This window comes from Xyrauchen texanus, chromosome 38 (assembly GCF_025860055.1).
Source record: "Xyrauchen texanus isolate HMW12.3.18 chromosome 38, RBS_HiC_50CHRs, whole genome shotgun sequence".
Classification (NCBI taxonomy): domain Eukaryota; kingdom Metazoa; phylum Chordata; class Actinopteri; order Cypriniformes; family Catostomidae; genus Xyrauchen; species Xyrauchen texanus.
The window spans coordinates 21,098,954-21,309,747 of NC_068313.1; the positions used below are offsets into that span (position 1 = coordinate 21,098,954).

General features: G+C 39.2%; 8 protein-coding genes and 2 pseudogenes across 12 annotated transcripts; 3 read left to right on the forward strand and 7 right to left on the reverse strand.

Moving 5' to 3' along the window:
- Positions 1–2,036: 2,036 nt before the first annotated feature.
- On the forward strand, positions 2,037–11,760 carry LOC127631739 (kinesin light chain 1-like; annotated as a pseudogene).
- A 730-nt stretch (positions 11,761–12,490) lies between these two features.
- LOC127631674 (general transcription and DNA repair factor IIH helicase subunit XPD-like) lies at positions 12,491–17,716 on the reverse strand (annotated as a pseudogene).
- A 1,106-nt stretch (positions 17,717–18,822) lies between these two features.
- On the reverse strand, positions 18,823–20,644 carry LOC127631791 (cdc42 effector protein 2-like). Its single transcript, XM_052110133.1, has one exon. The coding sequence runs from the start codon at positions 20,412–20,414 to the stop codon at positions 19,542–19,544; it is 873 nt and encodes a 290-aa protein (XP_051966093.1). The 5' UTR covers positions 20,415–20,644; the 3' UTR covers positions 18,823–19,541.
- A 10,920-nt stretch (positions 20,645–31,564) lies between these two features.
- Positions 31,565–46,644, reverse strand: LOC127632082 (zinc finger CCCH domain-containing protein 4-like). 2 transcript variants are annotated; one of them, XM_052110559.1, is made up of 14 exons: positions 46,378–46,644; positions 42,885–43,116; positions 42,662–42,769; positions 42,009–42,240; positions 41,604–41,752; positions 41,373–41,469; positions 41,134–41,270; positions 40,935–41,036; positions 40,659–40,770; positions 40,415–40,524; positions 39,890–40,320; positions 39,198–39,532; positions 38,650–38,766; positions 31,565–35,311 (listed from the first exon to the last, which is right to left on the reverse strand). In XM_052110559.1, exons 1-14 carry the CDS (start codon positions 46,455–46,457, stop codon positions 33,693–33,695), a joined length of 3,861 nt encoding a protein of 1,286 aa, XP_051966519.1. In that variant the 5' UTR covers positions 46,458–46,644; the 3' UTR covers positions 31,565–33,692. The 2 variants fall into 2 exon arrangements, with proteins under 2 accessions (XP_051966519.1, XP_051966518.1); XM_052110558.1 differs by having other exon boundaries at positions 38,650–38,892.
- Positions 46,645–49,563: 2,919 nt separating this feature from the next.
- On the forward strand, positions 49,564–63,487 carry LOC127631874 (SUMO-activating enzyme subunit 1-like). The gene is made up of 9 exons (XM_052110261.1): positions 49,564–49,794; positions 50,116–50,227; positions 50,330–50,503; positions 54,862–55,007; positions 55,089–55,188; positions 57,209–57,314; positions 60,355–60,499; positions 61,870–61,939; positions 62,879–63,487. Exons 1-9 carry the CDS (start codon positions 49,694–49,696, stop codon positions 62,969–62,971), a joined length of 1,047 nt encoding a protein of 348 aa, XP_051966221.1. The 5' UTR covers positions 49,564–49,693; the 3' UTR covers positions 62,972–63,487.
- Positions 63,488–67,808: 4,321 nt separating this feature from the next.
- LOC127631817 (uncharacterized) lies at positions 67,809–80,862 on the reverse strand. The gene is made up of 4 exons (XM_052110176.1): positions 80,039–80,862; positions 78,590–78,848; positions 74,205–74,395; positions 67,809–70,158 (listed from the first exon to the last, which is right to left on the reverse strand). Exons 1-4 carry the CDS (start codon positions 80,240–80,242, stop codon positions 70,057–70,059), a joined length of 756 nt encoding a protein of 251 aa, XP_051966136.1. The 5' UTR covers positions 80,243–80,862; the 3' UTR covers positions 67,809–70,056.
- Positions 80,863–90,043: 9,181 nt separating this feature from the next.
- Positions 90,044–94,954, reverse strand: rad1 (RAD1 homolog (S. pombe)). Its single transcript, XM_052110427.1, has 6 exons — positions 94,830–94,954; positions 93,353–93,566; positions 93,154–93,262; positions 92,767–93,025; positions 92,318–92,416; positions 90,044–90,448 (listed from the first exon to the last, which is right to left on the reverse strand). Exons 2-6 carry the CDS (start codon positions 93,545–93,547, stop codon positions 90,271–90,273), a joined length of 840 nt encoding a protein of 279 aa, XP_051966387.1. The 5' UTR covers positions 93,548–93,566; positions 94,830–94,954; the 3' UTR covers positions 90,044–90,270.
- A 264-nt stretch (positions 94,955–95,218) lies between these two features.
- LOC127631806 (intraflagellar transport protein 20 homolog) lies at positions 95,219–97,927 on the forward strand. Of its 3 annotated transcripts, none has more exons than XM_052110157.1 (5): positions 95,219–95,308; positions 97,104–97,251; positions 97,411–97,496; positions 97,575–97,678; positions 97,780–97,927. In XM_052110157.1, the coding sequence occupies exons 2-5, from the start codon at positions 97,125–97,127 to the stop codon at positions 97,859–97,861; spliced, it is 399 nt and encodes a 132-aa protein (XP_051966117.1). In that variant the 5' UTR covers positions 95,219–95,308; positions 97,104–97,124; the 3' UTR covers positions 97,862–97,927. The 3 variants fall into 3 exon arrangements, with proteins under 3 accessions (XP_051966117.1, XP_051966118.1, XP_051966119.1); XM_052110158.1 differs by having other exon boundaries at positions 95,220–95,308; positions 97,085–97,251; XM_052110159.1 differs by lacking the exon at positions 95,219–95,308 and having other exon boundaries at positions 95,336–97,251.
- Positions 97,928–97,951: 24 nt separating this feature from the next.
- LOC127631805 (sigma intracellular receptor 2-like) lies at positions 97,952–99,590 on the reverse strand. Its single transcript, XM_052110156.1, has 3 exons — positions 99,394–99,590; positions 99,167–99,311; positions 97,952–99,017 (listed from the first exon to the last, which is right to left on the reverse strand). Exons 1-3 carry the CDS (start codon positions 99,505–99,507, stop codon positions 98,743–98,745), a joined length of 534 nt encoding a protein of 177 aa, XP_051966116.1. The 5' UTR covers positions 99,508–99,590; the 3' UTR covers positions 97,952–98,742.
- Positions 99,591–109,266: 9,676 nt separating this feature from the next.
- On the reverse strand, positions 109,267–202,746 carry LOC127631925 (ubiquitin carboxyl-terminal hydrolase 32-like). 2 transcript variants are annotated; one of them, XM_052110332.1, is made up of 34 exons: positions 202,570–202,746; positions 166,978–167,105; positions 158,864–158,969; positions 157,134–157,252; positions 153,994–154,153; positions 145,157–145,288; positions 144,806–144,913; positions 143,472–143,587; positions 143,011–143,073; positions 142,828–142,911; positions 142,267–142,328; positions 140,813–140,915; positions 137,926–138,115; positions 136,989–137,167; positions 135,893–136,033; positions 133,107–133,224; positions 128,774–128,928; positions 128,019–128,100; positions 127,805–127,879; positions 127,233–127,371; positions 126,960–127,065; positions 126,488–126,661; positions 126,097–126,271; positions 125,862–126,013; positions 124,100–124,211; positions 123,805–124,001; positions 123,540–123,724; positions 122,931–123,017; positions 122,712–122,832; positions 116,808–116,999; positions 116,298–116,547; positions 115,576–116,012; positions 112,418–112,510; positions 109,267–111,853 (listed from the first exon to the last, which is right to left on the reverse strand). In XM_052110332.1, exons 1-34 carry the CDS (start codon positions 202,625–202,627, stop codon positions 111,680–111,682), a joined length of 4,773 nt encoding a protein of 1,590 aa, XP_051966292.1. In that variant the 5' UTR covers positions 202,628–202,746; the 3' UTR covers positions 109,267–111,679. The 2 variants fall into 2 exon arrangements, with proteins under 2 accessions (XP_051966292.1, XP_051966291.1); XM_052110331.1 differs by having other exon boundaries at positions 133,065–133,224.
- Between the last annotated feature and the right edge of the window lie 8,048 nt (positions 202,747–210,794).

The window sequence follows — 210,794 nt, forward strand, 5'->3', positions numbered from 1 at the left end:
TGAGTTACCATTGCCTTTCTGTCAGCTCGAACCAGTCTGGCCATTCTCCGTTGACTTCTCTCATCAACAAGACATTTCTGTCCGCAGAACTGCCGCTCACTGGATGTTTTTAGTTTTTGGCACCTGTAGACTGTTGTACATGAAAATCCCAAGAGCTCAGCAGTTCCATGCCTCATTTGAAATCACTGAGATAAAAAAAAAAATCCCATTCTGATGGTTGATGTGAACATTATTAACTAAAGCTCCTGACCCGTATCTGCATGACTTTATGCATTGCACTGCTGCCACACAATTGGCTGATTAGATAATCACATTAATATGTAGGTGTACAGGTGCTCCTAAAAGTCCTCAGTGAGGGTATATTTAATATATGTTATTTTGCATATATTGCCATAAATCACATTAAGAATTCTAGATTATTGAATTACAGCCCAGTGGTAATTACATCCAATTATGTGTTAGGCCTTTATATCATATTATAAACATACAATATATTTACAATATATTACATATGTTAATGTGTTGATGGTTTCATGGTAACAATCACTAAATTGCTATATTTAAATACACTGTCTAGAAAGTTGCATACAAGTTGGACTGCCTTTAACTTTGATTACGGCACGCATTTGTCATGGCATTGTTTCGACAACCTTATGCATCGTCACAGCATTTATTTCCATCCAGAGTTGCATTCATTTTTGGCCGAGATCTTGTATTGATGATGGGAGATATGAACCACTCTGTAAAGTGTTCTCCAGCATATCCCAAAGACTTTCAATGGGGTTAAGGTCAGGACTCTGTGGTGGCCAATTCATGTGTGAAAATTATTCCTCATGCTTCCTGAACCACTCTTCACAATTTGAGCCTGGTGAGTCTTGGCATTGTCATCCTGGAATATGCCCGTGCTGTCAGGGAAGAAGAAATCCATTGATGGGATAACCTGGTCATTCAGTACATTCAGGTAGTCAGTTGACTTCATTTTCTTGCATCTAACATTGCTGATCCTTGACTAATTGAAGAAACCCCAGATTATAACACTGCCTAAAGATGCTTATAAAGTGGGCACTATGCATGATGGGTGCATCGCTACATGTGCTTCCCTTCTTGCCCTGACGTTCCCATCGCTTTGGAATTGGGTAAATCAGGACTCATCAGATCACATGACCGTTTTCCATTGCTCCACAGTCAAATCTTTATGCTCCCTAGCAAACTGAAGTAATTTTCTCAGAATAGTCTCACTAACAAGTGGCTTTTTTGTGGCCACACAGCTGTTTAGTCTCAGTCCTGTAAGTTCTCATTGCTTGTGTGTGGAAATGCTCTTACTTTCACTACTAATCATAGCCGTGAGTTTTACTGTCAATTTTGTTACAATGTGACTTAAAAGTGTTTTAGTGATCTCCGATCACGATCATTCAAGATTTCTTTCTGACCACATTTCTTCAACAAAGCTGACTGTTCACCACTATCCTTTTAGGTTTTCATAATGCATTGGACAGTTCTTAACCCAATTCCAGTGATCTCTTTAGTTGTTTTCTTTGCTTGATGCAGGCCAATAATTTATCCCTTCTGAAACACAGTAACATCTTTTCCACGACGACGGGATATGTCTTCCGACATGATTGTTTAAGAAATGAGAGGCTACCCATAGCATCATTTAGGGTTAAAAGAATTGTTGCCAACTGAAACATATTAATCAATGCAATAATGATCCAAACATATGCTCTTTAAGTGTCTGCTTTTTTAATCCAATCAGCGACTTATTTTTTTTGTCCAGGCAGTGTAATACTATTGTTTGTTCGGAAGCTTGACTGTTGATACAACACATTGTTGTGTTTGGGAATAGACTGCCAGTGGTAGACCCTCAGGTACAGCATTCAAGTTTCTCAAGTGTTATTGCTTTAATTTAAATTTGCTCTTCCCACTACCACCCCTGGAGTCGCGTGTTACTCCAGCCTGGTCTCCAAATTGGCCGGTTGCTAGGAAGTGTAGAGTCACATGGGATATCCTCCTCGTGGTCGCTATAATGTGTGGTTCTCGCTCTCTGTGGGGTGTGTGGTGAGTTGGGCACGTCAGGGTAAGATTTTGCCTAAATATAATTCATATAAAAAAATAAAGCTCTTTAAGACATTGCATACAGATCTGGGACTGATATCAGGACATACTGTAGTTGTTTGTTTTAGAGTCTTTCAGAGCTGGCACTTAATTACAGTACCGTTCCTTTAAGGTTTGCACTTGTCTTTTTTATATGGCAGTCAGTGATATGATAAACAATTGCCATCAGGGTATGCAATGCAATTTCAAACAGATCGGGACTGAAGTGAGCTCTTCTAACAGTAACAGACATAATACTGAAATGTAATTTGAAAGTCTAAGTTCTTAACTTCAAACAACTAAAATGGTACCCAGGAGTATTTGATGACCTCATCAGTCTGGTGTAAACATTAGCACACTCGTTTACCTCCCCTGAGGGAGCTTTGTTCCTACCTGTAAACTGATTCTTTCCTAGCAACTGTCTGCATGTTTTGTCTCATGTTTTGTATGTTGGGGTGGTTGAGAAGCTTAACTTCACTTTTCTCTCTTTAATAAAAATATAAGTGGTCTCTGTGCTTACTCCATTAAAACTGTCATAATTGTTGTTATGATATCAGATGGCATTTCCATAGTATTTTGATGCTAGTTTGATATTATCATGGTATTTAAATTGTACTCCAAATAATTATGTGGAACTACCATGGTACATGCTCAAAAAACCATGGCAGTAACATGGTACTTTTTTGTACTGTTTTGTTATTAAAGTTACTTTTATGATTTGACATGATGTTTTTATAATTAAGTTTTTTAATGAAAATACTTTACCATCTCTTTTTCTGCAGCCAAAGGAAAATCTTGTTTTTGCTGAGAAGTAAGGTCAGTTCCTCTTATTCTGCATCATTACATAATGACACTTTTCATTCAACATTTCCAAGCCATTTTCCCCTCTGAGTTCAGTATTAATTGTATCAACCCAAATTCATAATTGTTTTTTATAAACCTTGCTTAATTTAAACATTGACTGCACATTAATACCAAATGCTTTGCTTCTCAGGAACTGGGTAGCAGGCATGTTGTCAGGGGAGGAGATAATATGCAGCACACAGCAGGTGATCGCAGGGCTGGAGGCTTTGCGCGGGGAGAACCGCACACTGCTGGACAGTCTGCAGGAAAAACAGCAGAGCCAGACGTCCAGCAAGAGCGGAAGCCTGGAGCAAGAGAAGACCAGTATCATTTTAGAGTCTCTGGAGAGGATTGAGTTGGGCTTAGGAGAGGCACAGGTGAGCAGCACAGGTTCAGACGAGGCTTTTGTTTGCAGTTTACTATTTTAAATATTAAAGCTAACGCTATAGGTGAAGTGTGTAATTTTCAAACGGAATTGCATAAATAAAAGTTTTCTGAACACTTCACCAGCCTGCTACTGGTCATATAATACTGACCCGAATTCATGCCATTGGTTGAGACAATGTTGCTGTGTTGGGCCAGTTTTTTTTTTTAAGCAATCCAGAGAAATAAAAGCTCATAAATGGTTGAATATAAAACAGGTTCGAATGGTTTCCACAGTAATAGATAGAATTTTGTATGTGAAACTTGTAATGAAAATGTGAATTTAACTTCATATATAAAGTACTCATTGCCAGCATATCATACCATTATATGTGCAATCATAAACCCCTGCATATTGAGTCCTAACATTAGAAAATGTCTAGATAAGTGTTTTTCCATTTAGATCAGGAAATCACAGACGTGATAAAAATCGACATTTTTGGGAGACCACACACTCTGTAAGAACTCTGTGAATTGAAATGCACATTCTGAAATAATAATGGCCACAGAATATAGAAGTGCCAACCACTCATGTAATGTTGAGTTTTTATTCATTTATATATATATGGTGATTAGGGTAAAAACGGTATTACAGACATGACATCTCTTTGTTTTGTTTTTTAATCCCCTTTTCTCTCCAATTTGGAATGTCCAATTCCCACTACTTAGTAGGTCCTCGTGGTGTGGTTATTCACCTCAATCTGGGTGGCGGAGGACAAGTCTCAGTTGCCTCCGTTTCTGAGACAGGCAATCTGCTCATCTTATCACGTGGCTCATCCCAGCATGTGTAGGCTCATACTACACTCCATAATCCACCAACAACTTACCACGCACCCCATTGAGAGCGAGAACCCCTAATCACGACCTCGAGGAGGTTACCCCATGTGACTTCAATTTGGTTGCTTTGGAGACCTGGCTGGAGCCACTCAGCACGCCCTGGATTCTAACTCGTGACTCCAGGGGTGGTAGTCAGCATCAATACTCGCTGAGATACCCAGGCCCCCCTTGTTCCACTGCTTCTAAAAACATGTTATCATGTTGACCTCCACTTACTTTAGCACCCTGTTTCTTATTTCTACAGGTGATGATGGCACTGTCAGCACACCTAGGCTCCTTGGAGTCTGAAAAGCAGAAGTTGCGTGCTCAGGTGCGGAGGTTGGGCCAGGAGAATCAGTGGCTGAGGGACGAGCTGGCACGAGGTCAGCAGCAGCTACAGGCGAGAGAACAGGATGTGGTTACATTAGAGGAGCAGAACAGACACCTGAAGTTCATGAGCAGCATTCGCAAGTACGACCTTGAAGAGCCGCCTTTGGTGAGGGACCACCTGAAAACATTCAAATGGTTCACCTGAGCATCCCTTTTTTGTTCTTTGGGTTTGCGTAGTACCCATCTTATTTTTGTTGTGGGCCATTACTACAGTTAACTTAAATGTGCACTTAACCCTTAACGTAATTAATTTTTTTTATGTTTTACTGGCTGATATTACAGTAATTTTGGTCTTATAATGACACCTATTATTGTGGAATAGTAAATAAAGTGCGTATTATTAATCAGCTGGTCATGTGATCTCACTATGTAAACCAACATGTAGCGACCCACTCAATGTACTAAAAACCCAGCTTAGTCTAGGCTACTGATGTGACTGGTGTCTTCATCTCATATGAGTGTACATCACTGAATACATATTTTTAACAAGTACTATTCATTTCTTTATGTGTAAAACCTTTTGAGTAGAAAAAATACTAAGTGCACTTTATTAAGAGTAACTGACTAATATAGAGAAGCATTATTCTATTGTTGCTAATTTATGTTACATGAGATTAAAATAAACATCCCTGTTTAATTATTTGAACTTGTTTTTATGTGAAAATTATTTAGTTTATACAAAATATTGAATGGTACTTTTAAGACAATTTCATAATTTTTTCCTTACAGGAGGATAAAGATAGTACTTCAGGCAAGGAGTCCCTTGACGATCTTTTTCTTGATGAAGAGGAGAAATCTCACAGTATGGCACACCTCACTAGCTGTACAAACCTAAGCTGTTCCTTGAGCTTTCTAGTGCATATTTGTTTAGAAACATGTGCAAATAGGCCTACAATGTTGGCTGTTTGATTTATGGTTAAGGCTATGTTTAGGGTTGTTTTTGGTGTTAAATTTCATAGGCACCACCAACACATAACCATGGATTTGGGTTTGGTCAGAATTAAATGTGACAGTAGGGTGATTATTACTATAGGTTTGGATTATGGTTAGAATTTGGGACTTTAACTTTCTAAGCCACAATCAGGATAGTATTAGCCATTTTCAGTTATTGCCATATATTAATTTCTCATAGCAAGAAGGAAGGTCAGTGCAGCTCTTGTATTTGCAGTGTCTCAGCCACACAGTAGTGCTGCTGCCGCCAGGGATCTCAGGTTATGAGATCCCTGCTCGACTCAGAACTCTACACAACCTCGTAATCCAGTATGCATCTCAGGGCCGCTATGAGGTGGCTGTGCCTCTCTGCAAGCAAGCTCTGGAGGATCTGGAAAAATCCTCAGGCCACAGCCACCCAGATGTTGCGACCATGCTCAACATCCTTGCTTTAGTCTACAGGTAAATATTGTAGAACATCAAGCCACATTCATTTAACAATTAACATTTCAACATTTTAGATGAATCTAATGTTTTGTCCATCAACAGGGATCAGAACAAATACAAGGAAGCTGCCAAACTCCTGAAAGATGCATTGGCCATCCGTGAAAAAACACTAGGCATGGACCACCCAGCAGTATGTACTGTTTGATGACGCAATGTGCTACTGCTAGTGTTCTTGTCTCCAAAGTCAACATGACATCCAAATATTCCCTATTTACTTTCATACACATTCCTGGTCTTATTGTGTTTAGAATGATTCATCAGTACACTTTATTCCACAGAGAAAATGTTTGCGTAAATAATCCTTGCTAATCCTTTCTTTCAAAATGCAAAAACTTGCTTTGACTTGACTTTCCTTTTTGGCTGACGTTATCAAGGGTGCGTACCTTTCAACCAACTTGCACAGTGTTTCAGAAGGGATGCAGTCCTCCCCATTTGACTGCAAACTGTGGCATGGAAGGGCACTTTTCATGATTCAATCAATTCCCAATGGATAAAATTAAGACCTGCATTAAAAAAAAAAAATCCTCATGGGATATCCTGTTTTATTCTCAAATAACGTCACATTACAGTAGTAAAATGGGTTGGAATTATGTTTAATTATTACTTTAAATATTTAGTTGATTTTTGTCTATATTTCTTTGCAAATAATACCATATTACAAGTCGTGTGTCTGTGGTTGTATTTAGGTGGCAGCTACACTGAATAATCTGGCTGTCTTGTATGGAAAAAGGGGGAAGTACAAAGAGGCAGAGCCAATTTGTAAAAGAGCTCTGGAGATCAGGGAAAAGGTACTGAGAAAGAAGAAGCATGGTATTCCCACCTGAACCTTACCGTAATCAGATTTGATCAACTTACATTATCTATTTAGTACCTAATACGTTTTAAACCTATTTTAAGGGCTAAATCAGTAGATGATGATAAATTAATTACAGGTGTAATTGTTAAAAGCTGAGATTTAATAATGCAAAAAATATGATATCTCTTAGTATCTTAACAACTACTGTATGTTGCCCAGCTAAATATCAGGTTGCTCTTTGTCTGTTGACAGCTGCTGGGTACAGAGCACCCCGATGTGGCCAAGCAGTTGAATAACTTGGCACTCCTCTGCCAGAACCAGGGCAAATACCAGGAGGTGGAGCTGTACTATGAGCGTGCCCTGCACATTTATCAGAGTCGATTGGGTCCTGATGATGCCAACGTGGCTAAGACAAAGAACAATCTGGTGAGGAAATTAAATTGCACAAGCATTGCTTGTATGTTGTTTGAGCTATTACATTGTAGTTCAGTATTTGTCAAATGTAAGTGTTTAAATAATGATAGTGTACACTGAAAAAAGTGACATAAAAAAACTTACCACGTGCCCCATTGATAGCGAGAACCCCCTAATCACGACCACGAGGAGTTTACCCCATGTGACTTTTCCCTCCCAACCAACCGGGCCAATTTTGTTGATTAGGAGACCTGGCTGGAGTCACTCATGATGCCCTGGATTCGAACTCGTGACTCTAGGGATGGTAGTCAGCATCAATACTCGCTAAGCTACCCAGGCCCTAATGGACCATGTTTTCAACTAAAGGCTATACACAATTTTTTGTGATTTAATTAGAAATTCTCAAGCAGGTTTTACTTTGCAATACTCCATTTCAAGTACATTTTACTCACTCTTTGTTTGTACAATTTACTCAAGTAATTTAGCCCTGAATTAAGCCATGCTTTTAAAAGTGCACAACATTTAATGTACCACGAAACCTTTACCTTGCTTTAATGGTGTTAGAAACAAGATCCAGAGCTGCGCATACAGTCCTACACACTTTATGCGCAAAACATCAATCAACAGAGAATTGTTTACCCGATCATGAACAGGTCATTTTGAGGAGCAAATGAACTTCAGACTTCACAAAACAAGAAGTTACCAAACGTAACAACAAAATCAACAATAAAAATGGTGTAAACCAACTTGCAAATAGTGAAACCATGCAAGCTCATTAATTATTCAAGCCTGGTGCATGCTGGGAACACCAGCTCCAAATAATGTACTTATTTTATTTAAATTGGCAAATAAATATGAGGTTTTCTACTTTAGGATTGATATATGATGTTGCATTGTAATGATAACAAACAATCATAAATACTATCTTCTTACAAGCTGGAGCATAACATTTTTAAATGTTTGAATGGAGTACAAATGTAGAATTTACTCAAGTTCACGCTTTAACATATTTAATGTAAAATGTACGTAATATTTTCTGCTTTTTTTACTTCTCCATAAAATCGATTTTTTCAGTGTAGTGTACTGTTGTGTTTGTGGGGTGCAGTGGTACACATAATATTATGTGTATGTACTACACTTATGCTTTTTATGTTCTCCACAGGCTTCTTGTTACCTCAAGCAGGGAAAATACAGACAAGCGGAGGCTCTTTATAAAGAGATTTTAACTCGTGCTCATGAGAAGGAGTTTGGCTCAGTGGAGGGTATGTCTCTTCAGAGAATGAGCTACACTTCATAGCTGTTCACTTAGACACTACTAAACATAGTAGTGTTCTCCAATGGTAATTTTGTATTTTCATGTCCATACAGGGGATGGAAGGCCGGTTTGGATACAGACAGAGGAGGGGAGCTCTAGACAGGTATATTCGGTTCCATATGTAGTAAACTTTAAGGGATAATTTACAAAAAAGGACAATTCTGTCATCATTTACACTTGTACACTATAATTTTTTTCCAAACTCGTTCTTCCATGGAACACAAAAGGAGATGTCAGGCAGAATATTTCATTGTTTCGCCCTTCACGTTCATTGTATGGAACAAAGAGCAGTGACCACGTCTACATGCATTAAAAAAGAGTGGTAAACGCATAAGCAGCGTTCTAACAATGCGCATGTGCGTGAACAGGCCACATAACAAATGTCATAGGATGGAGCCCAACAACACTTCAACACATGGAAAGAATTCCACATTTCTGGGAGCACAGTGGGAAAAGAACATACACTATATATATAAACTATACCCATTTATACACACCAATGTAAAATATATACTGTCACTCATGTTCGCATATATATGCTCAAGTACACTGGGAGAGTGCCGGAGTTTTACGAAAGAGGGAAACCCCGCTATTACAGCATAATTCCACAGCAGGTCGTGAAAGTGAAGGAAACAAACACAGCAACAACTGTGATAGATCTGGAAATAAAGCAAAGAAACAGATAATAAATTTGCATCATACTTGAATCCCACGTTTATTATTTACACAAGTGTCAGTAAAATTATGGTGCTGTGGATAAAGTTGCTTACTGATCGAACCGCATGAATATGGGTGTCAAGAGAAAGGGGCTAGCACAGCTCATGTAAACACTTATTCCAATTTCGAGCCTTAAGCAGATTTCTCGCAATAAACGGCTTTCTGGTGTCCATGTAAACATAGTCTGTGTCAACCTGTAACATTCTTCAAAATGCTTCCTTTTGTGTTCCACGGAAGAAAGAAAGTCATATGGGTTTGGAATGACATGAGGGTGACTAAATAATACAGTTGTTAGTTTTGGGTGAACTATCCCTTTAAGAAGAAATACACCTATTTAATCGATATCTTCTCTGTGTGTTTAGGATGGTCTGGGAAGTCTAAAGCGCAGCGGATCATTTACCAAGCTCCGCGAGTCCATAAGGAGAAGCAGCGAAAAACTTGTCCTAAAGCTGAAAGGAGTTGGAACACATGAATCAGCCCCTCGAGCGGTTGGGTAATGATACCCTGCTTTTTGTTCACAATTTCACCACTGTACATGTTCACTAGAATAAAGCAGTATGTTTATCTGTACGCCTCTTTTTTTTAACAGGATGAAGAGAGCAAATTCCCTCAATGTGCTTAATGTGGGTGCACGAGAGAGCCAAGTAGCTGCCACGGTAGGAACTTTCTGAAAATTCTGTTACTGTTTGCTCATGTCCCGTATTACTTCGGTGGAACCAAGTTTTTTTTAAACATTTTTAAGAATCTTTTTCAAGACTTTTTACAAAGTGCTATGTAAAAAAACAATGACAAAAAAAGTGGTCCATATGACTTTTGTGCTATGTGTGCCGACTGAAATTTAAGTCATTATTCACAAATAACCTTCACCTCCATTGAGCTGGTAACTCGAGAACCACCGTAACATGATCATTGAATCAGTGAGTTGAACTTGAGAAATGAATCAAGTCCGATTTGAAATTGGTCTGTTCTGCACACAAAGCTATCGATGGCTTCTGAAGACTTGGAATATAGTGCACAAGTCATATGGACTAGTTTTATAGTGTTTTGTTTTGGTTTTTTGTGATATTTGGAACTCTACAGTCATCACTGTTAATTGTCTTGAAAGTTGTTTGGAAAAGACAACTGTGAAAATTCTCAGGTTTGGTACAACACTGACAATGAGTAAATAATGACAGAATTGTAATTTTGGCTGAATTATTCTTTTAATGGATATTGTCCTAATATCACAAACGTACCGCTGTTTTGGACCAGGGTTTGAGCATAAACTAATACTATACAGTAGATCAATTCACAGAATCCAGAAATTGGTTAGAGACTGTTTATCTGACCAAAATAAGTAATAAATATATTTAAGATAATTCATTTAAAATCTTTGTTTTATTTTGTCCTTTCAGAGGTCGAGCAGGCTCACAGAAACACGAGGCCTGAGTTCCAGTACCCAGAGTTTAGCCCGCCGTGGGTCTCTGAGTGGACAGCTAAGTTCCACTAACAGCGGCTCCATATGACATCAGGACTCTCAGGCAGTGCAGATAAGCCCAGAAGAGCTGTCAGTATTACATCTGACTGGTCTGTAATGAGTGCATAGATCAAATGGAGAGTTATTTGAGATTATATGAGGCAGATACTTCTGAACAGTCTGTCAAAGTGGTCCTAGGATAAGGGAAGCACATTTGATATGGCTTTACAAAAAAAGAGGCCAGCTCTTTTTAAACTGGTACTATGCAGAAGGTTCTGATACTTGGTTGATATCAGTTTTATCTCCCTTTTCTATAAAGGCAGTTGCACTATAAAATGTTACAGAAAATCTTAACCCATTGCATTCCAAATGGCTAAGATTGAAGAGCAGAGTGATTGATTCATTTAGCTAATCATCCTGTCCAATATTAATATATGTTAATCGCTATACTATGAATACAACAGTAATCTTACAGCATCATTACACTTTTAATCCATGAACTGCAGGACGCTGTTTGCTCACCAATACTGTTTACTTTTGTAGCATATTGCAGCATAACACAAAACATATTCGATGTCCTCACTCCACCGTAGAATAGAATTATAGTGTTAGAATTGAGCCCTTTCAACATTTGCACTAAATCAAGAATTCCCAATTTAAAAGGTACATGAATTAATGGGATTTTACATATAATTTGTACAAATGAGGTATTGTCAAATTATTGTAGTACCTGTGCCTATAAATATTTTACTTTTTATTTTTCAATTTTAAGCACAGATTTTTAAGTAGTCTATTGTGTACTGACTGTTTTCATTTCGTCGATACTATACCACAGTATATGTAGGTAGGCTTTTTTATGAGCAGAACTTACATGTACATGGGTAAAATTGTTTAGCGAATGATAAATATTTGAGGTAGATTACATTTTTTTAGTAGAAATCAATAAGCTGTTACATAATGCTGTTTCAAAGTTTTAAATTCTATGGCTGAAGGTAGCATATTTAATGAGCTTAAGATATTTATGTACTGTTTGTTGCTGAAGAACCAAATAAAATTGTTCTACCTCTGTTAAAATGCTAAATGTTTTAAAAACAAAAGTGCTGTCACTTAAATAAGGGTTTGAGCCTGTGATCTGCAGGGATTTTACACTGGGTACCTCCTGGTATTTTCCCCCAATAATTAAGCAGCCAGTGGGAAATAGCATGGAATCTAATGTAGAAATCTACAGTTCTACATTGTGCTTTGTGTGGTTATTCTCTGGGACACATTTAGACTTTGTGTATTAGGGTGTTTGTGTGCCCTCTACAGATCATTTTGAGATGGCATCCTTTCCCATCAGACATGGCACTGAATACAAAAAGAGCATATATATACAGAGTTGAATCTACCACAAAATTTGTTTCACGGCCCTGTAAGAGATGTCTGATTTGCGGAGCGATCTGGGCAATGATCCTCCTGCCATACAAAGATTACAACAAAGTATGTGAGAATCCCCATAGAAAACAGCCTCAATTCAGCACTAATGAATGAATCATAATAGATTAAAATATACATGATCAAGTTCGAAATGCACTGAAAATTAAGTATTTAAAATATTTTTCATACATTAGATAAACTTCATGGCCAAAAGTATGTGGACACCTAATGGGTTTGGCTGAACAGGTGAATGAGATGATAGAGAAAAGGCTTCATTCAGAACAGTAAATACCAAGGTGTTTAAAGGCACATCGCAGCTTAAGGTCATTGATTAAGTCTGAGGATGATAAGTACAGGCTGAGAAAGGTTAATGAGGTCATTCATGCATTGACCTTTCCCGTCTGAATGGCAGTGCTATCTGTCGTAGAAAGTGTTTGGCAAACTGCACAGTCTCATCGATGGTCAGATTTAGGCTTCCATCTGTAAGGTGTTCTTGGATCCAGCGGGGCAGTTAACCTCATTTATCTGCTCGAGCATAACGCTGAGGGAAAAATAAATCAAGAAACACTATGGAATTTTCACAGCATCAGTTTATGTACCTTGTCAGCAAAGATCATAAGGCCATAGTCTGTTTTGCCTCGGATGGCCCTACCCACACACTGAGCAGCATGACGCATTGCGTCAAAGGTCAGAAAGTAATTTTCCCGTATCTGAAACTGGACTCTGAGGTATTCCAAACGTGCCTGATTACAACAATCAAAATTGGGATTTCTAGATCAATTAAACTGTTTATGAGCATTATTAGTTTGAATTCAAGCTCAATGGGTAGCTGTACAAACCTTGAGAATACCACACTGTGTGTAAACATACAGCACTCAAAACATGATAAATGCACATCCAAAGTGATGAACTTGGAGTTAAAAAAAAGTAGAATAGGTGTAAGAGTAACTGATTGAGAGGAACTGAACTAACTGATAAACAAAACGCAACTGTTCTTTGTAATTTGCTGCTTTTGAAATCTGTTGATCATAATTTGATTGTTCATTATTGCACATTGATTGATCAAGAGAATAGTTCCCACCTAAATTAATCCCCTCAGACACCTTCCCTCTTGCCACTGAAAGAAGAATGGCTCCTCTGCCATTCTCACAGACCTGAATCAAACAGGAGGTGGGGTTAGATTAGAAAGATAACAGGAGTGATTACTTTAATTTCAAATATTTAAAATAAAGACAACATTACATAACACGATTAATGAGCATTAAAAAATGAACGTTTAATAATCTCCTGATAATTCTCCAGGGCCATGCTGGTCTCTGCTGCATCTTGGGTCTCTGTGAAAATGAGCTTGTTCTTCTGGATCTTCTCAAGAATCCCCTACAAATCCAGCAGGACAAGTATGATTTTATGAGTAACACCAATAATTAACAGCACTGAAAAGTAAACAAATTGTCTTTTCATACCTGTTCATACCATAAGACCAACTTGTGAAGAACGCTATGGGATAGTACGGGATCAGGGACAATAGCGGACATTTTCAGCAGCAGGTTTCCATTGTTCCGGATCACAGCTATGTTATGTAAAACTGTTATCTTTCAAAAGCACTCATTACAAATAAAGACAAAACCACATTACAACTTACCAAAATCTTCCCTGGTCTCAGATTTGGAAGTCATGGCCACCTGATCATTCCCTCGTTCAACAATCTGAAAACAAAGTTAGAAACATATAGTCTTGAAAGGCACCTAATATTGTTTAAAAGACCTAAAAGTAAGCGACTGCACAGATCTTAAATGTACCAATGTTTGTACATTTGTTTTCGTTTATTCCACCACATTTAAACAGTTTATCAGCAATGACATCCTGCATTGCTATAGTTACAACTCACGAGAGGGCAAAGGCAGGTTCGTGCCAGTGTCATGGTAAAGGATGCCATTGTGACAGGCCGGAAGTCAAGAATGTGTGGGTAGATGTCCAGTGGGAGAGCGTCTAAATAGTGATAGGATTAAAGACAATCTTAATCCAATTTGCCACAATAGCATGAGAGCTCTAAAGACAAGTATAAATACAGGAAATGTAGTAAATATAACAGGCATTTTTATAATGGATCAATCAGAAGTGTAAGCTATCACTGTTGGATAAAAGGTACGATTTTAGATTGGTATACATTAGAAAGGTAAAGCAACCATGTTTTAAATGTATGGCCTGCAGACGAAAGTGAAGTGTGCATTCAACAAATGGCAAGAGTGGCCGCGCTTAATCTAATATTCAAGGGACGATACAAGAATAGAGACTTTGTAAGGTAGCACTATTTCTATTGTTTTCTGTGGAAGTATTTGAAAAATAAGATGCTGAATTCCACAAATTGAAAATGAAATGCATTGCAATAACAGTGCTTGCATTTTTTGAGGATGCAATTTCATATGGTTGCATATTTAAGTGTTGAATATTTCAACTGACAACATTTCTTTCAAAATGTCATAAAAAATGATATAATAATTATTCATAATAAAGTTCTAAAATAAATATTCACCCTCAAAAGTTCAGTTCTGAAATATTCTGTTATATATTTTGCGATAGGTAACATTCGGTCCATTCGATTTCACTGATCAATTTCGCCTCTAAAATTACCACCTTGCTGTAAAGACTAGTAGCAGTAATTGAAGATTTTTCACTCTACTGCTTTTCCTGCAATGCCAGGATGTGCAAGGCTGAGTTACAACTGAATTTCAACCACTGAAATTTTAGAGATGAATTTGCAAAGTAAAATGTTTTTACCTATCGAAAAGTAAAGATGAAAAGAAAACAAAAACCTGAACTGAACTTTGGAAGGTCAATATTTTTTAGTAAATTTTTTATGATGAAATTTTGTTCAAAATGTTTTCAATTGAAATATTCTCTGCTTAAATATACAGCCATATGAAATTGTATCCCTAAAAATGCAAGCACTGTTGATTGCAATATTTTTGAGTTTTTGTTTCAGACATTTGTCATTAATAAACTTCCATATTTTTCTCCCTTGAAATAATCACTTGTATTATTCTCATTTATAATATTCTGGATAAAAGTGTCTGCTAAATGAATATATGTCAAATGTAAATCTTGACTGGGGAGCACATCTTACCCCTGATGTAATAATGATTGACAGAGTGCCCAAACACAGGCGTGATGGCAATAGAGGTATCCATACAACTGGACAGAAATGATCCAGCAAAGTTAATGATAGTGCTCTAAAAGAAGACATTTAACACATGACAGGTTGTATTAGAGTAGTATTAAGGCACCTGAAGTGAAGAATAGGATTTGCTATTGTTGGCGTCCTATCCTCGAAGTGCTCAATGATAATGGTGAAGCCTAAAAGAGCATAAAAACTCTTAAATCTCCAACGTCTTCAGAAGAGAATACAGCCGCTCTGCACAAAATCTGAAAATAGGATAAATCGATTTTTAGGCTAGGGTGAAAATGTGGCTTTATTTCTTAATAATAACCATCAGTATTTCCAGTACAGAATAACACAACAGTCTGACCGTGTCTACTTACCTCAGAGGCTTGCGGTCAATGCAGACCTTCTCATAGATGTCTATGAGGAACCGAGGAGAGCTCTCCTGAACCACATGCTGCCAGGAACAGCCTCTGCGGTGGGAGACAAATTTGATAGTATATTGTGATTTTTTACTTTCAAAGACACCTTTCAGCAGAAACTAAGCAAAAACTAAAAGGAACCTTCTCAAATATAGATAACTAAAACTGACCCTTGAGGATTTCATCTGGCAGGACTGGATTGGACAGATAGATGTCAGTTTCTCTGGCAACTTTTGCTTTTTTAAGGCCCCCAACTAATCATGCATTACATTTACATTCAGCAGATGCTTTAATCCAAAGCAACTTAAAACTGAGGAACGTAACATGCAATTTGTCATACAAAAGGCAACAATATCTGCCAGTATTCATTTAGATCATTAACAATGTTGCAATTTAAAAAGAAAAATCAGTATCTGTTAAATAAATAGTTCACCCAAAAATTCTCCTCCCTGCCCATCAGGGGGTGATATGCAAGAAGGATGTGAATGACCAAAAACAGAAGAAGAATGAGAAAGTGAAAGTAGAGTGGATATTGTCTGGGCAGGGAGGAAAATTTATAGTAAAACAAAGGTTAAATATTGATCCGTTTCTCACCCACACCTATCAAATTGCTTCAGAAGATATGGATTTAACTACCAGAGTTGTCTGGAATACTTTTATGTTGCCCTTATTGGTATTTTGGGGCTTCAAAATGTTGCCACAAATTCACTTACATTGTATGAACCAACAGAGCTGCAATATTCTTCTAAAAATCTTCATTTGTGTTCAGCAGATGAAAGAAAGTCATACACATATGGGATGGCATAACGGTGAGTAAATGATGAGAATTTTCATTTTAGTGTGAACTATTCCTTTAAAAAAAAAGAAAATGTTGTCACACCTCCGTATGGTGTTTTGTAAGGTTTCTACATTAGACTGGCTGTGATCCAGTGTCCTCCTCATAATGTTGTAGCTCATGGAATCAATGCACACATTATCTATAGGGAACTAAATCAGCTTTAATAACCACAATCTGTCCACATGACATAGATGACAGTAACAAACATTGTGATTTGCTCCTTGCCTATGTTGTGAGCCTCGTCGCACACAACTACTGATTTTTTCGCAAGCTCTTTTGAAACCAGGTCTGTAATGTTTGGATCTATGTAATGGTAGCTGTACACTACTATAATTGCATGGAGAATCTGGATGAAAAAAACATGAAAGAAATGATTATCAATTGCATGCATAGCAAGTTCACAACATCCATCCTATTATATCATTTCTTACAAAGACAAGTTATATATACCAGAGGGAAGGAGCACCTGTTTTCATACTGTATGCAAAGAATCAAGCATAAAACAAGCTGGGGGACTCAAGACTAAAAGACATACTGAAGAGATACTGAAATCACTCACCTTCTGGTAAGTAATGATGAATGAAAGGAGGGAGATTTGTTTTGTTTCCTGTGTGCATTTCGAGAACTCCAAGATGCTGAGTTGCAGAATTCTTATTATTTTAATTCCATGTAGTCTCTTAATTATATCTTAATTGTCTTAAAGCTTCATCCAAATATGCCATGCCACTATGCTGGCACTGCTTGAAATGCCATGTTTAAATATAAAATATATAAATATGTTATGTAATTATATGATACGTATAATACGTGTGTGTGTGTGTGTGTGTGTGTGTGTGTTAAAGTGGTTTACGAGGTTATAAACAGTTTTAAGGTTATAAACTGATAATTACAAGGGTATTATGCTATAAATGTGGTTTATGAGGGCATTATGAGGACAAGTGTTCCCATAATTCAAATCGCTTAAAAAGCATACTAATGTTTTATTGAAAGGGTGGTAGGGTTAGGAGATTAAATCTATAGTTTGTACAGTATAAAAATCATTATGTCTATGGAGAGTCCTCATAATGATAGCGACAATATCGTGTGTGTGTGTGTGTGTGTGTGTGTGTGTGTGTGTGTGTGTGTGTGTGTGTGTGTGTGTGTGTGTACCTTTGTATTCAGTGTCCTCTTGAGTTCAAGCATGTATGAGTATTGTTCGGGATAAATGTATTCATACGGGAAGTAGACTAATAACTCTTCATTATTCAGCCTTAAGATAGTCAATGTTAAAATAGAAAATGTAGCTGCCGGTTTAATAAAACAATGGTTTGATTAATTACCAGTCTGCAGATTTGCATTAATACCATTAGTCGAAATGATAAAATATATATATATTATTTTTTTTTTAAACGTTTTACTCACTTTATGTTAACTAGCGGAAAGACACATTCACTTCTGTCATACATGTAAAGAGTGGAACATTCAGTCGCATCTACTATGTGTAAACTATGTTGTTTCTATGATTGGTTGCTCGTTTAAAACCCCTCCCCGCGCTTACATCCAATTGGATAACACGCATGTCAAATACATGGGAAGTACGTTTTGTATGGTCGGGGTCGGACCGAAATAATCGATGGAAAGAGAGTGGATCGTAGGTTAGGACTTGGAGTGAAATTGACCTATTAAATCAGTTTATCAACCAATTAACCCTTTGGAAAGCGTTTTGAACTTCTCCGTAAAAGTCATTTGTTTAATTGACATAATTGACTAGAAAAAAGATTGAGTTTGGGGTGCTTTCAGAGTGGGCTCTGAATTTTAATTTAATAACTCATTTTAAATCAAATAAGAAAAGAGTTTCAAGGCAAAACTTTAAAGCTAATGTAAACAGAAACTGGAAAACATTTTCCATATTATCAGATAATACATGTATATGTAAGGTTTTTAACCAGGTTAGAAATTAATGTTAGTAGTCCCACATTTAGGGGTGTGCTTGATCGCATTATACTGTAAATATGTGATCAACTATACACATAAATTGAAAATATTTTCTATAATTTCAGAAAATAAATGTATCTATTTCATGTTTTTGTTTTGGTACAAAGTCATGTAAGAAGTCACATTCAAGGGTATGCTTAATTGCATTATACTGTAAATATGTAATAAAATGATGTAAAATTCTATATAGCTAATCTATTTCTGTTATGGTTAGAAATACATGTCCCATAGGGGTATGCTTCATCAAATTATTATAAGTATGGTATGTCAAATAAATAAAAGATCTTTATTAAAACACAAGAGACATACGTTTATATAATATTTTATATGGTTGTGTTTTTAATATATTACAATAGAATAAAATATATTGTAATATAACATTCCAACAAAGATAAACCTTTACAAAGAGATTTCTTTTGTATTCATAGGCAGGATTTTAAAGGTAAAGAATTACCTTTCGAAAGTCACAGGCCAGACAGCATCATATTTTACATATCTGCACAATACTGTATGTTTATGCATGAAAGTAAATCTAGATGAAAACAGCACCATGTCCTGGTAATAGTCTCCTAAATGTACTTTAGTTTATACTTTTTAACTTTTGAGCAGAATCTTTGACACTAAATTTCACTTTTAGAAACCATTTAACCAAAATCTCAATTACTTTCCCTGCATAAAATTGCATCATAAATATCAGAGAGCAAATATACTGTACAAAAATGGTTAGTGTTTGAATATTTAACATCTCCAGTTTGGTCAGTATGCATAGTAACAAAACATATTAATACTGTTATGTTATGCAGTAACAGTTGTGTCATTTCTTGAGCAATTGTGTTTTATAATTAAAGACAATAATAATTTGTGATAGTTATGTTCGGTTACATATGTGCCATTAATCTGCATTATCATTGGCACACCCAGTTATTGCCTTTACTTCCCAATGCTCCCCATTGTCCTCTGAAACAGGCATAATAAGATGCCTTGAGTGTTCTGACACCTATATTATACTATCTGAGGTCGTCTCCTGGTCCGTTCATATCTCGTGTCTCTCTTCAACAGTCTTATAGCGGTCCATGATCCTAAGAACATCCTCCAAAATGGATGGTCCCAGGTCCAGATCCAAACCCATGAGGGACTCAGAGCGTGACATGGTAGGTGAGACAGCCGGAGACTCGCAGTGTTCACTCCGCAGGTCCTCATTACTAAGCCCTGCATCAGAGTCCAGACTCAAGCCTCGTTTGGGGTCCAGTGGCCCACAGCCGTATGACATGGAATCATCTGAGGAAGCTTCAGACAAGGAGCATGTGGAAGGCACCAGGTGTGGAAGAACTGGGACTGAGGCAGAGAGAAGAAGCTCATGGTAGGGATCAACGTGATGCCCGACTCCTTCTTCGCACACAGACATTGAACGCTGTTGCTGAATGTGTTGATCTTGAACCTGTGGATGTGGACTATGATGATTATTCAGCCGCTGCTGGTTTAGATCAACAGGCGATGTGTGCTCATCTAAATGCAGACGAGGTGGTTTAGGAGGCGGTTGCTCTGGAGCAATAAACACTGGCATGGAGATGGTGCTTTTGAGGAGTGAATTGTGGTGCGAATTATGACTGTAATGGTAAGTGTGGCTCTTGCTGTTCACATCAATGATCTCATCTAGACTCCTGTCCATGCTGTGGGAATGAGAGCCGGGCGCTTGATTGAGGGTGGGAAGCATGTCAAGCTTGCCTTGTAAGAATCCCACATCGCCAAACATGTCACCCTCTCCTTCTGGACCGACATGGGCACTGTGACGCACATCACCCAGGGGTGGGCTGATCATGTCACCTGATAGAACATCCCGTATTTTAAATTTCTTGCCTCGCTTTGGTGTGGAAGTCTTTAAGTACATGGGTGTCTTGGCTGGCATTCTGTTTCCCAGTATTTAGTGTCAAACCCCAAGTCTTCACGTATGTGATATTAAGAGGAGCCAAGTCCTCAGTCTGATATTAGCTCTTTCATAAGTTTAAATTTGTTTGTCTCCTTTCTTTTACTTTTAAATCTCTCGATGGACGTGATGTCTTTTGACTCCTAAAGCAGAACTCTTCAGAAGAAGGAGCTTCTTCAGTAGAATGTTTCATCACAACACATCACTTCCACAGATCTAAGAAACAAAGAGAACAAGAAAGACTTATAACCTGAGAGAGACTGGTTTGTAGCATATAACGCACACACACACACACACACACACACACAGAGAGAGAGAGAGCGAAGACAAAGTAAACAACTCTGTTTTTCTTCTTCCCTGAGAGGTGATTTAAATTTTTCTCTCAGATCTTTCTAGTGGCTTTCCTATAAATTACACCCTCCTCAAAATTCCACACAGTCTAAAATGTGTTTCAAAAGGTGTAATAACAAAGAAGTTAGTTGTGTGTATATTTTTATGTACTATATGCTTAATGAAATAGCCCCAGATATTTAGAAGTTGAGAAAGAGATTACTTTCTTTATAGTCCCACATACTGTTGTTCTAAGATTTCGTTTGAACTAAATTCAATTAGATCCACACTGGCAAATGCTATTATAGTCAACATTTTAATGTAGTGGGAAGATTGCACAGCATTTGGAAAACTGTACTGAACATAATGCAATAACAGCACTGTTTTATTTATTAACTTGACATATAGACATGTCTGTGGCTTTTTAACAATGAGACCAAGTTGCTCAACAACTTCATTACACAAACAGAGCCCTGCCCCAGAAGACTGTGAAACCTAATATCTGACTCCAGGTTTATCTATGGTCTTAAATACCTAACATGTTTTCTTGTCTAATTACATTTTTAAAATATTTAATACAAACTGTTAAAGGACTATTGCGGGTTCAATAGTCAACAGCATTTGTGGCATAATGTTGATTACAACAAAAATGTATTTCTATACTCGTCCCTCCTTTTCTTTAAAAAGAAGAAGCAAAACTCTAGGTTACAGTGAGGCACTTATAATGGCATTTTTGGAGGGTTTAAAGGCATAAATGTGAAGATTATAAATGTATAAAAGAACTTCTGTTAAATCTCATGTATTATTTGAGCTGTAAAGTTGTTTAAACTGTCATTTTTACAGTCATTTTAGGGTTTATATTACATCGTATTGGAAACAAAGTACTACAATTTGTTTAACTTTACACAGAAAAGGTTAGTAAGTGGTTTTATCACAATACAATCAGGTTTACACACATATTGTTTATGTCTTGTGGCTCTACTTACGAAACGAGTGAGTATTTTAACATTTACAGATTGGTCCCCATTCACTTCCATTGTAAATGCCTCACTGGATTTTTGCCTTTTTTTTAAAGAAAAGAAGGGACGAGTAGAAATTTTTGTGGTAATCATTATTATGCCACAAATGCTGTCGATTGAGCTTAACTTGTATTGAACCCTGAATATAATCATCTTTGTTATTTCTTCGTCTTTGAAATGTGCAATCTAATTCACATTTAATTTCTTCAAAAGGGTTAAATCTCGTTTTCAAATCAAGTTTTTATTAAAAAAAAACAGGGCAAAGTAGAACCTCTGCTAGCCAGAGAGGTACAATGACATGAAGCTCAAACATATTGGTATGTTAAATTCAGGGACTAAAAACGGTTCAAGGAACGAAAACCAGAACAAAGTGATTTTCAATTGTTCCGGATTTAAATGCTGATATCCAGTTATAACTGGTTAATTTTAATACTTTTTACTGTATCAAATCGATACTTTTTTAAGAGTTTATCACAGTAAATGTTTGGAAATACACCACTTCATGTTGTCCCCAAAAAATGAAACATGTGCTTTGATCCTGAAGAAAACTGCTGCATCACACAGTTGTGGATGTCGCATTCTCTGAATGAAGAAATTTTGAACAACTATGTATCATTTCTACATATACATGCACTGCGAATCCAGATACAAAGAAAACATTACTAAAGGAGTAACAGATTACTTGTATCAGCGTTTGATAATCAGGGTACAAAAATAGGTAACTGTAATCTTCAGGTTCTCCCTCATGACTCACTTGAATCAGGAGTGCCTCCTACTGTCGCATGCACAAATAACACCTGTCTTACATCAGCACTGTGCTCTTGAGGCAAACAGCTGCATCATCGCGATGGCCATGGAAAAACATACATTATTTTCTTGGAAATTTCGACATTATTCGCTCTTTAAAAGAGAATAGCGAAACAACATTAATGTTCAGTGGGCCTGGGTAGCTCAGCAAGTAAAGACGCTGACTACCACTCCTGGAGTCGTGAGTTCATATCCAGGTTGTGCTGAGTGACTCCAGCCAGGTCTCCTAAGCAACCAAATTGGCTCGGTTGCTATGGAGGGTAGAGTCACATGGGGTAACCTCCTCATGGTCTCTATAATGTGGTTCTCGCTCTCAGTGTGGCGCGTGATGAGTTGTGTATGGATGCCGCGGGGAATAGCGTGAAGCCTCCACACGCACTATGTCTCCACAGAAATGCGCTCAACAAACCATGTGATAATATGTGCAGATTGACATCTCAGATGCGGAGGCAACTGAAATTCATCCTCCGCCACCCGGATTGAGGCGAGTCACTACTACACCACCACGAGGACTTAGTGCACATTGGGAATTAGGCATTCCAAAGTGGGGAGAAAAAAATACGGAGTTTTCAACATTAACAGCTCATTTTCTGTTTTCTTGGTAGGGTGCCGTGTCCATGTTTATTTTCCTTAGATATAATAACAACTACAACAGTACTCATAATATTACTCAAACATGTTCTGTTATCATTCAAGGCATAATTTAACATTTTAGAGATCATACAGATTTTATCTTGACTTGATTTACCTATGTGGCCTTGTGGTAATCCAAAAGCAACGAAAAGAAAAATGATTACTTTCACATTTATGTAATTGGATTATGTTATTGATTACATTAAATTTTAAGTCATCTGGGAAATGTAACGGATTACATAAAAAGTAACCCTTCAAACCTTGCATTTCTGTTGTTGTTTCTGTCGGAGGGCCATATGGTTTTATCATCAGAGCCAGTTGCTGAGATTTACTGGCACGTGACGCAACTGGGAAAAGTTGGCAACAAACAAAAAAAACAGGATGGGGAGGCGATACAATTATATTTCTATATTTAGTTTTGCAAGCCGTTTTTCTCACAAGAAATTCATAAAGAGCAACTTTCGTACATAACTTATGAATCCATACTCGTGAATTTGAGAAAATCTCTTGGACCAGTTTTCCGTTCCAGCAACACACATCTATTATGTAATCGCTAAACACTGTTAGTCCTTGAGATCAGCCAATTCCCGGATTTCCCTAGTAAACCACATGGTGTCATTGCTTTTTCATAGATGCAACTGTAGTCTTCCCACTGTGCCATTTAGAAAGTTTTGGACTAGGAAATCTGTATCAGTTTATTTCTACGTTATTACACATAAAACAGCATACATTTACTTTATTTTTACAGTAAAGCTAAATAAGACAACAATATGTATGTGTGGCATCTTGATTGATGTATAGCCACTAGATTCTACAAAAGCATGACCCTGAAGAATAACTTAGGTCTACATCAGTAATTATTTTCCCAATAGAGTGAATAAAGCGCGAGACAAATCTTTCTCACGATGGACAATTAGCATATCTAATTTTAGGTAATGAAAAAAGTTTGTTAACGACACAAATTTCAAACTGAAAGTCTGCCTCAAGCATGACAATGTCAATCATTTAAAAAAATATCTAGGCTACATGACTATGATTCAATACAGTAAACCTCAACATTTGACTTTAAATTTAAGAAGTTGAAATGGTTAAATTACAATACACAAAACTAAAGAACACATCATTTTTGTACTTGCCTTGCATTTCCATTGACACTTGAGAAAACAAAATATCTCGCTTGTCCAGGTAGGTTATTCCAGGGTGTTAGTGGATAAGCTGTGCTCTGCGCGCGCTCTCGGTGGGGCAGGTATAAACCTCTTAAGTGCGCTGAAGCGGAGGGTGACGAACTGCTCAAGAACGGCAGGGAGGGACGAGGCGTGCGTGCAGGATGCTCGTGAATGAGGAAATCTTTGACAAGAGTAGGGTGGGAAAAGTCTGAGTCGAGATTGCACAAACTATACTGTCTGTGCCTACTACTCTTTATTGTTCTGAACTAAGCACTGAAATAGAAACGATATGGATTTTGGGAACTTTACTTACTCCCTGAGGATACGGACAGCGTTCACCCAAAAATGAAAACCACCTCATCCAATATTTGTATGACTTTCTTCTGCTGAACACAAACAAAGATTTTTAGAACAATAGGCTATACCAGCTCTGTATGTCCATACAATTCAAGTGAATGGTGATCAAAACTTTGAAGCTCCAAAAAAGCACATAATGTCAGCATAAAAGCAATCCATAACACTCCAGTGGATTAATCCATGTCTTCAGAAGCAATCCAATCGGTCTTGGATGAGAACAGACCAAAATAAAACTTTTCTACTGTACATCTTGCCATCACAGTCTCTAAACATGATCATGATTTTGATTCATTTGATGTATTAATTCAGTTTAACCTCTTGTCATTCATTTCAGACCACTTTCACACCAATATGTCCTGTGACATGAAATCAGCCAACTGATTTGTTAATCATTAGTGTTTGTTAAAGGAATAGCATTAAGTCTGATAATAAGCAATCAAATTCTCTCATAATTGACTCACCCTCTCCCAAATATTTATGAATTTCATTTGTCTGCTGAACACAAGCAAAGATTTTTAGAAGAATATTTCAGCTCTGTAGGTCCATTCAATGCAAGTCGTGCAATGGTGGCCACCGTGGCCAGAACTTTAAAGATCCAAAAAGCACATAAAGGCAGTATAAAAGTAATCAATATGACTCCAGTTGTTAAATCTTTATCTTCAGAAGTGATATGATAGGTGTGGGTGAGAAACAGATCAAAATTGAAGTCAATTTTATCTGTTTAGTGTATTTAAAATCTTTTTTAATGTTCAGAAGATTACTTTTTATCCACTGCAATAAAATTTCTTTAAATTAAAAACATTTGTTCACAGTCCATGCAGTTTCACTAAGACTATGTTCCAAGTTGACCTTAGACTACAAATATGCATAAAAAGCCTTCTGAGACCAGGCACTAAAACAGTTTTATGACTCTGTGGGTTTAGGCTCTAGTTAATGTTAATATAAATGCCTCTGGACTTATTATCAGACTTCCAACAGTATTAGAATTGACATTTACAACTTTAACACATTCGAAACACTCAGTCTTACCCATTTTATTTACAATCGCTCAATCATAGATGCAGAGTTTTGTGTATTGGAGAAAGTCCATTTCTGAGTGTTTCCTGTAAATTTCAGCATTATTTCACTGAGTGTGATTCATACTATGATGAGCCACTAGTCCATAATGCCTCATTATTTGTGTGATGAAAAAAAAATCCTAGAAAGTTATGATTCACTGACCTAGAAATTCCCAACTCTCCTCCCACAGAAAAATTATAATAGCATTAAATATTTGATGACATTTTGTGCAGTTGGGGAAACTTTTTTCAGTGTGGCAGGGTCACATACTGTATACCCATTACAAACACCCAGTTCACAGAATATCGCACAAATCTGAGGATTAAAACTGTCCTCCTACTGTCTCATTTCTGGGAAGGACTATGAATGTCTTTAATGTCTGTTCTTTTGGTTGAATTAATCATTGTGGCTCTAATCCTAACATCAGCACTTCTGGTTCAGTTGCTGGTCAGCTGTGATGCAGAAGGCCAAAATGTGCACCCCGAGATCAACCAGCACCCCTTCTGTAGAGCCCCAGCAAGTCGTCAATCCATCAAAGATGTTACTGTTCATATTGTATGAACAGGCACTTTGTGTGGAATGCAAATTGAGAGACAGATTTTGTAGGACAATTGACTAGCTAAGTGACCTAACTAGTAGGATTTCTTGGAATTTAGAGACGCAACATGTGGTTTGCATTAGTGCTCTGAGTGTTTTCACAGTGTCCAGCATAAAGGCCTGTCAGAACACATGCTGGGAGGATGACACACAAAGCTGAAATAAAAAAAAGCCTATAATTCCACTTGAAAACCACATTGGTCTCAGATATCTGTTACTCTGTTAAAGGAATAATTCGCCCAGAAATGATAATTCTGTCATCATTTACTCACCCTCGTGTTATTCCAACCCCAAATTATTTTCTTTCTTAAGTGAAACACAAAAGAAGATACCAGACCATTTGTTAGCCTCATTCACCATTCCTTTTCTTGGTTGGAAAATTGTGCAATGATAGCTGAGACTGTCATTCTGATTAACATCTCTGTTTATGTTTCAGAGAGGAAAGTCAGTCATATGGGTTTTGAGCAACATGAGGGTGAGTAAATGATAGCAGAATTTTCATTTTTGGGTGAACTATCCCTTTAAGGTGCTTTACTGTACTACTAATGTTGGGACTCCACAGATATGCCTATAAGTTGCTGTAAAATAAATAGGACATAGACATCATGTGACTCTTCAGTTTATAATGGTCTTTATTGTGTTCTGTAGGCTAGATTAACATTTAATATTGTTATATTGTGTACACGACAGTTATTGATAAAGTTATTGATAAAGACGTTAATCATCGTACAGTGACAGATGATGAAGTGTTACTTGGAATAGAAACATTTTTAATAGAAAGATGGAAGATGTTGTAAAAGTGTCAGCCTGCCACAAACATTCACGACACAAATGAATGGACAATAAACACTTTTAACTAGATTGTTTCTATGTGGTCAGATATTTCCAAAGCAAGAGTACATTCATATTGCATGTTTTCATTTTCTATTGTCTATTTTGTCATTGCTGGCAATGTGAGCAGTGAATAACAAGACAAGAACACAATACCAATTAAAGCACTGAAATAGTACAAAGAGAGGAATGGGGGGGAAATATAGTTTTTGGGTGATACTGGCAAAACCTGTCAAAAAAAGTCCTGGTCCTGTTTTACTCATAAAAAAAGAAAAAAGAAAAAAGAAAAAGTGGTATTTTGTTTCTAGGAAAAAGTCTATTTTTACAGTGTTATTAAGAATTTTTACATTGTGACATTATTACACATTTTACCCACCAATTCTCATTACTGCAAGGAGAAATCAAGATGGTCATTATAATATTCGTATTACCGTGTAATGTGGAAAAAGATTAAATTGTATTATATTTATTTGTAAAGTATTTATTCATCATTGTAGTACTCCCTTTGTACTGCCTTTTAGTCTCACTTAATGGGAATCATAAAAATGAATTATGCATTACTGGGAATTGGGGGGTAAAATGTGCTTAAGTGTACTGAAAATCAAGTCACAATGCAATCTTAATGGTTAAATGTAGGCTTCATTTTCTTAATGCTAAATTTTATTTCAGATTTTTGTATTAATTTGAGGATAAATATGACCAGAATATTATATTTACCATTTTTGTGAGAATCACACATTTGTCTTAAAGGGACAGTTCCTTCAAACATGAAAACGTTGATATACATTCTTTACAGTGAAAGTGAATGGTGAATAAGGCTAATATACTGTCTGATATCTCCTTTTGTGTTCCACAGAAGAAAGAAAGTTAAATGGGGTTTGAGCAACATGAGGGTGAGTAAATAATGACAGAATTTTCATTTTTGGGTGAACTATCCATTTAAACACAGTTCACTGAACAGAGCTCAACGCTTCAGTTTCATTGACAGGTCACAAAATCGGTGTGATGTAGTACTACAATTTAATGAGAGTAGACTTGGGAAAAGGCACAGCTCAGCACGAAAAGAAATAAACAGACCGTATGACCCATTTAGTGCAGATAGCTCCCAGAGGACCGAGAGGCTGCTGTGGGAACTCAATACATTTGAAATGGGGCAGTAATTATCATTAAAGAGCTCTTTACACACAGACACACAGTTAAAAATTAAAGTTGCTTACTGTAGTTATACATGACCAAATAAATAACATTGTGTAGATTAGCATGTCCATCATTTCAATCTGACAACTGTGGGAAGAATGAATGTACATTTACATGACCTGATTAAAAAAGTTGCTTAATCACAAAACAGAGCGTGGTATATTATTAAAGCAAAACAGTTGTATTATTCCAGACAGTTTTTATCCCATCATGACCAAAGCATATCTTTAAATAACAATCTATTTTAATATATTATTTCCTCTTCATCCACGTCAGTGTGTATTTGAATTCGGAAGAAAGTGTTTTGAGCAAAAAGGAAGACTCCTCTCAGTGAGTGACTGAATGTCCCATTCTAAAGGAAGTACATTTTGTTTTTGAGGTCTCTTGAATAGACATCTCGTTCCTACTGCAGTGCCTGGCTCAGATCAGTCTTCCCAGGAAAAAGCACTGGGTGGAATTCCTCAAAGAGGGCAGGAAATAGGGTGGAGGGACCAAAGAGAAGGTTGTAGTTATGACCACACGGGAATCGCAAACATGACACGTAGTATGACTAAATCTCCTAAAAAAGTCCTTGGGGTGGGGGTTACATTTAAAGTTAAACTATGAAATAGGCTCACTGTAAAACATTTTCATTGTTGGTTTTCCCTGATGTTTTGTTTTCCACATCAATTTAACTGTGAGTCAGTATTAGTTGTGAACCGGATTGTAGAAACCTTCACTTTTAATGTATGTAACTTAAAGTCCTATACATTTAATTATATTAAAAAATACTTTCATATAAAAATGTACAACAATATTAAACTACATTTCAATTAATTTAAATAAAAATGCAATTACTTATTTAGGAATGTTCCAGGTTCAATGCAAGTTAATTTGTGGCATAAAGTTGATTATCACAAAGATTATTTTGATCTTTCGCCTGTCCCAAACAAATCACTATTACAGTAAGTCACTTACACGGAAGTGAAAGAATACACATTATTTAAGAATACCTACAAGACGTAAATATAATATGTGTAAAAGGAATATTTCAGGTTCAATACAAGTTAAGCTCAATCTTCAGCATTTACATTTACATTTATGCATTTGGCAGACACTTTTATCCAAAGCCACTTACAGTGAACTTATTACAGGGACAATCCCCACGGAGCAACCTGGAGTTAAGTGTCTTGCTTGAGGACACAATGGTGGTGGCTGTGGGGATCGAACCAGCGACCTTCTGATTACCAGTTATGTGCTTTAGTCCACTTCGCCGCCACCACCACTATTTGAGGCATAATATATCTTAACACAAAAATGTATTATGACGACCTTTAAAAAAAAAGCAAAAATCTTGGTTACAGTGAGGCACTTACAATGGAAGTGAATGAAGGCCATTTTTTAAGTTAAAATACAATACTCACATTTTCAAAAGTTTAGCCACAAGACAAAAACAATATGCATGTTAACATTTTAGTGTTGTAAAATCACTTACTAACCTTTTCTGTATAAAGTTATAGCCAATTTTACAACTTCATTGCCATGACGATGTAATGTCATCAAACCCTAAACCACTGTAAAAAGTACAATTAAAACAAATTTACAGCTCAAATAATACATGATTAACAGAAGAATAAATGCAAGTGCTTTTTTAAATTATAAGCTTCAAATTTCTGCCTTAAATTGGCCCAATTCACTTCCATAGTAAGTAGCTCACTGTGCTTTTTGCTTTTTTTTAAAGCAGAGGGATGATTTGAAACTATTTTCTGTGCCACTCAACATTAAGCCAGAAATGCTTTCAATTGAGCTTAACTTGTTTTAAACCCAGATTATTCCTTTAAATGATTGTATTGTTATAAAATCACTTAATAACCTTATCTAACTTCATTGTCATGACAACGTAAGGCTGGTTAAACCCTGTAATCTGGTAAACACAGTAACACCGTTAAATCCTTGATTTTATTACACTAAAAATCATGTTAATATGTATATTTACATCTTGTAGCTATAACATTGAAACTGTGTATTTTAATGTTATGAACTGACCCATTCACTTCAATTGTAAATGCCATAACCTTGATTTTTGCTCTTTAATCATTTTTATATTTTTTTATGTGCCAATCAATATTTACGCCACAGATATTGTCAATTGAGCTTACCTTGTATTGAACCTGGAACAATCCTTAAATATCATAAGATGTCTAAAGCAATAATTGATTAAAAAAAAAAGGTTGTTAAGGTAAAAAGCATCTGTGGACAAGAGTTTCTTTGAATATTTGGTGCCCTATTTTAGATCTCATACGGAGTTAAAACCACATTGTTGCTTACACTGTTAAAGAAATCAAGGCATCATTGCATGACCTATATCAGCTGCAATAACATCAGGGATACTAATATATATATATATATATATATATATATATATATATATATATATACAGCCTTCTCTCAATTTAATTCTTGCATTTAAGAGAATTAGAAGTAATAATATTTAACAATGAAGCATTGTTGTAAAGTTTCCATAAGTGTTAATGGGACAAGCCTGTGACATGCAGCTGTAGAGTATAGCTTTGAACGCAGTTTAAAACAAACGCATTGGGCAAACTTTTTAGCAAATTTAGCCTTCATTTAATCAAAGCCAGTTTCCCCTGCCAAAGAGCAACACAGTTGCCACTCCAGTCATAAAAAAAACAGCAGGGTGTGGTAGTACGCTGTATAGAAACATACCACAGACTAAATGTAAAACAGTCAAATAAGATCTTTTTCTGTGGTTTCACATTTAAGGGTAGTTCAACATAATGGCAAATGACAACACAGTTTTGTTATGACAAACAAAAGTACGCTATTTCAACACTACTGAATTTCTTAGGTGGCAGTAGGGATAAACTTCAGTGTTGGAAAAAAAATGAAGATATGTTTATGTAACCTACATTGCACCTATCAACATTTATTTAAATACATCCAAAATAAAAATATTAAAAGTTTCTCTGTGATTTTAATGAATATGTGAAACTTTTGTTCTTTTATTAATGGAGTTAAGTTAGGAGTGTCCAAGACCTAGAATCTAAAGGAAATGACTCACATCATGTTCAAAACAGACAGACAGGAGACAAATATCATAATACAACAGTCACTGATTCACCCTTTGAGTCCCCGCTCGTTTTCAATCTGGTATTGCCTTTATTAAATACTTCACAACTCCACCTACAATAAATGGTTACAAAATGTTACCTTTTGTCAAATATGGACACTTTTCAATATACAAAGCCGTAATTTTGCAGAGGCAACCCAAAGAAACAAAAAAACAATATTTCTGAGCAGTCCGTGTGACATACCACCTGTTTCAGGGAAAGAGTGAATGAGCTAGATTCTTCCTGTGAGAGAACTAAAGAATGACATGATATATTTTCCATCAGCACAAGCCAAGTTCATTTACAAACTAGATGGGAATTATATGCACTATACACTAATGTATGTATATATAGATATATATATATTTATATTTACATTCATAAAATGGCTCAATTTGAGAGCCACATGTCAAAGAAAAAGAACAGACCGCTTAAGTATAAAAAAAATAAATTAAAATGATCTCATATGTAACACAAACACTAACAATGAGGGGTCTCAGATGAAAATTTTGTTAAAGGGATAGTTCACCCAAAAATGAAAATTCTCTCATGTTTTACTCACCCTCATGCAATCCCAGATGTGTGAGGTTTTTTTTTTTGCAGAATCAAAAGAAGATTTTTAGGACAATATTTCAGCTCTGTAGCTCCTCACAATGCAAGTCAATGGGTGCCAACATTTTGAAGTACATAAAGTAATGCACATGACTCCAGTGGTTAAGTCCATGTGTTTAGACATGATATGATAGATGTGGATGAGAAAGAGATCAATATTAAAGTAATTTTTATGATAAATTCTCCTCCATGCCCAGTAAGAGGTGATATGCATGAAGAATGTGAATTGTCAAAAACTGGAGGAGAATATGAAAGAGATGAGATTGACTAGGCAGGGAGGAGAAATTATAGTAAAACAGTGTATAAATATGGATCTGTTTTTCACCCACCCCATTACATCGCTTCTGAAGATATGGATTTAACCACCAGAGTCATCTGGATTACTTTTATGTTGCTCTTAAGTGGATTTTGAAGCTTCAAAAATGTGGCACCCATTCACAAGCATTGCATGGTCCTACAGAGCTGAGAAATTCTTCTAAAAAAATGTGTGTTCAGCAGATGCAAGTCATACACATCTGGTATGGCATGAGAGTGAGTAAATTATGAAAGAATGTTTTGGGTGAACTATCCCTTTAAGTGGAGCGGTATACAAACTAAACATATTTGAAACATTAGAAATACAAGGACATCCAAACAGACATGAAAGAGTTAACTAGACTAAACAGATAGAGGTAACTGGAGATCAAATTTCTTAAAAGGATCTTAATCACTTGTGAGGAACAAATGAAAAGTGATGGTGAGCAACTACGTGACTTAAGGCCAAAGTATACTTCGGTTGATTGAGTGTCACTATGTGTGGCGCAAAGGGCACATGATGTAAATGTCATATTTCACACAGTCCTTCTGGATTGTTTGTGTCTGCACACGTGCCTGTGTTCAACTTCACTGAAGAGTACCACGATGCAGTCACAGAGTCTATTTGTCGAAGCATCCTTATGGGCTCATGGTCAAAGAAGTATAATTCGAAAGGATAGAATTCGCAACCATACACAAGATTTAGCACATGGAAAAACAAAGTATACCCTAGCATTTAGTTCAGTTCCACTGCAGGACGCAGAGGGAGAGGCAGTGAAAGAATATTCCCCGCTGCCATGCTGATCAGATGGAGTAAGGTTAAAGTCACCTGTCAATCACACTGGCCACTTATGGTTAAATTCAAGATGGATAATGGGGTGGGATTAATGGGTCATAATCCAAAAAAAACTGTTTGGTATAGACTGATGAAAATGTGTCTTTCACAACGCCAAAACGTACGTATGCAAGTGTGTCTTGATGTATGTATTCATAGAGGTCCTAAAAATGAACATTTATTTAAAAATCTCTCATCTGGTTTTAAAATAGACATTTAGTTTTCATCTCCCCTTATCATTAGTACAGACATAAACTCTTCCAATCCCAACTGTCCAAATAGAAATCTATATGGAAATACTGTGGTGTGGTATGTGACCTGGCAGGGATGAGTCTCTTTGAATGTCAAGTATATGTGAGACCGCACACTACAGTCCTAAAGCAGTTCACAACGACACAGCAACAGAGCAGAGTTCACTGGCAAAATGGTGAGGCCGTGGGGTCAAAGCCTTTGAAAACGTCTTTTAGAGATGCATTGTCCTGTTCAGCTGCGTCAGGCTGGGCGGGGCTATTGCCACCAAACGGGCTCCCAGTGCCGCTGGGTTTGCTGGCCTGCTTTACCACAGTGAACAATGTGGACACGGGCAGGTTGTGGACCCCAGCTGGCTGTTCTGAAGTGCCAGCAGGGCCTTGACCAGCTGTGGATGGACCACCTGAAGCAGGTGCCCCAGCTACAGACCCTGAATTGGGTGAGGGCGAAGGTTTGGGTCGAGGGCGGTTGTAGCTGTTGTAGCGGTCGGTAGTCTGCTCCGTTGTGTTCTTCTCGGGTTCGGGCTGGTCCAGTGCTGACTTCCGTATAAATAGTGGCTCTTTAGACTTGGGTTTAGCTGAAGCTGCTGTACTTTCACTTGACTTGGGCTCAGGGGGAGGACTAGTGTTTCTAGTGGTCCCCAAGCTCTCTGCCTTGTCTGAGCCCTGATTTCGTGGGTCATACAGACTAATGCCACTCAATACACTGCTGCCGCTGCCACTACCTACATTCCCACTTCCAACAACTCGAACCGACCCTCCTGCTGACAGCAGCCTAGGGTCATATGGTGCGATAGTGGGGGTGGAGGATGGAGATGAGGCGGCAACAGGGGGCGAGACTTGAGGGGCAGGTGGCTCTGAGGTGGACTTAAGGGCAGATTTCTGGGGCTGGAGCCTGGGGTCAGCAGGGGCTTTTCGGGCCATACGGGGGTCAACAGGCTTCTCAGCAGAGATGGACGGAGGTGAGGAGATTCCCGTAGAAGCACTTTGTGCAGGGCTGGATGAAGTGGCGTTGACAGTTTTGAGGATGCGGGAGAGCAGCTCGAAGTCTGGGAGGGAAGAGGAGGCCTGATTAGACTGCTCAGGAGGAAGAGAAGGTGGAGGCAGCATAGAGGGCAGGGTTGAGTGGTGCTGGGGCGGTGTGCGAGACAGCCGGTTGTTTATGGCTGTTACTGGAGGGATACCAGGAGGCAGTGGGAGCAAGTCCTGTTTGGGAATGGGGATAGGGATGAGGTCTTCAGGACTCCACAGTACAGCCTTGGAGAAAGAAGGCTTGTTTAGGACTACATCCTTTTTGATGTGGCTGAACTGCTGTAGTTGGGAGCGGGGATCACGCAAAGCCATGCCCATTAAAGGGTCCAGAGGGATGGGCACGGGCTTGTCCCTCAGCATCCTCTCACCCTCCTCTTCCTCATTGCTGGCCGGGGCAGTCAGCGGCGGGGGTTTGTACACAAGCGGGGGCTCAGGTTTAGGGGGATGTGTGGCTGCATGCCGCCCAAAACGAGGATCTGAAGGAGTGGAAGGAGATAGGGATGAAGAACTGGCCTCAGATGCCTGAGAAGAGTCTGTGTTTCGGGAGAGACGAGGGTCTCGTGCAAGCCTGGGGTCTGCTGGTCGGCTGGGTGCCTGTGCAGTCTGAGACTTTTGCAGACGAGGGTCACTAGAAGCTGCGTCTGGCTTGGGGGGGCCTTGAGTTTTGGTTTGCTGTCGTAAAGTTTTGAGAATGGAAGTGACACTGCCACCACCATCCTCATCTTCACTGGAATACCAGTTTGCTGAATCTCCTATAAATGAAAATAAATGTAAGAGACAATGAACAATGAACACATTCATAACTATATCTAAAATTTCCCTTTTCTGGTAGTAAAATTATTTTTTTCAAAACAACAGCCTTAGTTACACTCAGTGCTAAGAAAGCACCATCTAGTGGAAAGAAAAGATATTTGTGAGGTAAGATTGCACAATCCCATGCCAGAGGATGTTTACAGTATTATGAGGTCTTGAGCAGTGTCAAGCTCTGAGAAGAGTCCTTTCCTTCCCAGAAATAGCCTTGGAAACATATACATTTTTAAGTCAGCCCTTTAAATATCTCAGCTATTAGTATTTAAAACTTTTATATAAATCAAACTAAGCTTTCCTTGTATATACAGTATCTCAGCTATTAGTATTTAAAACTTTTATATAAATCAAACTAAGCTTTCCTTGTAGAGAACTTCAATAAAAAGGGCACATTCCTCTATAAAGGTTATGCATATTGTTGCCACAAAAATTCTATAGGTTATGACAGGGGTTCCCAATTTCTTTTCTTTTTTTTTTACTCCTGATGGTTTAAGTATTGTTAACCTTTGTATATATATGAGTTTTACAACATCATTGCATGTTAATCTTAATGTTGTTTCCATCATTAACTGTCAATGAATGTAATTTTTTTAACCATTATATATATATATATATATCTATATATATATATATATACACAGTATCTCACAAAAGTGAGTACACCCCTCACATTTTTGTAAATATTTGATTCTATCTTTTCATGTGACAACACTGAAGAAATGACACTTTGCTACAATGTAAAGTAGTGGGTGTACAGCTTGTATAACAGTGTACATTTCAAAATAACTCAACACAGAGCCATTAATGTCTAAACCGCTGACAACAAAAGTGAGTACAAGTGAAAATGTCCAAATTGGGCCCAATTAGCCATTTTCCCTCCCCGATGTCATGTGAATCGTTAGTGTTACAAGGTCTCAGGTGTGAATTGGGAGCAGGTGTGTTCAATTTGGTGTCGTCTCTCTCACACTCATTCATACTGGTCACTGGAAGTTCAACATGGCACCTCATGGCAAAGAACTATCTGAGGTCCAAAAAAAAAGAATTGTTTCTCTACATAAAGATGGCCAAGACCTTGACACTGAGCTGCAGCACGGTGGCCAAGACCATACAGCGGTTTAACAGGACAGGTTCCACTCAGAACAGGCCTCGCCATGGTCGATCAAAGAAGTTGAGTGCACGTGCTCAGCGTCATATCCAGAGGATGTCTTTGGGAAATAGACGTATGAGTGCTGCCAGCATTGCAGCAGAAGTTGAAGGGGTGGTGGGTCAGCCTGTCAGTGCTCAGACCATATGCCGCATACTGCATCAAATTGGTCTGAATGACTGTCATCCCACAAGGAAGCCTCTTCTAAAGATGATGCACAAGAAAGCCTGCAAACAGTTTGATGAAGACAAGCAGACTAAGGACATGGATTACTGGAACCATGTCAGGTGGTCTGATGAGACCAAGATAAACTTATTTGGTTCAGATGGTGTCAAGTTTGTGTGGCGGAAACCAGGTGAGGAGTACAAAGACAAGAGTGTCTTGCCTACAGTCAAGCATGGTGGTGGGAGTGTCATGGTCTGGGGCTGCATGAGTGCTGCCGGCACTGGGGAGCTACAGTTCATTGAGGGAACCATGAATGCCAACATGTACTGTGACATACTGAAGCAGAGCATGATCCTCTCCTTTTGGAGACTGGGCCACAGGGCAGAATTCCAGCATGATAACGACCCCAAACACACCTCCAAGACTACCACTGCCTTGCTAAAGATGCTGAGGTTGAAGGTGATGGACTGGCCAAGCATGTCTCCAGACCTAAACCCTATTGAGCATCTGTGGGGCATCCTCAAATGGAAGGTGGAGGAGCACAAGGTCTCTAACATCCACCAGCTCTGTGATGTCGTCATGGAGGAGTGGAAGAGGACTCCAGTGGCAACCTGTGAAGCTCTGGTGAACTCCATGCCCAAGAGGGTTAAAGCAGTGCTGGAAAATAATGGTGGCCACACAAAATCTTTACACTTTGGACATTTTCACTTAGGGGTGTACCCACTTTTGTTGCCAGCGGTTTAGACATTAATGGCTGTGTCTTGAGTTATTTTGAGGGGACAGCAAATTTACACTGTTATACAAGCTGTACACTCACTATTTTACATTGTAGCAAAGTGTAATTTCTTCAGTGTTGTCACATGAAAAGATGTAATCAAATATTTACAAACATGTGAGGGGTGTCCTCACTTTTGTGAGATACTGTGTGTATATATGTATATGTATATGTATATGTATATGTATATATGTATATGTATATGTATATATGTATATATGTATATGTATATATATATTATATTATATTTTAATCGAATTAATTACATGGTGTCCCGATTAATTAATCGCATTTAATTGCATATACAAATATTTGTTGAGAAAGCCCTCATATAACAATAATTCAATATAGGATGAAATAATTATACATAGTTATCTTTAAATATATTATATATATATATATATATATATATATATATATATATATATATATATATATATATACATACATACACACACACACACACACACACACACACACACACACACATACATTTAATAAAAAATATTCAGATAATTAAAATGCATTACATTCTTGTGGCAGAAGAGTTAATCATTGATAAGACAATACAAAAAGCAGCTTTTGAATAAAATGCATACAGTTCACAGCAAGTGAATTTTTCAATCAGTTCGAGATTTATTATGAGGGCTTGTTTAAGAGCCCGTCAATCTACACCTGCGTCAGACATGCTTGTGTAGCATCTCGGGTGTGTTACGTCATAAACATACATTTTTAGGTCACTGTATCAAGATAAATATAGTTTAATACAGAACACATCTTGAGATCTCTTAGTTCGGATTTGCGCTCCATCAAGTTTTTTGAACACAAGAACGTAACGCATGTTTGTGTTGTGTCTGCTGAAGGGTTGTTTTGTTCACTGTATAAACTGCATGTTGCCCATAAAGCTGAAGTTTCACTTACTGCCCTCTGGAGTAAACAGGTGGTACTACAAGCTTGCATTTCTCAGGAATCTTCCTTATTACGGTCCGGGGGGAGTGCGATTAATTGCGTTATTTTTTTAGAAAATGAATCGCACTGAATTAACGTGTTAAATCAACATCCCTAATATATATATATAAATATATTTTCTTAATTCAGCATTGCAATTTCTAATCATAAACAGAACCATTTGGGAAACCCTGCATTATAATATTGTAGTAAATGCTCCCAGTGCAGGTAACAAAGCAGTTCAATAGTACCTTCATTCTCCCTCTCAGTTCCTCCTCCTTCAGCCTGTCTCCTGGCTCTCTCCTCATCATCCTGCTGTTTCTGCTGGAGTCTCATAAACAGAACACGCTGTGCTGGGGGCAGGAAATCTGGCACAACAATCCCAGACTGATTAGACTGGCCTACATTAGCTGGCCCCTCTACACTACCAGAGTTCTGGTTCCCAGATGACTGATTAATGAAGTTCCCACAAACAACTCCTTGAAAGTTGTCACCTGAACCAGGAGGAAAGAAATGGGCTGAATACTAATCACAGGTTTCAGAAATAGAACAGACTATGGGGACAAAACACAGCAGAGTGATGTTGAAGTAGCTCAAATTGATATGCTTTGGGTTTGATGCATGTAATGATATGTAATAAAATGTATGCCTACATCGTAAACCTACTCTCTCTTTAAATAACCGTGTCAACCAAATTTATAAATGTATATGTAAATGCAGAGTGAAGCACAGTTACAAAACTGAAGTTACAATACAACATGAAGTATGTAACAGAATCTAGCTAAAAATTTGAACTCACCATCTCTTCCACCTCCATCTATTGCCATGACTTGTTGTTGCTGGTAGAAGTTTTCATAAAAGTTGGTACCAGAAGATCCACCCCCTGGAGACATCATTCCCTGGTTTGGTGGTCCTTCTCCCTGTCCATAGTTCATTGGCGGTCCTGCCATTGGTGGAGGGCCCTGATTCATGGTGGATGGACCCATAGGAGGCATATCATGATGACCGCCTGGACCCATGTGTCCTGGTGGTGGTGGTGCACCAGGGAAGCGGGGTGGAGGCATACCTGGTGGACCTGTAGGCGGGCCCTGAGGCCCTGCAGCACCTGCAACAGCAGTACCAGGACCTGGTCCTCTGTAAAGAGTACATATTTATTAGTGTTGTCTGTATGTGCTAGTTTTTGAGAGTTAGTTCCACCAAATTTAAAATCCTGTACTCACACTAATATGGTTTCAAACCCATGTTTTTTTTCTTCTGTGGAACTCAAAAGGATATGTTATCAAGCCTCAGTCCCCCATCACTTTCATTGCACTTTTTATTCCATACAATGAAAGTGACTGGGGCTAACATACATCACCCTTTGTGTTCCATATAAGAAAGAATGCCATACACATTTGGAACAGCAAAAGTGAATTATGACAGAATTTTAAATGTTTTGTTTACTATCCCATTAAAGCAATATGACTTGCCAGAAAGAATAATAAAGCTAACCTGACACCCAGCTTTTGTGCCAGCTGTCCAGTGGGCTTCACTACAATCTCAAACAAAGAGGGGATCTTCTTCCCAGCATTTCCTCCACAAGAAGGTGGTGGACCCATTGGTGGTGGAGGACCGTTGAGGTTTGGTGGCCCTTGGAAGGCATTTCCATCTAGGCAGGGGGGAGGAGGACCTGGGCAGTGCCCAACTCCAGGACCAAGAACAGAGCCCAACTCCGGTGGTCCACTGGACGGCATATTACCATGTGTGGGTCCAGGCATCCCAAAGTCCATGGGTGTGGAGGGATCGCCTTGGTTAGCTCTGGGAGGAGTTGGGAGAAGACCAACACCAGGAGGTGGTTTTGGTAGAGGGTTGATGCCTTGTTTTTTCAGTTCCTCCACCTCTTTCTCATCCTCTGCACCAGCTTCTGCATCCTCCGCCAACATCTTCATTAAAAAAAGAAAAAGAAGTGGTGTTACTCAGAGTGGAAACCAACAATGACATGAAGCTGCAACTACATTTAAAAAGCTGTGATGTCACCTTATCCAGGAGCTCTTGAGTATCTTCTGTTAGGGAGTCATGGGAGAACATGCACTCCTCACCATTCACACAGTTCCCTGTGGTGTGAAATAGCTTGCAAGGGAAATCACGTGCAGTTGAGTCAAGGAATTATTTAGACACATGAATACTCTTACTCCTTTAAGACTTCCACCTGTTCCATTGAAGAGCACTTGAATTAGACAAGGCATGACAATATCAGCAAGCAAGATGACCGAAAGGATATCATGCATGTAAGGACAATTTTCCGCTCGTGCACAGAAGCCAGTGATGTAGAACTTGCAGAGTTCTTTCTTCTTAGGCAGCTCAATGTCATGACTGAAGTTACAGTGGTCACCCTAATAATCAATTGAGAGCAATTAGTACAGAGAATGCTCCTTTTGATATCAAATAAGGCAAAGAAAATGATGTAAAATCACATAAGACAGACAATTTAAAATAAGCCTGCTGTTCTAATTAAACACATAAATTGTGAATTCCAAAGCTGAATGACTGTGCTTACCCATGTACAGCGGCCCTCAATATAGTATTTACAGATGGCTTTGCCCTTTTTGTCTGGCACATGTTTCTCTGGCTCGTTCCTCCTCTGGCCTCCAGTTCCATCCTAAAACAGTCAGAGAACCAAAAATTTCCAATTAAATATAATGTTCAGCTGATTGATTAATTCTGTGCTGGGTGGATGATCTGGTAAACTGTTTTACCCCCATGTCCATTTCTCCACTGTTGTCTTCATCAGGACACTGGTCTCCTCCACGGCCCCTCCCTCTATTTCTCCCTCTACCACGGTTCATACCTCGACCTCCTTTGCCCCTCCCACGTCCTCTTCCACCTTTTCCACCTGAATAACATTAAAAAAAAGTTAACTTAGATTACAAACATTCAAATATTTGTCAAACATGGCACTCAAGATTCAGGAATCCTATGGTTAAGTAGAACTCACCACGCCCTCTGTCCTTTGATTTCCTGTACTGGTTCAGTTCTTTTGAGTAGTCATCATAGTCTTCATCTCCCATGTTTTCATAGTCATCATCTCCATACTGTAAAAAAACGTGCATGTTTAAGTGTAAGTCAAGGACAAATCAATTATGAGTAGTTTGTGTGAAAAGTGACCGTAATAATGACAGGAAAAGGGTATGCTTACTAAGTTCATTGGTATTTGTAAATTACCCACCTCCATGTCTTCTCCAAACATGCCATCCCCATCATCATTGTCTCCTCCCAGTTTACCCCGTCCCCGTCCTCTACTTCCTCCTCTCCCACCACGTCCCCTCATTCCTCCTCTGCCACGGCCTCGCTGGTTCTTCATGCGGTTTTTACCACCTGAGTAATAGAAACGAGAGTCAGCAGAGATATCTGTAATGACACTGACTCTGACACTCCGGTGTTAACAATTCTTAAAGGCAGAGAGTGAAGGAAGCAGACAGTGAACATTTCAGATGACTTGGGACACTTTAAGTATTTGCAAATATATAGCACTGCTTGTGATGTGCATCATATAAATCAGCCAAGATCATTCAAGCTGTCATCAAAACTACTCTGCTCATATTATTAAATTTGCATTGAAATAAACAGCTACCTCTACCACGTGGACCACCTCCACCCTCTTTGGCCTTGCGGTACTGGTTCAGTTCCTTGGCGAAGTCAACATAGTCCTCATCACCCATCTCCTCATCTACTTCACCTTCATAGTTATCCTCATCATAGTCATCATAGCCGCCATAGCCTTGTTTGTCCATCTTCATATAGCTGCCTTTCTTTGGCATGGGGCCTCCATGACCAGAGGGAGCAGGAGGGTAACCTCCTTGAGACTACAAAATATAGGCTGCAATTAAAATCTGATCTGATTGGCTGGCTGGCAAGTTTAGGCATTTGTTGTAGTGTTACTTTAAAGCGGAAGTGTGCCATTTCTGCAGCACCAAACAGAATTGCAAAAATAAAAATTATTTTGAAAACATCTTTCTGAATACGCCTCCAGTCTGCAGTGAACCCAGCCACCAATTCACGCCATTGGTCGAGTCAATGTTGGTGTGTTTCATGAGATGTGTCACTCAAAACAAACAGAAGAATTTTCATAGTGCCACAGAAAATTAACCTATAAATGGCTGACGTATTGTTCTCTCTGCATATTAAGCTGGGAAACGAGAAAGCATTTCAGCACTGAAAAAGTAACAAGCTTCATCTTAAAATAAAAGCTGCACTTTGATCGAAACTTCAAAATGTTTTACTTACAGTGGGAGGATATTGAGGACTGTATTCCCTGTACTTCCTCTTTTCACTGGGACTGTAATCTGACTCGCCACTGTAGTCTGAGTGGTCATCGCTGGAGGACGCATGTCGCTGCATTACACAAAATACATTTGAGAAAGTGATATTAAAAGTAAAAGTATATACGTCTTTGTATCTATGCTATGTAATGTTTTTACATAATGAATACATATGCATAAACAATGACCTTGTGCTTTGATTTGTGCTTTTTCTTGGCCCTCCTTTTCTCTTTTTCTCGCTCTCTCTCCCTCTTTCTCTTCCTCTTGCGCCGATGCGACTTTTCATCATCTGATTCACTTGCATGGCGCTCCTTGCTTCGGCGAGGCTTATCCTGGTGCTCATGTCCCTCACCTCTGGGCACCTCTGCCTCTCCACCATCATCCTCCAGCTCACCTTCCTCCAGTTCCCCATCTTCTTGCCTGTTTGACAATTACCATTCAAACACTCTTATTAACTCTTGGTTTATTAAAATAGATTACTTGCACAGAGGTCATTTCTAGATAAGTTGGAAGTTGCAACTGTGCTAAAACAAAGTAATAATGGGTAATTAATACAAAGTGAGACCAGCCCAACCACACCATGTAGTCAAATAATGTGCAGAACACTCTATAAGTTGTTACAGAAGTGGGCCTACATTCTTAATTCAGAAATGGCTGACAGCACTATTAATCCAGTATACAAATGTCATGGCGTCATAGACAACCAATCATATTTACTTGGCTTAACAGTATCTTCTCTTCTAACATTCAGCCTATAGTATAGACAAACTGTTAGGGTAGAACTGAGCAGAAAGAGAGATCTACAGACTCAATGATGAAATACTGTAATTTTATCACTTTAAGCACCAAACTAGGGGTGTGAAATGTTCACTACTCACTTGGGCTTTGATGAAAACAATTAAACAATGTGATTATACAGCCACCCTGTTGTAAGCAGATCTAATTATACAATGTTGATGAGGACATAATACACTGGACATAATTATTTAGGTGACTTCAAACATTTTGAAACTCACCTCTAGAAATAAGAAGTTGCCATTTAACACAGTGTAAGAGAATCACTGCTGCACTTTCACAAGGTGACAATACATTATTGCCCAATCCCTCAACTTTGACCTATAAAAACACAACACTGCAACTTCTGACATGTGCATGGGTGCAATCAAATGAACTAAACTGAGAGTGAGACACATTTCAAGCACTATAAGTAAACTAAAAATAATTAAATGTGCTTCTGACTCCGTAACTAGCACAAGGAAGGCTTCACTGGCACCAGTCAAACGCTATTCAACAGTCAATAGTGAAATTGTGCTGGGGAGCATGATTTGTATCAATAAAGATTAATCCAATGATGTAATCCATCCATTCCAAGGTGGTAAAACTAATTCTACTGAACTATAAATGTTACATTATAAGGGGGCATTTCTCAGGACTCTTTCAAAGTTTTGAGCCTTTTACCATTCAAAATATAAAGGTAAAAACTTTGTTTGAAATAGACTGTGTGAGCCAGATATTGCATTCTCTTGCTGCCTTATCAGAAATGAAAAAGCTAAGCTTGCTTGACATCTGCCCCCTCTAAACAGTTAATTATGCCTTTGAAGTATTAAAGAAAGAATAAAATCTTGAATTATCACTACGTGAGTTACAAACTCCCATTAAAAAAGGACTCTTCCTCTTCGCTGTTCTCTCTATAACCATTTATAACACACTGTGATAAAGAAATGCTTAATTTTCAGTATTACCTAACTGTGGGGGTCTCTCTTTTCTGTATCCAAAGGCTAGACATACAACTGACTTAAAGGTTTTCAACAGCAAATACTTTCAATTTGATGTCTTAGAGTTGTAGTCTTTCACACCTTTGAGTTACAGAACATACTGAAAACCCAAAACAAGGTAGTCCGACAAGGAACTGAAAAAATAATGGTTCTTTTGAGGGACACAAACTTTTATATGCAGAATTTTTTATAACACTTGTATTACTTATCTATGTGAGGATAAATGACAGCTAAGAAAAGCAACCTAGGCATTTTAACGCAATATCACTTAACAATTGCTAAGTCATGCAGTGTTGAATCATTCGACTACCACCTCTATCCTTAAACAAATCGTTACTAACAAAGTTTGTTCACTAGGAGTATCCTGAGCATTAAGTGACAAACTCATGCAATGATAACTCTTCACTCTCAATAGCTGTCAGGCCCAAATTCAAGCACATTAAAAGTATTAAGTATGGCCTTTAAAAAAATGTTTGCAATGTAAACAGTACATACTTAGGCCTACTGTGTAATACTATTTTCAACATTATGACTGTCTAATTGATTTTGAAGGGAGGTGAGAGGTATTTCATTTTGGGCCAAAAAGACACTAAACTTGCAGACAATGGTGGTATGTTTAAGCACCTTTGTGATTTGCTTCATGTTTTGGTAAGACCTTGAATGCTTCTGAGACATTGGATAAAGCACAGGTTCATGAGGGATGTATGTGAGAACAAAACTTGAACTGTCACTGAAGACAATCAGCAAAACTGCTAGTAAGCTCAAAACAAACGCTGCTGTGTGCTAAGAAACGGACTATTAATAACGTTATCTGGTTGAGCCATAACTTAATTACCCTAATTTCCACCCTACGTATTTTTTCCTGTCAACAACTGAACCTTACTAATAATGACACTACTTTCTACCTTGTAAAATCGGGTTTTACATTCGTTTTAAAATAGACTTCTGATAATTAAACACACTGTGTAATTTAACTATTAATAGTAACAAATCCCAGGATTTACTATACAGAAGTATGATTATATAATGTCTACAAAATGCTTTTGATTTTTACACAAAACTCGATAAGGCAAAAACACCAAAATAAATAAAAAGGCATGGCTGATAATTCAGTGACGTCTCCAATAAATACGAATGCGTAGCTAGCGGGTTCCTTCAGCACAAAGGCTAAGTGCTAAACAAATGACAAATTAAGATTCCTTACAATAAATAACACGCGATATGATTAATACCACGTCGTCGTACTGAACAATTTTAGTCAACGACAACTAAATACATTAATTGCGGGTTAATAAGCGGGCAAGTTGTAAACACGACTAGCTCGCAGCTAATCATTAGCTTCTGCATGGCGTGTTTGTGTTATATTTCAATGGCAGTCCACAGGCTAATGTTAGCACTGCTCGCTCTAGGCCTCGCAGGGAAAAGCTTTATATTCCTAACTGTGTCACCGAGGGAGGAATTTGACCTGTTCCGCTATTTTTTTTCAACATGTTACAGTACATACAGTTTGCGTCTGGAACGAAATCGTATATTTTTTTTAAATAATAACAAATAATGCTATTTACTCCTATTTTACTTTTGTCAGTTTTTTTCCTTTATCTGTGATGAAACGTATTACTGGACCAAAGTTTACGCGTAGTGGTGGTCACTTGGTCTTCGATCACTTGAAAAGATTCGAAAAGTGAACGAAAATGCAAATTTGTGTGTTTGTCCTGATTTCGGGTATGAGCTTCCAGATTGCGCTGTGTAACGTTTCAAGATGGCGTTTCGTTACCTCTGTACGTTTCCCAGAAAAGGCGACTTTAATCCCTTTGAGAAAAAAAAGCAAAATGCCCATGCTTTTTGTGTTTGTAAAAAGCAAAGGACAAATCAATAGTTGGATAGAAATATGATGATATTACTCGACCTTTCGTCAGTGAGAAGGCTGTTGTGTTCGTGGTTGGCTGTTGGGGAGTTTGGATGGACAGTCATGCTTTCCACAGCCATTTCCTCTAACGTAATACATTCAGTGCAAAAAATCAACTGTCTTATGCGTTACTTGACTTTGATCTACTTGTTGATTGGCTTTAGGAAGAGATTCAGTTCATAGTAGTCAATTCCCCACTAACAGTTTAAAAGAGAAACAGGTTGAAAACGTTCCTGAGGTTCTCCGTCCTACAGTTGCGATGTGAAATGAAACTCATTCTCTTAAAATGGCGACGCTTCTTCTCCGAGGAGAAAAGGCGGGGCTGTGCGAGATGACGTCAGTCATGGAAATGACTGATCGGGTCCCGAAAACAGAAACAACAACGCATCAAAAATGATGCTTTAGCACTGATGTGCAGTATTAGTAGTATTACTCGAGCTACTGCTTCTCAATTATGGTGTTTAAAGGCCAGGGATATAAACATGTGTGTCTCTATGACAGAAAGGAAAACATGTATGATTAAAAACGAAATTTGAGATGAATGAAGACATTCATATGAATATAAGAATATAACTCTATAGATCTAAAAAAAAATCAAAAATAAATGAATTAAAAAAGGTTAACATTTGTCCATGTTCATCTGTGAATGTGATATTTCAACAACAAAAATATATTTTTTACTATGTCAGAAATTTGGGGATTCAAATTGCTCTTGAAAAAAATAAATATTGTATTGTATTGACAGTGGGAGAAATATCATCAAATGTGAGTGACAGCAAGGTAAGCATATCCTCACACAATTTAGAAGTAAAATCCCATTGGAGAAAAAGTGTCAATAAAGGAAGAGCAGAAGCCACATATCCATCTCAAACTGAAAAGTTTTCTAGAAAAATCACCTGATAAATCCTAAATTGGATTGTGTTTTTAACCTGTGGAGCAACAGGGTATGTCAAATGAAAGATGTATCCCTTACTGAAACGTCAGCATCTCTAAAAGCATACCACTGAAAATCACTAACAATTAATAAAAAAAAGGTATCCCCTTTTCTCCCAATTTGGAATGCCCAATTCCCACTACTTAGTAGGTCCTCATGGTGGCACAGTTACTCACCTCAATATGGGTGGTGGAGGACAAGTCTCAGTTGCCTCCGCTTCTGATACCAACAATCCTCGCATTTTATCATGTGGCTCATTTGCACACCATGGAGACTCACAGCATGTGGAGGCTCATGCTACTCTCCGTGATCCACGCACAACTTACCATGTGCCCCATTGAGAGCAAAAACAACTAATCGTGACCACAAGGAGGTTACCCCATGTGACTCTACCCTCCCTAGCAACTTGGCCAATTTTGTTGCATTGGAGACCTGGCTGAATTCAATCAGCATGCCCTGAATTCGAACTAAAGATTCCAGGGGTGGTACTCAGCGTCAATACTCACTGAGCAACCCAGGCCCCCATCATCAACAATTATTAAAAAATAAAATAAAAAAAAGAACATGAACAGTTTGTGTCCTATTTTATCTCATTGGAAGGTTTAGAAATGGTTAGTTCACATCATATTTTCTTTTCACAGTAAAACTCAAATTATTATGATCTTATGTTCTTTGAGTTTAATCGCTAATGCACCATTGACTCCCATAAAAATTAGAATCAAACAGACCTCTGTAATCAATTAAATAAAGCAGACACTCTGTTCTTTGAAATGCAGTTTATTGAGCTCAATTTCATGTTATAAAAGCAATATGCTTTTGTAAATTGTATATGGATGTACATTAAAGCAGAATGCGAAGAGGACAACATTTCATATAGGAGCAGTTAAAACTACACCAATTGCAGTATTACAGGTGGAAATATCAGAAATGCCACTGTATTTAAGAAGAGAGAAACTAGCTATGGCATACTGGATTAATCTTCAGGGACAAAACAATGATCATCCAGTAAGGGAAGTACTTGCTGAAAGTTGGGAAACAATAAATACACAAGGTAAAGGAAAATAAAGAAATGAGCTAATGAAAATGGTCTAGATACAAAGTCATTCGCTCCAATATTTGCAATACCTCCGATACCGCTTTGGTTATTCACACAACCTGAAATTGATTTAAAGCTACATAAAAGAATTAAGGAAAAAAGGGATGGAGTTAATACAAAAATATATGTTAAAGAATATATAAAAAGTATTCATTTTTCACATTCACAGATTGCTCAAAGAAACGAGCAGGAGCGGGCAGGTTTTATGTCCCAGAGTTTGAAGTAGGGAAGTTTGGAAGAATAACAGATGGTACATCTGTATACACTGCAGAGATGACAGTGATCTTAATGGCACTAGGGTGGATTTGTGAAGTAAGAGCAGATAAAGTAATAATATGTTCTGACTCAATGGCGGAGCTTATGAATTTACCTCATAAACAAATAGAAGTGACATTTTAATAGAAATCATGACTACATTCTACAGTCTAAAACAGATAGAAATAATAATTCATTTCATGTGCCTGCACATGTGTGAATTCAAGGCAATGAAGAAGCAGACACAATGGCAAAAGAATCATTAAGGATGGATGAACCAAGTATAAATATTTCACTTAGCAGATCAGAAGGGAAACATTTGGGACTGTAATAGGAAATGGCAGACATATTGGGATTCATGTCAAACAGGAAGACATTATCATAAGGTACAAAGGAACATTAAAAAAGTACAATCATTCATAATATAAGTAGATTGGAACAAGTTATATTCACACATCTAAGAACAGGACATTCAAATCTTAACAATACATTACACATCATAGGGAAACATAATACAGGTTTATGTGAGGTTTGTGCAAAGAGGAGACATTAGAGCATGTGTCCTGCTTATGAAAGAGAAAGGAGGAGTCTTAAGGAAGAATTACACACCTTGGGAAGTCAAGAATTCATAATAAGCAATATCTTAAATTATGTTCCAAATGTGGGGAAACAAATGAAAGTAATAATGAGATTTAGTAGGAACAGTGGATTAAAATATAGAATATAGGGAATAGGGAGAAATGTAGATTTCATTATATTCACACTCCATCACAGAAGGTAGCCGTATGCACATATAAAGTTGGTTCGCAACCCGCCATAAAACCTAAAGAAGAAGAACAACAATAACAACATTTCCAAAAATTTGCGCGTTCTCACAACACTTACGTCATCACTCTGCGCCTTTACGAGGATGCGCGGTACTTCTGTCCCATTGAATGGGCAGTAGGAAATTATAGTGTTGTCCAGAATAGTCAAACTAATCTCTCAGGAATTTCCTTAAAGTTTGCTATAAAAACCAGAAATATTTTGAAATGATTGATACCATCGAAAAAGAAGACAATATTATCAGCGAGGAGGAGGCTGCTCAATATGACCGTCAGATTCGCCTCTGGGGTCTGGATGCTCAAAAGAGGTTTTTGGATAGCTGTATTACACAAAATAAATCTGATTATATTAAATACAAACTCTAATGGTAACGTGTGCGTGAAAAGCAGCGTTTTAGGCTTTGAGTAATAACAGTAATGTTAAAGAAACATGCATATTTAATAAACTGTTAAAATCATCACTGTTTTTACATAGATTATTTGAGTATCATTCATATTCTTGCATCCTGTCTGAAGCAAATAATCTATTTTTGATCATTAAACGCATTGATTAATGGGCTCTATGTATATAGTGCACAATGTAATCTAACAATTATACTGTATATAATATATAAACTTAAAATTTTCAGACTTCGAGGATCTCGTGTACTTCTTGTTGGACTCCGAGGTCTTGGTGCAGAAGTGGCAAAGAACCTTATTTTGGCTGGGGTCAAAGGGCTGACTTTCCTGGACCATGAACAGGTATCAAATAGAAATTTACCAAATAGAGGTTAAAATTTACAGCATCACCTTCTAAAGTACATATCCAGGCATGTGTTTTTCTTTATGACCTCCACCAATCAGGTGACAGAGGAGTCCAGACGCACTCAGTTCTTGATCCCTGTGGATGCAGATGGTCAGAACCAAGCCCAGGCCTCTCTGGAGAGAGCACAGTCCCTTAACCCAATGGTAGAGGTGAAGGCAGACACAGAACCAGTGGAGAGCATGCCAGATGACTTTTTCTTCCAGTTTGATGCGGTAATTGTTGGAACAAGCAGGTGTATTGGAGACTAGACACGACTAAAGATCGCTTTATTTGTATTTTAGAATTGGTCATCAAGTATAACTTTTATAAACTTTTTATTAAAAAGACACAGCAGAAGTATTTTAAGTAGAGGAGAATAAATAATAAATAATACATAATACTAAAGGGCACAATGGTGCTATTCATAGAACACCCCTTGCTGGAGTTGAACCTTTCAAGAACCAGCCCAGATGTTTAACCCCTAAACTCCAGCAGGCACTGATTGTTGTTATAATTTTATACACTATATTATCTGTTCTTTCGAGAAGTCAGATAATAACTGTTCAGGGTAAGTATTGAACAGCCTCACTATAAAACGCGGGGTTTTCGTAAGGTTTATGAATTACATCTGTTTAAACGTGATATCAGCTTTTTGCAGACAATATATGACATTAGTTTTAGTAATATTTGCCTTTTTTATCATTAGACATGGCAGTTAAATGTAACAGGGAACAGTTGAAGAGAGAGAGAGAGAGAGGGGGAGGATTAAATAAGAGAGCACTTTAACATTATGAGCTCAGACGCGCCTGTCACAGCTCTGATATGCGAACTGAAAAATGAGACTGTGTCGCACATCGGTCTATTATTGTAGTAATACTATGACACATATCAAAGCGAACTGTGATTAGTCGTTTACCTGCCTCAGATGTTTCCTTCACGTGCAAGCGGTGATTTTCAGAGTCCTTGTGGCCTTAAGAAAAAATTGGCCAAATGGGAACATTTATCAGCCAATGCCGGTAATTATAACATTTCAAATATCGGCCGATATATCGGTCGACCACTAGGGCTCAATTCCTTTTATGAATCTTTTTTTTTTTTTATCTGCCCAATTAATTAATTATTAACTAATGCACAATTCCCACTACTTATTAGGTCCTTTTGGTAGTGTGGTTACTCATCTCATTTGGGGAGGTGGAGGACAAGACTCAGTTGTCTCTACTTTTGAAAGTCAGTCTGTGCATCTTATCACGTGCCTCGCTGTGCATGATACTGCGGAGACTCACAGCATTTGGAGGCTCATGCTACTCTCTGTGATCCACGCACAACTTACTACGTGCCCCATTGAGAGCGAGAACCCCTAATCGTGACCACGAGGAGGTTACTCCATGTGACTCTTCCCTCCCTAGCAACCGGGCCAATTTTGTTGCTTAGGAGACCTGGCAGGAGTCACTAAGCACACCCTGGATTCGAACTTGGGACTCCAGGGGTGGTAGTCAACGTCAATACTCGCTGAGCTACCCAGGCCCACTTTTATGAATCATATTTAAATATTTTGAATTTTGCAGATTCAACAGAAACATTAAGATATAAAGTTTGATAGACAGAACTATTTGTTTAACTCTGTAACATTTTGATATGTCGAGTGAATGGATTGACACAGTACATTGCTGTATATCATTTCCAAGATTATTTTTTTGTGCCTTTCTTGTCCACTAGATGTCTCTATGCTCTTTTGATTAGTATGATTTATGGTGGTTATACCATCTTATTTTGCTTTGCTCTGTTTCCTTCAACCTCAGTGTGAACCCATCTATGAACATTCAGTGTCAGATCCAGACACAGAGGGAAAGTTGTTAAAGTTTGTCTTTACCAAGTGTATGCTCTTTTTTCAAGCAAATCAGGGCTGTTTTTGGCTATGGAAAATGCAGTCAACACATACATTGTTCAAAGTGCAGACAGGCTGCCTTTCATCTTGTGTCTGTCTGGGAGATGGATGAAATCTCCCTCTGGGAGTGCTAGCGAGAGTTTAGGAGGAGGGGCAGAGAAGGTTGGAGACAGAAAGGAGGGAGGTGTTTTAACATCATCTATTCTCTTTGATCTGCCTCTCTTGATATTTCTTTAGAGAGAGCAGAGGAAACATTGTGTGTGTCTGTATCTCTTTGTCAACTCTTGTGTATGTGTTTAATTCTTTGAGACAGTTTCTTTTTCTCAAAACAATGTGCGTTTACATTTAGTCAAGAGCAAGGCAACAATACACTGAACATCTTAGCATGTCACTTTAATTTATTGCCAGTATGAACTCTATAAATGTATGAACTACTTTAATCAAAAAGCACAATAATTATTTTTGCAACAAGTACAGGGCATTTGTAGTGCATGTATTGAGGCAGATATTTATTTATTAATTTGAGAATCACAAAATAAGTGCCTCATGTGGTGTCAGTGTGGGATGAGTAGGTTACTCCTGATGAGGCATGTTCTGGGGCTTCATTTGAATAATGGAGATTCAGCTGTTCTGGTAGATAATAGGAGTTTATTTCACTTATGAAAAACAATTTCCTGCTTTAACAAGCAACAAGACACTATAGTTTGCTTGGCTTTTGTTTCTGTTCACACTGGCTAGCCCCACCCACAGTGTAATCCCATTTATCAAAAATTCTGTTCCACATCCACTGTGTAATAAACATCAAATATGTTCTGATTGATTCTGATGGTGTCAAACAACATTTTCGCTTTCAGTGTGGACAGAATAGTTAGGGTTCCCACGATTTTGGGAAATCCAGAGAAATAAGGGGATTTTTAAAAATCCTCTAAATTTCCAGGCCTGAAAAAGTAATGTAAATGAGTCAAATCTGACAACTTTTTGGTAAACAGAGATATATCACAATATACTTATTTTAATGCAGTGATTCAAAACTTCTGAAAAACAGTAGATGTATTTTTTTTTATTTAAAGGTGCGCTCAGTATTTGTTTGCTCATTAAAAAAGTTTCACTTCTAAAAAAAATGTATAGTAATTTCGAAACATGTATAAAATCTTGAGCATTCAAATGTGATGAAGACACCAGTCATAACAGTAACCTTATAAAGCCATTTTATTCTACATGATTGTCCCCTCATTGGGGCAGCCATGTTAAACTCACATGACCAGCCAAATACCTCTTGCTTAATCTTAATAAATGTTCTGTTATTGGACACTTTCTATCATGGATTTGATTAACAATGGGTAACTGTGAATAGTGAATTTCTACAATGACATTGGTAACTGAAAAGTATTGCCATTGAATGATGCTGCATCCAAGCCCCTAGGTGTCAAGTCCAAGTATATGTATTAATAAATTACTAAGTGCACCTTTAAAATTATGTCCGAAGTATGTCCATGGCGATGAAACTACTGTATCAATAAATATCTAGTTTCTCTGCATGTCATAGTTTTTCATCACAAGAAGAAAACGAGGTCTCTCTCTTTTTAGTTGAACATAAACATTTGCTTTGTAGTCACGCCACATGCACAGCTATTTATACAGTATACTGCATTATGCACAGCATAGCAACAAAACCATCGCCACAATATATATCGCCGTACTGTCCAGTCCTATTCGGGACATTTGCACAATAATAAGTATAATCAATAAAAACTATTCAAATTATTAGTGCCTGATCAACATACAAAATGGAATTGTGTCCAGCAATCACTGTCAAATGATTTCTTATCCAATAATCATGAATGACAGGAAAAGTCAAAAAGTGTGCTTGTTGCTGGAAACTTGTTTAGGACATTGTGTAATTTGAGTATATTTCCAGAGATTAAAATCAAGTAAATCTGCAACATTGTAGAAGAGAAAAATGATAGATGCTGTTTTCTCTTTACATCCTCTAGAGGTCAGTGCTTGATAAATATGTGCTCTTTGAAGTTGTCTGGCTGCCTAGAGGCTTAGAATGTTTTCAGGAAGAATGTGTCAAATGTGTATTGACGCTTGTTTAATTTTTTTTCTCCATGCGCCCTGGTCCCAAATGACTTGTAATATTAGTGAAGGTGTTACTCTTCAGAGCATTACTTCATCGCAACAGCATTTCTGAGAAGTGTTGTTGATGTTCAGTTGTTGATTACATAACCTCGCAACATCTTTTGAACAGGCCTGTCTAGATAAGTTGTTCACTTAGGGTGTTCTTTTTGCAAAGTTTTGAGTTTACAGATAATGTTCTGACAAGCAATGTAAACAACCAAAACCAATGGTAGAGAAACTCAAGGCAGCAGATAAAAAGATGATGCATCTGTCCTTGAAGATCCACCCAGTTAACGCATCATGACTCTTGTGTGCCAGTATGAACTGCCAAAATATCTAACGCAAGCAAAGAAGGGAATTCAAATGTCACCCCATTCTTATCTTAAACCCTAAATGGAGGTTGTGAGAGGTTTGGGACCTTGGATAAGATGTACCAATGTTCTGGTCAGTTTTCAAACGTGGCTTTGCCAATTTATTTGTTGTACTCATAAAATGTGTTTTGTTTTGAAAGATACATCAAGGCCCCTGGGCAGTGGAATGATTTAAAAAATAGCCACTTATTAATTCATTATTTATTTTATTCAGATTTGCATGACTCGGTGCCCCAAGGACCTGATGGTGCGAGTGGACCAGTTGTGTGCCTCCAGGAACATTAAGATCTTCTGTGGAGATGTATTTGGCTACCATGGATACATGTTCTCCAACCTCGGCCTGGAGTATCACTATGTAGAGTAAGTCAGAACACTTGGATGAAAAGGTGTTTGTGTTTGATTCTTATGTGAGAAACTGATGGTCCCATTCAATACCCCCAGAGAGAAGCCCAAAATAGTGAAAGCGTCTGATGAGGCCAATGATGGTCCTGAGGCAAAGAAACCAAAGATTGACCCCAATGAGACCACCATGGTGAAAAAGGTGGGTGTGTTGATAGAATTAGGGTCTGTTCTAATACTTGAGCTTCACTGCTTCATAGGCAGCTGTCTTCTATGGCAGCATCCTAAATGAAATGGAGCCTCGTAAGGGAACAATTTGGAAAGGTCTAAATCAGTAGCAACTCCTTGCGCAGCGCATTGGAAACTTGACTCGCAACTGATTTAAATACAGGTGATGCGAGTGGTTTGATGCAATAATCTAATGAGCATAAATAATTTTTTATTGATACTTTTCAATATTTGTTTTGAACGGATTATAAGTATATTTATAATTAATTTCTCTTCGTCTGCCATCTTGAATTTATTGTTCCACAAAGCTCATCACTGCATTCTGGGATTGTCAACCCAGGGAAGGATACAAAAGATGATACCTTAGAATTTGTCCAAAACGAGAAATCATAATTACGAGTGGCAGCATAATTAAGTTACCTACATTGTCTTTTGGAATAGATGCCGTAAAGTGCAAAAGATGCCCAAAACTCAGTAGGTTCTGAAACAGACTTTCTGATAAAGCTGCTGTTTGTATGTTTTTATATGTCAAAATATAATGTTTTAGTATGATATTTGGAGGTTGATTTCCCTGAAAAGTATTGACACTGTGGCATTTTGGCACTTTTATTTTCCAATTCTTTATTTTGGTGTAGCAGCATATACATTAGCACATGTTACAAAACAAGAGTAGTTGTATTTTCCTTCTGCCATCCAGTTTTTCATTTAGAACAAAACAAAGAAAACAACAACAAACAAAAAAAAAAAACACTTGGGGGCGGCAAAGTGTGTGTTTTGGCACTTTTAATATTGATATAGCAACAGTAGCTCAACCAGTGGCATGAGTTCAGGGTGGTACTGCCTATTTGTCCTAACAATTAATGATTAGGCTTGACAATTAATGATAAGTGTTTGGTACACCTGTTTGTTTGCAATTCCATTTGGTACCACTAGTGGTGCAAAAATTACACCTTGCAGCTTTAGGTTTTTTTTCTTATTAACAATTTTCTATTGATTCACATATTGAACACCGAAAAACATAACATATATATATATATATATATATATATATATATATATATATATATATATATATATACACATAATCAACAATTAACCCCCACCCTGCCCCCCAACAACATCCCAGTGGTCATACATGATTATAGACACATACACATAAATAATAATCACACATTCAGAAAAGCCAAATATCGGCACCATTTCCCCACAAACAAGTTAATTTTCACCAGTCTTCAAAATAACCCTAATTCAAAGGCCGCCTGAGGGCTCTCCAGCCGACCTCCAACTCCTTAAAACTATCTGTCAAGGAGATCATGGCACTGGTTAGGACCCAACACTTTGTGTCTATTCTCTACATCGATGACCACTCCATCGCCCAAAATACAGAGTCTGGGGCAAAATAAAACCTGAGTGCCCAATAGATAGGTTCCCGATCCGCACATCTAATTATGTGGCATGCTGTGCATGACACCGCGGAGACTGGCAGCACATAGACGCTCATAATACTCTCCGTGATCCACGCACAACTTACCACGTGCCCCATTTAGAGCGAGAACCCCTAATTGCGACCATGAGGAGGTTACCCCATGTGACTCTACCCTCCCTAGCAACCAGGCCAATTTTGTTGCTTGGGAGACCTGACTGGAGTCACTCATAATGCACTAGATTCGAACTCGCGACTCCAGGGTCGATGGTCAGCATCATTACTCACTGAGCTCCCCAGGCCCCCTTTTCTTTTGGTTTCTTTGCAAAACGTTGGGCAGTAGCAGTTAATTTACATCCATTTTCATGACTGTGAACATAACTGCATTGCACGCTTAGAATAAGCAGAGCGTAATTGTCCGTTGGTGTGGATGCTAATATTGTTATCATTATAGTTATCTTTCTAGCTGTGAATGGGCATTTAGTCCTTTTTAATTTTCATTCACACCTATGATCTTTAAATGTTAGTTTCTAATTTTTTTTCTTCTCTGTCTCTCTTTTTTTTTTTATAGACTGTCAGTTTCTGCTCTCTTAAAGAGGCTCTGGAGGTTGACTGGACAAATGAAAAATCCAAAAGCAGTCTGAAGCGTGTTCCTACCGACTACTTCCTTCTGCAAGGTACACCTTCAATAACTATCATTTCAATATATGTTAAATCAATTAATCTATCAAAAAATGAAAGTGCAGAACAAGAGTTAAATTTTTTTACTGAAATTAAAAAGAATGAAATTATATATTTGGTAGCAACACCATGTAAACCTTTTCTTAACTTATGATAGCAGTAATAGAACAGTAACACTGATGTGTTAGAAAGTGATCCAGGTAATAACACAATTAGATTTATGCCAATCCCTCAATTAAAGGAATATTTCCCTCAAAAATTATAATTATCTCATCATTTACTTACCCATATACCATCTCAAACTCATATGACTTTCTTCTGCGGAACACAAATGAGGATATTTTCATTGATGTGTGTTGTGTTAATGTCTGTACAATGGAAGTCAGTGGGGTTCAAAACTAAAATGGACATGAAGACAGCATAAAATTAATTCATATGACTCAAATTGTTTAATCCATATCTTCTGAAGCTATATGATCAGTTTTGGGTGAGAAGCAGACCAAAATGTAATACTTTTTTTTAAATAAATCTTGACATCAGCAGTCTCCTTGGTGCATTTGTGAGACAAGGTCTATTACACTTCCCCTTGCTTGACGCAAGAGAGAAACTCAGTCATACAAGTTTGAAATGGCATAAGGGTGAGTAAATAATTGGAGAATTCTCTTTTTTGGGTGAACTATTCCTTTAAATATCGGTCTCAATTGGTCACACAAGACGGATTGTTAATAATACCAGGTGTAAACTACCTGTTTCGGCTAACAACTCTTGATCAGATCATGTGAGATGAATGTTAATACCAGTAGTAAACATTAATGGAATTTAGGATTAAAATGAACCGCCAAGCTTCCAGTCATAGAATGGACTATACTCTCTTAGAATACATAGATGATAAATTAATACCAACTGAAGCCTTAATCCGCCAAATAAATGGATACTGCGTCTACAGCAGGGATGCACTGATCGGCCAATACCGATCCGATACCAGTGTTGTTTTTTTGCATAATCTGTTTAGAATATCTTTACATTATTGTGTGGAACTAATTGGGAGTACTCTTTAATGTAAAGAAAAACAAACCTCTAACTACACATTATTTCAATATAAAAGTATAGCTTATTTAGAAACACTGTATTATTAACTAATATACTGGATAATGTAACAGCAAAATTAACAGTAATTAAAGTCTTCAGTAGAAAATAAACCAGTGTTTTATTTTTGCCTCTTTTTTTTTAAATGTTTCAACTTGCATCTGGACTTTAAAGCATTCAGCATCCACTTTTCATTCACACAGTAATTGTTTTGGAACACATTCAACTAATACTAATGGTGACGATAATAATAAATTCTTATTGATATTATTATTATTATTGACTTTTTTAGTTTTCATTTTAAATACAACAGTAATATATTTCAATCATGCACTTTTTAAACCCTCACGCTTTTATTTTGACGTTCTGAACTCTCCAGGAAGTCCTGTATGTGTCTGTTTGTAAGCAAGTTCACAGTGGTTTAATTCACTTATTCAAATTCTGGTAAAATGCACCTCCAGTTCTAAATGCGTATTATAAGTTAACCGAACTATTGAGCATCTACATCTGAGATGTAGCTTGTGAGTAGCGCGCAAATGTTGCGCAATGCATAAAGGCTAAAAATAGCCGCGAGTGTGTGTTTAAACAAAGCAGTGCCATTCAATAACTCTCTGGCACTGAACATGCATTTTATATATTTACTTATTAAACACAGCCTTTTGAGAATTACAGAGCTATCACACGTCTTCAAGTGGCTTTGAATGTAATGCACGAGTCATATAATTTGCTTTAATGGTGTTTTTATGGTTCTTCTATGTCTAATATTGGTGTTGTATTCATGCTGTTCAGCCCCCCCATCCCCCATTTTTGTGTTCCTTGCCACAGTTGCCATTGGCTTGCTCACTGGGGGCCTAGATTTTTAGGCATTATTTGTAATAATATTATTCATTATAATTGCACAATGTGGACTTTAATAGCAAGGTTTTATTACAGCATAATGTTCTGTAAAGCGATGTGTGTTGTGAAAAGCGCTAACAAATAAATATATGACTTGTCTTAAATTGGTTAAGGGCACTCAGAGTACTGTGGAGTAATTAGGAGTTTTACAGAAACAGAATTTCTGACCAGTGTCTGCCTGGAGTCTGTAGTGCACAGTAATCAGGGGGTAAGGCCAGTTGTTCTTATGTGTAATTATAGACAACATTTTTCTTTTAATATTAGTCCTCACCTGGTGTCTTTACTGATTGCAGTTTATTTTCCATCACAGGCTGTCCATGGCCAGTCATGTGCAATAGCTCTCAAAAACAAAACATGCCACCTCTGCACCTCTCTATCATTACAACTGACTGTTACCTCTGCCCCTCCCTCAACATCTAGTGTTACATTTATGGAAAAAATAACACTTCCTATTTGTGCGCTGAAGCATAGGAAGAATTTAAATATATTGCAGTGCTCAAAAATACCACACATCAGTTCAGACAGCTTTTAAGGAAGAGCTGTTTCCTCCCTCTTAACTCACTGATTTATTTGAGGTTTTATCGCTTCAGTGGTGTGACTAGAACGATATTACATCAGTGTTTTTCTTTTTTTTTTCAAACCCTCAGATGTTATTTTGTTGTCGCTTTCACAATCTGGCATCTGGAGAAAATTATATAAAATATACAGCTCTGAAACTTGAAATTTCATCTCTGTGCCAGATATAATGAGATAGCATGAATAAGTGGGTGTCTTTTTGTGTGTGTGTGTGTGTGTGTGTGTGTGTGTGTGTGTATAGTACTGTGCTGCCAGGTGGAAATACAGTGGGCTGGAGTTCATTGTGTTTTAGTTGGTGGGCAGTCAAAAAAGGGGAAGTGATACTTTGTGATGGTGCTTGGAAAATAGCCTAGAGGAGCAAATAACCTTTACACGTACCACACAAATCTTCAAATACATCTCCCCTCCACTTACGTCCTGTTTGAATGTGGAAGACCCACTGTTACCCCACTCTCTGTCTGTATCTTTCTTCAACAGTACTTCTGAAGTTTCGTACAGACAAAGGTCGTGATCCTCAGCCAGTCAGCTTCGCTGAAGACTCGCGCTTACTCTTACAGATCCGTGATGATGTTCTTGAGAGATTGGGCGTGAGCTCTGACCTGCTCCCCAACACCTTTGTGAGGTACTCCTCAACATAGAAACTCACCATTCATATTCATTGCGTCTCATTCACTAACAGTGTGTAAAAGCACTGCGTGAACATTTTCATGCATAAATCATGATTTATAAATAAGACTGCGCTGTTCTAAATTTAGAATGAATTTTTTCATTAACTCGAACCACACATATGCAAAAATCACATTCTCGGTGGCCGTCGAAACCTGAAATGTTTTTATGTTGGCTTAAAGAAACCAACATACTGTTATTCTGCAAACTGTGTTGAGGGTTTTTTCAGAATTCCTAAACTGAGGCGAAAATATCCGACACTTGCTCCTAGAGCTTTCAAGCTACATCCACCAGTCTCAGCACAGACCTTCAGACTGTTAGTATAATAATGGAATAGTGTGCCATGTCTTTTTTATTGACCAGATTTTAAGGTTTTCGCACAGCAGACGATCAAAAATCAGAACAGTTCCATAGACTTATTTTGACTGAAAGTTCCAATGGGCAAATGGAATGCTCGTAAATTCAAACTACATCTGTCAAAACTTTTGTTTTAATATAAATAATTTAATTTAATCCTCCGGAAGTCTATCTATCTGTCTATATGTCTGTCTGTCTGGTTTAAACGAGTTTAAACCTTCATACAAGGCTTTGTCAAGCTAAAATTTAAGTTTGTCCTAAAAACTTTACCTGTCTAGTTTTAAACGTTATTATCAGAAATTGAGAGGTAAAAATCAGCTTATTCCAAAAATCAGACATTGCAAGAAACCATGTTTACATGAGATTTCAAAATCATTTGGTTATTCTCTGCTTTTGATATTAAAATGCATACAGTCATACGCACAACATTTGTGCACATTGGATAAGCTGGTAAGAACACCAGTAAAGGTGTTTACATGCAACATAAAGTGTTTACTAAGGTGTACACTTAAATCATTTATGGCCTGATATGAAGTGATAAAAGAAAACCATTTAAGGCATTTACATTTCCACATACGTTGTCAACTTATGCATAATCGTGTAAAAACATGCATGTAAACGGGCTCATTGATAACTAAGTGATCCTGCAATAACTCTTGCTTATTTCAGAGTAAGAAAACATATGTGCATTTTAGAACGAACCGGGATATGTTGTTTAAAATTGCACCTGATCACGTGTAGTTCCCGCATTTAGAATAAGCCGGATTCATCAACACTAGAACATTGATAAAAACTTGTGAAGTTGTTTAAAGATTTGTTGTCAATATTTTTGCTCCAACTTTTCTGCTCAAATAAGTATGAAAACTTGTGCGCTATTATTAGTGAATGAGACCCATTCTCTCCAAGATCCTCTCACTTTCTCTTCAACTTTACTCATGACTTTTTGACGTGTTTGCTTTGTCTTCACAGTTACTGTTTCTCTGAGATGTCCCCAGTGTGTGCTGTAGTTGGAGGAGTTCTTGGGCAAGAATTAGTCAAGGTGAGATTTTACAGAATTTTCATTGTTGGGTGAGCTATCCCTTTAACATCATCCTTTCCCCCTTCATATAAACTTTCATTTGACTTCTCTTTAAAGACATATAGCCTAATCCTCTATAACATAGCACTTTCACTAGCTGCAAAAGTGTCTTTTCTGATGGGGCACTGTGAGAACCGTATGGCAGCTGCCCTCTCCATCAGAATCTGGGCTAAATCCAAAACTTTTATCTGTTGACTATGTAAATTGCCAGAAATGACGAGGTAATACTCCGGTCACTGATGAAATCCAGTGGCGACTGCCTGAAATCTTTGCATATAATTCCATAAACTCAATTAGATTAAATAACCCAAAGCATAGTGATGTAATCAGTGAGTTTAGAGTGGGTAATTACACTGTGTCCATAGATTATAGACGGGAAGAGGAGATACGGTAGTGTTTACCATGTGAAAACAGAAGCATTTTTAAAATAGTTCTAAATTATGCATAACAGTTTCACTGTAAATGGTAAACGAGAGTATATCTTTCTTGAAGGGTGATGTCATTGCCCAGACTGAGATGTGATGGGGTCTATGTGAGGGTGTGGATCAGGGCTGTGTGGGGTAATGGAGTGAACGCCATGATCTCGGGAGCGGTGGTTGGGCAGGCCTTGAACCCACATGGCAGTGGAGTGAAGCCAGGCTGTCTCGCCATCTCCCTGCATGATGAAACAGGCTGCAATTCGCATATGGCTCTCTGTTCCTCACTGCCCATTGCCCATCAATCTCTGTCACCACAACAGAGAATGTGCCCGATGTGTTTAATCAAACCAGTTAATTACTCAACGGCAAAACTGTTATTAAAATTCTAGTTCTGTGGCGCCTAGATCTGCACACAACTCAAATGTTTGTGACGTGCCTGAAGGATAGCACATCTTCTCATTTGTTTGCGTGTGTTTGACAGGCGCTGTCACAGAGAGATGCTCCTCACAGGAACTTCTTCTTCTTCGACGGCCTAAAGGGCAGCGGGTTGGTGGACTACTTTGGATCCAAATAAGTGACCCCTGGAGAACACAGAGGGATGAGTGCACAAGATGTGTTGGGTTGTATGTGTGCTCTCAAAACACCATGGAGTTTGTTTTCTGCCAGTGGCCGCAGGCATCGAAATCTGTCTTTGGACTGTACCTTTGTATAGCAGTATGCTGCACATTGATAGATGCCAGGAGCAACAAGGACATGTTGCCCAGCTTTTTGTGTTCACACACTAATATAGATGCACACACATTTTCAGCAGAGTAAAAGTTGTGATTTCTACATTTAGTATAAAAATAAAAGTAAATGGAAATGCATTTGTTTTGGATTATATGTGCTTCTGCTGTTATTGATCTCAATAACACGTAATAAGATGGTGTGCTAATATGTCCCTGAAGGTCTCTGCTGTCCAATTGACACTGAATTAGAAAAAACAAATTACAAGTTTTGTTTTTGTAAACTAGTTTAAACAATTAAAAATGAATTGGGTATGTTTTGTGTGCTCTTGATCTATTTATTTCAGAAAGTCAAACCACGCATATATAATTGTGCTCCTTAATCTCTACACACCCCTTGCAAGATGTTTAGCATTTTTCAAAATATTTGAGAGATCATAAATATTCTTTTTTTTGTTCTTTTTATTTTGTACTGGTCTGAAGAAGCAGCATAACAGATATGATATATAACTGGATAAAATAACTAATATTACAAAAAATGTCCTGTACAAATGTTTACACACCCTTTGTTATTAAAGGAATATTCCAGGTTCAATACAAGTTAAGCTTAATTGACTGCATTTTTTTGCAATAATACTGATTACCACAAAAAAAAAAAAAAAAAATTGTACTCGTCCCTCATTTATTTAAATATCTTTGTTACAGTGGCACTGAAAATGGAAGTGAATGGGGGCCAATCCATAAACATTCAAATACACACTGTTTCAAAAGTATAGCTGCCAGACATAAATATTATGTATGTTAACATGATTTTAGTATGAGGACAACTCTGTTCTGCTTGATTTTATTGTAATAATATCACTCAGGGTTTACTGGCATTGTGTCGTCATGGCAACAAAGTTGTATTCTTAGATATGACTGTAAAAGTTTTTTTTTGTGGGTAATCATTATTATGCCACAAATGCTGTCGTTTGAGTTTAACGTGTATTGAACCCGGGATACTCCTGGAATAATCTATGTTGCCTCCTTGACGGTTTGTGATGGTTGTTGTAGAAGTGTATGATTTACTAAATTGTTCTGAGTGGCAAATCTGCAACTCAACATCATTGAATTCAAGGACACCAAAAACTTTCAATACCTGGAAACTTTGTCCAGAACAAACCAGGGACTCTAGTACAACTTTCACTAAAAGCTTCAAACAGTCATTTGTGCATTGAGGAGGTAAAAAATAAAGTGACATTTAATTTAATTATTAGTTTTAAAAAAAAAGATAAACATCTTGCAGATTTTCCAAGGAATATCGACACTTAGAGCAGCATACATTCTTCCATCCCCAGATTCCCTACTTGGAACTCAATGCTCAGTGTATTTCTCTGACGCATGTTATCATTTTGACTTTGTAGGAAAAGCCTGAGCCTGCATCTTGTAAAATCTTTTTTTTTATTATTATTATATAGGGAAGTTCTTTTATTAGCTTTGCCCAGGTATATAATTTGCTGGATTGGTACTGCAGGGTTTATGACTCTTAAGGCAAATAAGAACTCCTATGTTTTGATTCCTCCATTTTTGCAGGAAGAGAATTGTCCTGCCTGTCCAGTTAGTTGCAGTGGAATGCTAAACAATGTAATACTTGATATGTGAATCTTCTAACCAGAAGTTGGGGAAATGAACAAAACCCACAGCCTTACATAATGGAGCAAACATTGTCACAGCTGTACAAAACAATTGTTCCAAACTTGTCACATTTTCGCTGGGCTTACAGGGGAGGTAGACTTTGGTGTTCATCTTGTGTCTTGCAGACATGCAAAATCAGGGCTTTGGGCCTTTGGGCCACAGCATCAGTGAGTCAGATGGGAAGACTGGTCAGACTGGTTGAGCAGGTGCTGAGTGGGAGTGGCAAGTTATACAACCGTTTCTTTGTACTTCTTTTTTAGGTTTAGGCAGTGGAAACATTTTACCAGGGTATCACTAATAGCCTAAATTATTTATAGATTCTTATCATTGAAGGTTTCAGTCAAAAGCATCAGTTTATGTGTATTTTCTCAATGAGGACATCCACTGATGCACAAATTTTGTAAAGCAGCATGTTTAATCCTAATATTTTCAATGTCCACACTATGTAAGGCTCTACCACGTACCAGGAAAACATGTATCCTTAAATTGGCTACCTCAAATGGTTAATCTTTAAATTCTGTGTTTGATTTTACAGATATTTAAAATGTAAGTATTGTTTATAGACTGATATTTGACCATGAACACACTCAAATGCAGTTTGTCCATCGTGAGTAAAAGGTTTGATTTGCTTGATTGGTTTGTAATAAGACAGAGAAAGATGACATTTTTAAGTAATGAAAATATGAACTTTGATGAACTAATTGAAATGTAAAAATTGTGTTTTATTTTTTTTCATTGGAAATGTGATTCAGTAAGTGTATAAGTTTCAATTTGGTTTCAACAGTATTCGAGTATAAAGCAAATTTCCTAAAATAGTAAAATGAAATACAATTACATAAAAAGGGGAGACCGGGGGCTTCAATCGTAATGGACAGACTACTATGAATCTTACTGTCATCTTTTGGTATAAGAGGCATTTATTTACTGCATGTGCCAACAGTCATAGTACCATTTAAGTAGTTAAAGAGATCATAATTTAGTAATAAATAAAACGTTTCAATTGCAGAAAAAAATTATAAATTAGGCATGATTTAAAAATATATATATTTTGTAATTGTTTTCAAGATTTTTGTTACAAATTTCTCACAATGAGAAACAATCCCACTAATTTGTCTGCACTTAGCATGTGTTGAAATAGTATCATTACCATAGCTTGTTTTTAAAGAAATGTATTGTGTTGTATTGCGCCCCGTTTAGGGGGGGAAAAAGTGCAATAAGAGGTTTTTGGTGCATCCCGCCCCAGCTGTCAGACCAAAGCAAGATAACACAGGATTATAGAGAGGTATTGTTTTATTGCCCCTGGTCCCCTCTACTCATGCCTGCCAATGACAATCTACAAAACATTTTCTCATTCTTAAAGAGTGTAAAATAAAACCACAGCCCCAACTTCAAAACGAGAGCATGATTAATTAAGACTCACTGCTCTTTCTCTAGCTTACGAGAGAGCAGGATTAATTACGGACAGTGCGTTAAGCTCCTCATTTTAATTAAGCAACCTTCCTCTTATCTTGAAGGAATCCCCGAGGCAAGATGTTCTTTCTCCTAAACAGATGTGTTGCTCTCAGCTATGAAATGCATAAACGTGATGGGATATAGAACAACTCTCAAATGATCAACAACCGTTAAAGAGCCCATATTATGCTCATTTACAGGTTCATAATTTAATTTTGGGGGTCTAATAGAATAGGTTTACATGCTTTAATGTTCAAAAAACACATTCTTTTTCTCATACTGTACATTGCTACAGCACCTCTTGTCACGCTCTGTTTTAGCTCCTGTCTCTTAAAAGCCCCACTTTTCCGAAAAGCCCAAACTGATTGGTCAAGTGGCCCAGTCTGTTGTGATTGGTCAACTGCTTAGAGCTTGTGTCAGAAATGTAATGCACCTTACCAGTAGTGATGGGAAGATTGGATCATTTTACTGACTTGGATTTTTGAGTCTCGTTCAGTAAAATTAACAAATCTTTCTTTCATTTGAGCACAATTAAATTAAAATGCTACAATTTCAATAGCCAAATCCCCCCAACACATCTACTTACGCAAACTTTGATTATAATGCAGCCAAGGACAAATTTTGAGCAACAGTGATTAGTTCATCTCTGGAATCTTCTTGTCAGAGTCATTTGTGCTTTTGTCACGTAACGGCCGTATGTGCTATGCACATACGGCTGTCAGGTGACAAAAGAACAACTGACTCGGACAGAAGACTCGAGAGGTGAACTAATCAATTCTGTTTCCTGTGTGAGCAACGCATAGCGTATATGGCTGTCACGTGACAAAAGAACAAATGACTCGGATCAAAAGAGTTGAAAGGTGAAATAATCATTTCTGTTTCCTGTACAGCACCTATGCGGTTATAACTTAACAAATGAACAGAGGTTACGCAACGCACATCTGCGGCCAACACAAAACTAATGTATCACTCTCTGAGACTACTCGTTCTTCTAAGTCACATAAAAGATTCGTTCTAAATGAACAAATCTTTCATGAACATTTTACACAATGACATGCCTAAATCACGGAAGTAATGGTTGGATTGCAAACCAGGCATGTCAGGCAGTTCAGGAGCAGTGTAGTCTGTGGGAGAGAATAAGACCCTTTGGCGTGGACTTTGTGCTTTGTACATTTGCAGCCCTTTTACATACACAAAGAGCCATGTTACATATTAAAGGAAAGCATATTGGGTGACTTTAAGAACACTCTGAATGGGCCTGCAAAGGAACTGTTCAGGGAACACGAAGATCACAATCTATCACATCTTGTTCGTTATGCTTCATGGTGTTCACAAAATGATTACACAACCCCAACATTGTGTAAATATGTGTTTATATCAGATGGAATATGCAAAAGAAAAGGTCCTTTCTGTTCATCTAATCTGCCGGTGATGGGATCACAAAGACTTTACTGATGAGACCTTTTGACCTTTAAAATTGCATTTTTAATATATTAATTTAAATCCTTTGGCAGACGACTGTACAATCAACAAACATCAACCACAGAGATGTAATTCTCATATTTATTGAAAATGGCAAGGAAAAAACTATACAAAATTCATTTAGAAACTTTTACATACAAAAATCAATATGGCAAAAGTACAAAGCTAGAAAATGAGTCTGACATGAGCTTGAGAGTAGTGTGGATTTCACAGTACACGTAAGGCCTTTCCCCGATGAGGGGCTTTAGCAGAAACACAGGTATCAATGAGTGGTCACAGGAAGCAGACCACACAATTGTTTGACACAGGAAGTGATGAGTTAGGCAAACACAGGATGGACATCTCTGGTCCACATAATGCCATAAAAACAAAACCGAGTGGTTAGATTAGTTGATTGCCCACAGTTTTATCTAATTAGTTTTTTGTGGAAGTACTTGAAAGCCATAGCAGTGTTATGACTGTGTAAAGGTGATCCAGTTAAAGGCATCTGAGAAAACTGTATCTGAAAACAACGGACCACCCTCACATTGATTCATTTAGAACATATCTGTTCAAGTATGATTCTAGTTTGGCTCAGTTGTTGTTGTTTTTTCTTTGTTTTTTTACATTAGTCTGATCCTATTTTAGACAAATGATAACAGAAGAGAATTGAGTGTGCTGTTATTCACAAACTTGTTTAGGGGAATGTTCACAAAAAGTTAGAGATATTTGGTCCATAGAACATGACAGTTATGTATATCTCCATGCTTATTTAATCCACTTGATCATTGTAAAAGATTAAGGAGTATTTCATCGAAATAACCAAACGTACAAATGGACAAACAAAATAAATTAGACTGTGCTTTTCTGAGACTTCTATACGCATGTGGTAACTGGGATTTTTTAGAACTTTACAGGACTTCAGATATTCAACTGTCAATAAATTTGCAAATAGGAAGAAATCGACTGGATTTTTAGAACAATAATTGTGACCCAGTGTTGGTCCAAATAAATGAAGAACAACAAACTGTTCTTACTCTTTTGAAAAAGGAAATTAAAGTACTTTTAGGTCATTGCATTTCATCAAAATATACACACCACATAAGAAAGAGAACTCCTATTTCCTTCTATCTTTTGTCCTTTTCTCACAAATATATGTACACGTGTAATCCAAACAAATATTAACACTGCGAACCAGCCATTTCATAAACTAGTGGTCTGGATTTCCAACAAGTACCTCCATTGGAGGTGACCAATCTTTGAATTAAAGGAATAGTTAATCTAGAAATGAATCTTCTGTGATCATTTACTACTCATCCTCATGTTGTTCCAAGCCCGTTTGACTTCCTTTTTTTTTGTTGAAAGGAGATATTAGGCCGAATGTTAGCTTTGGCCACCAATCACGTTCAATGTATGGAAAAAAGATGCATTGAAAGTGAATGCTGACTGAAGCTATAATTCTGCTTAATGTTTCCATTAGTGTTCAATGGAAGAAGGAAAATGAAATGTGTTTGGAACAACATGAGAGTGAGTAAATTATGACAGAAGTTTTATTTATTTTTATTTTTTTCATTTTTGGATGAACTATTCCTTTCCGTGCCAAATTTGTGTCCCAAAGTGTAAAATCAGGTAGGAGGCCACAGGGCACTGACACTTTACCCTCACACCATCCATTGATTGTCCCTGATTGCTTTAGATAGTACACAAGGGGCTCAAAAAGGTTGCAAGCAAGGCACAATCCAACTTTGCTCCATTAAAATGTGCTTTACTCAGAGAAGCATACCGTTATCTTGATAGTCTAGACAATTTTCACCCGTTTCCCATTAATGGTGTGCGGGCACGTGCCCTGCGCCACTGGTGACTGATAGTGCTGCACGATTATTGCTCCTGTAAGGCAGCTAAGAGGAGAACCCATAACAGATAAAGTACTTCTGGGCCTGAGGCACTACGCAAATCGAATCAATCTCTTTGCTTGAGTGCAACCCAGCTTAATGCAACCTCTCAGCACAGTATTCAAAGATGCAAAGGAGTACGCAAATGCGCTGACAACAACAGCCGTGTCAAACTGAGAACCCTACTGACTGTGCTTCACATGTATCAGAGACAGACACAGGCACACACTCCACCTACTGATGTCTAAACTGGGACACTTCAGTCACTATACTACATCAAAATCCATCGGATAAAGATAGAAAACTGATATACAAAATATACAAAAACAAACAAACAAAAAAAAAATCACAGATAAAGAAACAAAAAATGGATATCCGATCCTGCAGAAAAGTCCCCGAGCAGAAACAGTGTTTTAAGAGCGCCTGCACTCTTCCTGTGACTTCAAACCGTTTTTTTATCTGAGCCCATGCTGGTAGAACGCATTGATGGTGTCAGCGACGAATGCAACGAGCCCGCGGTATAGACCCCTCCAGTTTTGCCATCGTGGGGCAGCGTTCTGAAACAAAGAGAAGAGAATTAGCTCACTAAGAGTTCACTTTTATTTTTTATGCAATAAAGTGAACATTTTAAGTGACTCACAAAAACGTGTTTTTGAACGTTGTATCTAAGCGTTTGGGGACCGTAAAACAGCATAGCTGACCTACTTAGATTTTAGATTTCTCTCTAATCATCTGTCTGTGAAGGAAAACAGCTCAGCAAAGTCAATTTGAGGTCTCTCACTAGTTCTTTCACCAGGTGGAAAGTGAATTTCAAAATCCTCTTTGTGTAATTAGCTTTTTCCACCTCTTTTGTCCAAAAGCAGAAGCAATGTAATCACTTGAAAGTTTGTAACCAATAGGAATGCTCACACTGAGAAACCGAGCTGTGATGATCTGTGTTTGAGTGGGTTTTTGTTAGCAGAGCTGTGTGTATGTGTGCGTGGGTTTGTAATGCTTGTGTGGACACACCGGGTGGGGTGAGGCTGTCCCAGACAGACAATGTCTAAGTGGAGTCAGGAGAGGCAGCAAATTACTTGTCAACAGCTGCTATGAGTCATCCTCTAAAAATACCTCATCACGGGGGATGAGATTGAAAGTAAGAGAGAGTGAAAGAATGAGCAAAACAATGAGAAAGGTGCAAGACAGGAAATATGGACACTATAATTAAGAGATTATTGTGTTACAAAACTCATTTTCCATTTATCTGACATTTCTATGGGGTTTCTGGATATGGTTTAATAAAAATATTTGATAGAAATTGCACTCATAAAATATTTTAAAGCTCAGCTTAACTACAAAATAATAATAATAATTTTCAATTACTTTTTATGATTTTATTAATTTCCATGATCATTTTCAGGCTTTCTACCAGATACAGAACTTTTTTTAATTACATCATTATTTTTATTTATTATGAATATTATTTGTAAATTTCTATTTTACATTTCAACATTTATTAAAAAAAGATTTAGCCCTATCTGAGCACAGCTAGAAAATAATTATATGGGCAGAGTGGCGGCTTTTGAGGAGATATCTCATAGAATACTGGGCAGGTTGGGTGATTATGGCAGGAAGTGGGGCACTTATTTGGCCTTCCAGGGGGGTTGAGGGGGAGGAGTAGTGGAGAGGGACAATTGGGTAATTTCTGTAATTAATCTTTTTTTATTTTTTTCGGTTGGTTAATTTCTTTGTCTTTTTATGACAAGAGTATTTTCTTTGAACTGCATGTATATGTGTGTCTTGGATGTATTTTTGGGTGATGGGGGGGTCAATAAAAATTGTTAATGACAAAAGAAAACAATTATAGTAATTGTCCATGAATTTTTTGTATTTTATTATTTTTCATAATTTATCTGGATTTTTACTTTATATGCAATAAAAAACTATTTTACAAAAATTGCACTTACTATACTTAAAATTTCTAGCCAATAAAATATAATTTTTTTAAATAATAATTTGATTATTTAATTATTTTAATTTATATTATTTTTAAGCGTAATTTAATAATTTTCTCATTCAATTATTTTTATTTTTTTAATATTTTTATTTTATTTTTATTAAACATTAAATGTTATATAATATGTATACACATATTATCTATCATTTTACATTTTAAATAAATATTACTTTTCTAGCTGAGCATAACTAGAAGAAAGTATATACACTACAGACATTTCCCAATTTAATTATTTTCCATGCCTTTTTGGGCTGAAAACCACCATTTTAAAATTCCCTAATATTTCCACATTTCCATGAGCATGGGCACCTTGAAAAGTGAAAGAGATGAAGTTGCCACAGGTGAGCAAAACACATGGAATACAAGAGTGTCCAAGGGAAAGTTACTGAGCTACTGAATGCTCAAAATACAGAAGGGACCTGAGAGAACCAGAAACAGAGAACTGGAGTGGGGGGAGGGGAACTATCTGTTGTTAGCCCTTTTCCACAGACATGGTTCGTGTGCGGGTTCCTGGCCTGGTGTGAATTCTCGAACTGTTCCACGCATTTCCACCACAGAAAAGGCCTTTCCGGGGCCAAAAACCTGGTTTGACACTGGCCCCAAAAGCTTGCTGGTCTCTACGATTACGGAACCGATTACGTCAGGGGACAGACGGCGGGATAATGTTTCATCACCATGGTAATGTTCTCCCAAACAACAGCAGTAGCTACTGTCTGCAGCAGAAGTACTTCTTCTCAATAAAAAACCCACAAAATTATCAGACATCAAAAGTGCTTAGGTAACATGACGAAACAAGTGCTCTACCTTCAGTCCGACAACTGACCAAATCATAAACAAATTGAAAAACACTTCAGGGAGTACAGAGGGACCATAAGAAGGACAAAAGTAAAAGCATCTATAGATGGAGCAACGATGTTTGCTCTGTTAGTTAGTTAGTCTGCTAACTAACTGGGGTTTTTAATTCAGCCAGTAACGCTCGTGATAATCAGTGAATCGCTGGTGTCTTCTGCAGCTGATCTCAGAAAGTTTTTTATTTGCCAAATTTGTTAGCTTTCCTTACACTGTTGTCATCTTATTTTGTTTATTGTTTTGTTCTGTAAGGGGATTTTTGACCAGCTACTCACTAAGTTTGGAAGATCACAGCTATCTGTTAAGTAAAACGGTGGGATTCTCAATCAATAATATTATATATTATGTCAAAAATCCAAATACAACCATCTGGAACACCAATGTTAATACTGATTCCACTGTAACAGTTTACAGAACTTGCCAAGTTAAGCCATAGTTCATACAATATAGTGTAATTACATTACCTGTCGTCTTTAGCAAAGATGTCATCTCTGACAATCTTGTTGAGCGATGTAATAATGATGGATTGCATTAATCCATATGTTTATACATGTCCTCAAAAACAAGAGTAAAAGCTGTATACAAACACACTGTGATGCGGCATGTTTGCTCATGTTAGAGGTAGTCACGTGAAACTACCACCTAGACAGTAACCCATTACGTCACCGTTCGGCTCTCAGGTCGGTGAAAAAGCGTGCCTAGTTTATGATTACGGCTCCAGATTACCCTGGCTGTGAACCAGCGGAGCACAATCTCGGCACGATAACATCACAATTTTGATGGAAAAGGGCTATGTGGTCCACCAGTCTCACAACTACATGGTGGATGAGAAACCTCCTTCTGCACTCATACACAAGAGACACGATACTGCACAAACACACTGAGCTTTTGTTGCTCTACTGTTTAGGGAAGACCATGCCATGTTATTCTAAGTAAACAAAGCCATTGACCAGTAAAAACACACTGGTATCAGAGTTCAGAATGGCTACGCGACAGGTCACAGACCTTCTACACGTGACGGTGTCGGCAGCAGCCTCGACAAGACATACTGGATTTTATTACATTGCGTGTGTCAGTACAGTTGTGAGTAGGCATGCATTTTTGTATGTGTGTGTCTGTGTGTGTGTGTGTGTGTGTGTGTGTGTGTGTGTGTGTGTGTGTGTGTGTGTGTGTGTGTGTGTGTGTAAAAGAAAAACCGGTCGGATGTGTAAAAGCAATCATTCCTCAGGAACCGGGATTGAGAAAAGTAGTGTGCGCACGTAAGGATAAAGGTATGAAATTAAATATGCATCCCAGAGTGTGTGCGTGTTTGTAGTTTCGCCTGGAAAACTGCACACAGGCAAAGCAGTGACGTCATGTGTGTTTGTTTGAGAAGAGAAGGGGGAAGGTGGGTTTGGTCGGGGGGAGGGGAGATTAGTCTCTGTTTACTCCGGCCTGCCTCACTGCCTAACTCCTCACGCAATACAACAGGGATACAGAGCGTGTGAGAGAGCGAGAGAGGGAGAGAAGGTTATTAAGTTCAGCCACAACTGGAAACTCGACTCCAGTCACAACACGCACTATGGACTTGTGAATATCATATTGATCCATTTACTAGAAGACCCACTGGAGGCTACGCTAGTGTACGCCCTGGCACACTCCCTTATATTAACAAACAGACACTGTCCATGCCTATTTACTTTGTCATAATTAATGACACTTAATGAAAACAGCAGTGACATATTTAAACTATTGTAACTAGACAAACATGATTCTTACCCTCTGAAGTAAAACAGCATTCATCTCGTCTCCAATGGTCCTCAGTTGTGTAGCCACCCTCTCTACCGCCTGCTCCTCCAGTCTGAGATTGTCGTCACCACTGCTGGACATTGAGTCTTCTGAGGAGCTCTGGTTGTCTGATTGTTGATCAGGCAGGTGTTGCTGTCTTTCTCTGAGTTCCTGTTCTGTACCTGGGCAGAAGAAATGTTGAACAAATGTGAATGGTGTAATAAAGACTAAATTATAGATTAATAAAAAATATACAATTACTAATACAGTTGTTCGATAGGAGGCTTGGACTGTAATAGGTGATGATTTGTTATTTCTAGCTTTCCTCAATGGGGTGTCGATCAGAACACACTAGATTCAATCAGTTCCATGCAAAGGAGGTTTATTGTTGACAGTTTGGCCTTGCACAAAACAGCAGTACACAGGTTGCTTAAAGTATTTAGCTGTGTGTATTTGTGGTATATATTTATTGACGCACTTCGCACACACAGTCTTGCTTGTACAGTCCCGCTCTGTGCTGATGATGACTGAACGTAAGTAGCGCATGCGCACATGACTCGGCCTTTCCAACAACAGTACAAAATGAATTAGACTCATTTATGAGCTAGGTTGATACACTGGCCAATATTTGGCAATTATGAGATTATCGGTATCGGCCAATAACTGTGTCTGCTTGATCAAGTAAAAGAAAGCAAAATCTACTAAAGGCCTAGTCAATGAATATTAAAACATTTCTGTTTAAAATTTACTTAATTTAGGAATGCAACGGTACAAAATTTGTGGGACGATGCCGATATTCGATTATTTAGAACAACATCTGTCGATGCAGATACAATACCGTTTTTAGATTAAGCAGCCTCCGATTTAGCTTTAACAAACTTGTTATATTCCTTACTGTGTTAAGCTTTAAGGTGAGTAATCATATTAGTTGTGTTCAAAGTTTTAACATTCGTTCTACATTGTGAAATTCTAGCAGTGCAAATTGCAACTCTGTTGCCGTTGTCACTCAATTAGTAATTAATTCCATGCAAGAGATATTTTATTTCACACAAAGCACGAGTTGTAGGCTACTTGTCTTATGTATTTTTCCAGCCTTTTTGACAGGAAATAATCGGCCCTGATCATTGTCTGTTTTTAAACAATCGGCCGATGTCCGATAATTTATTTTATCGATTAATACCGATGTTTGGCCAATATATTGGTGCATCTCTAGTAAAAAAAGTTTCATTGTGTAAATTCAAAATGTTTCATTTGAGCATATATTTATACATCTTAATTGCTGTAATTGTATTAGCCTAAATAGCATATATAATCAGCATGATATCGGCCATTCTCCAACCACCTCTCTAGTTATGGGTTTTGGCAATTGAAAAACCTGTTGATTGACCACTATAAAATAAAATCCCTATTACAAACTCTGTAAAGTGTACTCTTCTCTCTTACTTTTTATCTCTATTTTGTAATTCACTTGGCTGAATGTGATACCACATGTTGCTCTGTTTACTGCTCTTTTTAAAGGACTAGTTATGAGTAGTTGATCCTTTGAGTGTTTATTATGAAGTTCAATGAGGGTTGCTACTTTCAGAAAAAAATGCTTCTGACGCAATGTTTAAAATATACAGTACTCTTAAAAAAAAAACTAGATATACAGCAATTTGGCACAGGTTCAATTTTCGATAAATTATAATCTATTTGTATTATTCAACCTGATGTTTAACAACCATATAACATGCAGACATGCAAAAGGGTGAGTAATCTAACCAAATATAGATTCAGCAGAGATTACAATGGCAGTGGGATTACATGCATAACAGGGGCTAATGCACATTTGTTAACTTTAATATGCACTTGATGTCATATGTTGAGACACAATTGTGTTTTTGTTTTTGGTCCTAATAAGTAACTACCAAGTGCTTTATATCATTATAATATTCACTTTCTATTCTATCTGGCTAGGCATTGTTGGACCTCTCCTGAACTCTTTTCCTTGCAAACCTCAAATTTATTGTTGGGGTGACAGCAGGAAAGAGATAATATTTAAGCTCATAAGGAAAAGTTCAAGTGTACTGTTGTTGTAAAAGGCCATAACGTTCCTCACTCAAAATCTCTGTGCTAACTGTTTTCGAACACACTCCCCATCATTTATCGGTCAGACAAACAGATTGTCCCACCCCACACGACACAACTGGTCGACCCAATGAGTGCGTTTACATGCTCTTACACTAATTATTCGTAACTAAGTCGACAACATTTAAAGTCATGTAAACGCCTTTCCGTAAACCGGTTGACACATATAGATTTTTGCCCATTACCCTGATTTCTATCTGCAGGTAAACAGATTTCTATCTGCTGTAGGTGCCAGGTTACCCTCACACTTCCCAGCTCTGCTGTTTTATATTCAAAATATTTTGTTACTTTGCCTTCGCGCTTGGATATCTGGTCTCATCCTTCTGACATTTACTGTATCCAATGGTCTATTCGAACACTCAATTCTGATGGGGTTGGGTCGGGTGGTTCTTTGCCTCCATGTTGTGCATTAAAATAGTTTACTACATGACTCTCTGGAATACTTGATTCTGATTGGTCAGTGGCGGCATCTAGCTGTCTGATATTTCTCAGTAACAACGGCACATCCACGTATCAGACCACTCATACGGGTACTATGAGCCATCTTTCCTGCTTCTCGGATCACTGTGCGATCTCTGCAAGTAAGCTAATAAAATAAAGTCAACTAAAATCAATGTTTCTTGCACAATTATTTATTTATTTGGCCAGTCGTTTTGTAATAAGAGCAGTGAGACGTTCATTAATAACAAAATAAACACCAACATAATTTAACTGTTCAGAGATTGCTTTTTTCTCACATAATTACATAAATTCAATGCAAATCCAATTTTTTTGTCCATGAATTTATTTATTTGGTTAGTAGCCATGTAATAAGCAGTATAATATACTATCAGATAGATATTTTTGCAAAATAAACCCCCAACAGGGTGATCAGGATCTTGTATCACCCTGAAGGTTTATTTTGTGAAAACAACCAGCTGACAGTACATTTTCCTGTACTTAATGCAAACCTAGCCATGGATTTTATCTTACTTGTCCAATGTGTGCATTTTAAAGTGCCAAAAACAGGGAATGATCTGATTACTTCAAATATCATGTAAACGCATTTTCTTGCGTTGTTGGATTGTTTGGATAAGCTATTGTTTTGGTAGTTATCAGTGAATTGGTGTGCATGTGAATATGCTCAATGTTACTATGTCAGGCTGCTCAAACAAGCAGAGCAATGTGTTGATACCACTACAGAGATGCAAAGTTTATACTTTTGGGGAAATTACATACACTGTTGTGTACTGTATATTTGGTCAACTACAATATTTTGCTCAAGGTTCAGGGATCCTTCACGCACTTGCTTTTCTCACGACAATAATATGAGCAACTATGCAGAGAGAAAATGCCTCTATACTGAGGATTAGTGGCGCAGCCATGAGAATCTGCTGATCCTCGTTGCAGGTGAATTGAGAGCTTCGGAGTGCTGTGTTCTGGCTTGTTGCCAGGGTAACTGCAAGCCTGTGCAGCCTGAGCTGAAATACAGCCATTGGTGGACAGGAATGAAGGGTGGGCTGGGATAGGGTGGACAGCTGGAGTACAGGGAGGGACCAGGGCAGGTTATCAGCTAGTGAGGAATGCCTTAAAGTAGGGGTGTCAGCAGAAGTGACAGGTAAGGTTCACTGACAGCTAAAGTGAAGTTAAAAACACGAGGAATAGAGAACGTAGGGAAAAGACGCAAGGGAGACCACAACATTGAGGCGATACTCGATTCTCTGAGTCACACTCCCATTGTGGACTGAGCAGCGCTTGACAGGAAGCCAACAGCAAAGAACATGTCTAAACATGCCACAGCAAGAGCATGGGGGGTATTTCCTGGTGCATTTTAACCCTTGAGTCATTTAAATATTTTATGATAATCACAAGTAGTTGAGTGGCGGATGCCAATACCAATTTAGAGAGCATGATGACAGATGGACAAAGCAATGCTGATGGTTTTCTAATACCATTTAAATGACAGCAAATAAGACGTACATAGAATTGCTGCAATGACATGAACACTTAAATAATGCTGTTTTCTTAAAATTCACTCAAAAATTGTGCATGTTTATTTTGCATGGACAAGGCTGTTGGTATGGGAAATGACATAAGGAAAAACAAACTCATCTGAAAATCTGTCAATCAAACGTGGTATCAGCTGATTAATTGACAATTAATTGACCTAGCTGATATATCACTGATAATCAAATTCACCATAGCTTTTCAATCACTGATGCACATAAACATCAATTCACAAACATTATCGCTTTGTTGCAGAGGCCTACCTGTATTTTCCCTGAGTGGATTGTCCTGTTGTTGGACACTGGCTGAGATGAAGGCATCTTGTGTGGGGATGTGGGGTAGTGGTACAGATACAGTGCTGGTCTGAGTGGCAATGGTGCGGTGCCGGTGGTGGGGCTGGAAGGTACTGCCACTCTGCCAGGCATCCTGACATAGCACCTCCATCCTGCAGCTCTGTGGAGCACCAGGGTTGCGGTCGCCCACCCTGCTTTCCATCTCTGGTCGGGCCATACCATATACAGCCTTAAAATGAGAGAGGCCGATTAAATGCTATAGATAACACCTGATTTGTCTGATTGCATACAACTTCTTCTGTTTAATAAGCCTGCTCTCAAAATTACATCATATGCTACTGCATGCAAATTAAATATATGGGCAGCTGTCAGACTAATTCAATTATCTGAGAATAGAGCTGAGACATTTCAAGAAAATAATTCTATCATAGCTCAAAATGCGTGATAATAAAATAATTGGTTTACACATTACATAGAGAGTCTAATATCAAGAGCTACTGATGCTAGAAAACATTGTAGCAATGCATTTTTCATAACTGACCCTGCAACCTATATTATGAGCAACCGCAAGATGGCAGAAACGGCACCCTCGTGCTTGAGCCTCGAGGATGTGTTTGTAAACAAATCCGTGCACGCGATGTCACACACTGCTTCTCGCGCGCTTTAACATTTCTCCCGCGTTCAACAAAATCTTACACGTCGGAACTAGCCTATGAAGTACACACTGCTTTTAAAATGCTCCATTCCACTAGAATGAGTATTGCGTTTTCTTTATTGCGCCACCGACTTTGATTTTATCGATTTTTTTTCTCAGTTGGCAAAAAGGACAGGTGTCGCGAGCGTGGAAATTATGAAGCGTCGGAAAAGTGGCACCTACAGCAAATACACAGTAGGTGACTTGTTGAGTGATGCAAGCCTGAAAATTAGGTAAAGATCTGAAGAGGAGGATAATCATGGAAAGTGACAGTACTTTGATATACAACGCAGTTGTATATGCTGTGATTCGACGGACATTTTCAGCGGTTGTTTTATTTCGATCTACAAATAGCCTAAGCGGGTGACACATGATCAAATGGAACATTACAACGAGTTATAGGTTAATCCATGACATCCTCTGAATGTCATATTTTCATAAGTGATTCCATAATATGTCATCATCAACTGATATTTTTAACGTTTGCACCAAAGACTGACAAATGGGTGCACCACATTAGCACACAGTGAGTCACGGTTATTCATTTTACTGGAGGTACACATCTAAACGAAGCGCTACATACACCACTCATCTTTTCGGATGGGACACCTATTTCACCTAAACGAGCACAGATGTGCCACACATACTGACCCAAGACAGTCATGTTTCATTGATGCCTACAAAATTGCATGTTCTACAAGATTGAAAAGTACAGTTATGCTTACCTTTAAATATTTGGTTCTGAAGTCAGTAGTAGTTGTTATTCCAGGGTTAGGGTTAGCCGCGCGGCGATGATGACAGCAAGTTGCTTTCACTCGCGTGAAGCGCTCGCTGAGGCCACGCCTTCTTCTGCCAATCTCATAACAAGTCCTGACATGCTCATCATCGGGGGGCGTGGCAAGAAGAAGAGTGGACACAAACGCACGCATTTACGGACCAGTCTGGACAGCACCGACACCAACATCCCCTGACACGCCCAATTTTGTTTGTTTATTCGCAGTAAGTGTTGCGCTATTGTAGTACTACTGAGGGGAAACGTTCACCTTAAAATTCTCGTGAGTGACTCGTGGCATGTATTAGGGGCCATTCAGAAAAGCCAGACGCAGCCCAACGAATAGAAAAGAACGCAGGTGTGTCGAGACGCGTTTTTAAGACATGAAGTTTTCTTAAACGTGACACGACGTCAAAAAACAAAACGCGTCGTCGTTCTAACGTTTGTTTACACTGTTACGCGAAGGGATGGAAAAACACTTTCGATGTGAACTGCCCTTGTTGAGTAAAAACAACATTCCTCATAGAATGCGACAAATTAAGTGTCAATTTAAGTACGCAAATATTACTTGTATATAGTATAGTTCTGCTGGTTAAATGTATCCATATTAAATGCCACCTTTTTATGCATATTTAACCATAGCATTCGTTCAAATGCAGACAATAAAACTATAGGGTCAGTTTTATTGTGAGAATCATGAATAGTCATTAATAGGTTAAAAATAATTAATAAGGGGTCCTGAATCCATTGGTCTCTTTGTCTTTAACATCAAACAATCCCTTTTAATCGATTTTCAGAGCTCAAAACAAACTTGGGGAGATTTAAGGAGCCTAATTGAACAGTGAAATTCCCCATTTCTTCCCCTTTGACCTTTGAGGAGCCGCTTCTATTGTCTCTTTGCAGATGCGATGCACATGATGGAGGGGTTTCGAAACAATCATGGATGTGGTCGGTTGTTTGCTGACCTTCTACCCCACGGCAGACGAATGAGCTCCCTCTGTGTTTTGGGGAATCCCCACGCAGGTTACTTGTCTGGGCATACTGCCCCACACAGACTGCTCGAGGATGGCATGCATCGTACTCCTGTAAAATGCTTGATTATAGGCTACATTTGTATTGCCATTAATTCATAAATAAATTGACATTAATTCTCTCAGAAGAAATAAAAATTATAACTCATCAAACTCGTCCATTATTTCTTGGATATTAAAAAGATTTAATCATGGAACTTTCTTGTGATAGTGATTTATTTATTTTATTTGTAAATTAAAATGCAAAATAAACATGTATTAAAAATAATAAAATATATACACCGATCAGCCAAAACATTAAACCACCTGCCTAATAATGTGTAGGTCGCCTTCATTGCATTCTGAGATGATATTCTTTTCACCACAGTTGTACAGAGTGGTTATCTGAGTTACTGTAGACTTTGTCAGTTCGAAACAGTCTGCCCATTCTCTGTTGACCTTATCAACAATTATTTTTTTTTATATTTGATTTATTTGACAAGTTTTACTTACAAATATTTTTACAACATTGATATACATACATCCCACAACTGTCGAGGATGAAAACAAACACAATAAAGCCAAAAGCTTATTTCCATTGTGGTCCTTGGTGTAATTTAAAAAGATGGTGGCATGTACATAAGTGAGAATGCAAAATACCCTATTTACAACCTATTTAAACTACAATTCATTTTCAATCAATGCCCAAAATACAGACAAGACAGATTTTAACAGTTTACTCATTTACAATCAAACATTCAAAAACTAAAAAGCCATCTTCTAACATCTATTTTAAAACTCACATTATTTATACTCTTCAGAGACTCTGGTAGTTTATTAAAGACAATTGCACTAGAGTATAAAAAGGTATTTTTCCCCATCAAACTTTTGAACCTGCATGGGTAGATATTATAATCAGTACCTCTTGTACCATAGGTGTGCCGGTCTTTTACCATGTCAAAGTAGTTATCCAGATAACTTAGCACCAAATGATTTAAGATTTTATGGGTAATTACGAATTTTAAAAAAAATCACTCTTTCCTCTATTGTCAAAAAAACATTATTTATAAATTAGTCCCTACTTAAATGAGTAGGGGGATGCATTTTTATTATTACTCTTACGATAATCATCAAAAAAAGCCCCTGTCGGGCATCAAAGCCCTTTTATTATTTAATTTTATTTCTACCTCTCTGATTTGGACCCGTCACAGACATTATGGAAGTGGTTTGCCTTATATCAATTTAATCATAAGCCTACAACTATAACATTTATGACAGTTTAATTTTTATGTGATGAAGCTACAAATAGGCAAATTGTGTGTCTGTGGTCTCATTACTTTTGTTAAAAATATTTTAAGTTCTGATTTTTAACTAAAACGGCAACATTATTTTGTTAGCCCTTAAAATGTCAGGCTGTGTTCAGCAATCAATGCATTGATTATAATTATGTTCCCATCAGGGGAATAGTTTCCAGAGGGGATGGGGAGGTAACACCATATACACCCCACCCCAATACACAAAAAATGTACAACTCCACCAATATTTATACCATGATCAATGGAAACATATAGATGCTTCTTGCTGCAACCCCGCCAACATTCCAGCCAAATCTATGCCCTTGGTTCCCATTTTAATTATACACAACTCTCATCTCAACCCCCTCACAACTCTCCCACCAATAGCAACTTAAATTAATAAACACTATAGATATTATGGATTAAAATATAATTTAGTACTATTTTAATATATTAATTTCATGAGATGGGGTTGAATTGAAAACGATACCCTGACCTGACTATAATTTACATCAAGTTTGAAATACAGATTACAATGTTTCTTGCCTACTTCTGCACAAAGCTGCTGAAGAAAGCTGAAAGATGATTACAAATTTCACATATGGGTGGAACCAAAATGTTATGGGCTGAAAATGGTTGGTGTGATGGGGTTGCGTTCAGACTGAGCGACAAATCTTGATAGTCTGTTTTTTATATAAATCATTATTTTTATTTTATTTAAAAAAATATGTTTCTTAGTAAAGGAACACAAATAAATGCTTACATTAATGACAAAAATTATAAACAGGGTGCACATTTTGTTGATTATTTAGGTACAAAATCAGTGAAGTGCCTTAGGTACATGACAAAATGCTTGGTATAAGATAGAAAGAAGACATTCATGCCCCTTTGGTCTCCATCACTCCAGTCATCAACTGCTCTAGTTCATCCACCCTCTAATCAACCACACATGTACCCGATCACCTCATTCACTCAGTGCTTAGAGTCTTCTCTCAGATCATCATCCTTCATTGCACTGCTATATGTTATTTGTTCTTTGTTTTGCCTTCCAGTGTTATTCTTCTTTGTTTTGCCTTTTATAGTGCTCAGTGTTTTCTTTGTAGTTTTGTACCTAGTTTTTTTTTCATTAAACATACTGCAATTGTGTTCACTCCAACTCCCTCTTCGTCTCTGCTTCCATCCAAAGCATGACATTTCTTTTGTGATAAAGATTATTATAATGCAATAATTATTTATTATTGTTATTATTATTATTATTATTATTATTATTATTATTGATTGAATGGACATAACATCTTATTAAATTCATTTAACATTTCATTTTAGTGAACCACCACTTTAAAAAGTCTGGGGGACTGAAATATTACTGATTCCCAAGAATGACCCATCAATTAAAAAGCTAAATAAAACTGTATTTAAAAAAATTATAATAAATAAAAATTAAACATTTTTTGTATTACAAAATACATGTATTTTTTAAATATATTTGTACATATTTCCTAAGATTTATCTACATTCAACACAGTAATGGATATTTACTGTATTTATTATTCTTTAATTCATCTTATTTTTATTGGTTTAGTGTTTTTTATTTTGTGAGTTCAGGTACATAAATACATGGTACAGTTAATACATGGGTCATCTATTAAATAAACCAAGTAACATTTTTGCTGCTATCTCACTGCCGACATATAAGATCAAGCACAAAAGGCAGTAACTGTAAATAAATAACTTCTCCCTTTGCTCCAGTGTCCATATTACAGCTATGAACAATAAGCCTACCAACCAAAGTTCACTACATGGAGATAGACATGGCATTTTATGAGGGAAAGGATCAATGCATTTGTGTGCTGAGAATTGATGCACGTTATGTGTGCAATGGTTACATTCGTTACAAAACACAACATCCACCATAAGTGTGTGTTTGATGACATAAGAGTGAAGCTCAAGTATACTTTGTCTTGATGACATCATCCCAATTCTGGACTTCCCCCCATCTTCACTCGTACTATACTATACACAAGACCTGATAAACCTGTAAACTGTATCCAGCTCTACCCATTCACCTCCCACCACTCAATTTACACATATTAGCTTTCATTACTGTATCCTTAATTGCCATATAAACAGTCCCTGTTGTACAAGAGTAGTGGCACAGTGTTGTACCTGCCACCCTTTATATGGTAATGGGAGCGTGGTGAGAAACAGTCCATAGAAAATGATCTGCAGGTACAGCTCCAAACAATAGGACTTGACTGTTTTAAGCACCCATTTGAAACATGGTCATCAATAATAGTTATTGTGCAGAATGTTATTTTGTGTATCATATTCCATAAATGTGGAATAGTGGACAATAAGGTAACACTTTGTATTAAGGTTGTATTTTATAAGTTAACAATAGATTACACAAACTAACAATGAATAATACTTTTACAGTATTTATTATATCTATATTTATGTTAGTTTCTACATATACAAATACATATTAACATTAAAATCTGGATATGTTACAATTAGCTAATGCATTATCAGCTAACATTAACTAGCAATGAACAATAGTATATTTACAAATTAACATTAACCAAGATTAATAAATGCTGTGACATTTTTTGTTCATAGTTAGTCCATGACATGCAAATACATTAACTTGTCAAAGGAATATTTCACCCAAAAGTGAAAATTCTCTCATCATTTACTCACACATGCCATCCTAGATGTGTATGACTTTCTTTCTTCTGCAGAACAAAAATGGAGATTTTTAGAAGGATATCTCTGCTCTGAAGGTCCATACAATGCAAGTGAATGGTGATCAGACCATTGCAGCTCCAAAATTTGCATAAAGGAAACATAAATAATCCATACACATCTGGGATGGCATGAGTCTGAGTATATGAGGAGAGAATGTTCATTTTTGAGTGAAATATGCCTTTAACGAATAGACCTTATTGTATAGTGTTACCCTTTACAATGAAGTTGTATAGTTAACATAGTAGTTTACATGAACAAACAATGAATAACACTATTACAGATCATTTCTATATATACTAATACATTTTAACATTACAAGCTGGATATATTATCATTAGTTAATATATTATGAATTAACAATGAACAATAGTATATTTATAAATGAACATTAAACAAGATAAAGCAATATTGTATTGTATTCATGACACCTAATGCATTAATTAATGTTAACAAACTTTATTGTAAAGTTTAACCCACGATTTTCATGTCACAAATAATCTCTAGGAAAGGAAAACGATGGTTTCTTTAACATAATTGATAACAGAATTATGCATCTGACACATAAGAGCCATTGTCATTTGGGCGGATTGTGCCTGACTTGAGAATATCATTCAGTTTAAAGGAAAATGACTTGCTTGTGGTAACGATTACTTGATATGAAAGTCATAATGATCCAAATGGAATGTGCCTATAGAGACAAAATCATCAATCATTAAAAGCATTGTAAAAGACAAACTGTTTATGTAAACATTGCTTTGTTGTTTACATTTTTTCTTTCAAATTTATCATCAAAGAAACAGAAGTGAGAGAACTTTCAATTGAGACCAAGTTTCAGTCACACTCTTAAGTGTTTACAGAACACAGATGACTGTAAAAGGAAAGGAACTGACTTAGAATACCATAATCTGTGAGCATGTTTCACTTGTAACCACATGACTTTTGTCATCAGTGCTTTTACTCATGCCTTCGGTCAACATTAAACAGATGACCAGAGTGACAAGGAACCTACAAGATCACAATTAACCTTCACAAATGCATTCAAACTGTCCACATTACTCATGAGCTGAGGTCATATTTAACATAAGGATCTTTATATGAAGTTTATTCTTAAAAGCTTCAATACTACTTATTCAAAATGTGTGGTACCTTTAGCAGGTGTCACGTTCATTGTGGCCTTCTAAAAGAAGAGCTGCACAAGATAAAAAGCCCATTGTCCAAGTGACGGTCAATCACACTGGAAGGGAATGACTATAGTGATGTCAGAGTTGCTACAGCCATTACCTCATCTCCATCATCAAGGATCATTTCACAAATGGTTGCAAGCTGGGGCATGAGGGAGAGCAGTATTAATGGGTTTGGGGGTGGAGTGCTGTTAAGGCCAGCTGTTGCCATCATGACCCCATGTGACACTCACAGTCCCAGAACAATGGTTTGTTGATGCAAGTTATTTTTAACACAAAGTGAAGGAATGTTAAACTCAAATCATGTTTATGCACCATGGAGTTTCCCATGCCAGGGTGCCTTTCGGCTGACTAAGCAGGAGGTGTTGGTATCGTAAATTGTAAGTTCACCTCACAGTCATTTGTTTTGTTCAAAGACCCACATAACGTATTGGATGTTAATGGCTTCTTCCAAGGCTAAATAATAACTTAAGTTTTTATCCACTAAAGGGTGATAATTAGTTTAACGTTGATTACATGTACCCAGGGGCGGGGCCAGAAGGGTGAGCTTTCAAAAATTAGCTTTGCCACCTCACTTGCCACACCAACTCGGACCCCGCTCGCATCATGGAGACGGTGCGCAACGGGTTAACCCGTCCGTGTCATGCATAGTCTATAACAATGTACCCCCCCAACTCTTGCCACCCCAGGCAAAAAAATCCAGGACATGCCCCTGCATGTACAGTACCATGTCCATTTTGTGAATATACATTATGTGTAATGTGTACTGTGTGTGTTTGTATGCTGTTTATTTTGTACACTTTTACATTGCTCCATTGTGTGGACCACGCACCCAAGTTTTTCACTTTTACTTTTGCTTGTATGTGGTGGAGTGACAGTGAAATTACTTTATTTCATTAGAATAGCTGGCTATTAAAAGTCTGCATGAACAAAAAAAATAGGTTTTGATACTTCAAATTCACTTTCATTAACAGTATTTTAGGTTATGTAGCGTAGACCCCTGACCACATTTCTTTTCGAATGTATGTAACCTCCATCACTTAATGTAACAGACCATATGATGACTCATACAGTGACAGTGCTGAAACCAATGCACCTTCTCTTTATCTCCCATGGGCTCTCTTGTTGCTAATTGTTGGCATGTCACAACAGTTAGGTCATTGCTGAGCTTGTGTTGTTTACAAAACCCAGCAATGCCATTGGCAGAACCTGACACCACTTGATTCACTGATGGGTCAAGACATCAGACAGCGGGTCAGCCCAGGATTGTTTATCTGAGAAATGGGAATCGTCCACTTCATCTCCAAGCTTGTGTTCAATGTGCAGAAAGTGATGCCATCCCGCTGACATGCACCTTGCGTGATATAGTTCTACCTGGATCAAGTTGCTTACCCTTATCAAATGATACACAGGTCTCACTGGTTACGCCAAATGTTGTTGGATGTTGGCTGTCCATTCCAGTTACTGTTTATGTGTAAACAGATCAATTATAAGAGAAAATTTTAGATGAATTGAAATTCACTATACTGCAATGTAATTGATTGATCGTGATTTTATAATTAGCCAATAAAATAACTTTGCTGTAATTGAATAGCCTTTCTTTCCATGAGTCATTGAAAGGTTGTCCGTGGTGATAAAAATGAGAAAACTTAAATTGAAAACACACGTGTCAAGTTCATAGAAATGTAATCTTTGAGTACAAATTTAAATTTTTTAAATTTTCAACAAAAATGTATTTAATGACTTTAAAAATGTAATGTGGTGTAACCATCGAGTAAAATATATAAAAGTACTTTCCTTGCACATTGAATACATGAGTGGGCACACAACTTAATTATTCATTAAAAAGTTTTCAAACACATTTTTCAAATTATATATATATATATATATATATATATATATATATATATATATATATATATATATATATTTTTTTTTTTTTTCTAAATATATTTTAGAATTGAGTCAAGAACATTTCTCAGGATTACACCACATGACCTGAACAAAATGTGATTTTTTTTTTAAATGTCAAAATATCTATTTTATTTTTACTTTATACTCAGGCTTGAAGGTCCAAAGGGGTCATCTCTCTTTATAGTAAAATATAAACAACAAAATGGAAACTACGTGTTTTTCACCACATGACTGATTTAGTCTTTTGGACAAAAGTTTTTCAAATATTAATCACATTTTAAAACACAATGGTTTAACAGTTTTTTTTTTTTTCCAGAAATATTAATAATATATTATTCTGCTCTTCTCATGGCAACATTTCTTTTTAAAGGAGTTACATTTTGGTTTGTTCTCACCCAAAACTGATTAGATTGCTACAAAAGAAATGGATTTAACCACTGGAGTCATTTGGATTACCTTTATGTGCTTTTTGAAGTTTCAAAGTTCTGGCACCCATTCACTTGCATTGTATGGACCTACAGAGCTGAAATATTCTTCAAAAAATCTTAATTTGTGTTCTGCAGAAGACAGAAAATCATTCACATCTGGGATGGCATAAGGGTGAGTAAATTATGAGAGAATTTTCATTTTTGGATCAACTAACCCTTTAACCACACAAATAAAATATAAAAGTGACTTTAAACTCAGAAATTGAGAACATATTCAATATAGGTGTATTTTAGTGAATGTTTTGTGTGATATGGTTTTTAATGTATATTAACTTCATAGATCTAAAAAAACCAAATAAATAACTTAATATAATTTACATCCACCCTGGTCATTTGTTATCTAACTAAAGAGGATGTATTTAAAATAATGTAAGATCTAAAACAAATTTGATCAAAATCACTTTTATTTATTTAAAGCATAGCTATGAACCTAATCTAATGATAACAGCGTTGATACTCATTTAGTGGGCTTTGCTGCAGTCACTAAGCAGCTTGTATGTGGCATTGACATGCATCATGAGGGCAGTCACCCGCTGAGATGAGCAGGATGGAGCTCGCAGAGCGACAGAAGTACGGTTGTTTTGCTCCTGTAATGTTCCTCTGCCCGGAAACAGTGTTGCCTCGACAGCTGCGAGTGGCGAAGCGATTGGTCGCGGGGCGGCAGTTCAAGCATCGCGCGCTGTTCTGGGACATTCTTTTAACAGTGCGTGCGTCAACCAACATCAATATAAAGCTGCTTGTTTGCCTCACAACGCATTCGTGTAATTAAATGAACATACATAAAAATGTTACAGGCAACCAATTTAACCGTTCGACTGTCTTATAATTTAGGCCATTATTATACAAAATGTTAGTTGCAAGCTGACCATTGGTCATATCAATGGATATGGTCACTGAATATGTTATACACATATCTTGCAACATTACTCAATTATATATATATATATATATATATATATATATATATATATATATATATATATATATATATATATATATATACATATATATATATATATATATATATATATACACACATATAAATCATTTATATTTGCTCTACTGAGGGGATTTAATGTAGCCAATTCCTAGGGAAGAACTTGATCATGGATAAAAGAGTAAAATATTTTTGAAGAGGTAAAAGCAAGGCCAAGAGTCCAAATATTACCATGTCTATGACATTATGCATAATTCCATCTTGACATACGACGCAAAAATGTTCTGAATCAGACTTCTAACACATACAACAATTAGCATCTCTTTGTCGCCCTCTGCCGTTCAAGCACAGAGTTGTCAAACTCAAGGCAATGTTCAATGGTTGTTAAAAGCGTGAACTTTATTTATAACTATAGTTAACATTTTTTTAATTACAGAGGGATGTAATATCAGTTAAGTGTGCACTAAATATTATACAATAAACCATTGCTCTTTCAGAAAGCCTTACAAGCAAAGATGTTGTACATAAGAACAAACCAATCAAATGAAGCATCTCCATTGTAAACGTTACAATATTGGTAAAAGTCAAAAGAAACCATGAAAAATGTCCCATCTATTCTTCTTCCACTTCTTCATCTGGGCAGCAATAATATTCCACAAAACAAATCTGTCCATCATCGTTCCTCACAAGATATTGTAGAGAGAGGAAGCCTCGACTGTCAGTCCTCACTGAGACTTTACAGGACAGGGCCAAAGCCTTTGTAGAGGGCTTCAACAGGGACATCTTATACCTTTGAGAATTCACAGATGAGAGAAAATAAATCTTACTGACTTCTGACAAAAGTCTATCGAACAATACATGTTTAAGTTATCTAAGAAATAGTTCACCCAAAAATGAAGTCTGCCCTCATTCACTAAACCTCATGTTGTTCCAAACCAGTATGACTCTTTTTTTTTTTTTTCATGGATCACTACAATGAGATGTTAGGCTCATTGACCACATTTACATGCGCTTAAGATAACGGTTTATTCCAGGTTTTTTGTTGATGGCGTCATTCTGAAACTGAAAATGAGAACGTCGGTTTCCTTACACCGTTTAAGGGATTAAGAGGAAGCAGTTTAATACACACAGGTGTCTCCCAGAGAACGCAGCTTATGTGGCCACGTAAACACATACGCAGCGTTCTAACCAGTTTTGGAGTACGTGAACAGACCGCCACTAATACAGTGCATGTAAACTTTCTTGCAATAAACTGCTTTCTGGCATCCATGTAAACGTAGTCAGTGTTAGGAACTAACAGCCTCAGTCCCCATTCACTTTCCTTTTATGGAATAAAGGGCAGCATCAACATTCTTCAAATATTCTCCAGTCAGTCAAATGGTTTTGAAACAATGTGAAGGTGAGTAAATGATGACAGAAATAAAATGTTTGTGGTTGAACTATTTCTTTAAACACTTACATGTCAAAGTAATGTATAGCATTTTAAAGGTGCATTCGGTAATTTGGGGATAATTAAAAGAGTTTTACACTAAAAAATAATTGTTTTTTGTGTGAAAAGTGATCTGAATGGTGTGCACTCACATGAGATGAAGACTGTACTCATAATAGTTTTCCATAAAATGTGTTTTTATTATACATGTGCGAGTCACCCCTTCAGTGTGTTCACCATGTTGAAATGACATGGTCTGCTGTGTTTCACTAAACGTCGAAGAGAATCCTCACGCTCATTGCTGCCGCCTATGTAGATACGCTTGGCTATGCTTAGCGCAGTGCTGTTTGGTAAAGCAATGGAACATATTTATTATTGTGCTTTAGAAGCAGAGACAACAGGAGATTCAGAAGCTGTACATTAATTGTTTAGACCACTGTCTAAAATAGTATCAGTGGAATTTACAGAAAACTCAAATTAAATGTGTAACCAATGTATGTTAGTAACAGACAGCGGTGTTTACAAATGCAACGTGTACATTTTATTTTCTTCACAGATATAGTAATCTATAGCCCATCTACCTCCACCTCTATCAAATGGCATAAGTCTTCATTCGTTTAGTAGCTTGGCACAGTGATTGTTGAGGATTTTTGTAAACCATGATGTTGGTTACTTGGAAAAAAAACTAGTTCTTCAAATACAGTATTCATGGACATGATCAATTTGATCATTAAAAGCAATTCTAATCTTTCCTTTAACAACATTCTGTATCACTAGATAATTGAGGTTTATTTTACACTAAGCAGTTCTCTAATAAAGGCAATAACGTGAAGCACAGACAGTCTCCAAGGATTATTGATATGAGGGACAATACTAATCTGTCCTTAACTGTAGATATCGATTTGCTTGAATTCTGAAGTTTGTTTTTAGGCAAAGCAATTACATTGAAGTAGTAATAAATAACTTTATAAATGACCTCAAACTGCGATATTTTCCAGATACAAATGATATTCCAAAGCTGGTGGGGGCAACAGAGACGATCATGCTTATCCACATCGATAGATGGCAGAACAGAATCCACACCACTGTCGGTACGTCAAGTACACGAAGAAGAGCAATGCTAACACTAGCTAGAGAACTACTGAATGCCCCTTTAAGGGTTCTGTCTTGTGACAAGGTTTGAAATTAGCACACAGATCAAACACACTAAAATGGCAAATGACATCCAACCTGTTTGTCTGCGTTTTAGTACACTGGAACAGCTCCATCATGTCGGAGTCTTTAGGGTAATCATAATGGGCATTCCCAGAGTTTCCAAATGTGGATAATCTAGGGTGAAAAGGAAATTTGTATTTAGAAGATGTAATAATGCATACATTGCATTTTGTAGAATAACCTAGCAATACCATCACCAAGAAACCTGGAACCTCCTATTTGCCAACAATCTTGAAAATCTGTGCGCAAGTGTATCTAGGAGAATTGGTGATGTTTAAAGGAAAAGGGTGGTCACACCAAATATTGATTTCGTTTTTTTTATGTTTACAGGACTTTGCATGAAGTTAATTGATGAATAAAAATTATTCATGCCATTATTTTTTGAAAACATCCTCACTATACAACATTTTGCCCAACTGCCTAAAACGATTGCACTTTACTGTACATGTTCACCATTACTATACCTGAAGTAAGGATGGCTTGGTGACATAGTAATCTGGAGAACCTCACTGGTCATGTCAAGCTCAGAGAAAGCCTCTTTGAGACTGTCTGACTGTAGAATAACCTTGTTGATTACATTTGTGCTGCAAAAATCAAAGTCTATGGGCTCCTCCGGCTCCTGTGTATTGATTTTGCACACTGTGACCACGCCGCCTTCCTCCAGGAACAATGTCAGTGGGTGTCCATAGCCAGCGTAGCACATTTTCAGGGCAGTGCACACACCTTAATGGTAAAAGAAGAGACAGAATTAAAATACTTGCATGAGAGTAAGAAATGTTCTCTGACATTAAAATATATCAGGGCTGAACCATCATAGATATTTAAATATAGTTATGATATATCATGTATACCTGGCACTGTGCTACCAGCAAATATGGTGAGGCAATCCAGGAGCACAGTCAAGTTCACCTGAAACCCGACTGCATCCACTTTGATGATGAATTCTTGAAAGATGTCAGCCTGACATAACATACATACAAATGCACAGATCAACCCAACTCCTAACACCTGAAACAGGGTTCTGTCGGAAGCTGTTGCCCACAAACAAACCTGAATGAATGCATTGGCTTGAAGACACTTGGAGTCCTCTACTGTCACCTTTAAACCATTCTGTGTTGCATTAAAGATGGCATGGTCCTTGAAAGAGATGGCTTTGAGGATGTTGGAGAGATTCTTTGCATTATCCAGACTGGCTATAAGAATGTACTGGTCATCATCTGCTTGGGACTGAGTTGACAGAGGCATGCTTCTGCGATGTCAACATCTGCAATGAAAACAATTTATAAAATAAAAAATAATAATATATAGATATTGCATTGCTATTAACTCACCAGCTGCTTAAGAAATTTACAAAGTATTATGATCCATCATCATAATATCAGCCACAACATTAATACCACTGACATGGCACCTGTCAAGGGGTGGGATATCTTAGGCAGCAAGTGAACAGTCAGTTCTTGAACTTCATGTGTTAGAAGCAGGAAAAATGGGCAAGCGTAAGGATCTGAGCGACTTTGACAAGGGCCAAATTGTTATTGCTAGAAGACTGGGTCAGAGCATCTCCAAAACGGCAGGTTCCCAGTATGCAGTGGTTAGTACCTACCAAAAGTGGTTCCAAGGAAGGACAACCGATGAACAGTGACAGGGTCAAGGCTCATTGATCCGCATGGGGAGCGAAGGCTAGCCTGTCTGGTCCGATCCCAAAAAAAGAGCTACTATAGCACAAATTGCTGAAAAACGTAATGCTGGCAATGATAGAAAGGTGTCAGAACACACAGTGCACATGTATAGGTCTGTATAGCCGCAGACCGGTCAGAGTGCCCATGGTGACCCCTATTCACTGCCAAAAGTGCCTACAATGGGCAAGTGAGCATCAGAACTGGTCCAAGGAGCAATGGAAGACGGTGGCCTGGCCTCATTAATCACGTTTTCTTTTAGATCATGTGTATGGCCGGGTGCGTGCGTGTTGTTTACCTGGGGAAGAGATGGGAGCAGGATGCACTATGGGAAGAAGAAAGGCCGGTGGAGGCAATATTCTGCTGGGAAAACTTGGGTCCTGGCACCAGTATTCCCTGATGGTATTGGCCTCTTTCTGCAGGAGGTCTCTTAAATTGTTCAGGAATGGTTTGAGTAACATGACAAGTTGTTCAAGGTGTTGACTGGCCTCCAAATTCCCCAGATCTCAATCCGATTGAGCATCTATGGGATGTGCTGGACCAACAAGTCAGATCCATGGAGGCCACACCTCGCAACTTACAGGACTTAAAGGATCTGCTGCTAACGTCTTTGTGCCAGATACCACAGGACACTTTTAGAGGTCTTGTGGAGTCCATACCTCGACGTGTCAGAGCTGTTTTGGCGGCACGAGGGAGACCTACACGATATTAGGCAGGTGGTTTTAATGTTGTGGCTGATCAGTGTAGAAGTTACTGTTACATCCACACAGATGGTCAAGCTTCCCATCCCATTAAAGAAAAATGTAAACATTAAAAATATTCAACGGCGACCTTTCATATGTTAAACTTACCAAATACACATGAAAAAGGTTTTCATTGTTTAAAACAGAGCGAGTAGACTTTTGTTTCGAGGTTGGCGCCGCTCAATCGTCCAATATTTTGGACAGTCTGTTATTGTTCATCCTCTCCCTCTCACACCACACTGTGTTCTGGCGCGGAACTGCAGGAGGTATTTAAATACGGATTCATAAAATATCTGGATAAGGGGGACTGTGATGTGAGAAGATAGCCATAAATACACGATTGACATTCATTTGTGGCAGTTATAATTGTATTTTATTACTATATATTTGGAAAAATAAAAGTGTTGTTTTTGCATTATTGTCAATACAATGTGCCCAACATTAACGTTAAACTGAGTCGGTGCACCCCTCTCAATCATCATGATGTGGACCGGCCGTCGCCTGGCAGCCAAGAAGGGCAGACAGATGCGAGAAGGCGGTCAGTCAGTTACTCCAGCATAAGTATCACATAATCAAATTGAAGTAAGGTAGGTTGGAACCAGTCGCTTATCTTTTTAACTTGATTACAATTTCTTATTCAATCTAATTATTTGAGAGAGTAATTGTGTATAGTCTCGTTTTCTTTTCGACCATATGTTACCAGGCTACTTAACTTGTCTGGTCATTGTCTGTTTTTTTGTGTTTTGTTTGTTTGTCTATATATTGTCTCAATAGCAGCCCAGAGTTTTGATGTGGACAAGCCGACTTGTATTGAAACGGCAGCTAAATGACAAATCCATTTAACCAGCTAACTAGCTAATCGTTTAGCTAGCTTGTTGTGGTTAATAGATATGGTGACACATGCGCTTTAAAGGGATAGTTGACCCGAAAATGAAAATGATCTCATCATTTACTCACCCTCATATCATCTCAGATGTGAATTACTTTCTTTCTTATACGGAACACAAACAAATATTTCTAGAAGAATATTTCAGCTCTGTGGGTACTTTACAATGTAAGTGAATGGTGACCAGAACTTTAAAGCTCCAAAAGCACATAAAGACAGCATAAAATTAATCCACAAGACAAACGATATGAAAGGTGTGTGTGAGAAAAATATCAATATTTAATTCCTTTTTACTATACACTGATCAGCCACAACATTAAAACCACTGACAGGTGACGTGAATAACATTTATAATCTTGTTACAATGGCACCTGTCAAGGGTTGGGATATATTCGGAAGCAAGTGAACAGTCAGTTCTTGAACTTCATGTTGTTGGAAGCAGGAAAAATGTTGGGTGTTCCCAGTATGCAGTGCTCCAAGGAAAGACAACTAAAGAACCAGTGACAGGGTCATGGGCGCCCAAGGCTCATTGATGCACATGAGGAGTGAAGGCTAGCCCGTCTGAAAAAAAAAATGTTGACCTCCAAATTCCCCAGATCTCAATCCGATTGAGCAGATGTGCTGGACGGACCAATAAGTCCGATCCATGGAGGCCCAACCATGATACTTGCACACTCCACAGAACTTGGCAGGGGCGAAAGGACATGGACTTAGTGTCCTCCCCACTCTTAAAGGCACCTAGTTGTTGAGCGGGGTTGTGCTGTAGTAAAGACACCTCCGCTTAAAGCTTTGAAGCTTCACAGGTCTGGCCACCATCGCATTGTATGGACCTACAGAGCTGAAATATTCCTGGTTGGAAGAAAATTACATTAGCATATCCATGTGGTTTAACTTTGACAAATGTTTGGTACAGTTTATTGATTCTCAGGAAACCTGTCCAGAAAATGGTCTGGTCCTATTTTACCACACAATCAATAGAAACAAGTAAGAAATTATATTTGCATATAGAAAAAGTAGATTTTAGGGCTATTGAGATTTTTTTTTTACATTGACATTATTTTCATGACCGATGCACACATTTTACAACAGTTCAACAGCATCTTTTTACTGTAATAAATATAGGTTTCATTTTCATTATGCAAAAAATAAATAAATACATTGTTCAGATACTCCCACCCCAACTAATGCCATTGGTTGAGTAACATTGTTGGGGTGGGTCTCTTAAAACAAGAGGAATTTTAAAATGCCATAGACAATTTTTTTTTTTAGTTTTCAAGAAAATTAAACTGTAAATGGCTTGCTTAGTTGTTTCTGCATATTCAGCTGGAATAGAAGTATTTTTTAACAAAAAAGTTACATCAGCTTTGACTATATATATTGGGGGGTAAATATAACCAGGATATTTTCTTGACCGGTTTCATGAGAATCACCCAGTCTATCTCTAAAAACGATGTATCTCTATTACATTGTCGTTCAGCTTTCCATCAATCACACAGGCAGTTTTCAGTCTGCTGGTCATGGCTAAAGACCCGCTGGCAGAGGCTGGTCTTCATTTTGATGAATTCAACAAACTACGAGTACTTGAGCCTGACGTGAGCCAGAAAACTACAGAGCTCAAAGAGGACTGTGAGGACTTTGTTGACAGTGAGTTTTAGTGTGCTCATTTGGTTGTTGAGGAGCGCATTTATTCTACTTTAATGTGCAGAGGGAACAACATTTATGTCTTTGGGGAAGATGTTTTGCATCTCTTAGTGTTTCAGAGTACAGACAGACCAATGGCTTTGCATTTGTTTCTGAAAACAGAGATTGGCCAATTTCAGAAAATTGTAGGTGGACTTATTGAACTTGTGGATGAACTAGCAAAGGAAGCAGAAACCGAAAAAATGAAGGTATGCACTTGCATTTACAATTAATATAATCCAAAGTAGTCTTTTGTTCTTCTAATGTCCTACATAATTATTCTACAGGCCATAGGTGCCAGAAATTTGTTGAAATCGGTTGGAAAGCAACGTGAGGCTAAACAGCAACAGCTTCAAGCTCTGATCACAGAAAAGAAAATGCAGTTGGAAAGGTACAGTCATATTTGGCTCATAATTAGATTACAAGTACTGTTTATGATTAATCAATAATCTACCATAATGAGAACATAAATTCTTCTCTTTTGTTTTCCAGATATCGAATAGAATATGAAGCTCTTCAAAAAGTGGAAGCAGAGCAGAATGAATTCATTGACCAGTTTATACTGCAGAAATGAAAGTGCTGTTTGCTTTCAAGATTCCACTATTTTTTCAATAACATCTTGTCTATTGGACAACAAAAGTGATGTTATGCATCTGACTTGCAATGACTTCCTTAAGTGCTGTATCTTAAGCTATGTTAATTGAGTTGACTAGTCAATAGGTGACAGATGTCTGTTTCAGACTCAACCTTTGACTCTGTTGCATTAACATTGAGTGCTGTTGCATGGCCAGATCCAAGGGAAACACACTTCCCCACAATATATCATAATCTCAAATGAATGCTGTTTATATACAAAAGTTATTTATACTATTTATATGGAAAATTACTTTGATATTTCTTACAACAGAAAAATGCAGTATTTGCATATTACTGTAAATAATTTCATCATGAGACTTCTTGGGATAAATGTTTTATTTTCTGTATGATTTGTACTTTAATTGCCGTTTGTGACTTGAACCCATCTACAATTTACTTTATCATATCCTCATGACATCTTTACAGTTTGTTAGTGGGACCACACCAGAAACACTTTGCATTGGACATACAGCAGAGGTACTGTACTTTTCAAAACCAAATAGTGCATTCATTTATTATTCGTTTACATTTACCTTACGGTAGATCATCAAGTGTGTTATCTCAATATTTGACAAACTTCATACACATTTGAAGTACACATGAATAAAAATATATTTTGCAATTACCTTATTTTGTCATCTGTAAACAAAATATTGAATCAATTACTGCTTGATGTGCAACGGCTGCATACAGTTCTCGAATTTCTGTAATTTGTAATCAGTACCAGATTACATTCCATAAGTGATTTACAATGTATCCAGCCTTACACTTGTCAAACAGTGGAATGTCTACAGGTCTGTGAAAAGGATGAACTGGCAACTATCTTTGTTTCTTGGACTTTGTGGAAGCTTTTCCACTTGGAGAGGTTGAGTTATATGCTGAGCTGAAGAGCATGGTCAGAAGTATCATAATAGGGATGATAAGGTATGGCGCATAAATGGACACAAGATTCAGACGTTCATTCAGAGTTTGCGGACCTGGATGTGGTTTCTGAGGAAAGTTATAGAACAGGATGTGGCCTAAGATTGGGACCAGAGTGGTGGCCACATGAACGGAATAAACAATTGCTGGTGTTCTGATCCATTTGCAGCCACCTATTAAACAAAAACATATAGGTATGGATAATGAGACCATTGAAGCCTATACCACAAATATGCACATAGTCACCACTAGATGTCACTGTAGTCCCATTCAAAACTTCTGATTTCATTAAATCATTCACTCAAATCTTTGCAGTACTGACCCTTCAGGAAAGCGTACGCTGCGACTGGGAAAAAGGGCAGCTGCACAAGAGCCTCGCAGAATACAAAAGACTTGAACCACACAGGTGGGTCCATCATCATCGGATCCTTGAATTCGGCAGCATACCACTGCAATACGTTTTTCAGCTGTAAAGCAAATAATCATATCAACCCTTAACCTAGATATGTGCAGTGACAAATACAAAGACTGCACAAAGTGCAAACTTACCGCGGGTGGATACACATGTTCAGGTAGTAAAGCTTGGAAATCAATGAGGACAGTAATTGGAATGTGCGATGCAAAATAAATGAAAAATACAATTTCTAAGACGCGAAGAAACATTTCGAATTGGAGTTTTAAAAACAAGTTAATGGTAACTGTATTTGCTAAGCTCCTCCTCTGTCGGAGTTGTGTGGCAGCAGTGAGTGGACGGACGGCATCAGTGGTCAGTGTAGAGTAGCGTGTTGCTCCTCCGTTTCTGATTGGTCCTTCGGCTCGGTTAATACTTGTCTATTTCTTTCCATTGGTCTACCAGCTCGGTTGATTCTTGAAGTGGGCGGATTCCTGATTGCTTATTGGCTGATAATCATGGAGCGTAACCGAAAAAAAACTCTTGCAAACTACCATAGTAATCATATATCCGCCAAAATGCCTGTGAAAGGCTACTACATTTAGTTACAACACTAAAGAATTGGCCACTTCTGTCATTAAAAAACCCAATAATAATGCTAATAATATTTTGAAAGCATTTCTAAAAGCTTTTTTAAAAATTTTTAAGAAAATACCACAACAAATTTTCACCAAAAGTTACTACGCAAGACTTTGGTGAAGCACAAGCCTCCATTAAATATTTAACGATAAATTATATGGTGTTTAAGTGTGCACTCAGTCATTTTTCCCCATTAAAAAGTTTTACTCCTATAGAAATTAATAATAATTTTGAAACATATGTATAAATCATGACCATTCACATGAGATGAGGACTCTAGTCATATCATTAACCTTACAAAAGCTGGTTTATTCTACATGGGGCAGGGGTGCCCTCATGGGGGCTGCCATTTTAGAATCACACAACAAGCTGAATACTACTCGCTTAATCTCTGTAACCATCTTGTTATTGGACACTTTCACTCTTGGGTTAAATTAATCATGGTTTATTGTGAATAGTGAATTACTACAATGGCATCTGTAACTGAAAACTGTTGATTTTGAATGATGCTGCATCCACACCACTAGGTGTCTCTGTAAGTCCAAGATGACACGAGCATAACATTACTGAGTGCACCTTTAATATTATGTGCATTGTGCGTTCATCACAACAGATGTGATAATTTTTGGAATGTTTTATTTTCAAAATTATGCATGGAAATATGTCAAAAATACTTTTGGTTATTAGAGTTGTGTAATCGTCCTTAAATACGAAAAATGTTTAAAAAGTATGTACAGATTTAATGGAGTGTTACATGAGAAAAATTATTGTCACAAAAGTTTGCTGCAAAGCTCATTTGCATGTGAAAATAATGAAAATATAATATAATAATATTTACCACAGGGCTAAAGGCATTGCCCCCTTAGATTTTTCCTTGTTCCACCTTTAAAACTTCTGAAACCCCTAGACCAACACCAAAACACGATCAAGGGGGACCAACCCAAGCAAAATTATCAAGGAGGAGCACCCCTAGTCTGACAAAGAGATATACAGTTGGCCACCTCCCCCAAAGATCACATCCTAGTACCGCCCCTGGTTATTAGATGTATGTGAAGCAACAAGTTGTTTATTTTTGGTCTGTTTCTTTTGCATTCATGACCTTTTGGTTGTCAACGTCTACATAATCCTGCAACATATCAATAATGCCTTATCACTTATCTGCAGGACAAAGGTATGACAATTTCAGTATGAATCAAGGCCAATGATGACTCACTCCTGATCACGCGCCACGAAATTCTCCAGGATTCTGAAAATGTCTGTAAACAAAGTTCTGGGCGTGTAAGGATCCAACCAGCAGTCTTGCATGACCTGTTCTCTACATTTTAAAATAGAACATTAATTCCAATAATTATTAAAAACACAAAGCACCATATTCAGTATATTGTCAGCATCTTGACCGTGACAGTAGGCCTATTACGATGACAATAAACTGTCCTCACTCACATCTCTGGACGACAGCATTCTTATATCCAGCATAGATATCATACACACTTGCTCAGATGAGTTCAGAGTTGGGTAAGGTAAGATGCCTGTGACAAATGAAATACAATAAATACAATTAAATCTATTCATTTTGCAAACATCTTGTTTATGGACCCATTATCAGATATTTCTCAACAAAAGTTTGCATTTCAAAATACCAAAAATAATACATTATTATATTTTAGAACAAGTCTGACAAGTTTCCCTAAAATTAATGTAATTAATAGTAAATGAAAGGAAATGCATGCAATATTGCATTTAAAGTGGGATAATTAAAGTAATAGTCAATGTCAGTTAAGCTCAAGCAACAGCATTTGTGGCATCATGTTAATTACCACAAAAACGAATTTCTACTCATCTCTCAATTTGTTTAAAAAAGCAAAAATGTATGTTACAGTAGCACTTACAATAGAAGTGAATTTGGCCAGTTTTGGGAAAGTTTAAAGGCAGAAATGTGAATTCGATTATTTTACATAAGCAGTTGTATTAAATGTAGCGTTAAAACACATGTATTATATGAGCTGTAAAGTAGCTTCAATCATCTTTTTTTGCAGGAAATGCAGGGTTTACATGTTATGTTGTCATGGCAACGAAGTAGTAAAACTGGATAAACTTGATACAGAAAAGGTTTTCAAATTTGATCATGCTTAAATCATGTTTACATGCATATTGTTTATGTCTTGTGGCTAAACATTTGAAAAAGTGTTTTAATGTTCAAAAATTGGCCCCATTTATTTCCATTGAAAGTGCCTCTTTTTGCTTTTTTTAAAGAAATGGAGGGACAAGTGGAAACTTCATGTGGAAATCAATATTTTGCCACAAATGCTGTTGACTGAATATAACTTGTATTAAGCCCGGTATATTTAGAATAGTTACACCACCATGACATATTCTTACAGTATATATTGTATAGGCTACTGTATACTGGTGCTCAAAAGTCCAATATTTAAGACTCTACAATATAGGTTACTAATCAAATAAGCAATTTGTGACACTGACTAGGTTCCTATCTTTGTACAAAAGGTCCAATTTCTTAGCTTCCATTGATGCACACAAGACACTTTTTGAAACATTGTTTTTCGTCTGAATTTTTTTATTTATTCACATATTGAACACGGAAAAACAAAATATATATACACATAATTACAATTAACCCCCACTATTACCCCGCCCCCGTCCAATCCCCAACCTCACACTGGCCCCCATCAACATCCCAGTGGTCATACATGATTACACACGCACGCGCACACACACACACAAATAATAATCACACATCCAGATATCCACCCCATTTTCCCACAAACAAGTGCAATTTCCAAAGTCTTCTAAATAACCCTAATTCAAAGGCTGCCACCTTATCTCCGAGCAGACGCGGCGTCAGCCGATTTTGCCGGGGCTTCAGCCCCGAATGTCTTGAGTGTAGCCCCGAATGTATTTTGAAATTTGACTGACAAATATGAAACCGGACAATAGCCTATGTAAACCCCCGAAATCATAAGTTGCCTTATTTCATTGTGTTTTGGATTTGCACATACTGCATACAGCCTGTAAAATAGACATAGGTCTTAAAAATAATCTAGCCTATAGAATAAGTTTCTTTGCTGTCGGTAGCCTATGGGCGACTCCGTTTCTTCCTCTCTGTTGAATATGCAGCAGGTAGGGGAAGAGCTGACATCAACTAACGTTACTTAGTGGCGAGTTAACAGCAGTTAGCAGGAAAGACAGCAAAAATGAAGCAAATGAGGCTTTGGGGATTTTTCCGAAAGAAGTCAGTGGGTAGCCAGGAACACTAGTTTTATCACAATGCACTTGTAACGAGAGCCAGCAGGTAGATAGCTGTGCAGTGTGTAAACCTCACTCTCCTGACCTCAAGAGGTGAGCAAATGACCGACGCAACTTGTTAGCGCATCAGTCTCTCATGCCGGAGATGTCGGATCGAGTCCCGTACGGAGTGTACTTTTCTTGTTTATCATGTGTTGTTTTATCTAAGGATAACCAATAAGCATTAGCATAAAATGTATGTGTGACTTGTTTTGTGATATTAGTTTGTAGTAAATATACACTTTGATTTGATTAAATGGTTTTGTAGAGGGTAGCAAAGATGAGCAACAGACTGAGGAGCAGCAGCTGTGCCAGAATCAGGCACGGAAACTGCTAACAATTAATCAGTTACTTTAGAGAAAGTTAAAAGTGAAACATTGTTTATCTCGATGATCCTAATGAAAGGATTTTGACAGATTAATTATTCTCATAGAGATGATGAGAATTATACAGTTCGATGCCATGGTGTGTCAATGAACTTAGGCTAAAGTAATTCATATATTGCTTTAACTTAGGATCTTATACATCATTTTGACTATTTATGTCAAAAAATATAAATTATTTATATAAAAAAAACTTTTTTACCTCACTTTACTCACTATAATATAACTCTTTTGTGATGACTTTATGGTAATGTACATGAAAATTCAAGAATCATGATAGATTTTAGGGCAATCCCACTGATCTGCTCTTCCCAATACATTTTCTTCAATGGTATTGGTCTACAATTTGAAATATGTAGCACTTGATGTATCTGTTCTTTTGCATCACAGATGATTCAGGGAGAGAGGATATTGAGGATAGTACTAGAGTGGAAGATTTAGGAACTGTAGAAACAGGCCCAGCCAGAGCAAAACTCAAAGAATACCCTCTCACCAGCTTTGGACTACAGGGAAGTGGTTGCTAGTGTGAAAATAAAATTGTCTGGGCTAAGCCCTGGATGTCCTTCAATGCTGGAAATGCCTCTGTCTCCAAGCACCACTCCTAAAATGAGGGCACTCCAGCCGACCTCCATCTCCTTAAAACTATCTGTCAAGGCGATCATGAAACTGGTTAGGACCAACTCTTTATGTGTATAGGCTCCATCGCCCAAAATACAGAGTCTGGGGCAAAATGAATCCCTAGTGTCCAACACACAAAACTCTGAACCTTCAACCAAAACTTCTGGTTCTTAACAACCCCCAAAAGACATGGGTTATGTCTCTATCCTCTGATTGGCATTGCCAGCAGGTGGGTGTGTCTTTAAGACCAAGCCTATACAATCTAGAGGGGGTCCAATAAAATCGATGTAAAATCTTGAATTGCATAAGGTGCCCCCTGGCATCTCTAGATGCAGACTTGACGTTTTATAGAATCCTAGCCCACTCTCCCTCCTCCAATACCAAGTTTAAATTCCATAATCTCTTGACAAAATTTAAAGCTCCATCCCCCAGACTCTGAATTATCAGGGAGTAACACACTGATGCCTCATGACCTTTTCCAAAAGCAGTAATCACCCCACCCAGAGTGTCTGCCGCTTTAGGGGGGTGTATGCTACTCCCAAAAATAGTGCAGAGCAGGTGGCGCAGCTGTAAATACCCAAAGAACTGAGATCTGGGAATCCCAAAACCAAATTGAAAAGAAATTTAATTAAAAGGATCTTAACTCTCATATAGGTAACAGAGTGTAGTAACCCCCCACACAATCCACTCTGACTAGCAGAAAGGGGACTTATTAATACATAATTTGGGGTTCAACCATAAGTTTGAGGCAACATTTAAATAAATGTCTGAATTAAACACTCTGGACACTTTTGTCCATACTGAATGCAAATGTGAGATAACGAGGTGTAATTTAACTTCCCTGATTAGTTTAATAGAAAGGCTTTGCAATGGCGAAATAGGGAAAAGAACTTACTGTTCAATATAAAACCAGGGAGGGGTCTCTCAGGTGGAAGCGACCAATGAGCCAAAAGTCTGAGACGGAATGCATAATAGTAAAAACAAAATCTTGGGTAGGCCTAGCCCACCTTTGTCAATCGGCCTATGAAACTTACTGAAATGTAATCTGGGACGTTTCCCATTCCAAATGAAGGACTTCACTATGCTATCAAATTGCTTGAAATAAGAGAGGGGGACATTTATAGGAAGAGACTGTAGCAGGTAATTAAATTAATAACATTAAACTTCCCAATCATAGATAAATGTAATGAAGCCCACCTGCCCACATCATTCAAAAACCTTTTATTAAATGGTCAAAATGAACTCTACCTAAATCACACAAATTTGCTGGGAATAAAATACCCAAATAGTTCATGCCCTGTTTGGGCCACTGAAAGGTGCCCAGCTGAAAAGCCGTTGTCGTATGTGTTATGGTTTAGAAAAGGAATGAATAATTCTGTAGAGGCAAGGCATAGATCTAGTGGGGTCGAAGACGAATAATAAAATATCATCTGTGTAAAACAAAAGCTTATGCGCCACACCTCCCGCCATCACCCCTGGAAAATCATCCTCCTTTCTTATCATAGCTGCTAATGGTTCTCGCCTAAGGAGCTCGCCTTTCACACGCCCAAACCTCACATGGCACCACGAGAAAGTAAACAACAGTATTAAATTAGAAATATTCTAAATAGATTTTTAAATTCTCGCTATTGGACTCAGACATTTGTATCCCACTGTGTGTTCTTTTAAGTTTATTTAAAGTCACAAAGCAAATATACTCTAGCTGCAAGCAGCAGTTATTGGGGTTCAAGCAGCATAGGGCCTTTACGTGCATGTGTCACGATGTTAAAGCATTATTCAGATAGCTTGTAAGCACCTAAAACAGAGCTAAAGCAATATCATTTTATTGGTTTATTTTACATTAATTAATTATAATATTTATGATGGTTTGGTCTGCATGAATAAAAAAATATCAAGCATAAATTATTTTAAGAAAATCTTTAAAAAAAAAAAATGAAATAAATAGAAATGGTTATAAAACAAAACATTTCATGATAACTTTTGACCAATACTTGGCACTGTCACCGAATTTGTGGTGGTGTCAGAAATTGATGCCAATGAGAAAATTCCATGTCAATACAACAAAGCCTCTGATGCTTTGTGGCATCTTGCCTAATTCGTTGAAGTGCTGTTCAAGAACCGTTTAGTCTATTAAAAAGCTTTTGATAATTTTTGTTTTGAATGTGTCATCTCATGACATATTTTGAGCAAACTGGACTTATGACACGTCTCTAGGCCTTGAGGTTTGGTCTGCACGATCAAGGTTTTTTTTATTATTATTATATAAAGACATGACAAAAGTTTCAAACGTTGTACAATAGTAATACAACATAAATTAGGATAAAATAGAGCTTTCATTTACCCGAGCCCCTGCCATCCCCAATCCCATATCACCCACCCCCCAGGGTAGGACTTACATGTCACGCACACACATAAACGCACAAACAAACATTTACTGAAAAACCAAATTAAGTGAGTGTATAAAATAAAATTATACACTCTAATAATATATTAAATTAATTAAATATAAATAATATATATAAATAAATAAATAAAATAAAAACAATGTATGTAAAAAGTGGTTGTGAGTGAATGTGCACCCTAATCAAGGAAGTGTTTGTATCTCATTGAAATAAGTAATAAAAGAGTTCCAGCGTTTAAAAAAGTTACCAGTGTTCCCTCTGAGAGTGAATTTCACCTTCTCTAATTTTAAAAAGAAAATAAGGTCCTTCAGCCACAGGGACACAGAAGGAGACTGTGAGGATTTCCAGGAGAATAGGAGCCTACGCCTTGCCAGCAGAGTAGCAAAGGCAACCACATCTGCCTGTTCTCCATTAAGGAGCTGTGGGACTGGTGTAACACCAAAAATAGCTAGTAGGGGGCTTGGGTCTAAGTGGACTCGAAGGACGTCTGAAAGGATATTGAAGATAGAATTCCAAAAATGTTCAAGTTTGGGACAAAGGGAAAACATATGGCTAAGATGGCAGGGAGTTGTTCCACACTTGACACAGGCGTCATCAACATCTGGGTACATTTCTGATAATCTTGACTGTGAAAAATGCAATCTCTGTACCACTTTAAACTGGATAAGACCTAGGCGAGCACATGTCGAAGAGGTACGTATTCTCTCGATGGCTCTCTCCCAAAAATCAACTCCCAGTTCAGTCTCCAATGCAGCAGAGGCTTTAGAACTGCTTGTCAAAAGACAAAATAGTTTGATATATTTTTTAAATGAGAGATTTTTGATGTGGTTTATGACTAAATAACTCTTCCCATGGTTGCCTTGGGGGTGGGGAGGGAAAGTCGGGAAAGGTGTTGGAGACACAGAGCCTAGCCTGGAAATATCTGAATAAGTGAGTAGGGGGTAAGTTGTGAAAGGTGGATAAATCTGAGAAGTTGGCAAAAACATTGCCAATGTATAGGTAACTGAAGCTCACTATGCCATTTCTCTCCCAGAGACGAAAGATGGGATCTAACCGAGAGGGTGGAAAGAGATGATTGCTGCAGATGGGCATTAGAGTAGAGGCAGAACATGACTGAAAGTGACGCCTGAATTGATAGCATAATTTAAGAGAGGTACAGACAACTGGGTTGTCTGTGTAGCGAGAAGGAGATAAGGGGATGGAAGAGAACAAGAGAGCAGGTAAGGAAGGGGCTTGAACCTTTAATAAAGCACAAGAATAGTGCAGTCTGTCTTACTCGCCATTGTATTCCTGTCAAGCAGCTGCATCACATTTTTATGATGACATCTTTCTCATTATAGACACCTAATTTTCCATCTGTTTAGGGGTGATACCTGCAAGTGACAGCCAAAACATGATCTAAACAACTGCAGGCTTGTGATTAAGATTCTCACACATCTTGATACAAAAATAGCTGCAAGCCTTTAAATGTATAAGATGAACAAAATATTTCATTCCCATCTGAAATAGTCCTACCTACTTTGCCAGTTTTGCATGTGATTAGAGTGTGGCCTTTACAAGTACCCCATGTAAGCCTTGCTTTGTAGAACACCCCTTCTTTTCCCGCTTCTATGAGCTGAATGAGGCTGAGGTCTGCTTTTGTGAACTGGGGTACCTGAAGATTATTGTTGGAGGACTATACTAGTCAATCACATTTTACTATTTTATATACATTTACACATATATATATATATATATATATATATATATATATATATATATATATCTGTCTTTAAAGACAAATCTAAGCATTTGCAAATGCTTAAATTATTTTGTCATTCAAAAATAAGAGGCTGATTTACAACTAAGATGTAGCATACCTGTTGGAGAAGCTTCCAGGGTAATCTGCAGCTTGACTTTTTGTCATTTGTTGTCGTTGTTACGGGATTTCTGCAGTGTGGTCTAGTGGTTCAGTAGGGTTCAACACAATGGGACATGGAGGAGGAGAATCTTGAACTCAGAGAGTTTGACTTTATTGTATGGTGTATTCCTTAAATGTCAACCAGTCACGTTCTTATCCAAATTGTTTAAATGTAAAACCTTTGTAAATTATATTTTGCATACCTCAAAATGCAAAAAGCAGGTCTACACAACCCCAGCCCAAAATCATTATACAATGCATACCATATGCATGTGAACTCATGACATGAGCATACATGAAGTCCACTGAGGGTAAGGTAAGTCACAAGTCTAGACTACAGCACTTGTGGTAGAGCAGAACAATTCTGGAAGTAGTAGTGTGTAGGTTGACTCATTTACTGATTTCATTATGCTAGCCTTCATATATATATAAAACTGTGAAACTCTATGTGACCCACCAAACACACACAAGCACACACAACGTCTTGTGATCATGATTGTGATCTATTTGTTTGCATGTATCACTCAAGGGAAACATTCTGGAGGAAATATTGAGAAGGAGGATGTGTAGATGTCCTATATTAGGTTAGTTAAAATGTCAAATACGGCTTGAATTCAAGGAAGCCTGACTGATGGCACTGGACGGCTTACAGCCCAACAGAGGGAGGTGTGATTTCCTTTATGCTGTTCAAGGAAACACCTCTCATCACTCACTAGAAAGCCATGCACATTAAATAAACACTCTCTTTCATGTAAATCTGTGCAATAGAAGAGACACAAGTGTAACTGCATTTGGCTGCATTTAATTTGTTTGTTGATTAATTGTTACAGATCAACAGTATCACTCCATATACAACTACAAGTACATTTGTACAGTTCATTTTCAAATACATCCTTTTCATTGGCTTATTTACAAAACATGTATGTACATTTGTCAGTGCAATGTCAATTGTATTCTTTAAACAACACTTTACAAAACTAAGTTCATTAAATTAAATTAATACATCTCTAGGAGTTCATCAAAATTAATTTAACAAAATTATGACTAACAAACATGGACAAAGACACACATCAGTAGTTGATTGCACTACTTGAAAAGTAATCATTTTTGCCATTTTAATAATTTATCCCTGTATCAAAAAAATTCTGTGAATGTTTATAATTCAGCTGTATGTTTGCCGTTACTGTAATCGTAATGCAGCTTCCAGTTAAACTAAAAGCACACATATATAATTCCAAGTGAAGCCAGATTTCAATTTGAGAATAGTGAAACATTGTTCAGGAAGACAGTCTTTAACATTTAGATTTTCAATGTTGGATTTTATATTAACATTAAATATCTAAAAATCGTTTACAGTTCATATAACATATGTGCATTACTCTTGATGACTATAATTGCCTTACAGTAATACAGTTGCGTCTATTTCACAAATGTTTATCTTTTTTTTTTTTCTCTTTTTTCCGACAGGGATAATACCTTTCTTTGATGGCTAACATTTAGTTTGAATATGACATAGAAATCTTTAAAATACAGCAGCAAAATAGGTATGGGATCCCCAATGATTTCCAAGGGGTTTAATGCCCCACGTTTAGGAGGAGCTCATTCAGTTGATGAAAAATAAGAGCCTTTCAATATTTCATACATATTTCACAGTGGTAATTAAGTTTGGCTCAACAGAAATGCTACTAGAAACCTGGAACACCATCCGACTCAGAACGTTTGAGATTTGAGGCAGAATGCTGTTCTCTAAGAGCAGAAGTTGTGAAATTATCATCCATTCTAACAAGACATTCATACAGATAATACTGTTCATACAACAGACCTCTTTCTTTAGCTTTCATCAACAGTATTCAATGATTCCCCCAAACTATGTACATGACCAGTTTAAAACTTTGGCTTGGACATGTGAAGTTTCCCTTGCAAGACAACATTGATCAGATATGTATCTGGTTGCTGTTTTACTCTCTGCCAAAAGCAGTAAAAAGAAAAGAAAAAACTACAGTGAAAACAGGAAAACAATGTAGAAAGCGGCATGTTTATGGCATTATTGTTGAGAAGATGCTGTTGTTTGATCTGACTGCTGAGACTAGTTAAGTGTTTGAAAGCCCCAGCTCAGGTAAAGTGAACTACTGCATTCAAAAATAATATCAATGATAAAAATAAGTTGTTATAAAAAATAAAAAACAATCAAAAAAAAGATTATAAAAGCTATAAATTTACTCTTTGAAAGAGGAAATGAAGCCTGAAAATAAACCATCTTAAGATTTAAAAGCAAAACAACAACAAAAAAGTATATGAATAATTTGGCAGCGGAGGACAGGGAAGATTTTTAAGTGGAAGAAAATATATTTAAAATGAAATATTATGGACATTTTTCTAAAGTGAATTTTGTCCATAAAAAAATAATTTAAACTGCTCCCCAATGATATAATACTGTCATGTGGATTTTCGATAAACAGTTGGCCAATAAATAGCAAAAATGTGAGGTAGCGTATGAAAATGACAGAGGCAAAAGCCAACAAAAACAAAACAAATGAAAACAAAAAAGACAACAACAACAAAAAAAAAAAACATGAAACAAAATTAAAACAAAACAAAAAACATGAAAGAAGAACTTAAAAAAAAAAAAAAAAAACACCTTTAGAGAAACATTTAGGGCTCTTTATTAACTACAATTTAGATCAAAGCAATAGATCAGTTTCCTAATTAAAATAATAGATTCTCGCTATTAGCATTCCAAAAAATTTGCAATAAAGGAGCATGCGCTTGTGTCTGATACAGTAATATAAACAGCTTTTTTTTTTTTTCGTTATGCAATTTTTTTTGATTTGCCTGTGTGGGCTACAATGTAAAAGAACGGCCAGTTTTGTCTGGTAACCGTGCTATCAAGGGATTGGCCAACTTCCAGTCCAGTACCGAGTAATTTTGTTTGCTTGGCAACAATGACATAATCGCTACAGTTCTCTCTATTCATCCATTCACATGTTGTCTCTCACGCACCCCCTCACTCGTCTAAATGAACTGTCAGGTCACCTCTGTTCTGAAAGTACAGTCAGTGACGGAGTTAGGCCGGTCAACTAACTGATATTTTGTGCTTTCACAAATGATGATCCTTTGGGGCAGCGCTGCCATTTCAGTCTTCATTGCACAGGCATACCAACGGACTTCCTTAATGTCTTTCATGTGAAAGAGCATGACATCACTGAAGCACACAGTACTTTTTGTAGTCAGATTCAAAATCTTCATCCATGCTAGTGGTGTCTGCCATTTTTTTGCCCTCTGTTTTAGGCAGAAACTGTGAGTAGTCCACTCCCTGCTGTTCGTAGAACAGGATGTAAGCTGAATCGGTGTCAATCTCGTCCGAGTGAACTTCCTGAAGAGAAGACATGAAATAGTTTGTCTCTAGTGTTGCTCAATACTTTGTTGTAATAGGCGAAGGGTAAACGTACTACAGGGTAAGGATTGCAAGGTTTAATTTAATATATACTTTAAAAATCTAAAATTATTTCAGAAACAAAAACACTCCTAGCACATGCCGTATCGTTCAGCCATACACACGCCAGTGATATAAGATGAATTTGGCCGCAGCCACTGATCTGGAGTCAGCATTTCTTTTCTCAATAATAATAAATTTTTGAACAGGGGTGGATGAACTGTTCCTAGAACAGCAGTTATGCACCGCAATATCACTGAGTGACAATGGGAAATGTCTTTCAATACCTACAGTTGCTATATTCGCTGATAGCCTACACATCATACCCGTGGCTAGGGTAAGGCTTAGCCTCCCCCAGCCTTACACACGCTCCACCTATGTTTGTTGTCTGACGTTTTTCAACTATGTTGAAATATCTGCATGTTCTTGCTGTGCAGAAAGTTGCACAGTACTAAACAATATAATGAGACATCAAAGAGCAAACACAGAGAGCGAGGATCTTACCTTGCAGCTGCTGTCGTTGTAACAGTACCATTTTTCGTTGGGGTTTTTGGCATAAGTCACATAGTGCCCCCCTCCCATTATTCCTGAATGGCACTGAAAGAGAAAAAAAATTATTTGTCTCAAAGAGATTGCTTGGAAAAGAAATTGTTTCTGGGCAGCTAAGTTGTAATAATAGAAAATCACTGTCCATATAATTCTAAATAATTCTGTCCATAGAGAAAGTATTTTCTCCCAAGATATATTAATGTCACACTGAATTTTTCCATGGATAAATTGCAGAAATATGAGGTAGTGTGTGGAATTTTGTGGCCAACTGATATATCGCTGCGGCCGATAAATCAGCCGATATTCAGAATTTTTTAATAATCGGCATTGGCCGATAGATTTGTTTCTTGCCTGTACTGAGTATCGCCTGCTTGCATGTGAAGCTACTGAGACACGAGACAACCAGTCAAGGTTCATTTTGTTGATACGTGCCAGCGTGTTACTACAATAATAGACCATTGTCCAACAGTCTAATTTAAATGGTCCGCATATCAGAGCTGATATGATTCAGCAGATGCATTTGAGCTCATAATGTTAAAGTCTCTCTTCAACAGTTCCTTGTAACTTTTAACTGTATTGTCTAATAATAAAAGGCAAATATAGATAAACTAATATCATATTACAACACCAAATATGCACATATCTAGTTTAAACAGATGTAATAAACAAACCTCACAAAACTTGAGCAGATCCAGCATCCTGTGGAGCGCTCATTTATTTACCTCTAAATCACGTATTCTATCAGCCTCTTTTCAACAGCTCCCTGTTCCCTTTAACTTTCTTTTCAAATGACAAAAGGAAAATATAATTAAAACTTCTATTACATACAGTTTGCAAATATGCAGATATCTCGTTTAAACAGATGCAATTCAAGAACATCACAAAAATCCAGTGTTTTCTTCCCATTGAGAGATCATTTACAGCAATATCTTCCTCTGAAACATGTATTCTATCAGCCAGAATCAAAACTTCAGGATCAGTTTAAAAATTTCATCTGATTCACAAATCATGACTGTCACGGTCACAATCCAAGCAGGCGATTCAGGCCGTTTAAACTATCAGGAGATTGCTGCTCACGCTGGATAAAAACGTTTCACATGTGCTATAATAAATGACTTATTCACTCTGCACTGGCTATACAATAGGTTTGATTTGGTATTACTGTTTAGAAAATGCGATTGTTAATGTGGACATGCCATCCATGGTTGCTGGACTACTGTGTGTACTGTTATTTATTTGATATATATTAACAATTTCTTCATGGGCAAATAAATTACTTTTATGTTATTTACTTAATTAAATTGTGTGATATATTGGCATTGTATCGGCCACCCTGCACTCTGGATATCGGCATCAGCAATTAAAAAAAACCCATATCCATCGATCACTAGTGGAAATTACTTTAAAAATAAGCCAACACAACCAACAAAACAAAAGCCAACATTAAGTCATAAGCAAACAAAAACAAAATGAATGAAAACAAAAAACAAAACGAAAATAAAATAAGTTATAACAAAACAACACAAATTTAAACAAAACATAAAAAATAAGACTAAAGACAACCTTTAGAGAAAACTTTAAAGCTCTTTAATGCAACTATAATTTATAGATCAACACAATCTTCAATCAGTTTCCTAATTAAAATAATAAATTAATAGATTCATCAGTTCTGAGTTGTAATAATAGAAAAATATCTCTGAAACACAATGGCTGTTGATGTGTATATGATAAGGATGGGCTGGGTCGGGAGGATGCATGCCCAGCGCTGAGTTGCCCAATCAGCGGAAGAGAGATAAAAAGAGAGCCTGCGATGTCGAGGAGAGTATTGGTTCGATGGTACTGGAGCGGTCCGCCATGAGACGGAGGAGATTCTGCCATCTGCATGGAGGCAGAGAGGAGCTGTTACCATCCGCCTGGGGACAGAATCGCCGCTGCCATCCACCAGGAGGCAGAGGAACCACTGATGTCCACCAGTAAGTGGATGAGCCGTTGCCATCTGCCAGGAAGCAGAGGAACCTTTGACTCTGCAAGGGGACAGAGCAACAGAAGGAATCCAGTGCATCGCCCGCTGTTGAGGAGGATCGGTGGACAGCTGGCTGAGGACCGAATGGCGGCATAGTAGGGAACCAGAGGTTTTTTCTTTTCTCTTCGTCTCTCCCCTCCCCCTACCCAGGTGGCGGGGAAGGCCAGTGTAATATGCTACTGTGCATTGATTGTCAACTTCAATTATACAACAGTTAGTTCCGTACACTAATTTGATTGGACAAGTAGCGTTCCAAAATTTTTTACATTTGTATCCTTTGTCTGTGTTCACTACAAAGAATTCAAATTCCATGGTTTGCAACATTGTAACCAAACTATTTTCATTAGTAGAGCAAAAAGAAGCAATGAATCCAGCAATATTGTGTATGAAATCATTATCATCTTTATTGAACTGTTGTATAAAAGTAACAGTTCTGCAAAAGCAAAGTAATATTGCTAAGTGGCACATTTAATTGCATTGGGAATTTAAAATCGAATCACTTCTCTTAACAAGCGTGGACATGGTGTTCAAGACTAACATGGTGCCCTAGGTGAGATCAGAAATGAGCAGCCCTCCACCCTCCACGTGATAAGATGCGCAAAATAAATTCAAGCCAAATAAAATGCACTGAGAGAGAGAGAGAGAGAGAGAGAGAGAGAGAGAGAGAGAGAGCGAGAGAGAGAGAGAGATTTAGGTACACTCCTTAGATTTATGTCGCAATTAACATTAATTGCTTGGCTACTACCTGCACAATACAATGAGACAAAAAGCTATGTTGTGTTTTGTCATGGTACACCAATAATTGTTGCAAAAATATAAATAAAAAAATAGCTTGGAAAAGCAAAACTATTGTAAAAATAGAAAATATACTGTAACGCTTCTGTTTAATATGCAGTGAAGCGGGGTTGCAGCTTGGCTCGTTGGAGCACCCCAGAGAACAATGCCACCCTAGGCCACTACCAATACTGCCTATGACAAGATCCACAACAGAGCATGGAAATATTAAGAGAAATGTAATGACATCTTTTAGAATTTTTTTTTTTTTTTTCAATCACCAAACTAATGAAAAACATAAACAAGAGCCACTTACTGAGATTGCATATAAATTGTAGAGGGGTTCCAGGCAGATGTCATCTCTTTGATGAGGGGTGTCCAGCTCTGTGCTGACATCTGTGTGTCCATTAATCTGACTGCCCTCTTGTCCCAGTCCATTCACCATGATGACATCACAGTCTGTGCTTGAGGCATCCAGTGACCAGGAGTCCTGTGTTTTTGCGTCAGACAGCATGGCCGTCCCCGGATTCTCCCCGTCCATCACTATGCCTTGTTCTGGCTCTGTCTCGCCCTCCTTGCTGCTGCATGCGATACTGCTGTCCAGGTTTTCTTTGCTGTTGGACAGCCGATGTCTACTGCCCAGCTGGGGCAGACGCAGACGGCCCTGTTTCCGTCCTGTGTTCCTGGGGCTGCTACTAGGGCTACTGTTTCTGCTTAGTGGGCTGCCTACCCTCCTGATTGAGCATGGGGTGCCTGAAACAATAAAGCAAAAAAAAAAAAAATCTTACAGCTTATCAACATACAGTAGCACACTGACATTGTGACTGATATATGAAGTGATCAAGGACCCTCCTCTCAAAATCTGATCACAAGTGGGCACCAGGTGTAAACAGTGATGTGTCTCAGCTGACCATTTGTAATTGGATCACTTAAAAGACATTTCTTAGAACTAGGTGTAAACAGGGCCAGATAATCTCACTTACTGTTCAAGTTTAACAAGCAGCAAGGAGAGGAGAAAGAGCAGGGACAAATACAAACCTTTGCCAGAGGTGGGAGGACTGGCCAGAGTAGTAGTTGAGAAAGAAGACACAGAGGAGTCTCCTCTCTCCAGCTTCTGGATCTCCTCTACCAGGCACTCGCTCTGGTTCTGCAGGCTGCTCATGCTCTGAGCCACCTCCCGTGGGGCAAGGAATGCACTGGGTTCGAAGCTCTCTCGCGGAAACTTCACAATCTTCTGAGACTTAATCCAACGGCCATTGACAAACTGGAAGCGTTTCAAATGAACAATCTGAAACAAGACATCGAAAAATTATTTAAACCAATTCAGGGCAAATCTAACAAAATGCAATTCAAGTTTCTGCAATTAAAACACTAGTTGATGACTAAAGGCATTTTCACAACAAACACAAACCTTTGTTTTCAGTTTGTTTTCAAACTGCAATTTGTGTCAAAATAATAACAAATATGCAAATATGGTGCAGATTTTGGTAAAAAAAATCTGCCAAAAAAGGGGACAAGGAGATAATCTGAATAATTTGTGTTTCTGACCAGTATGGGGGGAAGCCTCCAGAGGTCCAGCTTCTTGGTGGCCAGGCGGTGGGTCTTGCACTTGGAGCAGTAATAGAGCTCATCCTCTCCCAGCTCTTCTTCACTAGTAAAGGCTTTTAGACAGCTGTCCAGGCTGATGGGCTCGGCCTGAGCACGACGACTCTGCTCAACACTAGGATGCTCTTCCACTATCTGTTTCATACAGACAAAGCTATTAATTACATTACACACTGACAGAACGACTTCATAACCACTCTGAAACAGAGAAGTGGACTAGAAAAAGGGATCATTTGAATGTTTTTCATATATTATCCAGTCAGACGGTCATTAAATTGAATGCAGATTAGAACACACAATTCTTGCAGGCTTTATTGTAAATTATAAAAATGGTTGGTTCCGGTCCTGGATGTGTGATGTGACAATTAAGTCGCAGTCTGGAGCCCTGCCTACATTTCAGCCTATATACATTTGTTATAAACTGCATCATAGACTATTTAGCAGAGATGTCCCAAAATGTATTTGCCCCATCCTGATTTCTTCTTTTTATCTCATACTAAATTGTTTCAAAAATTCAAACAAAAGCTAACATAAAACAAAGGCACCTGAGTAAACACAAAATACAGTTTTTAAATGATAATGTTATTGCATATAAGCAAAACATTTATCCAATACCAACTGGTCCTGTGTGAAAAAGTGTTTGTTTCCTAATTCCCCAAATCTATGAAACTGCATTCATAATAGGTTTCAGATGGACTAGACACACCCAGGCTGATTACTGCCAGCCCTGTTTAATCAAATCAAGACCTAAATAGAACTTTTTCAGCAGCATGAAGTTGACTAAAAAGGTCTCACCAAGTAGTACACTATGCCATGGTCAAAATAAATTCAAGAAATTATGAGGAAAATGGTGATTGAAATACATCAGTCTGGGTTACAAAGCTATTTCAAAGGGGGGACTCCAGAGAACCACAGTGAGAGCCATTATTTCCAAATAGAGAACAATTGGCACAGTAGTAAATCTTCCCAGAAGTGGCCAACCTTCCAAAATTCCTCCAAGGGCACAGCAACGACTCATCCAGGAAGTCACAAAAAAGCCAAGAACAACATCCAAGGAACTGCAGGCCTCTCTCGACTCAAAAAAAGGTCACCTTTCATGACTCCACTATCAGAAAGACACTGGCCAAAAATCCATGGAAGAGTGGCGAGGCAAAAACCACTGCTAACCTAGAAGAACAAGAAGTCTCATCTGCATTTTGCCAAAACAGCCCTTGATGATCCTCAAACCTTTTGGGAGAATGTTCTATGGACTGATGAGTCGATCTTAGGTATGATGTGAACAGGACCCCTGTCTTCCTAACAGTTCCACTTTCAAGCATGGTGGTGCTAGTGTGAGGATGCTTTGCTGCATCAGGGCCAAGGCGACTTGCAATAATTGAGGGAAACATGAATTCTGCTCTCTACAAGAAAATCCTAAAAGAGAACATCTGTTCAACAATCAGTGAGCTGAAGCTCAAGCGCAACTGCATTATGCAGCAAGACAATGATACAAAGCATAGGAAAAAGTCCACCTCTAAATGGTTCAAAAGTAGCAAAATAATTGTTTTTGGAGTGGCCTAGTCAAAGTCCTGACATTAACATGATTGAGATGCTATAGCAGGACCTTAAACGGGCAGATCATGCTCAAAAACCCTCTAATGTGACGGAACTAAAGCATTTCTGCAAAGAAGAGGCCAAAATCCCACCACAGCGTTGTGTAAGACTAATCTCCAGTTATCGGAAGCGTTTGATTACAGTTTTTGCTGCTAAAGGTGGCACAACCAGCTATTTGGTTTAAGGGGGCAGTTAGTTTTTCATATGGGTGACATACAGTATCTCACAAAAGTGAGTACACCCCTCACATTTTTGTAAATATTTGATTATATCTTTTCACGTGACAACACTGAAGAAATGACACTTTGCTGCGATGTAAAGTAGTGAGTGTACACCTTGTATAACAGTGTAAATTTGCTGTCCCCTCAAAATAACAACACACAGCCATTAATGTCTAAACCGCTGGCAACAAAAGTAAGAACACCCCTAAGTGAAAATTGTCAATATATTGTGTGGTCACCATTATTTTCCAGCACTGCTTTAACCCTCTTGGGCATGGAGTTCACCAGAGCTTCACAGGTTGCCACTGGAGTCCTCTTCCACTCCTCCATGACATCACAGAGCTGGTGGATGTTAGAGACCTTGTGCTCCTCCACCTTCTGTTTGAGGATGCCCCACAGATGCTCAGTAGGGTTTAGGTCTGGAGACATGCTTGGCCAGTCCATCACCTTCACCCTCAGCTTCTTTAGCAAGGCAGTGGTCGTCTTGGAGGTGTGTTTGGGGTCGTTATCATGCTGAAATACTGCCCTGCGGCCAAGTCTCCGAAGGAAGGGGATCATGCTCTACTTCAGTATGTCACAGTATGAACTGTAGCTCCCCAGTGCTGGCAGCACTCATGCAGCCCCAGACCATGACACGCCCACCACCATGCTTGACAGTAGGCAAGACACACTTGTCTTTGTACTCCTCACCTGGTTGCCGCCACACACGCTTGACACCATCTGAACCAAATAAGTTCATCTTGGTCTCATCAGACCACAGGACATGATTCCAGTAATCCATGTCCTTAGTCTGTTTGTCTTCAGCAAACTGTTTGCAGGCTTTCTTGTGCATTATCTTTAGAAGAGGCTTCCTTCTGGGATGACAGCCATGCAGACCAATTTGATGCAGTGTGCGGCCTATGGTCTGAGCACGAACAGGCTGACCCCCCACCCCGTCAACCTCTGCAGCAATGCTGGCAGCACTCATACGTCTATATCCCAAAGACATCCTCTGGATATGATGTGGAGCACGTGCACTCAACTTCTTTGGTCGATCATGGCGAGGCCTGTTCTGATTGGAACCTGTCCTGTTAAACCGCTGTATGGTCTTGGCCACCGTGCTGCAGTTCAATGTCAGGGTCTTGGCAATCTTCTTATAGCCTAGGCCATCTTTATGTAGAGCAACAATTATTTTTTTCAGATCCTCAGAGAGTTCTTTGCCATGTGGTGCCATGTTGAACTTCCAGTGACCAGTATGAGGGAGTGTGAGAGCGATGACACCAAATTTAACACACCTGCTCCCCATTCACACCTGAGACCTTGTAACAATAATGAGTCACATGACACTGGGGAGGGAAATGGCTAATTGGGCCCAATTTGGACATTTTCACTTAGGGGTGTACTCACTTTTGTTGCCAGCAGTTTAGACATTAATGGCTGTGTGTTGAGTAATTTTGAGGGGACAGGAAATATACACTGTAATACAAGGTGTACACTCACTACTTTACATTGTAGCAAAGTGTCATTTCTTCAGTGTTGTAACATGAAAAGATATAATCAAATATTTACAAAAATGTGAGGAGTGTACTCACTTTTGTGAGATACTGTAGGTGTTGGATAACTTTTTTGCATAATAAAAAAAAAATAATACTTTTCCACAGCACTGGATGTTCTTTTATCTCAATCTTGACCAACCATTTTAGAGATTTTACGATTTAAGTAGAAAGGAGCTACACATGTATGCCTCTTGTTTACACAGAGAAAAAGATGTCCAGCCTGCCTGAGAGCGTTCCAGAGATGGTCATTTAGTGGACTGTCTTGCTAAAAAGATTTTGACTGTATTTAATTATCTGTTTAAATCATTAAAAAAATAACAACCCCACTGTGTGGCAGTTCTTTCAACATTAAAGGAATAGATCACCCCAAAATAATAATTCTGTTATCATTTACTAAACACCCTTATGCGGTCTCAAACTTGTATGACTTTCCTTCTTCTGTGGAACACAAAGATATTTTGATGGAAATATAATGTGAATACTGTATGTGTAAATGGGGACCAACACTTCCAAGCTTCATTATTTGAAAGTTTTGCTCTTTTGTCAACCAAAACCAAAACCAATTGTATTTCTTCAGAAGACTTAATGCATTAAACCACTCATGTACCTTTAGCTGCCTTTATGTCCTTTTGTTGGGCTTAGAAGGGTTGGTTCCCATTGACTTGCATTTTAGATACAGCATATTCCTATCATATCTCAATCGTAATATCCTAGTGTTTGAGACTGCATGAGGGTGAGTAAATTATGAAATAATTATATTTTTGGGTGTACTATGTTTTTAAGCTGGTATTAACTTGGCTTTGACTTATTTTGCAATCTCCAATTTTTAAACAACAGATCCATACAATACTGTAGTAGCTGTTGCATTCAGGAAACACCCTACAATGAACATACTGTTCAAACTATAAGTGTCTATTGCAACAGTAGTAATGATAGATAAAATTAGCAGGATTAAGTCATCATTTTATCAGGAGCTCCTGCTGGATGTAAAATTGAAGCAGCAGACCCAGTTAGCAATGAATCATTTAATAAGCAGTTGGGATTTCTCAGCTCTGATGTGTGATGTAATGAATCTCTTCACAGGCCATGACAGTACTGGCAGAGTAATCACTGTGTTTGACTTATACGGCAAGACCTGCTGTGCTGCAAATGATTGAATCCAGTACAGAAAGATTTCACCCTTTACACAGCAGCAATCTCTGGACTGACTGCAACAATTCAAAAGGTGGCTTTTATGGCATTACATATTGATAACAAAATAACATCAAAGATTAGAGTTAAATCTGAGCTCAACTGACATTTAATGCATTGTATTGTCTTCTGTGTAAAAATGTAATTAGGGTACAGTGGCTATTATGACCTATTATTAATATTTGTTTAACTGGTGTGTCATACAAAGTGAGTCTAGATCAAAGGCTCAAAGTTTGGCTGGTCTGCATGGCCCAGTAAGCTCTGGCTGGTAGATGTGATAACTACACTGTCTGGGTACACAAGACATCTTCTGAAAGCAACATGTAAATATCTAATATTTCATTATTTTTAGATGTTTTTCCAGTGATCGATTTTTTTGGAGAGCTCTTAAAATTGTCTCAATCGGCTCACTAGCTCCTTATGTTGTGAATCAGTATATGCAGAACACTAATTCTAACAAAAAAAGAACACGAAAAAGAAAAAAATACAAAGGCTGTATTTTTAATCTTTTAAAACTGGAATATTTAAAAGATTGTTTCTTTTTTATGCACATTATGGATCTAAGATATTACAAATGTCAAAATGTTTTGCCATTTTCTTTATCCACCTGCAACAGACTCGGAGAGACACATGACAAGAAATGCTGTTAGTCACAAAGACACGCGCTTGAAAAAAAAATATATATATATACACACACACATTTCTTTTTTTTTTAAAGAATATTTTAATAAGGTCAATCAATCCAAAACGTAATGACATCATTCAAAAACATCAGCAACTTATGTATGACACTACCTTTACCTCTCAGTGAGGTCACTGCCATGAAAGTATAGGAACAACATGACATCCTGACTTGAATAAGAATGTAGTAGATTCTAATTGAAAGAAAAAAAACATCTAAAAAGTGACGCTATATCTTATGAATTTTTATCTTATGAATAAATAAGATTTATCACTTTATTTTATTGCTTTAACATTTAGTTTGAAGTAATATAGAAACATCATTTATGTTTTTCATGTTAAAGCAAAATCAATAAAGCAAAATTATTCACCGACCCTTGGGAGGGGGGGTTGATGATATAATCATATATCGCAATATTGTTTAAGCCGATTATCGCAAAAATATTTTATTTTCATATCATACCCAGCTGAATGCAGCTGAAGCTCAGATAATTAGCTAAAATGTGTGGATATGGAATGTTAACGGACAGCTGGACTAGATCTCTCTTGTCAATCTTCTAATGGGGCACGATCACACTTGAAAAGGCAGATCCTTTGGAAATGCTGAGTAAGACCCTAGTACTCACCCTTTCCTGAGAGGTCTGGTAACGAAGGTGCAGGGCGGTGGGGTCCCAGTCTACAGCGATGTAGGCATTTCCCAAAGATGCTCTGTCATTGTTACACTCCACTGTGCAGCCTCTGCAGAACCTGGCAAAGTCACCGGCAGCCCATGTCAGTTGTGTAAACCCACACTGGGGTGTCATATAGACATTAATCCGCATGCACAACTGATGAACTTTTCTTACCTGTACCAAGGACACCAGGCACAAGAGTTACCATCTTTCTGCACCACCCGCAGAGTGAAGGGGTACTGATATCCCATACTGTCATCACTGCAAGAGAGCACAACACTTTATATCATTATAAATGTATGCATAAAGACACATTTTATGCATAGAGAAAAACAATGAAAGAAACACCAAATATATTTTAATTTGTCACTTGATCATTTAGGGGGCATTTTACCACTTTTTATCTAAAAACAGACAGTAGAGATGAGACAGAAAATAACTGGAAGGGGTAATGGGATATTGCCATGACACTGGATTCAAACCTGCATCTCCAGCATCAGCACCATGGCCAACATGTCTAAAAAACAAACACTAACTGCTTGGCTATGGTTCCTACAATCACTTTTATTACATATTTTTTAATTTCCGTCTTTTATTACAAACCTACTGGTAGCTTGGGAAGTGCATGGGTTTTTATATCCTGGGAATGCACATACTTATGAAATGTATAGCTTGAATGCCCTGAAAGTCAATTTGGACAAAAGCATCTGCAAAATGCATAGATGCAAATATAAAAACAATGTTGTTAGTATACGAGCCCTGTGAGCTGCGAATGCCACTGACCAGTCCTGAGCGTGGTTGCTAGCCTCCTGTGGGGGCAGAGGGCTGGCAAGCCGCGACACCTGGATCCACACAGCATCATACAGGTCCTTCTTACTGGTGTGCACTGTGCATGGCACTATCAGCGGCATACCAAACAGACTTGGCCTGTTCTTCTGAGAGGACAGGAAGTACAGCTCCATCCGCATCTGAGGGGACAGATCTCGCTCTTAGAATTCTTGTGACTACCACGTAAAATCCAACAGTGATTTCAAACTTTGCTGCTCACCATCTTTCTGTGCATGGCAATGATGTACCCAATGAAGGGACTGTCTTGTACAGGCACGGCATGACCGTTAGGGATACCATAGATGAGGGGATTCTCAGGCGCGCAGGGAACCACTGTGCTTGGCATGCCATTGGGAATAAGTCCAGACTTTCCAATGTGATTGTTTCCAGCTGTCCCATTAGCAATTGGTGCAGATTCTAAATAAAACATTTATAATGAAAGTTAACGAAAAGGTAAAAAAACTTCTGTTTTAGGGAAAGAGAACAAAAAATAAGAAGAAATGAATCCTTGTTACCTGTTTGTACCGGAGAGGTGACTGAGGTGGGTGAGCCAGGCACAGGGATCTCAAACGCACAGAGGAATCCATTCGCAGAGTGTCGCACCTTCTGGTTGTCCTGAGGAAAGTTCTAGACCAAGCAAACACAAGTGCTAATTTAAAAGCCAGGCGACTTTGATTGCCATCAAATTCATGGGTTACCAATAACAACACCAGTGGCCCAGTTTACACCAGGTATTAACAACCGTCTCAAATGCATCTTCAGTGACATCCACTGGGATCCAATTTCTTAGAGGGGAGTGTGTAATGACATGACTACAAGGGTTGTCACAATGCCAAAAGTTCAGTAGCCAATATCGATACCAGTGAAATTTCACGATTCTCATTACCAATTTCAATGCCACAGCAAAGCTAATTCAAAGTAAACAGTGTTCCACATTCTCAAGAAATTATTCATGAGAAGTCAACAGTCAGTAACATAATAAGAAAACTTTATAATAAGAAACAGGCAAATACACAAGTAAATACAATATGACAAAGATAAAACCATAATATAAATTAGGTGCTTATTTTAGGTAGGCACTAAAGGCCAAAGTACACTTTGGTTGTTCACGCTGCTGATTGTTTTGCTGCTGAAAAGTATACTTTGAAAGGCAATGCGGTCGACCGGGTACGAATCGATGTGGAACACAGAAAAACAAAGTATACCCAGGCCTTAAAGGAATATTCCAGGTTCAATACAAGTTAATCTAAATCGACAGCATGTGGCATAATGTTGATTACAACAAAAATTTACAGTAAGGTTCAATTTGCTAACATTAGTTAACAAAATTATTTAGCATGAACTAACATTAAACAATAATTTAACAGCATTAATTAATCTTAATTTTAATTTCAACATATTAAAAATCATTAGTATTAGATTAGATACTAATTACAATTAGTACTTTAGTTAATGCACTTTGAAATAACACATGAACATTAACAAATACTGAAAAAAGAAAATATATAGTTAATTGTTTGTTCATGACACCTAATGCATTAACTAATGTTAACGAATGGAACCTTATTGTGAAGTTAAAATCATTTTCAATGGTCTATCCTTAATTTTTTTTGTGAGGCACCCTCAATGGAAGTGTAAGGGGACAATTTTTGGAGGGTTAAAAGACAGAAATGTGAAGCTTATAATATACCAAAGCATTTACATTAACTCTTCGATTAAAACTCTAAGTATTAATGTATTATTAGAGCTGTAAATTTGTTTATCTTGGCTGCCAATTTTGCATCATGATGATGCCATGTCAATAAACCTAAAATGACAATTACTTATTGCATTAAAGTTTAGCAATTTTATCACATTAAAATCAGATTTATATGCAGATTGTTTATGTCTCATGGCTATAAGTGAGTAATTCAATGTTCAAAAATTGTCCCCCATTCACTTCCATGATAAGTGCATCATTGGCACCTCGATTTTATTTTCTTGTTTTTTTTTTTTTTTTTTAAGAAAAAAAAAAAGATTGATTGTGGTAATCAACATAATGCCACAAATCCTTTTTTTTTTTTATCAACTTGTATTGAACCAGGAATATTCCTTCAAGTCAAATACGATGTGGTCACGTGTTTCTGAATACCTTAGAATGTACTGTGAATGACCCAGATGCGTTGGATCCCATTTACACATGTATTTTGCGCTGTCCAATATTGATCGCATCGCCCGAGATGGATATGAAAACCAGGTGTAAATGCATCACTGTCTGATGTGTCAAGTTGAGCTGACCTTGATGTTGGAGGTGAGGACTTCAGCCAGCAGGATCTGCTCTGGTTTCATGCTGCATAACTCACTCAGCTGTTTCTTCAGGCCCATGTACTTCTCATCCATGTTGAGACGGAGCCCATACCGGACTGGCGTGGAGCCATCAAGTTTGATAACTGCAAATCAAAAGGACGTTTATGTGAATATCTGTTTATGGATTTTACAGGGTTTAAGATGTTTCCCTTCTGCTCGACCTCACCTGTGATTTCTAAGTGCATGGAGCTGTCCATGGGAAGCGGTAGTGAAAGGAAGTTAAAGGGGTCGAAACGAGCGCTGATGTGGCCACAGGTCTTACACTTCACTTGGGACCTGAGCTGCCCATGGAAAAGGTCCACCACGATTGAACGATTTCTTCGCAAATGGTTTTCCCAGGCCTGCAGAGAGAAACACCCACTGAGTGAATCACATTTTAATCACAATCAAGTTAATGTCTTACACATACTGTTGGTAGTTCATAATGCCAACTTTTCATTAAAGAATCATCAACATTCCTATTAAAGTTGATTAAGAAATGCTCAGCTGGTGTAATCAGTCTAGCAGGGTTTCAAAAGCAGAAAGCAACTGATGGGAAGTAGGAGTCTTAAACTGACCTCAGTGGCCACCTCAAGATCTGGCCGTCCATCACTATCCTTCAACTCCACATATGGCTTCTCATGCACACGATTCAAATCTTCGTGAAGCCCATCCAATAGGAAGGCCAAGAGCTCCTGGGAATCTTGCTGCTGGAAGCCATTGAATCTCGGTGCATACTTTGCTATGGTCCACTACATAAAATTAGATGAATCTTAGATCCTTTTAAAGAAATAGCCTAAAGAATTTTATCTACAAAAATGCAGTGGATGATAAAATAACATTTGGACTATTTTGGACACTTTAGTCACACATGTATGAATTTCATTGCATAAGCAGCAAAATATCAAATCAAGTATTGTGGTGTATTTCTTCAAAACAAATGGCACTTTTGGTTTCATAAATTTTTAAGTGTTCCTTAAGTGTCCAAACACTTTTCTGAGCCACTGTATTTGGGTTGCGTAAGTATGATTAGAGAGGTTAACTACCCACCCGGAGTTTTAGAGGTGCAACATTCTTCTGGGTTCCACTCCAGAGTTCCTGTATCAAATCCCCATAGCATTTGGCCATATGACCTCGCATTCCGATTGGATTGGTTCTGTCAGGTCAAGGCAAAACTCATTGGTCAAGAGGTTTGATAGATGACTGTGACCCATTAAAAAACTTTCTAATTGAATTTTTCATGAAGTGTATGGATTAAAATTCAGAGTATAACTTTGTCGCTACAAGTAGTTTAGGTGAAACATCCCTTCCATGTTCTCTTACCTGTTTAGCTCATAAAGGTGTCGCCCTGAGATAAAGTACTCCGTGAGGGGCTTGGTATTGCTAACACACTGAATACTGGAGTTCATGAAGCATGTGTTTCCCAGGTTGCTCAAGCCTGTGGCTCCCTGCTCAGTAGGGACTGCAACAGAAAGGGAAAATCACAATCATGAAAGTGACTGAAGGTTAGATAAAGTTTAGGCTGTCAAGCATGGCCACTTGAGATGAAGTTAAATTACTCAGTATGTCACAGAGTTTGTTTTTGTAAGATGCCAACATAGTGAGTCTTTAAATGTCATAGCTGATGTTTGTCTTGATATCAGTTTCGTATTGCTTTGTTATGTAATTGTTTCATGTATTCTTGGTGCTTCTGTGCCAGTGTGTTAATAATCTACTTTGATATGAGGTTTGTTAGAAGAAAGCGATCTAGAGAACTGTATTATAGCACCATCTAGTCAAGGTCAAATTCTAATAAACAGCCTGATATTTGTAGATTGCTTGGCTGCCCTCCAATATTGCAAAGACTTTGAACACTTCAATGTATTTTACCCTTTTTCAAGATCTCTGGACTTTACCTTTGTGTCTGTCAATTTTGCTGCTGTTCGCAATGAAAGACATTTCTTCTGGCCAGCTCATGTCTTTGTTTCGAACTAGAGAAAGAGAAAAACAAATCTTAATTCTCCTTGTTCCATCAATTCTTTTATGCATGCTTTGCAATTCTATCCACACTGCTCAGCAAATGTTAAGAGATAAAAAAATTAATTAAGAGACAGATAATGTCAGACATACCCTCAATGATTAAGTGCTGTTCGTCTTGAATTTTCAAACTTTCTAAAGTGTGATCTTCATCATCCAGAAGAGTGAGGTAATTCTGTCAAAATGATTAAGATGATAAAAAGCAAGGTTATAATACAATATACTGTATGTCTCACAAACTCTCTTGGCCTCACATTCTGCGTCTAAAATTACTGAAACATTTAAAGAACCCATAAAATTGCTTGATGAGTTCGGTTTTCTTTTCTATGTGGACGTATTTCCTGTTGAAACAACAACCTATTGAAGTGGCTCATTCTTTTTTTTGTTTCCTTTTTCAAATAGCCAATAATCTTCAGTCCTATCACAGCCATGAATCAGGATTTGCAACTTGCTAGTCAGTTGCTGATGGTATAAGGGGTGGGGGGGATATTTTCATTCCATAGAGCTTTTGATTGGGCAAAAATCTGTGTAGTGCCTGATAAATTACCAATATATATGGTCAGTTTTCCCCAGAAGAGAAAGTTTGTAAATTCCAAATACATACTGTATATCTGCTACAGGAACTTTTAGGAGCATACTGGCAGACAGATGGCTAATAGCCAGACTAAAAGCATTTTTTGATTTCATGGGGTCTTCAAAGCATTTCCACATTTCACTGCAGTGAAGTGCCTCAGTTAGAGTAAAGGGATACACTTGCACGAGGATAGACTTATGAATATCTTCGATCAAACCACAGTACTACTACATTTAATGCTCTGTTGTCCAGTATCAGTTAAGGAGGTCCCCACCTCGCTGTTGTAGAGCCAGAGGCGCATATCATCTTCTTTAATGCGTAACCTCTGGGATAAGTACTCATGAATGTCTTTAATGGTGCCCATCCTGCTGAAGCAGCCAGTGTACGCCAGCACTCGCTTCAGAGGGGCGTTAGGAGAAGGAACGTTTCCTGTGTTGGGAATCACATACAATAAAACAATGACAAGTTTCAAACAATCCCGATCAGCTCCCTGCTGAGATGTTCTAACTTTAAAAAAGCTATTTGAAAGCAACTGCAAAATCGCAACTTAATTTAACTTAATTCAGTCAAATAATATTTTTATGGTTTCATTTAAAGACAATGATGGGAAATGTGACGATTCAGTCCACTTCATACATATATCAGAGTATGCATGCTATTAAATCAAACAGTCACAAGGAGCACATCAGTATTGCACACACACGCAGACACGTACGTACACAGCCCCACTACCTGATTGACAGACTGAGGATTAGTTGTAAGGCAGCAGCAAGAAAGGGCATTTAAAGGGAATATTCATCAAATCATTAATTCATTAGTCTAGTGGGTGGGGGGTTAATTAAAACAAGCCAATTTAATTAATTCAGTCAGTTTTCTGAACATTTTAGTGCTGATTATTGATTTCACAAGAAAAATTATTTGTGAAAAAAACAACAAAAAAAAGTATTTTGATTTGTATGATTGCAAAGCAAACAATTAAAGGCAGGGTTCCCACTCCTTAATGACGTTCCCACAATATATATATATATATACACACACACACACACAGCACACACACACACGACTAGTCAATTATTTTGTATATGGTAAATGGCCTGCACTTATATAGCACCTTTTTAACCTTAGCAGTATTCAAAGCAAAGCACTTTACACTGCGTCTCATTCACCCATTCACACACCAATGACGGCAGAGCTGCCATTTAAGGTGCTAGCCCGTCACTGGGAGCAACTTGGGGTTCAGTGTCTTGGCCAAGGGCACTTCGGCATGTGAAGTCGTGTGGGCCGGAATCGAACCACCAACCCTGTGATCAGTGGACAACCTGCTCTACCACCTGATACATTTAGGAGCCTGCATTTGGTGCAACTGCCACACACAAAAGCCTCCTTTCAGAGGGTATCCAACATATTTGCACATGCTGCTATTTGCAATACGCCCACATGGGATACCAAATAACGCATGCACATGCAATTTGAGAGATTGCAAATTAGTACCCATTATTTGGGATCTTAGTAAATCAGTGCCATGATGTGTTAACATAATTTCACTGTCATAAAATCACTTACTAACGTTATATGTGTAAAACAATATCCAATATAACAAACTTGTTGTCATGATGACGCAACGTTGGTAAACCCTGTAAAATCCCTAATTTTATCACACTCAAATCATGTTAACATGTATAATGTTTGTTTTGTGATTACACTTTTGAAATATTTTGTATTTTAACATGCACTGTATGTACTTGCACCATTTACTTCCATTTTAAGTGACTTAAATGTAACTGCAAGTTTAGATTTTTTCAAATAATCAAGGGAAGCGGATAAATAATTTTTTTGTTGGGAATCAACACTATGCCACAAATTCTGTCATTTGAGTTTAAAGAGCAACATGCAGGTTGAATTTATAACTGAATTAATACTTTATATTGTCTGCAGAGGTCTTTTAAAAACACATATGTAGAAATTACTAATTAAATCTCATTTGATGTAGAGATTTTGATGAAAATGTGCTAGGCTCTGGAATACGCCTTTCCTCTATCAGCTCATATGACGTAGGGCTGAGGCAAACAAAAGAGCTCGCGGTCAGCTCTCATTGTGGGTGTTGATGTAGTTAGAGCAGTACAGAAAGTTTTAGAGAAGCCATAATGGTAAATTATTGTGTTTGTGCTGGTTGCACGAATTCCAGCCTGTCAGGACATCGTGTCCATCATTTTCCTTTTAGAAAAAACAAGGCTTTTCGGTCTTGAGTGCGTTTTGTGCAGGTGAAGAGAGCAGACTTCACTGCCGCGTCTGTTACCACACACTTGGTCGTTTGTGGCGCACATTTCACTCCGGAGAATTATCGACCTGGAGATTTGTTGGAGTCTCGGATGAGATTTCGGAGTAAGGACCACGTGAGGCTGATTACTGATGCTGTTCCCTCGGTGCACTCGATGGAATCAAGTCCACCGTCAAAGTGTACACCGGATTTTGGCGCGGGCTGGACTGGAGGATAAAGTGCTAACGTTAGCAGACATTCTGTGCAACGAAAACGAGGACTTAGCAGAGTAAGTCTTACTTTTAATTATTTTAACTCTTAATTTGCTCATAATTATAGGCCTGTGGGCCATCATAGGCATGTTCGTCCACACCGGAGAACTCTGTTTCTTCATTCGCATTCATTGTAACCTGAGCTTGAACTTGACCAGACTCCCTCGCCCATCGTCACTTCCGGTTAGTGCTTTATAGACGCGGAAGTTATTTTATCACAATTTATCTCAAAATATCGTTAATGGCTAAATATATATTACTTCAGTTCAGAAAATCTAGTTGTTTTATCATCAACATACACTATGCTATATAGGGGTGTCCAACCTGCATGTTGCTCTTTAACTTTGCATTGAACCAGAAACATTACTAACATTACTGGTTTTTTTCTTTCAATTTCTATTACTTTTTCCAGGCCAAAAAAGTGACAGTGGTACCATGGGAACCCTGCAAAAAAAAATTAACCAGAGAGAACCCATCTTTACCCACACCAAACAGTCATCTGTGTCTGGCTGATCCATGACCGAGTGGCACACATTATTTCTGGTCCCACTATAGTCTGAGTGCTGAACAACACTTTAAATTAGGTTATCGCAGAGCTCAGTGGCCCTTTCTACTCCTGCTCTTTGGTAAACCTGATCATTGGTAAACCTGTTTAACAAAACATGCTCCCATTTCTCCAGCCTAACTCACAAGATGACTCATAGCCCTTTTCCACAGATATGGTTCGTGTGTGGGTTCCTGGCCTGGTGTGAATTCTCGAATTGTTCCACGAATTTGCACCACAGAAAAGGCAGTTCTTGGACCGCAAACCTGGTTTGACACTGGCCACAAAAACCTGCTGGTCTCTACGCAGGAACAGATTATGTCAGGTGGCAGATGGCGGAATAATGTTTCGTCACCATGATAAATCAAAAGCATTCAGGTAACACGACGAAACAAGTGCTCTACTTGTGATATGTTATTTATGAATATCTGAGATAAACTAGAAAGATCGCAAAGGGAAAAAAAAAACTCTACAAGAATGAAGATACAGCATGAAATGTTGCACGGCACCTTCAATCGGACAAGTGACCATATCATAAACAAATTTAAAAACATTAAAGGGAGTACAGAGACCATAAGGACATAAGCAAAAGGGACAGTGGATGGAGCAACAATTATTTGGACTCGGACACCGACCAGTCTGCTATCTGACCAGTGCATTGAATTCAGCCAGTAATGCTTGTGATAATCAGTGAATCGCTGGTGTCTTCTGCAGTTGATCTCAGTAAGTTTTTTCTTTGCCAAATTTGTTAGCTTTCCTTACACTGTTGTCATCTTATTTTGTTTATTGTTTTGTTCTGTAAGGGGATTTTTGACCAGCTACTCACTAAGTTTGGAAGATCACAGCTATCTGTTAAGTAAAACGGTGGGATTCTCAATCAATAATATTATATATTATGTCAAAAATCCAAATACAACCATCTGGAACACCAATGTTAATACTGATTCCACTGTAACAGTTTACAGAACTTGCCAAGTTAAGCCATAGTTCATACAATATAATGTAATTACATTACCTGTCGTCTTTAGCAAAGATGTCATCTCTGACAATCTTGTTGAGCGATGTAATAATGATGGATTGCATTAATCCATATACCCGTTTATACATGTCCTCAAAAACAAGAGTAAAAGCTGTATACAAACACACTGTGATGCGGCATGTTTGCTCATGTTAGAGGTAGTCACGTGGAACTACCACCTAGACAGTAACCCATTACGTCATCGTTAGGCACTCAGGTCAGTGGAAAAGCGTGCTCGGTTCACGTGCTCCAGATTATCCGGCCGAGAACCAGTGGAGCACAGGATCGGCATGAGAACCATCACAATTTTTGGTGGAAAAGGGCTATCAGAGAGCTGGGATAAGGATCTTTAGAGGTTCAATCAGTAATCCAGAGAGCTTGTTTTGCTAAGATCAAGTTGAGTGCATTTAGGAGATTTGGGGAGGAGGTCTAGGTGGTGGATGGAGCCTCTCTCTTGCTGCAGGCTTACGTTACCTCTGGGCATGTTTGGAGGGCACATTCGCAGGCTGGTCATACCAATATTGACCCAGATGTTCGACTGTGGGGTGCGTGTAGCTGGCTGCTGTCGCAGGAAGAGAAGGTAACGAGGGAAAAGCTCCAGTTCTGACTGTCTCTTGGATGTAGACATGATGACCTGAGGAGAAGAGGACAGCATAAATACCACAGAGAGTGAAAAGGCCCTTTCCCATTTGCAGTCCTGGTACTTTTCCCTTAGTAACATTCTAGATGAGAAGTCATACGAGGAACGGAATCTAGTATCGACCATTTTTACTCTGACATTATTTGCATGTGCATTTCAATAGCAACAACAACAACACCGACAGAGGACGTTGGGATCGGAGCTACACTTGTTTGTTTAGGGCTGTTTTATATATGAACTTTGGCTGCATCTGAAAACGTAGGCAGCTGCCTTATCAGTTAATGGTTTAAACAACAGTGTTTTTAGATGAACAGAACTATTTGAACAGTTCAAAAGGCACCTTATTATCCTACCTTCATCCATCCTTATACAGCCCCCCAAAGGCAACATTTTCCAGTTTTTTTACTTAAGTCTACAAAGACAGACTTCACAGATGATTACTTGATGCAAGCTCAAAGACATGGGATTCTTCATGAGCCATTGTCTGAAGTATGGGCTCAGGATGGAGTTCACCAAAATTACCTGCAATCAGCTTCTAGCTGGACTGCGATGCTCCTCACTGAATGATCCCTATATCAACATGGTCAAAGGAGGGACAAAACTCTCTTAAACTACATAGAAAATTAATTAACCACTAACAAAAGCCTTCGTCAGCCAAAATCAAATGGACAATACATCTACAGTACGTGCATTTCCTCAGTTAACTCGGGATGACTTAACACCAAAACTTATAGATTATATGATATCATTTTGTTTAATTATTGACCCACAACACTTACTTAGTTTACTAATTTTAGCCACTAATAGTTCTAAACATAAATAACTAATATTGGCATTATATTCACTCATTTTCTGTTATAGCATTATTTCATGCAAAGCTGCTTTGAAACAACACCTGTTGTGAATAGTTCTATACAAATAAATTTGACTTGAATATTTGGATGCAGCCTGTGTCTTCATGCTACAGTTTAAACTGGTCTTGCGAGGCATGCGGTGCTCCGTGTAGCAGCCAGAGATGATGAGACGAGGTGGCGAAAGCGCTTTTAACCATGTAGCACATGCTGAACTCAGCGGACATGTTGAAAATATTATATGAAAATGCACTATAACCCTATTAATCCTAACAATCTTTTAAAATAAAGGTGTTTATGAATCAGTATATATTACTGTACTGAAATCCTCACTCATTGACTTAAAGACGTCTTGATGCAAGTTAACCACGCAGTAACAGGCACGCAATACTTCCCCCATGTTAACTAGATTTAACGATGGTTAAGTGTACAAATGAAAGTTAAATGACCCACTCTCGATAAACATCTGATTATGTACATCTGTCATCCCAGGAAAAATTCAATGTAGTAATCCAGAATTCACTTTATTTTCTGTATAGTCAAACATTACAAATGCAATGAAAACTCAAATGGTGTCATCCGATGAAGTCACACACACGCACGCGCGTTGTATGTTATTTCTGTTAAGAGAATTGTAAAATTAGCGCAATCCACTCAGTAGCAGGCTAGCAGCTACAGTAGTTGTTTACTATTGGTGGCCATGGAGCTCCTCTCATTTCACAATGCAGGTTTTTTCTATTCTCCTCTTTTCTCTCCAATTTGGAATGCCCAATTCCCAATACGCTCTATGTATTCGTGGTGGAGAAGTGGCTCGCCTCAATCCGGGTGGTGGAGGATGAACCTCAGTTGCCTCTGTGTCTGAGACCATCGATCCGCGCATCTTATCACATGGCTCGTTGATAGCATTACTGCGGAGGCAGTGCGGGTGGAGGCTTCACGCTACTCTACGCGGCATCCACATACAACTCACCAAGCGCCCCACCGAGAGTGAGAACCACACACAGTGACCACGAGGAGGTTACCTCATGTGACTCTACCCTTAATAGCAACCGGGCCAATTTGGTTGCTTAGGAGACCTGGCTGAAGTCACTCAGAATTACCTGGATTCGAACACCAGGGGTGGTAGTCAGAGTAAATACTCACTGAGCTACCAGGCCCCCACAATGCATATTTCAGGCTGCTGAACCTCCCACAGTCCCAATCCACCCCAAAAGTATCTACTCCGGAGTAGGAGCTAAAAATGCACCTAAAACGGCTTCGTGGAACTGTAGTTCCTTTGGTGCGAAAGCGTCGAAAAGCACTAATCCAAGAAATTCAAAATGGGCTTTAGTACCGCCAGTGGGACAGGCCCAAAAGACACTCAGCTTAGAGGGCACATGCACAAGAGTCTGAATTAAATCCTATTAGACATTTGGATGCTAGATTGCCACAATTTATTTTTGATTTAGAGTGGCCCCTAAATGTATTTGGATGACTGAGCCAGTTGTACTGAGAAGTTGCACTGTTCATAATTAAAACAAAATTATATGGACACTTTCTAGATTTCAAATGATAGTGGAACATGTCCATAGTTAATGTGATGAACTAAACCTTTGGTTACTCTGATAGGACACTTGTGAGGACTTGATGGTAATGGACTTCAAACATCTAGTGAAAAATTCCTTAGGTCAGTTGGTTAAAACCCACTGCAAAAAAATGCAAAAAAGGAAAGTAAACTTTGAGAAAAGGCTGTTGTCCAGAGCAACGATGATCCAATGGAACACAAAAAAAATGCTCTTAGTGATGCCACTGATGAGAGCCGTGATACGTACCGGTCGTGGCAGGCTGAGGTTGGCCCCATACCAGTGGTAAAGTGCCCTCCATACTGGCTCTGGCACCGTCTCAAAGTCCCGGCCAGCAATCAGCTGCTGAGATTTCTTCAGCCGACCTCCTTCCATAGTCAGTGTGGGAGCCTGGATAAAAGAGAGAAACTCACACACTAAAAGGGCACTCACACAAAGGTTCAGGGTTTGACTAGTTGGCTGCGGCATATACCTCCTGCTGGCATATGCTGTAACTACACCAATGTGCAGGGCAAAAAGCATCTTTCTCCACTGACTCCTTTCAAAGAGTATTTGACTAAATATTTTTTTAAGCAAGCAACATATAAATGGCAAAACATTAATTCTATTATAGTAGAATAACTAGGTATTAATGACCTCCTTGGTTCACACTGACAGCAATCTGCAGTGACAAAACCACAAAAAGTGAATGATTTTCAATAAGATTTGGCAATATGAGAATGCAACATATAACTTTATGCAAATGGTGAATACAAATAGGAGTACAGACAGTGAAGCTCACATGATCCACCTCTTGATTCAGTTAGGTACGGCTGTCCAGAAGGAATGTCTACTATCAGCTGACAGTACAGTGACATTTAGTAAATTAATCACAGTCAGCATAAACACCCCTTCACTCTGCTCTTCTCTAATGCCTGTGAGTGTGCGAGGCTGAATGAAGCAGGTTATTGCATTATGTTGGGTTAAGAAATATTTGCCTGATGATATAGTACGTTACATTAATACAAGACTGTAAATGTGTTTGTGACAAGGCATTAATAAAGCAAAGAGTTTCATTCAAAATGCTCTCAGCTTCAAAAAACTGCATTTATTTACTGAAAATCAAATGCTACAAAGGATTAATCTGCTCTAGGTGATTTTAATTTAAAAAAATTGCACTTTAATGTAGTTCTGAGCTCTCGGAGTTACAATTAGGTGGAAAGCAATACAGCAACTTGGTGTTATTTTCCCTGCAGGTCTAATAAATGCATTTCATTGCACAATCATTTGGATGGACAAGAGAATTATCAACGGAGGCTCTGAACATCCTGCTAACAGTGGGTGTTCTGAGCACATGTGCACTGACCTTCATGGGCTCAGTGGTTACTAGTGGCTGGTTATCAATGGCCCCCGGCCTCTGTGCAGCCATGCTGCTGGGCAAATGACCATTGGCACTGGAGAAACACTGGTTGTTGTTGTCGGAGACGTTGTGCTGTCGAGCGAAGCAGACATCAGTGGCAGAGGAACTGATGTGTGGAGTCAGGCCTGAGGAAGTGAAAACACACCGTGTTTTAGGCTGAGCTTTACTGCCTTTTGCCTTTATTAGACAGGACAGTAGAGGTAGACAGGAAAGTAGAGAGGGATGGAGAGAGAGAGAGAGGAATGGGATCGGGACATGAAACAGACTGGTCTCAAAACTACAAGCCAGTGAGCACAACACCTCTTTTTGTCTTTGGAGCACTACCCACTTGGGCTGCACAATTATTATTCAAATCATAACTGTTGATTATATCTCTTGATATTGTAATTAAAATTATTATTATCAATTAATAAAGTTTACATTCAAATTGTTGTTTTATCTGAAACAACTGCATGCCATTTTAAGATAAAGAGTGTAACTTCTGCGCAAAAATAATCACCGTTTTCAAAATCGGTTTAGTTATACAAACTGACAGACACTGCAGAAACTCACACCACTGGATGAGCCAATGTATGCTGTTATACACACTTTTCACCATTAGTAAATTGTTACAGCTGTAATCATAATCTTGATTATTTCATAAACTGTGTAGTCTTACTACCTACTAAACCCTTAATTGTTTTAAATGATATGGACTGAGGAGAAATGGGGAAATTAGGAAATTATGGGAAAATAAGGGGGTAACGGTAATAAGGAAGAAGATCATGAAAATGTCCCAAGCTGTATTCAAACTCAAATCAACCAAGTCAGTAACACGGCTCAATGTGTCTTGAGGTACTCTTACAACAATGCATGAATCTTGCTAAGGAGCTTTCTCACTTACTATTCCCGGTGGTTTCTGAGGCCTCTGATGAACTGGACATATTGTCAGGGAATTTTTTCTCTTGGGAACTGGGGGAACGAGCCACTGTTCCAATTCTGTTCAGGAAAGAATCTACAGATGCTGTTGTTTGAGGACTTCTCAACCCACTTCCCTGCACTGATGGCTGCTCCACGACAATGGAATTATTATCCTGTTTAACATAAACAATTGAATATGAAAATTACAATAGCTGCATCTTCTGCATGGTCAGTACTACTAAAAGATAACTGCAATGCACAACAAAAGCCTTTAAAAGCAGATTGCACCATTTTCACCAAGTCATTTGTTTAGTTAAAAATTACCACCTTAGAAATAATGTGTACAATGGACTCTGTGACCCATGAATGTCTCACAGATTGCATTTACACTGAAAGGCCTAATGCAGAGATCCAATATTTGGACACATTTGTCTCATCAGTTTACATTTACGGAAGAACAAATTGACTGTTTATACACTGAAAAAAAATATTTTCTTAATTAGTATTTTAGTCTTTTCCAGTAAAAATATCTAAACTTTCTTAAAATAATAAAAAAAAATAACTTTTTGCCAATGGTGTAAGAAAATACACTCGTTTTTCCTTTGAATTAAAGGAATGTTCCAGGTTCAATACAAGTTAAGCTCAATCAACAGTATTTGTGGCTGTTTCAGTTTCAGTGAGGCATTTACAATGGAAGTGAATGGGAGCCAATTTTTTTACATTAAAATACAGTACTCACTTAATTTATAGCCACAAGACAAACAATATGCAGGTAAACATGATTTTAGTGCAATCAAATTACTTAACTTTTCTGTGTAAAGTAAGACAATTTTACAACTTCATTACCATGATGATGTAAATGTCAACAAACCCTAAACCGACTGTAAAAATGACAATTTAAACAACTTTACAGCTCAAATAATACACAAGTTTAACAAGAATTAATGCAAGTGCTATTTAATATTAAAAGCTTCAAATTTCTGTTTAAACCCTCCAAAAATGTGCCACATTTACATTCATTGTCTCCATTCACCTCCATTGTAAGTACCTTACTGTGCTTAAGTTTTTCTTTTTTTAAAGAAAAGGAGGGACAAGTCTAAATAAATGTTTGTGGTAATCAACATTATGCCACAAATGCTGTCGATTGAGCTTAACTTGTATTGAACCCAGCACATTCCTTTAACTCAAAGGGAAAACAAGTTTATTTTTCTTAAGCCATTGGCAGTTATTTAGTCAGATTTCTCTGAAAACAAGACTTAAAATTTTATTTTAATATTATTTGTCAAGTACTTATATCTTGTTTTAAATATTTAGTTTTTTTTTACTGGAAAACAAGACAAAAATATGAATTAAGAAAAATATTTTTTACAATGTATATATTATACACACTCACACTCAACAAAAAAAGAAATGTCCTCTCACTTTCAACTGCTTTTATTTTCAGCAAACTTATCATGTGTAAATATTTGTTTGAACATAAAAAGATTCAACAACTAAGACACAAACTGAACAAGTTTGACATGTGACTAACAGAAACAGAATAATGTGTCCCTGAACAAAGGGGGGATCAAAATCAAAAGTAACAGTCAGTATCTGGTGTGGCCACCAGCTGCATAAGTACTGCAGTGCATCTCCTCCTCATGGACTGCACCAGATTTGCCAGTTCTTGCTGTGAGATGTTACCCCACTCTTCCACCAAGGCACTTGCAAGTTCCCGGACATTTCTGGGGGGAATGGCCCTAGCCCTCACCCCCCTGGTGGGTCATGTCAGGATGAGCCTGCAGGAAGTGTACCACATGAGGGAGGAAGATGTCTTCCCTGTAACACACAGTTGAGATTGCCTGCAATGACAACACACTCAGTCCGATGATGCTGTGACACACCACCCCAGACCATGACAGACCCTCAATCTCCAAATCGATCCTACTCCAGAGTACAGGACTCTGTGTTACGCTCATTCTATGATGATAAACGAAGTCCGACCATCACCCCTGGTGAGACAAAACCATGATTCGTCAGTGAAGAGCACTTTTTGCCAGTCCTGTCTGGTCCAGCTAAGGTGGCTTTGTGCCCATAGGCGACGTTGTTGCCGGTGATGACTAGTAAGGACCTGCCTTACAACAGGCCTACAAGCCCTTAGTTCAGCCTCTCTCAGCCTATTGCAGACAGTCAGAGCACTGATGGAGGGAATGTGTGCTCCTGGTGTAACTCGGGCAGTTGTTGATGCCATTCTGTTCCTGCACTGCAGGTGTGATATTCGGATGTACTGATCCTGTGCAGGTATTGTTAAACGTGGTCTGCCACTACAAGGACGATCAGCTGTCCTTCCTGTCTCCCTGTAGTGCTGTCTTAGGCTTCTCACAACGAACATTGCAATTTATTGCCCTGGCCACATCTGCAGTCCTCATGCCTCCATGCAGCATGCATAAGGCACATTCTCGCAGATGAGCAGGGACCCTGGGCATCTTTCTTTTGGTGTTTTTCGGAGTCAGTAGAAAGGTCTCTTTAGAGTCCTAAGTTTTTATAACTGTGACCTTAATTGCATACCGTCTGTAATCTGTTAGTGATATAATGACAGTTCCACAGGTGCATGTTCATTAATTGTTTATGGTTCATTGAACAAGACTGGAAAACATTGTTTAAACCCTTTACAATAAAGATCTGTGAAGTTATTTAAATTTTATATTTTAAATACAGTGTCCTGAAAAAGGGACGTTTATTTTTTTGCTGAGTTTATATATAATATATATATAAATATATCCAGAAAACTGTAAATTTCTGTATATATCCAGAAAACTGTATATTTCAAACCTCAGTCTCCATGTAAAACCTTGTCATGAAGAAGCAGCACAGAAATAGTTCTCACTCACATATCTGACATAGTCCTTCCACTGCTGCCACCACTGCCCGGAGATCAGGAACCAGTTCTGACTCGGCTGCAGTCCATGCCTGCTCTCCCTCTCAAGCCAACCCCTGTGACATAGGCAAAATCAGAGTGGCCTTACACACATACACCAAAATAAACCCATAAAATATTCCTTCTGTTCTGAACCAATAATACATTATTAGGATAGTTCACCCAAAAATGAAATTTCAGTCATTTATTCACCCTGATGTTGTCATACACTGGTAGCCAAAAGTTTAGAATAATGTACAGTTTTGCTGTTTCGGAAGGAAATTGGTACTTTAATTCACTAATGTGATCAGTTGAAGTGGAATTCAACTGATCAAAGTATAGTCAGGATATTACTGATAAAAAAAAAAAGCGACATCAAAATTTGAAAAAATCTAGACAGGCCCCATTTCCAGCAGCCATCACACTCCAACACCTTATCCTTGAGTAATCATACTAAATTGCTAATTTGGTGCTAGAAAATCACTTGCGATTATATCAAACACAGTTGAAAGTTATTTGGTTTGTTAAATGAAACTTAACATTGTCTTTGTTTTTGTTATTGTGTTGCCACAGTATGCAATAGACTGGCATGTCTTAAGGTCAATATTAGGTCAAAAATAGCAAAAAAGAAACAGAAATGTAGAGAATTGCAAAGAAAAAGCCACTTTTGAAACAGAAATCAAAAAGAAAAGGTTAGAGTGGGCAAAGAAACACAGACATAGACAACATATAACTGGAAAAGAGTGTTATGGATCTTAACCCCATTGAGCTTTTGTAGGATCAGCTAGACTGTAAGGTGGGTGAGAAGTGCCCGACAAGACAGCCACATCTATGGCAAGTGCTACAGGAAGTGTGGGGTGAAATGTCACCCGAGTATCTGGACAAACTGACAGTTAGAATGCCAAGGATCTGCAAAGTGCCAATAAATAATAATAAAAGTACCAATTTCTATACATAAGAGCAAAATCTGTACATGATTCCAAAATTTTGGCCGCCAGTGTACATGTTTGGAGTAAACGATGTCAGAAATTCCATTTTATTGTGAACTCTCCTTTAGCAATACACTTGGGAAATGTGTAAAAATACAGCCAAATCGATACAACAGAAACAGTAATGAGTTGGTACTGCATTTACAGTGTCTTTATGTGGACCGTCAGTACTGCTGGAAAATTCAATTGAGCTGTGAAATTGTTTTCTCAATCTGTGTCTGCTCTATAACAAAGTAGAGGTAATGGAGGTACATTGGATGGTATAAACAGATAAAGCGTAATCATGAGGCTCATCGGGGACTGAAATGCAATATAGCACTCATAAAGCTTATTTTAAAACATGATGTATTAAGAAAGTGCTCTGTGGGGAAGCTCATGAAATCAAGGTTAGTTACGGACTGTGATTGGGTGAGAAAGCCTTACTGTGTCCTACACTTACCTAATGATCTGGCATTCCTCTTCAGGGGTAGCTGGGCGTAGGCCCAGAACAATATGACACACCTGAGAACCAATTAAACAAGCCATTTAAGGCCAGACCCAAAACAACAATGCACAAACTTTGCTGGATGCAAATGTGTGTCCAACAGTTTTATTAAGAGGATATATTTGCCTCCAGGAACTGATTTTAAGTGCCATTTTTACCTATATGGAGGGCATTTCTATAACCATGAAAAACATTCAAATTAAAATTCTTAATCTGAACAATTATGGCTCTTACCTGTGAAATCAAAACCCATTTAATCTTAATTACACATTCAACAACAATGCTACTATCTAACAGGTCATTATAGCATCTGCAGAAGCAGTACGTCTATAACTAGATAGGCCTAGACTATGATTTTGAAATATCTGAGGCATTTCTGCATCTGGTCACTTTCCATAGCATGTATGCACCCAGTCATGAATAATTTATGACCCTTGAGTCCAGAATATGAAGCATTTATGCAACATTTATTTAGTGCCTAATATTTTTTGTAAAATATTGTAGGCTGGATTTTACCTGAAACAGCAGGTTGAGGAACTCATTGGCGAGGGCACTTTTCACGCTCCATATCTGATAGTCCTCCAGTGTTAAGTGCCCTTGCTGGGAGTATAACAATACAAAAAATTAGGGTATTAAGAGTCAAAAGAATGCAAAATCTACATAATATTGCAATGCTAATAAAAATAAAATGTTAATTACTTTTGTTGTGTCATGCATTTTCAGTATGTCCTCTACAATGTCTGACACGCTGGAATCAAACTCCTGAAACATTCAATAGCATAAATAAATCATGAAATCAACAAGAAGCAATTCCATACAAAATGACAAGAAAGGACTGCATTGAATCAAAGAAACACAGTGATGGCTACAGCTGCACAAATCAATAATGAATCCAGAGGAAGTTTTAATGCATTTTAAATGCATACCTGCAACCCCATGATTTGATCTCATTTGCCTTAATCACTTTATTAACAGGCCACATAAACAGTACACTGAAATAACATCCCAGCAGTAATTTGTTGCTAAAGTGTTACCAAACAAGATCTTTTGGCAGCAAGATTGTAAACCAGATAGCTATTCTGCATCATGGGCTTTTTTTGCAGCTTCTGTGGATGGAAAGTTGGTTAGCTTGATTAGACAATCAGCTGCTCTGCACTTACAGGTAAGGTGTCCGTGCGATTATCCTTCCACACCTCCAGCAGTGCCACCACCATCTCATGGATCTCACCCCTGGACAGAACTCCATCCCGATCTACATCAAACACTTTAAAGCAAACTGCAACAGACCAAGACAAACAGCTTTAAACAGGGAGCATTCATCAAAGAGAAAACAACAGTGACATTTCCGTCAAACAATGCTGTCTGCTAAAATAAAATGAGGACAAATCGGTCTTAAAATATGAGAATATGTCCAGTTAAAATATGAGAATATGGTTGCTTTGAATCCTTGGAAGTGTTTAGGCAAACTAAATACATTCAGAATACTGCAGTGGAATAAGATGAACAACTAAAGGCCTATTTATACAAAATGTGAAACAAATCGTTGTCTAAGATCACTACAAATATTCATCACGCTAAATGAAAACCAAATTCACTCCCATACCTGATGGCGATGATCAACAAACGATACACATATCTTACAGCTTTGGGCTGTCATCGCATTAACTTTTGAGTTTAAATACATTTTAAACCGTTAACACGTTTACCTATCCGTATTTACCACAAGGTTGCACCTGAATATAAGCCACACCTGGTCAAAATTGCGTTGTTGAGAGAAAAGTCTTTGTATAAACCCACGTACACACATGCAGCGACTTACAGCGACCAAGTGACACGATTCCATTCATTTTCAATGAGAACTATTATGCAAATAAGTTACATTGGGATATAAATTGCAAGAAAATAATGCAATGTATATTCTGGAAAATACGGTAATTTAGCATTATATGGGATAAGAACACATTTATGCATCCGTCTGCATCATTATTACATTGTTTTTTTATGTAAACATGCGATTGATCGGCGTCATTGACCATTGTGCCGTGTCTTGCTGTTTTTTCAGTCTCTCATACAGGAGTGTCACATTTGATGCTGCGTCAAGTTAAAAAAAACTTCTGCTTTCTTTTATATTTGTTACACTGCGTCAAGCTCTTTTTAGAGCAAGAATGTGTTTGGTCTAAACGGCCCTTAACGATTTTATTTGGTTCTGTGTGATTTTTTAAGACTGGTCAGAAATAGCCACCAGAACCCATAAGAATGGTAAAACAGGGTCATGGTCATGCTCCCGTTGATCAGAAAAAGAGCTTCTTGAGATAATTCATTAATGAAAACTCTAATATGATGTTTAACAAAATATTTTGTCTGGGCCAGCAGCAAAACCATCCTTGTTAATAAATATGTAAGATTAAGTCCATAAAGTGCTGGGGAATGTTGTCATATTATTTAATCATTGCAGGTTTTCTACACAGAGGATGAGATTAAATAAAACACTCACACTTTTGCCTCTCAGCCACAGGGCCCCGACAACATGCTGAGAGGCCACACGATATCTCTTTAAAGTCAATATGATTGTCCCGATTCTCATCAAAGGCATGAAACAAGCCTGAAAAAGAGGAGAAAAGGTCAGTGCTCCGATTAACCAAAAAGAATCATTGGATTCTTTGGAGATATTTTATCACAAATGAGCCAATTATATTTCAAAAGCAAGGCCTACTGCTACTACAATAAGATGAACTGTGACTTTATGGGTGCAACACATTTTCTGAAAGTATATGAGCAGCAGGTAGATGCATGTCTGAATGTCTTAATCTTGTGAGAGGTCTTGCTCCAATGAAGTTTGTCTTACCTTCACTTAGTGATGCATGAATAGGGGGTGAGACCAGAGGGACAAAGGTTTCCAAATCAAAACGACCCGTCCTTGACTGGGCTTTCAGCAGCCAGTAGCGCTTTTCCAAGTCGATAATGTCGGATTCTTCTACTGTGAGACAGAAGACAAAAGAAATCAGCCTCTGAAATTATATCTTTTCATCTGCAGACTAAAAAGCAGTACTTTGGTACAGCAATGTATCAGATGGTAAAACCATATGTGGCGAGCAGGGTGAAGCCAAGCGGTGACTGAGCAGAGCAAGGCAGGGAAGATAAGTGCCGAATGACTTCCACATGCCCACCACACCGGCCTCACGTTCCAATGAGGGGAGACGGGAGTATTTAAGGAGAAGAGACAGCAGCAGACGGGAGAGAGATGTACGAAGCTTGTCCATGTGTTTGACTGTTTTTATGATTTGACACAGCCGGCTGACAAGCAGTGCATGTTTTTGTACACTGAAAAGTGTAATTAAATGTCTGTGTGTTACCAGCTTCGGTCAATTCTTCATTTGCACTGTTATTTTTAGAACTCATATTTTTTTATTATATATTTTTATAAAAATAGTTTTATATATGTCCTTTTAATATGTATTGTATTTCATTCATGTAATATTTTATATTATTATGCAATAGTAAAATATTTCTGTAGTAATTTTTTTACTTTCCTATGTTATTTTAATGCTCCGATTAAACACACAAGTCCTTATTTGTCCTAAAACCTTTGAGATTTTGTTTCACACTCCACAGAAATAGATCAAGTGTGCGTCTCCTCTGTGTGTATGAACCAAGAACATTTATGAGCCAATATAAAAAATAGATTTGTGTTGACTATCACAGTTTAAACTTAATTCTTAATTTATATTTTTAAGGGAGTTTGGCACGAGCCTCTGCTGACAGCATGTGCAGAGGATTGAGAAGCATTTCACACGCTGTTCCGGACAGGAGCTGGTTGACATCTGAGGTGTGGCTCAGTGACGCTCGGACACGGAGTTCAACTGAATGACACACAAACACGCCATTTACACAGTATATTTGCTTAAAATTTCCCTTTATGGGCATTAAAATGTGACTGGAATTACAAGGCTCAATAATCACGGTTATCTCAAATAACTGCGGTTAGATCAAATAACCGCTATTAGATGGTTATTTAACAATCACGACAGATCTAACTTCAATGTACTTTCAAGAACACCATGACACTATGTCCAAAAAAAAACCATGGTTGTACCATAGAACATGTTTGAAAAAAACAACAAAAACAACATGGTTGTACTATAGTATTTTTTGTAAGTGGAGTCAACCTTAATAGGAGCATGACTTAACCCTAAAATGCATTTGTAGGTCAAAAATGACCCAAACTTCCAATTTTTTACTTAACTTTTATATATGAAGTGGTCTTTTCATCCAACAACACAGTAATGCCTAAAATAGGCTGTCTTTGACCATGTGAACCAAATATTTATTTACATTTAGAGGGATTTTTTTTCTTCATTATTAGGGAGTTGGCATCACTTCCCCCACTTTTCAAATGCGGGTAAATATGACCCATAGGGTATGTGTTTACTATGGTATTCAATACAACTAAACATACTTGGTTGCCAATAAAACAAATATAGGCCACCCTAAATCAATATTTAATGTCTAATATACCTGTTTGACAATGCTAATAAATGGTGATTTGTGCCATAATATCTACACATTAGAAAACAACAACTATAATGGGCTGTGGTGAATGACATCGGATGCATTGAAGGAATGACAAGTGATTACATAACAACTAGGCCTACTGGGTGAAAGCATGACTCAACCCGAATTAACCAATAGAATGGACTATATATGGTGTCAGGGTGGAGGTAGGTTAAGAGGACCCAGGTTGACAACCCTGGCTTTGCCATAATCTCTAGCTTAGGCTAATAGGATCTGGCTTGCTCCTCCCATACTGACCGCCACACATAAAGGCAAGTGTCAAAACACAGGAATACAAATCTGATCTTTTGTCTAGCCTGATGTTAATTTCAGACCAACTCCCTCTCTATTATTCAAAAACAATACATTTTAGAAGAATGCACGACAAATATAAATAAACAAACTGATCCACACATAAGAATGTTGTAGGGGTTTCTGGGGACAGCAATAAATTGTATCGTAATGAACAGACTCTGGATTGTCCTGTAGATATACAGGAACTCCTGCTATCTCATACTTGAGCAGCGCAGTTAAACCTCTGTGGTTTGACAGACGATTGAGAGTCTGATTGGAGTGGGTCGATAGTCATTATTTCCCATAGTGCTCTGAGAGAGCATGCCTACCGTCAAAGGGGCAGAGCCTTGAATACATAGAGACTAGGACCACAAAGAGGAGTCTGGGGATCTATAGGGGTATACAAAACCACCTGCCACTGCTCACGATCAATGATTCAGTGTCGTTTTAGAGGCAGATGAGAGTGGAAATCTATGTAGACACAAAGCAACACCTGTTAAAATAAAGACTTCATATCCAAAATGTGCTTAGCGTACAGCCAATCGACATTTCACAACAAATATCCCCATGGTTTAAAGTCTCATAACAGTGTAGCACCTAATTCATTTTGTGACAAAGGATTATCATTATTCAGAGCAAAGTTATTATTACTAAGATCAATGATGTTTTAGCTGTTAGTCATACTGTAGCTGGAGAAAACGGAAAACCTGCTTGAGTGTTATACATCCTTTGTACATTGTACAGTGACTGCTAATCTATAAAAAGTATTATGCGCAGTATGAACTCGCAAAAGAACCATCATTCATCCTGACTGTTTGCAGCTTACCTTAAAGGGATCGTTCACCTAAAAATGAAAATTCTGTTATTATTGACTCCAGTCATGTTGCTTCAAACCCAAATTACCTAACATCTTCTATAGAACACAAAAGAAGATATTAGGCAGAATGACAGTCTCAGCCACGATTCACTTTTATCGTATGAAAAAAAGTTGCAATGAAATTGAATATGACTGAGGCTAACAGTCCTTTACATTCTGCTTAACGTCTCCTTTTGTGTTCCACAGAACAACATGAGGATGAGTAAATGAAGACAGAATTTCAGTTTTGGGTGAACTATTTCTTTAATCTGAGGCACCATGGGCAGTTCATATCATGCTAGCTGTGGCCTGATATAATCTTGCAATGCATTGTGCCGAGGACAGGCATTGTTTCTTTGGCTTTCCAGTTACAAGGCTCAGAGAATATCTAACACATGACAGACAGAAATTACATGTCTGCTGTGAGATGCATGAATACTTTGTATTCAGTAGTGAAAACAATAGCTACAAACGAATATCTCTTGTGGACAAATCCGCTCTTTGATGGCATATCAAAATCAAATATTTTTGAAAAGTGCTCATCATTCAAACACCAGTGGGAAAGCAACATTTAATGCTGTTCTGAAGGAAATAATGCTTGTCAAATAACATATCTCCACATTTCCTCTGGGGCAAACAAAAGAGCAATTTCAAAATTCTATACCTGGGTGGTTGACATGAAATTTCAAACAGTGACAGCAGTGTCCTTCAGTGTGAGATGCTTTACTTCATCTTCATCTATTTAAAAGGAATGTAATACAAGTTCAATACAAATTAGCTCAATTGACAGTATTTAAAGCATAATGCTGATCGCCACTGAAAATATTTGACTTATCCCTCTTTTACTGTTTTTTAAAAAAAAAAAAAAAAAGCACAAACAGTTACAGTAAGGCGCTTATAATGGAAGTGAATGTGGCCAGTCCATAAATGCTAAAATACACATGGTTTGGAAAGTATAGCCACAAGTGTGATACAATTTCTCTTCTAAATTTGATTTCAGTGTTTACCATGGAAGGCTTAGGGTTCATGGCAACCAAACTGCAATATTGGATGGGTTTGTAAGAGATTTTACCACACTACAATCATGTTAACACACATGTTCACATTTTGTAACTATACTTGAAACAATGCGTATTTTAATGTTTATAGATTGGCCAAATTTATTTCCATTGTAACATTTTTACTGTATTTTCAGCTTTTTTATATAAAAAAAAGAGGGACAAGTCAAAATGATTGTATGACAAATTGCTTATGTTCTTCATTTAGAAGTCATTTTGGATAGAAGCATCTGCAAAATGACTAAATGTAATTTTTTTTTTTTGGTAATCAACATTATGCCACAAATGCTGTTGATTGATCTTAACTTGTATGGGCTGGAGGCTGGAAAATTCTGTATAAATTCCATTTCTAATTCTTCAATGTCTATTTTGCAAAACGTTTTATGGCCTTATATTAATTGAGAGACTTTTGTAATTTCACACTGCGTGACTTAAAGATAATTGAAAATAGTGACCAGTTACAACACCTCAAATATACAAAACATTTTCCCTTTTACACTACCAGTCAAAGTCTGCACACATGTGATCACATGTATATTACTCATGATTGCACAGATTTTTTTTTATCTAAAGGCTTTAGCTTAAAAGATTGAAAGTCAATTGTGCCTGCCTATATCTGAATTTCTTTACAAAACAAACATTTGGACAAGTAAGAGAAAAGCAACCAACAAGTGCCCAGAACACTTTAATCTGGTTTATGACACGGCCTTTTAATAAGCTAAAATTTAAAACTTATCAATAAAAATGTACTTCTGTAACATTTTGTTTATTCATTACATAATTCCTAAACTTCCATGTTATGTAATAGTTTTGATGCCTTAACTAATGTTCTAAAATGTGGAAATGTCTTATTTGACATGTTATTTGTCAGTCACCCATTTAAAATGCCAGTACTCACCTAGAGGAGCAATTCTATCAGAGTGGCAACAGAAGAACCATATCATATTCCACTGCACACGTCACGGCCCTGGCTGTTAGATATGGCAAGCACCGTAGCAAACACCACGTGAGGGACCATTACGTTGGCAAAATGCAGTTACTTGCCATCTTTGCATCCAATACGCTTCCCTTTCTTTCTCACAGATTACAGTCACCAAGTCATCACTATCTTGTCCTTTCTGATAGGCTTCTTGCCTGCTAGCACTAGGCCTTGTTTTGATGTGAAGCATATTCCGGAAGACACATGATCTCATAAACTCACATAGATCACACAGATCATGACTGCCTCACACTGAAAGCACACACACAGCCCCTCTCACTGTGCTAAGAGGATAATCTGGAGCAGGCCGCAGATTACCGTGTGTTGCTCAGGTAGCTTCTCTGATTGGCCAAAGACGGAGACACAGCTCAGTTTTTTTTTTTCCAAAGCTGTCCTTGATCGAAAAAAGCAAACCTATTTTAATTTTACTGATCCATTTGCATAATCAGTTTCCTTTTGTATTTTCTTACATCTTGTTTTCCACACAAAGAGACTATAGATTGTCTGTGGATGTAAATACATAGACATGGTGAGTGAATCAAGCCCAGCCCTGTGCATTGATTCTATGATGGAGGAAAATGCTATAGACAGAACTGATCATGGTCGGCTCATAAATTGACCATCCAATAATGACTGTATACAGTCAATGGACTCATGACAAAGACAAACTACTTCTGTGTATGCTGTCAGAATCAATTTATAGGCTACTGTTCTAAATCACAAACAGAACAGGCCTGTCGATATTGGTTTGTTCATGCCCAGGACTTGTTACGAAACCTAGGCTCTTTGGACATAATTGACTCAAACGGTTGACCATGGCGGATAGAAATTGTCTAACACACAACATTCTTTTAAACACAGAAAAGCTACCTAATTCCTGGTTCAGTTTAAAGACCCCAAGAAATCTGCAGTGCTCTATAATACAGCCAACAGAAAATAGGAAAAAAGCATGTAATTGCTCCATAGGCTAAACATGAGAAAAATGGCGCCATCTGGTGGAAAATATTAATAATTATCATTTTGAAGCCAGGGCTCCAGGATGAAAGCATAATATCACAAAACACATGATTTTATGCTTTAAATGGCACTGGGATCAAATATTGCCCTTTTAATGGGTTAAAATGGGGACATTTTTGTCCTTAAGGTCCTGAGTGTAACTATTTAGTGTACACAGTGATTTATAGATGCATTATAGGAACTTTGAAATAACAAAATTCCCCCCAAAATACACACCTTTGGCAAAATATATGCTGTTGGCATTAACAAATGAAAAAGACAAAAACGTCATGAAGGTCGCACAAGGTTTAAACTTGCTGACATATGCCGCAAACTACATGTTGCACTCCCACAACAATCTTACGTATTTGCACTTTGATGCGCAGCAAGGTTCACCCTGCGACTTCAATTACTCTAGTTATAATGAAGTTTGCCCGGGATGCTATTAAGCATGATACCTCTGATTGATTTTTATATTTATCAGTTTTCCTATTATACGGCTGTGTTGAGCATCCATACATTATATCCGTAAGAAATGAATCCATGTCTAATTGTGATATGAATTTTTTTGCCCCCTGTCAGAGCTTGCTGTTTATTGCCTCAGTGCTGTTGCATAATAAAAACATTTGCAAATAATCATAAAATCGGTTAACCGTGATTTTTTTCTCAGACGTTAATCTAATGTCACACTGTAGCATCCTCAGTTATCAATATTTTTGGTCCATTTTCCCAGAACGGATTATACATTTTAAATATTTACAGTATATTTGCTAAGAGTTGATTTTGTCTAAATTTAGGAGTACACCACCATATAGAGGACCTTAAAACTAAAAGACAACGACTAAAAGCCACAAAAATCTAACTTTATATAATGTAACAATAATATATAAAAACACATGCAGAAACTGGCAATAAAAAATGCCCGTTAATCTAAGAAAAAATTATGGCAGTCACAGCATGGTCAAATGTTATTGGGAGTCAACTGAGCAGTGCAGCACATCCTGAACTGAATACATTACAAGGTTCCCAAATTACGATTTCATGCCAGCAAAAGCTCTGAGTAACTGAGTGGGTGGGAGATCTTCACCACCTAAATAAATCACTGTCTCCATGAGAAGAGCCGGAGCAGCTCTGAGCCAGTGCTCAGATATTCTGTCATAGTGCAGGCCCAGGGTCTCTGAACACAGATGACAGGAGAGTGAACGCAGCCATTTCCTCCACTGTGTCAGTCTTGTTTTAATAGCTGGGTGACAGTGACAGCTACAGGAGGGCAGAGTGTGTGTAACTGTGTGTGTGTGTGTGTGTGTGTGTGTGTGTTCACTGAGTGGGAAGTGTTGTCTGTCACTCGCCATTATCTCACACAGATGCCTCTCTCCCAGTGGAGGGGAGGCCGGCTGATTTGCTAATGCTTCTTGTCTGTCATGGGAGAGAAAGAAGTGGATGGAACGAGATGTACAACTTGTTCACAAACCTGCAGCAAAGACCATTTTCTGTCAGCTTAAGTGACAAACAATCTCTCTGGCACATTTAAATTATAACCTTAAAGATTCCATTTAAGGCAATTCACACTCGAACACAACTTTAAGTAAACATAAACCTTTAAACTGACAAACATAGGCCATTCCTGTAAATAAGCAGCTCAGTGTTGAGAGCATATTCAGAGACTATTAAGAGTATTGAGAGAGTATGGAGGAGGGAGAGAGTGAGTATTTAGAGAGTATAGGGGAAGCATTCAGAGAGTATTGAGGGAGCATTTAGAGAGCGTTCAGATAGATGCAGTGAGAATTTTGAGAATACTGAGGAAGTATTGAGCGAGTATTCATAGACAGGTGTGTTTCTAGATATAAGCAAGCAGCCACTTGGGGCCCTGCAAAGTAAATTTTATTTATAAATATTCTAACAGCTACTAATAAGACGCAGGCTGCTGTTATGGCACAATTAGATAGTAATAGGGGGCCCCCTTGTGGCCCGAGAGGGAAGGGAGAATGTAACTGCAAGGAGAGAGTTGTAGATGTGACAGGCGCAAGCACACACTCATGCTTCAACTGGTGCTTCATGTAGGATTTTGCTTAGGGCCCCCATATGCTCAGAAACAGCCCTACAGAACAGTTCAGAGAGCATGGAAGGAGAATATGGAGACAAATGAGGAAGTATTAAGTGAGTATTCAGAGAGTATAGAGAGAGTTTTGGGTGTATAGAGAGAGTATTAAATGTCTTGACAGGGAATGCCAAGATTACTGTTGAAGGATTAAGAGCATATTGAGAGTATGGAAGGAGATTTCAGAGAGCACTGAGGAAGTATTGCGCTAGTATTCAGAGAGTATTGATAGGGCATGAAATGAGTAGAGGACGGACTGAGTGAGTATTCAGTGATCATGGAAGGGGGCATTCAGAGAATATGGGGAGAGTATTGGGAGTGTATCAAGGTACTATTCAGAGAATATAGAGGAAGGATTGAGAGTATTCAGAGAATATGGAATATTGAGAGATTATTGGGAATGTCTCAGAGAATTCAGAGAGTACAGAAAAGAGAGAGTATTAATATTAGTAGTATTGTTTTTATTGTTGTTATTATTACCTTTTTCAGTGTTCAGAGAATATGGAGAGACTATCATGAGTGTATCAAGGGAGTATTAACAGACATGACGAGAGTATTCAGAGGGTGGGATTGAGAGAGTTTTAATGAGTATTGAGGAAGAAGAGATACATAATGGAAAACAGTATCCAGAAAAAACAGTATTCAGAGGGTGTCATATTCAAAAAGTATAGAGCAAGTATTTAGAAAGCATTCAGAGAATATGGAGAGAGTATTATGAGATCATCAGGGGAGTATTCAGAAAGAATTAAGAAAGGTTTTAGAGAGAATTCAAATGAAGGGAGTTTACAGAGAATAGACAGCATATAGAGAGTGCATTTAAAGTGTATTCAGAGAGTACTGTGACACTTACAGTGTGTGACACCTGCCAGGGTTTGGTAGAAGGTGGGTGTGTCACTGTCATCAGTCAAGGTGACACACACGCCTCCTGACAGTAGCCAGCGGGAGAATGTGAAAGCCTCTTTATTCTGCAGGAGCCAGCTCTTAAACTTATCATAATTCACCTTCTCTCCCTGGACAGAAAGAGACAGAAACACTATAAATAAACAATATTTTCTGATGAATCCATGACCAACTTAAAGAGTGACAAAAGAGAAGTGAACAAACGAGAAGTTGGGCTGCGTGTTAGTTGCTTCCTCTGTTCAATGAAGGGGAAGTATTCTCACTATTAATGTGAACCTAAGTCTGTTGTGTGCAGATACATTTGTGTGAGTGGGCTGGGTAAAGAGATAAGTAAAAGTCTCAGAGCCACTATCAAGGGATAACCATCAGTGCTGAACTTAATTTCTTTAAATCAAGAAGTGATACTGCAGACAAGAAGACAAGCTAATAGGGGAATAGGTGGGAATGCATGTCAAAGCCGTATTAGGTGACCTTGTCAGTTGCAACATTTGCACTGTCACCTTTTAAGCTTATTATTAGAGTGGGGCTATAACACAGATAAAGCTCTAGCCAGTAAACAAGTTCAAACAGTTCAAAAGATATTGTATATATAGATTTTGCCAGACAATGTGACTTAGTGTTAACAGGCATGACAGAGAGAGTATTAATAAGGCCTGTATTCCACTTATCAGTGAGCAAATTCAAATTGTTGTATCCTGCTGTAAAAAACACTTTCTCTGTAATACCCCTTTCAATTACTGAAATGGTGCTGGAGCAAGCAGAGGATCTGCACACGTCTTTCAGAACTGGCCTGTGTTTTCACTGAAGTAAGAGCTGTACAATGACATAACTGACTTTGTTACTAAATAGCCTTCACACAAAAAAGAAAAACGCACTGTGCTCTTTGTATACGAGTCTAACATCTCTAAGCACTTTTTAATATCCAAAGTTATTTAATTCAGCCTCTTTATGCTATCACAAGTATTATGTCACAGTCAGATGTTATTTAAATACATAAATTAAATTAATAGCAAACAATTGACTATTAATTTAATTTATAAACTTATACTAATTTTAGTTTACTTTAATTTTACATTTATAAATAAAATAATTTAAGACAAAATAAAGGGGGAAATAAAGCAGCTGTGCATAATGACAAAAATAGGAACAGGGTGTATGCAGGAAGGGACCACATTGGGTGTCAAGAGACTTTATGGGAGCAATCTATCTGGCCTCCTTCTGACGTTAATGGTTACTGATTACTGGTTCGAGACCAGCAGGCTTAATGTGCAGAGATGTTTTTCCCTGTACAGAACTACCTTTTATAAATGAAATAGTTCCAGGCATCAGACGCCAGCACAATGTTGTGAAAAAGGTGCATACATTAGCTTATTAGGACGGTCACAAAATTTCGATGTATCGATTATTGATCGGCAAGTTATTTTCTGGATACATTTTTAAGGCATCGATTTACGGAAAGAAATGGGTACTTTTAGAAAGCGGTTTCTTTTTTGCCATTTATGACCTAATATTGACCACAGTATGCAATACACATGCCAGTCTATTGCATACTGTGGCAACTCAAAAACAAAGACAATGTTAAGCTCATTTAACGAACCAAATAGCTTTCAACTGTGTTTGATATAGTCGCAAGTGATTTTCAAGTACCAAATTAGCAATTTAGCATGATTACTCAAGGATAAGGTGTTGGAGTGATGACTTCTGGAAATGGAGCGTGTCTAGGTCATTACATCAGTCATGTCCTGACTATACTTTGTGACCAGTTGAATTCCACTTTGGTGAATTAAAGTACCAATTTCCTTCAGAAAAAGAAAAGAGCATAATTTGTGTGCTTTCCACATTATGGTCAGTTGGCCTTCTGTTTAATGTAGTCTGGTGTAATAGCTTTGGAAGACCAAAGGGGGAGATGCCAGTCACACAGGCCATGTCGAGGCAGTGTAGGTGGCGGTCCAAAGTTTTGAATTCAGTCACCATACATATGAAAGGGCTTTTCACACAGTGCTTAACCCCGGGTTATATTCATTCTAAACCCTACTTTTAACCCAGGGTAAAGCACCATTTCACACTTTTAATTTTGAAAGGGAGTTAACGTCATATTGTGGTGCCAGAGGTATACAGTTTGAAACAATGTGGTGTTAAAATGTTTTAGAAAGTTGTTTAGCCTTAGTTGTTAACCTGGGGTTTACGAATGTACAGTGTGAAGCATTGGAACGTGAATACCCAGGATTCATTATTAATCCACAGTAAAGTACGAACAGTGTGAAACATGAAACAGTTAATTCCGTTTACCCGAGGTTTAGAATAACCCAGGGTTAACGTTTTAAAGTGTGAAAAGTTACAATGTTTTTTATTGAATGGTTAGAAATTGCAATGATTATTATTCAGTTTCTCTGTATGTATGTACACTAGAATAGGCATGATGACAGCTCAAATAATACATGAGTTTATACAGAAGAATGAATGTAAGTGCTTTTATCAAATTATAAGAAATTTACTTTTCTGCCTTTCAACCCTTCAAAATTTGGCCCATTCACTTCCATCGAAAGTGTCTTAATATAACCTCGATTTTTACTTTTTTTAAAGGAGGGACAAGTCGAAATACATTTTTGTGGTAATCAACATTATGCCACAAATGCTGTCTATTGAGCTTAACTTGTACTGAACTCAGAATATTCCTTTAAGTTACCCTGTTGCTCACACTTTACCAAAGTTGTGTTGAGAAAAATGTACGAAGAGACAAAAATTATTGCGCAACATGTAGCCAAATTTATATCTAATAAAATGCTGATATAATCGGAAACATTTTCTGATTATCGATGCGTGAAAAAGGCCTAGAACCTAACTTGCAGTTTATAAATTCCTGAGACGTGCAACAGCTAGATGTTTAATTTTGATGACACTGTATAAACCTCCTGGTTATCATTAAAAAAAACATTAAAATCTTAATTTCCCTCAAGTCATTTGATTAGAATCTCTCTCCTCTTTTGAACACTCTCCGTGAATGGATGACCTGACGGTAAGTCTGAGAAGTCACTATTGACAAATAGGTGAGACTGAGGTGAATCACACAGGTGAGTTTACTGCACTGACCTCAGTGAAGCACTTCCTAAGAGAGGGCGGGACTTCCCCGTCCACTGAACGCAGCATGTTCTCCACATCATCCCGGACAATATAGGTGCCCGAATCACTGGCAAACAAGCTAAAGATGTCTGTGGATACAGAGGACATGATGGTTAACACTCACTCTCACACTTTCGTTATCAGAGTCTGGCAGACAATGTGTCTCGCACCCACATATCATTAAAGGCTGTCAGAGACTAGTGAGAGTGAGACACACGAGCACAGACAGTAGTACATTGACAGGTAATATCAGACTGTGAACCTACGGAGAAGTGGGGTGTGTATGCGGCTGGGAGAAAACGTTTTTTGTGATTTATACTTATCATATGGGATTCACCTCTTGAATGATAGCAATGTGATCATTAAAGAGGTGTTCTGAATTGTCAATCATCTGGTTCTTCAGGCCACATACCTAATCTTACTCCTTCCAAACAGGACTATGTCAGCATATGGAGATTTAGAAGGACTGCAATCCACAAGTGCATATTTGACCACAAACATAGAAACAATTTTAGAAATAAATTGTATCAACAAATAAGTGAACGGTTAAATTTGCAATTAGAGCAGGAATAGTTGATTGATTTATAATCATTTAACAGAGACACATTTATGTGTCCAAACGTAAAGGCAATGTGCATACCAATAAGATTCATTACGATCAATCACAAGAGACCAAATGGAATGCGAACAGCCTTATATAATATGCAGATAATTGAATATGTTGAGCCTGAGGTGTGCTATTTGTAATGGAATTACTTGGGTACCTGCTGTGACAAACTGTGAAAAACACAAACAAAACACACACATAAGGCTGTCGAAGGCTATTTTAGAGTTGATGCTTAACTTGAACTTCTGAGAATGAAGAAAATAAAAAAAGAGAGTAATTGATCTATACAGCCTAATGCACAGAATTTATTAAACAAACAGTTTTCAATTCTCGAAGAGAATTCAATTACATTTGCAAAACAATGCAATAATGTGGAAGTATGCTAAAAGTATGCTGGGGCTCCATTTTTATATTTAAATATGCATAATGCAGGGATTTGAGATAACTAAATTATTTTAATAATTGAAAAGTCTTATTTTACAGGGATGCAGATAACAGAGAATTGACTGGACTTTTTTTGTGCATGCTCAGATGATGTCATTTGCAAGACGATCAACAAGCCATCATGATGCACTAATTGCAAACTGGTAGACTAAAAAGTTAGCAGCGGCTGCTCATGATTTAGTCCCAAAGCAATGAAGCCCCTCAATTACATTACAGTATTTTTGCTTTAAAAGGAGATCACCAAATGTTGACTGAAGTGACATGTAAAACATGTAAATCACAGGAGGCAAAACAAACAGGAAACACTACAAACCCTTCAGTCACCAAAAATCAAAGCACGATTTGTATCAGCTGTGTTCGAGAAAAGAATCCCCAAATGAAAGATTTACCTGTGATTATTTCTTTTTTTTTTGTTTACATTGATGTCAAAAATGCTTTTTAATCTAACGCTACAGTAAAATATTGCTGTTCACTTTCAGAAGTTGTAGATGAAGATGCTTCTTTTCCCCGAAAGAGCATGAAAAATGTATGTTTGTTATATAATGCAAAGTGGTTTAACATACTTATAGAATTATCATATCCTTGCATTGCATTATTTAACAAGTTATCGCATATCACATTTTTCTTCAAAGCCCCTCTGTACACTTACATTTGGCTTTCTCTTCATCACGTCCTCTTGTTAATAGAACTAGCCCGACAATCAGGTAGTTGAAGTGTAGCCCTTTGGATGTGCCACCAAAAGAGTTGTAGATCACCTACAACAGATGCGAAAGTGGAAAGAAGGGTGCTCATTAAATTTGATCTCACTGATGCAACTTAAAATGCACATAATTAATTTAAAGCATTTAAAGGGGGTAGTTCACCTAAGCATTTTAATTCTGTAATTTACAGAATGAGCAAACTCATGTCATTCTAAACCCATATTACTTTATTTTTTTTATTTAATAAAATGTCCAAGCTGATCTCTACCAGGTCACAATACACTTTCAGTGTACGTTGTACTTTCATGAAAGTGAAATGGGACCAGGGACAGAGCAGCTTGAACATTTTGTTAACTATCTCCTGATGTCCACGGAGGGAAAAAAGGTTTGGAGCGGCATGATGGTGAGTAAACAATGACAGAATTTTCATTTCTAGGTGAACTATCCCTTTTAATTCTGTGTTCAGACATTATCTTTTACATATTACAGTAAATGAGATAAAAGTACATTGTAAAGCACATAAATGTCATGCAAAGGTCATCAAATGACAGATGGCAATGAAATATTGAGTTTAGTATATAGTGCTAATAATACATTTAACTTTATTAATAGAAACATTTGTGGAAAAAATACAGGCATTTACAGAACAGACTTATAATGCAAACTACAATGAGTTACACTAAATAGAAAGTCATTACTTCCCAGCAGCACACCACATTACAATATATAGTGTTCAGCACATTAGGAAGAAACAGCCTGGCCATTATCTCAGACCTTTGATTTCCACAGAGATTCAGAGAAACATCAGACTCTTAATGATTGTGCTCCATAGATTCAGATCTCCCAGTAAACCAACTGACAAAGTTTTGTTTCATAGAGGAACCATTAAGTTTTCTCTCTACCCAACACGGCAAGGCTACAAATGTTTCAGCATATTATTTGTAAAGATATCTGAGTAAAATGCAGCCCAGCGGGAGGATTACCAGTAAAACACTTTGTCTTCGTTCTTTTGATCAGTCTGTTCCACAGACACATCTCACGCAGGCATAATTCCCTTTTATGTCTGGCATGACACCGTGTCGTACCCATGACATTACATATAACTAAAATCGTCATGCTCTTCTGCTGCACAGTCTAGCACTCTATGGTGGACAAAACAAACATTTACAAGGATCCGTTTAGGAGGAATATTATCATTTTCTGTTTCCTGCAGTTCTGAACAAGTCTGTGGTTGTGCCAAAGTGAAAGAGTGAAACTCCATTGTGCCAAATTGAGAGTGGGTTTTCCATACATTGACATTGACAGATCTCCTGCCCTGTGGTGCCAGTCTTGTTCTTGATGAATACTAAAGGAGCTCGTAGTGCACTGTGAGCATGGCCAACTGTACAAATTTAGCAAGTCAGAGTGAATTTTAACTGAAAAGTTTGAATAAAACCTGATTGGTGAGCAGGGTCCAAAATTCACTTTGACACATTTGTCAAGTTTGCCACTAAAGACAAAATGGCAGACAGGGGATTTATTCGGGAAACCTCATTATGTTTGCAAATGCCATTTGGTGACATTAGAGGGGCAGTTGCAATGTTCATGGTAAAAATATATATATATTGTTGTACCCACAACTTAGGAATTATTTAGCTGTTATTCACCTTGCATATTTGCAGCAAACAGTGCAGATCATCGTAGGGTTGCACGATTATGGCAAAAAAATTAAAACAATATACCTGTGTGTGTGTGTGTGTATTTATTTATTTTTTTCCCTTTGATTTTGTAATTGTGTTACACCACATCAGACCTTATATGACGTCATACACAAGGGCTTCTGGTTTTAATAAATAATAAATCACACAAAAATTTAAACCATCTCATGATTTACTTACCTTCAGCAGAACTGAAGTGAAGATTTTAATATGCACCTTTCAGCTCAGTTTGTCCCGAAAAAGTATGTAAATGGGTGCCATCAGGCTGCTGGCTATTTGCTAGTCCAAAAGGCATATTTAGGCAGCATAAAAGTAATCCACATGACTCAATCAATAATCAGTTAGTGTCTTCTGAAGCAAATCGATAGGTGTGCAAAAATGAATCAATAATTAAGCCTTTATAAACTATTAAAAAAAATCCTGCCAGTAGTCGATGCATCAGTGACATAAGTGCATTCACACGAGAAGTCGGAAGTGTGCAGTTTGTATATACAACAGAGGAACGAAGTTCTTTTAAAATAGAAATACAGTGCTGGGCGGAAGCACCAATTTATAGTCGATTTGATTCTTACACCAACCTATCTGTTTGCTACAGAAGACATTAATTAGTTGTGTGGATTACATTTATGCTGCCTAAATATGCATTTTGAACCGTCAAATAGCCAGCAGCCTGATGGCACCCATTTACATGCACTGTATGAACAAACTGAGCTGAAATCTGCTAATAAAAATCTTTAATTCGGTTCTGCTGAAGAAGGAAAGTTATACACATCTGGGATGGCTTAATAAATATTATATTCACAATTGTTCAAATATACCATTTACTCACGTTTCTGTAACTATAAAGCATGCACCTTTGAAATATGTATTATTTGTATTGAGCCAAGAGGTCAGTGTGTGATGTTTGGTCACACACCTACCCATCATCCAAATTCACAGGTGAGAGTACAACAAACTTAAACTTCAAATTTCACTGTATGAGCTTGCATTTAATTTCAGTACATTTTGGAATTTACTGGGGTGTCTTGATGAAGTGAGTGTTTTATGCGCTACTAGTGGCACCAAATGAAATTACAAAAATAAATAATAATTTCAAATATCCTTTCTCCAACACTCCCTCAGACTCATCAAGTCCTTTTGCACTCTCTGATTCCCTATGAACATAAGGGCAATACTAAATAAAAGGTGATAAACGTTTCACGTCGTAATAAACAAGACCACTATAACAAACACACTGGAGAGAAAACGTTGCAGAGGAATCGGCTCATCCAATAACATTGCCGGATTTAACAACAACTGGTATGCAGGGATCTAGCACAAGAGGTAGGATAGCTCTTGATAACTATTATAGTAACGATAAATATTAAGAGTATCTTACTTTTATCTGAGGTTCCGACAGTAATAAGTTAACTTGTGCGAGTGTAGCTTCCATGTCCAGAAGCAACATGGCAAGAATCAAAACCCCAAAATTCCCTCAAAATCCAGCTTGTTGCAAATGTTCACTCTGGTTTTACTCCATTATTTGTCTCTTTGTCAGATTTAGATAGAAAGGGAAGGGACACCCACAATAAACTGGGATATTAGAACATATTCTGACATCAAAAAAAGTTACACGCTTCACATTTAATGAAGTTAAGTTTTGTTTTTATTAAACACTGCATTGGGGGCCTGGGTAGCTCAGTGAGCCAAGACACTGACTACCAGCCCTAGAATCGCGAGTTTGAATCCAGGGTGTGCTGAGTGACTCCAGCCAGGTCTCCTAAGCAACCAAATTTGTCTGGTTGCTAGGGAGGGTAGAGTCACATGGGGTAACCTCCTCGTGGTCACTATAATGTGGTTCGCTCTCGGTGGGGCGCGTGGTGAGTTGTGCATGGATGCTGTGGAGAATGGTGTGAAAGTGTGATAATGTGCTAAGTGAGAAGATGCGCGGATTGATGGTCTCAGACGCAGAGGCAACTGAGATTTGTCCTTTGCCACCCGGATTGAGGTCGGCCATTATGCCACCATGAGGACTTAGAGTGCATTGGCGATTGGGCATTCCAAATTGGGGAGAAAATACATCCATCTCCACAGCTCAACTACCATTTGGATTTGTTTTAATAAAGCTGGCTGCAGTTTTGGCAACAGGGCAGAGAGGATTCAGAGCTCTGGCTGACGCTTGGAGCTGTTAGTATTCGACTGGAATGCACAACTTGCCATTATGTCGCAATCTGCACACAAATCTTCCAGGTTAACATATGGCATATTTAGCTAAATATAATAACAACATCTAAATCATTCTCTGAATTGTTTTTGCTGGGTGGATATAGCTTGGTGTGCACCCATTCATTTCTAATCGACAGAATTCACATATGTATGTCACTTTATCAAAGCGTGTATCATAAGATGGGTGATACTGTGTACTGTACACTAACAACACTTCATGGTTCCATAACATGGTTACAGCACCCATTTCACTTCTTTGTTACAAAACAGTTTACTTTAACACACACGGTAAAATGAAGTGCATGAATTTCTGGACATAAATTGAACAAAGTGACAAAGTAACACCAGCTAGACAGAATAAACATCAACAGAAGCTATTCTTTTTGAAAGTGGCTCAGAGTTTCTTTCATAATGAATGACATAGCATGCTTCTGTAACATGTAATCATTGCCCTTTGATGTAATAAAAACACTGAGCGACTGAAGGTGGAGGTAATGATCAACTGGAGCATGTCAGAGGCTAACACGTGTGCTGACAGGAAGTGGGAGATAAAGAAGTGTGCAATTCTGCGAGGGATTTAATGAAGCAGGGCACTAAAGATCAGTGCAAGGTGTTGGCTGGCTGCTAGCTGAGATCAGCTCCTAAATTTAATAAAGAAGTAGGTCGTCGGGCATTCAAATTTAAAGCTCCTTCAGATTGGAATAATTTACCAAGTGTACTTAGATCCATTACCTCGTTTAATTTCTTTAGGCCATTACTACATGATCATTTGCAGAATATATGCTCTTGCATTTGAGTACACCCATCTCCAATTATCATGTGAACTTCATTATTTTCTATGGTACTGAACCTGCATGCTATGTTATGTGTGATAATTGTATACTTAATGTATCAATGTACTTAGAGGGCTTGTATGTGAGGAGATAGTTATGGAGAGCTAAATGTTGGTATGAATGTGAAGTATTATGTGATATATAATGTAACCCGTTGTCTGTATTCATGTTTGTTCCTAGGACCCCCTCGAAAACGAGATGGTACATCTCAAGGGGCTATCCTTCAAATAAATTTCAACTCACGCCATTGGTTGAGTCAATGTTGTTGTGTAGCATCTAGACGGGTCACTCAAAACAAACACACTTCAGCCTTCACAACTAATTTTACCTTAAAGCTCAATAGCAGGCGATATGACAAGTTTGTTAAAGATATAGTGGAGGGTGGCTCAGCTAAAAAGGGATAAGCTTCATAATTCAGTTAATGGGAGTTAAAAGGAAATATAATTAGAAAATAATGTAATATGTGCTTAACAAGAAGCTATTCAGAATTCAGTTTATGCAAGTTAATAATGTACTTCGTTTCAATTTTTTTAATAATGAAAAAAAAAAATGAAATCAGTTTTCTGATTCATGGAAGACAGAGAATAAAGTTAATATTGAAGTTGTGTAATTATCAGTGATTTTAAACAAGGCAGTATAAAAAAAAAAAAAAAAAAGCAGGACCACCAAACTACTTGTATCGGCAGATGTTGTTCTAGATAATGTTGTATTGGCACAAAAAATGTGTATCTATGCAATCCTATTAGGAAGGGTCGAGCGCAGTACAACTCTGAATCCTGAAAAATGGTGTTAACGCAGTGAGAGGTGAAAATGTTACATCAGGAAGGAAACCTCAACTCCTTTGCTGAAATTGCCTGTTAACCAGCACTGTGTGCTAAGCGACATTAGAAATGGAGATGAGAATGTGCGGAGTGCTCAGAGATACGTTTGAAGGATCGTTACAGAAGAAGATCCACTCGATAAAAGCATTACAAGCTGCTCAGCAAGATAAAGGATTGCTATTACAACAAGGCTGTGGGAAAAGACCAAAAAAATACAACCATAACTATGTAAATCGCTTTCTCTTTCTGTTTTTCTTGGATCAGTGGCATTTTTATTCTGTTGAAAGAATTTCTTTGGATTGCAGCCATGACGGAAAGTTAATAACAATAACTGACAAAAGAATTTATGACTAGAGTGAAGCCCTGTAAAAAGGCCTCCAGCAGATTTAAGAACTTTTTAATTGATACCAAGGCATTTTCACACCTAGTTTGTCAGACCCCACTAAAAGGACCCGAATGCAAACAGACATGTTTTTGTGTGTCATATTCCATTCTTGTTTTATTATTTGAGCACCTAAAATGAATGGACCGGCCGCATTCAGAGCAGAGCAGCGTAGTGCGTTAAGATGAACCACTTTAAAGTGCTCTGATGGGCATACCTTCTACTGAGGTTCACTCCAAACTCACACGAATATACATGTACAAGTGAGGATATTTATAGTTTAACTTTTTTTTTTTTGCACAATGGCAAATGTTCTTGGCTCGTAGACACAATGTAAATGATATGCAGGAGGAGATGCTTGCTTTCTCCATTACTCTCGGGATGATAGACAAAGAAACATATTTTCAAATGCACAGAATTTCAAACGATTTCCTTCATGCGAAATAAGGGCTTGTAGGTTTTATTGGAAAGCCTTAATATAATGTGAGAGAGTGAAGAATTTAGGACAGAAACGTAGTATACATTATTACTATTGCATAATGTAATATAATTGGTGGTGTTGTCTGGGTTTCATAAATTATATAACATAAAATATCACTTTTGTAATTCTATTACAAGAATTTTGTAATTCAACATGTAATTCTATCAATGTGCAATAATTGTTTATGAAAATGTATTATTCTTTAAAGCCTTAAAAGTAAACAAATAGCCCTATTTATTTTTTTTCAAGTTAAACATCAATACATTACTACTTAAGGTGTAGGCCTATCTGTAATAAGCATATGTGAACCTTAAGAAGTATGACATGTATGAATAAATTATTGTCAGCCAAATTTCATAATCATGACAGCCCTAGCTGCAATGGGGTCTGAGTTCTTAAGGAGCTGTGGTGTGAACATCAAGGGGTCTGAGACCACCACCAAAAAAGAAACTGGGTCCTCTGTTAAGTCCACTTACATTGTGAACACCAATAGCACTGAGGTCATTTGCGGCTGGTTCCCTTTCTGGTTCACTTTAACTGAACTGGGTTTATAATAACTTAAAACGTATTATATGTGAAACCACCCTAAAATGCCAGGGAGAACTGTTATAGAGGAGGTCAGGTCAAGGGGAAGACTCCAAATGTCAGAATTTAGGATGTGGACAAATGTGTGTGTCTGTTACCAAAAAGCCCCGTCCATTCAGCAAGTACTACTCCGGTTTACAAATTGGAAACCACATGATTGTGGGTATTTAGGACAACCAAAACAGAACTACATACGAAAAGGGAAATAGCCTTGTCAAACGGCAGCCACATAAAACACCTTATCAGCAACTGCATGCTGTTATATGAATATCTAGACTGTCTAGATTTTATTAAGTAGCATTTTTAAATGATTTATTTTAGATTTAATTACATGCAGCAGGCCTCTGCCTATTAAGGGATGTCATCTAAGCACAAATGAATATGATTAAGAAAATGCACCATTGGTCCTAATGAGTAAAATAAACTTTATTTTAAGAAAAACAACAAACAAACGAACGCGGTTGTGACAGGGCGGAGGGCGGGGCCGGGTCATGATGATGCACACTCGGCCCCTAATCAGGCTAATCAAGGCATCGAGAGGGATCCTCCTTTCAATTTAACTTAGTTACAAAGTTTTCACTAAAACAAAAACCTCTGGATATGGCCAAGTGTGATCATTAAACAGCAGAAGTATGTAATTTAATCGAATTAACCTCACATGCGCCGCATGCAACAGAATGAACAAGAGGTGCAGCTCTGCAGTCATATGATTCACGCACGCACGCATTATTATGAACATCATCTGTAAGCAATATCACAAACGCAAGTAGTCTTGAGTCACAGGTAATTCGATTATTTTTTTCCATTCATGGTTTCATTCATGCTGTTAAGCTCTGTTGTGATGCAATTTATTTAACCAAAAATAAAATTGCATTTTTGTGAAAAACAAAAAACAAATCTTATCTTCTTCAATCAAATCATTTTCTGTGTAATTTCATAAACAATCTGAGGTACCAGGGCTGCTATTGTATTAAAGCCAAATTAAGAAAGAAAGAAAGAAAGAGAGAGAGAGAGATCAGGATGCTAAAATGTACTTTTATGATGCTTAGGTTGCTCACCTCTGCAACCTTTGGTGGAACTCCATCGCCTAGTACTTCCTTGTAAAAGCATTGCTGGGTCATATAGACGGACAGGCCACTGGTCCTCTTGAAGGCATCTCGCAAACGTTTAAGCTCCACATCAGTGACTGTGAACACAAGAAGGAGTTGTCAAAAAGCTTTAAAGGATGTGAGGACGTAATAAAGAGAACTACAAAAAGAGCTTAATTGTTTTATCCCCAGTAGAGATTTTTATGACACCTGAATGTCTAAAAGACCTGTTCACAGACCAAGTCTGATGCAACTAAATGAAATCAAAGTCTAAAATATTTTTATGGCAAACAAATTTCCACCACACCAAATCTAATCACACCTAGTTTGATTGTGAATTTACCTCATTCTATAAAGTTTTGAAGAAAATAGGTTTCTTCAGCACGTTGAGTCCACTGCCACATACCTGGTGTGTGTGTCTAAGTGTTTGTTCCTGTGGGGAAAGCCGCAATGCTCCGTATTGTTGTTGCTAGGCCTGTCGTGATTATGAAATAACCGTCTGATCGCTGTATTTGATCTAACCGTGGTTCCCTCTCGAGAGGTCTCTCCTATTGCGTAAGTAGCTTACGCTATGGGAAAACTCAGTTTCTCGAGAAATATTGAAGTCTTTATGTAAAACGCATTGCAGCTGCACAGCAGACAGCAATGAGCGAGGCAGCTTGGTCATTGGCTGTGCTGCGGCAACTTGCTCGAACCAATGACGGGGCGACTCTGAACGCGCGACCAATGGGCGCTCAGAGCCCGCCAAGACGGGCGTGGCTTAGGGCTTTATATTAGGCGCCCCGTCATGAGAGTTCTTTAGATTTAATCTCCTTCAGCAAAGACCTTCTCTTCGCTGGATCCTCCGGATTGTTGGAGTCTTTCGCCCGCCGTCGAAAAGCCTACAGCAGGACCGCTATGAGGACGCCGGCGCCTTCAGCCGCCTTCGAAGCATTCTGCTACGCCATCCAGCGCGCATCGCTATATCCTTTTACTGCAAGCGCACGCCTCTGTGACGCTTTTTTGATTAAGTAAAAGAGGAAGTTTTTGGAAACTGAGGCGTTGTTGGAAATGCCTTCAGCCTGCGCCTCGTGCAGAGGCCCTCTTCCTGACGGGGATCGTCACATCATTTGCACTCGCTGCCTGGGACCGGACCATGCAGAAGCTGCTCTCGTTCAGGGCGGATGCCCCGAATGTGACTCCCTGGGCCTCGCCGAGCTGCGCGCTCGCTTTGCCGCTTTCGCCGCAAACGAGCCTGCTTCCACCGTGCTGCCGCCCCCTCCGTTCGAGCCGCGCAAGAAAAAGCGCCGCTCACAGAGGCTGCCAGAGCACGTAGACTTCAGTGACGTCACGCCGGCCCAGTCCCCACGTGCTTCACTGCTACCAGAGATCTCCCCGCCGCCAGTCCATTTCACGAAGGCGGACCAGCACCCCTCCAACAGAGCGGTGGGTCTCGTCTCGTTCAGCGCGTCAGGGGACGACGATGAAAAAGATGACAGCCTCTCTATTGACGCTGCATCCGACGACTGGCCGGGCTCGGCTTTCGACCCCGCGCCATCGACATCAGCGGACACGAGCACCAGCATGGACTCTGATATAGTCCGCATCCTGTCCAAGGCCGTGGAAGACCTCGGGCTCGACTGGTCTTCTCCGGAAGAACCCGCCAACAGCCGGCTGGACGAGTGGTTCCTGCAGGGGCGCCGGCAGGCCCCTCGACAGAGACCCTCTCCTTTCTTCCCCGAAGTTCACGACGAACTCACGAAGTCGTGGAAAGCCCCGTACTCTGCTCGCCTGAAGCCTTCTTTTTCTTCCTCGCTCTCCTCAGTGGACGGCGCGAGAGAAAGAAGCTACGAGGGAACTCCGCCCCTCGAGGAGGCTGTGGCCAACCATCTGTGCCCACCCTCCACCGCTGGATGGAAAGCCAAAGCTTCTCATCCCTCGAAGCCCTGCAGATCCACCTCAGCTCTCGCCGGTCGCGCATACGCCGCCGCCGGCCAAGCTGCGTCAGCGCTTCATACAAATGGCGGTTTTACAAGTTTATCAGGCCAAACTTCTCCGCACCATGGACGAGTCTGGACCTGAACCTGAGGCTTTCAAGGTCCTGCGCAGCGCCACTGACGTAGCCCTGCGAGCCACGAAGGCCACCGCCCAATCCATCGGCCGGGCCATGGCTAACTTGACTGTCCTTGAGCGCCATCTGTGGCTGACGCTAACGGAGATGAAGGACGCGGATAAGGCGCCATTCCTTGACGCGCCTATCGCTCCAAGCGGCATGGTCGGACCGGCGGTAAAAGAATTCGCTGAACGCTTTACTGAGGCCCAGAAGGATTCGCAGGCTATGCGTCACTTCCTGCCCAAGCGCTCCAGCTCGTCTCACCAGAGACCACCTCAGCAGCAGCAGCGAGCCAGGGCGGCGCCTCCCGTCTCCCAGCCAAAGAGCAGACCTGAAACAGACGCTCGACGCCGCTCGCATTCCGCTGGCCGAAGAAAGCCGCCTGAGCAATGACGCCCTCGGCGTCTTCCTAGCAATAGGAAGAAAAAGAGAGAGTACGTGTCTCGCAAAGGCCGGACCACTCTCTCTAAAACATGTAAAACATTACCCAGTCCCCTTACAGGCGGCTGAAAATGTCTGTACAGCAGTCAATGGGCCAGTCACAGAACTTGCTCACCTGCAATCACGAAAAGGGTCATTTTCTGCCTGTGTCACTAAGGGTTCATATGTCCACACTAAAGTGCGCATTCCCACATATCAATACTGTCCAAACAGTGCCAAATACTTCCCCAGCTCAAGCTGGACGTCCCATAAATGTAGATCGTGTGCCTATTGTCATGTATGCACCACTACACACAAGCACTGTTCCCACAGTTATAAACACTTCCCCAGTAAAAGCGGGAAATACTATAAATGTAGCGTGCGTGCCTGCTGTCCTGCATGCACCCCTACACACAAACACTGTATGCATAGCCAAAAAAACCCCGCCGCAAGCGGAAGACTTTATGAAAGTGGTGCACGTGCCTATTACAGTATATGCACCCCCACCCATAAGCGCTGCCCATACAGTTTCAAACAGCTCTCTGTCTCATGCCGCAAGCATCACAGATGCGATGCACAAGCCAAGAGACTCCCCGCTAAGAGCGGGAAGCTTTATGAATGTGGCGCACGTGCCTATTCCGATGTATGCACCCCCACCCGAAAACTCTGTCCATACAGTTTCAAGCATTTCTCCGACTCATGCTGCAAGCATTTCGGAGACAGCGCGCGTGCCTGTACTCTCACACGCACCCCTGAACTCGGCACTCAACACGGCTGCTCAGCGCGCACCTGCGCCTCTGAGAGCTGTAAACTCAGTGTTAGCACAAGGCAATTTGCCGGTGGGGCCCATACGTCACTGCGACACGCCCCCAGCCGGCATTCAGCCCATATCTGTGCGAGCAAAAGCCTGGGAAAAAATCCCTGACATGCCGAAATGGGTTTTGAACATAATAAAACACGGATACTCACTTCAGTTCGTTCGCAGACCACCCCGCTTTTCAGCGGTGGCCGAGACGAAAGTGGGGAAAGATGTGTCACATGTTCTACGCACCGAGGTGCTCAAACTGATAGAGAAGGGCGCTATAGAAACTGCTCCTCCCTCTATGAGCAAGGCGGGTTTTTACAGCCGCTATTTTCTCGTCCCGAAAAAGGATGGTGGCCTCCGCCCCATCCTAGATCTCAGACATCTGAACAAAGCTTTAATGATTCGCTCGTTCAGAATGTTATCAACCAAACATATCCTCGCGCAAGTTCGCCCAAAGGGATTGGTTTCTATCAGTGGATTTGAAAGACGCTTACTTTCACATTCCGATAGTGCCTCATCACAGGCCTTTTCTGAGATTCGCTTTCGAGGGACAGTCATACCAGTACACAGTACTACCATTCGGCCTATCATTGGCCCCCCGTACATTCACGAAATGTATGGACGCGGCACTTTCCCCCCTGAGACAGCGGGGAGTGCGAATACTGAATTACCTCGATGATTGGCTAATCATAGCACAATCAGAGGGTCAGTTAACAAAGCACAGATCTTGGATTATCAGCAGTCTAGAATGCCTGGGTCTGAGAATCAATTTTGCAAAGAGCGTGCTATCCCCCAGCCAGAATACCTCTTTTCTGGGAATAGTGCTAGACTCAGTGCAGATGACGGCGCGCCTCTCATCAGAGCGCACGCTCTCTATTCGACGCCTTGCAACATCATTCAGAACGGGCGCGCGCGCCCCCGTCAAACGATTTCAAAGAATGCTCGGTCTCATGGCCTCGGCATCAGCTGTACTCCAGCTAGGATTGTTGCACATGCGTCCTCTCCAGTGCTGGCTCAAGAGCCGTGTCCCCACTCACGCGTGGCGCTCGGGCCACTTTTTGATCGAATCACGGCTGTATAAAAGCCCTGACGCCCTGGAAAGCCGTCAACTGGTATCAAACCAGCGTGAGTCTGGGCGTGAATACGCGGAGAAAAATGATCACGACAGATGCCTCCAAAATAGGATGGGGGGCCCTTTACGAGGGCAGGCCTGTCTCCGGCTTTTGGTCAAACCCGGAAAAGCACCTACATATAAACTGTCTGGAAATGAAAGCAGTCGCCTTGGCTCTCAGAGCCCTGCTTCCGTACCTGAAAAACGAACACGCTTATGGTCACAGCACCACCTGCGCTCGCTGAGAGCAGCGCATGTGCCAGGCGCCCTGAACCAGGGAGCGGACATGCTGTCCAGAGACAAGGTTCTCCCAGGAGAATGGTCTCTCCACCCCCTGACGGTTCAGTGGTTATGGCAAACCTTTGGCGAGGCAGAGGTCGACCTCTTCGCCTCCAGGGAAAATGCGCACTGCCCCCTTTTCTTCTCAAAGAGCACGGACGCGCTCGACCAAATCTGGCCGAGCCGCCCCTTGTATGCTTTTCCCCCGATCGCGATGCTACCTCAGGTCATCAGTCGGATCAGGGAAGTGAAATGTGCAGTGCTCCTGGTAGCCCCACTCTGGAAAAACCAGACGTGGTTTCCAGAACTGATGCAGATGATGCAATCTGCCCCATGGCCGATTCCGTTGAGGCTAGACCTCCTCAGGCAGGCCAACGGGATGATTCTTCATCCCCACCCCGATCTGTGGGCCCTCCATGCATGGCCCCTCAACGGGTTCCCGAGAACCTCCCCAGTGGAGTTTTGCGAACCATCACTGAGGCGCGAGCGCCCTCTACGAGGCGCTTATATGCCCAAAAGTGGAAAGTGTTCAGTGACTGGTGTGATACCAAGAGCTTGAACCCCAAATCGTGCGAGATACCAAGTGTACTCGCCTTCTTGCAAGAGCTGCTGGAGGCTGGCCGCACACCCTCCACGCTCAAAGTCTATGTGGCTGCCATAGCGGCGTCACACAATCCTGACAAGGGACGCTCATTAGGGAAAAACGACCTAATCATTCGTTTCCTAAGAGGCGCTAGGAGGATGAACCCTCCTCGCCCCCCCTCGGTGCCGATCTGGGACCTGGCCACGGTCCTGGATGCACTCAAGAGTGCCCCGTTCGAACCTCTCCGAACCGTGCACCTTACACAGTTCTCGCTCAAAACTGCGCTCTTGCTGGCGCTCGCCTCAGTCAAGAGAGTGGGCGACCTGCACGCGCTGTCATCAAGCGCTGCTTGCCTGGAATTTGGACCTAACGACTGCAGAGTTGTCCTTAGGCCAAAGCACGGGTATATTCCTAAAGTGCTCTCTACACCCTTCAGAGTACAGGTTATATCTCTGGCAGCGCTATCGTCTCCAGCAGACGAAAGCGACGCTAATTTACTCTGCCCGGTCAGGGCGCTCAGAGTATATTTGGAACGTTCTGCCCCGTTCAGACAGACGGAACAATTATTCGTATGCTTTGGCGGCCGCACTAAAGGTCTCGCAGTTTCAAAGCAAAGAATATCGCGCTGGATAGTGGATGCTATAGTGCTGGCTTATGAAGCCAAGGGCCTTCAATGCCCCTTAGGCGTCAGAGCTCTCTCTACGAGGAGCATGGCCTCCTCGTGGGCGTGGTCGAGTGGGATACCCATTGAAGATATTTGTGCAGCGGCAGGCTGGGCCTCGCCTTCGACATTTATCAGGTTTTATAACCTACAGGTCCCCTCATTGCATTCCAACATTCTATCAGCCTGACTATAGAATGGACTAGGGTATGTATATGCTGAGCATTATCTCCTCCCTTATAAGGTCCGTCTCTGACTGACTTAGAGGCTTTTTCATGCATATCAGTACATAGAAAAATCAGTACATAAGATATGTGCTTGTGGTTTTACAACGAGTGCCCCACCATGGACCACCTTGGGGCAAAGGCGCTCTGTATTACTCCATTATATAGCTCGCCGTTGGCCGGCTTGTTGAATAATCACTTTGCTTTAAGGCTCAGGCATCTGCCTCTGGCTTTAAAGAGCGAAGTCAGCACGCACGGCGTTTTGCATGGTGTTCCCATAGCGTAAGCTACTTACGCAATAGGAGAGACCTCTCGAGAGGGAACGACTCGGTTACTAACGTAACCTCGGTTCCCTGAGAGGAGGGAACGAGTATTGCGTAAGCTGCCATGCTTGTGCTTGGTCAGTTCACTTCAGTCGATTGAACCTAAAGAACTCTCATGACGAGGCGCCTAATATATAGCCCTAAGCCACGCCCATCTTGGCGGGCTCTGAGCGCGCGAGCGCGAAGCGCGCGCCCATTGGTCGCGCGTTGAGTCGCCCCGTCATTGGTTCGAGCAAGTTGCCGCAGCACAGCCAATGACCGAGCTGCCTCGCTCATTGCTGTCTGCTGTGCAGCTGCAATGCGTTTTACATAAAGACTTCAATATTTCTCGAGAAACGGAGTTTTCCCATAGCGTAAGCTACTTACGCAATACTCGTTCCCTCCTCTCAGGGAACCGAGGTTACGTTAGTAACCGAGTCGTTACTTCAGACAACGCGATCGTTCAAATTCTAATCACATTTTAGGGCTGGGCAATATGGCAAAAAATATTATAACAATATTCTTTTTCATATCATTAGATATCGATATTTATCACGATATTCAAATCACATTTGCTCTTTTCACATTGTTTTCAATTTCCAAAAAAAGAAGAGAAAACAAAATCCTAAAAACTCAAAATAGTCTTAACAAAACTGCATTGGGGGCCCAGACAAGCACGAAGCCTGTTTCAGTGCTAGAGAAAAATATTCAAGAATACAGGGCAGAAAGATCAGATATGATGTAACCGGCACTGTTGTTTTGTCATCATGATGTCCTGCAGTCAAGATAGAATCAATCTGGGGTCCGGATCCGGAATGTGGTGACCTGCGTAGCGGGGGCAATAGCAACTTCATACAGGCTGAGGCTGCGTTTCCACTGACTCGGAAGAAATCCGCACAACCGCTTGCCCCGCGCTGCTGTCAAATTTACAATCCACCTCGCAAGCTTGACGCTCGGCTTCCACAGGAAGGAATTGAAAGTGGAAACATACGACAAGAAAGCCAAACTGCTAGCGTTTTTAGCTACATGCATGTCTAGATGTAGAACACAGGCTAAATATCGAAAATTACTCAAAAGCTTATCGGCGATATCGTGAAGTTTTTTTGCGCGATAAATATTGATATCGTTTTATCGCCCAGCCCGATCACATTTATAAAACAAGCGAATACTGTATAAATGCCATGAACGCACATTTGTGTCATTCAGTTGAACTCCGAGCATCAGTGAGCCAGGGACTTCAAACAGCTCTTGTCCTTTAGAGTGCGTGTGAAGAGCTCTCATGCGCACCCTTTCAGCAGAGGTTTGCACCAAATGCCCGCGAAAATATAAACAAACAAGTATAAACTGTGAAAATGAACGCAAACCGCTTTTTTTTTTTTTTTTTTTCCACTTTAAACAATTGTGTTAATGAAAAATCTATGGAATCTCAAAGGTTTTGCTTCGTGACAAATAAGGGCTCGGTTTAATCAGAGCATTAAAATAATGGGCGGACGAGAAGTAATAAGGAAATAAATATTTTACTATAGCATAATATTTTGAAAACATAAAACATATACAATTTTATTTAAAAAAAATGAAAAAATATGAGTTAATAAAATAACAGTGTAAATGTAAAAATGACCACAACGGAAGTTGACCAAAAAGAGAGACATATTTTAAGTATTAACAAATATTTTGATATTTAAAACATTATTGTCATGTCATTTATAAGTTTTTAAAGCCTTAAAAAAGGAAATCATAGATTATTCCTATTTCATTATTTGATTTATATACTTGAAGTTAAATATGTAAAAATGACTTCTTTAGGTGTGTGAAGAACACATGCAAAAAGCACCTAAAAAAACATTACACTTTATATGACAATTAATTGTGAAAACCCTTAATGAGACAATTCATCATCACAGCCCTAAAAGACAATTAATTATCATAATCATAATTATTTGTTTGACAATTAATCGTCAGCCAAATTTCATAATTGTGACAGCCTTAGTTGTTGCTGTGATGATTCATGAAGCGTTCCATTCAACCCGGAGTCTCGAAATTTCCACTTTTCACCTGGGCAAAGTGCAACAGAATGACACTTAATGTTGGACTTCTAACTTGGAAATTTGTGTGTAAATCTTCAACTCCCATACGTCCAGATGCAAGTGTGCATTACGTCACGCACACATTTTGACACCCAGGGCGGGGAGGTTTACATTCAGTGAAAAACATTTACTTTTATTAAATCAAATTATTAACGAGTCAAAAGTTCTTGCATTAAATGATAATAAAACATGTTTAGCAAACGTTTTGCAGAGACAGGCATTCAAAACATGATTAATTACACTCTTTTGATTATCGTAACGATAGCATTGCGGAGTCAAATCAGTTTTGGTTGTTATGGGACATCTCTGACAATCAATGTACCCCTCAAAATCACAACGTAATCACTCAAAATTACAAATAAGCTCCCGCTTTGACACGTTTGTGTTCAGTTGTCAGATTATTGTCACTGAATTTGGAACTGAGAAGTTACATCATGCTTGATCACCATCGATCATCTTTTCATAATCGATCATTGCTGCCACATCCGAGAACCTGAGAACTCGAGTACTCGTGCCCACCCCTACTCCCAATCACACCACAAAAACATACTGCTCTCTGCAAATTAGATATTTTTCCAAAATACTTTTCTGAGAGAACGGAACTGACTTTGAAATGCCACTCCAGGAACTCAGACGTCCAAGTAGTGAGGCACATTTCCAATAAAGGAATGCAACACTTGCCACTGCAGTGTAATTTATTAAAGCAGAGCCACTATGTTGTGATCAAAGGATGGGTGCTTTGGGGTCAGAACCACACAGGGGCTGACAATGACTCTGATAGTGTTGTAGTACAGCAGCTGGTGTTTTCATGACCTCTCTTTATGTCTGTTTTTTTTCTCCAAACAAAATGGAGTGTGAGTGAGCACTGGATCTGACTGTTCTGGTATTAGGCTCCACCTGGCCCGTCCTAAATTCGATTTGACAGATAGATGTCAAACTAAAGAAAGAGATGAAACTAGTACAGTGGTACTCAGTCTTAGCTATAGTTCAAAAAACATGATGACCATTTTCTTGAGTATTTAAGAGACACATTTTAAAAACAAAAATGTGGGAAAGAAAATCCCAAAAATGCACACTTAAGGTTGGACGCTTGGTTTCATTTAAAATTGTTCTTTTAAATTCTGCAGTTAAAGGAATAGTTTGCCTAAAAAGGAAAATTCTTCATATCGTTCCAAATGTCATTGTAAGACTATATTTTCCATAGAACAGAACAGGTGAATTTTTTGACAAATATCCTAGGCCACTCTTTTCCATATAGCCCCAATTAAAATACATGAGGGCTGGGAAGTTCCAAAATGACCAAAAAACCCCATAAAAGTGGACCAAGCGACTTGTGCAATATATTCCAAACCAAACTCATCTTACATCACCTGTGGCTGTTAGTGAACAATCATATTTTAGAGCTCCTTGTGTGCAAAGAAGCAATTTCCAGTAGTGTGTCCACGTTATGTAGGTTTGTGTCATGCATTTTGGATAGAACACACACTAAAATAATAACAAAATAAATAAATACCAAAAAAGTCCCATCTCCACAATGCGCATAGTCACATTTAAAACCGCGATGTATCGTGCCACTATAAAACGTTACACCCCAATCCGATAGTGACTCTAAAGACAAAAATGTTAGCTTTGTTCAGTGTGGAAAAACTTATGGAAGAAGAATTACTAAGCAAATAAACTTAGGTGGGAATTCCCCATGTTATAAAATTGTGGTGGGTCACTGCCCAGAGTGGGCACACAACATAATCAGGGTTCCCACTCTTTTCAAGGCACAAATTTCCAGGACATTCATTTAAGCAGGCAGCACATGCACATGTACATTTTATATTTATTTTTTCATATATTTTTTTCATCCTAATCAGGGTTCCCATTCTTTTCAAGGCACAAATTTCCAGGACATATTATGTGCCAAAAGGTTGTAATATCTTTTAATATTTATAAAAGATATTTTGGCGGCCGCACAAGTGATAGCCTATTTAGGACTGCCGATGCAGATTTAATGATAATCTCGCAAACAGCTAAAGGCTTCTTATCTGCACTTTCGCACTAGTGTAACGGAACCAGCTCGCAATCATGATATAGCCTACTTTGCTCTCTGGCGCGCACGTGCAACAAACTGTCTTCCCTCGAGATTGTGGACTGCAGACCTCAAATCTTCTAGTGAGACTTTTCTATTTTAAAGCATTATGAAGTCAAGTCGAAACTCTCAAACAGTAGGTAGTCATGACATACCAAACAGCACAGAGGAGGAAAAGAGCAACACTCTGCTATGCACTAATCATTTTTTTCATTACACATCACCTTTACAAATTTGTTTCACGATTTTACATGATTAAAAGTAACAAAATGTGTATAGTTATAGTTTCATATGAAATAATCTAAAAAGGTAGAATCTATTAGACCTCATTTTATATCAACAGTGGCAGTTTTAGTTAAAGTTTCAAGATATGTTTCAGCTAGTATTTATTTTTCATAAATACATAAAATTATTATTATTATTACTATTATTTAAGATTAACAACACTGACCTAACCATCGTAATGAGGAGCCTTTCCTTCTGTGTAATATGCATGTTCTGTTTGAATGATGATTGAAATTAGGAAACAAACGGGATAATAATGGCCTCATAAGTAAATATGCTCTTCAATTTTTAAAAAGGGGGGAGAGAAAACTTCCTGTAGATTTTGTTGTTGACATCAACATCAAAAATAATAATTGAGAACCACTGAGATAAAGGTACAGACAGGATCAATCTGGCTGCCCTGTTGTGCACCTACAGTAAATGTTAACTGTTAATAATCATAGGACATTATTTTAAAGCTCAAACAGCTGATGTTATTTTTCATTTAGTAGTTAATTTAATATGCTATGCTAACATGTAAACTAACATGCCTTAGTTATATACCACGTTATAGATACATGCCGTTTATAGTTTGGTTTATTATCATAATTCTGTTAGCTTTCTTATTTATTCTACTTATTTTATTTACTTTCAAATGGAAGACTTTTTTTTACACATATTTCAATAAAAAAAAATGGTTTCAGGTTTCCATTATAATAAAGTGTTTGTTCAACCAAAAAAAAAAAGAAAAAACATTCTGTTTTCACTCCTTTAAGGGTCATTGTAACTGATAATAATTTGTAATGCCATATACCGCAAAACGAATCGGTTACCTAACGTAACCTCGGTTCTCTCTAGATGAGGGAACGAGTATTGCGTAAGCTAGCTTACGCTACGGGAAAGATTAATCTTTTCTGAGATATTGAAGCCAAAATATTATCCTTAATTTTGTATAATTTGTCAACGCAGTGCAGCAACTGCAGACCTTGAGCGGGCTAGCTAGCGAGCTCATTGGTTGCTCTGCGGCAACTGCTGCAGCCTATAGACGAACTTGGGCGAACTCGCGTCCAATGAGAGGCGTCCGCGCGCTTACTGCATCAAAGCCCGCCAAAATGGGCGTGGCTAGAGTGCATATAAGCGTAGTTCATAGGCTGGAACCCTGGTTTTCATTGAATGAAGCGAAAGTCGCTCGTGGCGCGAGCACGGCCGGCTACGCAATACTCGTTCCCTCATCTAGAGAGAACCGAGGTTACTTTAGGTAACCGATTCGTTCTCTTACGAGAGGTTCTCTCGTATTGCGTAAGCTAGCTTACGCTACGGGAACCCATTGTCAACGCCGTGCACGCCAAGCATCCACTGCATGAGCCCTGGGGATGGGGGGGACCTGGGGGAGCCCTTGTGAGTGGGGAAATAATATTTGGCCGGCAAGAGTGCGGGCCAGTGTGTGTGTAATACATAAGCACGTAGTGGGAAGGGAACGACAGAGCGGCGGTGCCGGTCTGTGTGGAATGAGTCCAATCAGTGCAGCTCACCAGGGGAGCTGTAGCGTATTAAACCGCTAGTAGTTTTGCCTACAGGGCGGGCACTTCCAGATTGTAAAATCTGACAAAGGTGGAGGGGGAAGCCCAGCCCGCTGCCACACATATGTCGTGAATGGAAATCCCGCTGGACCATGCCCACGATGAAGCCATGCCTCTAGTGGAGTGAGCCCTAATGCCCAACGGGCATGGCAGGTCTTTTGACGCGTATGCAGCAGCAATAGCGTCCACTATCCATCTAGACAGTGTCTGTTTCGAGGCGGCGAGACCTTTGGTGCGCCCTCCGAACGAAACGAAAAGCTGCTCAGAGCGTCTGAAAGAGGCGGAGCGCGCAGTATACAATCTCAGTGCTCTGACTGGGCAAAGGAGATTGGCGTCGCGTTCGCTATCGGATGCTGGCAGCGCCGATAGGGAAATTACCTGTGCTCTGAAAGGAGTACCGATCACCTTGGGAACATAGCCGTGTCTAGGCTTTAAAATGACCTTGGAGGCACTTGGTCCAAACTCAAGACACGCAGCGCTGACAGACAGCGTGTGAAGGTCTCCCACACGTTTGACTGATGACAGGGCAGTCAGAAAAACGGTTTTGAGTGAAAGGTATTTCAAATCCACGGATTGAAGCCGTTCGAAAGGGGGGGCTTTCATAGTTTCGAGAACTATAGAAAGATACCAGATAGGAACCGATGGGGGGCGCGGGGGGTTCATCCTTCTAGCTCCCTTGAGGAAGCGGATGACCAGCTCATTTTTTTCCCAGTAACTGGCCGTGCAGGGGTTCAGCGAACGCCGCGACGGCCGCCACATACACTTTGAGCGTGGATGGGGATCTGCCCTTATCCAGCAGCTCTTGTAAAAACACGAGCAGCGACGACACCCCACATGTCCGTGGGTCCAGGTCTCTGTCGGTGCACTATTTTGAAAACACAGACCATTTTGACACATAGAGTCTTCTCGTGGAAGGGGCTCTAGCGTGTATGATGGTGTTTATTACCCCTTCTGGCAGAGCGACGGGTAGTCGTTGATCACCCACGCGTGCAGCGCCCAGCGCGGGGATGCCAGATCGTGCCGCGAGCTTGAGAGAGGAGATCTGCTCTCACTGGGATGGGCCACGGCGCTGTCAGTGACAGCTGCGTAAGCTCCGGGAACCATGTCTGATTCTCCCAACGCGGGGCTATGAGGAGCACCGAGTGACGCGTTTCCCTGATCCTCTGCATTACCTGTGGCAATAGCGAGACGGGAGGGAAGGCGTAAAGCGGGCGGTTGGGCCAGTGCGTCCTCGCTTTTCGAGACAAATATTGGGCAGTGAGAGTTCTCTTCTGACGCAAGAGGTCTATCTCTGCTCTGCCGAATATGCGCCATAACTTCTGGACTGTTTGAGCGTGCAGGGACCATTCCCCTGGAGGAATATTGTCTCTGGACAGTCTGTCTGGGCCGTCGTTCAGGTGGCCTGGCACGTGCGTCGCCCTCAGCGAGCGCAGGTGGCACTGGGACCAACTCAGTATGCGTTTCGTCAGATGGAAGATGTTCCTGGATCTGACACCGCCCTGACGGTTTAGGTAGGATACCACAGATCTGTTGTCCGAACGGACCAGGACGTGGTGACCCTGAATGACCGGGAGAAAGCGCACAAGCGCGTACTCGACCGCTATCATTTCCAGACAATTTATGTGAAGGAGCTTTTCCTGAACTGACCATAGGCCAAAAAACCGGAGAGCCCTCGCAGACCGCGCCCCAACCAGTGTTGGACGCATCTGTCGAGATGACTTTTCGGCGAGATACAGCTCCTATCGTCACTCCCCGCTGATACCATTCGGCCACTGTCCAGGGCTGCAGAGCTGAAATACAGGTCTGAGTCACCTTGATCGGCTGGCGGCCTGTGGCCCAAGCCCGGCGAGACGCGTGGGTGTTTAGCCAATGCTGAAGCGGGCGCATGCACAGTAAACCCAGCTGAAGTACTGCTGCGGCTGAGGCCATGTAACCTAGCACTCGCTGAAATTTTTTCAGAGGCGTGAGGCTGTTCATCTGAAAGGACGCGGCTAGTCGTTGAACACGGCGCGCGCGCTGTGTAGATAAGCGAGCCGTCATTGCCACGGAGTCTAGTTCTATTCCAAGGAAGGAAATTGCCTGACTGGGCTGTAGTGAGCTCTTGGTCCAATTGACTGCAAGACCCAAACTGTTCAGATGGCTGAGGAGAACTGTTCTGTGAGACAGAAGCTCCGTATGTGACTGTGCCATAATCAGCCAGTCATCCAAATAGTTCAGAATTCGCAAGCCCTGACTCGCGAGGGGTGCGAGCGCCGCATCCATGCACTTCGTGAGAGTACGGGTGCTAAAGACAGGTCGAACGGAAGGACGGTGTATTGATAAACCTGGCCGTCGAGGCTAATCTCAAGAATGGCCTGTGACGGGGATTTATCTGAATCTGAAAGTAGGCATCTTTCAGATCGAGAGAGATAAACCAGTCCCCCTGGCGCGTATGCGTGAGGAGTTTCCTGATTGTAAGCATTTTGAACGGTCTTTTTGCAAGCACCTTGTTCAAACCCCTGAGATCTAATATTGGTCTGAGGCCGCCGTCTTTCTTGGGGACAAGAAAATAATGGCTGTAAAACCCCGACTCGCTCAGCGAAGGCGGCACTTTCTCTATGGCCCTTTTACACAGAAGGTTTGCTATTTCTGAACGAAGCATGCAGGCTGCTTCCGTGTTCACAATAGTTTCGAGCCGCGCTCTGAAGCGGGGAGGGCGACGATCGAACTGTAGCAAATAGCCCTGTTTTATTGTGCTTAACACCCATTTGGATATCCCTGGGATAGCTTCCCACGCTTTGAAGCGTAACGCTAGAGGGTGAATGGCCAAATCGCCCTGATTGCCGCACACAGCGAGCTGAACAGAATGTGTGAGCGTGCTTACTGTGCTTATGCATGACTGCTCGCAGACAGCAGGGACAGGCTGTTCTGTGAGCGACTTCCCGATTGAGGTGAATGGGGAAAGAGTCACATCTGTTAAGTGATGCGTGAGCATAGTCACGGGCACGGGACTTACATACTGAGAAGTGTTTGCTGGCCGTGTGACAGAGCGGGCAGAGAATGGGCGCGCGCATGTATTCGTGAGTGCGTTTATTGACTCTAACACTCGAGCGGGCTGTGTCCGCTTTATGTGAGTGGGCTCTGATAGGAACACGGGAAGTGTAATGCTTGTGTGTAGAGGTGAACACTGGATTGTGGGCACATTTTCTACACATAAGGCTGGTCGTGTGACAGAGCGGCCAGAGAAGGGGCGTGCGCACGGATTCGTGGGCGCGTTTATTGATTCTAACACTCGAGCGGGCTGTGTCCGCTTTATGTGAGTGGGCTCTGATAGGAACACGGGAAGTGTAATGCTTGTGTGTAGGGGTGAACACTGGATTGTGGGCACATTTTCTACACATAAGGCATGTTTGCTCTTTCCAAGATTTCTTTGGGTCCAAGTTTGAGTGCAGGCAAGCGGGCAGTATCACCGGCTTGTTGGCTGCTGAATCCACCACTGTAGTAGCCTGAGAGAGGGGGACTGACAGGGGGCGAAGCTTTGACGGTGGTCCGGCCGCGGCGGGACTGAGCCGTCGTTTTTTCAACAAGGCTAGGAGGACTTCGGTTGCTCAGGTTTCAGCGCAACCTTAGACCGAGGCCCGCTGGGGCGGCGGTCTCGCGGCGGCTGTCTGAGCGCGATCGAGGGCGGCCGCCCTGTCGACGCTGAGAAGTCTGACTTTGTTGAGCTGGGCGCTGTGAAGAGGCTCGTGCAGGAGGCTGGTCACGTGGGCGGCCTGCAGAGGAGCTAGCGCGACGCGGCAGGAAGAGGTTCATGGCTTGGGTGGCTTTCTGGACTTCTGAGAAGAGGTCAACAATGCCACTCATCGCGGAGCCGAAGAGACCGGTCGGAGAGAGCGGTGCGTTGAGGAACGTGGAGCGCTCTGCTTCTCCCATGTCGGCTAGCGTTAGCCACAGATGTCTCTCGGTCACAGTCAGCGAGGCCATGCACTTCCCTAGAGCTTGGGCTGCAGCTTTGGTGGCGCGAAGGGCGAGGTCCGTCGCGCTTCTTAGATCTGTAACAGCCTCTGGGTGCCTGCCTTTCTCATCCCACTCCCGAAGAAGGTCCGCTTGGAGGATCTGTAAGACGGCCATGGAGTGCAGAGCAGATGCGGCTTGGCCGGCGGCGGAATAGGCGCGGCCAATATAGGCGGAAGTCGCTCTGCAGGCCTTAGACGGGAGCACTGGCTTAGACCGCCATCTCGTGGAGGGCGGGCAAAGGTGTGCTGCTACCGAATCCTCGACCGGAGGGATGGAGGAGTAGCCCTTGAGTGTGGAGTTCCGGCAGGAAGGGAGCGGCCCGGGCCGCGGGTGTTGCGCGGCGACGGCTCTGAAGAAAGCAGCCGTCGAGTCTGTTGGGAGCCTTCTCAGGGGGCGGTGACCCGAGGCGGTCGACGGCCTGTGTGAGGAGGCGTGTTAATTCCACTTCGATCCGGCGCGGGGCCTGCTGGATTCCTGGGCCGAGGAGGAGGCGTGGGAGCCTGACCACTCCTCGCTGTCCGATGCCATGATGGAATAGCCCTTATCCTGTGCCTCGTCCTCCGAGATGGCAGCAGTGCGGCCGCTGGGCGGCAACTGCGCGTCCCGGGGGGGCGGGGAGGGTGAGAGCGATGCTCGAGGGAGAGGCTCCGGCAAGGCAGTCGCTTCTATCACCGGTTCTGGCAGCCTTTGGGAGCGGCGCTTTTTCCTGCGCGGCGGAACGGAAGGCGGCGCGGTGGCTTCGGTTCTGAGCGCTTCGAGTCGAGCCCGCAGGGTCGTCATCGGAAGCTCCTCGCAGAGGTCGCATCTGCCTTCAGCGAGGGTGAGCTCTGCATGCCCCAGTCCCAGGCAGAGAGCGCAGATGATGTGGCGGTCTCCGGCGCTGAGAGGGGCGCGGCATGAAGCGCAAGTGGTGAGAGGCATCTTAAAAAAGACGCTCGTTACTCTTTTGTGAAGTTCGTTAAGAACTAGCTTGCTCTAAAAAAAGGATACGTCGCCGGATGGCGTAGCTCGCAGGATGGCTGAAGGTGGCGGAGACGGCTGGCTTCTTCGAGCGCTGTCCAAGCTTGCTAGATGCCCCTCGAACGGCGACGCGGCTTCCAGTTCAGAGATGCGAAGAGCTTCGCTGAAGAGATGAAAATCAGGGTTCCAGCCTACGAACTACGCTTATATGCACTCTAGCCACGCCCATTTTGGCAGGCTTTGATGCAGTAAGCGCGCGGACGCCTCTCATTGGACGCGAGTTCGCCCAAGTTCGTCTATAGGCTGCAGCAGTTGCCGCAGAGCAACCAATGAGCTCGCTAGCTAGCCCGCTCAAGGTCTGCAGTTGCTGCACTGCGTTGACAAATGATACAAAATTAAGGATAATTTTTTGGCTTCAATATCTCAGAAAAGATTCATCTTTCCCATTGCGTAAGCTAGCTTACGCAATACGAGAGAATCTCTCGTAAGAGAACCAGGATATTATTTTCTGAGATGGTTATCGTACCATGAAAATCTCATACCGTTGCAACCCTACTGACAAGCCTCAGATAAAAAAAAAAAAATTAAAAAAAAGACTTCGAGCCAGAACATTGTCATTAAAAACCTCATGAGGCTTGCAAGCCACAGGTTGAGTACGGGGGGTACTTTCTGCCTATGGATGTTGATGACTCAATAAAGACAAATGAGGAGGACACAAGAAAATTTCAGAAAACTACACCATGCTTTTCTGGTTCTTCGATTGAACTAAGCTTAAACTGGTTCTTCCAATGAGTCAATGGAAAGAAACAATGTTTATATCTTACATATGGCTCAACCCATTTGCTGAATAGTCCTGTCACAGTCTTCATAATACCAGGAAGAAAGGGCCCTGTGAAGAAGCAGGAAACAGACTGCAGATATTCATAGAAGTTGCACAGTATGGACCATAAAAGTCTCCCTAAGAAAACAGTTCAGTGCTCTGTGGGTCATAAAAATTCCTCAGGACTAAAGGAAGGTTACTGGTTTTAAACCCTTAATTGCCAAATTACGTCCATTCTCCCAGGTCATAATCTATAGACTAGAGAATGGTACTGGGGAAAGATGAGGTGGGTCAATGAGGTTTTTTCTCTTTGTGGCGATTCTATGCACAGACATGGCTGTGGAGTAGACCATTTTGACACTAATACTGTAAAAACAATCTGTTAAATTTACGGTAAAAAAAAAAAAAAAAAAAAAAAGTCAGCTGTGGTTGCCAGAAATACACCATAAAAAATACGTTAACCACGTTTCAGGCTTTACAGGATGTCATTTTGTTGCCTGTATATTTTACAGTGCATTACAGTCGTTTATATTACTAAATAATAAACTTGATATATTAACCTTGTGAAACTGTAAAAATCTGCTTTTCACTTTATAATGTATTGTTAATCACCATAGGAATTACAAAAGGGCACATGATGACATGAAGTTTATCAATATAGGCCCTTCCTGGAGCAATGACCAATAAACATGGAGACAGTGCTCATACAAAACACCATCAACACATGTGAAATTACAATAACGTAATAAACATTAACTAAACTACAAAAAATATAACAAAGAACACACCATTGTACATAACTGATATTAAATATAAGAAGAAACATAACTATTCCCCTAAAATATAATGAAATGAACTGGGTCATGCAGGGAATTCTGGGAACCCCTGATTATTGTTTTTACCATAATTTTAACAATTATAAACTGTAAAAAGTACATGTACTCTTCTTGTTAAACATAATATAAATTTTTACTATTAATTCTACAAAAAAAAAAAATTATAAAAAAAAAATTAAAAAAAATAATTACATTATATATATATATATATTTTAAATGTACCATAAAACTACATGTACTGTCTTTTTAAATATATTTAAAAATGTTACCATATATTTTAAGGTAATTACCAGTTTAACTTTTTTTATTATTATTTTATTCATTTTTTTAACTGTAGCATTTTTTCAGTCTTTTAACATTAAATTTACAAAAATTTCTACAGTGTACCTACAGTTTAAGTCAGTAAAACTTATTTTTTAACCACTCCAGAGATTTCATATTAGCAAACTATAGCTTTGGCAATCTGCTTTATGCAGGACACAAGTAATTTTTCCAACAATTGTTTACCGACAGATTGTTTCACTTTTAATTGACTATATCAATATTCCCGTGGGTCAGAAGTTTAAATACACGAAGTTAACTGTGCCTTTAGGCAGCTTGGAAAATTCCTTTACTTACTTAGGACAATTAGATTTTGATAGGTGTACTGAATTGGAGGTGGACCTGTGGATGTATTTTAAGGCCTACCTTCAAATTCAGTGCCTCTTTGCTTTACATCATGAGAAAGTCAAAAGAAATCAGCCAAGACCTCAGAAAAAAAGATTGTGGACCTCCACAAGTCTGGATGATCCTTGGGAGCAATTTCTAAATGCCTGAAGGTACCACGTTCATCTGTACAAACAATAATACACAAGTATAACACCATGGGAAAATTAAACCATCATACCGCTCAGAAAGGAGATGCATTCTGTCTCCTAGAGTTGAATGTAGTTGGATGCGAAAAGTGCAAATCAATCCCAGAACAACAGCAAAGTACCTTGTGAAGATGTATATCTTCACAAGTATTTATATCCACATTAAAACGAGTCTGATATCGACATAACCTGATAGGTGGCTCAGCAAGGAAGAAGCCACTGCTCCAAATCCACCATAAAAAAAAGCCAGACTACAGTTTGCAAGTGCACATGGGGACAAAAATTTTACATTTTGGAGAAATGTCCTCTGAAGAAACAAAATTGTAACTGTTTTGCCATAATGACCATCTTTATGTTTGGAGGTAAAAGGGTGAGGCTTGCAAGCCAAAGAACACTATCCCAATTGTGAAGCATGGGGGTGGCAGCATCATGTTGTTGGGGTGCTTTGCTGCAGGAGGGACTGGTGCACTTCACAAAATAATTACATTGCGAGGAAGGAAAATTATGTGGATATACTTTAGCAAAATATAAAAAATTAATTAAAGTTCCATCAGTTCTGTCTGGAGGAATGGGCCAAAATTCCAGCAACTTTTTGTGAGAAGCTTATGGAAGGCTACCCAAAATGTTTGACCCAAGTTAAAGGCAATGCAACCAAATACTAACAAAGTTTATGTAAAATTCGGACCCACTAGGAATGTGATGAAAGAAATAAAATTTGATATAAATCATTCTCTCTAGAATTATTCTGACATTTCACTAGGGTTGCAGCAGTATACTGGTTTCACGGTATACCGCGGTTTGAAAATTGACGGTTATCATACCATGTGAGAGAAGTGAGGCGAGGGGGTCTGACATGAGTGTGTGTGTGTGAGTTAAAGCAGTGTTTCTCAACTGGTCTATTCGGACTGGGTCACGGACAGCAGGGAAATGGCAATGCCATGGTTCTCCCATTGAAGATATTTCGGCAGCCGCACAAGGTATAGACTATTTAGGACTGCCGACATAGATTTAATGATAATCTCGCAAACAGCTAAAGCAGACATGGGCAACATACGGCTCGCGGGCTGGATCAGGCCCTCCACATGGTATAATGTGGCCCGCGGCTCATTTGTCAAAAAAGCGGTTTTATTTTTCATTGGATATTTCAGTTAACTTGCATTGGGATGCAACGTGTCTCCACAAGCGTTTATCATGCTCAGGGTTGCCAGATAAGAGACGAAACACTAGTTTGAGATTTATACTTGCGCAAATTGGAAATATTCCCCCTGATGTTATACTTATTTTGTGCAATCTGGCAACCATGCACGTCTCGCTTTCTCCTTTGAACAAACTTAGCGATCTGTAGTGCAATATTCTGCTCAAGGATAAGTGTTATACAGCTACACCGTGTCTATTCTTGAGGCTGCTTGTGATGTTTGGTGCTACTAATTTTGCAGTTAAACCTTCTCAGTGATTAAATTAAATATAAAAGTAGATCTCGGCATCATTGAAACACGGAGGGGTAATCATTGACATGCGAGCAAAAGCAAGCCAGAGACGAATATGTAAATGTATTTTTTATTTGTGCAATTGAGAAACATTGAAGTCCCTTCGCACCTGTATGTTAATCTAACTCTTGCAATAATAATTTATCATAGTCATGCAGTTGTGTTTTTCAGTTGTGTGCTGAAAGTCAATCCATCGAGGAGACCCGCCTCATGACTCTTTTAGCATGTAAACGGGTAAAGTTTTAGAAAAAAAAAAAATAAGTAAACTAACATTAAAAGTTCTATACATTTTTTTTTTTTTTATATTAAAACTGAATAATAAATTAACAGGGAAGTAGAGTTGGCAAAATAAATGTATAATCTCAGCCTTTATTCAGTTTTTTAATGCCTGATGCCTGACATCGTGTCCATCATTTTCCTTCTAGAAAAAACAAGGCTTTTCGGTCTTGAGAGCGTTTTGTGCAGGTGAAGAGAGCAGATTTCACTGCCGCGTCTGTTACCACACACTCGGTCGTTTGTGGCGCACATTTCACTCCGGAGAATTATCGACCTGGAGATTTGTTGGAGTCTCGGATGGGATTTCGGAGTAAGGACCACGTGAGGCTGATTACTGATGCTGTTCCCTCGGTGCACTCGATGGAATCAAGTCCACCGTCAAAGTTTACACCGGATTTTGGCGCGGGCTGGACTGGAGGACAAAGTGCTAACGTTAGCAGACATTCTGTGCAACTAAAACGAGGACTTAGTAGAGTAAGTCTTACTTTTAATTATTTTAACTCTTAATTTGCACATAATTATAGGCCTGTGGGCCATCATAGGCATGTTACGTCCACACCGGAGAACTCGGTTTCTTCATTCGCATTCATTGTAACCTGAGCTTGAACTTGACCAGACTCCTCAGCCCATCGTCACTTCGGTTAGTGCTTTATAGACGCGGAAGTTATTTTATCACAATTTATCTCAAAATATCGTTAATGGCTAAATATATATTACTCCAGTTCAGAAAATCTAGTTGTTTTATCATCAACATACACTATGCTATATAGGGGTGTCCAACCTGCATGTTGCTCTTTAAAAATATTAATAATTACACACATCACCTTTAAAAATTTGTTTCAGGATTTTACATGAGTAAAAGAAACTGTTATATTTTGACAAAATGTTTCAGTTTCATATTAAATAATCTAAAAGGTAGAATCTATTAAACCTCATTTTATATCAACAGTGGCAGTTTTAATTAAAGTTTCAAGATATGTTTCAGCTTGTATTTATTTTTCATAAATACATTAATTTATTATTATTATTATTACTATTATTTAAGACTAGCACACTAACCATGGTAATGAGGAGCCTTTCCTTCTGTGTAATATGTGTATAAATAGGTAATATTAGGTAACAAACGGGATAATAATGGGCTCATATATGTAAATATGTTCTTCAATTTTTAAAAGGAGGAGAGAAAACTTCCTGTAGATTTTGATAACAACAACAAAAATAATGTCACTTGATGCATGTCCTTGTACTGGAAAACCATGAACAAATCTACGCAACATAAAAGGAAATGCAACCCAGGATACATTAAATACAGGTTATGTTTAATCTATGGCAGGTCGACACTTGATTTCCAATGTAAAATCTGTCCCGAAGCAAAACCAGTTTAGAACCACTCAGTTAAAAGGTACAGACAGGAGCAGTCTGGCCTCACTGTTGCGCACCTGCAGTACATGTTAACTGTTAATAATCATAGGACATTACTTTAAAAGCTCACACAGCTGATGTTATTTTTCATTTAGTAGTTCATTTAACATGCTATGCTAACATGTAAACTAACATGCTTTAGTTATATAACATGTTATAGTTACATCATGATATATTTTATCATCTTTATAATTCTGTTAGGTTTCTTATTTTTTCTATTTATTTATTTTCAAAACGGGAGAAATATTTTTACACATATGTACCAAGAGTGGACGCGGCATCATTCTTAAAAGTGTAACAAATACTTCAATAAAATAAATGGTTTCAAGTTTCAATTATAAAAAAGTGTTTGCTCAAAAATAAATAAATAAATAAATAAAATAACCCTTCTGTTTTCACTAATAATAGTAATTATTGTGTAATACCGTATACAATGATATTTTCTGAGACGGTTATCATACCATGAAAATCTCATACAGTTGTAATCCTACATTTCAAATTTTTCAAATTAAAGTAGAGATCCAAACTGACCTAAGACAGTGAATGTTTTCTATGATTAAATGTCAGGAATTGTGAAAAATGTATTTGACTAAGGTGTATTTAAACTTCTGACTTCAACTGCATCTCTCCACAGGCTCAGATGATGGATTGATTGGGAGCTAAGAACCGGCTCTTATTCAGAAACAGTTCCATTTTACACCAAATTTTTTTTATGACTTTCGGTTCCATTGACGGTTATCGTACATTTACTCTTCAGCTGATGGGACACCATGCTAAAATACTCTGACAGTGTTTCCTGCACTACCATTCAACAGAACTTCAACACAGATTGAATCAGCAGCATGAAACCTATAGCGTGACCAGTGAAGTCTGATTCCAGAATGAATACAGGCCTACATCCTCAACAAATGACTCCTATCTGCCAACGTCCTGAACCACAAGCCATTTATATTGTCATGTCTGACTCAAAAATAACCAAGAACTGATACTGTGCACTTAAAGGAATAGTTCACTTAATCTCTGCCAAATACTGCAGACATTTTCAGTGCACTCTGCATAAAGACAGGAGAAACTCCTGACCAGTTCTGAAGTCATTATGGGCCAATTAAGTGGGTAGAATTTGCATTTCTCACACTGCTCTCTCCAAATGTGCCAAAATGATACAGTATCTGCAAATCATAAAACGGTGGCAGATTATACAGAAAGATAGCACAGCAGTGCGGCTATTAAAACATGCATAAAAGAGATGAAAAATTAACTTTAATTAGTTAACTAAATAAGTCTCTAGATTTAGAGGAAATAAAAAATGTATCATAAATTAAAACTTAAAGATCCCGAAGTCAAAAAAATGTTTGAACAGAAAAACAGTGCTTATAGAATGAAATTTGGGATATTTGTTGCAGACTAAGCTACACTTCTCGTTGAGTGAGTCACACTAACATAAATGCTCTTCTTTAGTGACTCAATTCTGTAATCACACTAAATATCTACCTGATTAAATACAATTATTTCAAATTTTCTCCAAAATAGTATCCAAAAAGGAAAGCCCAATCTTGACTCAGTGGCATTCATATTAACTTGATGAAAAACAGGGAAGAGAAAATGCAAATATCTTCTTGCTCTGGGGAATTCGGTGACAAGTCTACTCTTTGAAATGACACAGCTATAGACTACATGACAGCTAAAGCATTCACAGCCCCTCTGATTTTCCTTTCCTCCTCCAGTCAGAGCTGGCTTCCACTCAGAGAGAGAGAACTAGATCTATAACACTACGAATAGTCTATGATGGAAGCCTGCAGGATACACTGTAACCTACAGTAAATATAAAACTAATTTCAGTGCACTACTACCCAGAAACATGACCTACATTGAGTTCCTAGTAAGCTCCTTTAATGTAGGTCTATAGGTGGAGGCAACCTTTCATTCTAGGCCAGGGGTGGGGAACGTCAGGCCTCAGGGCCGTATAAGGCACATGAAACCATTTTACCTGGCCTGTGAGTCCATTTGAGAAATAATTTGAAAAGCAAAAAATGCTTCGATACAATTAATGGAGCCCTGATCGGCCCCAAAGTGCGTCAGCCCACCGGGAATATGCCCCGTATGCCAGATTACCAGTCCAGCCCTGCAGGTCGAGAATTACCTTGGTGCTGAAAAAAGTGCGAGACAGTAGTCTGTAATGCGGATTGAGCGCTTTCGTAAGGTGGCGAAAGCTTACATCTCCAATCACCAATAACAGCTGCAAATCTTTGGCAATGAACACCCCTACCGCCTTTGTTATTATTTTGTGTCTCTCTAAACCGTATGCTGGAAGGAATCAGCGAGGGACTGTTGCTTTTTGGATGACTATATTACCTGCCCTGCTATCCTGCTTTCAGACATTGATATCGCTGGGTGATGGCGCCGCAGATGTGAAGTCATGTTGGAAGTGTTTCCATTTGAGTAGGCAACATGTGTAAAACAATGCTTGCACACAGTAATTTTTTTTGTTTACCATTTTTTTCTTCCTCTGCATTATACTCAACGGCAAAACCAAAATGTCCCCACACCAAAGATTTGAAAGACGGTGGTGCTTCCTCGTACTGCAGCCTCACTTCACCGCTCACAATGTTAAAGCGTGAAATCTGACATCAGCATTGCAAGCACGGTTAAGTGCCCTCTAACTTCAGTGCAAAGTGATTGGATATTTTCTTGTGGGGAGGCGTTTCCTCATCTAAGTGTGTAGATTCACGGGCACACACAAACAGAGCCAATTCGGAGAGAAATTATTTAACCGCAAAACCGAAGCACGTATTGAACCGTGGATGCCGTACCGAACGGTTCAATATTATGTTGAGAATTGTGACATCCCTAATAATAGACAGACCTTTTAGTGTTTTTGGGTGTGTGAGCACGTAACAGAATGCGTACATTAATTTCAACCCACAATTGGAAATTCCAAGCAATTGTATGGCCGTGAATAATTTCATAAATAATCAAATGGCCCTTAATGAAAAAAAGGTTCCCCACCCCCATTCTAGGCAAGGACCCCAAGGACCGCTTGAGTGCAAATGAGAAGACTGACTCTTACAGGTAAAGCAAAATAAATAAATATGAGTTTTTGAAGACACAACATAATTATCGCTGGATTCATTGGCATGTAACCTCTCTGAGTCATGCTGACAGGTGTGTGTCTAGACTCACTATAAGAATTGGAGATGGTATTGTAAGCTGGCTACAGACAACAGGGCTGGGACACAAGACCTTTTAGGATACGCACTGGAGTGAAACCCACAAAAAAATCTAATATTACTCAAGAATGAACCTAGATAATATAATTTCTTTTTTAAGAATGACAGAAAATAAGAGAGAATTAAACCAGTATGCAGTTGAAGTCAGAAGTTTAAATATACCTTAGCCAAATACATTTAAACTTAGTTTTTCACTTTACTATTATTCTGACATTTCACATTCTTAAAATAGAGAAAATGTTTTATTTTGGCTTTTATTTCTTTCATCACATTTCCATTGGGTCAGACATTTACATACACTTTGTTAGTATTTGGTAGCATTGCCTTTAAATTGTTTAAATTGGGTCACGCTTTTTCAGTTCTGCTCACAAATTTTCGGATTGGATAGAGGTCAGGGCTTTGTGATGGCCACTCAAATACCTTGACTTTGTTGTCCTTAAGCCATTTTGCCACAACTTTGAAGGTATCCTTGGGGTCATGGTCCATTTGAAAGACCCATTTGTGATCGAGCTTTAACTTCCTTCCTGATGTCTTGAGATGTTGCTTCAATATAATCCACATAATTTTCTTTCTTCATGATGCCATCTATTTTGTGAAGTGCACCAGTCACTCCTGCAGCAAAGCACCCTCACAACATGTTGCTGCCACCCCCATGCTTCACAGTTGGGATGTTGTTCTTCAGCTCAGAATTGGGATAGGTGGCTCGAACCACTGTTATTTGCAGTACGAGAGGTCCCGCAAGCCTCCACAGAGTTTTCCCCATTTGAATTACGTGTAAGCCCTGTGACGTATTAGCCGTCATGAAGGAAAATTGGGAGGAGGGACCTTCACAAAGCAAAAATGAAATTCAATACATTCTTGACCTGAGAGCAAAACTCCACAAACTGGGACATCTATCACAGGAGAATTTGCTACAGGCACAAGAATGTCAGTTCTGACTGTATAACAGCCTCTGCCGTCACAACGGACAGAGGTTGCTAGCTGGCAAAATTATTTCTCTGACCTGTTAGAAACAGGTAATATGGAAAGAATTAAAGGCCATGCTCGATATGGGCATAATAGAAGAATCCCACTGTGATTGTGGCCAGCCCGGTGGTTCTGGCACCTAAGAGCAAAGACTCTGTCCTGTTCTGTGTGGATTAAAGAATTGTCAATTGTCGAAATTTGATTCTTATCCAATGCCTAGTATTAACGAACTGCTTGATTGGTTGGGCTTGGCTCGCTTTTGTTCAACACTGGATTTGACAAAGGGATATTGGCAGATCCTCCTTAATCCCGATTGCACCAATTTGAGACCCATCTGTTCAGTTTGTTTGGGACCCCGGATACGTTTCAGCGTCTTATGGACCAAGTCCCAAGACCACATGCTGCATATGCCGCTGCTTATTTGGGTGTTATAATTATTTACAGAAATGATTGGCAACAGCATCTGAAGCAGCTGAAGGCGGTTCTGAGGTCACTGCGACAAGTGGGGCTTGTAACATTTGTAACAAATACATCCACAGGTACACCTCCAATTCAGTACACCTCCTATCAGAAGCTAATTGGCTAACTGTCTAAAGGCTTGACATCATTTTCTGGAATTTTCCAAGCGGCTTAAAAAGGCACAGTTAACTTAGTGTATGTAAACTTATGACCCACTGGAATAGTGATATAGTCAATTAAAAGTGAAACAATCTGTCTGTAAACAATTGTTGGAAAAATGACTTGTGTCATGCACAAAGTAGATGTCCTAAACGACTTGCCAAAACTGTTTGCTTAAATCTGTGAAGTGTATATAAACTTTCGAAATCAAATGTACTTTGATCAGATGTGGACACTACAGGACGCGTGACGCAATTCACATCATCTAAACGTGCTTCTTTGAACATGCAGAATTTGCATGCATCTGGAATTATTTGCACAGATGTAATCACTGGTAAACAACAGGAGACAAAGGTAAAATGTCAACAGTGGATGTGCACGTAGTGTTTCCGAAAGGATTTTGTCAGAATGTGGTGGGTGGACCTCAAACTCCCTAGGGGGGTCCGGTGGCATGGTAACCCATAAGAACATTTTGTACATTTTAAAGTTAAATGCATCAATTTGGTGCACATTGAGAACAAAATTAATAGGCTAGATCTATGAAGAACTTTGTGCTCTTGTAAACAATGTTGTGCTCTAGTAGTAAATTAATCAAACACATTGGTTGCCTAGATATGAATGGTGATGACATGGCAAAAAAAAAGTCACACCCACAAAGCATGGTAAACGAGTTTGTGAACACAGTTCACAAATGGTCAAAACACAAAATCGACTAGAGCATACAGTACATTTGAGCAATCAAATAAATGCTTAAAAGTGGTTACCTGTGTTCAGAGGCTGAAAATAGTTACATTCTCAGAACCACTGGTTATAATGTTAATGTTAGATAATTAGCTAACGTTAGTTAGCTAGATATAACGTAACATACATTATACATTGTTTTTCCAAGACAAGCAGCCGAATATGTCAGTCGACATAAGCGAGGAGACTGACAGCTAACATTGTTAGCTAAAGTTAACGTTACCTAACAATAAAAAAAAACCAACTTATTTAACGTTAGATTAACATTAATTATTATTGATAACTTCTGCAGTAACGTTCTCTGAATGTCGTATATTGATAATGATAAAATTGTGTTTGGACTAGTGGATAACTGTATTGAATACTGCGGAATGCTGCAAGAGAAGCAGTAACACTGATCAGTCTTGCCGATTCTAATATTACGAAATAAAGCGGGAAAAATTGTGCATAATCACCCGCTGAATTTCATGCCCGATGTGTAATAAGGGACACAGGCCTAAGCTATCACAAATGCTATTTTTTCGTTATTGATGTACTATCATGCTGCTTCTCCGGTAGGACAAGTACATTTCTCCTTCACTTGTCCTCCACTTGTCCCATGAATGGCACGTTTTCGTTTCGGCTCCCATATTAATAGATTACACCTTTCTGACTGCAAGCGGGAGTCAGGAGGTAACACGTCCCAGAAACGGCAGTGAACAGATAGTTTCGGCTGAGCTCAATGGCTCTGGGTGCAGTTTATTTTACACTAAAATAATCAGGAAATTATAGAAAAGACACAAAAGCAAGTCAAAAATATTCAAACCTAAACTACACTACAATTTATATGTCTGCATGCAAGTAAACTCAATAAAAATAATGTAATAAAGGAGAGAATTAATAAACTGCCTGAACTTTTGCCATTCTGTGTATATAGATGTACAGTATAGACAAAACATTAACCAATCAAAACCAAGTGTGCTGATAAAGGTAAAGTGCATGTGACTGCCCGCTGTTGTCCTTGAAGCAGCAATAACCTCAGGTTATTATGACCTTATTAAAGAAAAAATTTGGAATAGGATCCCATAGATGACTTTATTTTCTGAACAGAGGCGCTGCTGTTTCTCGCAGAAGAGATGTGTTCAGTGTAAACGTCCAATGCGACTGCCCTGCTTCGCTCGTGCCACAATTACAGAGGATGTGTGAACCCGGCTTTAATGTCGAGCCCAGCAGGTGGTTTCAGTGCGTGTTTGTGAGCACACATGCGTACAGCAGGGGGAGGGGGGCTGACTGACTGAGAGTGAGAGATGCTTTGCCGAAGCAACAGTGCAAAACACATTAGAGATGATAAGTGTAAAATATTTTCAGTTCATTATGAAACTGTGACTTCAATAGGCAGTACCCATGGTGTGACACTAGCACTGATGCCAGAGTATACTACCCAGACACAAGCTATAATAACAGCGAAATACCAAATATTTTTTTTTTTTTATTCATTACAATTTTATGTAGTTTAGCAATATTCCCGGATAGCGGAGGTATTTGGCTGAACTCGGTGGTGAAGCTGCTCAGACTATCAGCCCAGGCCAGGGGTTGTTCAATTAGATGGAACACAACAGAATGGAACCGAATGCGAGGATCTCGACACATTTACAAGTTGAACATCATTCCTGACAATGCGTTTAAACAACTCATTGCTTAATAAGAGAAACACTTATAAGAGAGCAAGACGCAATAGGCAAGTACCTTCACCTACTGTAATGGGCTGTTCACATTAGGTCTGGGCGATATGAAAAAAATATTTTAGCGATAATTGCCTTAAAAATAATACGGTATCTGATTACATCGTCAACCCCCCTGCCGAGGGTTGGTGAATTTTTTGCTTTATTGATTTTGCTTTAAAAATGTAATTCATTGTGGGTCCTGGGTAGCTCAGAATGCTAAAACATTTTATGTTGTTGAGTGTCCCCATGACCGCGAGTGTGCATCAGCCGGGTGCAGTTTCAATCTCTACCCCTACCGCCCGTTTCAAACATACTCCGTGTGCAGTGCGTATGCGGTGCGTATTGCGGTGTGCATAAGGTACAGGAGCAGCACGCGCTATAGTGCTTTCACATATGCTGCGTTTGCAGTGCGCTACTGATCCGCAGTTTCTGTTACCCACAAAATCAAAAATGTGTAAGTAATTTTGATTTTAAATCCAAACGTTAACTTTGACATTGTTTGACATGTTTAAGACATTGAAACAGTATGAAAATTCATTTTAATCATTGTGATTCTTTGTTTTACATGTAGTTCGAGTTGTTGACAGAAGAAAAGCTATCGCGCTATATCTGTTGCTAAGGAGAAGAATGAGACGCATTTGGGTTCACTCTGTCTTTTTCTAGGGTAAACAAATAATATATGATGGCATTTTGTAACTTTTGGGACTATAATCATACTTTTTTGTTTTTCAAATTATTACAGTTTCTTGTCAATCTATGTCTATTTGAATGTGAACAATACGCTGCCACTTTAATTCAGTGCGGTGCAGCACAGCACAGCAAAAATAGACTCGGTGCGGAAACGATCGCTGCACTGCTGTTTACGCACCGCAACTGGAACGGATCGACGGACTGCATCCGCGTGCAGTTTGAAAGCTCTAACCTGTTAACATGGGTACGGAAAAAAATACGCACCGCATATTTTGGATTTTGAAGTTATTTACATGATCTGCATCCATATTATTTGAACTTTAATAAAGCTATAACGCATTAAATATAACTGCATTTAAGATGGAATGTCGGCGGAGTGTTTCCTTTAAAAGACATTCGACACGCAAGTTTTGCTTCAGCGGAGCTCCAGCTCCAGCTCTACTTACTCAAGTCAAGTCAAGTGGTTTTTATTGTCGTTAAACCATATACAGTTAGTACAGTACACAGTGAAACGAGACAACGTTCCTCCAGGACCATAGTGCTACATAAAACAACATGGTGCAAACACCGAACCACATGAGACTACAAAGACTAAATAACATACCTATATAAAGTGCACGTGCAAACATGTGCAAAAAGTACGGGACAGTACAATAAAATGACTAAAAATGAACAGGACAATAGGCAAAAGATGACAGCTTCTAAAAATGCCAAATGTAAAAATAACATACTATGAGAGAATGTTCTATGGATATAGCAGTTATTGAGGTAACAGCCAGGTAAAAAGTGACAGTAATTAAAGTGCAACCCAGGACACGTCTGTGTGCGTGTGTGTGCGTCAGTCCAGTCTCCGAGTATTGAGGAGTCTGATGGCTTGGGGGAAGAAGCTGTTACACGGTCTGTCCGTGAGGGCCCGAATGCTTCGGTACCTCTTGCTCTTACCTTATTCCACAACGAGAGTGCTTCTGTATTTAATTACTTTGTATTTTTGCATTATAATTCCCTCATACTTTGGGATCTACATCACCTGAAGCTGTTTGGAAAGTTTAGAGTTCATCTGGACTGTGAGCTGTGTAATTCTTCCTCTCCTAAATCAGAGAGCTGGAGTGCTGCTCTCATCATTACGGTTTAAAGTGATCTCATATTGCATTAAATTAGATCAAACAACTATTTGACAATTCAAATTTTTTATAACGTCAACTAATCGTTTCAGCCGTACTTTCGTCTTTATTTTATAGAAAGTAATATATTACTGAACCTGCAGAGTTGCAGTCACAATGCATGTTACCCGTATGGAAATAAAGTGAAATAAAATCACAGCACCTCCCGTCCCGTGATGATCGATGCTCACAGAGTAGGCTCATGCTGCATGTCTACATGTGTGTGTTCTGCAAGACTGGCTCATGCTGCATGCATCTGAACAAACAGTGAATAAGACATAAGCATTGACGGCTTTTCTTTTGTCTGTTATTAAAAATATAATAAAGAGTGTTTCTTCAAGCACAGGTCTTTGGGACTAATAACATTTCTTGTCACACTCAGACACATCTTACAGGTCGCCTGCCTGTTGCGGGTAGATGAGCAAAATTACCCACGCATGAAATACATTTGGAGGAGGAGCTTGTGAACTGGATTCAGCCTCGTCGTATTTTGCGGGTGGCAGGTGATATTTCACAAACTGGACACAGTTTAATATATTTGGCGACTTCCCTAGATCTATGGTTTTGCCATTTCCCGATATTGTCGATCATCTGTCCACAATCGGCACCGGGATCCAATTACATCGTCACATCACCCAGCCCTAGTTCACACCGAACGCATCGCTTTTGCAACCATACATATGATTTTCTTTCTAAATGCGTGCTAAACAAATGTCTTTGTTTCGCTTTTTGTTTATTCAGCATCTTGTGCAGGAGTGCTTTTTTAGATGATTTGTCTAATTAAATTTTGAGATACCTGCATTTTGTTAAACTGTATTTGTTGCAATTGTATTTATAGCCTTTTTAGCACAAGAATACGATAGAGCTTAAGTCATTGTCAGTTCTTGGCACACATCCAAGATTTGAATGCACAGTTTTAGCATTCGAATGTGCATTTTTTCCCTTAAATTTCATGAATATTCTATTTTTTTATTTGACAGCCGTATTTACAATAAAGCATAATTTGAAAAACGATACAATTTAACACTTGTATTACAGACTAAAATGTACAAACTTTTCTTACGGGGGAGCATGGCCCCAGATCCCCCCCTAGAGGATCCAAGGTCCACCACACAGTCTCACTAAATCCTGTGGGGGACAGTGATTAGTAAAGCATGATTTAAAAAATAGCCTCGATACACATAAGAATAGGAAAAAAAATAAAATAAAATAAAACAAACAATAAAACACTGACATGAATGCCATGCCTTCTTAACACAACGTTATTGTGATGTCAGCAGCATTGGCTATTGAGCAGCATGGCACAAAAAGCCGCAATTAATGTGTTATCGCAGTGCGGGTGCAGCTGGAACAATTATGGTAATTCTACCTCTGCTGGCGAGCTCTTGGCCAGTTAACCCCCAGCTTCCCGCCAACGCGCACACACATGTGTATGAATGTGCCCACAATCCAAGACACACACACACAATGATGTTGATGAGAGCAAAAGAATGAAATCATACAAACTTGACTTTTCAACACCACTCACGACTTCCTCGTTAGGTTGTAAATCATATTGTCAGCAACAATGTCAACAAGATAAAGACGCAAAACCAGCCAAACGTTCAAATTCCTCTATAGTTGTTATAGCTTTGGCCAAAATGTAAATCTTGACCTGTGGTTTCCTGGTAAGAGAAACAAAGATGCAAATAACATCTATGCAAAACACCAGCTAGGTTCTGCTTATTCATTAAGGTGTGGAAAGATAAGCATTGCTGACACGCTCTATCTCAGATGCCAGGCCAGTATCTGCTCTCAGCCACATTTGTGTACACAAACCTGATCGATGCACACACATAAACTCACCAGCATCACAGTCTGTTTGCTTCTATTAGACTATGCTGCTAGGCAGATTTTAGTTTCAGAAATGTAGAATGGATGTCATCACTTGATCTGTCACGTTCAACAATCAGCACTGCACTTAATTAATCATCATCTTGTATCACACACTGGACTGTCAAATATATTCTCCCCAATTCAACTACTGTGTATATATATTTTAAATACCCTTACTTTTTATTTGTATTGTATGTGTATTCTATATTGTGTGTATTGTTTACTGTACATTGTATATTGTGTTGTGTAATTATGTGTACATTTGTTATGTAAATTGTGTTATGTAAATATGTTGTTTATTTTAATTGGTACTGCTATGTTATTCGGAACTGCACACAAGACTTTCACCTACTGTTGCACTTGTGTACACAGTAGTGTGACAATAAAGTGATTTGATTTGATCAATGTGTTTTATCAGAAACCTGAAACCAAACTTGTGGTCAGGACATGGAAGCAGTAACGCTAATCATTATAGGTGATATCAGAGTGCAAGAAAGATTCAGGTGATGACATAGTAATACAGGCATACTGGCTCAACAACATATACAGCCATACTACACTCAATATCTACCTTTAATTAAATAATAATACTTAGAAACCACTTGCGCAGAACCCAGATGTACTGCCTTGGTATTGAGAAGCAAAAACCATGTAAATTGAAGTGATTACTCCACAACAGTGATGAATTTACACAATGTTCATTATGATGTGATGTGCCAACAGATGAAGCTTTGGTGTAAATGTGATACACAGCTGATAGGAGCTGTAATAAACTTGTCATGTCAACCGGCCATGTCAACCGGCCTTGTCAACATTGATTGTTCTACTTAATTCTTGAACTTACATTTGGCCAAAAATGACACTTAGGCAACTACTTATCGTATTAATTTAAGGTGAATGAGTGGTAAATACACAGATGTTCAATACTAAAAGTGTAAATCAGGTTTCAATGTGTGGGGGGTATGTTGACAAATGTTCACAGATTAGTGAAATCTGTTTATCAGAGTGAACCTCCCTCGCTGCTGCACCACCCAGATTAGTTACACTTCCAGCCGGCTGCTCGTTAGACATTGGCTATGTCTCATAAACCCTAGTGAGCAGTCTACTTTCTACTAATTTTTGGCAGCAAAGGCGAGTGCGAACGTTTGGAATGCAGCTATGATGGCCAAAATACTGTCTAGGTTGGCAGCTCACGTGATTTTGGGACTCTGACAACAACATTACATCGAATTACACTAATAACACAAAGACAAGTCCCAACAGCCCCATCTTTTCCCCAAATGGTTCACAACCGCTACTTGAGCGAGCTGACGCATAACAGCTCTGTGAAATGACAGGTTGAGGCTCGTTAGCTCGCAGGAAGAGTTCATATGAGGGCTTAACTAGCTGGCTAACGCTGCTAACGCTAGCCGACTGCCGTTAATCGTTCAAGATCAAAGCTCTTACCTCTTTTAACGGCTTCGTCATACGAAAGGAAGCCTATCCGTGACTCTTTGGCGCCCATGGTGCCCTCATTTCATGGCAATGTCAGACATGTGCAGAGTGTGACCGGTGCCTGTTGCCTTGTTTTCCGTTGTTGTTGTTGGGTTTTTTTGGGGTCCGTATCAAGTCAAGCGGTGGAGTTTTGCGTTATGAACGAGTGACGCGTCTCAGCGCCGACGCCTCCAGGCTGGATCACGTGACTTATGTCCAATCGGAAAGCAGGGGGCGTATACGCGTCAGTTGCCGCTCAGGCGCAGACCCCTTTTAGCTGATATCATGGTCACCTTTCTTTTCTTTTTTTTCTTTTTTATTACGGGGCAATATTTTTGCCCCTTCCGCCCCGGATTTGATTTTTAGAAGCATTTTTTTTTAGCTTTATGAGAGCATTAAAAAATTCTGTGCAGCTCTTTTATGTAAAATACTGGAATTTAATCAATTTATTAATATCAATTTCAAATTAATGCAGTAAGGTTGTTATCTATACAGTTAAATCAGATTTAAATCATATATTTGTGTCAAATATTTTGGATAAAATATTAGGAAAAATATCAGATGTTAAAAGGGAATTCAGATTTTTCAGATTTACACATTTCAATTTCATAAGAAAATTCCACCAATTTGAACTGAGTAATCTTTAATAAAATAAAATTAAAATATAATATTTAAAGTTTTATTATTAGTATTATTATTATTATTATTAGTAGTAGTGTCTTTAAACATTACACGATTCAAGCTGATGGAATTTATGTAATTATTTTTATATTATCCCATCACATAATTTTAAAATAGACTCAAATATATATATATATATATATATATATATATATATATATATATATATATATATATATATATATATATATATATATATATATATATTTTTTTTTTTTTTTTAAGTGCAATTGGAGCATTTACCACTACATTTTTAATTTCGATGACTTTTTTTTGGGGTCACTTTCTGGTCCCATTCATTTCTGACCCTAACTGACATTCTGTGTCTCCACGTATGTGGTTATTCTAGGTTATTGGTGGGGAAGTAGTGTGGTTGTGTCGGTAATGCAAATAAAAGTAATATAAACAGAAGCGTATAAGGCAATCCAAAGGCGAAGCAGTATATAAGCTCTTATATGATATTTATATATTTTATTGTTATGTTATAATTAAAATTGATTTATTTTATTTTATAAAACAAAAGACCTTCAGGCGCTTATCATTTGGTGCCCTCCAATGGACTTTGGTGGCTATTGTAACACGAATGTTTTCATAAAGACGGAAGAGACTTTTCTGTTTACTGTATATAAATGTCATTTATGGAGAAGGGGTTGACCTTTTTGCAGTGATATTAATAATTCATAATTAAACTTTTGATTCGTTTCTATTCTATTAGATTTCTGTTTATTATAAAATGTTTAATAAGAAACAAATAAGAAACGTGTTGGTCGTTCGATACGATAATGGAGAGGTGGGTTACTATTAACATGCAGGAGCATCTGCGATACAGTATATGAATGCATGTCTGTTTGTGCCGAGTGTAATTTGTGAGTCAGTGTAATTATTACATTATTTTTTTCAGAGAATTGAAAAGATTAGGTTACTCCCACTAGCTGGACATGTCTGATGCAACATTTCAATATGGTACCCCTGTAATGATGCTTTGTCTTTTTATGGTTTACATCCGGACGCTTCTTGTCTGCCTGGGTTGTGTATACAATCCCACTGAGATTTGTACACTTGCACGTGTTATTATCAACTTATATTGGATGGTAGGTAATTACATTTATCTGGGGAGTTATACTATATTTTTGTACAAGAGTAATACTATAGTACTATATATGGCTGGAAGTAAACTAACCCTATATCCGTTAGCAAACTGTGTTCATTTACTGTATATATTCGGTTTAAGTACATTTAAATTGTTCCAGTATTTTAATCTTTGTGCAGGGCTGGATGGCTGGGCAGCCCGCCTGCTACAGTAGACCTCCAGGTTCGGAGCATGGTTGGATGTGGTCGTTGACAGCATATGACGTGGCATGCTCTGTATTATGTTATATGACGTGAGTTCAGTTTGGAAACAGGATTTCTGCTGATTGTATATTGGTCAATGGTCACTTATGTACATTTGTGCTAGATAACATTGCATAGACAGCATTAGAGTGATTATGTGCTCTGTGTTTGTGAAGTGGGGCTGGTTTGTGTCTTCAGTTGAGTGGTATTTTGTGCAACCACAATCCCAGAGGAGCCCATTTTAAGAACACTTTCACAGAGAGCCCTGTTTGGGTGCAGGCAGTGATGGCAAGATGTATCGTCCTTCCATGTTTTGTATTGTAGCACACAGGATAGATACTGATGAAAATCAGTAGTAAAACTCACATCAATCCCTTCACCACAAAGGCTCCAAGCCTCCCTTGGGAATATTGACAGTAGCAGGGATCCATGTTTTGCCTGTATAGCTATCAGACTGAGGTGATTTCTCAGACTCTCAATATCACAAACTGGGTGCAGATTGTTGGGATTTTGGTGCTGGAAAGAGGGTGGTTTGCTGGGTTTTGCAGTGGAGGTGAGAAGCACAGTTATCTTAATATGAATGTGTTGTTACTGTGTCACAAATTAATGGCATTTGATATGATGTAAACACTAATGTGTATGTTTGTCATTTTGCATCTTAGATCATCTGAGATTCTTATTTTTGGATGAAGAGGTAGAAATGGAGAATAAGAGAAATCGTGAAGTGTTGTTCTGGTTTCAGATAGAATAGATGCATTTAAAGGGATGCATCTGTCACGAACCCCGCTCCCTCGCTCCGCCCCCTCGAGCTTCCACGCTCGTTCCGCCCCCTCGAGCTTCCGCTCGTTCGCCCTCGAGCTCGACGCTCGTTTTGCCCCCTCGAGCTTGCCTCGTTTTGCTCCCTCGAGCTTCCACGCTCCTTTTGCTCCTACTGAGCTCTCATGCTCGTAGCAGGTCTCCCTCCTCGGGCTCACATGCCCGCTCCCAATGGCCAGAACATTATGACCACCTGCACTCGTCTCTATCACCCCTTTATTCGTTTCACCTGCACTCGTCTCATCACCTTTCATTGTTTACACCTGCACCTTCCCTATAAATACCACAGCACATCCGTTTCACGGGGGTTGGTTATTGTATTTAGTTTCCCGTGTCTTTGCCCCCGCTAGTCTCGTCTAGTTTTGATCTCCTCTTGAACTCCTCTTGATTACCCCCTTAGCTTGCCAGCTCCTCGTTCCCCTAGTACCCCTGTCTACTCCCTTTGTTAGTTTACCCGCCTCTTGATCCTGTTTACTCCGGCTTTTACCCTCACTCCCCTTGACTACTCTCCCGGATTTGCCCCCTTTACTCTCTTTGAGTCCCCGGCTTTTGACCCTACGCTTCCCTCGACAACTCTTCACTGGATTTGCCTGTTTGTACTTTTGCCTGCTTTTATTGTTTCAATAAAAGCAGTTTTTGACTTACATTGTGACTGTCTCATCTTGTGTGTGTGTGTACGGGTTACAGAATAACCAACCTCACCGAAGACAGTCACAATGCATCACGCGGAGAATTCGCGCAGCTCACTAGAGCGGATGTTTTCAGCGCACTCTGCCACAGGATCTACCGGAGGGAGTCATGATCGCGCGCTCACAGCCCAGGGACAGCAGGTACGTGCGATTTTTGATTTTTGTCACCCTGCTTCACCTGTGTCTGCCCCTGAGCCCATTTATGCTTCCCATGCATTTTTGAGCGCCGTGAACTCTCCACCCCCGGAGAGGTTTTTTGGCTCTTCGGACGCTGACCAAGGGGTTTTTATGCGAGGCAGTGGTTGTGTAACTCATAACCCCGCCCTCGACATTAAGGAGCCAGCGGCCCGACTCTTGGGGTTGTGTCAGGGGAGTCAACCCTTGGAGGTTTTTGTTATGGATTTTTGTGCCCTGGCGTACCAGTTGAATTTTGATGAGGTGGCTCTGAAAGACATTTTTCAATGTGGACTGAATGAGCCAACCTCATCATTCATGCCAGGTGGTCGCTGCTCTCTCAACCTGGCTCAGTTTATTGACCTCGCCCTACTGTACGCTGGTTCCTCGTTTACTGTGGGGGAGGCAGAAACTGAACCAGTGTTCCATACCACGGCCCCCGTCTTGAAGCCTACCACGGCCCTCGCCCCAAAGCCTGTCACGGCCCTAGTCCCGAAGCCTGACACGGCCCTAGCCCCGAAGCCTGACACGGCCCTAGCCCCGAAGCCTGACACGGCCCCAGTCCCGAGGCCTGTCACGGCCCCAGTCCCGAAGCCTGTCACGGCCCCAGTCCCGAAGCCTGACACGGCCCCAGTCCCGAGGCCTGTCACGGCCCCAGTCCCGAAGCCTGACACGGCCCCAGCCCCGAAGCCTGACAAGGCCCCAGCCCCGAAGCCTGACACGGCCCCAGTCCTGAAGCCTGGCACGGCCAGCGAGTCAACGCCCATGCCCGCCACGGCCAGAGAGTCAGCGCCCATGCCCGCCACGGCCAACGAGCCAGCTCCCATGCCCGCCATGGCCAACGAGCCAGCGCCCATGCCCGCCACGGCCAATGAGCCAGCGCCCATGCCCGCCACGGCCAACGAGCCAGCGCCCATGTCTGCCACGGTCGGCGAGCCAGCACCTGTAGCCTCGACCGCCCCAGAGCCAGCGCCTGTAGCCTCGACCGTCCCCATGGCCACGTCCCCTGTTAGCCGAAGACGTAAGAGAAGGAAGAGGGCCCCTTCTCCCCAGTCTCGTCTTGTGCTCAAGACCGCAGAGGTTCCCTCAGAGTCTTCCACAGCTCTACCGACCTCTGCTCCGCCCTCAGAGTCTTCCACGGCTCTGCCGGGTTCTGCTCCGCCCCAGAGTCTTCCACGGCTCTGCCGGGTTCTGCTCCGCCCCCAGAGTCTTCCACGGCTCTGCCGGGTTCTGCTCCGCCCCCAGAGTCTTCCACGGCTCTGCTCCGCCCCAGAGTCTTCCACGGCTCTGCCGGGTTCTGCTCCACCCCAGAGTCTTCCACGACTCTGCCAGCCTCTGCTCGCCCCTCAGAGCCCTCGCGGCCTCCGCCTCACGAGCCTCCCAAGGCTCCGCCTCCCAAGCCTCCCAGGGCTCCTCCTCTCGAGCCTCCCAGGGCTCCTCCTCTCGAGCCTCCTAGGGCTCCGTTTCTCGAGCCTCCCAGAGCTCTACCTCCCAAGCCCCCCAGGGTTCTGCCTTTCAAGTCTCTTAAGCCTCCCAGAGCTCTACCCCTCGAGCCTCCCAGAGCTCCGCCTCTCAAGCCTCCCAGGGCTTCTCCTCTCGAGTCTTTCAGGGCTCCCACTCCCAAGCCTCTCAGGGCTTCTCCTCCCGAGTGTTTCAAGGCTCCTCCTCCCAAGCCTCCCAGAGCTCTACCTCCCAAGCCCCCCAGGGTTCTGCCTTTCAAGTCTCTCGAGCCTCCCAGAGCTCTGCCTCTCAAGCCTCCCAGGGCTTCTCCTCTCGAGTCTTTCAGGGCTCCCCCTCCCAAGCCTCTCAGGGCTTCTCCTCCCGAATCTTTCAAGGCTCCTCCTCCCAAGCCTCCCAGAGCTCTACCTCCCAAGCCCCCCAGGGTTCTGCCTTTCAAGTCTCTCAAGCCTCCCAGAGCTCTACCCCTCGAGTCATTCAGGGCTCCCCTTCCTTCCAAGCCTCTCAGGGCTTCGCCTATCAAGTCTTTCATGGCTCCACCCCTCAAGCCTCTCACGGCTTTGCCTCTCGAGTCTTTCAGGGCTCCTCCTCCCCTCGAGCCTCTCAGGGCTCCGTCCCTCGAGTCTTTCAAGGCTCCACCCCTCAAGCCTCTCACGGCTTCGTCTCTCAAGTCTCTCAGGGCTCCTCCTCCTCTCGAGCCTCTCAGGGCTCCGCCCCCCAAGCCTCTCGAGCCCTCCAGGACTCTGCCACTAGAGCCTCCTTTGGCTCCACCTCCAGAGCCTTCCAGGCCTTTGCCCCTAAAGCCTCCTTCGGCTCCACCTCCAGAGCCTTCCAGGCCTCCGCCTCTAGAGCCTCCCACAGCGCCACCGTCATTGGCTCCACCTCCGGAGCCTTTCAGGCCTTCGCCCCTAAAGCCTCCTTCGGCTCCACCTCCACAGCCTTCCAGAACCCCACCTCCAGAGCCGCCTACAGTGCCGCCTCTGACGGCACCGCCTTTCACGGCTCAGCCCGGACTTCCTGACCCTCTCCCTCTCCTGTGGCCTCTTCCTTGGCCTCCGGACCCTATTCCTGTCCGGTGGTCACCTTCCAGACCCCCGGACCCAGTCCCTGTCCTCCAGTCGCCTTCCAGACCCCCTGACCCTGTCTCTGCCCTACGGCTGCCCCCTAGATCTCCCGACCACCCGCCTGTCCGCTATGTTCCCCCAGACCTTGCCTTGATACTGCCCATTGACCCCATGGACTGTCTCATTTCCCTCTATGCCCCTTGGACTGCCCTCAATTTTGTTTGTGTGTTTTGTGGGTTGTCTGTTCAGGGTTTTTTGTTTGTTGGGTTCGTCCAGCACCACTTCCTCGCAACCGAGCGCGGCCGCCAGGAGCCGTCCGTTTTAGAGGGGGGAGTACTGTCACGAACCCCGCTCCCTCGCTCTGCTCCCTCGAGCTTCCACGCTCGTTCCGCCCCCTCGAGCTTCCACGCTCGTTCCGCCCCCTCGAGCTCGCACGCTCGTTTTGCTCCCTCGAGCTTTCACGCTCGTTTTGCTCCTACAAGCTCTCATGCTCGTAGCAGGTCTCCCTCCTCGGGCTCACATGCCCGCTCCCAATGGCCAGAACATTATGACCACCTGCACTCGTCTCCATCACCCCTTTATTCGTTTCACCTGCACTCGTCTCATCACCTTTCATTGTTTACTCCTGCACCTTCCCCTATAAATACCACAGCACACCCGTTTCACGGGGGTTGGTTATTGTATTTAGTTTCCCGTGTCTTTGCCCCCGCTAGTCTCGTCTAGTTTTGATCTCCTCTTGAACTCTTCTTGATTACCCCCTTAGCTTGCCAGCTCCTCGTTCCCCTAGTACCCCTGTCTACTCCCTTTGTTAGTTTACCCGCCTCTCGATCCTGTTTACTCCGGCTTTTACCCTTGCTCCCCTCGACTACTCTCTCGGATTTGCCCCCTTTACTCTCTTTGAGTCCCCGGCTTTTGACCCTACGCTTCCCTCGACAACTCTTCACTGGACTTGCCCGTTTGTACTTTTGCCTGCTTTTATTGTTTCAATAAAAGCAGTTTTTGACGTACATTGTGACTGTCTCATCTTGTGTGTGTGTGTACGGGTTACAGCATCCCTTTCCTGGATGATCCCTGCTACTGTGAATATTCCCATGAGAGCCTTGGAGCCTTTGTGGTGAAGGGTTTGATGTGAGTAAATTATGAGGTTATTGCTTTGAACAGTAGCTGACAAAACATTGCATCTCATACATTAAGCACATTGAATGTGACTGACTTATTAAAAGTAAGACAAACCAGTTAACCAGGGAATGTCTTTGCAGGGTTCTATTGATATTCTATTGAAAACCCCCCAAATGGGTACATATTTATATGTTCTTAAATGCACCTTATAACAAAGGAAGCCATTTGCACTGTTATTGTGGCACTGCTTTTGATTTTGCTTGCAATGAAACTTAATGTATTTAGTAGATCTTATTTATTGTTTGTAAGTTTTCTGGAACAGATTTATGTTTCTAAGTTATAAATATTAAACTATATATTACAATTAAATTTAACTCTACAGATAACTTGAATTGCCTGAGACATACATGCACAGATGTACAATCATTCAATTATTGGAATAGTCCGGGTTCAATACAAGTTAACCTCAACTAACAGCATTTGATGTTGATAACAATAAAAAATAATTTTGTCTTGGCCCTGGTTTATTTAATTTAGTTACAGTAAGGAAGTGAATGGGGCCAATCTATAAACAATTTCATAAAGTACAGTTTCAAAGTAAAGCCACATTGCATAAACATTACGCATTAATACGATTTTTGTGTGATAAAATTAGGGAGTTACCAATGATAGTGTTTACAAGATTAGATGGTTTACTAGTGTTAAGTCGTCATGGGAACCAATTTGTAAAATTGGCTATAACTTTACACAGATAAAGTAGCTTAGTAAGTGATTTTATCACACTAAAATCATGTTAACATGTATAATGTTTACGACTTGTGCCTATCATTTCCAAACAGGTTGTGCTTTAATATTAATGGACGGG

Bases quoted from the DNA above. Each gene is read 5' to 3' on its own strand.
- LOC127631805 (XM_052110156.1), bottom strand. From the start codon at position 99,507: ATGTTTCTTCGCGTCTTAGAAATTGTATTTTTCATTTATTTTGCATCG. The intron at 99,312-99,393 runs GTAAGTTTGCAC...TTTGCTTTACAG, and splicing joins AACATGTGTATCCACCCGCG to CTGAAAAACGTATTGCAGTG. The intron at 99,018-99,166 runs GTCAGTACTGCA...TTTGTTTAATAG, and splicing joins AGCGTACGCTTTCCTGAAGG to GTGGCTGCAAATGGATCAGA.
- LOC127631817 (XM_052110176.1), bottom strand. From the start codon at position 80,242: ATGCGTGCGTTTGTGTCCACTCTTCTTCTTGCCACGCCCCCCGATGAT. The intron at 78,849-80,038 runs GTAAGCATAACT...TCTCATTTTAAG, and splicing joins TCAGAACCAAATATTTAAAG to GCTGTATATGGTATGGCCCG. The intron at 70,159-74,204 runs GTAAGAATCATG...TCTTTGTTTCAG, and splicing joins ATGCTGTTTTACTTCAGAGG to AACGCTGCCCCACGATGGCA.
- LOC127631806 (XM_052110157.1), top strand. From the start codon at position 97,125: ATGGCTAAAGACCCGCTGGCAGAGGCTGGTCTTCATTTTGATGAATTC. The intron at 97,252-97,410 runs GTGAGTTTTAGT...TTCTGAAAACAG, and splicing joins CTGTGAGGACTTTGTTGACA to AGATTGGCCAATTTCAGAAA. The intron at 97,497-97,574 runs GTATGCACTTGC...ATTATTCTACAG, and splicing joins CAGAAACCGAAAAAATGAAG to GCCATAGGTGCCAGAAATTT.
- LOC127632082 (XM_052110558.1), bottom strand. From the start codon at position 46,457: ATGGCTGTGGAAAGCATGACTGTCCATCCAAACTCCCCAACAGCCAAC. The intron at 41,037-41,133 runs GTAAAACAGTTT...TGACTGTTTTAG, and splicing joins GTGGAGAAATGGACATGGGG to GATGGAACTGGAGGCCAGAG. The intron at 40,771-40,934 runs GTAAGCACAGTC...ATTGATTATTAG, and splicing joins TTGAGGGCCGCTGTACATGG to GGTGACCACTGTAACTTCAG.
- rad1 (XM_052110427.1), bottom strand. From the start codon at position 93,547: ATGCCTCTGTCAACTCAGTCCCAAGCAGATGATGACCAGTACATTCTT. The intron at 92,417-92,766 runs GTATAGTAATGG...TTTTCACCCTAG, and splicing joins CCAAGCCATCCTTACTTCAG to ATTATCCACATTTGGAAACT. The intron at 90,449-92,317 runs GTTGGATGTCAT...GAATTCTCAAAG, and splicing joins ACTAAAACGCAGACAAACAG to GTATAAGATGTCCCTGTTGA.
- LOC127631874 (XM_052110261.1), top strand. From the start codon at position 49,694: ATGATTGATACCATCGAAAAAGAAGACAATATTATCAGCGAGGAGGAG. The intron at 55,189-57,208 runs GTGGGTGTGTTG...TTTTTTTTATAG, and splicing joins AGACCACCATGGTGAAAAAG to ACTGTCAGTTTCTGCTCTCT. The intron at 61,940-62,878 runs GTGAGATTTTAC...TGTGTTTGACAG, and splicing joins TTGGGCAAGAATTAGTCAAG to GCGCTGTCACAGAGAGATGC.
- LOC127631925 (XM_052110331.1), bottom strand. From the start codon at position 202,627: ATGGGCGCCAAAGAGTCACGGATAGGCTTCCTTTCGTATGACGAAGCC. The intron at 138,116-140,812 runs GTGAGTGAGAAC...TATGTTAAACAG, and splicing joins GGAAGGACTATGTCAGATAT to GATAATAATTCCATTGTCGT. The intron at 112,511-115,575 runs GTAAGTGGCTCT...TTTCTCTTTCAG, and splicing joins ACAATTTATATGCAATCTCA to TGCCATTCAGGAATAATGGG.
- LOC127631791 (XM_052110133.1), bottom strand. From the start codon at position 20,414: ATGCCAGCCAAGACACCCATGTACTTAAAGACTTCCACACCAAAGCGA.